Genomic DNA, 217,500 nt, shown 5'->3' with positions numbered 1-217,500 from the left:
TGGGCGTGGCCAAAAATTTAATAAAATAAAAAACACTTTTTTTTTTTTTTTAATAAATATTATTTGAAATCTTTTTTCCCTCATTGGACAGGGGAGGCACTGCCTCCCCTGCCTCCTATTACTGCACGTCACTGTCTGTGTCATCAGACTTCATGTACATTAATTTAAGGAGGTTTGACCTATTCACATAAAGATCGAATATTATGAATGTTAATAATCTGTTTAATACAGAAAATTATATGTTTTTGATCCTCTATACAATAGTTCTCTGGTGTGTTCACACTCCACAGAGTGAATATACGTATTTAAATATGCAGATTTATAACAGGGTTAGGTCAGTCTTGGTCATGTATACATTCAAATTCCATTCCCTTCAGTATGTCCATTTATATGTGATTGACCGGTTCCGGTCCACAGAGAGAGCAAGTATAACGGGAATTAGAACAATATATATTCAAAATCACAAGCAGGAACCAAGCCTGCATAGCATTATTTCCTTTTCCACTCACCACTGCTCCTCTCCTCCTCGGCAACGCTGACCTGACTCCTGTTTGCTCTGTCGGCACTGTGTGCATTCAGGATCCTGTTGATTTCCGCTTTCCACGTAGAGTTCAACCCGGGTATCAGGTGTTGTAAGTAACTGAATGAAGGACAATTCACCCGGGGAGCTCTTTAAAAATCCAAATACTTTATTTCCATTTGTATAAAAACATTTGCGGCAGCATAAAGACAAATTGTGTATTTGCCTTAAACTTTCATTTTCACCAACGGTAGCACCAAGGGGTCAGCTGACGCGTTTCGGCAAATCTCCGTAGTCCAAGCTGTATGACCCACTATTACACCCCCCCGTTTATTTAAAACAGTGATTCACCTGTGATTGGTTACTAAAAAACATGACGCTACTCGCTCATTTCATTGATATATTTTCTCTGACTGGAAACAATGTATTGTATCGTATCTTTCACAATGCGTGTTATATTAAAACAATATTTGCAATACTCATACATGTCTGCCTTTTTTGATGATCTACTCTAACTTCAACTACTCATTGAACCATTTCTTTTTATGCAAAGAACTATTTCCGTACTTTTGTTGCGAGAATTTTATTTCCTTATTTATTCGGGTACATTTATTCCCTGCTTTATTTTCATTGTAATCATTATTGATATTAATAACATTTTTATTGACTGTACACTACTGTTGGAACTGGCACTGTTTCTCATATTTATCTGTATTTTTCTATATTTTCCTTGCCGGTATATCCTTTTCCTTGTTAACCCCTTACATACTGAATTATAAATAGAGATTAATTTCCTTGGAGTTAATATTACATTTATATATTCCTTCTTATTATTGTAGTGTATGGCTGACTCTCTGCTATACATAGTCTATCTATTCCCAGAAATTTATAACATCTGACTCCAAGTTTAACCCTTTTGGGATTCTGGTCTGTAGTTTTATCATCCAGAATACTTCCTGCTTCGATAGTAGGTAATTCATATTACCCCCTCTTTTTGGTAATTTTACCTTTTGTATAATTGTCCATCCCAGAGTGTTTGGACTCTTATTATGTTTCCTAAGAAAATGTTCAACAAGAGGGGTAGTCATTTTACCTGCTTTGATGTTGGTTACATGTTCCCTAATACGGCTCCTAACCTCACGGGTAGTTAACCCTGTGTATTGGATGTTACATGTTTTGCATGTCAGAAGGTATATGCAATTTGTTGACCTACAGTTTAGGCACTCTCTATGATTATACACTTTACCTGTGGCTTCACTCCTGAACTGATTCCCTGGGATAAGGTACTCACATGCTGTACATGTGTGATTGCTGCAGGGATGAACCCCTACACAGGTTAGCCAAGAGCTCACACTTTCCCTGTTTTCCTGTAACTTTGTTGGTGCTATTACATTTCCTATGGTCTTAGCTTTTCTATAAGAGAATTGGCACCCTTTCTTAGCAATATTTGCTAGGCTATCATCTGCACTCAATATGGACAGATTTTGTCTAATAATTTCACACACAGCGTGATATTGGTCACTGTAATCAGTCACAAAGAACATGCCTTGGTCAGATTTCTGATCCACACTTTTTTTAGGTTTATTTTCCAAAAAGGTTTTCCTTTCAATCTTCTCCATGTCTCTCCTGGTATTTGTCACCATTTTCTTGTTATATCCCCTCTCTGCCAGTCTTTTCTCTAGATTTTCTGCCTGTTTGTTGTATTCACTTAGGTCTGTGCAATTGCGCCTTAACCTCACAAATTGGCCTTTAGTAATAGCTTTAAAGATACCCTTTGGGTGGCAACTGTTTGCGTGGAGTACCGTATTCCCTGAAATGGGCTTCCTGAATATTGTACTCGTTATTCCTTTTTCCACTGATCCTCTGATCTTAATATCTAAGTACTCCACGCTACTTTCTTCATATTGATATGTAAAACTAATACCTAGACTATTGTTGTTTAGTTCATCCACAAATAGTTTAGCTGACTCTTTATTTCCATCCCAGATAATTTTCAGGTCGTCTATAAATCTTCTATAAAATTGAATGTGTTGTTTTTGGGTTCCCCCCCCCCCTCCAAAGATGTGGAACAGCTCCCACCAACCCATGAACAGGTTGGCGTACGAGGGGGCAAATTTTGCCCCCATAGCTGTTCCACACCTCTGGAGGTAGTAGGTGCCCTCAAACAAAAAATAGTTATGTGTCAGTAAAAATTTTGTTATTTCCACTATAAAGCTTATGTGGGTACTGCGATATTTGCCTGATCTCCTCAGGAAGAATTCAATCGCTTGTAGGCCCTTGTCATGTTGTATGGACGTGTATAGTGCTTTTACGTCTATAGTTAGCCACCCAAATCCCTTTTTCCACTGGAAATCTGCTAAGTGATTTAAAAGGTCTTTTGTGTCCTTCAGATAACTATATAATTCCAATACCATTGGTTGAAGGATTGTATCAAGCCATTGTGATAGTTTTTCTGTTATGGAGCCAATGCCACTCACTATAGGTCTTCCAGTTATCTCTGTGAGAGATTTGTGCACCTTAGGTAGATGGTTAAATATTGGAACAACAGGGTGTTCCACAATTAAATACTCAGCTGTTGTTTGGTTAAATAAGCCAATTTCCAATCCTTCATCTACTAGGTGCTCCAACTCTCTCACAAACCTACTGGTTGGATTATTGCTTAGTTTCATATACTGTGTTGGATCATTCAGTTGTCTAAGTGCTTCCTCAACAAACCATATCCTATCCATGACCACTATGGATCCACCCTTATCTGCATTCCTAATTGTAATGTCTTGATTGTTTCTTAGTTCTTGAAGTGCCTGTCTCTGTTTTAGAGTTAAATTATTTTTAGTCTTATTTATACTATTTGACAACTCAGTTAGTTCTTTCTCAACTCTCCTCTGGAAAGTCATTAGTATTGGACCCCTATCTTGTATGGGGTAAAACTTAGACTTCTTTTTGAAGGTTGGTAGGGTAGCATGCTGTTGTTGAGGCTCTTGTGTGTGTAATGTGTTCTCTGAGAGGAGAGATTCCAAGGTTTTCATATCACAAATCTCTGTGAAAGATAATTCATCACCTTGTTGTTCATTTAGAATTTGAATGTCTCTCTCACTGATCACATTATCCTCACTTTTTGAGAAATGCTTCCTTAGAGTAAGGTTTCTGATTAGGCCATTAACGTCTATTAACGTTTGAAATAAATCAAATGATGTAGAGGGTGAAAATCCCAAACCCAGTGATAATACTTTATTTTGTTCGTGTGTGAGTGTATATTTAGAGAGATTAATTACACTTTTCATTGGTATTTTGTTTGTGCAGGTGCTCTCCCCCTGCTCCCTCTGCGTAACTGATATCTTTCCTGTGGGGGATTGTACTGATTCTGGTTGTTCCACTCCTCTCTGTCTTGTCCCCCTCTTCCTCTGCCTCTTCTGCCTCTTCCTGCCCCTCCCCCTCCCCTGGGTCTGCGTTGGGGCATGGGAAAAACCTGTTCTATATCATTTTCTTCTGATATTCTGTCAGATAATATCGGGGGAGTCTCAACATATTTGCTTTGTTCATTCACTCTTTTAAGGATCGAGACAGTAGGTGGGGCTGTAATTTTTGGTCTAACAATTTCAGGATCTTGTTCTGATCTCTCTACTGGGAATGATATGTTATCTTCCCCCCAGATGCAGAATCTTCCCCACAGGAATCTCCTTCACTATCAGAAAAGGTGACTTTTTTTGTTCACTTCATTTGAACGTCTCCCTGTACCTCTAGACCTGTTGTGACCTCTATTATAATTGTATAACATTTTTCTCTGTTGAAACTTTTCCTTTCTATTCCAAATGTATACACTATTATTATCATAATCCATCTGGTCACGCAGGTACTTTCCATGTTTAACTTGCATTAGTAATTTAGCTTCACCAACTGTTTTATGCAAAAAATCATCAAATTTCAAATAATTAACATCATTACTCCTCTTATTCAGTTCTTGCTGTAAGTTATTAATCAATTCTTTGACAGTTGTTAATTGTCCATTTTTAAAGTCTATAATCATTTTGATTAGTTTCAATGAACAGTCAGTCAATATATTGTTCCATTTATTAATGTATTCCTGGTCATCTGTGGAGAAAGTGGTGAATTTATTAATTTGTTTTAAATAAATGGGGGGTGTAATAGTGGGTCATACAGCTTGGACTACGGCGATTTGCCGAAACGCGTCAGCTGACCCCTTGGCGCTACCGTTGGTGGAAATGAAAGTTTAAGGCAAATACACAATTTGTCTTTATGCTGCCGCAAATGTTTTTATACAAATGGAAATAAAGTATTTGGATTTTTAAAGAGCTCCCCGGGTGAATTGTCCTTCATTCATGTACATTAGTCTAGTTGTGTCATTAGACTACCTGTACATTAGTCTAGCCGTGTCATTAGACATCCTGTACATTAGTCTAGCCGTGTCATCAGACTTCCTGTACATTAGTCTAGCCGTGTCATCAGACTTCCTGTACATTAGTCTAGCCGAGTCATTAGACTTCCTGTACATTAGTCTAGCCTTATCATCAGACTTCATGTAGATTAAAGAAAAGAGAGAAACTGATATATGAAGTAAATTTCTACTTATTTATCTTGTCATATACGTCTATAGGTTATCATAAGTAGTAGTACTTTAAGCAATAGTTAAATTCAGTTAAATAAGAGCAGAGACCACAAAGAGGTGGGTATGCTCAGAAAAGGTTTGCTTTTATGTACTATCTGTAAGTACTTGAATAAAGGTATTGTCATGAGATGCAGGACATATGCAGGACACAGCAATGATGGTACAACTCTATTTTATTACAGAGCATAGAAACATACATCTAGTCAGGTTGATTGTACTAACTAACTGCGACACAGACTACTGACATAAGCCCCACCCCCAAACTAGTGACATCACTTCCTGCTCTCATCACATCTTCCCCCTTTTCAAAGGGCGAAGCATACATTTAAATATAACAAATAACAGGGTATACAAAGAGCATACAACAACATTTTTGAACAGTATATAGCAAATTGGTTACAGAAAAATAAACAACATTAATTACATCCTGACTTGGACATCGGGGTAGACTACCCTAGTCCACAGTGACCATGGGATTATTCTGCCCATACTTACGGTCACTGTTCTAGCTAAAGTCAGTCCCTATATCGGGCCGGAAGTTTCACCACTCTTCCGCTTGATGTAACTTTGCATGAACTGTCCTCTGATACAGAAGACGGTGAATAAGAGTCCGCTGGAGGCAAAGACATATCCCCGCTGTGATCTTGCTGAGGGGAAGGCACCTCTCTTAGAACAGGGGATCCCACCGGCAGTGGTACTGAGGCATCCAGTTCTAGACTCTCAGGTACAGGCTGAAGATGTCTTTGGTTACAGAGTGTAACCGTCCCTCCATCAGTAAGGACTGCATAAGACCTTGGTTCTGGAGAGCGTCCAATTACCGTAGCAGGCGTCTTCCATTTCTTCTCATCATCCAGTTTAATTCTGACACTTTACCCTGCATTTAGTTCCTGTAAGGGCCTGACAGAATGTCTCCTGTCATAAAAGAAACAATAGCCCTTTTTGGCCTCTTCATCCCTCCTAAGGACTTTGTCCCAAGGAACAGAGCCAGTCGGCTTGAAGACACCCACTGAGGGTAAAGTGGTGCGAAACTGGCGTCCTAGCATCAGCTGTGCCGGGCTAAACCCGGTGACTTGAATGGACGTCGCCCTGTATGACAAGAGGGCTAGGTACGGCTTAGATTGCTTTAAAATGAACTTTGTTGTTTGAACTGCCCTTTCAGCCATTCCGTTGGCCTGCGGGTAATGTGGATTTGACGTGGAATGTACAAAGTCATATTCCCTGCTGAAAGCACTGAACTCGGCAGAAGCGAACTGCATGCCATTATCACTCACCAGCTCCATCGGAATGCCCCACCGGGCGAACAAGCTCTTCAAACCAATGATAATGGCTTGACTTGTGATATCATTCAAGGGTGTAATTTCCAAATACCTGGAATAGTAGTCGATCACAACAAGGAACTTCTTCCCGTGCAGTGCACACAAATCAGCAGCTATTTTCTGCCACGGCCCAGCAGGCAGCAGAGTAGAAATCAAGGGATCCCTTCTCTGAGTAGACCGGCGTTCCCTGCAAAAGGCACATTTAGACACGTGATTTGCAATGTCGGAGCTGATCCCAGGCCACCACACAGCTGTAGCTGCCCTTTCTCTGCACTTTGTAATGCCTAAGTGGCCCTCGTGAATCCTGTTTAACATCTCCTTCCTCATGCTGACAGGAATAACGATGCGGTCTTGGAACAGCACCAACCCCTCCAGCTCTGTGAGCTGCGACCTCTCTGACTGGTAAGAACTTAAAGACATCTAGGCTGCCCGGCTCTCAGACCAGCCTTCTTTTATGTACTTTATAACCTCGTGCAGATCTGTGTCCAAATATGTCTCTTTCTTTATTTCTTCCAGTTACCTTGAAGAAATGGACTTTGAGGCCAGAACCGAATCAACATACACCTTCACATCAGATTCGGTTGAGGATTCTTCAGCAGCAGCCAGCGGGAGCCTGAATAGTGTATCTCCCACAACCAGTTGTTTCCCCGGCACATGCACTGCCTGAACATTGAACCTGAGTAGTCTCATTAAAAGTCTCTGGCATCTTAAGGGTGTTTTGTCGATATCATAAGAGTTGATCAGAGGGACTAGCGGTTTATGGTCAGTCTCCAGACTAAATTTCTCTAAACCCACTAGATAACGCTGAAAGTGCTCACAGGCCCAAACTGCAGCCAGGCACTCTTTCTCAATTCGAGCCTATTTTGACTCAGCAGCCGTCAGTGTGCGGGAACAGTAGGCAATGGGCTGTAGTTTATTTCCATTTAACTGCAGGAGAGCAGCCCCCAACCCATAACTGCTTGCATCAGCACTAACCACAGTCTTTTTGGAAGGGTCGTAGAACCCCAGCACTGGGGCAGACCCCAGCAGGGACTTGGCCTGCATAAAAGATTTTTCTTGTGAAGGTCCCTAGACCCAGGCAACGTCTTTCTTTAGCAACTCTGTGATAGGGTGTAGAACTGTTGATAAATCTGGAAGAAACTTGCCCACTTAATTTACAAGGCCCAATATCTGTCTCAGCTCATGTACATCAGAAGGACTTTTCATCTGTTCAATAGCACACATTTTCTCGGGGTCTGGTTTGATGCCATCCCCATTGATAATATGCCCAAAGTAACATAATTTTTTCCTAAAATTACATTTTTCTTTATTTAACTTCAGCCCAGACTCTTTGATAGCCTGCAGCACACAACTTAAACGCTGATCATGCTCCTCCACTGTAGACCCATACACTAGAATGTCGTCCATGATGACTGACGTGCCCACATGGTCACTCAGGAGAGAACTCATTTCCCTTTGAAAGATTTCAAGAGCAGAGGATATCCCAAAGGGGAGTCTGCAGAAGCAAAACCGACCTACCGGTGTGATAAAGGTAGTCAGTTTGCAGCACTTTGGATCCAGGGGGATCTGCCAAAAGCCGCTAGAAGAATCCAATGTAGAAAACAACTTCGCCCCAGCGAACTTTGGCGCTATATCTTCTAATGTCGGCAGCACAAATCTCTCTCTCTTCACTGCCTCATTCAACCTTTTCAGGTCCACACAGATGCGCACCTTTCCGTTTTTCTTTGCAACAGGAACAATGGGGGTACACCAATCAGTTGCTTCAACAACCTCTTCAATAACCCCCATAGACTTCATGCGCATAAGCTCCTTCTCCACTTGAGGCATGAGCGGGAATGGAATTCTACGAGGAGTAGAACTACTGTATGGGACTGCGTCACTTTTAAGTGCTATACGGACTGGTTTGCAATTCAGTAGGCCCAATTCAACAAACATATCTTCGGAGATCTCATTCACTCTGGCAACGAGGCCCAAGTCACAGGCTGCTTTTCTGCTCAATAAATTGCTAACACACTGACCTTGAATCACATGCACCCACATAGTGAATTTCCTTTGCTTGTACTCACAGCTGGCAAGAAGTTTCCCCGCACCATCAATGAGGCCACCAGGACTATGGACATTTATAGTAACCTTCGCTAGCTGGGGCTGTCGAGGCAGTTTCATAAATGCAGCAAAAGACATTACAGTGATATCTGCTCCTATGTCAATCTTAAAATCAACTTTGGCTCCCATTACAGTAAAAGTAACCTTCCAATCTTCCTCTGAGCTTGGCCGTTCCACAACAGACCCCACAAAAGACACTTCCTGACCCTCCTGGTCACTGTCCACCTGCATCTCCTTAATGTATTCAGTTTTACACACCACTTCAAAATGGCCCATTCTGTTACATTTTCTGCATCTTTTATCTCTGGCCGGGCATATAACACTCTGATCATGGGCACGGTAGCACCGTGTGCATCGGGCATGCTGCGCCCATCCACTTCTAGGTCTATCCATTATTTTAGATCTACTGCTCACACTGTGCCTTTCACTAGCAGTTTTCATGGACTGTTGCACTTCATCCACAATACTCTCAGACCTCAGATCAGCACTTTGCTTTTTCACCAGTTCACTCTGGCGGTCCATCCTAATAGCCCCATCTAATGTTAAATCAGGCTCTAACTGCAGCTTCAGTGAGACTTCAGCATCTGCAATTCCAATAACTATTCTGTCTCTGATTTGCTCTTCTTAGCAACACCAAACTCACAGAATTCAGCTAGTTCATACAGGCTGCGCACAAATGACTAGTGATGTCGTGAACTTAAAATTTTCCGTTCGCAAACAGCGAACGCGAACTTCCGCAAATGTTCGCGAACCGGCGAACCGGGCGAACCGCCATTGACTTCAATAGGCAGGCGAATTTTAAAACCCACAGGGACTCTTTCTGGCCACAATAGTGATGGAAAAGTTGTTTCAAGGGTACTAACACATGGACTGTGGCATGCCGGAGGCTCTGATTAGAACAGAGCACTCTGGAACGTATCTGCCCTCGGCCGAAATCGGAACATTCTTTAGCTTTCTGTCTGTCGGCCAAATGTCCGTCTGCCAAATGTCCATCTGCCAAATGTCCTTCTGCATTTTGTCAGAGCACCGCGTGCAATCTACTGTGCCACCAGATATGAGTGGTGTGTTAAGTAGTACTATTCTTATCAGTTTAATCCCTGTTACGTCTCCTATCAGGGGACGTGTATATGGCATGGATTTTAGGAACCGGGAGATGGGAAAAGATGCTTGGTCGGTCCTCCTACTTCAAATTTGGGGCACTGCGCATGCAATCTACTGTGCCACCAGATATGAGTGGTGTGTTAAGTAGTACTATTCTTATCAGTTTAATCCCTGTTACGTCCCCTATCAGGGGACGTGTATATGGCATGGATTTTAGGAACTGGGAGATGGAAAAAGTTGCTTGGTCGGTCCTCCTACTTCAAATTTGGGGCACTGTGCGTGCAATCTACTGTGCCACCAGATATGAGTGGTGTGTTAAGTAGTACTATTCTTATCAGTTTAATCCCTCTTACGTCCCCTATCAGGGGACGTGTATATGGCATGGATTTTAGGAACCGGGAGATGGAAAAAGATGCTTGGTCGGTCCTCCTACTTCATATTTGGGGCACTGCGCGTGCAATCTACTGTGCCACCAGATATGAGTGGTGTGTTAAGTAGTACTATTCTTATCAGTTTAATCCCTCTTACGTGCCTTTTTTTTGTTTGTTTTTTGAAGCCACAGTGCAGCACCAGAGGCCAGAAAAATTTGGCATGTACACATGCCTGAAAAATTAGGTATTGCTGTAGCAGCGGCCAGAAAAATTGATGTTTGTTTCCCAGGCAGAAAGTGCCCTAAAACATTGCGGCTTGAACCCTAGTTGGTGGTGGATAAGTCACGCAAGTCATCCGGCATTCGGAGATAAAATACAGCAGCGTGTGGTCCATTTTTAGCCCAAGGCAGCTCATCTCATCAGGCCTTTTTTACTCAAATGTATCGCCCAATGTCAGTCCCTTCGGGATCCATCCCTCATTCATCTTAATAAAGGTGAGGTAATCTAGACTTTTTTGACCTAGGCGACTTCTCTTCACAGTGACAATACCTCCTGCTGCACTGAAGGTCCTTTCTGACAGGACACTTGAAGCGGGGCAGGCCAGAAGTTCTATCGCAAATTGGGATAGCTCAGGCCACAGGTCAAGCCTGCACACCCAGTAGTCAAGGGGTTCATCGCTCCTCAGAGTGTCGATATCTGCAGTTAAAGGGACAGTATACACTCATTTTCATATAACTGCATGTAATAGACACTACTATAAAGAATAATATGCACAGATACTGATATAAAAATCCAGTATAAAACTGTTTAAAAACTTACTTAGAAGCTGTCACTTTGGCTCTGTTGAAAAGGTAGCTGGAAAGCCCACTGCAAGTGGCAAATAAGACACTCCCCCTTCTTTTGCATATGAAAAGACCCTTTACACAAACAGGAGCAAGCTGGAGTAGGTAGTCGAGCGTATTCACATAAAACTTTGGGGCTTGGTTAGGAGTCTGAAAATCAGAGCAATGTTATTTAAAAATAAGCAAAACTATACATTAATTAAAAAAAAAACTTTATGGGCTATATAAATAGATTATCTACAAAACATTTATGCAAAGAAAAAATGAGTGTATAATGTCCCTTTAAGGCGAGGTAGTCTGAGAGTGGACCCTGAAGGGCTGTGGCGATGCATAGGACTTAAAAAGCTCTGCATGTCCTCCATCAACAACACATCTGTAAAGCATCCTGTCCTTGCCGGCATGGTCGTGGGAGTTGGAGGATTACTTTCACCTCTTCCCCTGTTAGATTCCCGTTGTGCTGTGACATCACCCTTATACGCTGTGTAAAGCATACTTTTTAATTTATTTTGGAACTGCTGCATCCTTTCCGACTTGCGGTAATTCAGTAACATTTCAGGCACTTTATGCTTATACCGGGGGTCTAGTAGCGTGGACACCCAGTACAGGTCGTTCTCCTTCTCCTGAAAGACCCCATTTGCACAAGGTTGGATGCCAAGCTACTCATGTCCCGTTCCTCGTCCTCGTGATCTCACTGAAGGTATCTTCTTCCCCCCAGCCACGTACAACACCACGGGTACCAGATAGGTGACAACAAGCACCCTGGGAGGCTCCTCCTCCTCAAAGCCACATTCCTCCTCTGACTCCTCTTCCTCACAATCCTCTTCCAGCGTTGCCGCTGGTTCAGCAAGCGATGCTGATAAGGCTGTTTCTGGTGGTGATGGTGACCACAACTCTTCCTCTTCCTCTTCACGCTCATCTACGGCCTGATCCAGCACTCTTCGCAGGGCACGCTCCAGGAAGAAAACAAATGGTATGATGTCACTGATGGTGCCTTCGGTGCAACTGACTAGGTTTGTCACCTCCTCAAAAGGACGCATGAGCCTACAGGCATTGCGCATGAGTGTCCAGTAACGTGGCAAAAAAATTCCCAGCTCCGCAGAGGCTGTCCTAGCACCCCGGTCATACAAATACTCGTTAACAGCTTTTTCTTGTTGGAGCAGGCGGTCGAACATTAGGAGTGTTGAATTCCAACGTGTCGGGCTGTTACAAATCAAGCGCCTCACTGACATGATGTTTCGCCGCTGGATATCTGAAAAGTGCGCCATGACCGTGTAGGAACGCCTCAAATGGCCACACACCTTCCTGGCCTGTTTCAGGACGTCCTGTAAGCCTGGGTACTTATGCTCAAAGCGTTGTACGATCAGATTACACACATGTGCCATGCACGGCACATGTGTCAACTTGCCCAATTTCAATGCCGCCAACAAATTACCTCCATTGTCAGAAACCACTTTGCCGATCTCCAGTTGGTGCGGAGTCAGCCACTGATCCACCTGTGCGTTCAGGGCGGACAGGAGTGCTGGTCCGGTGTGACTCTCTGCTTTCAGGCAAGTCAACCCCAAGACGGCGGGACACTGCCGTATCCGGGATGTGGAATAGTACCTGGGGAGCTGGGGGGGTGCCGTTGATGTGGAGCAAGACGCAGCAGCAGAAGAGGACTCAGCCAAGGAGGTTATGGAAGAGTATGGAGTAGGAGGAGTAGAGGAGGCCTGCCTGCAAGTCGTGGCGGTGTCACCAACTCCTCTGCAGAGCCATGCATTCCATGCTTGGCAGCATTCAGCAGGTTTACCCAATGCACAGTGTAGGTGATATACCTGCCCTGACCATGCTTTGCAGACCAGCTATCAGTGGTCAGATGGACCCTTGCCCCAACACTGTGTGCCAGACATGCTATTACTTCCTTTCACACAATCGAGTACAGGTTGGGGATTGCCTTTTGTGCAAAGAAATTTCAGCCGGGTACCTTCCACTGCGGTGTCCCAATAGCTACAAATTTTTTGGGCGCCTCAGACTCCACCAGCTTGTATGGTAAAAGCTGGCGGGCTAAGAGTTCAGACAAGCCAGCTGTCAGACGCCGGGCAAGGGGGTGACTTTGTGACATTGGCTTCTTACGCTCAAACATGTCCTTGACAGACACCTGACTGTGGGTAGATGAGCAGGAACTGCTCCGGAAAAGAGACGGAGTGGCGGATGGTTGAGAGGGGGCAAGGAGGACAGCAGTGGTTGACATGGCTGAAGATGCTGGACCAGGAGGAGGATGGCTGCTTTGAGTTTGTGTGCTGCTTGTACTCGTGTTGATCCGATAAGCGTTTGTGATGTGCGATCATGTGCCTTCGCAAAGCAGTTGTACCTAGGTGGGTGTTGGACTTCCCATGACTCAGTTTCTTTTGGCGCAGGTTGCAAATGGCATCGCTGTTGTCAGAGGCAGACACACAAAAAAAATGCCACACTGCTGAGCTCTGCGATGACGGCATTCTGGTGGTGGCAACAGCATGCGTTGATTGGCGTGCTGTCTGGCTGACACCGGGTGCCGATGCATGCTGTCTGACTGTGCCACTAGCTCCTTGCGACGACCTCCCGCTGCTTCCAACTCGTCTCCTCCTCTTCCTCCTCTCTGTCTCCCCATCTGAACTTTCACCCTGTTCTTCTTCTCTTCTAGCGGGCACCCACGTGACATTCACGGACGCATCGTCATCATCAACCGCTTCACTTGTATCTGACAAATAAACAAAGGAAGCAGCAGCGGGTACAACATCATCATCATCACACCGTACGTCCATGTCTGTAATGCTGCCTGACTGAGACATATCACTGTTATCTACATCCTCTGTCAATGATGGTTGCGCATCACTCATTTCTTCCAACTGATGTGTAAATAACTCCTCTGACAGATCAAGTGAAGCAGCTGTGGTGCTAGTGTTGGTGGTGGCAGCAGGCGGGCGAGTGGTAACTTGAGAGGTGCCCGAAGATAAGCTGGAGGAGGATGGTGTGTCAAGGTTCGGAGCGGAAGCTATAGAAGATTGGGTGTCCTGTGTTAAAAAGTCAACTATGTCCTCAGAACTTTTCGAGTTCATGGTACGTGGCATCTGAACACTGCGCATTATTCTAGGGCCAAAGGGAATCACAGCACCACGACCACGACGGCACCTGCGGGGTGGCCTGCCTCTGCCTGTCATTTTTTTTTAAATGTACACTTACACTACTATTAAACAAGATATGAGTGGTGGCACTGGGCAAGTGGGCACAGTATACGCTGTGAGCCTGACACAAAAAAGCAGACTGATGTTTCACAGTCCAAAAAGTTTTTTTTTGTTTTAAATGTACACTTACACTACTATTAAACAAGATATGAGTGGTGGCACTGGGCAAGTGGGCACAGTATACGCTGTGAGCCTGACACAAAAAAGCAGACTGATGTTTCACAGTCCAAAAAGTTTTTATTTTTTTAAATGTACACTTACACTACTATTAAACAAGATATGAGTGGTGGCACTGGGCAAGTGGGCACAGTATACGCTGTGAGCCTGACACAAAAAAGCAGACTGATGTTTCACAGTCCAAAAAGTTTTTTTTTTTTTAAATGTACACTTACACTACTATTAAACAAGTTATGAGTGGTGGCCCTGGGCAAGTGGGTCCAGTATACGCTGTGAGCCTGACACAAAAAAGCAGACTGATGCTTCACAGTCCAAAAAGTTTTTTTTTTAAATGTACACTTACACTACCATTAAACAAGATATGAGTGGTGGCACTGGGCAAGTGGGCACAGTATACGCTGTGAGCCTGACACAAAAAAGCAGACTGATGTTTCACAGTCCAAAAAGTTTTTATTTTTTTAAATGTACACTTACACTACTATTAAACAAGATATGAGTGGTGGCACTGGGCAAGTGGGCACAGTATACGCTGTGAGCCTGACACAAAAAAGCAGACTGATGTTTCACAGTCCAAAAAGTTTATTTTTTTTTAAATGTACACTTACACTACTATTAAACAAGTTATGAGTGGTGGCCCTGGGCAAGTGGGTCCAGTATACGCTGTGAGCCTGACACAAAAAAGCAGACTGATGCTTCACAGTCCAAAAAGTTTTTTTTTTAAATGTACACTTACACTACCATTAAACAAGATATGAGTGGTGCCACTGGGCAAATGGGCACAGTATACGCTGTGAGCCTGACACAAAAAAGCAGACTGATGTTTCACAGTCCAAAAAGTTTTTTTTTTTAAATGTACACTTACACTACTATTAAACAAGATATGAGTGGTGCCACTGGGCAAGTGGGCACAGTATACGCTGTGAGCCTGACACAAAAAAAGCAGACTGATGTTTCACAGTCCAAAAAGTTTTTTTTTTTAAATGTACACTTACACTACTATTAAACAAGATATGAGTGGTGGCACTGGGCAAGTAAGCACAGTATACGCTGTGAGCCTGACACAAAAAAGCAGACTGATGTTTCACAGTCCAAAAAGTAATTTTTTTTAAAATGTACACTTACACTACTATTAAACAAGATATGAGCGGTGGCACTGGGCAAGTGGGCACAGTATACACTGTGAGCCTGGCACACACGCTGGAAGGCAGGCAACTGCAATTAGATTACACTAGCAGACTGATGTTTTACAGTCAAAAAACTTTTTTTAATTAAATTTACACTACTGTTATAACAGATATGAGTGGTGGCACTGGGCAAGTGGGCCTGGCACACACGCTGGCAGGCAGGCAGGCAGGCAGGCAACTGCAATTAGATTACACAAGCAGACTGATGTTTTACAGTCAAAAAGTTTTTTTTTGTAAATTTACACTACTGTTACACCAGATATGAGTGGTGGCACTGGGCAAGTGGGCACAGTATACACTGTGAGCCTGGCACACACGCTGGAAGGCAGGCAACTGCAATTAGACTACACTAGCAGACTGATGTTTTACAGTCAAAAAACTTTTTTTTAATTAAATTTACACTACTGTTATAACAGATATGAGTGGTGGCACTGGGCAAGTGGGCCTGGCACACACGCTGGCAGGCAGGCAGGCAACTGCAATTAGATTACACAAGCAGACTGATGTTTTACAGTCAAAAAGTTTTTTTTTGTAAATTTACACTACTGTTACACCAGATATGAGTGGTGGCACTGGGCAAGTGGGCCTGGTACACACACTGGCGGGCAGGCAGGCAACTGCAATTAGATTACACAAGTAGACTGATGTTTCACAGTCAAAAAAGTTTTTTTTTTTTTTAAATTTACACTACTGTTACACCAGATATGAGTGGTGGCACTGGGCAATTGGCTTGGCAGGCAGGCAACTGCAATTAGATTACACAGGGAAAAAAAACAAAAAAACAGACTGATGTTCTAGCCCTAAAAAGGGCTTTTTGGGGTGCTGTCCTTACAGCAGAGATCATATGAGTCCTTCAGGACTGTAGTGGACACTGAATACACTAGCCTAGCTATCAATTTCCCTATTAAATCAGCAGCAGCTACACTGTCCCTCCTCTCACTAAGAATGCAGCTTCCAAATGAATATAAAATGGCTGCTGTCCAGGAGCTGCGAGGGTCTGGGAGGGAGGGTCTGCTGCTGATTGGCTGGAATGTGTCTGCAGACTGTGAGATACAGGGTCAAAGTTTACTCAATGATGACGAATAGGGGGCGGATCGAACATCGCATATGTTTGCCCGCCGTTGCGAACGCGAACAAGCTATGTTTGCTGGGAACTATTCGCCGGTGAACAATTCGCGACATCACTACAAATGACTCCACAAATTCTCCCACACGCTGATTACGTTTGTGAAAACAAGCTCTCTTATGAATCACATTTCTTTTGGGCACATTGTGGGCACTGAGTTTGTTCATAACTATATCAAAGTTAAATTCTTCCCCTTCTTGGAAAGTAAAAGCATTGAACCCTGGCTCCACATATTTCCCCATAGAGTATAGAAGAGAATTAACTTGTACTTCACCACTCTCCTTGTCCAGCTTGGAAGCAATCCTGAAGCGCTGAAACCACTGATGCCATGTGGGCCAAGCTGCAGGCTGAGAGAAGTCAAAAGGCTCAGGTGGGGTAAACTTTGACATCGTCATCGATCAGGAATAGAAGCGCAGGCCAGAACTTCTGACACCATGTCATGAGATGCAGGACATATGCAGGACACAACAATGATGGTACAACTCTATTTTATTACAGAGCATAGAAACATACATCTAGTCAGGTTGATTGTACTAACTAACTGCGACACAGACTACCGGACCTAAGCCCCGCCACCAAACTAGTGACATCACTTCCTGCTCTCATCACATGTATATTAAAATGTAACTTTTAATTAAATTGCAATTTAAAAAGAGCCGCAAAAAAATGGTAAGAGCTGCTTGTTGCTCACACACACACACTTAAAAACACACCACCACTGTAAATATATAGATGAAATAGTTAATAACTTCTGTTGAAGCTAGTATTCAATTAAATAATATTGCTAGATAAAGGAGATATTTACTGATATATTGTTTAGACACCAACGGGTACTGTGTCTACAAGTGATTATAATCTATCACTCAGCGTTTGCATTCAGCTGTTATACCACTTTAACTCAACACAGTAACAGTACTGACGGTGTCACCACTAGTACGAGTACCAATAAGTATACCAAACTCTAGAGGAAATTATCTTCCAATAATTCTTTAAACTAGTTCAACATTAACATCTAGTATTTTTTTTAACAACTGGAGGGCAATTAAAATACAAAGAACCCCCTGACGCGGTCGCGTTTCGCATACGCTTCCACAGAGGGGTAAGCGTGGCTGCAAGGTGAGCTCTTTAATGACATGGTAAGTACATGCCCCCTAATGCTGATAGGTTACCAGCTTCTGTGTTCATAGGCTACCAGAGATGTCAGTCAACGTTACAGTGATGTCACATTACCTGAATGTTCGGTACAGAGAAAAATAACGTTTATTACTCATCCTATTAAGCTCTCAATAATAATTCGGACTGTATTTGCAAGTTCCAATTCGGATCTATGATAGCCGAATGTGACTTTTTGATGGATCTGCGTGTATTAGACATAGCATATTAATGAGACGCCCACTGTGTTTACATATTGCTATTCTTGTTTCTAATTGGTGGAAGGAAAAATGGAGTCAGCATATCACTGCCTTATATCATACACGCCTCTTTTTATGAAATCTTAATATCAGACACTGTGTGGCGGAATGAAGGTATCAATATATGATGACTATGTGCTTGTTACATATGATGAATCCTGTCAATTCGTTATTTATAGACATGTAATTATTTTGAAAAACATTAGTCTAGTGGTGTCATAAGACTTCCTGTACATTAATCTAGTCGAGCCATTAGACTTCCTGTACATTAGTCTAGCCATGTCATTAGACTTCCTGTACATTAGTCTAGTCATATCATTAGACTTCCTGTACATTAGTCTAGCCGTGTCATTAGACTTCCTGTACATTAGTCTAGCCATGTCATTAGACTTCCTGTACATTAGTCTAGCCGTGTCATTAGACTTCCTGTACATTAGTCTAGTCTTGTTATTAGACTTCCTGTACATTAGTCTAGTCATATCATTAGACTTCCTGTACATTAGTCTAGCTGTGTCATTAGACTTCCTGTACATTAGTCTAGCCATGTCATCAGACTTCATGTACATTAGTCTAGCCGTGTCATTAGACTTCCTGTACATTAGTCTAGCCATGTCATTAGACTTCCTGTACATTAGTCTAGCCGTGTCATTAGACTTCCTGTACATTAGTCTAGTCTTGTTATTAGACTTCCTGTACATTAGTCTAGTCGTATTATTAGACTTCCTGTACATTAGTCTAGCCGTGTCATTAGACTTCCTGTAAATTAATCTAGTCGTGTCATTAGACTTCCTGTACATTAGTCTAGCCGTGTCATTAGACTTCCTGTACATTAGTCTAGCCGTGTCATCAGACTTCCTGTACATTAATCTATTTGTGTCATTAGACTCCTGTACATTAGTCTAGCCATGTCATTAGACTTCCTGTACATTAATCTAGTCGTGCCATTAGACTTCCTGTACATTAGTCTAGCCATGTCATTAGACTTCCTGTACATTAGACTAGCCGTGTCAGACTTCCTGTACATTAATCTAGTTGTGTCATAAGACTTCCTGTACATTAGTCTAGCCGTGTCATTAGACTTCCTGTACATTAGTCTAGCCATGTCATTAGACTTCCTGTACATTAGTCTAGCCGTGTCATCAGACTTCATGTACATTAGTCTAACCGTGTCATTAGACTTCCTGTACATTAGTCTAGCCGTGTCATTAGACTTCCTGTACATTAATCTAGTCGTGTCATTAGACTTCCTGTACATTAGTCTAGTCGTGTCATTAGACTTCCTGTACATTAATCTAGTCGTGTCATTAGACTTCCTGTACATTAGTCTAGTCGTGTCATTAGACTTCCTGTACATTAGTCTAGCCGTGTCATTAGACTTCCTGTACATTAGTCTAGCCGTGTCATCAGACTTCCTGTACATTAATCTAGTTGTGTCATTAGACTTCCTGTACATTAGTCTAGCCATGTCATTAGACTTCCTGTACATTAATCTAGTCGTGCCATTAGACTTCCTGTACATTAGTCTAGCCATGTCATTAGACTTCCTGTACATTAGTCTAGTTGTGTCATAAGACTTCCTGTACATTAGTCTAGCCGTGTCATTAGACTTCCTGTACATTAGTCTAGCCATGTCATTAGACTTCCTGTACATTAGTCTAGCCGTGTCATCAGACTTCATGTACATTAGTCTAACCGTGTCATTAGACTTCCTGTACATTAGTCTAGCCGTGTCATTAGACTTCCTGTACATTAGTCTAGCCGTGTCATCAGACTTCATGTACATTAGTCTAGTCGTATTATTAGACTTCCTGTACATTAGTCTAGCCGTGTCATTAGACTTCCTGTACATTAATCTAGTCGTGTCATTAGACTTCCTGTACATTAGTCTAGCCGTGTCATTAGACTTCCTGTACATTAGTCTAGCCGTGTCATCAGACTTCCTGTACATTAATCTAGTTGTGTCATTAGACTTCCTGTACATTAGTCTAGCCGTGTCATTAGACTTCCTGTACATTAATCTAGTCGTGTCATTAGACTTCCTGTACATTAGTCTAGCCGTGTCATTAGACTTCCTGTACATTAGTCTAGCCGTGTTATCAGACTTCCTGTACATTAATCTAGTTGTGTCATTAGACTTCCTGTACATTAGTCTAGCCATGTCATTAGACTTCCTGTACATTAATCTAGTCGTGCCATTAGACTTCCTGTACATTAGTCTAGCCATGTCATTAGACTTCCTGTACATTAGTCTAGCCATGTCATTAGACTTCCTGTACATTAGACTAGCCATGTCATCAGACTTTCTGTACATTAATCTAGTTGTGTCATAAGACTTCCTGTACATTAGTCTAGCCGTGTCATTAGACTTCCTGTACATTAGTCTAGCCATGTCATTAGACTTCCTGTACATTAGTCTAGCCGTGTCATCAGACTTCATGTACATTAGTCTAACCGTGTCATTAGACTTCCTGTACATTAGTCTAGCCGTGTCATTAGACTTCCTGTACATTAATCTAGTCGTGTCATTAGACTTCCTGTACATTAGTCTAGTCGTGTAATTAGACTTCCTGTACATTAATCTAGTCGTGTCATTAGACTTCCTGTACATTAGTCTAGTCGTGTCATTAGACTTCCTGTACATTAGTCTAGCCGTGTCATTAGACTTCCTGTACATTAGTCTAGCCGTGTCATCAGACTTCCTGTACATTAATCTAGTCGTGCCATTAGACTTCCTGTACATTAGTCTAGCCATGTCATTAGACTTCCTGTACATTAGTCTAGTTGTGTCATAAGACTTCCTGTACATTAGTCTAGCCGTGTCATTAGACTTCCTGTACATTAGTCTAGCCATGTCATTAGACTTCCTGTACATTAGTCTAGCCGTGTCATCAGACTTCCTGTACATTAGTCTAACCGTGTCATTAGACTTCCTGTACATTAGTCTAGCCGTGTCATTAGACTTCCTGTACATTAGTCTAGCTGTGTCATCAGACTTCATGTACATTAGTCTAGCCGTGTCATCAGACTTCATGTACATTAGTCTAGCCGTGTCATTAGACTTCCTTTACATTAATCTAGCCATGTCATTAGACTTCCTGTACATTAGTCTAGCCGTGTCATCAGACTTCATGTACATTAGTCTAGCCGTGTCATAAGACTTCCTGTACATTAGTCTAGCCGTGTCATCAGACTTCATGTACATTAGTCTAGCAAGTGTCATCAGACTTCATGTACATTAGTCTAGCCGTGTCATCAGACTTCATGTACATTAGTCTAGCCGTGTCATAAGACTTCCTGTACATTAGTCTAGCCGTGTCATCAGACTTCATGTACATTAATCTAGCAAGTGTCATTAGACTTCTTGTACATTAGTCTAGCCATGTCATTAGACTTCCTGTACATTAGTATAGCCGTGTCATTAGACTTCCTGTACATTAGTCTAGCCACGTCATTAGACTTCCTGTACATTAGTCTAGCCGCGTCATTAGACTTCCTGTACATTAGTCTAGCCGTGTCATTAGACTTCCTGTACATTAGTCTAGCCGTGTCATTAGACTTCCTGTACATTAGGCAACAAACATCAAAGGTACAGAGGAGATCCGATACAACTTGGTGCTTCACAAAACTTTTCTTTATTCCATTTAAAACAGCAACTTCCAACGTAAACAAGCAACAAACACACTACAGCAAAGTGCAAGTTCCTGGTTAAGCACAAAAGGTGTCTTTAAATGCCATTATGCAGACTGCATAGCATGTAGCCACCTATCCTCAGGCAATGGTTTCACCAGTACTGTTACTGGTGAATCCTTTGAACATGATAGATGCTTTAACTGTAGGGCGACCTATGTGATATATCTTCTCACATGCAATCACTGCAATTTACAATATGTGGGTATGACCTCACATGAAGTAAGGTCGAGAATACGCGAACATGTCAACAATATCAAATTGGGCATTCTCACGACACCTTTAATAAACCATTTTTCGTTTATTCACAACAAAAACTCTGATTCACTACACTGGACTATAATAAAACATATCCTCCCCCCACAAAGAGGAGGGGATAGAGATTCACTATTAGCAAGGGAGGAAGTATTCTGGATCCTCAAGCTAAAAACCAGAAAGCCATATGGATTAAACAGCGAGTTTGATCTCATTAATTTCTGGCACTAAATTCTGGCATTGAGAGTAGTGTCCCAGTTCTTCCCTACCCTGTCACATACCTCTTTTGGCCTATATATATATATATATATATATATATATATATACACATTAATATAACACTTACTGATAACATCCTTTGAAAATATGATAAAATATGATAATATAGTGTTTTATTATAAACCCGTTTTATCTATGCACTTATCTGGCTTTGGTGCTATCAGTTACTAGACACTTTATTTGCTACGTATAGAATGTATCTAATTGATACGCTTTATAAATGTTTCAATTTATAATACTCAATATTATGTATAACTCTCTATTAATGTATACGGAATTATATATAGATGCATGGTTTTTATGTAACATAATTATTGCATTTATGACAGTTCAGATACTCACATATATCCTTAAGTGATTTTGCTATTATTATTGTGCACGCAAAAAAGAGGCATAATCAAAGCCTCTCATACAGGAGGTGTGCTTGTGTTCTTAACCAATGAGATACAAGCAACACCTTTTTAAAGCTGGGTATGAGGGTCACTGGTCATGCTATGACTACGGCACAGGTAGCCGAAACGCGTCAGCAGCATTAGTGGCCACCATCCTGTATCTATGCACTTTGCTGGAGTGTGTTCATTGCATGTTTACGTTGGAAGTTGCTGTTTTAAATGGAATAAAGAAAAGTTTTGTGAAGCACCAAGTTGTATCGGATCTCCTCTGTACCTTTGATGTTTGTTGCCTACTCTAAGCCAATGAGGATACCGTTCACGGACTCCAGACCAAGCCCTCTCACCCGCCCAATTGGATTGCACAGCGGATCTACACTGTGCACAGTCTCACCAAAGTCGAGGATACCTGCATGCTTGAACAGGGGAGCAGTTAGAGGTATTGTATACTCCACCAACGGGTGGTACTGCTTCCCCAGGACCGAGCGCAGACATAACTGCTCTCTTCATTATTTGTATGTATGCACCTGTTGTTTAGGGTGAGGGGTGAAGCTTTATCCTAATACACACACGGAAGGGAGAAAATAACTTTGTCTTCCTGTACATTAGTCTAGCCATGTCATTAGACTTCCTGTACATTAGTCTAGCAAGCGTCATCAGACTTCATGTACATTTATCTAGCCGTGTCATTAGATTTCCTGTACATTAGTCTAGCCGTGTCATTAGACTTCCTGTACATTAGTCTAGCCGTTTAATTAGACTTCCTGTACATTAGTCTAGTCATGTCATTAGACTTCCTGTATATTAGTCTAGCTGTGTCATTAGACTTCCTGTACATTAGTCTAGCCGTGTCATTATACTTCCTGTACATTAGTCTAGCCGTGTCATCAGACTTCATGTACATTAGTCTAGCCGTGTCATTAGACTTCCTGTACATTAGTCTAGCCGTGTCATTAGACTTCCTGTACATTAGTCTAGCAAACGTCATCAGACTTCATGTACATTTATCTAGCCGTGTCATTAGACTTCCTGTACATTAGTCTAGCCGTGTCATTAGACTTCCTGTACATTAGTCTAGCTGTGTCATCAGACTTCATGTACATTAGTCTAGCCGTGTCATCAGACTTCATGTACATTAGTCTAGCCGTGTCATTAGACTTCCTTTACATTAATCTAGCCATGTCATTAGACTTCCTGTACATTAGTCTAGCCGTGTCATCAGACTTCATGTACATTAGTCTAGCAAACGTCATCAGACTTCATGTACATTTATCTAGCCGTGTCATTAGACTTCCTGTACATTAGTCTAGCCGTGTCATTAGACTTCCTGTACATTAGTCTAGCCGTGTCATTAGACTTCCTGTACATTAGTCTAGCCGTGTCATTACACTTCCTGTACATTAGTCTAGCAAGCGTCATTACACTTCCTGTACATTTATCTAGCCGTGTCATTACACTTCCTGTACAGACTGTTTATACTATTTGCCTTAAAATATTAATAGATAATTAGTAGCCTTGAGATTTACATTACCATGAAACATTTTAGTATTTAACTGTAATATTTGTGTGTCATTTATACACTACTGTGATTTAAAGCCTCTCTGTCAGCCGCTCTGGAATCAATCCGGGATGTAACCCAACTGCTAGCGTGAATTGAAAGCACACGCTAGCACACTGAGAAATATCCAGGACGTGACCCACTCAGGAAGCAGATTAGAAGATAACAAAAATGAATATTGTTCCAGAATGCAGGAAAGCCACAAAGGATAAAACGTCCCTTTAAGTAGTACAAAGAACAAAAAGGAAATGCTCTTACTTGAAGCTTCTGAAAAAGGTCCTCTTTAGCAGGCTTGTAAAACAAAGGAAAAGTTCTCTGTTGCAGCTTGTAAAAGTATAATGTCCCTTTAAGCAGGTTTATAACAAACAGAAAGGCAAAGTTCTCTTTTGCAGCTTGTAAAAGTAAATGTCCCTTTTAAGCAGGTGTATAACAAACAGAAAGGCAAAGTTCTCTTTTGCAGCTTGTAAAAGTAAAATGTCCCTTTAAGCAGGTGTATAACAAACAGAAAGGCAAAGTTCTCTTTTGCAGCTTGTAAAAGTAAAATGTCCCTTTAAGCAGGTCTTGTTTATCAAAGAATAGGTTTAAAGGTAAAGGCAAAAGCAAGGTCAGGCAGGCAGAAGTCGGCATCAAAATATCAGCAAAAGGTAGAGGCAAAAGACAAGGTCAGGCAAGCAGAAGTCGGCATCCAAGTATCAGCAAAAGGGTAACAGCTACAGGCAAGGTCAGGCAGGCAGAAGTCAATGTCCAAATATCAGCAAGTAGGGATAAGGCAAGAGGCTTGGTCAGGCAGGCAGAAGTCGGTACACAGAAGAACAAAACTGATATGGTACTCACAATCCAGGGAAACAAACAAACGGGCCCAGATTCAGATCTCCCGCCGAGATTTAAAGGGCAGGAGCGTAACCGTCATCAGAGGGTGTGAGAGGAAGCGTCATGTTGCTAAGCAACATGACGTCAGAGACACAGAGAAGTTCCGGGAGCCGCGGCGACACGGCGATGAACGGAAGCGTTCATGACAGCACCCCCTCCTCAAGGACCCCTCCGGGGGACAGGACCAGGTCTATCAGGATGAGTCTTGTGGAAGGTCTTGACCAATATAGGAGCATTTACTTGATGAGCAGGTTCCCAAGAACGTTCCGTGACTGGATAACCCTTCCAATGAATGAGATAATACAATTTCTTGCCCCGCAATTTGGAATCTAGAATATGGCTGATCTCAAACTCAGGATGTCCATGCACCAATAACGGTGGAGGTTTAGAAAAAGACTTAGAATACCTGTTAATCATCACAGGTTTTAAAAGAGAAACATGGAATACCGGATGGACTTTGAGAGACTTGGGTAAAGCTACCCGATAAGCAGTGGAACATACCTGACCCAGTATTCGGAAAGGACCCACATATCGTGGTCCCAATTTGTTAGAAGGTTGTTTCAGGCGAAGAAATCGAGAGGAAATCCAAACTTTATCACCAGGGCGATATTTGGGAGCCTTCTTCCGTCGAAGATCCGAAAAGAACTTGTAACGTCTAGAAGTTACAGAAAGAATACGATGTATCTTCTGCCAATGTCGAGTTAATCTTCGGGCTGTAAGATCAGAAGCAGGATTCACTGTGGAGGAAGTATGCAAAGGGAATGTCCTAGGCTGATATCCGTAAGCTGCATGAAAAGGAGAAGTCTGAAGGGAGGAATTGTACCGGGCATTATGGGCCAATTCAGCCAAAGGAAGGTAAGAAGTCCAGTTAGAGTGATAATGATCCACATAATGTCTAAGATATGTTTCAAGACACTGGTTTACTCTTTCAGTCTGACCATTCGATTGTGGGTGGTGAGAAGTAGAGAGAGATATAGTAGTACCAAAATGTTTACAAAGTGACCTCCAAAATCGAGAAACGAATTGTACCCCTCTATCTGAAACAATATCTAGAGGAAATCCATGGATTCTTACAATATGTAGAATAAAAAGTTCAGAGAGTCTTTTGGCAGATGGTAATCCTGGCAAGGGTACAAAATGAGCCGTCTTAGTGAACCTGTCGACCACCACCCAGATAGTATTGTTCCCAGTGGACAAGGGAAGATCGGTAATAAAGTCCATGGATACATGAGTCCAAGGCTGGTGGGGTATAGGCAATGGTTGGAGTAATCCTGAAGGAAGTTGGCGTGGAGTTTTGTTCATGGCACATTGTGTGCATACTGAGACGTAATCCTTCACATCTTGAGAGAGTGTAGGCCACCAGACATGTTGTTTGAGGTTTCGAGTGGTAATACTGATGCCAGGATGTCCAGAAAGGGGACTATCATGAGCCCAAAATAAAATCTTGGAACGAAGGCGTTCAGGAACAAAGAGTAAACCATCGGGAGGTTTACAGGACAAAGGAAGATGCTCTTGAGCGGACTGTAATTCTTGTAACCAAGAAGTTGTTAACTGGGCAATGACTTTATGAGGTTGGAGAATGGTACCAGACTCAGGAACTGGGGTATCTTGAAATTGTCTGGAAAGTGCGTCTGCTTTAATATTTTTTGAACCAGGTATGTAAGACAAATTATAGTGAAACCGAGAGAAGAATAATGACCAGCGTGCTTGCCTGGAATTTAGTCGTTTGGCTGTTTGGAGATACAGAAGGTTCTTATGATCAGTAAGTATAGTAAATGGCAAAGAAGTACCTTCCAGCCAATGTCTCCATTCATCCAATGCCATCTTGATGGCAAGCAACTCTTTATTCCCTACGTCATAGTTAAATTCGGAAGGAGTGAATTTTTTAGAGAAAAAAGCAACAGGATGAATCCTTCCAGTCTCTGGTATTCGTTGAGACAGAACAGCTCCAGCAGCAACAGAGGAAGCATCCACCTCCAGAATAAATTGAAACTCAGGATTTGGATGACGAAGGATAGGAGCTGAGGAAAAAGCTTCTTTGAGAGATTCAAAAGCTTCTATAGCCTCAGACGGCCATACTTTACAGTTTTGTCCTTTTCTTGTGAGAGAAGTAAGAGGAGAAGTAATAGTAGCAAAATTCTTGATGAACTTTCTGTAATAATTGGCGAAGCCTAGGAAACGTTGTAAAGCCTTCAAAGAATCAGGTCTAGGCCAATCCAAAATGGCAGAAAGTTTAGTAGGGTCCATTTCGAATCCAGATGCCGATATTACATAACCCAGAAAGGGTATGGATTTTTGATGGAAAGAACATTTCTCCAGTTTAGCAAACAGATGGAATTCTCTTAGACGTTGAAGTACTTTCTTGACGTGGTGCACATGATCTTGGTGGTTCTGAGAAAAAATTAAGATGTCGTCCAGGTATATGATAACAAAAATATTCAAAAAATCACGAAAGATCTCATTTACAAAATGCTGGAAAACCGCCGGAGCATTGCATAGCCCGAAGGGCATGACCAAATATTCATAATGCCCAAATCGAGTGTTAAAGGCAGTCTTCCACTCATCTCCTTTGCGTATACGGATCAAGTTGTATGCACCGCGTAGGTCGAGTTTGGTGAAAATGGTGGCTCCCTGAAGATAAGTAAAAAGTTCAGGAATAAGGGGCAGAGGATAACTGTTCTTGATGGTAATCTGATTCAATCCACGATAATCAATACAGGGTCTTAATCCGCCATCCTTTTTTCCCACAAAAAAGAAACCGGCCCCTACAGGGGAAGAGGAGGGTCGAATAAATCCTCTAGCCAGATTGTCTTTTATATATTCTTCCAGAGCCATGTTTTCTGGTTTAGAAAGTGGATATGTCTTGCCTCGAGGATAGGCAGCCCCAGGAAGGAGGTCAATGGGACAATCAAAAGGGCGATGAGGAGGAAGACGTTCAGCTTCTTTTTTGGAGAAGACATCCACAAAGTCATGGTAATGCATAGGTAAGGATTCCGGAGTTTCAACTGTGAGAGCAATAGTGAGTGGTAACTTAGTAATCTTTTGAAGACATTTAGTCTGGCATGTAGATCCCCAGGAAGTGAGTTCACCGAAAGTCCAAGAAAAAATGGGATTGTGAATCTGGAGCCAGGGTAATCCCAAGATAATGGGAAATTGCGGAGTGGAAATGACATCGAAACAAATTGTCTCAGAATGAAGTATTCCTACGGTGAGGATTAAGGGTTGAGTAGAAAACTGAATGTATCCAGAACCCAAAGGATCTCCACTGACCGTAGAGACTGAAATGGAATACTCCTTCTTTAGTAAGGGTATAGAATGAGTAGAAACAAATGTAGAGTCAATGAACACACCTCCAGCACCAGAATCAATTAGAGCTTGGGTATAGATCTTCTTATGTCCAATTAGAAGAGTTACTGGAACAAAGAGTTTCTTGTATAGGGAATGACCACTATTTTGGCTTAACTCAGTTCCCTGGACTAGAGTTAAGCCCTGGCTTTTACTGGCCTAGTAGGACAATCCCTTAATAAATGTCCTTTAAGGCCACAGTACAGACATAAGCCAAGAGTCCGTCTTCTCAAGCGTTCAGTCTCAGTTAATTTTATACTTCCTACTTCCATGGGTTCAGCCTGATCAGTAGTAGGAGAGGCTGGAGTGACTGGATTAGAAAAACGAGGAGCTAAACGAAAAGGAGTTCGAGTGGAAGTCCTCTGTGTTCTATCCTTTTCTTGTTGGCGTTCACGAAACCTGGCGTCGAGACTGATACAGAGATTTATTAAGGCTTCTAAGGACTCTGGAAGTTCACGATACACCAATTCATCCTTGAGACGCTCAGAAAGTCCTTTACGGAAAGCGGCTCTGAGTGCTCCCTGATTCCAAGTGGTTTCAGAGGCAAGGGTGCGGAACTCAATTGCATATTGAGAGACTGGTTGATTTCCTTGACGTAAATCCAGGAGAGTAGCTTCAGCAGCGGATGACCTTCCAGGTTTATCGAATACGTTTGAGAATGTAGATAGAAATGTATCAACATCCAACAGTATAGGATCATTCTTTTCTAGCAAAGGTGACACCCAAGCCAAGGCTTTTCCTTTCATTAAGGAAATAAGAAACGTGATTCTAGAAGAGGCAGTAGCAAAGAGAGTAGGGCTATTTCGGAAATGAAGACGGCATTGATTCAAAAAGCCTCTACATTCTTCAGGATTCCCATCATATTTATCCGGAAGAGGAATCCTGGGACTTAGTTGTACCTGAGACTGATTGTTAGGAATCGGAGGAGGTAATGCCTCAATCGGATTTGGATTGGGATTAGGATTGGGAGGTGCGGTAGCAACCAAATTTTGTAATAGAGCAGTAATTTGATCAAGTTTAGTGTCCAGAGACTGCAAGTGAGTGGCATGAGAACCCAAGAGCTGTCCCTGGTGAGCCACGGCCATAGATAATTCAGTGGGGTCCATTTTTGTGGCCCGTTTGTAATGTCAGCCGCTCTGGAATCAATCCGGGATGTAACCCAACTGCTAGCGTGAATTGAAAGCACACGCTAGCACACTGAGAAATATCCAGGACGTGACCCACTCAGGAAGCAGATTAGAAGATAACAAAAATGAATATTGTTCCAGAATGCAGGAAAGCCACAAAGGATAAAACGTCCCTTTAAGTAGTACAAAGAACAAAAAGGAAATGCTCTTACTTGAAGCTTCTGAAAAAGGTCCTCTTTAGCAGGCTTGTAAAACAAAGGAAAAGTTCTCTGTTGCAGCTTGTAAAAGTATAATGTCCCTTTAAGCAGGTTTATAACAAACAGAAAGGCAAAGTTCTCTTTTGCAGCTTGTAAAAGTAAATGTCCCTTTTAAGCAGGTGTATAACAAACAGAAAGGCAAAGTTCTCTTTTGCAGCTTGTAAAAGTAAAATGTCCCTTTAAGCAGGTGTATAACAAACAGAAAGGCAAAGTTCTCTTTTGCAGCTTGTAAAAGTAAAATGTCCCTTTAAGCAGGTCTTGTTTATCAAAGAATAGGTTTAAAGGTAAAGGCAAAAGCAAGGTCAGGCAGGCAGAAGTCGGCATCAAAATATCAGCAAAAGGTAGAGGCAAAAGACAAGGTCAGGCAAGCAGAAGTCGGCATCCAAGTATCAGCAAAAGGGTAACAGCTACAGGCAAGGTCAGGCAGGCAGAAGTCAATGTCCAAATATCAGCAAGTAGGGATAAGGCAAGAGGCTTGGTCAGGCAGGCAGAAGTCGGTACACAGAAGAACAAAACTGATATGGTACTCACAATCCAGGGAAACAAACAAACGGGCCCAGATTCAGATCTCCCGCCGAGATTTAAAGGGCAGGAGCGTAACCGTCATCAGAGGGTGTGAGAGGAAGCGTCATGTTGCTAAGCAACATGACGTCAGAGACACAGAGAAGTTCCGGGAGCCGCGGCGACACGGCGATGAACGGAAGCGTTCATGACACTCTCCCTCCCGTCTATATATGATATTTATGTTTATTTCTTCATTCAAGCTAATAATACAAACTTGTAATTACAATAATAGTGGCATATATTTGGCATGAGCTAGGAATATCTGCTGTGTGATGATAGATATACGATTACAGCTGTTAATAAACTATTATCAGGAAGTGATGTGTGATGCTGAACTTTGCACAGTCACACGTGGAGCTAAGATTGTGCCCAACGGACTTTGCTGTTGACAGAACACATGATGTCTACGGACAAAAAAAGATAACAGAAGCACTAATTCCAACTGGCCGTCAACTCTGCCCCAAATATATCTGTTTGTACACAATGCAGTAATGTATAAGCTGCAGCTGTATTTGCCCTAACTAACTCACCCCCAGGATAAGTATACACTGCAAAGGTATGGTACAAACAGCGCCAGTCTGCACCTCACTCACATTGGCACCATAACATGTATATACTGCACAGGTATGGTACAAACTTCGTCAGCCTGCACCTCACTCACACTGGCACCATAACATGTATATACTGCACAGGTATGGTACAAACAACGCCAGTCTGCACCTCACTCACACTGGCACCATAACATGTATACACTGCAAAGGTATGGTACAAACAACGCCAGTCTGCACCTCACTCACACTGGCACCATAACATGTATATACTGCACAGGTATGGTACAAACTTCGTCAGCCTGCACCTCACACACACTGGCACCATGACATGTATATACTGCACAGGTATGGTACAAACTTCGTCAGCCTGCACCTCACACACACTGGCACCATGGCATGTATATACTGCACAGGTATGGTACAAACTTTGTCAGCCTGCACCTCACACACACTGGCACCATGACATGTATATACTGCACAGGTATGACACAGCCTGAGCCATCCTCTCACTCACACACACTGGTACACCATTACATGTATATACTATACAGGTATGGTAAAGACAGTGCCAGCCTGCACCTCACACACACTAGCAACTTGACATGTTTATACTGCACAGGTATGGTACAAACAGTGCCAGCCTGCACCTCACACTCATTGGCCCCATGACATGTATACAATGCACAGGTATGTTACAGACAGTGCCAGCCTCCCCCTCACACACACTGGCACCATGACATGTATATACTGCACTGATATGGTACAGACAGCCTGCACCTCACACACACTTGCACCATGATATGTATATACTGCACTGATATGGTACAGACAGCGCCAGCCTCCACCTCACACACACTGGCACCATGACATGTATATACTGCACTGATATGGTACAGACAGTGCTATCCTCCCCCTCACACACACTGGCACCATGACATGTATATACTGCACTTATATGGTACAGACAGTGCCATCCTCCCCCTCACACACACTGGCACCATGACATGTATATACTGCACTGATATGGTACAGACAGCCTGCACCTCACACACACTGGCACCATGACATGTATATACTGCACTGATATGGTACAGACAGCCTGCACCTCACACACACTGGCACCATGACATGTATATACTACACAGGTAGGGTACAGATAGTGTCAGCCTCCCCCTCACACACACTGGCACCATGACATTTATACATTGCACAGGTATGGTACAGACAGCTTGCACCTCACACACACTGGTACCATGACATGTATATACTGCACAGGTATGGCACAGACAGTGCCAGCCTGCCCCTCACACAAACTGGCACCATGACATGTATACACTGCACAGGTATGGTGCAGACAGTAAATAAAGATGAACAGTCCAGCACAACAGCCCACTGCACGCCAACCAGGTCTCCACCACCAAGACCAAATTAATATCCAGAAATCCAAAGGAGGAAGGCAGCAATAGTGGGATAAAAATGTTTATTCAGCACACAAAGCGTTTCGGGAGTGAACCTCCCTTAATCATGCAATGAAACACACTGATACAAAGTATCCTTAAAAATGGTGCAGACAGTGCCAGCCTCCCCCTCACACACACTGGTACCATGACATGTATATACTGCACAGCTATGGTACAGATAGTGCCAGCTTCCCTCTCACACACACTGGCACCATGACATGTATATACTGCACAGGTATGGTACAGACAGCCTGCACCTCACACACACTGGCACCATGACATGTATATACTACACAGGTATGGTACAGACAGCCTGCACCTCACACACACTGGCACCATGACATGTATATACTGCACAGTTATGGTACAGACAGCCTGCACCTCACACACACTGGCACCATGACATGTATATACTGCACTGATATGGTACAGACAGTGCCAGGCCCCCCTCACACACACTGGCACCATGACATGTATACACTGCACAGGTATGGTACAGACAGCCTGCACCTCACACACACTGGTACCATAACATGTATATAATGCACAGGAATGGTACAGACAGTGCCAGCCTGCCCCTCACACACACTTGCACCATCATGTATATACTGCACAGCTATGGTACAGATAGTGACAGCCTCCTCCTCACACACACTGGTACCATGACATGTATATACTGCACAGGTATGTTACAGACAGTGCAAGCCTCCCCCTCACACACACTGGTACCATGACATGTATATACTGCACAGGTATGTTACAGACAGTGCTATCCTCCCCCTCACACACACTGGTACCATGACATGTATATACTGAACAGGTATGGTACAGACAGCCTGCACCTCACACACACTGGCACCATGACATGTATATACTGAACAGGTATGTTACAGACAGTGCTATCCTCCTCCTCACACACACTGGCACCATGACATGTATATACTGCACTGATATGGTACAGACAGTGCAAGCTTCCCCCTCACACACACTGGTACACCATGACATGTATATACTGCACAGGTATGGTACAGACAATGACAGCCTCCCTCTCACACACACTGGGACCATGACATGTATATACTGCACAGATATGGTTCAGACAGTGACAGCCTCCCTCTCACACACACTGGTACCATGACATGTATATACTGCACAGGTATGTTACAGACAGTGACAGCCTCCCTCTCACACACACTGGCACCATGACATGTATATACTGCACAGGTATGGTACAGACAGTGACAGCCTCCCTCTCACACACACTGGCACCATGACATGTATATACTGCACAGGTATGGTACAGACAGTGACAGCCTCCCTCTCACACACACTGGTACTATGACATGTATATACTGCACAGGTATGGTACAGATAGTGACAGCCTCCCCCTCACACACACTGGTACTATGACATGTATATACTGCACAGGTATGGTACAGACAGTGCAAGCCTCCCCCTCACACACACTGGTACCATGACATGTATACATTGCACAGGTATGGTACAGACAGAAATGGGGTAGATGAGAAAAGAAGCACTATAATGGCACACTAATGACACATTAAGAGAGTACATACCAAATCAGTGAAAAGGTGGGAAGGGGTGACCAAAAGTATTAAAATGTAACTTGTAATTAATGTTATAATAAAAAAATAATAATGACAGATTAAAATTCTAAAAACCACATATACTCATGCCTGCCCCCTGTTCCGCTCATAATATACCTTAGATTAGCACAAAATGGGTAATTATCCCCATTACACAGTGCACTGTGAATAAAAAGATCCCTATCATGTACAGATGTCTATCCAAGATATGAGCAATTTTATGATGGGCATCATTAAACGTATTTATGAATCTTACACGCTGTTTCGGTTGCAACAGTTCACATCTAGGTGTGTGTAGGGCCCTATAATATGCTTTCTTACGAACCTTATTTTGGATATCTCCTATCCTTCAATCTTTGTTTAAGAACTATTCATGTTCATTTAAAGGCCTGTACATCAGAGCAGTTCCTGCATAATCGCAGGAACTCCACAAATGGAACAACATTTTTGGTTGCCATATGATGTGCACTCGCATAACTAAGGATAGAATTTGTAGCAGTCTCTTTGCGGAATAAATCCGTCCTCACTTTTCCAAACATGTCTCTTGAGATGTTTAGATCCAAAACGTTAACTTTATCAAAATGTATTTCTTAGGTTCGGTGGAAGTAGGTGTGTTTACCCCTATGAGGCCGTGGTTGGTCCCACAATGTACAAACCCATTTATCTGTCAGAGCGGTATCTAATCGTTGGCTATTGGTCATTAGAGACCACGTTACTGCTCCGATGCATACAAAGGATTGGCTCTCGGATATATAAAAAGCGTGAGAGTTGGGGCAGCTGGCGCCTTTGAAAAAGCAGTGGTGAAACGCACGTCAGGCATTCACACTGCCCCCTGTTCCTGCTCAATAACATGCTTTAATTGTTGGGAATAATATTGACACTTTATATCGGTTTGCCTATTTCTGATATTTTTTTTAGTAGATCAAGCACGGGTATACCTAGACTTATTAAATAATTGCACAGTAGTACTGCAAGAGTATAGATTAAGCCATCATGGCATCTAGCTAGATAGGAATCTTTTTATTCACAGTGCACTGTGTAATGGGGATAATTACCCATTTTGTGCTAATCTAAGGTATATTATTGAAGACCTGATATTTTTATAGCTTCAATTGTATCTTATATGAGCTGAACAGGGGGCAGGCATGAGTATATGTGTGTTTTACAATTCTAATTTGTCATTATTTTTTATTATAACATTAATTACATACACTGGTACCATGACATGTATATACGACACATGTATGGTACAGACAGTGCCAACCTCCCCCTCACACACACTGGCCCCATGAGTCATGACATGTATATACTGCACATGTATGGTACAGACAGAGCCATCCTCCCCTCACACACACTGGCACCATGACATGTATATACTGCACAGGTATGGTACAGACAGTGCCAACCTCCCCCTCACACACACTGGCCCCATGAGTCATGACATGTATATACTGCACATGTATGGTACAGACAGAGCCATCCTCCCCTCACACACACTGGCACCATGACATGTATATACTGCACAGGTATGGTACAGACAGTGCCAGCCTCCCTCTCACACACACTGGTACTATGACATGTATATACTGCACAGGTATGGTACAGATAGTGACAGCCTCCCCCTCACACACACTGGTACTATGACATGTATATACTGCACAGGTATGGTACAGACAGTGCAAGCCTCCCCCTCACACACACTGGTACCATGACATGTATACATTGCACAGGTATGGTACAGACAGAAATGGGGTAGATGAGAAAAGAAGCACTATAATGGCACACTAATGACACATTAAGAGAGTACATACCAAATCAGTGAAAAGGTGGGAAGGGGTGACCAAAAGTATTAAAATGTAACTTGTAATTAATGTTATAATAAAAAAATAATAATGACAGATTAAAATTCTAAAAACCACATATACTCATGCCTGCCCCCTGTTCCGCTCATAATATACCTTAGATTAGCACAAAATGGGTAATTATCCCCATTACACAGTGCACTGTGAATAAAAAGATCCCTATCATGTACAGATGTCTATCCAAGATATGAGCAATTTTATGATGGGCATCATTAAACGTATTTATGAATCTTACACGCTGTTTCGGTTGCAACAGTTCACATCTAGGTGTGTGTAGGGCCCTATAATATGCTTTCTTACGAACCTTATTTTGGATATCTCCTATCCTTCAATCTTTGTTTAAGAACTATTCATGTTCATTTAAAGGCCTGTACATCAGAGCAGTTCCTGCATAATCGCAGGAACTCCACAAATGGAACAACATTTTTGGTTGCCATATGATGTGCACTCGCATAACTAAGGATAGAATTTGTAGCAGTCTCTTTGCGGAATAAATCCGTCCTCACTTTTCCAAACATGTCTCTTGAGATGTTTAGATCCAAAACGTTAACTTTATCAAAATGTATTTCTTAGGTTCGGTGGAAGTAGGTGTGTTTACCCCTATGAGGCCGTGGTTGGTCCCACAATGTACAAACCCATTTATCTGTCAGAGCGGTATCTAATCGTTGGCTATTGGTCATTAGAGACCACGTTACTGCTCCGATGCATACAAAGGATTGGCTCTCGGATATATAAAAAGCGTGAGAGTTGGGGCAGCTGGCGCCTTTGAAAAAGCAGTGGTGAAACGCACGTCAGGCATTCACACTGCCCCCTGTTCCTGCTCAATAACATGCTTTAATTGTTGGGAATAATATTGACACTTTATATCGGTTTGCCTATTTCTGATATTTTTTTTAGTAGATCAAGCACGGGTATACCTAGACTTATTAAATAATTGCACAGTAGTACTGCAAGAGTATAGATTAAGCCATCATGGCATCTAGCTAGATAGGAATCTTTTTATTCACAGTGCACTGTGTAATGGGGATAATTACCCATTTTGTGCTAATCTAAGGTATATTATTGAAGACCTGATATTTTTATAGCTTCAATTGTATCTTATATGAGCTGAACAGGGGGCAGGCATGAGTATATGTGTGTTTTACAATTCTAATTTGTCATTATTTTTTATTATAACATTAATTACATACACTGGTACCATGACATGTATATACGACACATGTATGGTACAGACAGTGCCAACCTCCCCCTCACACACACTGGCCCCATGAGTCATGACATGTATATACTGCACATGTATGGTACAGACAGAGCCATCCTCCCCTCACACACACTGGCACCATGACATGTATATACTGCACAGGTATGGTACAGACAGTGCCAACCTCCCCCTCACACACACTGGCCCCATGAGTCATGACATGTATATACTGCACATGTATGGTACAGACAGTGCCAACCTCCCCCTCACACACACTGGCCCCATGAGTCATGACATGTATATACTGCACATGTATATTACAGACAGAGCCATCCTCCCCTCACACACACTGGCACCATGACATGTATTTACTGCACAGGTATGGTACAGACAGTGCAAACCTCCCCCTCACACACACTGGCACCATGACATGTATATACTGCACAGATATGGTACACACAGTGCCATCCTCTTCCTTCCTCACACACACTGGTACACCATGACATGTATATACTGCACAGGTATGGTACACACAGCGCCATCCTCTTCCTTCCTCACACACACTGGTACACCATGACATGTATATACTTCACAGGTATGGTACAGTGACAGCCTGCACCTCACACACACTGGTACCATGACCTGTATATGTTGCACAGATTCCGCACAGGCAGTGCCAGCCTCCCCCTCACACATACTGGTACCATAAAAAGTATATACTGCCCAGGTATGTTACAGACAGTGTCAGCCTCCCCCTCACACACTGGAACCATGATGTATATAGAGCACAGGTAGGGTAAAGACAGTGCTAGCCCCCTCACACACACTGGCACCATGGCATGTGTTACGGTTGCCTCCAGGCTGGCTGGAAGTTGGACCGTAGAAAAGGATGCTCCTAGTGCTCCCCAAAGGAGCAGCAGCACCGTAGACACTATAACTGCTGCGTAGCCACCATACGTAATGCAGACTCTACGAACCACCGCTGCTGGGCTGGTATCTCGCCGTCTGCTCTGCGCCCTGGACCTACGACCAGGCTCCAGTAGGTGAACCTCTTCCTTCTTTAGAGCGAAGCAGGATCAGGAACAAGAGCTCTTACAAAAGCTCAGTAGCTAAGGGAGTATGAAGAGCATAGCAATCCCTGTAGTGATTATAGCTGGCCCCTACAAACATGAGTCAAAGCTGCAAGTTAGAGGGTCAGAATAGGTCTGATGTGCTGGAACACACAGCCTGGTTTTTATTGAGGTTACATGCAAAAAAGACACTCTCAGGGGGAGGCATAAAATCCCCAATCACACATTTGATGCATTTAGATAGAGAGGCAACACCCTTTGACAGGCCATAACAGCAGATAACATTACACACAAGAAAACAATGCAGTCCACCTTATCACTACTAGCAGTCTTATTAGACAATGGGAATGTTTTTCACTAAACTTAATTAGAGCTGATCCCAGCAAACTTGTATTTATTTTTTTTAATTCAAAGTTTTTTATTGAGGGAAAAAGGAAAACATAAATCAAAGACAGTGCATCCGACATGAATTCACAGCATAGCATAATATCAATATAGATATATGAGGAACAGTAAAACAAAGCGACTTCTTACACATAATTAGAATAGCTAATGTCAGAAGCTCTGCTCTTATTTATCTGAGTCTAGGGACTATCGGACCCTCAATTTGTTTTTTGTTTTTTTCTGTTAGTGTCTTGTAGCCCCGTCTCAGGGGGGCTGAGGGGTACTATCATATGCTCGAGTTTGGAAGAGAAAAAGGATCATGTTGACCTGGCGTATCGATTATGTCTCTCCGGTCTCTGGCGTAGCGAGAAAACCAGAGTAGAGGGAAAAAGAAGTAAGCCAAGAAGAGAAAAAGAAGAAATAGGAAGGCGGGGGGGGGGGGGTCGAAAAGAATGTGTATATATACAGAGAGTTCCTGTTTCTAGAAGTCTCTCCGCGCTTATCATTGGATCTGTATCCAGTCGGACCATATCTCCCAATATTCTTCCATTCGATCGAGTGAACTATATACCGATTTCTCCATTGTTGCCAGAAATTGCACAATTTCGCAGACAGCGGTTAACGAGGGTGGCTCTAGCTGCTTCCATGCTCTAGCAATACATAATCTTGTGGCAGAGATGATGTATATTAACAGTTGTTTATTGTGTTTAGATAGTCCGGCATCAAACACATGAAAGACGACACATTGGGGAGTTAAAGTTACAGAGAGATTCATGGAGTGGAGTAAGGTCTCCACATCCCGCCAAAGAGATACCAGCTTCGGGCACTGCCACCATATGTGGAGGTCAGAGCCTTCCTCACCACACTGTCGCCAACATAATGGAGATGAGCCCGCAAACATTTTGGACAATTTAGTGGGTACTCTATACCATTTCAACAGAAGTTTGATATAGCCTTCAAAAATAGTCACGCAATGTAGTGTCTTTTTTGTTAGAGTTATAGCCCTGTCAATATCAAGTTCAGAAAGTGTCAAGTTTAAGTCTCTGCACCACGTTTTAATCTGCCAAGGGAGACCTTTAGATTGGTCATGGAGTAGAGCTCTATAATGAAAAGTAAGTGGCTTGTAACCTCCCAGTCCACTTTGCCATCTATGCTCCCATTTAGAGAGCTGTCTGAGGTTTCGTTTAGGAAAGTCCCATGATTTTAGTAGGCTCAATAACCTATAGCATTCAAATCTCAGCCACCTGGGGGGGTCATTAATTGAATTAATGATCTGTGAGATTGACATCAGAGTATTGTTGTAGTAGAAACGTTCAGATACCGAATGTTGCTCAGTGTCCCAGAAATCAGTATGAACACAGGGCAGATTCCAAGTTAGGCCTCTCATCTGGTGTATTGGGGATGGATGCGGAGCGATCTCAGAATGGTGTCTAAGGCCATGCCATAGACTCATGTTTTGTTGAATAATAGGGTTTGCGATTAGTTTAGTTATGGACTTATAGCTAGGGACCCATATGACGTCTGGGAGGTTTAGGTTCCGAGGAATAGACATCTCCTCCAAACCATACCAGCCTGGCTTTTCTGCGCCAGGGCCCCAGGCAGCTATATGAGACAGTCTAGTTGCCTCATAGTATAGAAAAATATTTGGAAAGGCTACTCCCCCTTTAGCGTATTCTCTCTGCATGCATAATCTTATGCCCAATCCTGGGTGTCTTACCTTCCCAGACATAGTTAGTAAATATCTGGTGTATCTGTTGGAGTATGCTATGTGGAATGTTTAGCGGGATACAGCGAAAGATATATAAGGCCTTAGGGAGTAGAGACATTTTAACGGTGGCTACACGACCCAGCCAAGAAATTTCTTTAAAATCCCATCTACGAGTTAAAATTTGTAGTTCTGCTAGTAATGGATCAAAGTTGAGTTTAATCACAGAGCTAATGTCGGCACTAAGCTTTATACCCAAGTGTGTGAGGGAACAGGAAGACCACTGGAAGTCATGTCTGCTATGTAAAACAATAAGTTGTTCTTCGGGGATATTAATACAATATGCTTCGGTTTTGGTTACATTAACTTTATAAAAACTAAACCTGCCAAATGTTTCCAACAGTGAGAAGACCGAGTTAATCGAGGAGGTGGGATCGGTGAGAAGAATGGTAACATCGTCAGCATATAAGACAATTTTCTCCTCCCTGTCATTCACAGGGGCGCCTTTGATTTGTGGGGAATCTCTTATGGCTTGTGCCAGAGGTTCCATTGCTAGGGCAAAGATCAAAGGGGACAGTGGACAGCCCTGTCTAGTGCCATTTGAAATATTAATTTTAGGGGAACAAAATCCCATACCTCTCACCCTAGCGCATGGATTAGAATATAATACCCTAATCATGTCAATTGCTTGTCGGGGGAACCCAAAGGCCCTCAGCACCTCCCATAAATACTCCCATCTGACCCTGTCAAAGGCCTTCTCGGCGTCTAGTGACAGGGCCATCAGGGGCATATTAGATTTTTTGGCTTCAGTGAAGATATTTAATAATCTCCGGGTATTATCAGGACCTTGACGACCCGGAATAAAGCCGACTTGGTCAACCTTAATCAAGGATGGAAGCAGGTGTGCAACTCTATCCGCTATTAATTTAGAATATAATTTGGTATCGACGTTTAATAAGGAAATGGGGCGAAAATTAGAACATTGCGAAGGATCTTTCCCGGGCTTGGGTATTGCAACAATAGTGGCTTCTAAATTCTCTGTAAGAATGTGGCCCTCTGATTTTACCTCATTAAAGACCTGGCATAGTATTTGTTGCAACTTGGGGCTTAATTTTTTATAGAACTGGCCCGTAAACCCATCTGGGCCCGGTGCTTTATTGTTCTTTATCTGCTTAATTGCCTCTTTAATTTCAGATATAGAGAAAGGTTCAATCAGCTTATGGCCATCTGCTTCAGACAAGAAAGGTAGCTTTAAGGTTTGGAGGAAAGTAGATATATCATGAACTGGTGCCATAATTGGTTTCTCAGCTTTTTCAATATTATAGAGGGTCTCGTAAAACTCAGCAAAAGATTTGCCAATGTCATCCGGCGCGTACACCTTGTGACCATTCTGGATAAGATAAGGAATCCTTGAGGCTGCTGCATGGTTTTTAAGTTTCTTTGCTAGCAAGGAATCCGCTTTGTTGCTCTTATAGTACATAGTAAGTTTAAATTTTGATACAGCCTTTTTGATTTTCTCTAATTCCAGGGTCTTAATTTGGTCTTTTAGAAATAAGATATCAGCGGACAGCTCAGTAGAAGGAGTTTGTTTGTTTAGCTTCTCTTTTATTCTAAGATCGCATACTAATTTTTCTAGGGGAGCTCCCCATTTTTTCCTTTGAGCTGACAGTGTGGCTATGCAAAAGCCTTGAATAAACGCCTTTTAGGCAGCCCATCTAATTTGGTGAGAAGTTTGGCCTATCGGATTATTTAAGAGGAATTCCTCAACTTTATTGGAGATTGTTTGTAAGAAGGTGTTGTCGTCCCAGAGGGACTTTGGAAATTTCCACATGGGCCTATTTGATGTAAAACTTCCTTCACTCAGTGAAAAGGATACCGCATCGTGGTCTGACCAAGAGCAACTATGTATCTGGGACTCTGAAATCTCATTCATGGTCCAAGAATCAACAAAAAAGTGGTCTAAGCGGGAATAGGATCTATGTGGGGTCGAAAAAAAAAAGAATAATCTCTCGAGTTGGGATGGCATGATCTCCAGACATCATATAATGAGAACTGGTGTATGAGGTTGCGAAACTTGGAAGATGTGTTTTTAGAGAACCTATCTAGGTCTTTACCATCTGGAAGCCGTCTATCGATCAAGGGGTCCCATACCATGTTAAAATCACCCCCCAATACTAGCTTCCCCTGCCTCAGTCTCTCAGCTAGATGCAGGACCCTCCGAAGGAATATTGATTGACCCTGATTAGGGGCGTATATGTTGACAAGGGTATAAATGAGATTATTGATTTTACAAATCAGTATCAAAAATCGACCTTCAGGGTCGCTCTCAACATGTATCTGGTGAAAGGCCACCGTTTTGCTTATTAGGATAGATACACCTCTGCTTTTATCTTGATGAAGAGAATGGAAAATCACTGGGTATTGCAAAAACTTAATTCTTGGGAGTTTGTCTGCCGCCCAGTGTGTCTCCTGTAGGAAAACCACATTGCTGCGGAGTTTCCTAAAGAAGTTATGAGACAAGCTTCTTTTAGTGGGTATGTTTAGACCTTTTACATTTAAGGTCGCAAAGCGAAGTTGAGATATCGTTTTCATGATAAAAAAAAAAAAATGGAAGGGAGGGGGGGAGTGAGGGATAGAGTGGAGGATGAGAAGTTTCACAAAGTAGGATAAGGGTCAGAATAGGAAAAAGCCAAAGAGAGAGGCCAGGGAGACAAGATGGATCTCAGCTAAGGCTGAGGATAAAAAATAGTTACAAGTGCACAGGCCAACACATCAAATCTAAAACCTCGGAAAGGGAATAAGTCTAAGGAATCTGTGTTCACTTGTTTACTTTTGGTAAACTGTGGTTTTACCCGGGGGGGGGGGGGGGGGTTGGCACTTGGCCTGCTGAGAGTACTCAGCAAATAGAACGACAGTCCGGGCCAGGGACAATTTAACTTATCTTGATATAGGGAAGATAATATCTAAAAGTGTAAAGTTGTCAACCTCATTATTTATAGCATTGTGGGTCAATGAGTGGGTTATTTTATATACGGAAATTTAACCCTTCAGATTTCGGGGAGTGGGTATTATTCTAGCATAATTAGTCCCCCTAGGTGTGTTTTACACTGAGATAAGACATTGTCCAGACTTAGATAAATACACAGCAATATATTATCTATATCAAACCTAAAAGAGGAACATTTTTCTGTCACAGTTATATAATCACACAGGTATAGTCAAAAGATGTGCATCGTTAACAAAACATTTTTATGAGATGGAAAACAATATTATAGGGTAACAGGGTGTAAGGCTCCATATAATGGTACAATGAAGCATGTAAGTTTGAGCCTCGAACCGTAATCAATGAGGCTATAGAAATAGTCCAGGTCTCAAGTATATATTCAGAGTCTATTTGAAAAAAATAACGTCCAACCAAGTTCATCAACAAAATAAACTGAATGTACATTTATTGTATTCCTGAAAAAAAAAAAAAGAAGAAAAAACCTGTAGGGAACAAGGTTAGTAAAACATATAGAAAGCGATGTATATACCACAATGAAGGCCTAGAATAAAGTATTCTAAAAGTTGAGCACAAGAATATCAGTATGTCACTATACGTATCAGTATTACTCTAACCTATGTGACATAGGAGAATATCACTATCTCTCGTGTAAAAGGTGTTAATGTAATATAACATCATGGCTGTTGAAACTAAATTTACTTCTATACATGGCATGTATAACCAACTTGCAGCATGGGATTAATCACCGCGAGTGCAATATAGTGGGATAGTGGGGAAATTATCATGTATAGAATCAGATAGCCTTCAGGTATCTAAAAATAGCTGAGATCTAACTGCGTAGGCCTCCTGTGAATTCCACTCCTAATATACTTGTCTAACCATATTCTATGACGCAGTATAGCGTTATCTAAGCTAGGATAAACAGTCACTAAAGTATAACTATAGTAGTCTTAAATTAGGCTTCGCTGCACTCAGATAGTATAAACACTTGAAAGTAGACAGCTCTGGTAGAACATTCTTATAAATCTAAACGCTGTGACATAAAATGGCTGCCTATGAGACTCATATATGTAAACAAGTTAGTGCAATCCTCTAGAATTAAGGAGTAGACCTAACTTCAGTAATATATCTAACTTATGTTTGAGGAAACAGGGTCCTATAATATTTACTCACGAGGAGGACTATAGGCGTATTTATTACAGTCCTGATTGGCAAACCTGTATAAAGCCAGATGAGCAAGTCATAGGGGTAACAGCACATAGAGTAGTATAGGGGCCTAGAATGGAATAAACTTAACTCAAAGGTTAGAGCCATCAATTTGCAGGTGTATCTAAAAACATTTCAGGATCATTTTAACCTCGGGGACAATATAACTTCACACATGGGGGGTGCAAACCTTAGGGGCACCGACACCACATAAACTAGTGGTATGTCCATATGGGGTTAGTCAAACAAACCTGCAGGAGAAAAAAATAACATATGAAGGAGAATAACAGAAATCACGAGACAGGTTTAGAATACTCATCAGTCATTGGCATCTGTTTCATCTTCTCCGTGGGTAGGTCTGGCAGGACCCATAGCAAAGCTGTATCTTTTGGCAGAGGTAGATCGTTGCGGGAGAGAACCCCATTCTACTGCAGAAGGCCGTAGGATGGAAGACGATAGAGATGGTCGCTCAGGATCTTTCTGTGTGGGAGGATCATCTCTTGGATTTTGGGTATTTTGGGTGTTCCAGCCTTTTAGTAGAAGATGACCTTTATCCGGGGTGTCAGCAGTATAGAGACGTCCATCTTTATGGATTAGGAGTTTAGTGGGATATCCCCACCTGTACTTGATTCCTTGTTGCCTCAGTAATTTCGTGACCTCTCGAAATAATCCCCTCTTCTGGATTGTGAATTGTGACAAATCAGGAAAAATCTGAATATTCCTGAATTTTTCGGGCAGGATTGGACGCTGAAACACAGCTTTAATAATTTGTTCCTTGTAAGTGAAGAAGTGAAATCTAGCTATCACATCACAAGGTTTCTCGCTAGGTACATTTCTTCCTTTAGGGAGCCTGTGAACTCTGTCTACTAATGCCTCATTTGAGAAGCCAGCCGGCCGGAGTATGTCACACAGTTCTGTAAGAAAAGCACACAGCTCAGAAGATGGAACCTCCTCAGGAATACCTCTAAATCGCAGGTTATTCCTTCGAGATCGATCCTCCATATCGGCCATTTTTGTTTCAATGGAGTCTAGTATGTCACCTAGAATTTGGGAGTGATTCGCCAGATTACTCTGCTCTACTGTGAGATCCTCCTGTTTTCTCTCAAGAATGTCAATGCGCTCACTGATAGCACCAATGTCTTTGCGTAAGTCAGCAGCAGAGGTTTTAATGGCTTTAGTGAGGGTGTCTTGAAGAGAGTTTAATCTTTCAGTGAGTGTAGATACTATGTCTGAAGCTGCGGATTCCGCCATAGTGTTTGGCAGGGGAGAGTCACACTCCTCACTAGTGTTTAGTCCTATATGGTGCTGAGGGATAACAGGACTGTCTGAAACCTTGTCCGCTCCTGTTTTCAGTTTAAAGTGGTCAGCTACTGACTTTCTGTATTCACTAGGGTTAGCGGCTTTCCGCCTTGCCCCCTGTGGCATGTTATAGATAGCTTTTGTGCAATATGAATAGAGGCAGGGAGTTGAGAATCAAAAAGCACTTTTAGAAAAATATGAGAAGTTTCTGGGCCCTGTAACATAAATGGATGCAACAGGTGAGGAGATTATGAGCACTATAAGCTGGAGGTCAAGATCAGTCTCTAGTTATGAATCACTGTAGAAGGTCCCTGGCCCACTGGACTACTGTAGCATTCACATTGTGTGTGTCTGTTTATTCACTCATTAACTTCATTATGTGTAAGGGATGAGGAGCTCCCTGGGGCAGTTCAGGCATGTGATAGAGGGCTCGATGGGTTAGGTTATTTTTTTGTTTTATTATTTTATTTGGTACTCTTGTAAATATTAAAGGTTTTTAGAGATCTTGTAGGTAAGTGAATCTCATTCAGTTGCCACCCAATTATGCCACAGATCTGCCTATGAACAGAATGGTCAAGGTACTTCACAAATATATTCAGGGCAGAGTTCTCAGGGCGAACTTGTGCCAAACTAGCAGAGAAGCCTCAAGGGGAATGAGAAGATTTGGGGCAGTATATGTCCTAATGCTTAGTGAGTCCCGTAACCCTCCTGCAAGGCCCTCCGTGTGACCTGGGCTTACCCTCTGGAGCAGCGTTACAGTCTCTCTGTTATGTCCGTCATAGAGGTTAGCAGCTGTGCCGTGAGCTTGTAAGCAAGCTGTGGCTCGCTCTCTCGCCAGGGATATACAGCGGCAATCTGTTGTGGGTGCTCCGGCTTAGCCCAGACTAAGGCCGCGCCATTCTGAGGAGAAAAGTAGAAGGCCGCCCAGCAAAATGGTGGATTACCGCGCCAAAACTCCAAAGCGTTCAGGACAGCGGTAAGTAGCGGTGGGTAGTCTAGACTTAGGTAGCAATAGTTGCGGAGACTCCCGCCGTCAGTGTAAGGGACGGGCAATAGGTTCTCGCTGCTCCCACAGTAGGTCTGGGCCGGAATCGGACAGGGTGTAGTTTCAGATTTTCGGCAGCAGGCAGAATGGTCAAGCCGACTTCTGAGTGATAAAGTAATCACAGGCTAATGCTCCGGAGTGGGTCCCCAACCCTCCGGAGCAGAGACGACAAGTCGCTGATATCCAAAAGAATGAGCGGGCCGGTCTCCAGGTAGGGTGCTCAGTAACGGCTATCAAAGTTCAAATTTCTCCACCAAAACTGTAAGGTAGTTGTCCCTGAGCAATATCAGACGTAATTTTGCTAAAGGATTAGATGTGCAAGGGCTAAAACAGTACTTTTTAATATCTAAATGTCCGGAGCTCTCACCCCTCACGTCCGTTCACACAGGCAGTTAACTCCGCCCCCCCACAAACTTGTATTTAGAATGCTTCTTGAAGCTGAAAAAAGTTATCTCTTTAGTTCTGACCGAAGGGTCTGTCACATAGCTCTTAATGGCACACAATGAAAACCAATGCCTCTGTAACAGTGCTCCCCCTCTGTGGAACACTCTGCCTGTGTGGCACCTGGCTCAGCAAGTCCCATTCACTGAACCAAGTGGGAGAAAGCCAGGGACAAGCTATTTTACAGGTCTGGGGACATAGTCTTAAAGGAATCAGTAGAAAAACAAAAAAAGGCGAGGCTGGGCAAGCAGAAAAAATTAAAACTTAACGTTTATTGCCAAAAAGAAGGTAAATAAAATGCAGAAATAGCAAGCAGTATGGGTCAGAATGAGCTTGAGCAGCAGCTCATTCTGACCCATACTGCTTGCTATTTCTGCATTTTATTTACCTTCTTTTTGGCAATAAACGTTAAGTTTTAATTTTTTCTGCTTGCCCAGCCTCGCCTTTTTTTGTTTTTCTACTGATTCCTCAATACAGACCAGCAAGTCTGTTGGCGGTTTGCGGGCTAACGCTATAGCTATACACTACTTAGACACAGCCACAGTACCTTATTGTGACGTATCAGAGTGCGGACCCATGTGGGAGGAGACAGAGCGCAACCGGAAGTCCGCTTGAGCTCCACACGCCGGAGAGCACCGGGACCGGAGCACGAGCCAAACGAGCTGAAGAGCCACTTTCGAGCTTCAAGGTACTGTCCACATGTTCATTATGTGAGTCGAGAACTACAACTAGTTACGAAGTGCTGTTTGAGCGCTGTTTGGGGTTTTTCTTTTGTTTGGATAAATAGTCTTAAAGGGGCATTGTTCACCAAAGTCACAATATGTCCCCAGACGGTTCTTAAAGGGCCATACACACCCAATAAAAGTTAATATGTTCTCAGGGGCACAATCTTCCAGGGGCCATAGTCATGAGGAAGGAGGCTGGCAAATAGGCTTCTCCACGATCCATGGAAGCAGGGCAATTTTTCATTTAAAGGGCCAGTTACAAATAGCAGTTTGTAACATATCTCCCCTTTTGGAGGGAGACTAACCAGGCACCTGACCTTCTGCCGGTCAGTGCCTAAGTTAGTCTCGCAACCCACCCACAAATAAACGTTAGCAGCAAAGTAGCCCCCCCACAATACGTAGTACTGGCCTGTAGGTTCCAGGTTGTAGGATGAAAGTGTAGCATCCTCGGCCTTCCTGGCGCAGCTGGGCAAATAGCTGATGGTACTTGGGGGGCAGAGGCCAGCGGCACTCTGCCCTGGTGCCAGCACTTCTGCTGGGGTGAGGGGTTTGCAGGCCAGTCCTGTAACAAGGGGGTCTGTAGGGCAGAGGCCAGCAGCGCTCTGTCCTGATGCCAGCTCTTCTGCTGGGGGAATTGGGGCATAGTCCTGCCCGGTGGCAAAGGAAACATGGGGGTCAGTGGGGGTTAACATCTCCACTGTTAACCCTGGGCCCAAGTTAGGAGTTAGCTGGGGAGGGGGAGATTGGCTTACCTCCTCCTCCTGATACTCCGGTGGCCGTTGGGAAGGGAGGTCGATGCTCTCCACTTCCTGTGGAACATGCTGCGGCTGGGGAGAGAGACCGGTTGTCTCCTCTCCCTGGAAGGCACACTCCGGCTGGGGAGGGAGGTCGATGCTCTCCCCTCCCTGTAGCTGGGTCTGTCGCTGGGGATCTGGGCCGCCTGCCCAGCATCCCTGTAGGGCCGGTAGAGAGAGTGCGGTCCCATCTCCACCTGCCTGCTGGGGGTCCTCCCAGGACCAGTCTATGAGGCCTGCTGCCTCTGGTATCTCTGGTTGGGGAAGGAGACTGGTTGTCTCTTCCCTCTGTATGGTATACTGCTGCTGGGGAGGGAGGTCGCTGCTCTCCTCTCCCTGTAACTCCGGCTGCCGCTGGGGAGGGAGGTCGTTGCTCTCCGCTCCCTGTAACTCACTTTCTCGCTGGAGACCAGGTGTCCATACCCTCAAACTCCACGGTTGGCGCTCAAAGGCTCGTGCCGCTTTGTTCTCCGTATCCAATTCCCGGATGATGCGACTGACTACCTCCTGTGCAGGGTCTGGACCATATCGGACTAGCCGCCTCTTTACCTCTGGAACAAAATCCGCGCCCTCATAGCGACGGATCAGGTTGAGGTGCTCTTCACAGGGTTCTGACCAGTATCTTGTCAGCTCCATGCTGCTGTAGGTAGGGACGCTGCGCAGTGGCTAGCGTTGCCCTCAATAACTCTCCTACGATACCAGTGCTGTTGGGGTGCTGCTCCTTGTGCTAGGACACTATCCCACCGCTGCCGCCAAATGTTACGGTTGCCTCCAGGCTGGCTGGAAGTTGGACCATAGAAAAGGATGCTCCTAGCGCTCACCAAAGGAGCAGCAGCACCGTAGACACTATAACTGCTGCGTAGCCACCATACGTAATGCAGACTCTACGAACCACCGCTGCTGGGCTGGTATCTCGCCGTCTGCTCTGCGCCCTGGACCTACGACCACGCTCCAGTAGGTGAACCTCTTCCTTCTTTAGAGCGAAGCAGGATCAGGAACAAGAGCTCTTACAAAAGCTCAGTAGCTAAGGGAGTATGAAGAGCATAGCAATCCCTGTAGTGATTATAGCTGGCCCCTACAAACATGAGTCAAAGCTGCAAGTTAGAGGGTCAGAATAGGTCTGATGTGCTGGAACACACAGCCTGGTTTTTATTGAGGTTACATGCAAAAAAGACACTCTCAGGGGGAGGCATAAAATCCCCAATCACACATTTGATGCATTTAGATAGAGAGGCAACGTCCTTTGACAGGCCATAACAGCAGATAACATTACACACAAGAAAACAATGCAGTCCACCTTATCACTACTAGCAGTCTGATTAGACAATGGGAATGTTTTTCACTAAACTTAATTAGAGCTGATCCCAGCAAACTTGTATTTAGAATGCTTCTTGAAGCTGAACAAAGTTATCTCTTTAGTTCTGACCGAAGGGTCTGTCACATAGCACTTAATGGCACACAATGAAAACCAATGCCTCTGTAACAGTGCTCCCCCTCTGTGGAACACTCTGCTTGTGTGGCACCTGGCTCAGCAAGTCCCATTCACTGAACCAAGTGGGAGAAAGCCAGGGACAAGCTATTTTACAGGTCTGAGGACATAGTCTTAAAGGGGCATTGTTCACCAAAGTCACAATATGTCCCCAGACGGTTCTTAAAGGGCCATACACACCCAATAAAAGTTAATATGTTCTCAGGGGCACAATCTTCCAGGGGCCATAGTCATGAGGAAGGAGGCTGGCAAATAGGCTTCTCCACGATCCATGGAAGCAGGGCAATTTTTCATTTAAAGGGCCAGTTACAAATAGCAGTTTGTAACAGCATGTATATACACTGCATAGGTATGGTACAGACAGGGGCAGTGCCAGTCTCCCCTCTCACACACACTGATACACCATTACATGTATACACAGCACAGGTACAGCACACACAGCAGCAGTGCCAGCCTCCCTCTCACACACTGATACACCATGACATGTATACACAGCACAGGGATAGCACAGACAGCAGCAGTGCCAGCCTCCCTCTCACACACTGATACACCATGACATGTATACACAGCACAGGTACAGCACATACAGCAGCAGTGCAAGCCTCCCCCTCACACACTGATACACGATGACATGTATACACAGCACAGGTACAGCACAGACAGCAGCAGTGCCAGCCTCCCTCTCACACACTGATACACCATGACATGTATACACAGCACAGGTACAGCACAGACAGCAGCATTGCCAGCCTTCCTCTCACACACTGATACACCATGAAATTAATACCCAGCACAGGTACAGCACAGACAGCAGCAGTGCCAGCCTCCCCCTCACACACTGATACACCATGACATGTATACACAGCACAGGTACAGCACAGACAGCAGCAGTGCCAGCCTCCCTCTCACACACTGATACACCATGACATGTATACACAGCACAGGTACAGCACAGACAGCAGCATTGCCAGCCTTCCTCTCACACACTGATACACCATGAAATTAATACACAGCACAGGTACAGCACAGACAGCAGCAGTGCCAGCCTCCCCCTCACACACTGATACACCATGACATGTATACACAGCACAGGTACAGCACAGACAGCAGCAGTGCCAGCCTCCCCCTCACACACTGATACACCATGACATGTATACACAGCACAGGTACAGCACAGACAGCAGCAATTCCAGCCTCCCTCTCACACACTGATAGACCATGACATGTATACACAGCACAGGTACAGCACAGACAGCAGCAGTGCCAGCCTCCCTCTCACACACTGATACACCATGACATGTATACACAGCACAGGTACAGCACAGACAGCAGCAGTGCCAGCCTCCCTCTCACACACTGATACACCATGACATGTATACACAGCACAGGTACAGCACACACAGCAGCAGTGCCATCCTCCCTCTCACACACTGATACACCATGACATGTATACACAGCACAGGTACAGCACAGACAGCAGCAGTGCCAGCCTTCCTCTCACACACTGATACACCATGAAATTAATACACAGCACAGGTACAGCACAGACAGCAGCAGTGCCAGCCTTCCCCTCACACACTGATACACCATGACATGTATACACAGCACAGGTACAGCACAGATCATGCTCCTCTTGCAGACAATTAATAATGATATCCCTGCTCTGGTACACAAAGGGTTAGTAATCTGTGTTTGCTGTTTATAAAGCTGTCACCACGTGTATACTACAAGGTCAGCTCTTCTACAGACAGAATGAGATGGAAATCCGCACACATAGGGGCGTCACCGTGCCGAGTGCTTTGTGCTGCTTCTATAAGAAGTGAGTCAGGTATAGGACTTATCACAGGTGATGCATCTGCAGGACAGGTGAGAAGCTGAGGATGGGAGGGAAATATGCACAATAGGGATCCCCAATGGTGTCACATACAACAAGAACTGCTTTTATCTGACTTGTTAATGCAGAACACAAACACCCATGTACAGACCGGCAGAATCCCAGAACCCTCAGCACACAGATATTTATATATAGTCACACATGTATACACAGTTAAACACACACACACACATGTATTATACACATTCACACATGTATACACAGTTATACACACACACATGTATTATACACATTCACACATGTATACACAGTTATACACACACACATGCATTATACACATTCACACATGTATACACAGTTATACACACACACATGTATTATACACATTCACACATGTATACACAGTTATACACACACACATGTATTATACACATTCACAGATGTATACACAGTTACACACACACACACACACACACACACGTATACACAGTTATACACACACACACATGTATTATACACATTCACAGATGTATACACAGTTACACACACACACACACACACATGTATTATACACATTCACAGATGTATACACAGTTACACACACACACACACACACACATATATACACAGTTATACACACACACACACACATGTATTATACACATTCACAGATGTATACACAGTTACACACACACACACACACACACGTATACACAGTTATACACACACACACATGTATTATACACATTCACAGATGTATACACAGCTACACACACACACACACACGTATACACAGTTATACACACACACACACACATGTATACACAGTTATACACACACATTTATACACAGTTATACACACACACACACATGTATTATACACATCCACACATGTATACACAGTTATACACACACACACACACATGTATTATACACATACACACATGTATACACAGTTATACACACACACACACACACATGTATTATACACAGTTATACACATATGTATATATGTATTATACACATACACACTTGTATACACAGTCATAGACATACATATATGTATTATACACATACACACATGTATACACAGTTATACACACATTATATATATATATATATATATATATATATATATATATATATATATATTATACACATACACAAATGCATACACAGTTATACGCACATTTTATATATATATATATATATATATATATATGTGTGTGTATTATACGCATACACACTTTTATACACAGTTATAGACATATATATATATATATATATATATATATAATACACATACACGCATGTATACACAGTTATACATATATGTATTATACACACATATATGTATTTTACACATACACACATGTATACACAGTTATACACATACATTTATCTATTATACACATACACACATGTATACACAGTTAGACACACATATACATGCACTGGCCACTTTATTAGGTACACCTGTTCAATTACTTGGTAACACAAATTGCTAATCAGCCAATCACATGGCAGCATCTCAATGCATTTAGGCATCTAGATGTGGGGAAGACGTCTTGCTTAAGTTCAAACCGAGCATCAGAATGGGGAAGAAAGGGGATTTAAGTGACTGTGAATGTGGCATGGTTGTTGGTGCCAGACGGGCAACGGTAACTCAAATAACTACTTATTACAACCAATGTATGCAGAATACCATCTCTGAATGCACAACACATCAAACAGCAGATGGGCTACAGCAGCAGAAGACCACACTGGGTGCCACTCCTGTCAGCTAAGAATAGGAAACCGAGGCTACAATTCGCACAGGCTCACCAAAATTGGACAATAGAAGATTGGAAAAACGTTGCCTGGTCTGATGAGTCTTTATTTCAGCTGTAACATTCAGATGGTAGGGTCAGAATTTGGCGTAAACAACATGAAAGCATGTATCCATCCTGCCTTGTATCAACGGTTCAGGCTGGTGGTGGTAGTGTAATAGTGTGGAGGATATTTTCTTGGCACACTCTGGGCCCCTAAGTACCAGTAGAGCATTGTTTAAATGCCACGGCCTACCTGAGTATTGTTGCTGACCATGGCCACCCCTTTATGACTACAGTATACCAATCTCCTAATAGCTACTTCCAGCAGGATAATGCACCATGTCACAAAGCTCAAATCATCTCAAACTGGTTTCTTGAGCATGACAATGAGTTCACTGTACTCCAATGGCCTCCACAGTCCCCAGATCTCAATCCAATAGAGCACCTTTGGGATGTGGTGGGACGGGAGATTTGCATCATGGATGTGCAGCCGACAAATCTGCAGCAACTGCGTGATGCTATCATGTCAATATGGACCAAAATCTCTGAGGAATCTTTCCATCACCTTGTTGAATCTATGCCACGAAGAATTAAGGCAGTTCTGAAGGCAAAAGGGGGTCCAAACTGGTACTAGCAAGGTGTACCTAATAGTGGCCAGTGAGTGTATATGTATTACACACATGTATACACAGTTATACACTCACTCACTCACACACACACATATATATATATATATATGTATTTTACACACACATATATATGTATTATACACATACACACATGTATACACAGTTATAAACACATATGTATTATACACATACACACATGTATACACAGTTATACACTTACTCATACATATATATGTATTATACACATATGTGTACGCGGTTATATACACATGTATTATACACACGTTAACACAGTTATACACACATATGTATTATACACATACACACATGTATACACAGTTATACGCACACACACATGTATTATACACATACACACATGTATACACATATTTATCTATTACACACAACCTCACATGTATACACAGTTATGCACACACTTTTGTATTATACACATATATACAGTTATATACACACACACATATATGTATTATACACATACACACATGTATACACAGTTATACACACATATGTATTACACACATACCCGTTTACACAGTTGTACAAACACACACACATATTTATTATACACATACACATGTATACATATATACCCACACACATATGTATTATACACATACACACATATGTATTAAATATATACACACACATATGTATTATATACACACATATGTATTATACACACAAACACACACATATACATATATATATATATATATATACACAAACAAAAAGGTATAAGCGCACATCCATTTTCAAAAGAACAACATATTTTTTGAACTGCTGCAAAAAAAATGCCTGCAAACAACATCAAGAGACAACTATTCTTTTTAAATAAAATTGGGATCTTAGTCACACAATATGGCCATATTTTGCTTAGCCAGTCACCACTTACAAGGTGCCCCAATATAGACTGGTCCTAACACTACAGTCCTTTTGCCATCGTTCCTTTTACTCTTCATAATAGAATGAGACTCCCTGGCTTAATTTTCACAACTCCATTACACTGTCATGAGCACACCTGAGCTTGGTTGGGGAGCTTAAACCAATGGGAGATGGTCAGTCTCCCTGATTAAATACAAATATTGCCCCAATATAGACTGGTCCTAACACTACAGTCCTTTTGCCACAGAGGGCTGAATCATTCCTGCTTTTACTCTTCATAATAGAATGAGACTCCCTAGCTTAATATTCACAACTCCATTCAGAGGCGTAACTATAAACCACAGGGCCCAGGTGCAAGAATCTAATTTTTACTTTTAACACCGAAAAAAATGTGAATCAAATTACATGTCTGCAAAAGGAGGTACCCTGTGCCCACAGTCTGTGAGATGGTCTGACCCCCTATTACTGTATATAGTGACACTGTTTAACCCACCAGTACTGTATATAGTGTTGCCACCTCGGCCATGTTTTCCTGGACTCTTATGAGCTACACATGCTGCAGGGTGTGCAGAGGGTAACATGTATTGTGTCTTTGGACATCATGTGATGAACAGCACATTACACGTTCCTCCCTGCTTACCCTGCAGCATGTGTAACTCATAAGTGTCCAGGAAAACATGGCCGAGGTGGCAACCCTAACTGTATATAGTGAGTCAGTGACACAGTCTGTAATCTGTCGGTGAGATGGCTGGCCTGACCCTACCCGCCCCAGTACTTTATAAAGTGACCACAGTAGTCTGTGACATGGTCCAGCCCCCCGTACTGTATATAGTGGTACTGTATAGACTGACACTGTTTACCCCCTCCCCCCCCCTGATGCTGTAATAACAAGGTCTGTAATTTGCTGGTTCCACAAACATACACACACAGTCACATACATACATACATACACACATAAACACCAATGCGTAAAACAGAAACACTAACCCCTGTAGTAAGAGACACTAGTGAAGCATCATGTCACACTCACATGATATCAGTGTAGGCAGTGGCAGGGCAACGTTTTTTATTGTAAATTTTTTTTTATTTTTTTTTTAAGTTGGGCCCCCACCCTTGGGGGCCCAGTCGCAATTGCGACCTCTGCACCCCCTGTAGTTTTGCCCCTGACTCCATTACACTGTCATGAGCACACCTGAGCTTGGGTGGGGTGCTTAAACCAATGGGAGATGGCCATATTTTGCTTAGCCAGTCACCACTTACAAGGTGCCCCAATATAGACTGGTCCTAACACTACAGTCCTTTTGCCACAGAGGGCTGAATCATTCCTGCTTTTACTCTTCATAATAGAATGAGACTCCCTAGCTTAATATTCACAACTCCATTACACTGTCATGAGCACACCTGAGCTTGGGTGGGGTGCTTAAACTAATGGGAGATGGTCAGTCTCCCTGATTATTTTTAAATACAGATACAAAATTTGTTTTTTTTAGCACACCTTACAAAAAGTTTAAATACACATCTTTGGGAGTGCTGCCAATATGACCCAGTAATTACACAAACAAAAAGGTATCAGCACACATCAATTTTCAAAAGCACAACATGTTTTTTGAACTGCTGCAAAACAATGCCTGCAAACAACATCAAGAGACAACTATTCTTTTTAAATAAAATTGGGATCTTAGTCACACAATATGGCCATATTTTGCTTAGCCAGTCACCACTTACAAGGTGCCCCAATATAGACTGGTCTTAACACTATAGTCCTTTTGCCACAGAGGGCTGAATTTGCAGCAGTTCAAAAAATATGTTGTGCTTTTGAAAATGGATGTGCGCTGATACCTTTTTCTTTGTGTATTTGTATGTGTATTTAAACTTTTTGTAAGGTGTGCTAAAAAAACAAATTTTGTATCTGTATTTATATATATATATATATATATATATATATATATATATATATATATATATATATATATATATATATACTAGGTGATAAGCCTGTCCAGAGGGCAGTCTATGTTTAAAAAAATACAAACCCCCAAGCTAAAGTTACAAAAAATACACAGTTGTACACACACACACACATGTATACACAGTTGTACGCAAACACATTTACATATATACACACACGTATACAAATTGCACACACACATTTATATATATATATATATATATACGCACATGTATGCACAGGTGTACATACACAAATATTTACATATACACACACAAACAAAACATCTGCACAGTTGTATACACATGCGTATATACAGTTGTACACACATATTTACAATTATACACACATGTATACACAGATGTACCTATATGCATAGAGACATGTATACACAGTTGTACACAAACACATATTTACATATATACACATGTATACACATTTGTATACACGCATATTTACATATACACACACACAGCTATACACAGTTGTACACGCACATATTTACATATACACACACACAACTATACACAGATGTAAACACACATATTTACATATACACACACAGCTATTTACATATACACACACATGTACACACAGATGTTACAACACACATATATATCATACACATACAAAATGTATACACAGTTGTACACACATATTTACATACACACACACACACATATGCACAGTTGTACACAAACACATTTACATATATACACAAGTATACAGTTATACACACACACATACATTTACATATACACACACATGTATACACAGTTGTACACACTCATATTTACATATACACACACAAGTATACACAGTTGTACACACTCATATTTACATATACACACACAAGTATACACAGTTGTACACACACATTTACATACATATATATATATATATATATATATACACACACATTTACATATATACACACATATATTTACATATATACAGTTATACACACATACACAGTTATACACACACATGTATACACAGTTGTACACACATTTACATATATGCAGACACTCATTTACATATATACACACATGTATTCACATATATAAACATGTATACACAGTTATACACACACACACATATATATATATATATACACACACACATGTATACACAGTAGCACAAAAACATATTTACATATACACACACATACATTTACATATATACACACACACATATATACATATATACACACATACGTATACACAGTTATACACACACATGTATACACAGTTGTACACACATTTACATATATACACACACATTTACATATATACACACACACACGTATACACAGTAGTACACAAACATATTTACATATACACACGTATGCACAGACATACCTACACACTCATATATACATGCAAACATTTATACACAGTTGTACACACAGCCACGTTTACATATATACACAAATCTATACAGTTGTACACACCTACAGTATATATATATATATATATATATATATATATACACACACACGTAAGCACAGTTGTACACAAACACACACACACATATATACACACACAAAGACATGTAAACACAGTTGTACACACACATATACACACAATATATGTGTATACATATACATATACACACACATACAATATATGTGTGTATACATATACATATACACACACATAGGCATATGTATACCTGTGCGTATACACACGTATATGTATGTATACACACACACACAGACAAACACAGATTTAGGGTAGCAGGTGTCACAGATTCAGGGCTGGGGGCATCACACAGATTTAGGGCTGTGGTCATCAGACAGATTTAGGATTAAAGATGTAACAAAATGATCAAACTCTTATGAAGTCACCTCTATGCACATGACAGTGGTTCTGCTAGTAGTATTTAAAGAGACATTTTCTTGCTTCTTGCTCAGAACGACCTCTTTATTTATCTGACATCATTATGGTGATTCCAAGTTGGGTGTATCTGGTTATTTTGGCTGTTCTGACAACAGGTGAGATATACCTTCAAAAGAGAAATATTGCTGCCGAATTAGAAGATAAGTATGAAATGAAACGCCATTTTATTTGTAAGACTTCACACAATGTGAGAGATCAGACCCTCTAAGTAAGACAGAAACTGTTAAGTGAGAAGGGGACCCTATGCATTTGACTATACCTTTTGTGGTAGACTGGACCATGCGCATGTTACTGGACCTCTTGTGGATTGAACCTTTTTGAGAGAATGGACCTTACACATGAGATTGGACCTCTTGTGAGACTGGACCTCTTGTGAGACTGGACCTTACACATGAGACTGGGCCTCTTATGAGACTGGACCTTACGCATGAGACTGGATCTCTTGTGAGACTGAATTTTACACATGAGACTGGACCTCTTGTGAGACTGCACCTTATGCATGTTACTGGACCTTTTGTGAGACTGGACTTCTTGTGAGACTGGACCTTACGCATGTTACTGGACCTTTTGTGAGACTGGACCTCTTGTGAGACTAGACCTTACGTTTGTTACTGGAACTTTTGTGAGACTGGACTTCTTGTGAGACTGGACCTTACGCATGTTAGTGGACCTCTTGTGAGACAGGACCTCTTGTGAGACTGGACCTTGTGCATGTTACTGGACCTTTTGTGAGACTGGACTTCTTGTGAGACTGGATCTTACACATAAGATTGGACCTCTTGTGAGACTGAATCTTATGCATGATACTGGACCTCTTGTGAGACTGCACCTCTTGTGAGATTGGACCTCTTGTGAGACTGGACCTTACGCATGTTACTGGACCTTTTGTGAGACGGACTCTTTGTGAGACTGGACCTTACACATGAGATTGGACCTCTTGTGAGACTGGACCTTACACATGTTACTGGACCTTTTGTGAGACTGTACTTCTTGTTAGACTGGATCTTACGCATGTTACTGGACCTTTTGTGAGACTGGACTTCTTGTGAGACTGCACCTCTTGTGAGATTGGATCTCTTGTGAGCGGGTGGGGGTTACTTGTATTGTAGAGGAGGGTTCTTGTGTGGTTTTTATTTGTAAAAGAGCTGCATTAAGTTTTTTTAAGTGCTATTGTAATTTGTTTTAGTGTTAGGGTTTAGTGTCTTTTTTTTTTATTTAGGTGGGGAGGTTTTTTTTTTTAATATTTTATTTATTTGAAAGCATACAGTACACAAAAGAAATACTTTTCAACAATGTTATACATGCTGTTACAAAGGAGGACATGGGAGATATCCCAATTATTCTGGGTTTCAAGATTTACTAACAATATAACGAGTACTCCCTGTCCTCTATAACTGAGTACACAAATATATGATATAGTGCTTATTACATTTACAACATCTCACTTGTCAAAGTGCTCCTGCATGCCTTCATTTTCCATTTTTTTTACCTGAGATCTACAGCTCGAACCGCTCGAGCCTTCCCCCCCCTCCCCCCTCCCCAGCCGGGGCAGAGGATGGGGAACACAGAAATCATCTAACAATGTCGGCTATCCTGCTGAGGCCTTTATTAAAGTACTTCCACTCACCCATATCTGGAGGTCCGCTCCCCAGGGTGCCAGAGACCCGCCCAATTGACTAATTGCCTATCCTAGTGTCAAGGCGGTCCTACCCCCTATCGAAGTTAAGCTTCCATTCTCCCCTAAGTTGTGCCTCAAGGATGTAAATTATTTTTCTGAGTGGGTATAGTATCTGAATTTGTTGCGTAGGGGCTAGAGTCTTAATATATTCTTCCCATTTTTTCAGGAAGTGTGTAGTCCTATTCTGAAGATCCCCCAGAGCATCGACCTGTTCATAAACCATCTGCTGGGCAAGACCATCCCTTCAGATGGGCAAGACCGGGCGACTCACCCTTCAGCCAATATTTAAAAATAAGTTTCCTAGCCTGTAAGATTATGATATGTAAGAGTGTCCTGACTCCCCGGGGTTGGTCTTGGAGGTCTAGAAAGACTATAGCCTGAGGCGAGAGGATCATATGAGTTTTAAAAACCTTGTTCACCCAGAAGGCTAGCATGCCCCAGAATCCATACAATTTTGGACAAGACCAAATCATATGTAGGAGGTCCGCTTTTGGGGCCGCACACTTTGGACACTTTGCCATCTGAGTTAGGGTCACAAACTTTATACAGCTTAGGTGTGATGTATGCCTGATTAAGCAATTTAGTGTGAGCCTCACTAGTGTCTTATGACAGAGAGGCTTTCCTGACCTTTTGTATGCTCTGCTGTATTAAAGGGACTGGGATTTCTGTGTGTAGTATGTCTGAGCACCTTTCACTAATTTGTTTTAGCAGGGTGTTATTGTCCTCACGTCCTAGAGTTTTATAGGTTGATGAAATGGAGGTATTGCCTTTTTGAAAAGAAGAAGCCAGTGCATAGATAGGGTAATCCACCTCCGGCATATTTCCAGCCGAAAGCAAGGAGGTTATGTAGTGTTTTATTTGCAAGTATGCAAAGTGGTGCGATTTCGGGAGGTTGTAAAGCCGTTGTAGGTTTACAAAGGTAAATACCGTTTTCCCATCAGCCTCCAGAAGTTTTGAGACGGAATTGATACCTTTGTCTCTCCATTCTCTAAAAGATTTAGAGGTAAGACCTGGGATAAAGTTGGGGTTTCCCTGTATCGGTATAGGTGGGGAGTTTTTATGGTGCATGTAGCTTAGTGTTAGGTATTTTTGTGGTAGACTGGACCATACTCATGTTACTGAACCTCTTGTGAGATTGGACCTTTTTGTGAGACTGGACCTTACACATGAGAGTGGGTCTCTTGTGAGACTGGACCTTACACATGAGACTGGGCCTCTTGTGAGATTGGACCTTACGCATGAGACTGGACCTCTTGTGAGACTGGATCTTATGTATGAGACTGGACCTCTTGTGAGACTGAAACTTACGCATGTTACTGAACCTTTTGTGAGACTGGACTTCCCTTGAGACTGGACCTTATGCATAAGACTGGACCTCTTGTGAGACTAGACCTTATGCTTGTTACTGGAACTTTTGTGAGACTGGACTTCTTGTGAGACTGGACCTCTTGTGAGACTGGAACTTACGCATGTTATTGGACCTCTTGTGAGATGGGACTTCTTGTGAGACTGGACCTTATGCATGTTACTGGACCTTTTGTGAGACTGAACTTCTTGTGAGACTGGATCTTACACATGAGATTGGACCTTTTGTTAGACTGGATCTTACGCATGATACTGGACCTCTTGTGAGACTGCACCTCTTGTGAGATTGGACCTCTTGTGAGACTGGACCTTACGCATGTTACTGGACCTTTTGTGAGACGGACTCCTTGTGAGACTGGACCTTACACATGAGATTGGACCTCTTATGAGACTGGATCTTACGCATGATACTGGACCTCTTGTGAGATTGGATCTCTTGTGGGGGGTTGGGGGTTACTTGTATTGTAGAGGAGGGGTCTTGTGTTTTTTTTTATTTGTAAAAGAGCTGTATTAACTTTAGGACAATGCCCTACAAAAGGTTCTTTTAAGTGCTATTGTAATTTATTTTTAGTGTTAGGGTTTAGCAGGGTTTTTTGTTTTAGGTGGGGGGGGGGTTTATAGTGCATGTAGGTTAGTGTTAGGTATAATGGTGTTTTTTTATTTTGGATAATGTCTTTTTTATTTTAAGTAACTTACGGACAGATTACGAGTTTTGCGTTAGAGGCTATGCGGTGCTAACGAGCAGTTTTGTCTCACCGCTCACTTACCTGCAGCGCTAGTATTACAGGTTTTTACAAACCCAGCTTTAAAAGGCAAGAAGTGAGCGTTGAGCAAAATTCTGCTCCTTACCGCACTCCAATACCAGCGCTGCTTAAGTCAGCGATGAGCTGGTCGTACGTGCTCGTGCACGATTTCCCCATAGGAATCAATGGGGACAGCCGGCTGAGAAAAAGTCTAACACCTGCAAAAAAGCAGCGTAAAACTCAGTAACGCAGCCCCATTGATTCCTATGGGGAAACACATTTTATGTTTACACCTAACACCCTAACATGAACCCCGAGTCTAAACACCCCTAATCTTACACTTATTAACCCCTAATCTGCTGCCCCAACATCCCCGACACCTACATTATAGTTATTAACCCCTAATCTACTGCTCCGGACACTGCCGCCACCTACATTATACTTATGAACCCCTAATCTGCTGCCCCCAACATCGCTGACACCTACATTATATTTATTAACCCCTAATCTGCCACCCCCAATGTTGCCGCAACCTACCTACACTTATTAACCCCTAATCTGCCGCCCCCAACGTCGCCGCCACTATAATAAACATATTAACTCCTAAACCGCCGCACTCCCGCCTCGCAAACATTAGTTCAATATTATTAATCCCTAATCTGCTGTCCCTAACATCGCCACCACCTACCTACATTTATTAACCCCTAACCTGCTGCCCCCAACGTCGCCGCCACTATACTAAATGTATTAACCCCTAAACCTAAGTCTAACCCTAACACCCCCTAACTTAAATATAATTACAATAAATCTAAATAAAAATTAATATTATTACCTAAATAATTCCTATTTAAAACTAAATACTTACCTGTAAAATAAACCCTAACATAGCTACAATATAACTAATAGTTACATTGTAGCTAGTTTAGGGTTTATTTTTATTTTACAGGCAAGTTTATATTTATTTTAACTAGGTAGAATAGTTATTAAATAGTTATTTACAATAACACCTAACACTACACTATAATACACCTAACACTACACTATAATTAAATAAATTAACTACATTAACAACAATTAAATAAATTAAATTAAATTAGCTAAAGTACAAAAAACCCCCACTAAATTACAGAAAATAATAAACAAATTACAAGATATTTAAACTAATTACACCTAACCTAATAGCCCTATCAAAATAAAAAAAGCACCCCCAAAATAAAAAAAAACCTAGCCTAAACTAAACTACCAATAGTTAAAAGGGCCTTTTGCAGGGCATTGCCCCAAAATAATCAGCTCTTTTACCTGTAAAAAAAAATACAAACAACCCCCCAGTAAAACACACCACCCACACAACCAACCCCCCAAATAAAATACTATCTAAAAAAACCTAAGCTCCACATTACCCTGAAAAGGGCATTTGGATGGGCATTGCCCTTAAAAGGACAGTTAGCTCTTTTGCGGCCCAAACCCTAATCTAAAAAATAAAACCCACCCAATACACCCTTAAAAAACCTAACACTAACCCCCTGAAGATCGACTTACTGTTCTGAAGATCCGACATCCATCCTCAAGGAAGCGGCAGAAGTCTTCATCCAACCGGGCCGAAGTCCTCAATGAAGCCGAGAGAAGTCTTCATCCAAGCCGGGCGAAGTGGTCCTCCAGACGGGCAGAAGTCTTCATCCAGACGGCATCTTCTATCTTCATCCATCCGACGCGAAGCGGCTCCATCTTCAAGACATCCGACTCGGAGCATCCGCTTCAAACAAAGTCTTCTTACTGAATGACGGTTCCTTTAAGTGACGTCACCCAAGCCAATAGAATGCAAGCTCAATCCTATTGGCTGATTGGATCAGCCAATAGGATTTCTTCAACCTTAATTCCGATTGGCTGATAGAATTCTATCAGCCAATCGGAAATGAAGGGACGCCATCTTGGATGATGTCATTTAACCCCTTAATGACCACAATGTACCCTGTATGTCACTGGTCGTTAAGGGTTTTTTCAGGACATAATAGCACAAGTCTAGCAACAACACGCTATTAATGCCCTCCCTCCAGCAGGCTTTGTGGAATAGAGCAGTCTCAACGCTGGTGGCAAGACCACGCTATAAAACAATCAAGTCCCAAAAAATGTCCAGCGACATACAGAGTACATCGCTGGTCCTTAAGGGGTTAAAGGAACCGTCATTCAGTGTTAGCCGTCGGATGAAGAGGATGCTCCGTGTCGGATGTCTTGAAGATGGACCGCTCCACACCGGATGGATAAGATAAAAGATGCCATCTGGATGAAGACTTATGCCCGTCTGGAGGACCACTTCGCCCGGCTTGGATGAAGACTTCTCCCGGCTTCGTTGAGGACTTCGGCCCGGTTGGATGAAGACTTCTCCCGGTAAGGTGATCTTCAAGGGGTTAGTGTTAGTTTTTTTAAGAGGGTATTGGGTGGGTTTTAGAGTAGGGTTGGTTGTGTGGGTGGTGGGTTTTAATGTTGGGGGGATTTGTCATTTTCTTTACGGGTAAAAGAGCTGATTACTTTGGGGCAATGCCCCGCAAAAGGCTCTTTTAAGGGCTATTTGTAATTTAGTGTAGGGTAGAGCTTTTTTTATTTTGGGGGGGCTTTTTTATTTTGTTAGGGGGATTAGATTAGGTATAATTAGTTTAAAAATCTTGTAATTTGTTTATTATTTTCTGTAATTTAGTGGGGGTTTTTGTACTTTAGCTAATTTTATTTAATTGTATTTAATTTAGGGAATTAATTTAATTATTGTGTAGTGTTAGGTGTAATTGTAACTTAGGTTAGGTTTTATTTTACAGGTACTTTTGTATTTATTTTAGCTAGGTAGCTAGTAAATAGTTAATAACTATTTACTAACTGTTCTACCTAGTTAAAATAAATACAAACTTGCCTGTAAAATAAAAATAAACCCTAAGCTGGCTACAATGTAACTATTAGTTATATTGTAGCTAGTTTAGGGTTTATTTTATAAGTAAGTATATAGTTTTAAATAGGAATTATTTAGGTAATAATATTAATTTTTATTTAGATTTATTGTAATTATATTTAGGTTAGGGGTGTTAGGGTTAGACTTAGGTTTAGGGGTTAATAACTTTAATATAGTGGCGGCGACGTTGGGGGCGGCAGATTAGGGGTTAATAAATGTAGGTAGGTGGCGGCGATGTTAGGGCCGGCAGATTAGGGGTTAATAATATTTAACTAATGTTTGCGAGGCGGGAGTACGGCGGTTTAGGGCTTAATATGTTTATTATAGTGGCGACGACGTTGGGGGCGGCAGATTAGGGGTTAATAAGTTTAGGTAGGTGGCTGCAACATTGGGGGCGGCAGAGTAGGGGTTAATAAATATAATGTAGGGTTCGGCGATGTTGGGGGCAGCAGATTAGGGGTTTATAAGTATAATGTAGGTGGCGGCGGTGTCCGGAGCGGCAGATTAGGGGTTAATAATTATAATGTAGGTGTCTGCGATGTTGGGGGCAACAGATTAGGGGTTAATAAGTGTAAGATTAGGGGTGTTTAGACTCAGGGTTCATGTTAGGGTGTTAGGTGTAGACATAAAATGTATTTCCCCATAGGAATCAATGGGGCTGCGTTAGTGAGTTTTACGCTGCTTTTTTGCAGGTGTTAGACTTTTTTTCAGCTGGCTCTCCCCGTTGATTCCTATGGGGAAATCGTGCATGAGCATGTTACACCAGCTCACCGCTAACGTAAGCAGCACTGGTATTGGAGTGCAGTAATGAGCAAAATTTTGCTCAACGCTAACTTCTTGTCTTTTAACGACGGGTTTGTAAAAACCCGTAATACCAGCGATGTAGATAAGTGAGCGGTGAGTGAAAACTGCTCGTTAGCACTGCATAGCCTCTAACGCAAAACTCGTAATCTGTCCGTAAGTTACTTAAATAAAACTGCTCCTTAGCACCGCACATCCTCTAACGCAAAACTCGTAATCTGGGCCTATATTTTCTGACACAGTATAGCAACCAATTTAAAAAAGTTAGGACCATTGTACAACAGAATCTAGATTTACTAACTAGACTAGATGAGACATTGAGAGGATGTCTTGAACAAGATATACAATTTGTATCCAGAAGAGCACCGACAATAGAAAGCAAAATTACACAATATGTTTATAATAGTACAAAGAAATCCAAGGAATTGTGGCTTAGTAAAAAAGGCTTCTTTAGATGTGGAAGACATTGCAATGTATGTCAACACTGTATAGGAGGGAATACCTTTTCTTCAACCTCCACAAGTAATACCTATACTATCAACTACAGGCTAGACTGTTGTTCCTGCTATGTCATTTATTAAATTACTTGTGGAATATGTGAAAACCAATAAACAGGTTGCACGAGTAGACCTTTGAAAGACATAATTCGGGAACACCTAACTTCACTAGAAAAAGACCTCCCAAAACCCCCAGTTGTCAAACATTTCTTTAAACACAGAGGAAATACAGGCAATAAATGTACACTACAATTCCAAGCTTTTGACTATATATCTAAAAACGTAAGGGGGGGGGGGGTGGTGATAGGTTTAGAAAACTATTAGACAAGGAAGCACAGTGGATTTTCAGGTTAGGTACAAAGGAGCCTAGAGGTATAAATTCTAGGTGGGATATTTAGAATTCAAGGGCCTGATAAAGAAAATATTAAGAATCTGAGGTAATTCATTTGAGATATATAATACTCCAAATATAGTCCTTTATGTCCTTATAATTATGTATCACATCTCCCATTTTTGTAATTAATGTCAGGTTTTTACATGTAAAGTTTATACAAAGTCCATAGCTTCACAAGTACTGAATCTACAGATTGACTATGTCTGAATTTAGTGTGTTGTGTATAATTGATAGTGATAATCTTTATATCCTACTCTACAAACCTTCTAAATTGAATGGATATACTTCTACACACTAAATCAGACAGCCACGATATATGTGTCATCCCTGTTTTATGTAATAATTTGCATAATTTGTTATGAGGGGCTTGTAGCACTGTGTGTGTCTTCGACTTTGTAATTTAATTATTTACATGCAACATTGTATTTTATTTATTTTGGTTTTAACATTTGTATATCAGATGAATAATGATTGGTACGTTTAGGTGTGAGGAGGTGGCTAAGTTTCCTGGGATAGCGTATAAACAGGCTCCTAGATCCTCACACCCACATCTTTGACAAAGCACCAGAAGGGCGTGAAAAGCGTCAGATGATGTCATCGCCGTATGTACCTACGTAGGCTCCAGGTCACTGTCTGTTTTATTGAGACTGATCTGTTTTATGTAATGTGAATTTAAAAGGTATGTTTTATCCTTATCTCCTCCAGCAGTGTGATGCCTCTGTTCTCAATGTACATTGATCCTTCGGTTTTGGGCTACACATATATATGTAAAACACAGTATAAAACATATATAACACAGTATAATATAATATATAAAATAGTATAATATACTGTATATATATATATATATATATATATATATATATATATATACAGTATATACTGTATAAAACACAGTATAATACACACATATATATAACAGTATAATACACACACACACATATATATAACACAGTATAATACACACACATATATATATATATATATATATATATATATATATATATATATATATATAAAAATATATATATATATAAATATATATATATAAAACAATATAATACACACACACACACATATATATACAGTATATATAACACAGTATAATACAAAGAGCTGGCAGTGGTGTTTATGGTAATATATATATAAAACACAGTATAATACACACATATATATAACAGTATAATACACACACACACATATATATAACACAGTATAATACACACACATATATATATATATATATATATATATATATATATATATATATATATATATATATATATAACAATATAATACACACACACATATATATACAGTATATATAACACAGTATAATACAAAGAGCTGGCAGTGGTGTTTATGGTAATAATCACTCAAGAAGTTTGGACAACAGCACACTTATTCTTAGGCTTGTGGGGCACGGAATAAAGGACCTGCCACGTCCAAAAATACAATCCAAGCAACAAAGGGTATTCCAGCCTCCAAAATTTATAACACTCGCAGCCAGGGAAGTGCTCAGACACAACAGCGTGTCGAATCCAGTCACGTGACGCTCTTCACGTAGTGTACACACCCTCTTGCTTGACGTCCGTAATGACGTATCGGTATTTACTCATCTGCTCCGGTGCAAAGGAAAAAAGGAGCGCTCCATCCACGCCCACCAAAGAAACACTGTAACTGCAAAGTCCAGCGCACCCGGCAGCAATGAGACTCAACAAATAAATATGCCAAGAAGTATACCTGTTTATTTAGAACATGTTGATCAAGGGGCTAAGACAAGCCAAATAAGCCAAATGGCCAAATATTCCAACACGCAAGAAAAAGGCAGCATATGACAGGCAGCAGTATGGGGAAAGAAAAATTAGGTCAGACGCGTTTCCTTATGTTGTTACATAGCAATCCTCAGTGACCATGTTTGTTACCCACAATTCAATGCCTTTTATACACACCTGTAGTGCAATCACAGCACTAAAAGGACTAATTAGTGTATAGCCAATAGAAAAGGAAAAATAGGAATGTGGGCAAAACAGATCACTGTGGTTACAACGCATCAACATAAAAATATATATGTGTGTTTTCAAAATATTTAATAACCAAATACATACAATAAATTAGGCACTATAAATATATACAAAGTAAGTATAATTGATGTAAGTGTGAAATAATTTTTACAAACGTGTAAACTTCTAATTTCACAAAAAATTAAATAAATAGAATAGTGCCATATTAGTTTGAAAAAAGAAAGATATTGGAATTAATATACAATAATTAAAAAGCAAAAAACTGAATAGAGTGAAAAAAATAAAAAATGTAAATAAAAATAAGAAGGTACTAAGAACTTATTGATCTACAAATAATCTTACATCCCAATCAAAATTTAACCCTGCCGGCACTCTAGTGCCCAGCTGAAAAATCCAATAAACTTCCCTTTTACTGAGAGTAGTGCCTCTATTTCCACCTCTTGGGTGTCTAGAGATCAATTGGATTGCTTGGAATGTTAACAATGAACTATCAGAATTGTGGTGTCGTTTGAAATGCAGTGAGATGGGGGTAGTGGACTCTGGGTCCTCAATTGAGCGTAGATGCTCAAGAAAACGATCCTTTAGCGCACGTGTCGTTTGTCCCACGTACTGCCTGAGGCACCCCCTGCAGGTCAAAAGATATATGACATAGCAAGAATTGCATGTCATATGTTCACGAATTTCAAAAGTCTTGTGGTTATTACTTGATGTAAAACTAGTGCCAAAAGTTGCATAGGCACATGACTTACATCTCGTACTACCACATTTGAAGAAACCAGGTTTAATTAAAAGCCAATTTCTGTGTGACTGTTGCCTTGGCAACATAGAAGGAGACAGTATGCTCCCTAGTGTTTGGGCCCTACGAGATACAAAACATACACCCTCTTTGACTATATCCACCAGGGTGTCATCAGTGGTCAATATAGGGAGTGCCTTCCTGATTATGTCACAGATTTTACCATATTCCATGCTGTAAGAAGTAATGAATTTTAGTTGTTTGGACCTATCTGTATTCTTTGATCTACCAGACACAAAAAGATCCTTTCTGTCAAGAAGATCAATATCTCGTTTTGTTTGTTGTAAATAATTAGGAGAATACCCTCTCTGGGCTAACCTTTCAGTTAGTTCATTGGAATGTTTTTCATAGCTCAATTGGTTGGTGCAGTTACGCTTAACCCTTATGTACTGGCTCTTAGGGATAGACTGTATAGTGTGCTTTGGATGACATGATTTGGCATTCAAAATGGTATTTCCAGATGTGGGTTTACGGAACAATTCAATATCAATGCACAAAGACTGAAGATTAGAGTGTAACTCAATGTCCAAAAAGGAAATTGAATGTTCGTTACTTTCCATAGTGAACCTTAGATTCAGAGCATTGTTCTGTAAATAAGCAAGAAACGATTCAAGGAGATCTACCGGACCCTTCCAAATCAACAAAATATCGTCGATGTAACGACCAAAATAATGTATATACTCTCTGAAGGGGTTCCCATCTCCATAGACATGGGACAGCTCCCACCAACCCAAATAAAGGTTGGCATAGGAAGGGGCAAACTTAGCCCCCATTGCTGTCCCACGCCTCTGGAGATAGAAATCACCCTCAAAAAGAAAATAATTGTGGGTCAACAAATATTCAACGGAGACCTCAATGAATCGCTTCAGAGCAACATCATATGTGGAAAATGTGTCCAAAAAGAACTGAATAGCCTGGCACCCTTTGTCATGAGGAATACAAGTATACAGAGAGACCACGTCGATAGTTACAAAAGTAAAACCTTCCTGCCAAACTAGGCTTTCAATGTGAGTGATTACATCTGACGTGTCTCTAATGTAACTCATAAGACTCAAGACCAAGGGTTGCAAGTAACCATCTATCAATTGGGAAAGAGGCTCATTTAAAGAATTAAAAAACAATCAGGAGCTTGTCATTCGTAACTCAGACAAAGGTGGTAAGGTAGTGGTTCTTAATCGCCAGGACTATCTGGATGAGGCCTATAGACAGTTACTGGATGACTCCGTGTATGAGAAACTTAAAAGTAACCCTGTGTTCTTTTACAAATCGGCTCTTAAGACTATTTTGGAGCAGGCTTTAAACTATGGTATTATCAAACAAGCCAACTTTGATTTTCTATACACTGAGCACCCGGTTTCTGCCATCTTTCACTATCTTCCAAAAGTCCACAAGCATCCCACACGTCCACCTGGCAGACCCATTGTGGCAGGGATAGGCTCTTTAAATGAGCCTCTTTCCCAATTGATAGATGGTTACTTGCAACCCTTGGTCTTGAGTCTTATGAGTTACATTAGAGACACGTCAGATGTAATCACTCACATTGAAAGCCTAGTTTGGCAGGAAGGTTTTACTTTTGTAACTATCGACGTGGTCTCTCTGTATACTTGTATTCCTCATGACAAAGGGTGCCAGGCTATTCAGTTCTTTTTGGACACATTTTCCACATATGATGTTGCTCTGAAGCGATTCATTGAGGTCTCCGTTGAATATTTGTTGACCCACAATTATTTTCTTTTTGAGGGTGATTTCTATCTCCAGAGGCGTGGGACAGCAATGGGGGCTTAGTTTGCCTCTTCCTATGCCAACCTTTATTTGGGTTGGTGGGAGCTGTCCCATGTCTATGGAGATGGGAACCCCTTCAGAGAGTATATACATTATTTTGGTCGTTACATCGACGATATTTTGTTGATTTGGAAGGGTCCGGTAGATCTCCTTGAATCGTTTCTTGCTTATTTACAGAACAATGCTCTGAATCTAAGGTTCACTATGGAAAGTAACGAACATTCAATTTCCTTTTTGGACATTGAGTTACACTCTAATCTTCAGTCTTCGTGCATTGATATTGAATTGTTCCGTAAACCCACATCTGGAAATACCATTTTGAATGCCAAATCATGTCATCCAAAGCACACTATACAGTCTATCCCTAAGAGCCAGTACATAAGGGTTAAGCGTAACTGCACCAACCAATTGAGCTATGAAAAACATTCCAATGAACTAACTGAAAGGTTAGCCCAGAGAGGGTATTCTCCTAATTATTTACAACAAACAAAACGAGATATTGATCTTCTTGACAGAAAGGATCTTTTTGTGTCTGGTAGATCAAAGAATACAGATAGGTCCAAACAACTAAAATTCATTACTTCTTACAGCATGGAATATGGTAAAATCTGTGACATAATCAGGAAGGCACTCCCTATATTGACCACTGATGACACCCTGGTGGATATAGTCAAAGAGGGTGTATGTTTTGTATCTCGTAGGGCCCAAACACTAGGGAGCATACTGTCTCCTTCTATGTTGCCAAGGCAACAGTCACACAGAAATTGGCTTTCAATTAAACCTGGTTTCTTCAAATGTGGTAGTACGAGATGTAAGTCATGTGCCTATGCAACTTTTGGCACTAGTTTTACATCAAGTAATAACCACAAGACTTTTGAAATTCGTGAACATATGACATGCAATTCTTGCTATGTCATATATCTTTTGACCTGCAGGGGGTGCCTCAGGCAGTACGTGGGACAAACGACACGTGCGCTAAAGGATCGTTTTCTTGAGCATCTACGCTCAATTGAGGACCCAGAGTCCACTACCCCCATCTCACTGCATTTCAAACGACACCACAATTCTGATAGTTCATTGTTAACATTCCAAGCAATCCAATTGATCTCTAGACACCCAAGAGGTGGAAATAGAGGCACTACTCTCAGTAAAAGGGAAGTTTATTGGATTTTTCAGCTGGGCACTAGAGTGCCGGCAGGGTTAAATTTTGATTGGGATGTAAGATTATTTGTAGATCAATAAGTTCTTAGTACCTTCTTATTTTTATTTACATTTTTTATTTTTTTCACTCTATTCAGTTTTTTGCTTTTTAATTATTGTATATTAATTCCAATATCTTTCTTTTTTCAAACTAATATGGCACTATTCTATTTATTTAATTTTTTGTGAAATTAGAAGTTTACACGTTTGTAAAAATTATTTCACACTTACATCAATTATACTTACTTTGTATATATTTATAGTGCCTAATTTATTGTATGTATTTGGTTATTAAATATTTTGAAAACACACATATATATTTTTATGTTGATGCGTTGTAACCACAGTGATCTGTTTTGCCCACATTCCTATTTTTCCTTTTCTATTGGCTATACACTAATTAGTCCTTTTAGTGCTGTGATTGCACTACAGGTGTGTATAAAAGGCATTGAATTGTGGGTAACAAACATGGTCACTGAGGATTGCTATGTAACAACATAAGGAAACGCGTCTGACCTAATTTTTCTTTCCCCATACTGCTGCCTGTCATATGCTGCCTTTTTCTTGCGCGTTGGAATATTTGGCCATTTGGCTTATTTGGCTTGTCTTAGCCCCTTGATCAACATGTTCTAAATAAACAGGTATACTTCTTGGCATATTTATTTGTTGAGTCTCATTGCTGCCGGGTGCGCTGGACTTTGCTGTTACAGTCCAAAATTTATAAAGAACATTTATTTTCTTACATGGGGTCCTCAGAAATAGAACATACAACATTTCAAGCCTGCTATAGGCTCTTAATCATGTACACTTGAAAATACACAGGTAAATGCTTTTATATACCCTCACCTGTTGCTTATCTTCCTGTGAAAAAACTAATTACACAATAGTGACATCTTGTGGATGCAAAATTTAATGCATCACAATATTCTTTTTATCACAAGAAGATCATAGTCACATATATAAAATTATAAAACATAAAACCTGTATATACATTTTTAAAAATAGAGGTATATTGCACATTATTAGCAGATTTTTATCAAAAAATTGTTTTTGTATATTGTCAATTTAGCATGGTAACACAAATAAATCAGATTTAGAAACAGAAACAGACTCCCATCAAAATCCTTATTCATACTTTTGGGTATCAATGTCTCTAACTTGAATATCCAAAACATCTCTCTGGTCTTAAACAATCATTCCCTATCACCACCTCTCCTTGGCGTGTCCACTTGTTCTATAATTTGAACTCTAAGTTGGCTGATATTATGACCCATAGAGAGGAAGTGAGAGGATACTGGGGATCCTGAGGACCCCGTGTAAGAAAATAAAGGTTCTTTTTAAATTTTGGAGGCTGGAATACCCTTTGTTGCTTAGTGGTGTTTATGGTGTCAGTGAAGACTTACTTTGTGCCGTGGCTTGTATGAAACAAAGTAAGTCTTCACTGACACCATAAACACCACTGCCCGCTCCCTGGAAAATGCATTATTATTATTAGCATTTATTTGTATAATGCCGCAAAATTCTCTAGCACTGGATAAGTTTTACTTCAAGCAAAAATTCTTCTATTTAAAATTGAAAAGCCAAGAAATCAACTAAAAATGTTCAAAGTGTATAAAAAATAATGAAGAAATAAAGAAAAAAAGGGGATTATCCCAAAGCCTACATACAAATTAGTGAATGTTAAACATAGGCTATGCGACTATACAAAATTTGTGTGACACATTAACAAATTTGTGTAGTGAATACCAAATGTATGCAGAAAGATTATTGGGAGATTGCGAATATTACAACATTTTAGAAAGAGATCCAACAAATCATTTTTTTAGCAACATACCAAATTCTTATAGACAAAGTTTTTAATTTAGGTACAGGTATACCTCACTTTACAGCGCTTCACTTTACAGCGATTCGCTAATACAGCGCTTTGTGGAGCTGAAGTTTAACCTCCACAGATTTTGAAACAGTGCTGTAAATCATTGTGAGATTGCGAGAAAAGTGACTGGCACCATTTTGCTATGCTTAGTTCACTCTGTTAACTGCATTGTAGTGCAATCTGTGTCTCAGTGCTATAGTCTGGCAAATTTTACTACAGTAATTGTCACTATTTTACAGGTACAGTATTTATTGAATACTTATTGAATACTTGCTGTGCTAGTGTTAAACTAAACGTAGCACTATTGCACCCCTAATATGTTAGTTCAAACATGTTTTTAAGATTTTAAACACTGAAAAGAAAGCTAAAACTGCCTTGTTTCACTTTAAGGTGGTTTTCACTTTACAGCGGGGCTCCGGTCCCTAACCCGCTGTATGAGCGGGGTATACCTGTATTATAAACAAAAATGAAAGGGATTTCCTTAGGATCTTTAATCCCAGTGTTGCACATTATTATCATTTACCAAAACTCCATAAAAATATCCAGAACCCTCCTGGTCGTTCCATCATTGCAGGGATTGGAAACCTCACATACAACCTGTCTTATTATAAAGACCAATTCCTACATAAGTTTGTGACCACATTGCCATCATACATAAAATATAGTACACACCTTCTACAACAGAGAGAATATCAAAAACTTGGATAAAAAAATATTGTGGATTGCATGTGACGTCAGTTCTTTATATTCAAATATTGTACATGAGTTAGGACTTTTAGCTTTCACATTTTTTAAAACAAGATCCATAGAAGCCAGACTTACAAAGATATTTTATTTTTGAAAGCATTGAATATATTTTGACTCATGTTAGTATGTTTGATTATGAATATTAATAATTAATAGCAGTAATAATATTGCCGTCAATTATCGATATTAATATTCAATAACACTTAAAAATATTTCCTAAATTCTGACCAGTTAATATTTATATACACATTGATTATATTTATGCAGAAAATAGGGTATTGATTATGACCAAATATATATGTCTAGTTGTTACACTATTTTATATAAAGCAAGCTATAAAATATTTAGATTAATCAATATTTAATTAATCGTCTGGTACCTCAGTATTAAGGACACAATATTTCTATAAATTAACCTTAACTCAAAATGAATTGCTTATTAAATACCACACATTAATTTTTACTAGAACAATTTATAAATAGCCAGAAAGTTTAACCAATTCAATATGTATATATATATATCTTATTTAACAACGTTTGGACTCACCTATGTCTAAATCTCACAATGAAATCTTAGCTTAACTCTCACAATCTAATGTGATTTCCAGAGAAATATAATTCACTATTTTAGACCCAGATAATCTAATGTACTTCAATTAAACAATATAATACACAATTGGAAAACACAGCCTCAATCTGAAGCAGATCACAGATCAGGCTAATACAAAGTATGTGCACAGTATGTGTTGGACTAGTAATCCAGTTAGCATGAGAAGCGGTAGAAATACAGGCAGAGTAACACAAAACAGTAGTTGTGGAAGGTTAGAAAATATTACTCACAAAGTTTGTTGTCCGAACCTGCTGCCTGTTCTGACTCGCGCACAATTTGGTCCCGGTCACTTCCTGTTAGTGTTGCAAGAAACAGATCCCTGCTTGAAGAAAAAAGGAAAAAGCTTCTCTGTAGTTGTTAAGATGCCAAGACTCTACAGGCTAGAAAATAACGAGATGTTAGAGGTCTGCAGATTCCAATGCTGACAGGAGAGTGTTGTCCTCTTGTTAAAGAAATGACTTTGGTAAACAATGAATCCTGAGGAGGAAAATTGAAGTTAGGTATCTGTGAAAAGCTCAGAGAGTAAGGCTCAGAGTTACTCTAGATAGAGAAATAAAATACTAAGCAATGCTAGTTAGGAGAGCAGGTGTTAAAATAGGCGATGAATCACTGTGATTGGTGAACCAACTTAAAGGTGCAGTAACAGTCAAAACCCTGACACCCTTTTCTCAATAATAATTGACTTAGCGCTAGTATATTTAATATATGAAATACACTGGTCTATTTAACACTAGGGTGGAACTATAAAGTACCTATTTAAATACCAGCTTCAATTATACTACAGCAATAAAGAATATCTTTGCTTTAAAACATTAAAATATAAAAGCATGAAACAGCTTAATACATTACCAGCTCCAATGAGAGCTCAGCTTTTCCAATCTGAGTTTTTCAAAGTCATATGTGAAGGTATCACTATTTTGCAAACAGAGTATCACAAACACAAAGGTATATCTCTCTTTCCACAGAGAGTTGTTCATAGTCAGGCCCTAAAATACCCAAGTGTGTTTGTGTGTCCCTTGTATAGTGATTTTGTCTGTCACAAACTCCACATTCATTTCTAATCATTCCGATGGAAATTCTCTGGGTAAGACCTTTAAGTCTGAGCTTAGCTCTCATTGGCCCTGGGTAATTTCTACAAGCCTAGTAACCAAATACCTTTTGGCTGCATTACCTCATATCAAACACCGGGGGGACAACAGGAATTTGGAGCGTAGTTACATGTAGTAAATCATTCAGCTACAGGAAAAATATATTTCCTTATATATTTTTTATAAATGTATATTTACTATAATTATTATTTCCTAGCTTTAATTAAGCATCTGGTCAATTTTATATGGGCTTTTTAGTTTGACTGAGCATGTATTTTCGAGTCCAAACATGGGTATTTTTTATAATATATAATTCCTACTATTTTTTATTATATATTATATATATATATATATATACATACATATACTATATATATATATATATATATATATATATATATATATATATATATATATATATATATATATATATATATATATAATACATAGAAGGGATGAGCACTAATATTAGAATATCATAAGATAAAGGAAAAAGTGCTTGAGACTAAGGTATACTACTACCAAAATACCTCAAAAAATATTCTAAATACAAATAAGTGTCTCCGTACTAATAATCTTAGTATTATATAGAAGCAAACTAATGACAAAAAGGTGTGGCATCAAAATATATAAGCAATTTAATGAAAGGATAACATAAATAAAATCCCTAAATCCGATACATAATCAGACATAGATGCATACAAAACAAACATAAAACACAAGATATACTGGGCGTCCCCAGTTAGAAAAAAAATTCAGAGTCAGTCCAGACTGTATTGAATTGTAAAAGCTTATAAGCAAAGCAGAAGCTGTAGCAAAGTTGGATGCAAGCGGTAATATGAAGCATTGAAACAAACAATTTGTTACTAAGGCACTACTAAAATGTGATGCAGGAATATCGTTTCTTATATGATTAGTCAGCTAACTACTGTGCTGTAATCAATAAATAAAAGATAAAGGTGCTGTGTACTGGAATAATGGCTAAAAGAATCAGTAAACAACTGATATTGGTGTACACCTGGATAGCACTCACATTCCTGCTCATTAAATTAATGAGATAGATACGTTTGAGACAGAAGGATGGAGTCTAGAGCACAAAAATTAAAATATAACTTTTAATCAAAAAATTAAAATAATGTATTTACAAAAGGACACACATTTAAAATCAACGTTCGTATCGTATCAGTTTATATACTCAGTAAATTACCTCCCATGGGGTTGCCTTCGGGTTGGATAATAAAGGACTGTATTTACTCCAGTTATATTGGCTTCAGTAAAGATCAATAGTAAATATTGATTTAGCCAATAAAACTGAGGTCCAAAATTAATATGGCTGGTAATACCTCAGCTGATGGAATTAAATAAAGATCATGGTGAAGTGCTGGTGTACTTAAGTTGTATGTCTTGGATCACGTAATAGAATTTTGCCGGCTATACAATTGAATTATTCACAATTTATATAGTGGCTTTGATGTTTCTGTAAAGATAGAGTCACTGACTTATAGGGTCAGTAAATCTATGTTAGTTGCTATGATTGTGTATTCATTTCAGCTGGATGTCACTCTCTATTTATGCAGTCAGTATGAAAGACATAGATAGTGCCGTTATTTATCTTATTACTGGACCTTAAGAACATAGATTGCAATCAGTTATATATGTTGTATGTATCTAAGGCAGTGCTTTCCAAACTGTGTGTCGGGACACACTAGTGTGTCGGCAGCAGTGTCTAGGTGTGTCCCTGCTTCAGCACAAATTTTTTTACATTTTAATTTTTTTTAATGTTTTTTTTTGGTTTCTGACTTTCCGCCTGCCTGCTACGCATATCACATGGTTGACACGTGATTGATACCTAGGGGGTCACAGATCATCTTAACCTATTGGCGCAGCTCAGTGGGAACTGAAACTATTCCCATTGGTGGCTTTGGGGGCACATTGGCACCTGACTGCACATGTAGTCTCCTCAATCGGCTCGTGGCTGCATGTGTAGTCAGTGAGTGGGACAGCAGTGTGTTTGCAGCGTGGGCAGTATTCAATCGGACTCACCGAGCTCTGAGGGCGGCAGCTTAAACGCTGAGCTGAAGTCAGAAGTCAGTGGGGTTTTTTTGCAGCTAGCTCCCAGTAGTGCATTGCTGTTCCTGCTCTTGATATATGGATAGGAAGGGGAAGCTTAAAAATGCGAGTGTCTTTATCTAATATCCCACCAAATATTCAGAAACTGTGTTCATCCCATCAACCTCATACATCCCATTAAAATAGTAAGTAACTATTGGTGTTATTAAACTTTTTTTTAATTCTTACACATACATACTGTAAATACATTTCGTTATTATATAATTTATATATGTGTCCGTATCTCTTAAAACAAGTTAGTTTAACCTCCTGTTTGCTAGTACAACTGAATCACTGTGTCGCGAAATGATGTAGGTCTAAAAAGTGTGTCACCGACATGAAAAGTTTGGAAAGCTCTGATCTAAGGACACAATGGTATTCATATAGCTTGTTACCCACTTTCTCATTTGTGTTTTTAATACAATATAATTTTTATAGCGGTATTCCTGTATGTAAAGCGTTACCGGCCTAAACCTGTTTGCCAAATAAAGGTATATTGCGGTGTCACTAGGAATGTTATTCACAACTGAAGGATTACCGGCCTACACCTGTCATATAACTGCAGCTACCCTCTATGATTTGTGATTACAAAATATATTTATTTTGCACTGTGTTGAATATGGCACTTATATCATGAAATTCATGTATGGACCTAACACCATTGTCGTCCACTGAAATGTTGTATAGTCACCTTATTACTAGATTTATGTCACTTAACACACCTTAAATAATGGATATTAAAGCAAAATTACAGAGGACTATAATTGAGTGGGCATAAATTTACCGGCCTATACCTCTAATGCCTTGAAAGTTACGATAATGTTAATAGCCCAGCAGCGTGCCTACATCATCTCTTACGGCTAGATTTAGAGTTTTGTCGGTAACGACCCGCGTAGCTAACGCTGGCTTTTTTCCGGCTCTCCTTTAAAATAACTCTGGTATTGAGAGTCCATATAATGTCAGCGTTAGGCTCCAAAAAAGGAGCGTAGAGCATATTTAACGCAAATGCAACTCTCGATACCAGAGTTGCTTACGGACGCGGCCAGCCTCAAAAACGTGCTCGTGCACGATTCCCCCATAGGAAACAATGGGGCTGTTTGAGCTGAAAAAAAACCTAACACCTGCAAAAAAGCCGCGTTCAGCTCCTAACGCAGCCCCAATGTTTGATATGGGGAAACACTTCCTACGTCTGCACCTAACACCCTAACCTGTACCCCGTGTCTAAACACCCCTAACCTTACACTTATTAACCCCTAATCTGCCGCCCCCGCTATCGCTGACCCCTGCATATTATTTTTAACCCCTAATCTGCCGCTCTGTAAACCGCCGCTATTTACATTATCCTTATGTACCCCTAATCTGCTGCCCCTAACACCGCCGACCCCTATATTATATTTATTAACCCCTAATCTGCCCCCCACAACGTCGCCTCCACCTGCCTACACTTATTAACCCCTAATCTGCCGAGTGGACCGCACCGCTATCATAATAAAGTTATTAACCCTTAATCCGCCTCACTAACCCTATAATAAATAGTATTAACCCCTAATCTGCCCTCCCTAACATCGCCGACACCTAACTTCAAACATTAACCCCTAATCTGCCGACTGGAGTTCACCGCTATTCTAATAAATGGATTAACCCCTAAAGCTAAGTCTAACCCTAACACTAACACCCCCCTAACTTAAATATAATTTAAATCTAACGAAATTAATTAACTCTTATTAAATAAATTATTCCTATTTAAAGCTAAATACTTACCTGTAAAATAAATCCTAATATAGCTACAATATAAATTATAATTATATTATAGCTATTTTAGGATTAATATTTATTTTACAGGTAACTTTGTATTTATTTTAACCAAGTACAATAGCTATTAAATAGTTAAGAACTATTTAATAGCTAAAATAGTTAAAATAATTACAAAATTACCTGTAAAATAAATCCGAACCTAAGTTACAATTAAACCTAACACTATACTATCATTAAATTAATTAAATAAAATACCTACAATTACCTACAATTAAACCTAACACTACACTATCAATACATTAATTAAATACAATACCTACAAATAACTACAATGAAATAAACTAACTAAAGTACAAAAAATAAAAAAGAACAAATCAGATTGAGCTTGCATTCTATTGGCTGATCGGAACAGCCAATAGAATGCGAGCTCAATCTGATTGGCTGATTGGATCAGCCAATCGGATTGAACTTGATTCTGATTGGCTGATTTCATCAGCCAATCAGAATATTCCTACCTTAATTCCGATTGGCTGATAGAATCCTATCAGCCAATCGGAATTCGAGGGACGCCATCTTGGATGACGTCCCTTAAAGGAACCGTCATTCTTCAGTTGGACGTCGCCGGATGAAGATGGGTCCGCGGTGGAGGTCTTCAGGATGGAGCCGGTCCTCATCGGATGAAGATAGAAGATGCCGCTTGGAAGATGATGGTTGCCGGTCCGGATCTACTCTTCTTCTCGGATAGGATGAAGACTTTGGAGCCTCTTCTGGACCTCTTCAGCCACCGGATGATGGATCGCCAGCCCCCGCTTGGGTTGGATGAAGATTTTGGAGCCAGGACCGATCAGTGAACCTGGTATGGTGAAGACAAGGTAGGATGATCTTCAGGGGCTTAGTGTTAGGTTTATTTAAGGGGGGTTTGGGTTAGATTAGGGGTATGTGGTTGGTGGGTTGTAATGTTGGGGGGGGGGTATTGTATGTTTTTTTTTACAGGCAATAGAGCTGAACTTCTTGGGGCATGCCCTGCAAAGGGCCCTGTTCAGGGCTGGTAAGGTAAAAGAGCTTTGAACTTTAGTAATTTAGAATAGGGTAGGGCATTTTTTTTATTTTGGGGGACTTTGTTATTTTATTAGGGGGCTTAGAGTAGGTGTAATTAGTTTAAAATTGTTGTAAGATTTTTCTTATGTTTGTAAATATTTTTTTATTTTTTGTAACTTAGTTCTTTTTTATTTTTTGTACTTTAGTTAGTTTATTTCATTGTAGTTATTTGTAGATATTGTATTTAATTAATGTATTGATAGTGTAGTGTTAGGTTTAATTGTAGATAATTGTAGATATTGTATTTAATTAATTTAATGATAGTGTAGTGTTAGGTTTAATTATAACTTAGGTTAGGATTTATTTTACAGGTAATTTTGTTATTATTTTAACTAGGTAGCTATTAAATAGTTCTTAACTATTTAATAGCTATTGTACATGGTTAAAATAATTACAAAGTTGCCTGTAAAATAAATATTAATCCTAAAATAGCTACAATGTAATTATAATTTATATTGTAGCTATATTAGGATTTATTTTACAGGTAAGTATTTAGCTTTAAATAGGAATAATTTATTTAATAAGAGTTAATTAATTTCGTTAGATTAAAATTATATTTAATTTAGGGGGGTGTTAGTGTTAGGGTTAGACTTAGCTTTAGGGGTTAATACATTTATTAGAATAGCGGTGAGCTCCGGTCGGCAGATTAGGGGTTAATAATTGAAGTTAGGTGTCGGCGATGTTAGGGAGGGCAGATTAGGTGTTAATACTATTTATTATAGGGTTAGTGAGGCGGATTAGGGGTTAATAACTTTATTATAGTAGCGGTGCGGTCCGCTCGGCAGATTAGGGGTTAATAAGTGTAGGCAGGTGGAGGTGACGTTGAGGGGGGCAGATTAGGGGTTAATAAATATAATATAGGGGTCGGCGGTGTTAGGGGCAGCAGATTAGGGGTACATAAGGATAACGTAGGTGGCGGTCGGCAGATTAGGGGTTAAAAAAATGTAATCGAGTGGCGGCGATGTGGGGGGGCCTCGGTTTAGGGGTACATAGGTAGTTTATGGGTGTTAGTGTACTTTAGAGTACAGTAGTTAAGAGCTTTATGAACCGGCGTTAGCCCAGAAAGCTCTTAACTACTGACTTTTTTCTGCGGCTGGAGTTTTGTCGTTAGAATTCTAACGCTCACTTCAGACACGACTCTAAATACCGGAGTTAGAAAAATCCCATTGAAAAGATAGGATACGCAATTGACGTAAGGGGATCTGCGGTATGGAAAAGTCGCGGCTGAAAAGTGAGCGTTAGACCCTTTTTTGACTGACTCCAAGGAGCCTCTAACGCTGGTTTTCACGGCTACCGCTAAACTCCAAATCTAGGCCTAAGATAGTTGCAGATGATCGTGTTAAAGTCTAAATGACTTTATACTGGCCTATACCTTCTAAATAATATGGATTTAACCTGTTCTGATAAATGCCCAATACGCCACCACAGTGGTTATCAAAGTAAAGATTGTGGCTGTAAAATTACTTAAGCATTTAGAACCGGCCTATACCTTTAATGTTTACTAGACAATAATATTCCGGTGCCGACTTTGAAGCCGTTATCCCCCACAGGATATTGTAAGATCAACGTATTGCTGTATTGATGTTACTTTAACAGAGTATGACACCAGGTGCAAATGCAGTGATATTAGATTATAGTGTGGTGGGCATACGTTTACCGGCCTATACCGTGATAGTAAGGTAGCTAGCAAGGTGCCTAAATCCCCGCTATATTCGTTGCTGACGAACGATACTAAAGTTTAAATATTTTACCGGTCTATACCTTACCATTGGTTGGACTCTGACAGCCCTGCTATATACTTAGTAGATTATAGACATGTGCAATTCGTTTTGGATTGATTCGGAAAATTCGGCAAATTCGGAGATTCGGATCGATCCGAATTTCTGAATTAAAATACTGCCGAATTTACCGAATAAATCTGAATTAGTTCGGATTTATTCGGTAAATTCGGATGACCATGGATTACACTAGTATTGTACAGTATATTAGGTTATATCACTCTGCTATGGGTTACACCTAATATACAGTACATAATACTAGTCTAATACACAGCACACATACCGAAATTCCGAATTTCCGAATCGAACCGAATCCAGCCGAATTTTTTCGAATCCAAATGAATCCGAAACAAATCCGAAACGAATTCATTCAAAGTGTTTTTACACAGTTGCTTTGTTTCACTCCAGGAATGAATATTTATACACTTTAGTTAAGCAAAGAATTTCCGTGTTTACCATCAAATACCAATGGCAGAAATTTAATTTTAAACTACTCACTATTAACATTTAATATAGACAAAGCATTTTCATAGGCCTCTCAGTGATCGATTATAGAAGTGGTCCCCTTTTGGAGAATGCAGGTACTGCATTGCTTAAGAATTTAATTATCTGAGGGGTGTCATACACCTTATGCGGTACATTTTTGGTTCTCCTAGGGACCTTATTGTCCTATTTTTACTATTATTATAGATAGATTATATGGGGTAGCTGGCTCCGCCCTCTGACTCACTATAATAGCTGCCCTCTCCCTCTGAAGTGTAGAAATTCCCTGCATTTAAAACATTAGGTGACTGCCTAATTGGGAAGTATATTTCTGAGCAGTTCGGGGTCCTCTGTATTAATTCTTCCCTAATGCTTTGTAGTTCACCTCTTACAAATTCTTTTAGGGTTTTTATAATCTCATTATTATTCTCATCACTAATGAAGGGGGCTTATTATTGCTGAGTTGCTCATTTAAGCTTTTTATTTTAGCGATTCATTTTTGGTTATGTTTATCTAAGGCGGCCATGTCTTGTTTAAGTGTAACAATTTAATTTTGGGCTATTTCTAAAAATAATCACATTTGCGTGATGAGCGAATTTCATCTCTTAGCTGCTGTAATTGCCGTAATATATTAACCCATAAACCTAACCCTAACGTAACCCTAACACCCCCTAACTTTAATATTATTTAAATACAGCTAAATTAAAGTTAAAATTATTAACTAAATAATAACTATTTTAAACTAAATACATACTTACCTGTGAAATAAAACCGAAGCTAGCTACAATATAACTAATAGTTATATTGTAGCTAGCTTAGGTTTTATTTTTATTTCACAGGTAAGTTTGTATTTATTTTAACTAGGTAGACTAGTTAGTAAATAGTTATTAACTATTTATTAACTACCTAGTTAAAATAAATACAAACTTGCCTGTGAAATAAAACCTAACCTGCCTTAAACTAAAACCTAACATTTAAAAAAAAAAAACACTAAAATTACTAAAACTAATAAATTACAAAAAATAAAAATTACAAAAAACATTATCAAAAATAAAAATGAATTACACCTAATCTAATAGCCCTATCAAAATTAAAAAACAAAAAACAAAATTAAAAACCCCTAGCCTACAATAAACTACTAATAGCCCTTAAAAGGGCCTTTTGTGGGGCATTGCCCCAAAGATATCAGCTCTTTTACCTGTAAAAAAAAATACAAACACCCCCCCAACAGTAAAACCCACCACCCACCCAACCAACCCCCCCAAATAAAATTACTATCTAAAATAACCTAAGCTAACCATTGCCCTGAAAAGGGCATTTGTATGGGCATTGCCCTTAAAAGGGCATTTAGCTCTTTTGCCATGCCCTGAAAACCCTAAGCCCAAACCCTAAGCTAAAATAAAAACCCATCCAAAAAACCCTTAAAAAAACCTAACACTAACCCCCAACGATCCATTTACAGTTATTGAAGTCTCGCTTAAAGGATCGATCCAGCTGGTGAAGTCCTCATCCAGGCGGCAAGAAGTCTTCATCCAGGCGGCATCTTCTATCTTCATCCATCCGGCACGGGTCCTTTTCAGGGCAATGGTTAGCTTAGGTTATTTTAGATAGTTATTTTATTTAGGGGGGGGGGTGGTTGGGTGGGTGGTGGGTTTTACTGTTGGGGGGGTGTTTGTATTTTTTTTTGCAGGTAAAAGAGCTGATACCTTTGGGGCAATGCCCCACAAAAGGCCCTTTTAAGGGCTATTGGTAGTTTATTGTAGGCTAGGGTTTTTTATGGGGGGGCTTTTTTATTTTGATAGGGCTATTAGATTAGGTGTAATTCGTTTTTTTTTGATAATTTCTTATTTTTCGTAATTTTTATTTTTTGTAATTTAGTTATATATTTTTTTGTAATTAGTTACTTTGTAATTTTTAGAGTAGTGTTAGGATTTTTTTGAATGTGTAGTTTAGTTTTTTTAATTGGTAGTTAGTTTAACTGTAGTTTCATAATTATATTAGTTTAATTGTTAATAGTTTGTTAGTTTAAAATTAATTTTTGTAATTTGACAGGAAAGTTTTAATTTAATTTAAGATAGGGAATTTGAAAATTTAATATAAAGTTAGGGGGTCGTTAGGTTTAGGGGTTAATAGTTTAAGTATATTTCGTTGTGGGGGGCTTTCGGTTTAGGGGTTAATAGTTTATTTTAGTTTATTTCATTGTGGGGGGCTTTCAGTTTAGGGGTTAATAGTTATTATAGTATATTTCATTGTGGGGGCTTGCGGTTTAGGGGTTAATAGGTTTATTATAGCGGAGGTGTGGGCGGACGGCAGATTAGGGGTTAATAATATGTAAATAGTGTTTGCGATGCGGGAGGCCGGCGGTTTAGGGGTTAATAGGTTTATTATAGTGGCGACGATGTTGGGGAGTGGAGGAATAGGGGTTAATAAATTTCAATAGTGGCGGCGATGTCCGTATATTATAGTGTTTGCGATGCGGGAGGGCCTCAGTTTAGGGGCTACTAGGTAGTTTATGGGTGTTAGTGTACTTTGTAACACGTTAGTTATGAGTTTTATGTTACAGCTTTGTAACGTAAAACTCATAACTACTGACTTTCAGATGGCGGTACAAATCTTGTTAGTATAGGGTGTACCGCTCACTTTTTAGCCTCCCAGGCAAACTCATAATACCGGTGCTATGGGAGTCCCATTGAAAAAGGACATTTTTAAAAGTGCGGTACTGACATTGCGTGACTGGCTAAAAGGTGTGCGGTACACCTATACCGACAAGACTTGTAATAGCAGCGTTAGGGAAAATGAAGCGTTATGGGCCATAACGCTGCTTTTTCACTCATAATGCCAAACTCGTAATCTAGGTGTTTGTTAGCTGCTGATTGTGTGTGCACATTGGAAGTTTACTGTCTTTAGCATATCATTTACTAAAGCACTTTGATTGACCATGGGGCTGGGTAATAGAGCATTGTAGCACTGCCCTTTTATCAGGGCATTCCAGGGACATTGAGCTGAACTGCAAAGAAAACAAAAAATGTAAAAAAATATATTTTACAAACTACTACATTTAATGTATTATCATCTCCTTTACTTGTTAATACAGTGTTATTGCTGCTAATTAACTCCTTTCCCATGAGTGAACTGGTCCTTTAAGGGTTAGCCTGCTGTTTTGCACCCATTTCAGGATGGGTGCCACTTATCTTGTGAGTGCATTTCTTTAACTTTTCTACAGTATATCATATACGAAATACACTATGAGGTGCCCTTTTTCTGTCTTCTGTTCACTGCTGAATACAGAAGTAGGAGGCTTATTTTGGCGTTCGTCTCTTTTCGGAGCTGAATATCCTCTTGTGCAAGTGAATCACACTAAGATCTGTGCCAAACCATATATATATATATATATATATATATATATATATATATATATACGTACACACACACATATATATAAATACGTACACACACATATATATATATATATATATGAATGACTGAAAGAAGTAGTTAACTACACAGCGCTGACCCCTATCTTCCACAAGTATATACAGTACAATCCAGTGTGTTTGGATAGTGCACCCAAGCGAAGTATTTACGTAACGTTGAGTTATACACAAATTGGTCTTTTAGGAACAAATTATTTAGATTACTCCGTGTATGTAGTATTAGAGAGGATTATGCCATATGAATAGTCGTTACATCCCCAAAGGTATCTCAATTGTAAATGTGGCGAGGTATAATAAATGTATGTATCTATGCGTCTGCACCCTAGGGGAGTACAGTGTGCTTTAATGATATACAAGTGATTTGACTATACAATATGGATATTGCGGTATACAAAAGGATATAAAGGGAGATCGGTAGTTTAACCCACAAATGTAGCAAATGAAGTGCTTATCTATCCGAAAAGCTAGATATCCAGTAAAAATGTTACAATTTACAATAGGTAGAATCCTGGCTAATTAGATAAAGGTCAATGTTCATATATACAAAGTTCAAATTAGCAGTTTCAAAGTAGCCCGTGCTGTTAAGTGTGTGTCCGTGTGTGAGCCAGAAGAGATTTAGGTATGAGTGTGTGTGTTCACAGCTGGGTGTTTTCTAAACTTCGAATCCTATCACTGTCTCACATTCTACTTACATGCCGGGACCTCAATCATATGAGGTAAGGAACGGATGGTGATTTGTAATTAAAGATGGAAGCGTCTTCCCCAGGTGTAGGTCCTCAAAACCATCGTAATGGGAGCTCCTCCACACGTCTGTGTTTTGGCAATGAGTCAATTCTTTCTTCCTCTCTCCCGTACGTTTATATTAGAAACGAAAAAGAACCGCACATAGTATAATTCTGTTTACATAAAGCCGGTTTTATTCAAATCAAAAGCAGGGGTACTCACAATGTAAGTCCTCAATCTATATGAGGTATCGTTATAGCGTGTCAGTAGTATATAGAGTGCTGCACCAAGGCAACAGTGACAGAGTCCAAAATAAAACTGCTGGAAACAGCCAAATTCAACACCCAAAATAACAGCCTGACGCGTTTCAAAGTCTAAAGTGACTTCTTCATCAGAGGCGGTGTTGAATTTGGCAATATTGAAAGAATTTGTATTCTCCCGCCGTTTGCGTGGAGTGGGTGTGTGGAGCCGGCTGTTTCCTGATTGGTTAGTTCTACAGAATACCCCTAAAACACTCCCCTTCGTTGGAGGGTCAGTATAGGGTATAAGACACAACGTAATAAAATATATACATATATATATATTGTATATAGTTTAATATATTTGTATATATTTTATTCGAAGTTTAGAAAACATCCGGCTGTGAACACACACGCTCATACCTAAATCTCTTCTGGCTCACACACGGACACACACTTAACAGCACGGGCTACTTTGAAGCTGCAAAAGTATCAAATTTGGAAAATTTGGAAAAAGTATGCAGCGAAGACCTAGTCGCCGCCTTACAAATCTGTTCAACAGACACCTCATTTTTAAAAGCCCATGTGGAAGCCACTGCTCTAGTAGAATGAGCAGTAATTCTTTCAGGAAGCTGCTGGCCAGCAGTCTCATAAGCCAAACGGATGATGCTTTTCAGCCAAAAAGAAAGAGAGGTAGCCGTAGCCTTTTGACCTCTCCGTTTACCAGAGTAAACAACAAACAATTAAGAAGTTTGATGGAAATCTTTAGTTGCTTGTAAGTACAACTTTAAAGCATGAACCACATCAAGATTGTGCAACAGACGTTCCTTCTTTGATGAAGGATTAGGACACAGTGAAGGAACAACAATTTCCTGATTGATATTCCTATTAGAAACAACCTTAGGAAGGAATCCAGGTTTGGTACACAAAACCACCTTATCTGCATGGAAAACAAGGTAAGGAGAGTCACACTGTAAAGCAGATAACTCAGAAACTCTTCGAGCTGAAGAGATAGCTACTAAAAACAAAACTTTCCAAGATAGAAGCTTAATATCTATGGAATGCATAGGTTCAAACGGAACCCCTTGAAGAACTTTAAGAACTAAGTTTAGGCTCCATGGCGGAGCAACAGGTTTAAATACAGGCTTGATCCTGACTAAGGCTTGACTAAACGCTTGAACGTCAGGTACATCTGCCAGACGTTTGTGTAAAAGAATAGACAAAGCAGATATCTGTCCTTTTAATGAACTAGCTGATAATCCCTTCTCCAATCCTTCTTGGAGAAAAGACAACATTCTAGGAATCCTAATCTTACTCCATGAGTAACCCTTGGATTCACACCAATAAAGATATTTGCGCCAAATCTTATGATAGATTTTCCTGGTGACAGACTTTCTAGCTTGAATCAGGGTATCAATGACCGACTCAGAGAAACCACGCTTTGATAGAATCAGGCATTCAATCTCCAAGCAGTTAGACGCAAAGAAATTAGATTTGGATGCTTGAATGGACCTTGGATTAGAAGGTCCTGCCCCATTGGCAGAGTCCATGGTGGAAAAGAAGACATGTCCACCAGGTCTGCATACCAAGTCCTGCGTGGCCACGCAGGTGCTATCAGAATCAACTAAGCTCTCTCCTGCCTGATTCTGGCCACCAGACATGGGAGGAGAGGAAACGGTGGAAATACATAGGCCAGATTGAAGGACCAGGGCACTGCTAGAGCATCTATCAGTGCCGCCTGGGGATCCTGGGACCTGGACCCGTAACGAGGAAGTTTTGCATTCTGATGGGATGCCATCAGATCCAATTCTGGTGTGTCCCATAGCTGAGTCAGCTGGGCAAATACCTCCGGATGGAGTTCCCACTACCCCAGATGAAAAGTCTGACGACTTAGGAAATCTGCCTCCCAGTTCTCTACCCCTGGGATATGGATTGCTGAGAGATGGCAAGAGTGATCCTCCGCCAATCGGATTATTTTGGTTACCTCCATCATCGCTAGAGAACTCTGAGTTCCTCCTTGATGATTGATATAAGCTACAGTCTTGATATTGTCCAACTGAAATCTGATGAATTTGGCCGCAGCAAGCTGAGGCCATGCCTGAAGCGCATTGAATATCGCTCTCAGTTCTAGAATGTTTATCGGGAGGAGAGTTTCCTCCCAAGACCATAAGCCCTGTGCTTTCAGGGAGTTCCAGACTGCACCCCAGCCTAGCAGGCTGGCATCTGTCGTTACTATGAGCCACTCTGGCCTGCGGAAACACATTCCCTGAGACAGGTGGTCCTGAGACAACCACCAGAGAAGAGAATCTCTGGTCTCCTGGTCCAGATGCAGTTGAGGAGATAAATCTGCATAATCCCCATTCCACTGTTTGAGCATGCATAGTTGCAGTGGTCTGAGGTGTAGGCGGGCAAAAGGAACTATGTCCATTGCCGCTACCATGAGTCCGATTACCTCCATACACTGAGCCACTGATGGCCGAAGAATGGAATGAAGAGCTCGGCAAGTGGTTAAGAGCTTTGATTTTCTGACCTCCATCAGAAATATTTTCATTCCTACCAAGTCTATCAGAGTCCCTAGGAAGGAAACTCTTGTGAGAGGGGAGAGAGAACTCTTTTCTATGTTCACCTTCCACCCGTGAGATCTCAGAAAAGCCAACACGATGTCCGTGTGAGACTTGGCTAGCTGGAAAGTCGACGCCTGAATTAAGATGTCGTCTACATAAGGCGCCACTGCTATGCCCCGTGGTCTTAGAACCACCAAAAGGGACCCTAGCACCTTTGTGAAAATTCTGGGAATTGATGATGATCTCTGTGAATAGGGATGTGTATATACGCATCCTTTAAGTCCACGGTAGTCATATATTGACCCTCCTGGATCAATGGTAGAATAGTCCGAATAGTCTCCATCTTGAATGATGGTACACTGAGGAATTTGTTTAGAATTTAGAGATATAATGCAGAAGAAACAGAGTGCGCTGCAAACAGCTCTACCTATTTTCTATTCGGAAATAAATTATAAATGCAGTTTTACCATATAGTAAAGTATAACTACTACAAAAAATATAATAAATTCAATGTATACTTTATTTTCACAATATATATTAAAACACTTTAAAATATTATAAGGTGCACCTTATAGTTAATAATATCTTAATAAGCTGCTTTTTGTTTAACACAACTTAATATCCCAAATGCTTAGGGGCAAACATAGACACGGTTCTATTTGACCGCAAATATATCTGCAACAATGTTCCTTTTATGTATTCGATAAAACTTTTTCTTCTTGTAACCATATGTTAACACAATAAATACGTTGTCCTCTTTATATTGCTATTTTTAGTCTTTTATGTCCCCAAAAAGATCTTTCTTATTGCTGTATGTTTTATACATTGGGTGATTAGCAGTCGTTGGTTAAAACAGTATTCATAACAAACAATCCCTTGTATCCTCTGTATGCGTGGGTTAAAATGTCCCAAAATAAAAACTGATAGTCACTCACCAGAATCCGAAAGGTTTTTATTTCTTTTACCTTTCCCCGACACTGCTATTCCTTCTATTGCAGCGCTGTTAGTGTCTCCAAACTAGCCGTTACCTCGGCTGTGACGTGTGTGTCACGTGATTACTCCGCTGCTCCAATAGCCAGGTCGGGTTACCGGTGGCAGTTTTTTTAAAATTCCGTAGTGTAATTCCTCAAAGGTATCGATATCTTTCAAGGGTGTTTAGTAGTAAGGTCTCTAGAGGTTTTTCTTGATTCCTTAATCACCCGTGGTACTTGCACGGTTGGGCTGCTGTGTATAGGGATAACAATTCTGTTATAAAAGCTGGCCAGCTGAACGGACACGATCCTCACTCATCTACGCGTTTCAGCTTAATGCTTTTTTCAAGATGAGTCTGTTCCTGTACAGCAGCCTTCTTATGCAGATATCTTTAAAGGGATATGTCTTTTCTTAAAGGGACAACTTGTCTCTCAGTTACTTCTTCAATTTTCCAAACTTATTCTTTTGAGAATGGAACATTTAATTATAGACATAATAGAATACATTTAATCCAAAGGACATTTTGTGAAAATGGAACCAATAATTGATTTAATCGCATTTATTCCCTTACTTGATAGATTCTATCTAATAAAGTATTCAGAACATAATAATGATAATAAATTATTAATAACCCAAATTCAAAACTCCTGACTACCTTCTTTTAAACAACTTTCATGTTAATCTAAATGAATCTGTACCAAAACTAATATAATATTGATGTATTTATTTGTTGAATATTTCTTTCCTATTATTAAATACAAACTGAATTTTAAAATTATATATTAAAACTTGTCATGTACTTTAAAATGTTCTTGTAAAAAATATATATTTCTATAATTAATAAAATCATATCATCTGCATCATTTTAAAATATATTATTTAAAAATACATTATATAAAAGGATTAAGATCTAGCTCTGCATTAAGGCCTAAGGGAGTAAGGGTTTTAAAGTTAAAAATTAGCTCTGCTTCTGACCTTAAAAGTTTCTTATTAATATCTCCCCCACGCCAATCTTGTTTAATCTTTCTCAAGCCCCAGTATTTCATGCCTTTCGGATTCTGATTGTGTTCTTCTTTAAAATGTTTAGAGAGCAAATGTTTTTCATATCCATTTTCTATATTTAGGATATGTTCTCTAATTCTGTCCCTCAACATGCGTGAGGTCTCTCCCAAGTATTGCTTATGGCATGGGCATTCTATTATATACACAACATTTTTATCAGAGCATTTTATCTGGTCTCTAATTTTATATTCTTTTTGAGTTACACTTGATTTTACACTAGTTTTTTTACTGCTATACTTGCAGGCTTTGCAAGATATACAAGGGAAATATCCCTCTATTTTGTGTCCTTTTAGGTCTACGTCTCTTAAACTTGGTTTCATAGGTTTAAAAGTGCTAGGTGCTAATATATTTTTAAAATTCTTTGTTTTTCTAAACACTATTTTTGGTTTGTCAGTAAGAGATTCACCAATATAGGGATCTCTTTGAAGTAAGTGCCAGTGCTTATTAAGAACATCTCTTAATTTGTTATGATTGATATTATAATCCATAATAAAAGGGATATTTAGAAATTCATTATTGCACTCTTTTCTCATTCTACTTTGTAATAGATCTTGCTGAGTTTTTCCTTTAGCTTCCACTCTAGCAGTGTTTAAAAGTTCTTTATTATAACCTCTCTTTTTGAACTTCCCCTCCAAGTGATTGGCCTGTAGCTCAAAATCCTCCTGTCTAGTGCAATTTTTTCTAATTCGTAGAAATTGATTTTTGGGAATATTTTCTAACCATTTTTTATAGTGACAGCTGTCACTATGAATGTAACCGTTTGAATCAACCTCCTTAAAATGAGTTTTTGTAATAATTTCATTGTTATGTATTTCAATATCTACATCCAAATAGCTTATATTGCTAGTGCTGATTTCATAAGTTAATTTAATATCAAATTCATTGTTATTAAAATCCTCTAAAAACATATCTAAAATTTCCTTATCCCCTTTCCATATTAAAACTATGTCATCTATGAAACGACGATAGAGCACCAAGTTCGCCTCCCAGTGTGATCCATGAATTAACTTTTCTTCTATGAATCCCATGAAAAGGTTTGCATAACTGGGGGCGAACTTGGTGCCCATCGCCGTTCCTTTTATTTGTAAATAAAATTGATTATTAAAATTAAAGTAATTATTATTTAAAATATAAGATATACTATCGAGTAAAAATTGAATTTGTTCTATGGGCATTTCTCCCCTCTTATTTAAAAAGTATTCTACTGCCTGTAAACCTAGAGTGTGCTTAATACTCGTGTATAAAGAGCACACATCACATGTTACTAGAATAAAATCTTTTTCCCATTTAATATTTTTTAAAATCTTTATTAATTCTGTAGAATCCTTCAAATGGGATGGGAGGCGAATTACATAGTCTTGAAGGAAACTATCCACATATTCTGACAAATTTGAAGAAATAGATTCTATCCCGGAAATTATAGGCCTACCCGGGGGATTTTTTAGGGATTTATGTATTTTTGGGAGGTAATAAAAAATTGGTATTCGTGGGTATTCTATGTTTAAAAAACCATATTCCTTCCCATTAATAATTCCTGTATTATGTGCTTTATCTAATAATTTTACTAGTTCTTTGCTTAGTTTGGAAGTGGGGTTTATTTTTATTTTCTTATATGTTTCCTTGTCATCCAATAATCTATTAGCCTCTTTTTCATATTCTCCTGTATCTAATATAACAATCCCCCCTCCCTTATCCGCTTGCTTAATAGTAATTAGTTGATTATTTTGTAGATCCTTCAGAGTTTCATTTTCCTTTTTTGTAAGATTATATTTCATTTTATCTACATTCATGTTTTCAATATCTTTTTTAACTGCCCTCTCAAACATTTCTATATTTCTGCCTTTTTCTGTAGTTGGAAAAAAATGAGATTTAGGCTTAAAATTAGTATGATGAAAGCCTCTTTTATCATTATCTATTTCACGCTCTATGGGGTTTTTTATAAAATATCTTTTTAGAGTGACATTTCGAATGAAGCTATTTACATTTATCAAAGTGTTGAATTTTTTCAATTTATTTGATGGTGCGAATGTCAGACCTTTTTGTAATACTTTATATTGAATATCGCTCAACTCTATAGAGCTTAGATTAAAAATTCCTTGTTTGTCTACCACATTCTTCTCTGTTTCTCTCTTTCCTCCTCTACCTCTGGTTCCTCTCTTTCTCTTTTTTTCTGTTTCATTCTGTCTGTTTCTCTCCTGTCCTCTCCTAAAAAAGAGACTGAGGTGCCTTGTTGTGGGCTATCTAGATTAGTTCTTAAATCCAGATCTCTTAAGGGCTCAAATCTATTGTGAGTGGACCAATTTGATTCTTTTTGTCTCCAATCTTCTTTTTTAGCTCTCCAATTTTGTTTGTTATAATTGTACCTGGGCCTATTATAGTTGTCACCCTGGTGTGTATAATAGCCATAATTTTCAGTGTTTCGCTCTCTATTATAATTATCTCTTCTATATGTAGGGAAACTATAGTTTTCAGTGTTTCTCTCTTTATTCCAATTATTATTATAATTTGAATTGGGTTTAAAATGTTCACCTGGTATTCTTTGATTAGAAGCAGAGTCTCTACTTTTATTTTGTTCTATATTTTTATTCCCTAAATAAATTCTATTTGCAAAAGAATTTGATTTCATATTCTTTTTATTATTCTTTTTAGAAAAAATCTTCAATTTTTGATCATTTTCTGGTTGTGGTTTATCTATTTCAATTTCTGGAGATTGGATATCATTATTTTTATCAGTATTTTTATAATCCACTATATCTCTATTCATTTTTCTCATTTTCATCTCAATAGTTTCTTTTTTTATATCCTTTAGATTATTTATAATATTTGTTTGTATATTTTTATATTCTGCCTCCATATTCCAGGGGGATAGTTCATTACTTAGATGCTCAATTTTTTCTCCAAATTCCCTCAAACTGATATTCCTCGATTTTACAATTATTTTCATTAGAGTCACAGATGCGTTACTTAAAGTCTCAAACCATTCTTTTTGAAGGTGTTCTTGTAATGGAAAAGTACAATCCTTTAATAATCTCAAGCCTCTAGGCACAATATTTAGATTAATGTATTTTTGCAAGAAGCTGACTTCTAATTTTTGTTTCATCTCTTTAATTAGTATTTTTTCCAGATCCTCACACATCTCTGGAATGTTCCCTAATGGAACTTGTGTCATAGGTTCAGTAGAATCCTCCAATTTTTCTATTTCAGTAAATAAATCTAATCTTACTTTAAATATATCCATAGTATTTGAATCTAACTATAAGGGTTTAAGGGAAAAATATTTAAAAACAACAGGAAAGGTAAACCCTTGGTGGTAGAATAAAGCAACTCTATATTGTGTGGTTTCCCAAAAACCCACACCAAATATAAATATAATGCAGAAGAAACAGAGTGCGCTGCAAACAGCTCTACCTATTTTCTATTCGGAAATAAATTATAAATGCAGTTTTACCATATAGTAAAGTATAACTACTACAAAAAATATAATAAATTCAATGTATACTTTATTTTCACAATATATATTAAAACACTTTAAAATATTATAAGGTGCACCTTATAGTTAATAATATCTTAATAAGCTGCTTTTTGTTTAACACAACTTAATATCCCAAATGCTTAGGGGCAAACATAGACACGGTTCTATTTGACCGCAAATATATCTGCAACAATGTTCCTTTTATGTATTCGATAAAACTTTTTCTTCTTGTAACCATATGTTAACACAATAAATACGTTGTCCTCTTTATATTGCTATTTTTAGTCTTTTATGTCCCCAAAAAGATCTTTCTTATTGCTGTATGTTTTATACATTGGGTGATTAGCAGTCGTTGGTTAAAACAGTATTCATAACAAACAATCCCTTGTATCCTCTGTATGCGTGGGTTAAAATGTCCCAAAATAAAAACTGATAGTCACTCACCAGAATCCGAAAGGTTTTTATTTCTTTTACCTTTCCCCGACACTGCTATTCCTTCTATTGCAGCGCTGTTAGTGTCTCCAAACTAGCCGTTACCTCGGCTGTGACGTGTGTGTCACGTGATTACTCCGCTGCTCCAATAGCCAGGTCGGGTTACCGGTGGCAGTTTTTTTAAAATTCCGTAGTGTAATTCCTCAAAGGTATCGATATCTTTCAAGGGTGTTTAGTAGTAAGGTCTCTAGAGGTTTTTCTTGATTCCTTAATCACCCGTGGTACTTGCACGGTTGGGCTGCTGTGTATAGGGATAACAATTCCGTTATAAAAGCTGGCCAGCTGAACGGACACGATCCTCACTCATCTACGCGTTTCAGCTTAATGCTTTTTTCAAGATGAGTCTGTTCCTGTACAGCAGCCTTCTTATGCAGATATCTTTAAAGGGATATGTCTTTTCTTAAAGGGACAACTTGTCTCTCAGTTACTTCTTCAATTTTCCAAACTTATTCTTTTGAGAATGGAACATTTAATTATAGACATAATAGAATACATTTAATCCAAAGGACATTTTGTGAAAATGGAACCAATAATTGATTTAATCGCATTTATTCCCTTACTTGATAGATTCTATCTAATAAAGTATTCAGAACATAATAATGATAATAAATTATTAATAACCCAAATTCAAAACTCCTGACTACCTTCTTTTAAACAACTTTCATGTTAATCTAAATGAATCTGTACCAAAACTAATATAATATTGATGTATTTATTTGTTGAATATTTCTTTCCTATTATTAAATACAAACTGAATTTTAAAATTATATATTAAAACTTGTCATGTACTTTAAAATGTTCTTGTAAAAAATATATATTTCTATAATTAATAAAATCATATCATCTGCATCATTTTAAAATATATTATTTAAAAATACATTATATAAAAGGATTAAGATCTAGCTCTGCATTAAGGCCTAAGGGAGTAAGGGTTTTAAAGTTAAAAATTAGCTCTGCTTCTGACCTTAAAAGTTTCTTATTAATATCTCCCCCACGCCAATCTTGTTTAATCTTTCTCAAGCCCCAGTATTTCATGCCTTTCGGATTCTGATTGTGTTCTTCTTTAAAATGTTTAGAGAGCAAATGTTTTTCATATCCATTTTCTATATTTAGGATATGTTCTCTAATTCTGTCCCTCAACATGCGTGAGGTCTGTCCCAAGTATTGCTTATGGCATGGGCATTCTATTATATACACAACATTTTTATCAGAGCATTTTATCTGGTCTCTAATTTTATATTCTTTTTGAGTTACACTTGATTTTACACTAGTTTTTTTACTGCTATACTTGCAGGCTTTGCAAGATATACAAGGGAAATATCCCTCTATTTTGTGTCCTTTTAGGTCTACGTCTCTTAAACTTGGTTTCATAGGTTTAAAAGTGCTAGGTGCTAATATATTTTTAAAATTCTTTGTTTGTTGCAGATATATTTGCGGTCAAATAGAACCGTGTCTATGTTTGCCCCTAAGCATTTGGGATATTAAGTTGTGTTAAACAAAAAGCAGCTTATTAAGATATTATTAACTATAAGGTGCACCTTATAATATTTTAAAGTGTTTTAATATATATTGTGAAAATAAAGTATACATTGAATTTATTATATTTTTTGTAGTAGTTATACTTTACTATATGGTAAAACTGCATTTATAATTTATTTCCGAATAGAAAATAGGTAGAGCTGTTTGCAGCGCACTCTGTTTCTTCTGCATTATATTTATATTTGGTGTGGGTTTTTGGGAAACCACACAATATAGAGTTGCTTTATTCTACCACCAAGGGTTTACCTTTCCTGTTGTTTTTAAATATTTTTCCCTTAAACCCTTATAGTTAGATTCAAATACTATGGATATATTTAAAGTAAGATTAGATTTATTTACTGAAATAGAAAAATTGGAGGATTCTACTGAACCTATGACACAAGTTCCATTAGGGAACATTCCAGAGATGTGTGAGGATCTGGAAAAAATACTAATTAAAGAGATGAAACAAAAATTAGAAGTCAGCTTCTTGCAAAAATACATTAATCTAAATATTGTGCCTAGAGGCTTGAGATTATTAAAGGATTGTACTTTTCCATTACAAGAACACCTTCAAAAAGAATGGTTTGAGACTTTAAGTAACGCATCTGTGACTCTAATGAAAATAATTGTAAAATCGAGGAATATCAGTTTGAGGGAATTTGGAGAAAAAATTGAGCATCTAAGTAATGAACTATCCCCCTGGAATATGGAGGCAGAATATAAAAATATACAAACAAATATTATAAATAATCTAAAGGATATAAAAAAAGAAACTATTGAGATGAAAATGAGAAAAATGAATAGAGATATAGTGGATTATAAAAATACTGATAAAAATAATGATATCCAATCTCCAGAAATTGAAATAGATAAACCACAACCAGAAAATGATCAAAAATGGAAGATTTTTTCTAAAAAGAATAATAAAAAGAATATGAAATCAAATTCTTTTGCAAATAGAATTTATTTAGGGAATAAAAATATAGAACAAAATAAAAGTAGAGACTCTGCTTCTAATCAAAGAATACCAGGTGAACATTTTAAACCCAATTCAAATTATAATAATAATTGGAATAAAGAGAGAAACACTGAAAACTATAGTTTCCCTACACATAGAAGAGATAATTATAATAGAGAGCGAAACACTGAAAATTATGGCTATTATACACACCAGGGTGACAACTATAATAGGCCCAGGTACAATTATAACAAACAAAATTGGAGAGCTAAAAAAGAAGATTGGAGACAAAAAGAATCAAATTGGTCCACTCACAATAGATTTGAGCCCTTAAGAGATCTGGATTTAAGAACTAATCTAGATAGCCCACAACAAGGCACCTCAGTCTCTTTTTTAGGAGAGGACAGGAGAGAAACAGACAGAATGAAACAGAAAAAAAGAGAAAGAGAGGAACCAGAGGTAGAGGAGGAAAGAGAGAAACAGAGAAGAATGTGGTAGACAAACAAGGAATTTTTAATCTAAGCTCTATAGAGTTGAGCGATATTCAATATAAAGTATTACAAAAAGGTCTGACATTCGCACCATCAAATAAATTGAACAAATTCAACACTTTGATAAATGTAAATAGCTTCATTCGAAATGTCACTCTAAAAAGATATTTTATAAAAAACCCCATAGAGCGTGAAATAGATAATGATAAAAGAGGCTTTCATCATACTAATTTTAAGCCTAAATCTCATTTTTTTCCAACTACAGAAAAAGGCAGAAATATAGAAATGTTTGAGAGGGCAGTTAAAAAAGATATTGAAAACATGAATGTAGATAAAATGAAATATAATCTTACAAAAAAGGAAAATGAAACTCTGAAGGATCTAAAAAATAATCAACTAATTACTATTAAGCAAGCGGATAAGGGAGGGGGGATTGTTATATTAGATACAGGAGAATATGAAAAAGAGGCTAATAGATTATTGGATGACAAGGAAACATATAAGAAAATAAAAATAAACCCCACTTCCAAACTAAGCAAAGAACTAGTAAAATTATTAGATAAAGCACATAATACAGGAATTATTAATGGGAAGGAATATGGTTTTTTAAACATAGAATACCCACGAATACCAATTTTTTATTACCTCCCAAAAATACATAAATCCCTAAAAAATCCCCCGGGTAGGCCTATAATTTCCGGGATAGAATCTATTTCTTCAAATTTGTCAGAATATGTGGATAGTTTCCTTCAAGACTATGTAATTCGCCTCCCATCCCATTTGAAGGATTCTACAGAATTAATAAAGATTTTAAAAAATATTAAATGGGAAAAAGATTTTATTCTAGTAACATGTGATGTGTGCTCTTTATACACGAGTATTAAGCACACTCTAGGTTTACAGGCAGTAGAATACTTTTTAAATAAGAGGGGAGAAATGCCCATAGAACAAATTCAATTTTTACTCGATAGTATATCTTATATTTTAAATAATAATTACTTTAATTTTAATAATCAATTTTATTTACAAATAAAAGGAACGGCGATGGGCACCAAGTTCGCCCCCAGTTATGCAAACCTTTTCATGGGATTCATAGAAGAAAAGTTAATTCATGGATCACACTGGGAGGCGAACTTGGTGCTCTATCGTCGTTTCATAGATGACATAGTTTTAATATGGAAAGGGGATAAGGAAATTTTAGATATGTTTTTAGAGGATTTTAATAACAATGAATTTGATATTAAATTAACTTATGAAATCAGCACTAGCAATATAAGCTATTTGGATGTAGATATTGAAATACATAACAATGAAATTATTACAAAAACTCATTTTAAGGAGGTAGATTCAAACGGTTACATTCATAGTGACAGCTGTCACTATAAAAAATGGTTAGAAAATATTCCCAAAAATCAATTTCTACGAATTAGAAAAAATTGCACTAGACAGGAGGATTTTGAACTACAGGCCAATCACTTGGAGGGGAAGTTCAAAAAGAGAGGTTATAATAAAGAACTTTTAAACACTGCTAGAGTGGAAGCTAAAGGAAAAACTCAGCAAGATCTATTACAAAGTAGAATGAGAAAAGAGTGCAATAATGAATTTCTAAATATCCCTTTTATTACGGATTATAATATCAATCATAACAAATTAAGAGATGTTCTTAATAAGCACTGGCACTTACTTCAAAGAGATCCCTATATTGGTGAATCTCTTACTGACAAACCAAAAATAGTGTTTAGAAAAACAAAGAATTTTAAAAATATATTAGCACCTAGCACTTTTAAACCTATGAAACCAAGTTTAAGAGACGTAGACCTAAAAGGACACAAAATAGAGGGATATTTCCCTTGTATATCTTGCAAAGCCTGCAAGTATAGCAGTAAAAAAACTAGTGTAAAATCAAGTGTAACTCAAAAAGAATATAAAATTAGAGACCAGATAAAATGCTCTGATAAAAATGTTGTGTATATAATAGAATGCCCATGCCATAAGCAATACTTGGGAGAGACCTCACGCATGTTGAGGGACAGAATTAGAGAACATATCCTAAATATAGAAAATGGATATGAAAAACATTTGCTCTCTAAACATTTTAAAGAAGAACACAATCAGAATCCGAAAGGCATGAAATACTGGGGCTTGAGAAAGATTAAACAAGATTGGCGTGGGGGAGATATTAATAAGAAACTTTTAAGGTCAGAAGCAGAGCTAATTTTTAACTTTAAAACCCTTACTCCCTTAGGCCTTAATGCAGAGCTAGATCTTAATCCTTTTATATAATGTATTTTTAAATAATATATTTTAAAATGATGCAGATGATATGATTTTATTAATTATAGAAATATATATTTTTTACAAGAACATTTTAAAGTACATGACAAGTTTTAATATATAATTTTAAAATTCAGTTTGTATTTAATAATAGAAAAGAAATATTCAACAAATAAATACATCAATATTATATTAGTTTTGGTACAGATTCATTTAGATTAACATGAAAGTTGTTTAAAAGAAGGTAGTCAGGAGTTTTGAATTTGGGTTATTAATAATTTATTATCATTATTATGTTCTGAATACTTTATTAGATAGAATCTATCAAGTAAGGGAATAAATGCGATTAAATCAATTATTGGTTCCATTTTCACAAAATGTCCTTTGGATTAAATGTATTCTATTATGTCTATAATTAAATGTTCCATTCTCAAAAGAATAAGTTTGGAAAATTGAAGAAGTAACTGAGAGACAAGTTGTCCCTTTAAGAAAAGACATATCCCTTTAAAGATATCTGCATAAGAAGGCTGCTGTACAGGAACAGACTCATCTTGAAAAAAGCATTAAGCTGAAACGCGTAGATGAGTGAGGATCGTGTCCGTTCAGCTGGCCAGCTTTTATAACGGAATTGTTATCCCTATACACAGCAGCCCAACCGTGCAAGTACCACGGGTGATTAAGGAATCAAGAAAAACCTCTAGAGACCTTACTACTAAACACCCTTGAAAGATATCGATACCTTTGAGGAATTACACTACGGAATTTTAAAAAAACTGCCACCGGTAACCCGACCTGGCTATTGGAGCAGCGGAGTAATCACGTGACACACACGTCACAGCCGAGGTAACGGCTAGTTTGGAGACACTAACAGCGCTGCAATAGAAGGAATAGCAGTGTCGGGGAAAGATAAAAGAAATAAAAACCTTTCGGATTCTGGTGAGTGACTATCAGTTTTTATTTTGGGACATTTTAACCCACGCATACAGAGGATACAAGGGATTGTTTGTTATGAATACTGTTTTAACCAACGACTGCTAATCACCCAATGTATAAAACATACAGCAATAAGAAAGATCTTTTTGGGGACATAAAAGACTAAAAATAGCACCTTATAATATTTTAAAGTGAAGAGAGAGAGTCTGCCCCCTACTAGATCCGGTCCCGGATTGGGGGCTACCCCTTCATGCTGTCTTAGAGGCAGCTGCAGGCTTCTTGGCCTGTTTACCCTTGTTCCAAGCCTGGTTAGATCTCCAGAGTGACTTGGATTGGGCAAAATTCCCCTCTTGCTTTGCAGCAGGGGAAGCTGAAGCAGGACCACCCTTGAAGTTCCGAAAGGAACGAAAATTATTTTGTTTGGTCCTCATTTTATTTGTTTTATCCTGAGGGAGGGCATGGCCTTTCCCTCCAGTGATGTCTGAAATAATCTCTTTCAGTTCAGGCCCAAATAGGGTCTTTCCTTTGAAAGGGATGTTCAAAAGTTTAGATTTTGATGATACATCAGCATACCAGGACTTAAGCCATAACGCCCTGCGTGCTAAAATGGCAAAACCTGAATTCTTTGCCGCTAACTTAGCCAGTTGGAAAGCGGCATCTGTAATGAAAGAATTAGCCAACTTAAGGGCCTTAATGCTATCCATAATATCCTCTAATGCAGTCTTCATCTGGAGAGCCTCTTCTAGACCCTCGAACCAGAAAGCAGCTGCAGTAGTTACAGGAACAATGCACGCAATAGGTTGGAGAAGAAAACCCTGATGAACAAAAATTTTCTTCAGGAGACTCTCTAATGTTTTATCTATAGGATCTTTGAAAGCACAACTGTCTTTGATAGGTATAGTTGTACGCTTAGCGAGAGTAGAAATAGCTCCCTCCACCTTAGGAACCGTCTGCCATGAGTCCCGCATGGTGTCAGATATGGGAAACATTTTCTTAAAAACAGGAGGGGGAGCGAACGGAATACCTATCTATCCCACTCCTTAGTAACAATATTCACAATCCTCTTAGGGACTGGAAAAACATCAGTGTAAACAGGAACCTCTAAGTATTTGTCCATTTTACACAATTTATCTGGAACCACTATAGGGTCACAATCATCTAGAGTCGCTAATACCTCCCTGAGCAATAAGCGGAGGTGTTCAAGCTTAAATTTAAAGGCCGTCATATCAGAATCTGTCTGAGGGAGCGTCTTTCCTGAATCAGAAATTTCTCCCTCAGATAACAAATCCCTTACCCCTACTTCAGAACATTGTGAGGGTATATCGGATACGGCTCAGCATTTGTTCTTAACCCAGAGCTGTCACGCTTTCCTTGTAAACCAGGCAGTTTAGATAAAACCTCTGTGAGGGTTGTATTCATAACTGTGGCTATGTCTTGTAAAGTAAATGAATTCGACACACTAGAGGTACATGGCGTCACTTGTGCGGGCGTTACTGGTTGTGACACTTGGGGAGAGCTAGATGGCAAACCCTCATATCCTTCTGTCTGAGAATCATCTATAGCTATATTTTTAAGTGCTAAAATATGCTTTTTTTAATTTATAGACATATCAGTGCAAGTGGGACACATTCTAAGAGGGGGTTCCACAATGGCTTCTAAACACATTGAACAAGGATTTTCCTTGATGTCAGACATGTTAAACAGGCTAGTAATGAAACAAGCAAGCTTGGAAAACACTTTAATCAAACCAAATAATACTTAGAAAAAAACGATACTGTGCCTTTAAGAGTAAAAAAGATGCACAAACTCTGCAAAACAGTGTAAAAAAGCAGTAAACTTTACGAAATTTTTACAGTAGCATCATAAAGCTTTAGTAAGATTGCACAGCTAGACACATAAACAATTAACCCCTTAATGTAAAAACCGGATTGACAAAACGTCAAAAACCGGTAAAAATATGTTCAGCACCTTGCCACAGCCCTGCTGTGACTCCTACCTGCCCTTTATGAAAGATTTGTGGGGGAAAAAACTTCTTTAAGCCCTCAAACAACAGTAGGACCCTCTGGAGAAGCAGCTGGATGTCTCTGAGTAAAAGAAACTGGGCAACTGAGGAGCGAAAATAGGCCCCTCCCACCTCACTCGATGTTATGGGGCCTAAAAGAAACACACCAGAGTGTTTCCCAAACTAGCCATGTGGGTTGATAACCCTTAAATAAGCCACAATGACCCCTTAAAGTCCCTCAAAAAACGTTATGTTTGCAATAAAAAAAACATTTTTTCTTAACAGTGTCACCAGTAACCAATGAGCCCTTTATGCAAGCTGGGATTCCTACTAAGTATCTGAATACAGCTTACCCTTCCCTCATGGGGATATTGCCAGCCTTTTTCTAGAATTATCACAGTCTGTCTAGAAAAAAATAGACTAAACATACCTCAATGCAGCTTAGCATGCAAACCGTTCCCCAACTGAAGTTTTCCTGTACTCTTCAGCCCTTGTGAGAACAGCAGTGGATCTTAGTTACAAAGTGCTAAGATCATCATCCTCCTTGCAGAAATCTTCATCCCTTTTCTGCCAGAGAGTGAATAGTACACACTGGTACCATTTAAAATAACAAACTTTTGCTTGAGAAAATAAAAACTAACATTTTTGTCACCACACTCACTTTACCCTTCCTAGCAGTTAAGCAGGCAAAGAGAATGACTGGGGGGTGGAGCTAAGGGAGGAGCTATATAGACAGCTCTGCTGTGGGTGCTCTCTTTGCCACTTCCTGTTAGGAAGGAGAATATCCCACAAGTATGGATGAATCCGTGGACTCGATACATCTTACAAGAGAAACTAAAAAAACTAACATTACAAAAAATGTATACAATTATAGAAAATAATAAAGACTAAAATTACAAAAAATAAAAAAAACTACCATTGCAAAAAATAATAAACGAAATTATCCAAAAAAAATAAAATTATTCCTATTCTAATACCCTGTAAAAAAAAAAAAAAAAAAACACCCCAAAATAAAAAACCCTAATCTATAATAAACTACCAAGGGCCCTTAAAAGCGCCTTTTGTAGGGCATTGCCCTAAAGTTAACAGCTCTTTTGAAAAAAAAACACAAACCCCCCCTAACATTACAAACCCCTCAAACCCACAAAATAAGAATAAAAAAATAAAAAGGGCAATTACAAAAAATAAAAAACTACCATTACAAAAAATAACAAACAAAATTATCCAAAATAATAAAAATTATACCTATTCTAATAACCTGTTAAAAAAAAACACCCAAAAAACCTTAACCCCTTAAACCACAGCACTTTTCAATTTTCTGACCGTTTGGGACCAAGGTTATTTTTACATTTTTGCGGTGTTTATGTTTAGCTGTAATTTTCCTCTTACTCATTTACTGTACCCACACATATTATATACCGTTTTTCTTGCCATTAAATGGACTTTCAAAAGATACAATTATTTTCATCATATCTTATAATTTACTATAAAAAAATATAAAATATGGGAAAAAATTGGAAAAAACACACTTTTTCTAACTTTGACCCCCAAAATCTGTTACACATCTACAACCACCAAAAAACACCCATGCTAAATAGTTTCTAAATTTTGTCCTGAGTTTAGAAATACCCAATGTTTACATGTTCTTTGTTTTTTTTGCAAGTTATAGGGCCATAAATACAAGTAGCACTTTGCTATTTCCAAACCACTTATTTTCAAAATTAGCGATAGTTACATTGGAAAACTTATATCTATCAGGAATCCCTAAATATCCCTTGACATGTATATATTTCTTTTTAGAAGACAACCCAAAGTATTGATCTAGGCCCATTTTGGTATATTTCATGCCACCATTTCACCGCCAAATGTGATCAAATAAAAAAAATTGTTCACTTTTTCACAAATGTTTTCACAAACTTTAGGTTTCTCACTGAAATTATTTACAAACAGCTTGTGCAATAATGGTTGTAAAAGCTTCTCTGGGATCCCCTTTGTTCAGAAATAGCAGACTTATATGGCTTTGGTGTTGCTTTTTGGTAATTAGATGGCCGCTAAATGCCACTGTGCACCACATGTGTATTATGCCCAGCAATGAAGGGGGTTAATTAGGGAGCATGTAGGGAGATTGTAGGGTTAATTTTAGCTTTAGTGTAGTAGACAACCCAAAGTATTGATATAGGTCCATTTTGGTATATTTCATGCCACAATTTCACCGCCAATCGTGATCAAATAAAAAAAAAGTTAAATTTTTCACAATTTTTAGGTTTCTCACTGAAATTATTTACAAACAGCTTGTGCAATTATGGCACACATGGTTGTAAAAGATTCTCTGGGATCCCCTTTGTTTAGAAATAGCAGACATATATGGCTTTGGCGTTGCTCTTTGGTAATTAGAAGGCCGCTAAATGCCGTTGTGTACCACACGTGTATTATGCGCAGCAGTGAAGGGGTTAATTAAGGAGCTTGTAGGGTTAATTTTTAGCTTTAGTGTAATGTAGTAGACAATCTAAAGTATTGATCTAGGCCCATTTTGGTATATTTCATGCCACCATTTCACCGCCAAATGCGAACAAATAAAAAAAATTGTTCACTTTTTCACAAACTTTTTCACAAATTTTAGATTTCTCACTGAAATTAATTACAAACAGCATGTGCAATTATGGCACAAATGGTTGTAAATGCTTCTCTGGGATCCCCTTTGTTCAGAAATAGCAGACATATATGGCTTTGCTCACCACACGTGTATTATGCCCAGCAGTGAAGGAGTTAATTAGGTAGCTTGTAGGGAGCGTGCAGGGTTAATTTTAGCTTTAGTGTAGAGATCAGCCTCTCACCTGACAGATCCCACCCCCTGATCCCTCCCAAACAGCTCTCTTCCCTCCCCCTCCCCACAATTGTCCCCACCATCTTAAGTACTGGCATTTAGTCTGCCAGTACTAAAATAAGTTTTTAAAAAAAAACTAACAACAAAAAAACATAATTCTGCTGTGTATGAACCCCCCTTAGCCCCCAACCTCCCTAATCCCCCCCAAACAGCTCTCTAACCCTCCCCCTCTACCTTATTGTGCGCCATCTTGGGTACTGGCAGCTGTCTGCCAGTACCTAGTTTGCCATAAAATATGGTATTAAAAAAATAAATATATATATTATAAAATTATTCAATATTTTCTGTAGTTTAGCTGCCCCCCCCTCAATATCCTACCCCCTCCCAGATCCCTTAGCTGAAAATTCCCACCCTCCCCAGTCCTCTCTCCCACCTTCTGAATTTCTTTTATTGTGCCATAGTGAAGCATTTCCACCCGCTCCCACGCCTGTGCGCGCCCCGGTGGCCCCACACGCGATCCCGCCCCCCTCTGACACACTTCCTTCCATTGATGGCCACCCACCTGCCTCCCTGCATCGGCTCCCACCCACCAATGATCATGGCCATCGATGGCCGATGCAGAGAGAGTCACAGAGTGTCTCTCTCTGCATCGGACTGCTAACAAATGTTATTGCAGGATGCCTCAATATTGAGGCATCACTGCAATAACATGAAAGCATCTGGAAGCGATCAGGATCGCTTCCATCACTTGGAAAGACTAACGACGTACAGGGTACGTCCTTGGTCATTAAGGACTTTTTTTTTGTAGGGCGTACCCTGTACGTCATTGGTCATTAAGGGGTTAATAAGCTACCAATAGCCCTTAAAAGGGCCTTTTATAGGCCATTGCCCTAAAGTTAACAGCTCTTTTGCAAAAAAATTAATACAAACTCCCCCTAACATTACAAACCCCCACTCCCCAAACCTACAAAATAGAAAACCTATCTAAAAAAAATAAATAATCAACCCATTGCCCTGAAAAGGGCATTTGTATGGGCATTGCCCTTAAAAGGACATTCAGCTATTTTACTGCCCTTAAAAGGGCATTCAGCTCTTTTACAAGCCCATTAAAACCCTAATCTAAAAAAAACAAACCCCCAAAAAAATAAAAAAAAAATAACACTAACCCCAAAATCGGTACTCACAGTTGCTGAAGTCCGGCGGAAGATCTTCATCCCAGCGGTGAATCATCTTCATCCAGGCGGCTCCATCTTCATCCATCGCAGGACAGGCATCATCTTTCTTCTTCATCCCTGCGGAGGCGGAGCTGTCGGTGGATGTGCAGAGGCAAAGGTCCAGGCGGAGGTCCATCGGTCCAACGTGGAGATCCTCTTCAAGCGATCGTCCGCCACACACTGAGGATTCAATGCAAGGTACCCCTTTTATATTGGGGTACCTTTGCATTTCTATTGGCTGAAAAATTAAAATAAGCCAATAGGAATGAGAGCTGTATAAATCCTATTGGCTGATTTGAACAAGAAGATCTTTCGCCAGACTTCAGCAACTGTGAGTACCGATTTTGGGGTTAGTGTTAAGTTGTTTTTGGGGTGTTTTTTTTTTTGTTTGTTTTTTAAATTTTCAGCTTTATTAGGTAATATTCATGTCACAATAAACAAAAGAAAAAGTAAATGCAAAACTGTGCATCACAATATATCAGCATATTAGTCATCATATGTAATTACTACAATAAAAATGTGGGGTTTTTTTAGTTTTTTTTTTTAGATTAGGGCTTTTTTATTTTAATTGGCCGAAAAAGAGCTGAATGCCCTTTTAAAAAACCCTTGAGTGCTAATGACGGCTCTGAGCTGTCGCTAGCATTCAGCCACCTTTTGAGCAATCTGGGGGCTCCCACCGACTCTAACCCCAGCGATCGGGCCTGTATAGTGACAGGCACTGCCGGGGCTTCCTGTTACGTGCAATGACGTGATGATGTCACCTCGCAACATTATTTAAAATTAACAATACAAAGTATAGGGAAATGGGGCATGCTGCCTAGAAGCCTGTATCTCAGGCATCTAAGCAGCTACAGACCCCCAAGTACCACCGTTGGAAATGTAATCGCCTAACCTTTTCAACGTTTTAAGTCTTGGGGATCTGGGGGAGGGAGGAGTCAATTTTTTTTTATAGTGAAAAACAGAAAACATTTAAATCCTGCTTAGCACTCAAAGGGTTAAGGGCAATGCCCATCCAAATGCCCTTTTTGGGGCAATGGGTAGATCAGGTTTTTTTAGTTAGTTTTTTTTATTTTGTAGATTTGGGGAGTTGGGGTTTGTAATGTTAGTGGGTGTTTGTTTTAATTTTTTGCAAAAGAGCGGTTAACTTTAGGGCAATGCCCTACAAATGGCCCTTTTAAGGGCTATTGGCAGTTTATTATAGATTAGGGTTTTTTATTTTGGGGTGTTTTTTTTTTTTAAATGGGGTATTAGAATAGGAATCATTTTTATTATTTTGGATAATTTCGTGTTTTTTTTGTAATGGTAGTTTTTTATTTTTTGTAATTTTAGTTTTCATTTTTTTGTAATGTTAGATTTTTTATTTGTAGTAATGTTAGGTTTTATTAGTTTAAGCTTAGGTTTTATTTTTATTTCACAGGTAAGTTTGTATTTATTGTAACTAGGTAGTTAGTAAATAGTTATATTGTAGGTAGCTTAGGTTTTATTTATTTTTCACAGGTAAGTTTGTATTTGTTTTTAAATAGGTAGTTATTAATTGTAATTTTAATTTAGGTTGATTTTAATTATGTTAAAGTTAGGGGGTTAGGTTTAGGGGTTAATATAGTTTAAATTAGGTAATTGCGATGTGGGGGTGATGGTTTAGGGGTTAATAGGTTTAGATAGTGTTTTAGTTAGTGTTGGCGATGTGGGTGTACGGCGGTTTAGAGGTTTATAGGTTTAGTTAGTGTTGGCGATGTGGGGGTATGGCGGTTTAGGGGTTAATAACTTTATTTACAGCTACATTTAGAGTTCTGCGGCCAAAGGGGTGCGTTAGCTACGCATGCTTTATTCCCCCGCACCTTTTAAATACCGCTGGTATTTAGAGTTCACAGAATGGCTGCGTTAGGCTCCAAAAAAGGAGCGTAGAGCATAATTTAACGCCACTGCAACTCTCGATACCAGCGGTGCTTACGGACGCGGCCAGCTTCAAAAACGTGCTCGTGCACGATTCCCCCATAGAAAACAATGGGGCTGTTTGAGCTGAAAAAAAACCTAACACCTGCAAAAAAGCAGCGTTCAGCTCCTAACGCAGCCCCATTGTTAGTTATGGGGAAACACTTCCTATGTCTGCACCTAACACCCTAACATGCACCCCGAGTCTAAACACCCCTAATCTTACACTTATTAACCCCTAATCTGCCGCCCCCGCTATTGCTGACCCCTGCATATTATTATTAACCCCTAATCTGCCGCTCCGTACACCACCGCAAGATACACTATAGCTATGTACCCGTAATCTGCTGCCCCTAACACCGCCGACCCTATATTATATTTATTAACCCCTAATCTGCCCCCCTCAACGTCGCCTCCACCTGCCTACACTTATTAACCCCTAATCTGCCGAGCGGACCGCACCGCTACTATAATAAAGTTATTAACCCCTAATCCGCCTCACTCCCGCCTCAATAACCCTATAATAAATAGTATTAACCCCTAATCTGCCCTCCCTAACATCGCCGACACCTAACTTCAAGTATTAACCCCTAATCTGCCGATCTTAGCTCACCGCTACTCTAATAAATTTTTTAACCCCTAAAGCTAATTCTAACCCTAACCCTAACACCCCCCTAGGTTAAATATAATTTTATTCTAACGAAATAAATTAACTCTTATTAAATAAATTATTCCTATTTAAATCTAAATACTTACCTGTAAAATAAACCCTAATATAGCTACAATATAAATAATAATTATATTGTAGCTATTTTAGGATTAATATTTATTTTACAGGCAACTTTGTATTTATTTTAACCAGGTACAATAGCTATCAAATAGTTAATAACTATTTAATAGTTACCTAGTTAAAATAATTACAAAATTACCTGTAAAATAAATCCTAACCTAAGTTACAATTAAACCTAACACTACACTATCAATAAATTAATTAAATAAAATACCTACAATTATCTACAATTAAACCTGATCGGAACAGCCAATAGAATGCAAGCTCAATCTGATTGGCTGATCCAATCAGCCAATCGGATTGAACTTGAATCTGATTGGCTGATTCCATCAGCCAATCAGATTTTTCCTACCTTAATTCCGATTGGCTGATAGAATCCGAGGGACGCCATCTTGGATGACGTCATTTAAAGGACACATCATTCGGCGAGTAGGCGTCGGTTGAAGAGGATGTTCCGCGTCGGCTTGGAAGAAGATGGCTCCGCTCCGCTCCGGAAGAAAGAAGATTGAAGATGCGGCTTGATAGAAGACTTCATCCCGATGATGGACTTCCGACTTCAGCCCGATGATGGAGTTCTTCAGCCGCCGCTTGGATCAAGACCCTCTTCTGGACTGATCGCTGAACCCGGTGAGGTGAAGACAAGGTAGGGAGATCTTCAGGGGCTTAGTGTTAGGTTTATTTAAGGGGGGTTTGGGTTAGATTAGGGGTATGTGGGTGGTGGGTTGTAATGTTGGGGGGGGGTATTGTATGTGTTTTTTTTACAGGCAACAGACCTGAATTCTTTGGGGTATGCCCCGCAAAGGGCCCTTTTCAGGGCTGGTAAGGTAAAGGAGCTTTGAACTTTTTTAATTTAGAATAGGGTAGGGCATTTTTTTTATTTTGGGGGGCTTTGTTATTTTATTAGGGGGCTTAGAGTAGGTGTAATTAGTTTAAAATTGTTGTAATATTTTTCTAATGTTTGTAAATATTTTTTTATTTTTTGTAACTTAGTTCTTTTTTTATTTTTTGTACTTTAGTTAGTTTATTTAATTGTATTTATTTGTAGGTATTGTATTTAATTAATTTATTGATAGTGTAGTGTTAGATTTAATTGTAGATAATTGTAGGTATTTTATTTAATTAATTTATTGATAGTGTAGTGTTAGGTTTAATTGTAACTTAGGTTAGGATTTATTTTACAGGTAATTTTGTAATTATTTTAACTAGGTAACTATTAAATAGTTATTAACTATTTAATAGCTATTGTACCTGGTTAAAATAAATACAAAGTTGCCTGTAAAATAAATATTAATCCTAAAATAGCTACAATATAATTATAATTTATATTTTAGCTATATTAGGGTTTATTTTACAGGTAAGTATTTAGATTTAAATAGGAATAATTTATTTAATAAGAGTTAATTTATTTAGATTTAAATAGGAATAATTTATTTAATAAGAGTTAATTTATTATAGTAGCGGTGCGGTCCGCTCAGCAGATTAGGGGTTAATAAGTGTAGGCAGGTGGAGGCGACGGTGAGGGGGGCAGATTAGGGGTTAATAAATATAATATAGGGGTCGGCGGTGTTAGGGGCAGCAGATTAGGGGTTCATAGGGATAACGTAGGTGGCAGCGGCGTGCGGTCGGCAGATTAGGGGTTAAAAAATTTTAATAGAGTGGCGGCGATCTGGGGGGACCTCGGTTTAGGGGTACATAGGTAGTTTATGGGTGTTAGTGTACTTTAGAGCACAGTAGTTAAGAGCTTTATAAACCGGCGTTAGCCCAGAAAGCTCTTAACTACTGACTTTTTTCTGCGGCTGGAGTTTTGTCGTTAGATTTCTAACGCTCACTTCAGCCATGACTCTAAATACCGGCGTTAGAAAGATCCCATTGAAAAGATAGGATACGCAAATGGCGTAGGGGGATCTGCGGTATGGAAAAGTCGCGGCTGCAAAGTGAGCGTTAGACCCTTTCCTGACTGACTCCAAATACCAGAGGGCGGTAAAAACCAGCGTTAGGACCCTCTAACGCTAGTTTTGACGGCTACCGCCCAACTCTAAATCTAGCCGTGAGTGTTTTAGTTAGTGTCGGTGATGTTGGGGAACTGCGGTTTAGGGGTTAATAGGTTTAGAAAGTGTTGGCGATGTTTGGGAACTGCGGTTTAGAGGTTAATAGGTTTAATTAGTGTTGGCGATGTTTGGGAACTGCGGTTTAGGGGTTAATAGGTTTAGTTAGTGTTGGCGATGTTTGGGAACTGCGGTTTAGAGGTTAATATGTTTAGTTAGTGTCGGCAATGTCGGGGAACTGCAGTTTAGTGGTTTATAGGTTTAGTTAGTATTGGCGATGTTAGGAAACTGTGATTTAGAAGTTAATAGGTTTAGCAGGATCGCTTCCAGCTGCTTTCTAGACCGAGGACGTGCAGGGTACATCCTTGGTCGTTAACTGACTTTTTTTTAGAGGACGTACCCTGCACGTCCACGGTCGTTAAGGGGTTAAACTAATTACACCTAATCTAAGGGCCCTATGAAAATAAAAAATCCCCCCCCAAAATATGAAAAAACTAGCCTACAATAAACTACAAATGGCCCTTAAAAGGGCCTTTTGCAGGGCATTTCCCCAAAGTAATCAGCTCTTTTACCTGTAAAATTTTTTTACAAACAACCCCCCAACAGTAAAACCCACCACCCACAAAACCAACCCCCCCAAATAAAACCCTAACTAAACCTAAGCTCCCCATTGCCCTGAAAAGGGCATTTGGATGGGCATTGCCCTTAAAAGGGCATTTAGCTCTATTGCAGCCCAAGTCCTAATCTAAAACTAAAACCCACCCCATAAACCCTTAACAAAATCCTAACATTAACCCCAGAAGATTTACTTACAGTTTTGAAGATCCGACATCCATCCTCCAAGAAGACGGGAGAAGTCCTCAACAAAGCGGCCGAAGTCTTCCTCCAAGCCCGCAGAAGTCTTCACCCAGACGGCATCTTCTATCTTCATCCATCCGGCGCGGAGCAGCTCCATCTTCAAGACATCCGACGCGGAGCATCCTCTTCCTTCCGACGACTACCGACAAATGAAGGTTTCTTTAAATGACGTCATTCAAGATGGCGTCCCTTAGATTCCGATTGGCAGATAGAATTCTATCAGCCAATCGGAATTAAGGTTGAAAAAATCCTATTGGCTGTTGCAATCAGCCAAAAGGATTGAGCTTTAATCCTATTGGCTGATCCAATCAGCCAATAGAATGCGAGCTCAATCCTATTAGCTGATTGCAACAGCCAATAGGATGAAAGCTCAATCTTATTGGCTGATTGCAACAGACAATAGGATTTTTTCAACCTTAATTCCGATTGGCTGATAGAATTCTATCAGCCAATCGGAATCTAAGGGACGCCATCTTGGATGACGTCACTTAAAGGAACCTTCATTCGTCGGTAGTCGTCGGAAGGAAGAGGATGCTCTGCGTCGGATGTCTTGAAGATGGAGCCGCTCCGCATCGGATGGATGAAGATAGAAGATGCCGTCTGGATGAAGACTTCTGCTCGTCTGGAGGACCACTTCGCCCGGCTTGGATGAAGACTTCTCCCGGCTTCGTGAGGACTTCGGCCCGGTTGGATGAAGACTTCTGCCGCTTCCTTGAGGATGGATGTCCGGTCTTCAGAACAGTAAGTCAATCTTCATGGGGTTAGTGTTAGGGTTTTTTAAGGGTGTATTGGGTGAGTTTTATTTTTAGGTTAGGGCTTTGGGCCGCAAAAGAGCTAACTGCCCTTTTAAGGGCAATGCCCATCCAAATGCCATTTTCAGGGCAATGGGGAGATTAGGTTTTTTTCGATAGTATTTTATATGGGGGGTTGGTTGTGTGGGTGGTGGGTTTTACTGTTGGGGGGGTTGTTTGTATATTTTGTTTACAGGTAAAAGAGCTGATTACAACACAACAACAGGTATTGGCGCACATCCAAGCACTAAAGTCCACATTATAACATATTTATATATACTTCAAACAATATATTTGACTGCTAAATATTCTTTAAATTGTTAGAATAAAATTGGGATCATTGTCTCACAATATTATTAACATATATTTATGCTGCAAAAAGTTTTGCCTTTTAAATATGCTTTTAAATAAAAATGGGATCTTAGTCACACAATATGGCTATATTCTGCTAAGCCAGTCACTACTTACAAGGTGTCCCAAAATAGACTGGTCCTAACACTAATCAGTTTAGCTTTGCTGGGCTGAGTCATTCGATTATAATATCCATATACAGAATTCCAACATTGCAGTACTATGTCTCAAACCATGTTTGCTCAGAATGAAACTCCCTAGCTTTATATATATATATATATATATATATATATATATATATACACCACAATCACATTATCTGGAACACACCAGGGCTGGGTGGTGTGCTTTAACCAAACGGAAGGGCAATGGGGATCTTAGGTTTTTTTAGATAGTATTTTATTTGGGTGGTTGGTTGTGTGGGTGGTGGGTTTTACTGTTGGGGGGGTTGTTTGTATATTTTTTTTACAGGTAAAAGAGCTGATTATTTTGGGGCAATGCCCCGCAAAAGGCCCTTTTAAGGGCTATTGGTAGTTTAGTTTAGGCTAGGGGTTTTTATTATTATTTATTTTTTTGATAGGGCTATTAGATTAGGTGTAATTAGTTTAAATATCTTGTAATTTGTTTATTATTTTCTGTAATTTTTTTTGTACTTTAGATAATTGTATATAATGTATTTAATTGTATTTAATTTAGATAATTTAGTTAATTATAGTGTAGTGTTAGGTGTTATTGTAACTTAGGTTAGGTTTTATTTTACAGGTACTTTTGTATTTATTTTAGCTAGGTAGTTATTAAATAGTTAATAACTATTTAATAACTATTCTACCTAGTTAAAATAAATACAAACCTGCCTGTGAAATAAAAATAAATCCTAAGATAGCTACAATGTAACTATTAGTTATATTGTAGCTATCTTAGGGTTTATTTTATAGGTATTTAGTTTTAAATAGGAATTATTTCGTTATTAATAGTAGGTTTTATTTAGATTTATTTTAATTATATTTAAGTTAGGGGTGTTAGGGTTAGACTTTTAGGGGTTAATACATTTAATATAGTGGCTGGGACATTGGGGACGGCAGATTAGGGGTTAATAAGTATAATGTTGTTGGCGGCAGTGTAGGGGGTGGCAGATTAGGGGTTAATAACATAATGTAGGTGGCGGTGGGCTCCGGAAGCGGCAGGATAGGGGTTAATACAATTATTAGAGTGGCGGTGGGCTCCGGGAGCGGCAGAATAGGGGTTAATACATTTATTAGAGTGGCGGTGGGCTCCAGGAGCGGTGGTTTAGGGGTTAATAACTTTATTTAGTTGCGGCGGGGTCCGTGAGCAGCGGGATAGGGGTAAAACAGTGTAGTATAGTGTGGGTGTTTGGTGACAGTATACCAATAAAGCTAGGAAAAAGCCGAAGAGCAGCAAGATCGATGACTGTCAGTTAACAACAGTTCGCTGCTCATCGCTCCATACTTGGTGCGCGGATTTTTGACAGCTTTTTTGGTAACTTTGGAGAACATATTCAGGTCTGCGGCAGTGAAGTTAGGTGATTTTAGGCGAGCGTATTGGTGCTGTCGAATGCAAGTAAGTTGACGGCTTGATAAGTAGATGCCATTGTGTAAGACTAGTTCTATGAATGGGACTGTACATATGGTGTGAGATTGGCCCTATGCATGGGACTGCACCTATTGTGTGAGACTGGTTCTTTGCATGGGACTGTACACATGGTGTGAGACTGGCCCTATGCATGGGACTGTACCCTTTGTGTGAGACTGGTTCTTTGCATGGGACTGTACATATTGTGTGAGATTGGCCCTATGCATGGGACTGTACCGATTGTGTGAGACTGGCCCTATGCATGGGACTGTACACTTGGTGTGAGATTGGCCCTGTGATGGACCGCCTTGTACTCCAAATGGGTATCTCTGTCATAATACTTCCCTTGTCCTGGACATCCCTTTAACCAGACCAATAGCTCCTGGTATCCCCCTTTGACCGCAGCCTAAGTTACAGAGGTGAAAAGAACTGATGCCACACTCAGGTTTCTGAACACAAAAGGAACTCTTTATTGAACAGCAGCACACATATGTATACACCCTGGCATTCCAAAATCACAGAGCTTCAGGTTACAGAGGGAATTTGTTAAACAGTAAAACAAACATATGAACAATACATCACACCTACAAATAATTGTCTACTCACAGGTAAAAACAGATGCACATATAAAGTTAATTAACTGTGGGGGGGGGAGTTTACTCAGACAATCTTATTTTGGGCAGTCTCGTTATCATAATCACACAGGAATACACTTAACACTAATCAGGTTACCCAAAAAGACTCCTGAGACATAATTAGATCTGAAGCAAAATAAAACACCTCTTATTAGAAAATATAAAAACAGCTCTTATTAATTATGAAGTCATGTATGTCCACTTGGTTTATAGAGTCACACTTGCTCACACAATGGTCACTCACATCCTGTACCCATCCTGTATCTATGGATACAATGTGAGGTGGACATAAGACAGAGTTATGAAAGTACATAGGATGTCCAGCATATAAAATTCCACATTTCCATGCAGTCTCTGGGTATCCTTAAGCCCATGAACCCCCTGCCCAAAGAGTGTTTCATAGCGAGCCCCCAGATCATGGTGACTCACGTCACATATCTCCCCCTTCGGAAGGAGACTAACACAGGAGGAGACCCCAGATGGGTTGACTTTGAAGTTTGTCCATAGATCCATTCCCCCAATGCCCGTACCCACACAGTACCCCAAACAGATTGTTCTGAACAGAGCATCACTCACCCTGCCTCTAAGAAGAACATACCCGCAGCTGGGGAGAAGTGCTAACTATCCCTTCTTCCTAGCATACTTTTAGTCGCTGGGCTCAATCCAACATGCTGTTGTGGATCTGGGCCAACATACAGGTGGAGACTGTAGTCCCACCCACTTCTACTGGATAGAAATCCCCCATTGCTTGAGGAGAGAGGCCGACATCTCTCGGTCCTGATACCAGCTTCTCCACTGGAATAGCTGCATGCTCCTCTGGTCCCTCCGCCAACGTGAGTCTGTTATTCCCATTTTCTGGGGCGTCGGTTAGGGGTGGGCAGAGGCCAACAGCACTCTGCCCTGCTACCTTCTCTTCTGCTGGGTAGTCTACATCTGACACCTCAGAGAAAAAGTCAATTAGATCCATAAACTCTGGGACCTGCTGGGGAGATAACGGGGTGACTGGGGTCCCCATGCCAGGGAATTGGGGATCTGGGCTGACTTCCCCACATCCCTGCACTCCAGGTGTGGAGACCACTGTCTCATCCACATCTCCCAGGCCAACATCCTTGGATATTAAGTCCACTAGATCCACAGCCTCAGAAGTAAAGTAAAGGACCACTTTCCAGAAGGTGTAGGTAATCCACCTCGAGGTACCGTTCCTGATAGATAAGCCATGTCAGGTCAGGCTACAAGGCAAGTGCTTCCGATGGCTGTAATATCTCCTGCCGCTTGGTTTGAATATCCCAGAATCAATAGTCCTCGGTACTGCCGAAGTCAACTTTCTACTCAAATGCTTCCCATAATAAGCCAGGTCTGCCAAAGTCATCACCTTCCGGAGAATAGTGCATTTCTGCCCTCGACTGCCACCTATCTGCAAACCAATATAATGCTCAGTACTAATCATTGAGCTCAACGTTTTTGGACCAGACATTTCAGTTCGGCTATGCCCTTGCAAGTTTACCTGGTCCCTGAAGCACTGTTCTAGGGAGGGCAGGACTTTTCCTCTGCTGCCATACCAATACTCCAGTGCATCTTCCCACATCTCTAGCCAAATCAGGACTCTCCATTCCAGGCATATCTCCTCTGGAACTGGCCCTCCTAGCACAGCAAGGCGACTTTGACTTTCCGTTTGAAGTCCCATATCGGAACTTCCCATTTAGAGGTATCCGATCCCAGCATCTCAGCTGTCCGAATATTCAATACCTAGTAATCTGCTTCTCCACCGTGCCGTTTGTTACCCCGACTGCTGCTTTAGATGGGTTGGCTCCATAGATTGACAACCTTCTCCACACTCTGCTGCAGATTTTTTCCTCCTTCATAATCGTCTGGTTCTGATCCTTCACCGCCTGCCTTTGAGGCATCTTTGAAGTGCTGCTTAGGGACTGATAGCTAGGCAGCACATCCCTCCATCCAAGCTTATCCTGTGCAGAAAAAGGTTTGTCAAGGTGGACTAGCTCTTGCTGCATTCGCTATAGGAGCTCTACTTCCATAGCTGTAGGTGACGGTGCCGCTCCTCCTCTGTCAGCGATTGCCACCAAACGTGATGAACCGCCTTGTACCCCGAATGGGTACCTCCGTCAGAACACTTCCCTTGTCCTGGACATCCCTTTATCCAGACCATTAGCTCCTGGTATCCGCCTTTGACTGCAGTCTAAAGTTAGGGAGGTGAACAGAACTGATGCAACACTCAGGTTTCTGAACACAAAATGAACTCTTTATTGAATAGCAGCACACATATTTATAAACCCTGGCATTCTGAAGTCACAGAGCTTCAGGATACAGAGGGAATTGGTAAATCAAACATATGAACAATACATCACTCCTATAAACAATTGTCTATTTACAGGAAAAAACAGATTAACATATCAACTTAATTAACTGGGGAGGGGGGGCCTACTCAGTCAATCTGATTTCGGGCAGTCTCGTTAACATAATCACACAGGAATACACTTAACACTAATCAGGTTACCCAAACAGACTCCTGAGACACAATCAGATCTGAAGCGTAAATTAAACACCTCTTATTAGAAAATATAAAAACAGCTTTAAATAAATATTAAGTCTTTTATGTCCACTTGGTTTATAGTAACACTTACTCCCACAACGGGCACTTACATCCTGTACCCATCCTGTATCTATGGATACAGGGTGACATGGACACAAGACAGAGTTATGAAAGTAAATTGGAATAAAAAACAATATAGGAGAGTGAGCGCTCTAAAAATATCCTAAAGTGCAGTTTGAGATGAAAGAGTGGTGCAGTGAAATGATCAAATACTCAGATCATATAAATATAACTAAAAACAATTTTACTGTGTGCATATACATGGCATATAAAAGCAAGGTAATCTGCGTCAAAGCATGGACATATTAAAGTCTAGACATAAATAGAATCAAAGCATAAAACACAATTTAGACGGTACCGTATGGATAATCACATGATCACATTGCAGTGTGTAAATAGAAGTCTCTTTGAGGGTTTTTAAAAAAGGTGAGAGAATCCTGCAATTGCGGGCTGTAGTGCTCCACGTATGGGGAACAAACCAAACAGCAAGGCCAAACAAATTGACTGCCATGACGTATCCTTGCGTGTACTGTAATTATCACATGAATCCGGTCTGTGTTGTGATTGGCCAAATGTCATCTGTGTCTCCACCATGGCCAGACTGTGCTGTGAACAGCTAATACTTCCTAGATGATAGTGTGAGCAATAACTCAGATCGGCTCCACAGTGAATCTCTCCCAAATGATATACCAACCAATGGGGTCACTCCATCGATCCTCAGGTTACTTTGTAATCAAAGAATCAGCTCCTCAACGATAATTCAGCTGATCCTTAGGTTATCCTCAGGATATTTGGTAGTCAAGGTTACTTTGTAATCAAAGTGTCAGCTCCACAAAAATAGATTTCAGCTACACAGCGATAAAAGCCTCACAGGCTATCTTCCAGTGTGGATCGTTCTGCTGATATATGGAAGTCCAAGAAAGGAAAAAGGTTAAGAGATTGTCAGTGATATTGTGCCCACTAGGTAGCTTCCTAAGGGGGTCGCTCCACTGTCATGTAACTGTGAGAACAATCTGAGGCCTAGATTTGGAGTTCGGCGGTAAAAGGGCTGTTAACGCTCCGCGGGTTTTTTTCTGGCCGCACCATAAATTTAACTCTGGTATCGAGAGTTCAAACAAATGCTGCGTTAGGCTCCAAAAAAGGAGCGTAGAGCATATTTACCGCAAATGCAACTCTCGATACCAGAGTTGCTTACGGACGCGGCCGGCATCAAAAACGTGCTCGTGCACGATTCTCCCATAGGAAACAATGGGGCAGTTTGAGCTGAAAAAAAACCTAACACCTGCAAAAAAGCAGCGTTCAGCTCTTAACGCAGCCCCATTGTTTCCTATGGGGAAACACTTCCTACGTCTGCACCTAACACTCTAACATGTACCCCGAGTCTAAACACCCCTAACCTTACACTTATTAACCCCTAATCTGCCGCCCCCGCTATCGCTGACCCCTGCATTACACTTTTAACCCCTAATCTGCCGCTCCGTAAACCGCCGCCACCTACGTTATCCCTATGTACCCCTAATCTGCTGCCCTAACATCGCCGACCCCTATGTTATATTTATTAACCCCTAATCTGCCCCCCACAACGTCGCCGACACCTGCCTACACTTATTAACCCCTAATCTGCCGAGCGGACCTGAGCGCTACTATAATAAAGTTATTAACCCCTAATCCGCCTCACTAACCCTATCATAAATAGTATTAACCCCTAATCTGCCCTCCCTAACATCGCCGACACCTACCTTCAATTATTAACCCCTAATCTGCCGACCGGAGCTCACCGCTATTCTAATAAATGTATTAACCCCTAAAGCTAAGTCTAACCCTAACACTAACACCCCCCTAAGTTAAATATAATTTTTATCTAACGAAATAAATTAACTCTTATTAAATAAATGATTCCTATTTAAAGCTAAATACTTACCTGTAAAATAAATCCTAATATAGCTACAATATAAATTATAATTATATTATAGCTATTTTAGGATTAATATTTATTTTACAGGCAACTTTGTAATTATTTTAACCAGGTACAATAGCTATTAAATAGTTAAGAACTATTTAATAGTTACCTAGTTAAAATAATAACAAATTTACCTGTAAAATAAATCCTAACCTAAGATATAATTAAACCTAACACTACCCTATCAATAAAATAATTAAATAAACTACCTACAATTACCTACAATTAACCTAACACTACACTATCAATAAATTAATTAAACACAATTGCTACAAATAAATACAATTAAATAAACTATCTAAAGTACAAAAAATAAAAAAGAACTAAGTTACAGAAAATAATAAAATATTTACAAACATAAGAAAAATATTACAACAATTTTAAACTAATTACACCTACTCTAAGCCCCCTAATAAAATAACAAAGCCCCCCAAAATAAAAAATTCCCTACCCTATTCTAAAATACAAATATTACAAGCTCTTTTACCTTACCAGCCCTGAACAGGGCCCTTTGCGGGGCATGCCCCAAGAATTTCAGCTCTTTTGCCTGTAAAAAAAAACATACAATACCCCCCCCCCAACATTATAACCCACCACCCACATACCCCTAATCTAACCCAAACCCCCCTTAAATAAACCTAACACTAATCCCCTGAAGATCTTCCTACCTTGTCTTCACCATACCAGGTTCACCGATCCGTCCTGGCTCCAAGATCTTCATCCAACCCAAGCGGGGGTTGGCGATCCATAATCCGGTGCTCCAAAGTCTTCCTCCTATCCGGCAAGAAGAGGACATCCGGACCGGCAAACATCTTCTCCAAGCGGCATCTTCTATCTTCTTCCATCCGATGACGACCGGCTCCATCTTGAAGACCTCCAGCGCGGATCCATCCTCTTCTTCCGACGACTAGACGACGAATGACGGTTCCTTTAAGGGACGTCATCCAAGATGGCGTCCCTCGAATTCCGATTGGCTGATAGGATTCTATCAGCCAATCGGAATTAAGGTAGGAATTTTCTGATTGGCTGATGGAATCAGCCAATCAGAATATAGTTCAATCCGATTGGCTGATCCAATCAGCCAATCAGATTGAGCTCGCATTCTATTGGCTGTTCCGATCAGCCAATAGAATGCGAGCTCAATCTGATTGGCTGATTGGATCAGCCAATCGGATTGAACTATATTCTGATTGGCTGATTCCATCAGCCAATCAGAAAATTCCTACCTTAATTCCGATTGGCTGATAGAATCCTATCAGCCAATCGGAATTCGAGGGACGCCATCTTGGATGACGTCCCTTAAAGGAACCGTCATTCGTCGTCTAGTCGTCGGAAGAAGAGGATGGATCCGCGCTGGAGGTCTTCAAGATGGAGCCGGTCGTCATCGGATGGAAGAAGATAGAAGATGCCGCTTGGAGAAGATGTTTGCCGGTCCGGATGTCCTCTTCTTGCCGGATAGGAGGAAGACTTTGGAGCACCGGATTATGGATCGCCAACCCCCGCTTGGGTTGGATGAAGATCTTGGAGCCAGGACGGATCGGTGAACCTGGTATGGTGAAGACAAGGTAGGAAGATCTTCAGGGGATTAGTGTTAGGTTTATTTAAGGGGGGTTTGGGTTAGATTAGGGGTATGTGGGTGGTGGGTTGTAATGTTGGGGGGGGGGTATTGTATGTTTTTTTTTACAGGCAAAAGAGCTGAAATTCTTGGGGCATGCCCCGCAAAGGGCCCTGTTCAGGGCTGGTAAGGTAAAAGAGCTTGTAATATTTGTATTTTAGAATAGGGTAGGGAATTTTTTATTTTGGGGGGCTTTGTTATTTTATTAGGGGGCTTAGAGTAGGTGTAATTAGTTTAAAATTGTTGTAATATTTTTCTTATGTTTGTAAATATTTTATTATTTTCTGTAACTTAGTTCTTTTTTATTTTTTGTACTTTAGATAGTTTATTTAATTGTATTTATTTGTAGCAATTGTGTTTAATTAATTTATTGATAGTGTAGTGTTAGGTTAATTGTAGGTAATTGTAGGTAGTTTATTTAATTATTTTATTGATAGGGTAGTGTTAGGTTTAATTATATCTTAGGTTAGGATTTATTTTACAGGTAAATTTGTTATTATTTTAACTAGGTAACTATTAAATAGTTCTTAACTATTTAATAGCTATTGTACCTGGTTAAAATAATTACAAAGTTGCCTGTAAAATAAATATTAATCCTAAAATAGCTATAATATAATTATAATTTATATTGTAGCTATATTAGGATGTATTTTACAGGTAAGTATTTAGCTTTAAATAGGAATTATTTATTTAATAAGAGTTAATTTATTTCGTTAGATAAAAATTATATTTAACTTAGGGGGGTGTTAGTGTTAGGGTTAGACTTAGCTTTAGGGGTTAATACATTTATTAGAATAGCGGTGAGCTCCGGTCGGCAGATTAGGGGTTAATAATTGAAGGTAGGTGTCGGCGATGTTAGGGAGGGCAGATTAGGGGTTAATACTATTTATGATAGGGTTAGTGAGGCGGATTAGGGGTTAATAACTTTATTATAGTAGCGCTCAGGTCCGCTCGGCAGATTAGGGGTTAATAAGTGTAGGTAGGTGTCGGCGACGTTGAGGGGGGCAGATTAGGGGTTAATAAATATAACATAGGGGTCGGCGATGTTAGGGGTAGCAGATTAGGGGTACATAGGGATAACGTAGGTGGCGGCGATTTGCGGTCGGAAGATTAGGGGTTAATTATTTTAAGTAGCTTGCGGCGACGTTGTGGGGGGCAAGTTAGGGGTTAATAGATATAATACAGGGGTCGGCGGTGTTAGGGGCAGCAGATTAGGGGTACATAAGTATAACGTAGGTGGCGGTCGGCAGATTAGGGGTTAAAAATTTTAATCGAGTGGCGGCGATGTGGGGGGAGCTCGGTTTAGGGGTACATAGGTAGTTTATGGGTGTTAGTGTACTTTAGGGTACAGTAGTTAAGAGCTTTATAAACCGGCGTTAGCCAGAAAGCTCTTAACTCCTGCTATTTTCAGGCGGCTGGAATCTTGTCGTTAGAGCTCTAACGCTCACTGCAGAAACGACTCTAAATACCGGCGTTAGGAAGATCCCATTGAAAAGATAGGCTACGCAAATGGCGTAGGGGGATCTGCGGTATGGAAAAGTCGCGGCTGAAAAGTGAGCGTTAGACCCTTTAATCACTGACTCCAAATACCAGCGGGCGGCCAAAACCAGCGTTAGGAGCCTCTAACGCTGGTTTTGACGGCTACCGCCGAACTCTAAATCTAGGCCTATGTGTTTTAGCCTGGGTGGCCTTTATTAATATGCTCACAGTGATTGAAAGTGCCCTTTAAATACTTGTTTCAAACTAACAGTCCATTGTGTACATTGGTCAGTAAATTAACTCTTTTATCCAATAAAAACACACTTCTAAATGACTCTCATAGTTTGATTGACATATGTGTATGTCAATCTGAGTGTATACAATGTTGTCCTATATCACAGTACATGCTGTATTACTTTGTAACTAATTATTGCTTTACAAATGTCGGAAAAGCATAGGTGTATGAAACATATGCATAACAATACACTGTGTGCAGAATTATTAGGCAAATGAGTATTTTGACCACATCATCCTCTTTATGCATGTTGTCTTACTCCAAGCTGTATAGGCTTGAAAGCCTACTACCAATTAAGCATATTAGGTGATGTGCATCTCTGTAATGAGAAGGGGTGTGGTCTAATGATATCAACACCCTATATCAGGTGTGCATAATTATTAGGCAACTTCCTTTCCTTTGGCAAAATGGGTCAAAAGAAGGACTTGACAGGCTCAGAAAAGTCAAAAATAGTGAGATATCTTGCAGAGGGATGCAGCACTCTTAAAATTGCAAAGCTTCTGAAGCATGATCATCAAACAATCAAGCGTTTCATTCAAAAGAGTCAACAGGGTCGCAAGAAGCGTGTGGAAAAACCAAGGCACAAAATAACTGCCCATGAACTGAGAAAAGTCAAGCGTGCAGCTGCCAAGATGCCACTTGCCACCAGTTTGGCCATATTTCAGAGCTGCAACATCACTGGAGTGCCCAAAAGCACAAGGTGTGCAATACTCAGAGACATGGCCAAGGTAAGAAAGGCTGAAAGACGACCACCACTGAACAAGACACACAAGCTGAAACGTCAAGACTGGGCCAAGAAATATCTCAAGACTGATTTTTCTAAGGTTTTATGGACTGATGAAATGAGAGTGAGTCTTGATGGGCCAGATGGATGGGCCCGTGGCTGGATTGGTAAAGGGCAGAGAGCTCCAGTCTGACTCCCGCCAGCAAGGTGGAGGTGGAGTACTGGTTTGGGCTGGTATCATCAAAGATGAGCTTGTGGGGCCTTTTCGGGTTGAGGATGGAGTCAAGCTCAACTCCCAGTCCTACTGCCAGTTTCTGGAAGACACCTTCTTCAAGCAGTGGTACAGGAAGAAGCCTGCATCCTTCAAGAAAAACATGATTTTCATGCAGGACAATGCTCCATCACACGCGTCCAAGTACTCCACAGCGTGGCTCGCAAGAAAGGGTATAAAAGAAGAAAATCTAATGACATGGCCTCCTTGTTCACCTGATCTGAACCCCATTGAGAACCTGTGGTCCATCATCAAATGTGAGATTTACAAGGAGGGAAAACAGTACACCTCTCTGAACAGTGTCTGGGAGGCTGTGGTTGCTGCTGCACGCAATGTTGATGGTGAACAGATCAAAACACTGACAGAATCCATGGATGGCAGGCTTTTGAGTGTCCTTGCAAAGAAAGGTGGCTATATTGGTCACTGATTTGTTTTTGTTTTGTTTTTGAATGTCAGAAATGTATATTTGTGAATGTTGAGATGTTATATTGGTTTCACTAGTAAAAATAAATAATTGAAATGGGTATATATTTGTTTTTTGTTAAGTTGCCTAATAATTATGCACAGTAATAGACACCTGCACACACAGATATCCCCCTAAAATAGCTATAACTAAAAACAAACTAAAAACTACTTCCAAAACTATTCAGCTTTGATATTAATGAGTTTTTTGGGTTCATTGAGAACATGGTTGTTGTTCAATAATAAAATTAATCCTCAAAAATACAACTTGCCTAATAATTCTGCACTCCCTGTATGTATAACAATAAAATATTAATAAAATATTAATAAAATAGTAATGACTACTAAAGTCAAGTGTACTCAAATCCTGTGTAAGTATGGTGTGGGGAACTTAAACTAATAAGGCAAATTAATTTATATAATATACTGCTAGGTATAATAGACATATGTTATGTGTGATCAACTAAACAGAGTGATTGGGAAGAGTTAAGTAAAGTAGTGTGTATGAGAAATATGTGTATAAAAAGAAACATATGTAAACAAGTGGAATCTAGAGTATTTAGGGAATAGGTGTATAAAAAGAACTACAGAAAAATAGAAAACATAGGGGGGAAAAAATTCTCTCTCTCATATATACTGTATATATATAATTTTTTTTGACAATACTGGGAGCAATGATATAGGGCGATAGTAAGAAACCAAGGTTAACTCCCCACTTTTATTAATAGGCACTACTAGGTTTCCAGAGTTTGGGTATGTATCCAGACATCAAGGATTCGTTAATTAGGGTTGTGACAGGCTTAGCAATTGCCGGCGCACTGAGCTTCAACAGCATTGCTGGGATTTAATCAGGTCCAGACTGGTTTTTCATTTTTAGATTATTAAGGTGTTTCTTAATGACATTGATGGGTACAGGTCTAAAATTGAACTTCTCTATATTTGGTCTTTGCTGTTTTAGTGGGGCCTGATCCACATTTCTAGTTTCAGGATGCGTGCCATTTATTAGTTTGTCAATTAGGGTGTTGGAGCATCCGACAAAATAATTGGTAAAGGCATTTGCTACTTCTAAGGGGAGTTGCAGGTTTTGGTTATCCACATTGACAGTGCAGGATTGGGAGTGGATTGGTGGATTTTGTAAGTTATTTATGAGTTTCCAAAACTTTCTAGGGTTAGATATGTTATTGTTCAGATTTTCACAGAAATATTGGGCCTTGGCCAATTTTGTTTGTTTAGTGCATATATTTCGCCATTGTCTATATACACAGTGGTCGTTCATAGAGCCAGTATGCTTGAACATTGACCACAATGAATCCCGAAACTGGTACATTTGAATGAGGTCAGTTGTGATCCAATTCAAGTGTGCTCCTTTTTCTCTCACCTTACGCAGCAGGGCATGTAAATTCCAAACTTGTAGGAGTTCAGACTGAAAGAATTCAACTGCAGAGTCTAGATCAGGTATTAGGTTTAATATGTGCCAGGGGAGGTTCTTGATGTCATTTAGAAATGATTGAATATTAAATTTTTTGAAGGACCTGGTGATTTTAACCTTGGGAGAGGATTTAGTTGCCTTTATTTTGCGCACGCAGTACACTAAGCAGTGGTCACTGAAATTGTTAGGGAGAACACCTGCCTCCTGGATTCGGTCGGGAGAGAATCCAGTCGAGCAGGGTATGATTATGGCTTTTGATGTTTATATGAGTTGGGGAGAAGATTAATTGCATTAGCTGCAAAGATTTAAACAGTGAGCAACAACTGTTATTTTTTGGATTCAGCCAATCAATATTAAAATCTCCAAAAACCAACATTTCACTTTTTGGGTTTTGAGCTATGGATTCACTAAGAAGATGTGCTATATCCGAAATGGAATGCACAGGGGAGATAGGTGGGCGGTAGATTCCTGCAACAATGATTGATTTACTGCATGGGATCTCAATTGTGCCAGAAAGGAAATCAAAGGTGGCAGGAGAGCTAGATTTTTGTATGGGGGTGAACTTTGTGGAATTGTCAACATAAATTACAATGCCGCCTCCTCTCTTTGCTCTGTCAATTCTATGGTATGAATACCCATGTATTGTAATGGCAGAGTCAGGTATTTTGGCAGTTAGCCACGATTCAGAGACAATGACAATGATTTTGGGCTTGTATTGTAAACACCAAGCTTGCAGTGCATCGATTTTTGGTAGTAAGCTGCGGATATTACAGTGCACAAAGGAGAGGCCTTTTTTAGCTGGAAGGCTAGGAATGGAATTTGCTGGGGGGCCAGGGTTAGACTCTACATCATTTGCAAGGGCAAGTAGCATAAGGAATAAGAATTTGGACATAGTTTTTGTTTGGCCATATAGTGAATGGGATACTTTATAATTTTGTGAGGTGGGGGTAGGAGGGTTATTTTTTATAACTCTCCACCAGCACTCAGCAGATAAGTTACAGCAACAGAGCAGGCCATGGTGTATGATAATTTGTTTTCCAGTTTGAGGTGTGTGCTTATGGCGATAATGATGTGAACAAATTTGGAGTGAGAAAAGGGTTGTCATGAATATCAATATGGTCATATTTGGATTCATGTTAGTGCTATGAGGTGTGTAGATGAAAATCAAACAAAAATAGTACAATATAAAAAAAAATAAAGAAATATATAAATATATATATATATATATATATACACTCTATCGATGTGGGATATATAGCTATTTGTAGGGAGAGAGGGTATGTATTCTAAAGGGTTAAGTGAATGGAAGGATGTTGCTGATCAGTGTTTGCAGCTGTCAGTTTAGGAGAATGAAAAGTTGTATGGGAGACTATCTATAAAAGAGGGAATGAGCTTGGGGTGGGTGGAGTGAGAGGTGAGAAGGGTGGGAAACTATCTTCCAGATAGATGTGTACATATGTATTAATGTATTTATATGCATATATTTGTATTTACAGACATATATACACATGTACACATATATACACATATAATTAATACATTTATACACATATATATATATATATATATATATATATATATATATATATATATATATATATATATATAAAAGTGCACTGGATCCCTTTGCAGTTAAGTAGATAAAAACATGTAAAAATCATATTTATGCAATATCCATATTAAATAAAGTGTTATACTTTGTATTTATTGTAAATATTTCATGTTCCAATAATCTGCACATAGCAGAATATGTTCTATTTATTTATAAATAGATATTCCTATATATAATCATATATATATATATATATACACACACACACACACTGTATATATTATTTTTTTTTACTTTTTGCAGAACATTGGAATGTGAAATATTCATATTTTCATGTCAGGTCAGTGCACATTAAAATATGCAATCGGGTTTGCCCGAGAGTAAGTTTTTTTTTCTCCATTGACTTCTATGCGGGAATACATAAACACAAACACGGTATTCTAAGTTTGACTTTTTGTGCTCGGGTTAGTACACAAGCGAAAACAGTTTACTTTCAACTCATAATACGAGTGCAACCCAACGCGTGCAAAAAACTTACTTCTAGCGCAATTAACGCTCAAATCTGAGTGTTAATTACCACTCCACTTTTAATCTGGCCCATTGTAAGTAATGTGTGAGACTGTATGCTCTGCATGGACGTGTAGACATTGTAAGTAATGTGTGAGACTGTATGCTCTACATGGGAGTGTAGATATTGTGAGACATTGTAAGTAATGTGTGGGACTGTATGCTCTGCATGGGAGTGTAGATATTGTAAGTAATGTGTAAAACTGTATGCTCTGCATGGGAGTTTAGATATTGTAAGTAATGTGTGAGACTGTATGCTCTGCATGGGAGTGTAGATATTGTGAGACATTGTAAGTAATGTGTGAGACTGTATGCTCTGCATGGGAGCGTAGATATTGCAAGTGATGTGTGAGATTTTATGCTCTGCATGGGAGTGTAGATATTGTGAGACATTGTAAGTAATGTATGAGACTGTATGCTCTGCATGGGAGTGTAGATATTGTAAGTAATGTGTGAGACTGTATGCTCTGCATGGGAGTGTACTTATTGTAAGTAATGTGTGAGACTGTATGCTCTGGATGGAAGTGTAGACATTGTAAGTAATGTGTGAGACTGTATGCTCTGCATGGGAGTGTAGACATTGTAAGTAATGTGTGAAACTGTATGCTCTGCATAGAAGTGTACTTATTGTAAGTGTGACAGACACCGGCTCCGCCAAGAGGATCCTTCTTGTACCTGGAACTTGTATCTATAGAGCGGAGAGAAGTGATTATAGCCAGAGCCCACCAAATAACCAGACAAACCCAGTATTCAGGTGAAACACAAACAGATTTTATTGTAAAACACACACTTATATACCCACAGCTCATCATGTTAAGGGTCTTATCTGATCCCCAGATCTCCCGCCATTCCCGCCCCTTCAGAAAAACTGGTGCCCCACATAGCAGCCATAGTTCCATATAGTCCCCGTAATACATAGGTGGTGGTTTTGGGGTGATCCTGAGGGAGTGGCGGCTATTTCCAGGTACCGATGGAGAGCCCCTGGGCCCCAAGGTGTTCCAATCCAAAAAGCCACATGACCCGTCGCTGGGGGCTGGAGCAGCAGTGGATAAAAGGTACACTGGGTAAGCCTGGTGGAGTAGAGGTTGTAGGGGGTCCGAAACCCCAAGTTCCCAAGGGAGCTCCCTTCCAGCAATCACCCTAGCTCTTGCCCTCCGTAGGGGGTACCAATCTCCAAAAGAACAGAGCTCTGGGACAAAGGACCGCTGGAGAGACCTGGGGTAAAGGCTAGCGGGCGTCCAGGGTAGTCCAGCCGGCCAGTAGTTTCAGGAGCCCGGCCAGCTGAGAGGGGTCAGGCGGTAAGCGATCAGCTCTTTCATGAGGAGGTTCAAACAGTAAAAACTTGAAACAGGAAGAGTTTGGGAGATCCTGTAAGTCATGAAAGAGCCAAAACTGGCGTAATAAGTAGTGAGCCAGGTAGTAGGGGGGTGGGGGTAGCCTTGGCAGCCTGGTATCTTTGACAGTGCTCCCCCATGAAAAGTCCGGCAGACTCGGCTAGAACCACACAGTTTGCCGGGAGAGTCCATCAGCATTCCCATTGCTCCTTCCCGGCCGGTACTGAATGGTGAAGTTCAAGGGCTGAAGGCTAGGCTCCACCGTAGCAGTCGTCCATTGTCCCCAGAAACCCTGTTGGGGTCCGTAAGTACGGTGAAGGCCCTTCCATATAAGTATGGTTGTAATTTCTTATGGCCCACACCAGTGCCAGGCATTCTTTTTCCACTTCCGCGTAGCCTACTTCCCTGGGCAATAGTTTTCTGCTGATATAGGCTACAGGGTGTTCACGGCCCTTTTCATCCATCTGGCTTAGTACTGCTCCCAACCCGAACATGGAGGCATCTGTGTGGACACAAAAACGTTTGGATGGTTAGGAGGGGCCAGGATAGGGGCAGAAGTTAGAGGCTTTGGAAGGCGGCCTCACACTCGGGGGACCAAAGGACTTGTCGGGGTAACTGTTTTCTGGTCAGGTCGGTCAGGGATTTGGCCAGGGCACTATAGTTGGGGACAAACTTGCTGTAGTACCCTGCTGTCCCTAAGAAAGTTAAGACCTGGGGCTTGGTTTTGGGGGTTAGCCAGTTCCCCACTGCCTCAATCTTGGCCGGCTCTGGCCACTGTTTCCCACAGCCTGCCTGGTGCCCAAGATACTGGACCTTCCAGCACCCTACCATACACTTTTCTGGCTTGAGTTTCAAACCTGCAGCCTTGATGCAGTCCAGAACAGTACCTAGATGGACCAGGTGATCCTCCCAGTTATCACTGTAGATTGCGATGTCATCCAGGTATGAGCAAGCATAATCCTGGAGGCCATCCAGGAGGAGATCTACCATCCTCTGGAAGGTCGCTGAAGCATTCTTCATCCCAAACGGCATAACCTTAAACTGGTATAGGCCGAATGGGTCGATGAATGCTGCCTTCGGAATAGATTTCGGCTCGAAGGGTATTTGCCAGTACCCCTTGCAAAGGTCTAGGGTGGTCAGGAAGTTGCCGCGGGCGATGTGGTCTAGGAGGTCATCCACCAGGGGCATGGGGTAGGCATCAGTCGTGGTTCTGTCATTGAGCATATGGTAGTCCATACAAAATCAGGTGGTCCCGTCCCGCTTGGGTACTAGTACCATCGGGGATGCCCAAGGACTGTTGGATGGCTCAATAATGCCTGTGTCCAGCATCTCCCTGAGCTCGCTGCGCAAACTTTCCCTAACGGATTCGGGGACCCAGTACGCTGGGTGCCGCAGGGGTGCCTGTCCCGGAGTCTCCACCCGGTGCACCGCTACCGTGGTGTTACCAGGGTCAGTGGAGAACATGTCTCGTCGGCCCTCCAATACCTGCCTGACTTGCTCCCTCTGCACAGTCCCTAGTCTCTCATCTAGCTTTATGTCTCCTAGGCCTGTGGGCGCCCTATTCCTCCCGGGTAGCTCCAGCATGGGGAGACTCTCTGAGTCCTCCATGGCAGGTGTGCATATGGCAGCTACTTCCTCTGGCCTCTCCTGGTAGGCCTTCAGCATGTTCACATGAAAGGTCTGGCGGACCCGTTCATCTGAACATTTGGCTACAAGGTAGGTTGTATCAAAGAGTTGCTCTACCACTCGATAGGGTCCCTGCCAGGAAGCCTGTAGCTTGTCTGTCTTGACAGGCTTCATGAACAGGACTTCTGCCCTACGTCTAAGGTGCGGTTACGAGAATTCCTGTCATACCACCGCTTCTGCCTACCTTGGGCAATCTGAAGGTTCTCTCGTACTCTAGTGGCAAGGTCCTTCAGTCGGTCCCTGAACATACCCCACAATGGAGTGTCCTTCCTCCCCAACTGATCCTTCCCAGTGGGCTCTAAGTAAGTCTAAGGGCCCCCTCACCATTTGGCCATACACTAATTCAAAGGAGGAGAACCCAGTGGATTCCTGGGGTACCTCTCTGTAAGCGAACAGGAGGTGCAGCAGGTATCTTTCCCAATCTTTGTGAGAGGTCGAGAACATCCTAAGCAGCTGCTTCAGGGTCCCGTTAAACCTCTCACACAGCCAGTTGGTCTGGGCGTGGTATGGAGAGTTTGGCAGGGGTCTTATCCCGCAAAGCCTCCATAGCTGCTGGGTGAGCTCAGCAGTAAACTGGGTCCCCTGGTCTGAGATAATCTCCCGGGGGAAACCCACTATGGCAAATATCCCGAGCAGCACATCTGCCACTGTCGCTGCCTGGATATTGGCCAGGGGGATTGCCTCCAGGTATTGGGTAGTATAGTCTACCACGGTCAGGATATACTTTTTCCCTGATGGATTTGGACAGGTCAAAGGGCCAACAATGTCAACAGCTATTTTGCTGAAGGGTTCGTCGATGATGGGAAGGGGGGGGTAAAGGGAGGCTTTGGAGTGGTCCCCTGTCTTGCCTACTCTCTGGAAAATGTCACAGGTCTGACAGTACTGCCTAATGTCCCCTGTGATCCCTGGCCAGAGGAAGGTCTGAGTTAACCGGTGACGGGTCCTAGTAATCCCTAGATGTCCTGCCAGGGAAATGTCATGCCCTATGTGCAGCAGGTCGTACCGATACTTTTGGGGTACCACCAGCTGGTGCTTGGGCATCTGCCTGCCTCCCCCCTCTGTAACCCTGTATAGGAGCCCTCTGTCCCACTCAAAACGGTCCCCTTCTAGTCCCCCGGGCCAGAACCCTGCCTGGGTACGGTAGGGAGCTAATGTCAGGTCCCTCAAGGTCTCCTGTGCAAAGTCGGTCGGGTCAGCTGTCGGCGTAGGAGTCGGGGAGTAGTGGCTTACCTGGGTCCCCAGATCGTGTCCGGTGGCCTGAGGTCCGGCTTGCTGGCGGGTGGTAACTGGGTAAGCATCCGTGGGGCTGTCCAATACAAATGAGGAGGCAAGGTGCCCCAAATCATTTCCCAGCAATACATTTGTGGGTAAATGAGCCATGACCCATACTTCCACAGCACGGGTGCTGGCACCCCAATCCAGGTGAACCTGTGCTGTAGGGATCTGGAGCACCTTACCCCCAGGCACACAAACTGTAATGGACCTCCGTGTCCGGTCTGAATTGGTGACCATGTGTGGCTGCACAAGTATAACCATTGCTCTGCTGTCCCGCAGTCCCTGTGCCTGCCGGCCGTTGATCCGGAAACTAATTGGCCAGGATGGCAGCTTGGTTGACTGTCTGGGGCTTCTGATCCCTGACCCATTCTCGTACCTCTGGCGGGGAGTGTTCGAGAAGAATGAGCTGGGAGGTTTCAGCCAGGGTGGTTACTTGGCAGCCGGCAAACCAGTAGTCCAGGGAGCGGGTGAACTGTTGTGCACACTCTGTGAAAGGCTGCCCGTCTTGCTTCTCTAGTCCTCGAAACTTCGGCCGGTGAGCCTTCAGCATGATGGCATATCAGGCTAGGATGCATTCCTTCACCCGGTCATAGTTCCTCTTGTCCTCCGAGGGGATAGCTTTGAAGGCATCCAAGGCTCTCACTGATAGATTCCGAAGCAGGAGGGTGACTCAGTTGACACTGGCAATGCCCTGCAGTTCACACTGCATCTCAAATACTTGGAGCTGTCTATCTCCTCATCTCCATCTTTAAAGACACGGAAATCCTCATGAGGTAGCTTCTTTGGAGGAGGAGGCCTCAGAGTGACTGGCACGGCTCCCCCCAGAGACTTCTGGACCTCCAACATCCTGATGCGGGTGGTGTTGGCAATTATCTGAGTGATAATCTCCTGTGGTGGGGTGGTCTCATAGAGAGGGTCAGTCACCACCGGACCTCTCTCTGGATCTCAAACATTTCTGTCCCCCTGTCAATGCCTCACTGGGCCTGTCACTGCCCCGGCTGCTGCCGGGCTCACTAGCTCGATCACCTTCGATTAGCTCGGCGATGATTGCTGCCTTCAACTTGTTGCCGGCCACTTACCCATGAGTCTCCATTAAACCTTTAAGCATACTCAGAGTACTGCTGCTCCATCCGAAGAGGGCTTAGTTGGTGGTTTGGATGTCCCAGGTAGACAGAAGCATCCCACCACTGCCAACCAGTTGTGACAGACACCGGCTACCCTGACTAGGTTGCTCCGCCAAGAGGGTCCTTCCTGTACCTGGAACTTGTAGCTATAGAGCCGAGAGAAGTGATTATAGCCAGAGCCCACCCAAATAACCAGACACAGATTTTAATGTAAAACACACACACTTATATACCCACAGCTCGTCATGATAAGAGTCTTATCTGACCGCCAGATCTCCCGCCATTCGCACCCCTCCAGACAGACTGTCACCCCCCCATAGCAGCCATAGTTCTATACAGTCCCGGTAATACAGAGGTGGTGGTTTGGGGGTGATCCTGAGAGAGCGGCAGGTATTCCCAGGTACTAATGGAGAGCTCCGGGCCCCAAGGTGTTCCAGTCCAAAAAAGCGACATGATCCATTGCTGGGGGACGGAGCGGCAGTGGATCAAATGTACACCGGATAAGCCTGGTGGAGTAGGAGTTGTAGGGGGGGGTCCGAAACCCCAAGTTCCCAAGGGAGCTCCCTTCTGGCAATCACCCCACCTCTTGCCTTCCCTAGGGGGTACCAATCCCCAAAAGAGTGGAGCTCTGGGGAAGAAAGGACCGCTGGAGGGACCTGGGGTATAGGGGTCAGGCGGTAAGCGATCAGCTCTTCCATGAGGAGATTCAAACAGTAAAAACATGAAACAGGAAGAGTTTGGGAGATTCCGTAAGCCATGAAAGGGCCAATACTGGTGTAATAAGTAGTGAGCCAGGTAGGAGAGGGGTAGCCTTGGCAGTCTGGTATCCGTGACAGTAAGTAATGTGTGAGACTGTATGCTCTGCATGGGAGTGTAGACATTGTAAGTAACGTGTGAGACTGTATGCTCTGCATGGGAGTGTAGATATTGTAAGTAATGTGTGAGACTTTATGCTCTACATGGGAGTGTAGACATTGTAAGTAATGTGTGAGACGGTATGCTCTGCATGGGAGTGAAGACATTGTAAGTTAATGTGTGAGACTGTATGCTCTGCATGGGAGTGTAGACATTGTGAGTAATGTGTGAGACTGTATGCTCTGCATGGGAGTGTAGACATTGTGAGACATTGTAAATAATGTGTGAGACTGTATGCTCTGCAAGGGAGTGTACTTATGGTAAGTGTATGTGTGAGACTGTATGCTCTGCATGGGAATGTACTTATTGTAAGTGTATGTGTGAGACTGTATGTTCTGCATGGGAGTGTACTTATTGTAAGTAATGTGTGAGAATGTATGCTCTGCATGGGAGTGTACTTACGGTAAGTAATGTGTGAGACTGTATGCTCTGCATGGGAGTGTACTTATGGTAAGTATGTATGAGATTGTATGCTCTGCGTGGGAGTGTACTTATGGTAAGTGTATGTGTAAAACTGTATGATCTGCATGGGAGTATACTTATTGTAAGTAATGTGTGAGACTGTATGCTCTGCATTGGAGTGTACTTACGGTAAGTGTATGTGTGAGACTGTACTTATTGTAGGAAACTATTTTATATGACACTGTTTATCAATATAAGTTGCTTCTACCAATAAGTGAATTTCAGTTACACTTTCATCCTCTTAACAGGATGCCGTGCTGGTAATTCCCAAGCTAGCTTCTGGGATTACTTTAGCCAATTGACTACTGAGAAAGAGGAATGGGATCTGCAGCAAAAACAAGAGACTGGGTGAACAATCTCATTAATTACTCTTTATTTCCTATAAAACCTTTCCATGACACTTTTTCTATTGGTCCATATTTCTCCTCCCTATAACTCCACCTTTAGCACCATATAACCCTTCGTTTATCTCCCCCTATTGCTCTATAGAACCCTCTCTATAACACCTACTATTGCACCATATAACCCTCCCTGTAATTAGCACTGTTGCACAATAAAACCCTCACTATAACATCTCTTATTGCACCATACGACCCTCACTATAACTCCTACTATTGCACCATATAACCCTCACTATAACTCCTCCTATTGCCCCATATAACCTTCCCTATATCTCCTCCTATTGCACCATATAACTCTCCATATATCCCCCCTATTGCACCATATAACCCTCCCTATAACTCCTCCTTTGCACCATATGAACCTACCTGTAACTCCTACTATTGCCCCATAAAACCCTCCCTAGAACTCCTCCTATTGCACCATATAGTCCCCTATAACTCATCCTATTGCACCATATAACCCCCTATAACTTGTCCTATTGCACCATATAACCCTCCCTATAACTCCTCCTATTGCACCATATAACCCTCTCAAAAACTTCTCCTATTGCACCATATAACCCCCTATAACCTGTCCTATTGCACCATATAACCCCATATAACTCCTCCTATTGTACCATATAACCCTCCCTTCCTATTGCTCTATATAATCTATATACTTCTACAGCTTCATATAACCTCTCACTATTGCTTTATATTACCCCTACTTTTAACTTCTCTTATTCTTTCATATAATTCCTTCATCTTTCCCTTCACAGTGGGCTAAAAAGCAGCATTCAACATGGGGTTAGTTACATGGGCAACTTTCTGGGACCCCTAAGGAGTGGTGTCCAACAGAGGCTGTACCAGGACACTGATGGCCTGAGGAGGCTGATACGCAGAGAGATACAGGAGTTGCGCAGGAAGCTGGACCCATTCATGGATGAAGCTCACAAAAAGATTAACAGAAACCTAGAGCAGCTAAGGAGTCGCTTAATGCCCTACACTGAAGAGATGATGGACAAGGTGGGGTGGGGAGCTCAGGAACTCCATCTGCAACTTGGACCCTATGAAAATGATATGAAAAAGGAAGCTTTCCACAGCCTAGCAGAAAATTTCCAGGATCGTATTTCTTTACATACAGGTAAAGTTAAGCAAGTCTTCTTCCTATTGTCTGAAAGGCTGTTAGGGGAAATACACCAGGCAGCCGAGGAACTGCATGGGAACCTGGTTCCACACGCTCACACAAGCAAAGAAAAGCTGAGCCAACAAGTGAAGGAGCTATCAAGGAAACTAAGTGAGAATGCCAGGGATCTTCACCATAAGATCCAACTCAACCTTAATGAGTTGAAAGTACAGCTTGGCTCTTATCCCCAGGCACTGAAAGAAAGATTCCCTGAGGGCCAGGACCTAGCACCTGTGGCCCCCTATGTAGAGGAGATGACAGCACAGGTACAGCGGGAGGTAGAAGCATTCAACAGGAACACTCAGCTTCAGATTGAGGACTTTACACGTTTTATAAATAGACAGACAGAAGACATGGAACACATACTGTCACCAGCTTCACAGGACTTTCAGGATAGTGTCAGCTCCATAGAGGATGTGCAGAAAAGTCTAGACTCTCTGTGGCAAGACATATCTGGTAGTATGCATTAAAGAAGTCTTGTGGACACATAATATATAAGACTGTGAGGATTTTGTCATCACTGAAATGTTGAAACCTTGGTGATATTGTGTTTGCAGAAAAAGTTTAGGGGATCCCCAAATACTGATCCAATATGTGCAGATAATTGTATGCACTGTTTGTCAGAGTAACCATGATTACCCACATGGCATGAAACACAAACATAGTATCATAAAAATCATATGCATACTGTTACACACTGTCTTGAGGGTGAATAAAAGGGACAGTATACAATAAAATTGTTTTTTCCTTAATGTTGTTGCCAATTACTTTTTTTTCCAGCTGCAGAGTATAAAATGTATGATATTTGCTTTTTAAGGCTTATTTGTGTATATGAATGAGCTAATTTTGTGTTTTGAAGCCACAACCTAATAAAATGGGTTGAGCTTACAGGTATAATCAGATCTCATTACTTTATCTCATTGTGTACATATACCTGTTTCTTTATCTTATATCTGTCCATAAACCAATCACCAATACTTGGAGAGAACAATGGAAAATTAACATTTTATTACCTTATCTCTTCTATACCCCACTGGGAGTGCAATTTCTTCTACTGGCTGTGTTTACACAGCTTGGCCTTAAGGCCAAAAACTTTCAGGATAGGTGGGGATAACACAGGCTAAATCAACTATTTCAAATATAAGGGTTATGGAAATACTTGTAGGTAAAGTGAATCATTGGTAACAAATTAAAAGGGAAGAAAACATTTTGAGTAAACCTTCCCTTTAAGGAAATCTCAACCAATAGGATACATATTTATGCGTAGGGAGACAAATCAGCTAAAGGTTAGGGTGTTTGCACCCTGGCTATTGGCTTAGACCAGTGTCAGAGATGGTGACTGATACTGAACTAAACCAATAAGAAAGAGATAAGCTGCCGCTATACTCTCCTTTTCTGCACAAGTGACTGGCACATGCCTAATCCAACAGAAAGCAGTAATGAGAAAAAGGGGAGAGTTTGGGTTCAGAAGAGATATATGTTAATGTAAATCATTTATTCTCAGCTGATATATTACCTCTTTATAGAGTGTTCTGTTTTTATGCACAGTTCAGTCAGTTCCCCTTTGCAATCCAAACAAGGGACTCACAGTGTATTGTTTTCTGCTAATGTAAAACAGGGTCCTACATAAGTAATTAGAAGGAGCCACTATGAATTTTTAGGGCTCGATTTATCAAGCCCCTACGGCTGCAAGTTCTCACAAGAACTTGCTCGCCGTAATTTATCAAGCAGCGGTCACCAGACCGCTGCTTCCCTAAGCACTTTGCCACCTCTAAGGTGGCGAAATTCAATCTCTGCGGTCGAGTCCGACCGAGGATATTGAAAGCTCCTGCCCACGCGTGATTGGCTGTGCGCGGGCAGTAGGCGGGATTGCACGCGAGCGCAAAATTGCACTCGTGTGCAATGTTGATTACCTGCGGGTAATTTCACGCCGCCACAGGCGAGCTGAGGCGTACAGGGGCGCGTATACGTGCCCCTGTACGCCTCAGCTTTGATAAATCTAGTCCTTAGTAGCAGCAGCTCTTGCTCAAGAAGCTATTATGTTGCCAGGATAATACAGCATTATTATTTAGTGATTGTGTGTTACTAAATCATAGTGGCCATGACTAATCCTAACCAACGACAACACAACAGTATTGTACTGCTGTCACTGTAATTAAGTGATGGCATAGGATCAAGGCCAGAGAGGACATCATTGCGCATTGCAGATGGGACATTGTATGTATTGTGCATAAGCTCTACAGACACTACACTTTATTAATATACGGCTAGATTACGAGTTTTGCGTTAGGCTTAAAAAGCAGCGTTAGCCGGTCCTAACGCTGCTTTTTAACGCCCGCTGGTATTACAAGTCTTGCAGGTACAGGTGTACCGCTCACTTTTTTGGCCAGACTTGGAAATACCGCAAATCCACTTACGTAAATTGCGTATCCTCTTTTTTTCAATGGGACTTGCATAGCGCCAGTATTACGAGTCTGCCAAAAAGTGAGCGGTACACCCTCTCCTGTCAAGACTGGTACCGCATTTTAAAGTCAGTAGTTAAGAGTTTTACACTACAAAGCCGTAGCCATAAAACTCTTAACTAAAGTGCTAAAAAGTACACTAACACCCATAAACTACCTATTAACCCCTAAACCGAGGCCCTCCCACATCGCAAACACTAAAAGAAAAATTTTAACCCCCTAATCTGCCGAACCAGACATCGCTGCCACTATAATAAATATATTAACCCCTAAACCGGTGCACTCCCGCCTCGCAAACATTAAATATTAACCCCTAATCTCCGGGGTCTAACATCGCCGCCACCTACCTACATTTATTAACCCCTAATCTGCCGCCCCCAACGTCGCTGCCACTATATTAGGGTTAGACTTAGATTTAGGGGTTAATAACTTTAACACTCCCTAACTTAAATATAATTAAAAGAAATCTAACTAAAAATTCCTATCATTAACTAAATTATTCCTATTTAAAACTAAATACTTACCTATTACCTTATTTATTTTAACTAGGTAGAATAGTTATTAAATAGTTATTAACTATTTAATAACTACCTAGCTAAAATAAATACAAAAGTACCTGTAAAATAAAACCTAACCTAAGTTACAATTACACCTAACACTACACTATAATTAAATAAATTAACTAAATGAAATACAATTAAATAAATTACATACAATTACCTAAATTAAATTAGCTAAAGTAAAAAAACAAACAAACACTAAATTACAGAAAATAATAAACAAATTACAGAAATTTAAACTAATTACTCCTAATCTAATAGCCCTATTAAAATAAAAAAGCCCCCCCAAAATAAAAAAACCCTAGCCTAAACTAAACTACCAATAGCCCTTAAAAGGGCCTTTTGCGGGGCATTGCCCCAAAGTAATCAGCTCTTTTAACCGTAAAAAAAATAATACAAACAACCCCCCCAACAGTAAAACCCACCACCCACACAACCAACCCCCCAAATAAAAACCTATCTAAAAAAACCTAAGCTCCCCATTGCCCTGAAAAGGGCATTTGGATGGGCATTGCCCTTAAAAGGGCAGTTAGCTCTTTTGCAAGCCCAAACCCATAATCTAAAAAATAAACCCACCCAATACACCCTTAAAAAACCTAACACTAACCCCCTGAAGATCGAATTACCGGGTAGACGTCTTCATCCAAGCCGGGGAAGTGGTCCTCCAGATGGGCAGAAATCTTCATCCAAGCCAGGCAGAAGTGGTCCTGCAGACGGGCAGAAGTCTTCATCCAGACGGCATCTTCTATCTTCATCCATCCGGCGCGGGTCCATCTTCAAGACATACGACGCGGAGCATCCTCTTTATCCGACGACTAACACAGAATGAAGGTACCTTTAAGTGATGTCATCCAAGATGGCGTCCCTTAGATTCCGATTGGCTGATAGAATTCTATTAGCCAATGGTAATTAAGGTAGAAAAAATCCTATTGGCTGATGCAATCAGCCAATAGGATTGAAGTTCAATCCTATTGGCTGATCCTATCAGCCAATAGGATTGAGCTTGCATTCTATTGGCTGATTGGAACAGCCAATAGAATGCGAGCTCAATCCTATTGGCTGATCGGATTCTAGATGACGTCACTTAAAGGTACCTTCATTCTGTGTTAGTCGTCGGATGAAGAGGATGCACCGTGTCGGATGTCTTGAAGATGGACCCGCTCCGCGCCAGATGGATGAAGATAGAAGATGCCGTCTGGATGAAGACTTTTGCCCGTCTGGAGGACCACTTCGCCCGGCTTAGATGAAGACGTCTCCCGGTAAGTCGATCTTCAGGGGATTAGTGTTAGGTTTTTTTAAGGGTGTATTGGGGGGGTTTATTTTTTAGATTAGGGGTTCGGGCTTGCAAAAGAGCTAACTGCCCTTTTAAGGGCAATGCCCATCCAAATGCCCTTTTCAGGGCAATGGGGAGCTTAGGTTTTTTTAGCTAGTATTTTATTTGGGGGGTTGGTTGTGTGGGTGGTGGGTTTTACTGTTGGGGGGGTTGTTTGTATTTTTTTTTTTACAGGTAAAAGAGCTGATTACATTGGGGCAATGTCCCGCAAAAGGCCCTTTTAAGGGCTATTGGTAGTTTAGGCTAGGGTTTTTTTTTTATTTTAGGGGGGGCTTTTTTATTTTAATAGGGCTATTAGATTAGGTGTAATTAGTTTAAATATCTGTAATTTGTTTATTATTTACTGTAATTTGGTGGTTTTTTTTTGGTACTTTAGCTAATTTAATTTAGTTAATTTATTTAATTATAGTGTAGTGTTAGGCGTAACTTAGGTTAGGTTTTATTTTACAGGTAAATTTGTCTTTATTTTAACTAGGTAGTTATTAAATAGTTAATAACTATTTAATAACTATTCTACCTAGTTAAAATAAATACAAACTTGCCTGTAAAATAAAAATAAACCCTAAGCTAGATACAATGTAACTATTCGTTATATTGTAGCTTGCTTAGGGTTTATTTTACAGGTAAGTATTTAGTTTTAAATAGGAATAATTTAGTTAATGATAGGAATATTTATTTTGATTTATTTAAATTATATTTAAGTTAGGGGTAGGGTTGCCACCTCAGCCATGTTTTCCTGGACACTTATGAGTTACACATGCTGCAGGGTGTGCAGGGAGGAACATGTATTGTGTTTCTGGACAGCACTATTCATATTCCTCCCTGCACACCCTGCAGCATGTGTAACTTATAAGTGTTCTGTATTTTAAGGGACGGGTGGCAACCCTAGTTAGGGGGTGTTAGGTTTAGGGTTAGACTTAGGTTTAGGGGTTAATAACTTTAATATAGTGGCGGCAACGTTGGGGGCGGCAGATTAGGGGTTAATAAGTGTAGGTAGGTGGCGGCGACATTGGGGGCGGCAGAGTAGGGGTTAATAAATATAATGTAGTGTTCAGCGATGTTGGGGGCAGCAGATTAGGGGTTCATAAGTATAATGTAGGTGGCGGCGGTGTCCGGAGCGGCAGATTAGGGGTTCATAAGTATAATTTAGGTGTCGGCGATGTCGGGGGTGGCAGATTAGGGATTAATAAGTGTAAGATTAGGGGTGTTTAGACTCGGGGGTTCATGTTAGGGTGTTAGGTGTAGACATAAATTTTATTTCCCCATAGGAATCAATGGGCCTGCGTTAAGGAGTTTTACGCTGCTTTTTTGCAGGTGTTAGACTTTTTTTCAGCCGGCTCTCCCCGTTGATTCTTATGGGGAAATCGTGCAAGAGCACGTTACACCAGCTCACCGCTGACTTAAGCAGCGCTGGTATTGGAGTGCAGCAGTGAGCAAAATGTTGCTCAACGCTCACTTCTTGTCTTTAACGAGGGGTTTCTGAAAACTCGTAATACCAGCGCTGTAGGTAAGTGAGCGGTGAGACAAAACTGCTCGTTAGCACCGCACAGCCTCTAACGCAAAACTCCTAATCTGGGCCATAGTTTATATAGGGCATGGGCTGATCATCTTTGGTTTTATGGATATTAACATTTTTTTATGCACTATAATGTCACAATGTACAACTTGGATAAACAAACTTATTTATATTTTAAGTTGATATAACTAGAAATTAACAACCAAATATAAGTAATTTCTATATCTTGGCTCATATCCCTGGGTAATGCTTACTAGTGAGAAGCCCTCTCCCAAAGGGGCGTGGAAATAAAAGACCACTCCCCTAATTACCTATAAAGATGATCTGGACCCATACCCCTTATCCTCTAGTGATGTCCAGCCTTAAAAGGTGGAAAAGGAAAAAGGGAAGGGAAACCTGGTAAGCATTTGGTTGTTAGTTTCTAATTATCTTGGCCCTCCCTGGTAATGCTTACTAGTGAGAAGAAAATAAAGCAATATGAATAGGTAAACATTGGGTGGGATACAAAACAAGCCAAACAAATAAAACATGCTGCAAAAGAAGTTTATTAGAAAACCACAAGATTTTTCGTCCAAATTTTTCCGTAGACTGCTTAACATATTTCCATAGCTGAAGCATCTGCTTGTAAAGCCCATGATGTTGACACTGCCCATGTAGAATGTGCCTTAAGCTCAACTGGTACTAGTTGATTTTTTTTGTTTATAGGCTCGAGAGATGGTTTGAACTATCCAACTGGCCAAAGTGGATTTTGCATGAGCTTGTCCTTGTCATAGACCCCTTGGTACCACAAATAAACAATCGGATTTCTGAATAGACTTTGTCCTAGAAACATATGTGTGAAGACAACGTACCATATCAAGTTGGTATAATGGGTTCCATCTCTTGACAAAAAGGTAATACAATGTCCTGTGATTTATGAAAGTCAGAGACAACCTTTGGTAAAAACACAGGAACTGTGTGTAAAACCTAAATTTATGCTTACCTAAAAAATTATTTTCTTTCCTGGCATGGAGAGTCCATGATTCCATTCATTACTTTTGGAAAATTTAGCTCCTGGCCACTAGGAGGAGGCAAAGACAACCTAGCAAAGCTTAAATATCCCTCCCACTTCCCATAATCCCCAGTCATTCGGCCAAGGGAAAAGGAAAGTGAAAGAGGAACACAAGGGGTATAGAGGTGTCTGAAGATAAGATAAAAATAAAAGGCACCAAAAAATTAATTAAAGGGCGGGACATGGAAAGAAAAGAATTTATCAGGTAAGCATACATTTTGTTTTCTTTCCAATGGCATGGAGAGTCCATGATTCCATTCATTACTGTTGGGAAACCAATACCCAATCCAGAGAGTACACAGAATGGACTGGGAGGGAGAACTAAGGCTAGCAGCCAAAACTAAAGGCACCACAGCTTGAAGCACCCTTCTCCCAAAGAAACCTCCACTGAGGCAAAAACAAAAAGAAGGATGGAATCCCAGAAGGGGAAACAAAATGGCGCGCTAGACAAAATAACAAGAGCTCTGATATGCTCAAAGTATAAATTTTTCAAAAGGATTTTCCAGAAGGATATGATATGTTAAATTTTTCCAAAATAGATAGTTCCATAACCTCACACATCACAACATACACGACACACATCCAAAAGTTACATTTTCATAACATACACGACACACATTTCAAAGTAATATTTTCATTTAAACTCTCACTATTATTACTTTATATATAAACATTTTGGTGATACAACAAATATGTTGTTATGAAATGTCATATCTTTATTTAACATACATATTCCCCATACATCTCCCCCAGTTGATTGTAGATTACATTACAACACAACGATATATTTCTAAAAGTTACATTTTCATCTAAATCCTTATAATATCTAAAAGATACATTTTCATCTAAATTCTTATAATATCTAACACACATATTTCTCATATATCTCCTCCAGTTGATTGTAGATTACATTACAACATAACGATATATTCCAAAAGTTACATTTTTTTCTAAATTCTTATAATATTTTTAAATATAGACCTTTTGGTGATACAACAAATATGTTGTTATGAAATGTCATATTTTTATTTAACACATATATTTGTTTGATGTATACACCCTGTTTCTGGAAATCCACATTATATGAATATTTTATTTTTTCTATTTTTTCTTCTCTTTTTTTTATATACATTATTTCTTTTACTTTTGTTTTTACCATTATGCACCCAAAATACTTATTTTAGTAATATTACGTTTTCAAGAAAATTTACAGTGATCATTATTTTGACCAACAAAACCACACCTTTTCTACAATTTAGTTTCTCACTAATGGCTAGCTAGCTCCCAATAGGTTAACGCTACACTATCTGTTACATCAGCAGAAGACAAGTCGCATTGGACTTTATATATAATAACCACAGACATACGATCACCAAGGTATTCATATCTGATATAATTTATACAACTTGAAGCTAGCTCCCAATAAAGATATGGTGGGAATGTCATATTATTTCCATTTTATATAGATTTTATTGTTAGTTATATCGCATCTATAAGTAAAATATCTTTAGGGCACCTAATGATGGACAGATATGTTTGATGCTAATCTCTGACCGGGGATATTATTTTAAGAAGTATCAAAAAGACCTTTATATTAACAAAACACATATTTTATATAAAAAATATTTTTATACCAATGGTGAACAAGCTCCCAATAGATCAACGTTACATATTCTGTTACAATAGCGGAACACTAGATACATTCAATTTTCCATTATAACAGTAACAGACATATGATTATTAATGTATTTACATTTTACATAATTAATACAATTTACGGCTAGCTTCCGTTTAAGTGATCGCTATGTTAAGATTATTTTTACATATTTTTATTTGATGGTTATGATTTGCCTATAGGAAAAATATTGTATGTTCTAAAAATGATTGACAGACATGTTTGTTGCCAATTCCTAATGGGAGATATCATTTTAATGCTTTTATATATGTATTCATTGGGTCAGTTTGTGAAAGCAAAATATGTTAAACATGTCAGAAAGTCTTGGACAGGTATTCTAATACACGCTGTTTGCACACTATAATTATAGACCGCATTATTAACAATTTCCATGTTCTGCTATGCATGTAAACATTCTAAGGTACGATACGTTTAGTGTCAGATGTGAGGATTAGATGAAGTGTAACTATTTGACAACATTGTTGCTCTTTTTAATGGTAGCAAGTTAGGGATTTTATTTGTACCAGCTGTGATTATATTTCGGCTCACACGTTTGAATTGTTGATTGACCATATCATTGGCTACAACTTAAGTGACAACTTCTGTTTTTATCAAGCACAATGTGTATATATTGTTACAAATTGTAATCGTTTTTATTCGCTTTTTTATTGTCTGATGAAACAACCAGTTTTTTGGTTGAGAAACGCATTACAAATAAAGCGTGCTACTTTTTATTGAAAAAGATTGGAAGTTGCCTTAGTTTTTTATCTGTTACTACCGACACAGACAGGTAACTGATATCTCTAACAGCCGTGCGGCAGCTGAATCAAGAGGCAGCCATTATGAGGATGACCGGTTCCAGTGTACTAGCCACTGTTAAGTGCTAGCCGGTGGATTAGCACTGGTCACAGTACAGTGCCACACATTCTGGTAAGCACAATTCTTTACACCTTACCTCCACCTGCAAAGCAGAATTCACGCTATGAGGCGCCCTCTTTGTGTTTTTATTAAAAACAAAAAGGAGTCTTACAGTTTGGTCTCTGGAAGTTTCAACCTTAAAGGCCCAGAGAAACAAAACAGTACAGGGAAAGAATCCAAATCCATTAAGGAATCTGCTATACAGATGTATAATAAGCCAAGCGAGAAAGGCCCTTAGACCAAAAAAAAGGAGTCGTTGCAAGGACCTCTAGATCTTAATGTCTACCAGAAAAAGATTACAGAATAACTAATCGGCTTAGAAGCCAAGAAAAACCTTGAGACTTAAATGTTAGAGACAGAAGCCCTAGAACCTCTGATACCTCTGGTGATTCCTTGGTTTATTACCGTAATCAGAGAGACAAATCCCTAATCTGAAAAATATTTTTTAGAGAGGACTAAACGTTTATCTCCACAGCATCTGCCTTAGAACAATTAGAGTTCGATAAAGGAAAAGTAGAAGGTCCTTCTGCACCAGATCCGCTGATCAATTCCTGACCAAATTGGAGAACATAGATAACTAAGGTCCACTCCCCTTTGATGCTGGCTATTACCCTGGTATTGAGGAAAGAAGCCATGAAGTCAATCTCCAGAACCCCCACCTGATAGTAAGTTCAGAGAACACCTCAGGAAGAAGGGCCTCCCCCCCCTGGAGGATACGAGAGACTTCCCTCATCGTCAGTCCTAGATCTTTGAGGACTGAAGAAAACCAGCGAAATTATGTTAACTTGATTAGAATACTGAGAAAAATTGACAGATCTCCGATGAAGACACGATACTAGAGAATTATGGATAACTCCAGTTTCAGAATGATCCTCGGAAAGAATACTAGAGCTCTCAAGGAATCCCAAATAGATTCCCAGAGACTGATATCAAAAAACACAAAAATTCACAAAATGGCCTCAAGATTCACGTGTCTAGGAACAGAATATCCTGATAGAGTCATTAGAGGTAGATTCTGACGTGTGGCTGTCTAGACGACTAACCACAACAGATTCAATCAAACTCTGTTCCATTGACGGAGCATACTTAGATGGAGAGGTCTCAAATGGAAAAGTCCAAAGGAGAAATGTCCCTGCGGGTCCACATGAGACCAAATACTTCCAAGCACAGCGCCACTGAAGGGCTTGCCAAGGACTGAAGGGAGACACAAACAGAGAGAAGAGGATATTCTCCTGTCACAGAAAAGCACAATTTGCATCAAACCGAAGACCACATAGACCTAAATAATAGGTTGAGCAAAACTGACCAGGTGTTCGATGCTGACACTTGTTGACATTTTAAACACCTAAAGAACAGTAAATAAACCTGAACTAAACGGACATATCATATGAAAAACTAAGAAAAATATGATTGTACAAAGGACAACATATGTTGAATCAGTCATTAGAAGGAAACCATTCCTTACTATAAGAAAAATTATAGAAAGTATCCGTATACTTCAATATATGAGGATGAAAATAAAAATATTAATGTCTCAAAAACATTAAGAAATATATGTTTTGACATGGAACCAAAACATGATGAAACTGTCCTGGGCAAAATATTTACTCACTATGATAATATATCAAGAAGCCCAAAGCACGTACAATAAACATAATAGTGTCCTAAGATCACTAAAAAAAAATAATGTTTTTAAGTAGCTACTAGGCACCTGAGCTATAAAATCCATAAAACCTTCAAAATAACTACATAATGTGGAATGGATAACTATGAGTATATCCCTCAGGATTAGCCAATGTTTTTCCCCTTCACGAAAGCTCTCAAAAATGACCTATATTAGGCAGAGAGCCAAATGTTTGTTTATTTTGTTTACTATGTTTAATATGTTTGTTATGTTCTGTTTTCAGAGAAAATGGTTTTATTGTTACAAGATCCATGTTTACATCTTTGTTACTCCACCATCAGCTACAATAACCACAACCATGCAGATATCTCTCGAGTCTAGTACCAATTTATGCCTCACTATTCATATACACCATGAACACCTACAGCGATGCAATGCCAACATTGACACGTAGCCCGGCCCCTCAACTGACCCTCCTGAGTCAGAATGTAAAAGGGTTTAACTCGCCAATCAAAAGATCCAAAGCCCTATCTGATTTAACAAAGCGACACATAGATATTCTTTTCCTCCAAGAAACACACTTCAAAACACAACATATACCTAAATATTTCGGAAAGCATTACACCACACACTTCCACAGTACAGGTCCTACTAAGAAAAATGTAGTGAGCATTTTGATACATAAAACCACGCCTTTTACCATCATCAAAAGAGTCGCAGACCAAGAAGGCCGTTTTCTGGGCATGATGGGCCTCTTGTAGGGGAGACCCATAACTCTCATAAATATATATGCTCCAAATACCCAGCAGCTTTCCTTCTTTCGCACTATGTTCACAAGGATATTGGACCTAGCCAAGGGCCCAATCTTCCTATCCGGTGACTTCAATGTCCCTATGCAGCCCACTATAGACAGTACTAACACAAACATCCAAATCCCTAGAAAGCTGATTAGAACCATTTGGCAGGGAATGAAAGACATGACCCTTTATGACACTTGGAGGTTCATGCACAGAGAGAGAAGAGATTACACCTTCTTCTCCCACCCTAACAAGTCTTACAGCAGACTAGACTACATCTTCACTAATCAGAACGGCCTCTCCCATGCAAACAGATGCAACATAATCCCCACCTTTTGGTCAGACCACTCATCAGTCCAACTTAAATTCACCTGGCCCAACACTCCCCTCACCCCATACCAGTGGAAACTGGATGATAGCCTTTTAGACCATCCGGACTTAATCCCTAAAATCACTAAATATATTGAGGACTACTTCGTCGTGAACTCGCACTCAATTGATGATAATTTCGCTATTTGGGAGGCACACAAATGTGTAATTTCGGGGGGAATTAATCAAAATCAGAGCCCATTACACACAGACCCACCGCAAACGGTACCATGAACTCACAACAAGATATGCACAACTCGAGCACACACATAAGAAATCCCTGGCAAACGCTGAGATTCTAACCGAAATCCAAAAAACTAGAGAAGAACTAGATAACTTTTTAGATATGGAATACCAATCACAACATAGAAAAACCAACAGCATGTTCCATTTCGAGAACAATAGGGCAGGCAAACTTCTAGCCAGAGCGCTAAAGAAAAAAAGGTTCAAATCATACATCCATCAATTACAGAACCCAAAAGGGAATCCATACCAATCTACCCCAGAGATCCTCCAGGCCTTCCATGAATACTATGCCTCACTATACAACCTACAAAAAGATACCCCAGCCACAGACCACTCTGCAAAAATTGCAGAATACATCACAAAATACCCAACACCAGAATTGACAAATGATCAAAAGAACCAACTTAGCCAGCCAATATCCCCACGGGAAGTCCAGTTGGCCATTAAATCCCTGAAAAATGGGAAAAGCCCTGGCCCAGATGGCTTTTCAGCCAAATACTACAAGACCTTCTCATCCACATTAATACCCCACCTCACCACAATGTTCAATGAAGTGGCTGACAATAACCCCTTCCCATCCTCCATACTAGAAGCTCTAGTGGTAGTACTTCCGAAACCAGGTAAACCCCCAGACACACCTGCAAATTTTCGCCCCATTTCTCTCCTAAATTTCGATGTAAAACTCTTCGCGAAAAACATAATTTATGCTTACCTGATAAATTTATTTCTCTTGTAGTGTGTTCAGTCCACGGGTCATCCATTACTTATGGGATATATTCTCCTCCCCAACAGGAAGTTGCAAGAGGATCACCCAAGCAGAGCTGCTATATAGCTCCACCCCTCACATGTCATATCCAGTCATTTGACCGAAACAAGACGAGAAAGGAAAAACTATAGGGTGCAGTGGTGACTGGAGTTTTAATTAAAATTTAGAACTTCCTCAAAAAAGACAGGGCGGGCCGTGGACTGAACACACTACAAGAGAAATAAATTTATCAGGTAAGCATAAATTATGTTTTCTCTTGTTAAGTGTGTTCAGTCCACGGGTCATCCATTACTTATGGGATACCAATACCAAAGCTAAAGTACACGGATGATGGGAGGGACAAGGCAGGAACATTAAACAGAAGGAACCACTGCCTGTAGAACCTTTCTCCCAAAACCAGCCTCCGAAGAAGCAAAAGTGTCAAATTTGTAAAATTTTGAAAAGGTATGAAGTGAAGACCAAGTTGCAGCCTTGCAAATCTGTTCAACAGAGGCCTCATTCTTAAAGGCACAGGTGGAAGCCACAGCTCTAGTGGAATGAGCTGTAATTCTTTCAGGAGGCTGCTGTCCAGCAGTCTCATAGGCTAAACGTATTATGCTACAAAGCCAAAAACAGAGATAGGTGGCCGAAGCCTTTTGACCTCTCCTCTGACCAGAATAAACGACAAACAGAGAAGAAGTTTGCCGAAAATCTTTAGTTGCCTGTAAGTAGAACTTCAGGGCACGGACTATGTCCAGATTATGCAAAAGACGTTCCTTTTTTGAAGAAGGATTAGGACATAATGAAGGAACAACAATCTCTTGATTGATATTCCTGTTAGAAACAACCTTAGGTAAAAATCCAGGTTTAGTACGCAGAACTACCTTGTCTGAATGAAAAATCAGATAAGGAGAATCGCAATGTAAGGCAGATAACTCAGAGACTCTTCGAGCCGAGGAAATAGCCATCAAAAACAGAACTTTCCAAGATAAAAGCTTAATATCAATGGAATGAAGGGGTTCAAACGGAACACCCTGAAGAACTTTAAGAACCAAGTTTAAGCTCCACGGAGAAGCAACAGTTTTAAACACAGGCTTAATCCTAGCCAAAGCCTGACAAAAAGCCTGGACGTCTGGATTCTCTGCCAGACGTTTGTGTAAAAGAATAGGCAGAGCAGAAATCTGTCCCTTTAACGAACTAGCGGATAAACCCTTTTCTAAACCTTCTTGTAGAAAAGCCAATATCCTAGGAATCCTAACCTTACTCCATGAGTAACTCTTGGATTCACACCAATATAAATATTTACGCCATATCTTATGGTAAATTTTTCTGGTAACAGGTTTCCGAGCCTGTATTAACGTATCAATAACCGACTCCGAAAAACCACGCTTTGATAGAATCAAGCGTTCAATCTCCATGCAGTCAGCCTCAGAGAAATTAGGCTTGGATGGTTGAAAGGACCCTGAATTAGAAGGTCCTGCCTCAGAGGCAGAGACCATGGTGGACAGGACGACATGTCCACTAGGTCTGCATACCAGGTCCTGCGTGGCCACGCAGGCGCTATCAGAATCACTGATGCTCTCTCCTGTTTGATCCTGGCAATCAGTCGAGGTAGCAACGGAAATGGTGGAAACACATAAGCCATGTTGAAAACCCAAGGGGCTGCTAGTGCATCTACCAGCACTGCTCCCGGGTCCCTGGACCTGGATCCGTAACAAGGAAGCTTGGCGTTCTGGCGAGATGCCATGAGATCCAGCTCCGGTTCGCCCCAACGAAGGATCAGTTGAGCAAACACCTCCGGGTGAAGTTCCCACTCCCCCGGATGAAAGGTCTGGCGACTTAGAAAGTCCGCCTCCCAGTTCTCCACGCCTGGGCTGTAGATCGCTGACAGGTGACAAGAGTGCGACTCTGCCCAGCGAATTATCTTCGAGACTTCCAACATCGCTAGGGAACTCCTGGTTCCCCCTTGATGATTGATGTAAGCCACAGTCGTGATGTTGTCCGACTGAAATCTTATGAACCTCAGTGTTGCTAACTGAGGCCAAGCTAGAAGAGCATTGAATATTGCTCTTAATTCCAGAATGTTTTCAGGGAGTTCCAGACTGCACCCCAGCCTAGTAGGCTGGCATCTGTTGTTACAATCGTCCAATCTGGTCTGCGAAAAGTCATTCCTTTGGACAGATGAACCCGCGACAACCACCAGAGAAGAGAATCTCTGGCCTCCTGGTCCAGATTTAGTAAAGGGGACAGATCTGAGTAATCCCCATTCCACTGACTTAGCATGCATAGTTGCAGCGGTCTGAGATGTAGGCGCGCAAATGGCACTATGTCCATTGCCACGACCATTAAGCCGATTACTTCCATGCACTGAGCTACTGATGGGCTTGGAATGGAATGAAGGACACGGCAAGCATTTAGGATTTTTGATAACCTGGACTCCGTCAGGTAAATCTTCATCTCTACAGAATCTATAAGAGTCCCTAGAAAGGGAACCCTTGTGAGTGGGAACAGAGAACTCTTTTCCATGTTCACTTTCCACCCATGCGACCTTAGAAATGCTAGAACTATCTCTGTATGAGACCTTGCATTTTGAAAAGTTGACGCTTGTATCAGGATGTCGTCTAGGTATGGAGCCACCACTATGCCTCGCGGTCTTAGTACCGCCAGAAGCGAGCCCAGAACCTTTGTAAAAATTCTCGGGGCCGTAGCCAACCCGAAGGGAAGAGCTACAAACTGGTAATGCCTGTCTAGAAAGGCAAACCTTAGGTACCGATAATGATCCTTGTGAATCGGTATGTGAAGGTAGGCATCCTTTAAGTCCACTGTGGTCATATACTGACCCTCTTGGATCATGGGTAGGATGGTTCGAATAGTTTCCATTTTGAACGATGGAACCCTTAGGAATTTGTTTAAGATCTTCAGGTCCAAGATTGGCCTGAAGGTTCCCTCTTTTTTGGGAACCACAAACAGATTTGAGTAAAAACCTTGCCCTTGTTCCGTCCGCGGAACCGGGTGGATCACTCCCATTACTAAGAGGTCTTGTACACATCGTAGAAATGCCTCTTTCTTTATTAGGTTTGTTGATAACCTTGACAGATGAAATCTCCCTTGTGGAGGAGAAGTTTTGAAGTCCAGAAGGTATCCCTGAGATATGATCTCCAACGCCCAGGGATCCTGGACATCTCTTGCCAAGGCCTGGGCGAAGAGAGAAAGTCTGCCCCCCACTAGATCCGTTTCCGGATAGGGGGCCCTTTCTTCATGCTGTCTTAGGGGCAGAAGTAGGTTTTCTGGCCTGCTTGCCCTTGTTCCAGGACTGGTTGCCTTTCCAACCCTGTCTGTAACGAGTAGCAGTCCCTTCCTGTTTTGGAGCAGAGGAAGTTGATGCTGCTCCTGCCTTGAAATTACGAAAGGCACGAAAATTAGACTGTTTGGCCTTTGATTTGGCCCTGTCCTGAGGAAGGGTGTGACCCTTACCTCCAGTAATGTCAGCAATAATTTCTTTCAAGCCGGGCCCGAATAAGGTTTGCCCTTTGAAAGGAATATTAAGCAATTTAGATTTAGAAGTTACATCTGCTGACCAGGATTTAAGCCATAGCGCTCTGCGCGCCTGGATGGCGAATCCGGAGTTCTTAGCCGTTAGTTTGGTTAAATGCACAACGGCATCCGAAATAAATGCATTAGCTAGCTTAAGGGCTTTAAGCTTGTTCATAATCTCATCCAATGGTGCTGTGCGAATAGCCTCTTCCAGAGACTCAAACCAGAATGCCGCTGCAGCAGTGACGGGCGCAATGCATGCAAGGGGCTGTAATATAAAACCTTGTTGAACAAACATTTTCTTAAGGTAACCTTCTAATTTTTTATCCATTGGATCTGAGAAAGCACAACTATCCTCCACCGGGATAGTGGTACGCTTGGCTAAAGTAGAAACTGCTCCCTCCACCTTAGGGACCGTCTGCCATAAGTCTCGTGTGGTGGCGTCTATTGGGAACATTTTTCTAAATATCGGAGGAGGGGAAAAGGGCACACCGGGTCTATCCCACTCCTTGCTAATAATCTCTGTAAGCCTTTTAGGTATAGGAAAAATGTCAGTACACACCGGTACCGCATAGTATTTATCCAGCCAACATAATTTCTCTGGGATTGCAACCGTGTCGCAATCGTTCAGAGCCACTAACACCTCCCCTAGTAATACACGGAGGTTCTCAAGCTTAAATTTAAAATTTGACATTTCTGAATCCGGTCTCCCCAGATCAGATCCGTCACCCACAGAATGAAGCTCTCCGTCCTCATGTTCTGCAAATTGTGACGCAGTATCGGACATGGCTCTCGTGTCATTGGCGCGCTCTGTCCTAAACCCAGAGCTATCGCGCTTGCCTCTTAACTCAGGCAAATTAGATAATACTTCTTTCATAACATTAGCCATATCGTGCAAAGTGATTTGTAAGGGCCTTGATGTACTTGGCGCCACAATCTCACGCACCTCCTGAGCGGGAGGCGAAGGTACTGACACGTGAGGAGAGTTAGGCGGCATAACTTCCCCCTCGTTGTCTGGTGATAATTTCTTTACCGGCAAAGACTGACTTTTATTTAAAGTAACATCAATACAATTGGTACACATATTTCTATTGGGCTCCACATTGGCTTTTAAACATAATGAACAAGTAGATTCATCTGTATCAGACATGTTTAAACAGACTAGCAATGAAGGCTAGCAAGCTTGGAAAAAATCTGTCAATAAATTTACAAGCAATTGAAAAAACGCTGCAGCGCTTTTAAAAACACAAAAAACTGTCACAGTTGAAATAACAATGAACTAATTCAGTTATAGCCAACAATTTTAACAGTAATTGTATGAATTTAGCAGAGGATTGCACCCACTAGCAAACGGATGATTAACCCCTCAATACCCAAAAACGGATAATCAATTTAAGATTTAACGCTTTTATCACAGTCAAACACACTGTCACAGGTCTGCTGTGACTGATTACCTCCCTCAAAAATGAATTTTGAAGACCCCTGAGCTCTCTGTAGACGTCCTGGATCAAGGAGGAAGAAGCAGGAAGACTGTGCAAGAATTTTAACTGCGCAACAAGGCGCTAAAAAAGGCCCCTCCCACTCATATTACAACAGTGGGAGACCTGTTACAACGGTTTCTATGCAGAAATACACGTTAGCCATATGGAAAAAAATCATGCCCAAAAAGATTTATCACCAAAGTACCTCACAAAACGAATAACATGCCAGTAAACGTTTTAAAAACAACTTTCCAGTGTTATGCAAAGTTATCACTAAGCCTGCTACCAGTCGCTTCTACTGCAGTTAAGGTTCATACATTTATTTCAGTATTAACAGTATTTTCTCAGTCAAATTCTAGTCCCTAGAAAATAACTCAACTGCGCATACATTTATCAGCCTGATACCAGTCGCTACTACTGCATTAAAGGCTGTACTTACATCATATGGGTAACAGCAATGTTTTCTTAGTCAATTCCATTCCTAGAAAATATTACTGCACATACTTCATTTGCGGGGGACCCCGCATGCTATTCCCTTTTCTGAAGTTACCCCACTCCTCAGAATGTGCGAGAACAGCCAGTGGATCTTAGTTACGTCTGCTAAGATCATAGAAAAACGCAGGCAGATTCTTCTTCTAAATACTGCCTGAGAGAAAAAAACAGCACACTCCGGTGCCATTTTAAAATAATAAACTTTTGATTGAAGAATAATTAGGTAAAAAACTCCTATCTCCTCTCGCGACCTCCTTCTTTGTTGAGACTTGCAAGAGAATGACTGGATATGACATGTGAAGGGAGGAGCTATATAGCAGCTCTGCTTGGGTGATCCTCTTGCAACTTCCTGTTGGGGAGGAGAATATATCCCATAAGTAATGGATGACCCGTGGACTGAACACACTTAACAAGAGAAATTATAGCTACAAGAATAAATCTAATCTTGCCCTCTATCATACACACTAACCAAGCAGGCTTTACACCCTCCAGAGAAACCAGAGATAACACCACCAAAATATTAGACCTCATGGAATACACCTCCACTCAAAAAATCCCATCAATATTTCTTGCCATGGATGCGGAAAAAGCCTTTGACAGGCTGGATTGGTCTTTTCTAAAACAAACTATGTACACATTCGGCTTTCCCCAAGAAATCATAGGCAAAATATTCACCCTCTACAACAACCCACAGGCCAAAATCAAATTAAATGACTCTATCTCACCCCCCTTTAAAATTAATAACGGCACCAGACAGGGCTGTCCACTCTCGCCTCTTCTATTTATACTAGCAATGGAGGTGCTTGCTATACATGTCAGACACAATACCGACATACATGGAATAGAGATCGGACCCGCAACATACAAAATAACCTTATATGAAGACGATATCTTCTTATCGAGACTTCACTACCCCCTTTGATCAACACATTACAAACATACGGTAAATATTCCAACTTCAAAATTAACAACACAAAATCCGAACTATTGGCCATTCATGTACATCCGGAGGTAATAACTAACATAGAGCAAAGATACCACTTCCATACAAAGCCCAAGGCTATCAAATACCTAGGGGTTTACATCTCACCATCCGTTGACACCATAATTTCCCTAAATTATAAAACAATTAACTCGACAATTCAATCCACTCTCAATGCGTGGAACCTCAAACCTCTTTCATGGCTAGGGAAAATCAACGCAGTCAAAATGATCGTTTTACCAAAAGTCCTATATCTCTTACAAACTCTTCCAATTCCCATCCCAGACCATCTCCTATTCTCCCTGCAAAAACAAATCAATTGCTTTATCTGGTCACACAAAAGGCCCCGCATTGCCACTTCCACTTTATATCGCCCAAAAGAGTCGGGATGGATTGGAGCCCCAAATCTAATGTGGTATAGACAGGCAGTTTTTCGAAGGAGCAACCTTTTGGAAAGCAAGAGTTTTTCCTGTGGGAGGAGCGTGTCAGAGGTGATGGTGGAGGTGAGGCACGCTCAAGCTCACCTGTGTGTGGAGTGTTAACAGCCCATACCTCCCAAGCCACATAGCCTTATTGCTGGGGAGTCCAGACATCTGCCCTGCCGGGCCAGAGGAAGGAAAAAGGTGGCGTAAGGACACTCTCAGAGCCTAAATTAATAAGGGGCTGAATGGGACCAGCCTATGTTTGTACCCACATACCTCCAATGCAAGTATTACGGTGACTGCAGCCAGAATCTGCCAAAATGACAAGCTAAACCCCTGGACCATTGCGGACCGTTACGGAGCTGAACAGAGAACCCCAAAGTTACCTGTGAGAGACACGGCTCAGGAAAGGAGGCGCCCGAGGTAGCTCAGGTCCGGGAGAGAAGTGTGGTCATGGAGGGTGTTGCCCAGCGCCGAGCGTCCCTCTGGTGGAGAGGGTAGGAGATAGAGAGCACCATACAGTCCGGCCAGAAGGAAATTGGCCGGTAGGATCCAATACGCCCGGCCGGTGTCAGCTTCCCCCCCTCCGACAAGCCGGCGACTCGCTCTGACGTCACACTCCAGCGTCAGCCGCATGCTTAGTCCTCAGGCACTGCATCAAGATGGAAGGCTGCGGGAGCGTTGAAAGCCCCGGAGAAGGAGGAGGCTACCAGAGCTTTGTATTGAACTAGCCGTGAAGAGGAAGGGGGGTGAGTACAGCGGTTATTTGACTAAAAGGTGTTGTTAAAAAATAGCTGCAGAAGAAAGAGGCGTACAACCCCTAAGTTTGTTTGGCAATTGAATTATCGTTGGAGCCAGATTAAAGCTAAATAAGGAGGGGGCATATTTGTGTGTGGCTTATAACCGTCTATGTTAACCCCAGAACATTGGGAGCTGTACAAATCAGACTTGTCCTGGGGCTAGACTGGATAGCTGGTATGCTGCAAGGCTAAGTTAATCTCTGGGGCAAGGCAACTACATATAACCCATGGGAAGGCAGAGTTTCTATGGTGGGAGCAAATACATAGTGGGACTCTTTTATTTTGTTTCTTGCCTCACCTGTTTCAGTGAAAAGATCACACTGTGAACATTTAAAGAAACAAAAGGAAGAAAAAAAGGGGAAAGAAAACAAGAAAAGCTCAGTTTAAAAATCGGTTGAGCATGGCAGCTGGAGTTCCAAGGCCATATTAGTACTTTGCTAAGCCAAGTGCATATTATATCTGGCACCCCCCTATGTGTACAAGACTTTCTATGGTTTGAAAAGCGTACTTAGATATCTAACTGTACTCCTATTTGGGGAAATTTAGGGGTAATTGGTAGTGGACCATGTAACCTGGTGATAACAGATACTAGATACTGAGATGTAAAGTATAATTACCTGATATGTGCAATTTCTCTGTGTTAAATCTGTAGAAGTCATTTTAAGTGGTGTAGTGTCCACAAATTGTGTCAAGTTAAAGTATATGAGTTAAACTTCTATGCTTTATGTAAAAGCTTAAGGGAGACATGGTTTAAATGATTTATTTGAAATACTAAGAGGATACAGCCAGGTACTATCAAATGATGTGAATTTTGAAGAGATCCTCTGATCTGTTTTGCGTATGTATACATTTGTGCTAATTCTGCAGATGTTAGTTTAATCGTCAAGTCTGTATAGATTGCTGAATATATCTGTAAAGTTTATCTTTGGACCTCCAAGTGAATAAGATATCTGGTATTCCTTGGAAGTATATTTTTGGGTGAAGGCTTGCAATGTTTTAAGAGGCAGCATACACTTGCTGACCGGTATTTGAAATTCTAGTATAAAGGTTTCCCTCTGATTAATACAAATTAATCACAAAGACTTAAAGTGGATGATAGTAATTAACAGGTGAGCTGAGATTAAAAATTACTAGCTAAACCATATCAATTTAGTGTATCATGCTAGGAAGTGTCTGAATAGCCCTACTCTATCATTTAAGTAATTTATATCTATATTTTTTTTACGCTTGAAGTTTATGCAAAATTGAGAGACCGCCTTTAAATTGGCTTACCGGCTCTGTATATCTCAAGGGTAAAAGGAAGATAGAATTTGATCCTTAACACCAGAATAAATGGAGAAATATATTACAAATTCTAAAAATAAATCTCCAGCTATGCCTTTAAAGAGGGATAGAAAACAAAAATCCTCACAAGAAAACATACAAGAGGTATCCATTAGAAGCCCCGAATTAAATTTGGAAAAACAGTTAACCACAAATCAGCTGGCAGATTTGATATTGCCACAGTTTGAAATGATAAAAACAGAAATTTCAGTCCTGTCAAATGAGATAAAGCAGTTTTCCAATAGACTCATGGAAGTAGAATCTAGAATTTCGAATGTGGAAGACAGACATTTCAAACAGGAGGGAGTTCTAGATACACATACAGAGGAGATTAAAATATTAAAAGCCAAAATTGAGGATCTGGAGGATAGATCTAGGCGTAGCAATGTCCGTGTAATTGGCCTCCTAGAGTCAAAAGAGTTTGAGGATCTACTACAATTTAGCGCATGCACACTACCAAAATTACTGGGATTACAGGTAGTTGAAGGAAGTTTTCAGGTAGAGAGGGCACATAGAGTTGGCATAGTAAGACAGTTAAAAGATGGTAGTATCCGACCAAGAATGGTTTTGATAAAATACTTAAACTTCCAAGATAAAGTAAAAATTATGCAAAATTACAGAAAAACCCAGACACTCACTATAAACACTAAACAGATCCTCTTATTTCAAGACTTTTCAATAGAAACGTCAACAAAGAGGCGGGCGATGGCACCATTCTGTACAGGTCTAATTAGGGCGGGCCTAAAAGCCACCATGAAATATCCGGCAAAAATTACAGTATTGGGTATAGATGGTATTATTGCACTAAATACAATTGAAGAAGCAAAAGAGTTCTGCAGAGAAAATAATATTGAAGTATAAGGTAACTATGTTAGATTAACTAACTGTGTATAGGAAAAGCAAATGCAATGGAGGTTTTGTTAGATGACATCGAGGAGGGGAGCAGGGGGGAGTTGGAGATTGTTTTTTTTGTTTGTTTTTTTTCTATTATTATTTGAAAAGTATAACAAATTAATAAATAAGGAAGTAAATGAATAATTCATTAAAATTAATTTCCTGGAATGTGGGAGGGATAACTTCTCCGATCAAGCGGAAAAATGTCCTCAAAGAAGCTAGGAAACATAAGCCAGACATTATATTCTTGCAAGAATTACACCTTAAAAAAGCAGAGATAGTAAAGTTGAAAACAAATTGGATTGCTGAAATAATCGCGACACCATGTGAAAAACGAAAAAGAGGAGTAGCGCTAATGCTTGGGAGGGAATTATCATATACGATAATTAAACAGGAATTAGATCCAGGAGGGAGATATATATTGTTACAGTTAAAAATATATGATAAGATTTGGACGTTATGTAATATATATGCGCCAAATATTTGGGATCCCAAATTTTGGGATAAATTAAAAAAGGTCCTATCTCCATATATAGGTCAGAACTTGATCGTTGCAGGAGACTTTAATAATACGTTGTGTCCGGTCTTAGATCGATATAAAATACGTCGGAGAGCGGCTAACTACAGGGAAGCTAAGCAGCTACAGAGCTTCACTGGCATTTTAAAACTCCGGGATGTTTGGCGAATCCATCACCCTGATACTCAAGAGTTTACGTGCGAATCGGGTGCAAATAAAACATTTTCCCGAATAGACATGTTCCTAGTAGATGACCAGATTATGAAACATAAGATGGAATCACAGATCTCGGAAATAGTTATTTCGGACCACGCGATTATCAATATAAAGATCATGTTGAGTGCCCCCCCCAAAATCAGTCAGTACTTTCCGCTTTCCTCAGTATATGATCAATAATGTACAATTTGAAAATTGGCTTAAGCAAAAATGGAGGGAGTATTATGCGCAAAATCGAGAGTATGAAAATAAAATAGAGGTGTTGTGGGAGGCGGGTAAAGCTGTTATTCGTGGAGAGGTAAAAGCATATATGATCAAAAGGAATAAGAAAAATAAAGACAGAGAAAACCAGTTGACCAATCAACTTAGAAATAGCTATGCCAAATATCTTAGAGTACCCAATAAAGATACTTGGGACAAATACAAAGAAGCAAGAATGGAAAGGGAATGCTTTTTAAAAAAGATTGGAGCACAGGAAGAGCTTAAAAATAGAGCTAAATTCCAGGGTTTTCAGGGTATATCTGCTAAGCATCTGGCTAGATTGGTGAAATTCAGGAAGAAATCGAACCAAATCCCTACTATTAGATCAGACGAGAAAATTTATACTAATCCAGAGGAAATTAGGAAAATATTTTACAACTATTATAGCAGACTCTACGCCAAGGAGGAGGTGAACGAGATGCAGAAAGAGCAATTCTGGAAGGGGTTGGACATACCGCAGATTTCACAAGAAGCATTACAATTTATTAATGCCCCTATAACTGAAATGGAAATATTAACTGTTATTAAAAGAGCTAAGTCTGGCAAGGCTCCCGGGCCAGATGGCCTATCTGCAGAATTTTACAAAATAACAGCAGCAGAGATATCCCCTACCTTATCCAGATTATTTAATCAATATTATCTCCAGAAAGACATGAACTCAAGCTATTTCTCTGACTCAGTAATTACCTTAATTCACAAAAAAGCAAAGGATCCAACCAATGTCGCTTCATATCGTCCGATCTCCCTCCTGAACCATGATTATAAAATATTAATGTCCCTTATTGCAGATAGATTGAAAAAAATCAATTAGTGACATCATACATCCTGATCAGGCAGGTTTCATCCCAGGAAGGAATTCAATACGAAATATGCGTAGAGTACTTACTACTTTGGACTACCTCTATCAGATCGGCCAGGACCCCGAGAAAAAATACCAAGGGAAAGATATAGCATTAGTCACTGTTGACGCCGAAAAGGCTTTTGACTCAATTATTTGGGACCATCTAATAAATTCATTGAAGAAGTTTGGTTTTTCGGGTGCCCTGGTTGATCTGATTGGGGTAGTATATAACAAACCTAGATCTCAATTGCTTATCAACGGTGAACTATCACAATATATTATTCTGGGAAGAGGGACTTGACAGGGCTGCCCTCTTTCACCACTACTTTTTGATATCGCACTAGAACCATTAGCAATATATCTTAGAAAACATCTTCCACCGGTAGTAATAGGGAAGCAGAAAGTATCGATATCATTATATGCTGATGACCTACTAATATTCTTACAAGATTCGAGACAGAGCATACCCCATTTTATGGAAATAATAAGATTATTCAGTTCATTTTCAGGATACAAAATCAATATTAATAAATCAGAAATTTTTTGGATTATAAGAGATAAAAACAGCTATTCAGGTAACTTTAAAGTAGCTCACAGTATTAATTATTTAGGTATCAAGATCAGCAAGAATCCAACACACTGGTATCAGCTTAATTTTAAAGAGCTTTTTCAAAACCTACATCACGATTTAGCAAAATGGAATCTATATTACTTATCTATTTCAGCCCGGGTAAATGTAATAAAATCTATTATTTTTCCAAAATTCTTGTTTTTACTACAAAATCTACCTTTACTATTACAGAAAAATGATATTGATAGATATAACAAGGCCTGTGCTTCATTTATCTGGGGGAAAAGGACGTCACACATTTCTTTTAGCAAGATGGCACAGATGAAACTGTTTGGGGGTTTTGCTTGTCCTAACATAAAATATTATAACATAGTTTCATTGGTTAAATTTGGGATAGACTGGCTCAGTAGAATAGACTACCTTACATATTATGACCAAGAGACGGAATTAATCAAACCATTTAATTTACAGGCTATTATGCATTATCCATATAAACAACTACCAAGCAACGTCAGTAGACTAGCTACTATCGCAAATATTGTGCTTGCATGGCAGAAATATTGCAAAATAATGGGCATAGAATTCCAGGGGCGCGATCCGATATAGATCGCAGTTTGCGGCGCAAACGAGGGAACCCACGTCGCCCGCAGTTTCAGCTCGCAACTCGAGCCATCCAATATGCGGCACCGTCACTTGCTAAAGTGGCGCAAGTCTCACAAACCAGCGATGTCCAGAAATCTGCGTAAGTACAGATTTTTGGAGTCGCCAGTGACTTGCGCCACGTTAGAAACTGCCGGCGCCTATAAAACCTGACTAAAGTCTAAATCACCCACACTGTCTAACACGCCTCCTAAACATAGCCCGACACGTCTAACATGCCTCCCTAACATAGCCCGACACGTCTAACCCTCTATCCGCTATCCCCCCTCACTATCCTAACAATAAAAAAGCTATTAACCCCTAAACCGCCGCTCCCGTACCCCGCCGCAACCTGATAAAGTTATTAACCCCTAAACCGTTGCTCCCGTACCCCGCCGCCAGCTATATTATATCTATAACCCCCTAAAGTGAGCCCCTAACACCGCCGCCATCTATACTAAAATTATTAACCCCTAATGTAAGCCCCTTACACCGCCGCCATCTCTATTAGAGTAAATCAAGTCTCTATATGAGGTGCGCAAAGTTCAGAAAGGCGTTCAGTAGGTGGATGTTCCCAGTAGGTGGTTCTCATGTGTACTCACAAAGCTGTGTCCTTCAATCAAGAAGTAAGAATTCAGTTTTGATTCAGCTCTGCACCAAGGAACTACAGGAGGAGGATATAACTCTATGCGCCTTTTTTGCAGAAGCAGATTCTGAGCGGGCAGGTACCACTGGAATCATTGAAGACTGTCATTAGACGAGAGCTTTTGCATCGTCAGCAGACCTGGCAGTGGCGTAATAAGACAGACCAGCCTAGCATTGGCTACTCCCGGAACAGCTTTGACGTCTGATGCTGATTCTCTTTGGCCGCTGAACGGACCCCATGACCTGATGTCTCCACGCACTGCTGTGTATGTCTGTCGGGCGACCTAAAGTCCCGTCCCGCTCTACTAGGCATTCTCATATGCCGCTATCCTTGTGAGTATACCCCATCACGGGCTGCCTCATTGTTTGCCTTCTCTGGTTGTTACGATACTGTCCCATGAGGCGCCTCTCTCTTTCTCTTTGATTCATAGCCATCTCTATTAAAATGATTAACCCCTAATTTAATCTACCTACCCCGCCGCCAGCTATATTATCTATATTAACCCTAAGTATATTATAGTTAATATAGGTATTACATTATATATATTAACTATATTAACCCTAATTATATTAGGGTTAATATAGTTAATATAGTTACTATAGTATTTATATTAACTATATTAACTCTATCTAACCCTAACACCCCTAACTAAATTTATATTAAATTAATCTAATTCATTTATAAACTAAAATATTCCTATTTAAATCTAAATACTTACCTATAAAATAAACCCTAAGATAGCTACAATATAATTAATAATTACATTGTAGCTATGTTAGGGTTAATATTTATTTTACAGGTAAATTGTTAATTATTTTAACTAGGTATAATAGCTATTAAATAGTTATTAACTATTTAATATCTACCTAGTTAAAATAATTACCCAATTACCTGTAAAATAAATCCTAACCTAAGTTACAAATACACCTACACTATCAATAAATTAAATAAACTACAAACATCTATCTAAAAATACAATTAAATTAACTAAACTAAATTACAAAAACAAACAAACACTAAATTACAAAAAATAAAAAAAAGATTACAAGATTTTTACGCTAATTACACCTATTCTAAGCCCCCTAATAAAATAATAAACCCCCCAAATAAAAAAAATTCCCTGCCCTATTCTAAATTAAAAAAATTTCAAAGCTCTTTACCTTACCAGAAAGGGCCTTTTGTGGGGCATGCCCCAAAGAATTCAGCTCTTTTGCATACAAATACAATACCCCCCCCCATTACAACCCACCACCCACATACCCCTATTCTAAAACCACCCAAACCCCCCTTAAAAAAGCCTAACACTACCCCCCTGAAGATCTCCCTACCTTGTCTTCACCACACCGGGCCGAACTCCTGATCCGATCCGGGCGATGTCTTCCTCCAAGCGGCAAAGAAGAATTCTTCCTCCGGCGATGTCTTCCTCCAAGCAGCAAAGAAGAATTCTTCCTCCGGCGACGTCTTCCTCCAAGCGGCAGCAAAGTCTTCATTCTTCCGGCGGCATCTTCAATCTTCTTTCTTCGCTCTGCCGCCACGGAGCATCCATCCCGGACGACGACTGAACGACGAATGAGGTACCTTTAAATGACGTCATCCAAGATGGCGTCCGCCGAATTCCGATTGGCTGATAGGATTCTATCAGCCAATCGGAATTAAGTTAGAAAAATCTGATTGGCTGATTGAATCAGCCAATCAGATTCAAGTTCAATCCCATTGGCTGATCCAATCAGCCAATCAGATTGAGCTTGCATTCTATTGGCTGTTCCATGTAGATGGCGGCGGGGTCCGGGAGCGGCGGTTTAGGGGTTAATAACTTTATTAGGGATTTCGGGGGGGGGATCGCGGTTGACAGGTAGATAGACATTGCGCATGCGTTAGGTGTTAGGTTTATTTTAGAAGATCGCGGTTGACAGGGAGATAGACATTGCGCATGCGTTAGGTGTTAGGTTTATTTTAGAAGATCGCGGTTGACAGGGAGATAGACATTGCGCATGCGTTAGGTGTTAGGTTTATTTTAGCAGCCAGTTTAGGGAGTTACAGGGCTCCAATAGTCAGCGTAAGGCTTCTTACGGCTGCTTTTTGTGGCGAGGTGAAAATGGAGTAAGTTTTCTCCATTTTCGCCACGTAAGTCCTTATGCTGCATATTGGATACCAAACTGCGCTGGTTTGGTATACCTGCCTATAGCCCAAAAAACTACGGGCGACGGCAGAAATATACGCGCGTAACTTCTAGGTTACGCCGTATATAGGATACCAAACCCGCGCAAATATTGGCGTCGCCGGCGACGATTTTTATCGGATGGACCCCCAGATCTCCAACCATCTTCCGCTATGCGGTAATCCAGCCTTTTTACCAGGATATAGTAATGAAGTATTTAATGTTTGGAAAAATAAAGGGTTGATTTACGCATCACAATTGAAAGAATCATTGACAGGGCCAATCAGACCATTCGCAGAGCTGACGAGGGAATTTGATCTGCCAGTTAAACATTTTTATGCCTACTTACAGACTCGCCATTTTATAAACGAATACGAAAAAAGGTTCGGCGTGAATTGGACTCAGAGAAATATAGAGTCAGGCATCAAATTATACAAAGCAGGTAATAGATCAATATCAATCTGGTACCAGTATATTATGGTTCAGGAGGGAGAAAGCCACATCAAACTGATCAAACAAAAATTTGTAAAATATTTTTCACAACTCCAGGAAAAAGACATAACAGATAGTATAAAGAAAACATTAGCCACAGATAGAATCAACCTAAGGGAGTCTCAATATAAGGTAATTAACCATTTTTATCTAACCCCAGCCAGAATTGCTAAGTGGTCTCAACTCCAGCAGATCTGCCCCAAATGTCATAGACCAAATTCGGATTTATTGCACTATTTTTGGAGTTGCCCAAAGGTCACACAATTTTGGAGTAAAATCCAATACTGGATAAATAGAAATGTAAACGACAGGACAGAAATAGTGGCAAAACATGTCTTCTTTCTGTATCCAACACATAACATCGGAGACAGATTATTTATAAATACGGCGATCCTGATCGCAAGAAATGAAATATGTAAAAAGTGGAAGCATAAAAATGCCCCGTCCTTAACGGAATTTCTGAATCATATGAGAGGTCAGATTATGATAGAGACCATAGGATTGGATAAGGGGGCAGAGAACCAGGTGACCAAATTTTTTAAGAAGTGGAAAAAGTATATATACATATCACCTATTACAGTGCAATACCAGATATTATTTACATTTCAAGACTCTATACCCTTCCTAGAATTAATTGTAAATGGCTCATTACCTCCAAATTGGGTATGTTTATAACAAAGTTTTGCAATATTAGAGGTTTTTTTTTTTGTTTGTTTTTTTCTCTTCTTTTTTTTCTTCTCTCTCCTCCCCCTTGCCCCCCGCCTGTTGGGCACTGTTTTTAATATGTTGGTGATTTTTCTTGGTTTTTTTTGTGCTTGCTCTAATATACAACGGAGGGGTTATTTTTAGCCCCTTGGTGAGAAATTAAGATAAATAAGAGTAATATTGTGCAGGAGAACTCAAGAAAATGTTTAAGGAACAGCATAATTTATCTGAAGTGTATCATTGTATATATAGATGTTCCGTACAAAGAATGTAAGAAAAGAGAAAATATTATAAGGGTGGGATAAGCAAAAATATTCCAGTTAATCTAAATCGATAAAACATCGGGAAAGATGTATAAAATGCAAGTAAAATGGGGAAAATCTTTTCTATATGTTAGTTTATGTAAGATGCAATCCCATATTTATTATATAAGATGAAGATGTATCCTGATTTTTTTGTTTGTATTGTAATTTATCTATGTCCAGCTTTTCCCCCAATAAAAAAAAAAAAAAAAAGAAAGAAAGAAAGAAAAAAAAAAGAAAAAGAAAAAAAAAACAGACAGGCAGTTTTTCTTACACGTGTCGTAGATTGGTGCAAACACAGTGAGAATAAAGAATGGATCCACTTAGAGCAGGCACTTTCAGATATGCAAAGTCTGTGCGGGAACTGCTGGACTCTTAAAGCCCAACGCAAACTGCTATACACTACTCCTAGGCTAGTGCATGAAACCCTTAGACAATGGGACAAAATACTCCAGAAACACCCCAAAATCTCCACTACATACTCTCCCCTGACACCGGTCAGCAAAAACACACCATTCTCATCTAAAATAAAAATAGTTGCTGCAACTCATCCCACTCCCCCTTTGCAAAGCGCAATCCTGCATCACCTTTTATATAAGGACAATGAGATCCAACCACAACAGGCAATATGCGACACTCTTGGGGTGCACTTCCAAAACTGGTACACCTACATACAACTGAAACACTACCTAACCACACATCCCTTCAAACCCCAGCTGCAAAGGCCCCTTTCTCAATTCGAGGAAATATGCCTCCATCCCCACCCGCAAAAGGGAATATTATCATTAACATACAAAATGCTATCACAGGTAGCCCATCTGACGCCCCCCACATATGTAGCTAAATGGGAGGTGGACTTAGAAACTACCCTAGACCTACCCGAATGGACAACCATTTTCCAACAGATTATGAAGGCCTCTTCGTCCATCTCGACCCTAGAGATGAACATCAAGCTTTTGAGTCGTTGGTATTACACAGCTGTTAGACTGCACCCTTTATTTCCCAGCACAACAGCCAAGTGTTGGAGGGGGTGCGGAGAAATAGCAACTTTTGCACATATATGGTGGACATGCCCGAAGGCAATATCCTTTTGGGGCTCTCTCAAACCAGAAATTGAAAAGGCTCTAGGCTTACCGCTCCCGCTCACACCCTGGGTTTTTCTTTTCAACAAATTTCCTAAAATCCCCTGCAAATTGAAACAAGCACTCCTTACCGCCATGATAAACTCTGCAAAAAGGCTAATCCCACTCAATTGGAAAAAAACAAACCTGCCACCTCCAGCCGTCTGGAAAACTAAAGTCACTCACTACCTCCAACTGGAGAAATACCATTATGCCTGCACCAAGCGAATAGAAGAATTCCAAAACATAACCTTCCTGTGGGAAGAATATGTAAATAGGTCATAGAAATCCACCCCTCCCCTTCTCCACTACTACTCCCGCAAACCTTCATAGACCAGTTCACACAATGAGATCTATACCCTTGATACCCATAGACTCCCCTTATGCAATAAGCATACACAGCAGGGTTGGTCAATAACAGAAAAGAGGGTGCCAGTGTCACCCCACTTCTAGCTATCTCTTACTCTTAGGCATCGGCAGATTGGTACTCCAAACCTAATCCACTTATAATAACTGATCTCGAGACCCAGCAGCATAAACACAACCATTGTAAATGTAATCGCATAATTGTAACTAAGTTTTATTTTCCTTTCGTTTGTTAACAAATGATATTGCTTTGAATGTTTCCTTATTGTTTTCTCTATGTATATCTTGGAAAATTCTCAATAAAGCATTTGAAAAATGAAAAAAAATAAAAAATAAAAAAATAAAGAAAAAATAATGTTTTTAACAAAGGACCATACAGAATGCCACAGGCATAAGTAGAAAATCTCAACATGCGAAGATTAAATTATTGAGTCTATATACAGTGCATGACAAATAAGAGTCTTACATAGGACACTGTGTAATGATACCTACAGTAGCCAACATCTCCTCCTATTTGGAGAATATTATTGGACTTTATATACCTAAAATAGGAGAACAAATGCATATTAGTAATTAAGAAATATATATGTTACTTAGGACAGGACAAGATATCACCGACATTAGCAGGAACATCTCAATATGAGAGAGATTATAATATTAATTCCCTCTACATAAGATGGCAACAAAAAATGTCAACACATTATAGTCCTAAGACCTCCTGGAAATATGTATATGTTACCTGGGGCAATATATTATGTCACAGAAAACACCTCAAAAGGAGAGACATTATAATATTGAGTCCCGGAAAAAAAACATAGCCAAAGGGTGCATTGCGAGTACCACTATGAGGCTTAATGTTGCAGGGTAAATCTATTAGGAGCATAATAAAAAAATCCTTTCATGAAAACCTGTCCCTACAAAGTGCATTACAAAGGAAGGAGCTGAGCTGTGGGTGTGCATAGCTATCGCCACCAAATAGTCCTAACACCTGTACCTCAAAGCACCACAGACGTATTTCCCTTTAAAATAAAGGGAAGAAACTCAAACCTCTGAGTCATCCCCACCGTCTTATAACTGTACCTTCAGTACTGTGACCGGCAGCCAAAATAAGACATCCTGTCTCATGGGCTCTCCCAGAGACGTAGGCAGCCAGAAGCCGGTCCCACTAAATGAAACAGACAGATCGGAGGAGCGTGAGCAAACTGCATGAGCAAGCAGTCTCTCTAGACCCCGTCCTGTCTCCTATAAAAATACAGAAAAAGTATAAGCTGGACTATCAGTTAACTGTACCTACACCCAGAGACTCGTGTACCGGCCCCACCTCATGTGGTAATGGCGCAGAACAGTGACCACATGGAAGCAGTCTTGCATCGCCACATCCCTACCAGTTCCACGGAGACTCAAAATAATAATAAGGGAATAAAACTAGAGGGATAAACATTGTGCCTAATATAAAGGCAATGTCTTAACCTCCTCCATGATAAACAGCTGTAAATATCCCCTTGTAGATAGAATATGAACAGCGGAGGTCCCATAAAATAAGCAAATTTATATTAACCCCCTGCTTGTGAGGTATTACGCTAGCCTGTTCCACTAACATTAACACAGCCTTTCCCCACTGGGGGTATACTGAATATAGCAGAATCAAAATATGGTGTACAGCGGCTCCTGTTAAGTAGAGACAGGGTAGCCCTGCCTCTAATAAGTCTAAACGTGAGTAGGGATTTTCAGCTTGCTTTACATCACCAGCCTTCAAAAATCATGAAATAATTAATTACTCCACTATTATGTTTTGAAGGTTTGGCTGCTCAGATTAAAATGGTATCACCAGCAGAGGATATAACCAATGTCCCCAGGCACTTTTATGAGGCAATGAGGTGCCAGCTGGTCACGTATAAATGTCCCCCCTTCCCTGATGTTGCTAAGGGAAAGGACTATAAGTAAAAATGGATTTACCCTCCAAGGTGTTCTGCTGTGGAGCAGTCACAGCACTTTCAGGTCTGTCAGCTTCATCCAGACTTCTAACAGGGACCTGAGTAGAAAGGAAAGCAGAGTAACTAACCTTGGTTGCCAGGTGGGGGTTAGCATAGATTGCTGGAGGGACAGCAGAGACTACTCTGCGACCTCCAGCAGCTAACAGCTACCAACACTCTTACTCAAGAGGATTACATGGACACAACATTACCCCAGTCCTTACTTGAAGGTAAGCTACCCATAAAATGACTTAGTTCAATATTTCTTCAGAGCACGATCTTGATATCCTCCTTGATTTAGGAAGGCAAAGAATGACTGAGGATGAAGTGGGAGGAATATTTAAGCTTTGCTATGTGTCTTTGCCTCCTCCTGGTGGCCAGGAGCTGAATTTTCCAACAGTAATGAATGGAATTGTGGACTTTCCAAATGTAATGCTCGTGGGATACTCCTCTATCAGACCAAACTCGGCCAGTAGTCTTGTTATCCCGTCGTCGAGCCGGAATGATAGGGAATATCTCAGAGCAGAGAAAGTTAGTAAGATGAGGAGAGCGACACTCACCACAGGCAGGACGGTCCCCAGCGGCAACGGCAGAACAGTCCAAGGAAACACCACTAGAATGGTTAAGGCAGGCAGGGTTTGGCAACAATAAAGCAGTCCAAGGGCACACCACTAGAATGGTCAAGGCAGGCAGGTTTGGCAACAATATATCAGTCCAGCAATTGAGGGGTTAAACAGGCAGAGTAGTCATTAACAGGCAGGATCAGCAACAATGGTATAGAACGATCTGTCACACCCAGGAGCACACAGAGTAACACCTATACTTGGGCAGTGACGGATCGTTAGCGCAGGGTTTAAATAGGCGCAGGATTCGCGCCAGAGAGCTCCCAGCAGCATCAGGAGCGTGCGGCGGTGACGTCAGCGCCGCACGCATCCTGAGTCAATGTGCACCCTCTGTCCCTTTTCTAGATGTGCCTAGTCTCTGGGGCATCTCCCCTCCCATCATCCCTTCTAGCTCTCCCTCTCCCCACTCCACTTACTCCCTGACGGGGACCCCGCTGCCCCTCCTCTCCTACCTCTCCCTGCCATCCTCACACTACACACACACTCACTCCCAGTTCAATCACACACAATCACAACCAAACACTCAGTCTATCACACTGTAAAATTGAAATAAAATGTGTGAGGTGTTTGAAAAAAAAGTCCAATAAAATGTGTGTGGTGTATTTGTATTTGTATATGTATGTATGCAATATGTGTGCAATATGTAAAAATGTGTAAGTGTACAAGCTTAACCAACCAACAATGAGACCTAACTCCTTTGTTTGCGCCTCTCTCTCTACTCTGACTAATCCTCCACTCCACTGTAGTGTGCTGTAGCTCAACGAACCATCCAAACACACTGAAGAAAATGGCGGCTGCGCATGGGTTTATATATGACTTTTGAATAGCGTAATTATGGGGCGCATTTTTAGATGTAGTCGCGGTTAATTTTTACGAGTGTTAGCCCAATTTGCATAAAACTACTCTTTATTGAGACTTTACGTGGACAAAATACAGGCGTAAGTTACTTGCGACGACTAAAATGTGTATTTGCGCACTTTTCGGAAGATCGCCAGTTTGTCCTACTTACGCCAGTTTAGCATCTAACGGCGCAGTATATGTAATACCCCGATGTGCGAGGTGAAATTACGGGCGGCTTGTGCCGAAAACTACGCCGTATATCGAATTGCGCCCCTTGTATCAGTAATTAAGTGTTGCATTGCATAAGGTCTGCACACAAATGTTTATATATGCACAGTATATATCAAATGGCATTGCAAACGGTCTGTGCACACAATAAATGTTTAAATATGCACAGTATATATCAGTAATTAAGCAATGCATTACAAAAGGTCTGCACACACAATAAATGTTTATATTTGCCCAGTATGTATCAGTAATTAAGTGTTGCATCACAAAAGGTCTGCACACAACAAATGTTTATTTATGGGCAGTATATAACAGTTATTAAGTGAAGAAGACAAGATTGCAACAGCACTACACAAAAAATAATAATTCGGGAGTGCTTGTGTACTAGAAAGGGTTATCTCTCTAAAAGCTGGAGTGCTTATGCATAAAACTGACTGGAAGGATTAATTAACACAAGGTTGAAAAACAAAGAATGCATTTATATAGCAGTTAACTATCCCTGTGCATAAGTGAGTGTAACATCAATGTCTGGAAGTGTACTAAAAGTGATGTATTTAAAATATAACCTTTATTGGTTTTAGTTCAAATTTGAAAAACACACAAACAACACACAGTTAAAATTGCAAAGAATTTTAAACCAAGAGAACAATATATAGTATTATCCACTGGGTAGATATAGTGGGTTGTTGGGGAGAGTCACTTTCCCTAAAGTTGGGCTGGCACTGAGGTGAGTGCCAGTTATTGTAATACTCTCACACAGTGATCTGGGGTGTGAACGATTGTCAAATACTAAGATTTGGACCCAAGAAAATCAGGCACTAGTTTCTATGGAGATATATTTGTATACGTAATGGACCACGATCTCACTGATGTGACGTAGTTTATATAAGAGTCATCAAGGCAACTTGATGACTCTTATATAAACTATAATGGATTTAAAAAAACGACTTGCCCAAGGGACTAAAGCAAGAGCCCAATCTACTTGTCCCTTGTGACAATCTACTTGTCCTGATTTGCAAATTTAACCAAAACTGTATTTAAGGTTTTTATTGATCTGTATCAATACACAAGGCGGGCAGGCAGGCCGGCCACACAGCAGCAGCACAGGGCCGGGATGTTACGGTACCAACAGGATACCAAGGGTTAATACCAGATGGAAGATGCCCTGAATGTGAGATCAGCAACTCACAACCCAGCTAATTCCCCCCTCAAACATGAGACCAGGCTCCACATTGAAGGTAAAAACAGAATGCAATTTATTTAAGGCTGTATGCCCAGTATTTATGCAGGTCTGACCCCTAGATGGGGGGTTGAAAGAATATTGTACATTAGATAGAGGGAAAACGCCCTTTGACATGCCACAATAGAATTACATTACTTAAGCAGATAAACAATTTAGTCTTTCTTATCACTTAGGCATCTGCTCTCTGGATGTGGATCACTAAACTTAATTACAGTACACAATAGCTGATGCCAGCAACCCTGTCTTTAGAAAATAGCTTCTTAAAGCTGAACAAAGTTAACTCTTTCAGTACTGACAGAAGGGTCTGTCACATAGCTCCCCCCTTGTGGAACACTCCGGCAGACCCGGCTTGACCCTTTGGCGGGTCAACCTGGGGATGACCGGACTAGAAGGTGGTAGGCATGTCAGTTTGCCGGGGCAATCCATCTGTATTCCCGTTATGAGAGAGAATTCCTGCCCGTATAAATAAGGGTTCAACCTCTTCAGTGCCCCGACTAGGGCTAAACAGTCCTTCAAAATATCATCGGCTTCTTTACGTGGTTTTTGTACCTGCTCTTTATAGGTATCCACAATCCCTTCATACTGACATAGGGTGCCCTTGAGTTGCTGCACCTCACTATGAGCCAGCGTCAGCTTCTCCTCCAGTGTCACTAAGTTTGTCTTTAATGTTTCATGTTCCACTCTCAAGCTGGTGTTTTCTGCAATCTGTCGGTGCAGCTTGTCTCGCAGAGATTCACGTTCTAAACGTGCTTTTTCCTCTGCGCTCCTCTTCTCTCCCGCTAGCACTGTTACGTGATTGTTTATCGTGAACATTTCATCCTCTACTTGGCTCTTCTCCTTCATCAACGCATTGTAACGGGACTTCCACGTATAAATAACGGATAGAGATTTACTGAGCTCAGCGTCCTGGGGCTTAGCAGCAGGTGGGTCAGTCTCTGCTGCACGGATCTGGGCACGGGTAGTCACAGGGTTAGCATCGGTGGGACCCATGGGAGCATAGGCAGAAACAAGGGGGGCCAAGTTATTTCCAAGGAGAACATCAGCTGGTAAGTCCTTCTTGACCCCCACATTCACAGGTCTAGTGCCCCCTCCCCAATCCAAATGTACCCGGGCAACAGGTAGGCGGAACACAGCGCCCCCTGCTACCCTCACAGCCACAGTGTCTCCAGTGTGCTGTTTCTCAGACACCAAATTCTTTTGAAGCAAGGTCATGGTAGCACCAGTATCCCGTAGACCACTGACCTCCTTCCCATTCACTTTAACCAGTTGTCGGTTATTCCGGTGGGCAGCTTGCACAGGGTCTTCTTCATGTAGGATGCCCCAGCATTCTTGCTCCTTTATGTAGTGGGCCGCAGGCTGAGGGTTATGTGGGATTCCGCCGGCAGGTCTTCTCCAGGACTGTGCTTGGTTCGCTGCATTTAGGGGACACTCTGGTCTTTTGTGCCCAAGTTGCTTACATCCAAAGCACCGAATAGGCTGTGAGTAGCCCCGTGAATTGAACCGTGCTTTCTGAGGATAGTTCGTGGCTGGAGGCCGTGAGGTATAGCGGTGCACCGGGGGTTGGTAACGGGCAGCTGCTGGGGTGACTGGGGGTCTGTACTCCACTCTAGCAGGGGGCTTAGTGGCAGTAGTGTCCAGTTTGCGGGCATCCGTATACTCATCTGCCAGGCGAGCAGCTTCATGCAGGGTGGAAGGTTTACGGTCCCGAACCCACTCTCTAACTCCTGCTGATAACTTGTCAAAGCAATGTTCCAACAGGAATAGCTGCAGCACCTCTTCCCCAGATACGGCTTGGCACCCCGCTATCCAGTAAGATGCTGTGCAGTGCACCTTACATGCCCACTCAATGTAGGAATCACCGGCTAATTTAACAGTGTCTCTGAACCGCCTCCGGTATGCCTCCGGTGTAACCGCATACCTGGAGAGCAGAGCCTCTTTTACAGTATTATAATCCCCGACTTCCTCATCTGGAATGGCCCGAAAAGCCTCACTGGCCCGGCCGGATAATTTTCCGGATAATATCGTGACCCAGTCCTCTGCGGGTACCTTGTGTAGTGCACATTGCCTCTCAAAATCCGCAAGGTACCCATCAATCTCTCTTTGGGTTGCTGTGACTTGGGCTGCTGCAGCGCCGCTTGGGCGAAGTAGGTTGGCCTCCACAGCTGCTATGACCCGGTCGATAATTTCCGCAGATGGGTTGGGGCCATAATGTGCCAGTCTTATTTTAACCGCCCGATCAAAGCTTGCTTCTTCGGGGGTTCTGTCTGATATGCTGGGCCCATTGGTTCCTTCGGTCCCTGGTACTCCTTCCATCTTAGAAAAAGAACAAGGGGATATGGGAACGCGCTGTAAAAAACAGCATATGAGAGGTAAAGAACTATATAAGGAATGTGGATTACACAAGAGTATAATAAAAAAAGTTTATATTTGTTTATAATTATATTACAATAAGCGATGCCGGCATCTGATACAAAGTAAAATAGTACAATTAAAATAGGATGAGAATCAGCATAAATTATAAAACATCAGTGTGTAGTGCTATAAGTAACTATAAAAATAATAATATGTTGCAAAGTAACACAATGTTAAAATTGAAACAGAGTCAATCTTACCGTCCTTTCACAATCAGGCCAGTGATTAGAGTGTCTGATCCAGCTGTTTATATGAATGCAGGTATGACTTGGAAAATTTCCTCTGCTTTGTTCTTAAAACAGCAAAAAGCTTGCAAAATCTTCTGGCTTGTATCCAATGACTGTGAGTTAAATTTCAAAGACACATTCACAGCCGTATTTGCGGGATGTCCCGTGCTGTGGACCGGTTCCGGTCAGGAGGTCAGAGTGCAGGAGTAATGATAAGCAACGACAGACTTCGTTTGTTTGAAGTAAAAATGAATCAGACTGCTTTTAACAAATGTGGGTCATGGGTGGGAATTACGCATATAGAGGCAATTCATATATTAAAGAGGCTCAATGCACAACACCTACCGCATATGTAAGTCAAGCAGTTGTATTGCAAATGGAGTTTGGAACAGCGTCCATATTATTCAGATTCCAGTGCTGGACAGAAGAAAGTAGATCATGGGTATGATGGTATTTTCAAGAAAAAACAACTCTGTGAATTAGAGTTGGTCTCAACCACCTTACCTACTACTTAATTTCACAAGTTATGAGCAAATTTCTACGCGTTTCAGCCTAGTCAGGCCTTTATCAAGATGCTCATTATGGTCTTTCATGAATTTAAATACACTGTGGTTCTCTGTGATTGGATCAGAGAGGGTCATGTGATTAGATGAGAGAAAGTCATGTGATTAGATGAGAGAAAGTCATGTGATTAGATGAGAGAAAGTCATATGACTGGGTTTTACCATGATTTTTCACAGTTTAATCAACATTCGTTATATGTTTATAAATACCTCAACATTTTGTTCTATTTTGATGAATGTTAGAACTAATGAGGATTGGATTAAAAGCATTTAGATTGTGCAGTAGATCTATATACCAGAGATAATACAAAAAATTGTACATGAAATATTTCCATGAAAGATTATGGAAAAATATGAAAAAATATATATATATAAAAAACCACGAGCAGTACGTATTTGCAACAAAAAAACTTTTTTAGTGGTGATTAAGTCGTGAGTATGGTTAACTCTAAAAAATATTGAAGTGAAATGCTATAGAAATATAATATCAAAAACATGCCCTTATTTGGAAGACATATCTTTTTTTGAGAAACATATCCTTTTTTGAAAGACATATCTTTTTTTTTTTTTTTTTTTTTGAAAGACATCGTTTTTGGAAAAACTTATCTTTTTTTGAAAAACATGTCGTTTTTTGAAAAACATATCGGTTTTTGAAAAACATATTGTTTTTTTGAAAAACACATCGTTTTTTGAAAGACATATCGTTTTTTGAAAGACATATCGTTTTTTGAAAGACATATCGTTTTTTGAAAGTCAGATCTTTTTTAGGAGTTACATCTTTTTTTGATTGTTAAATCTTTTTTTGAAAGGCATGTCATTTATTAAGGTACTTTGAAGTCTAGATTATAAAATTGAGGTCTAATTCAGAATTAAGGCCATACGGGTGAAGACTTTTATAGTTGTATATAAATTCCGCTTCTTTCTTGGTGAGGAGTGTGTTCATATTTCCTCCTCTATTGCCTAAATTCATCTTTTTAATTCCCCAGAATTTGAAATGTTTCAGGTTACTAGAATGTTTCTCTTTAAAATGTGCATAAAGATTAGTGTCAACAGATTCGTGTTCAATTTTTAATATGTGTTCACGTATTCTGTCTTTTAACATTCTGCTCGTTTGTCCGAAGTAAAATACTTTACAAGAGCATTGAATGCAATAGATTATGTTTTTGTCTGTACATCTAATCAGTTCTCTAATTTTAGTGAACTGACCCGTCATAGTGGACTTAATTTCTTTTATTTTTGAGCTATATTTGCAGGACTTGCATGAATTGCATGGGTAGAAACCAACAAGTGCTTCACCTTCGAGATCTTTATCATTTTTTGTTTTATTCTTTTTGAATTCGCTAGGTGAAAGCCAATTCTTTAGATTTTTTGTTTTTTTAAAAATAACATCCGGATGTTTTTTTAATCTGTGACCTAGAACCTGGTCTTGTTTTAGGAGATACCAGTGTTTTTTAAGTATCTTTTTTTATCTCTGAATGTTGTACACTATAGTTAGTGATAAAAGGTATGAATAGATTGGGTGGATAGACAACATCCCTAAGGGTCAATTCCTTAGAATTAGACGAAATTGCTCCAAACTTTCTGATTATGACACACAGGTCAAGATCCTAGAGGACAGATTCTTAGAAAAGGGATATGATCATGATATTCTGAAAAACGAGATTAATAAAGTCAGAAATATGGACAGACAGAATATACTCTCAAAAAAGCCAAAAGCTGAGAACCAGACCAAAGAAATCATAAAAGTACCATTAATAACTAATTATAATTACCATCATAAACATCTAACTAGGATTTTAAACAAACACTGGCATCTAATTAAATCTGATCCAATTTTGGGAAACAGTATTTCTGATCACCCTAGCATTGTTTATAGGAAAGCAACCAACATTAAAAATATCCTTGCACCTAGTGATTTTAAGAAAGAAAACCATAAGATAAAAGAGAATGATTTGATGGGAAGAAAATTAAGGGGATATTATCCCTGTTACAGCTGTAAAGCTTGCCAACATAGCACAAAATGTAAAGACTACAAATCCTTCAATACAGGTAAGAAATACACTATCAAAGAGACCATTAGATGCAGTGACAAAGGCATCATATACCTGATTTAGTGCACATGTGGCAAACAATATTTGGGAGAGACCTCCAGAGTTTTACGCACAAGAATTAGGGAACACCTCAATCTTATAAAAAAAGGTGATCAAGAAACTAGGCTTTATGAACACTTCAGGACAGTACACCATAACAACACCAATGACCTTAAGTATTGGGGTATTTGCAAGATCGCAAAACCATGGAGAGGAGGGAATTTTGATCAACTGCTCCTTAGAAAGGAAGCAGAACTTATTTTTGAATTAAAAACACTATTCCCACAAGGACTAAATTCGGAGCTAGATTTAAATCCATTTATTCTAGACTGCTAATCTTGCAACTCCCCACCAATCCAACATTCAACATTCAATCAATTATTGATTATCTTAGTTTTACAGTTACAGTTCTTGTAACATATAAGGCATTTTAGTAAATTTAATTGGGATCCACAAGTATTACATAATATACACATACATATAATATTAAGAAACCTTTGAACCAAACAGGTCATACATATTCTGGAATTTAAAGACATTCATGGGACCTTTTATTTTATAGGACCTACTATTAAGTACTGACATCTAGGGTTAATAACGGTTTAACAACAATTAAGTTGTATAATTTTTAACTCATACATGCTTTATGTTAATACTGATAGAAACAGCAAAAGTTCTAATAAATATAGATGTTAGCTTTAATTACATTAGTCCCAATTCTAGATGTTTTATATAATATATGCATAAACGACGAGCCTATATTATGCATGCATTTGTAATATAAAATTTTGTATATTATTTTTAGGATTCTATTATAAATTGTACATATATAAATACCATTATGTTTACATTATATTAACCCCATTTAGACATTTAGATGTTTTATAAATTGAGTAAAAAGAATGAATTTTTAAAAGACTTTATACTTTCACACTATAAGAAGTTGTTTATATACAATAGTATTTCCAGACAAACTGTATTAAATGATAGAAGGAAATAACTCTATATAATACAAAATAAGAACCTAGGTAATCCACTTTAAGTAAATCCACCTTTAAGTAAATCCACCTTAAGTAAGGTATGACCTTAAGGAATCAACAATTCAACAATTAAGCCATGACCAATCACAGATGAACTATACATTTATAAAGGATCTCAGAACTAGCTTAAACCATCTTGATAAAGCCATGTTATGTGGTGAAACGCGTTGATGGACCTAGATGTTTAATCACAAAGTGATAATACATTACTATCTACAAGGATTGCAAAGGATTCGTTGGGACTACTTTATCCAGTTCTAATAACACTCTGCGCAGAGTTCCTCTTCCTGACCGGACCTACATTCGACACGCATCCAGCGTTCCTGACGTCACCAGCTGTTGTGAGCCGCACCGGACACCTGTGCCGTACCTTAACGGAGGATTCAGCTCGAGAAAGGAGCAGGTAGGCACCATAGAGGTGTAGCGGCCCAGCAGCGTGGTAGTCAGAGGGTATTCTTAAATTCCGCATAGAAGATACCATCTTGTGATCAACATAGAAACTGCTAATAACCCCTGTTTTATTTGAAACATCTAACGGAAATACAAATATCTCCATACAGTGTTTTTACACCCATTTATTCCCATAACGGAGCTTTAACATTATCTCAACCCCAGGCAGAACTTTTTATTACCTACCTAATTCCAAACGGAACTTTTACTGTGATATAATCTCACATGAGCCAGTATTCCATAGGTGGATTTACACTTTTATATAGGGCAACCATCCCAATATCTTTTTAGACCTAGAGGCCTCAATCAATATCCAGCTACTTTTAGCTACTTTTAGCATATTTTACACACTTTTAGCGTAGTGTTTGTAATTATATATGACCGGTCATATCATTAATAGACAATATTCAGTTATTTTCATGTTATTTTAAATGTGATAAATAAATTTTATTTTGATATACTTATTGCTTTGATATTTTATTCATTTCAGTTGCTTTGATATTTATTTATTTATTACAGTTGCTAAGTTATTCTATATAACACCTATACAATATTTGTATGCCACACCAAGTGATTTTATAATACATATCTATAAATCATTATATCATTTGCAGATTATTTTCCATCCCCATAGCTGTTTAGCGCATACACACACTTCTCTCTTTTTTCTTTGCACTAGAAACCAACAAGTGCTTCACCTTCGAGATCTCTATCATTTTTTGTTTTATTCTTTTTGAATTCGCTAGGTGAAAGCCAATTCTTTAGATTTTTTGTTTTTTTAAAAATAACATCCGGATGTTTTTTTAATCTGTGACCTAGAACCTGGTCTTGTTTTAGGAGATACCAGTGTTTTTTAAGTATCTTTTTTTATCTCTGAATGTTGTACACTATAGTTAGTGATAAAAGGTATGAATAGATTGTCTAGGTTATTCTCCTCTAAGTTGTGCTTTTTAAGAGGATTTATTTTTTTCTTTGGTTTTTGTGATCAAAAGTGATTCTCTGTCTATATTGGCAACTTCTTTCCGTGTCCTCTCTATTAGTCTAGGGTCATATCCTTTTTCAATGAATCTGGTACTAAGGATTTCTGATTGTGATTTATAGGTATCTAAGGAGGAACAGTTCTTTTTTACCCTCATGAACTGACTTTTAGGGATGTTTAATTTCCACTGAGCCAGGTGACAACTTTCAAAGTGGACATAATTGTTGGCATCAATGTCTTTGAAGTAGGTTTGGGTATGTACCTGATTATTTATTATTTCTACTTCAATGTCTAAGAAGTGGATTTTATGACTACTGTAATCGTGTGTGAATGAAATGCCCATGTTGTTAGTATTGATATCTATCATAAAGGATTCGAGAAGCTCTATGTCTCCTCTCCATATTATAAAAATGTCATCTATGTATCTGCAATAATGCACAAGGTTCGCCCCCCATGGGCCATTATAGATATTTTGTTCTTCAAACTGACCCATGAAAAGATTAGCATAACTGGGGGCGAACCTTGTGCCCATTGCAGTACCCTTTATTTGCAAGTAAATTTCTTCATTAAACATGAAACTATTGTTTCATGTTTAATGAAACAATCCAATATAAATGATATAATGATACAATCCAATATAAATTTATTTTGACTTGTGGGTAAATTTTCATCTTTATCTAGATATGCTTTAATAGCTGATAGACCAATGTTGTGTGCAATGTTGGTGTACAGTGAGTTGATGTCACATGTCACAAGGATGTAATTCTCGTGCCGAGTTAAATTTTTTTATATAATTTAAAAAATGGGTAGAGTCCTTTAGGTATGATGGTAAATCTATGACGTATTTTTGTAAAAAGAAGTCAACATATTGTGAGACATTGGATGAAATGGATTCAATCCCTGAAATAATGGGGCAGCCTGGAGGATTTGTGAGATTTTTATGGATTTTTGGGAGAAAATAAAAGGTAGGAAATTTAGGATGGGTTACAAATAGAAAATCAAATTCGGAATTGCTTATAATTCCTTTAGTTTTGGCCTCTTTTAAAATACTACTCAATTCTTGTTCTTGTTTGCTCAGGGGATTCATTTTGAGTCTTTTGTATGTTGATGTATCGTGTAGAAGTCTGTTTGATTCCTCTATATAATAACTGGTGTCCATTATTACAATGCCCCCCCCCCTTTGTCAGCTGGTTTTACTGTTATATCTTTATTATTTTTCAGATTATTTATAACTGTAATTTCTCCTTTACTGAGATTATTTTTGAAATATTGGTTTTCGTTTATTGATTCTAGATCTTTTTTGATGTTTTGTTCGAAAAGTTTTATATGTTCACTCTTATCATTTGTTGGAAAAAATCTGATTTTTTCTTAAAATTTGTGTGAACAAAACTATCGTTTGTTGAAAAAGTTTTATTTTGTAAAGGGTTCTTGATGAAATATCTTTTTAGTGTCAATTTACGGATGTATTGATTGATGTTTATCAGAGTCTCGAATTTGTTCAATTTGCAAGAGGGAGCAAAGGATAACCCTTTACTTAGGACCTTTTCTTGTTTTTCATCTAGGGTAATTTTACTTATGTTAAAGATACCAGTATTTTTGGGTTCTATTTTCTGAATGTTTTGTTTAGAGGTTCTTCTCCCTCTTCTACCTCTAGCCTTCTTTTGTTTTGAAAATTTCTTTGTGGTTTTATTAGTTCTATATGTTCTTTTGAGGTCCCCGCTCTTGCGGGGGATTCCCCTAAAAAAGGTGGATTATGAATCATTTCTGTTTGTTTACCGGTGTTAGGATTCCTACTGTTGAAATGAGTCTTATTCTTGTTCTGGTATGGTGTGTGTTGTAATGCTGAGAATCTATTTTTCAGTGGTATTCTCCAATTTTGGTTCTCATTGTGAAAATGTTCACGGCTTTCAATATGATGATCATAGAAGTTTCTGTTTTGCCTATTGTCATAATTGTTCCTGTATTGGAATCTATTTCTATTGTCATAATATTGTTGGTCATATTGGTGTTGTGGATGGAAATTTCTATTGTAATTCCTGAAATTTCTGGAATCATTATAATTGGATACGTAAGGTGATCTGTTATGGTGAAAATTAATTTCTTCAAAATTTTGGGCGCCTCTTCTTTGGTATGGTTCTCTTATAACGGGAGATATGTATTGTTGATCAGAATGATCTTTAAAAGAATGTCTCTCTCTGTTATCATCTCTCTGTGTATTTTCCTTATTCGTGTAAGATTGGTAGTAGTGGGACTGTCCCCTATTTAAGTGAGACTTTTTATCTTTCTTATTAGTAGAGTTATGTATTTTGGTGTTGGGATTATTGCCGCTTTTGCTAAATATTTGTGCTGGTTCTTTTCTAAAGTTTTGCACAACGTCACTTATATCATTAGTGGGATTTGTGTTATCTGTGTTTTCTTCCTCATCTTTTCTATAGTCTTCTAAATCCCTATTAAATTTTGAATTTTTTTGTATGATAATGGTTTCCTTATGTTCGGAGAGTCTTTTAACAATTTCTAATTGGATGTTTTTATCTTCCTCATTAGTTTCTAAGCTTGTCAGTTTATTTTTAGAAATATCTATCTCTTTTTTAATTTCCGTTAGTTGCATTTGTCTAGCCTTGATGATTATTTTCATCAAGTTTGTTGAGGCTACTTCCAACACCTCATACCATTCCTTAGACAATATTTCAGGTAAAGTAAATGTACAGTTCTTTTTTAATCTAAGGCCTCTTGGTACCATTTTTTGATCTATATAATTTTGCGTGTATTTCATCTCAAGAACATATTTAATTTCTTTAAGGAGATTTTTCTCAAGATCATAGTATAAATCTTCGGTATTATGAATTTCTAAAAGATCGTTTGTAGTGAGTTTTGTGTTTGAAGCAATATTTTTAAGAATAATCTCTCTTTGAGCAAAGATATCCATAGTGAATGTCTATATCTGAAAAATCAATGTAGTGTATACAGGGTGTGTTAACGATATATAAAGATAGGTGTAAAGGATTACCACCTGAGAAAGTGAAAAAATCTTCAAATGTGAAGTCAAACCTTGCAGTGCAAAATTGCGTGTATAAGGGTAGTTAATCTAAGTGAGTGGATCTTACAACTGGAGGTATAGGTTAATCAAAACAACAGGGTAGGTATAAGATACAACGCTCAAATCTCAAATGCTATTCCCAAAAGGTAAGTGCACCTCCTAACATCAAACCAAAATAGAAAAAGAACAAGGGGATATGGGAACGCGCTGTAAAAAACAGCATATGAGAGGTAAAGAACTATATAAGGAATGTGGATTACACAAGAGTATAATAAAAAAAGTTTAGATTTGTTTATAATTATATTACAATAAGCAATGCCGGCATCTGATAGAAAGTAAAATAGTACAATTAAAATAGGATGAGAATTAGCATAAATTATAAAACATCAGTGTGTAGTGCTATAAGTAACTATAAAAATAATAATATGTTGCAAAGTAACACAATGTTAAAATTGAAACAGAGTCAATGTTACCGTCCTTTCACAATCAGGCCAGTGATTAGAGTGTCTGATCCAGCTGTTTATATGAATGCAGGTATGACTTGGAAAATTCCCTCTGCGTTGTTTTTAAAACAGCGAAAAGCTTGCAAAATATTCTGGCTTGTATCCAATGACTGTGAGTTAAATTTCAAAGACACATTCACAGCCGTATTTGCGGGATGTCCCGTGCTGTGGACCGGTTCCGGTCAGGAGGTCAGAGTGCAGGAGTAATGATAAGCAACGACAGACTTCGTTTCTTTGAAGTAAAAATGAATCAGACTGCTTTTAACAAATGTGGGTCATGGGTGGGAATTACGCATATAGAGTCAATTCATATATTAAAGAGACTCAATGCACCACACCTACCGCATATGTAAGTCAAGCAGTTGTATTGCAAATGGAGTTTGTAACAGCGTCCATATTATTCAGATTCCAGTGCTGGACAGAAGAAAGTAGATCATGGGTATGATGGTATTTCCAAGAAAAAACAACTCTGTGAATTAGAGTTGGTCTCAACCACCTTACCTACTACTTAATTTCACAAGTTATGAGCAAATTTCTACGCGTTTCAGCCTAGTCAGGCCTTTATCAAGATGCTCATTATGGTCTTTCATGAATTTAAATACACTGTGGTTCTCTGTGATTGGATCAGAGAGGGTCATGTGATTAGATGAGAGAAAGTCATGTGATTAGATGAGAGAAAGTCATGTGATTAGATGAGAGAAAGTCATATGACTGGGTTTTACCATGATTTTTCACAGTTTAATCAACATTCGTTATATGTTTATAAATACCTCAACATTTTGTTCTATTTTGATGAATGTTAGAACTAATGAGGATTGGAGTAAAAGCATTTAGATTGTGCAGTAGATCTATATACCAGAGATAATACAAAAAATTGTACATTAAATATTTCCATGAAAGATTATGGAAAAATATGAAAAAATATATATATATAAAAAACCACGAGCAGTACGTATTTGCAACAAAAAACTTTTTTAGTGGTGATTAAGTCGTGAGTATGGTTAACTCTAAAAAATATTGAAGTGAAATGCTATAGAAATATGATAATATCAAAAACATGCCCTTATTTGGAAGACATATCTTTTTTTGAGAAACATATCCTTTTTTGAAAGACATATCTTTTTTTTTTTTTTTTTTTGAAAGACATATCGTTTTTTGAAAAACTTATCGTTTTTTGAAAAACATGTCGTTTTTTGAAAAACATGTCGTTTTTTGAAAAACATATAGTTTTTTGAAAAACATATCGTTTTTTGAAAAACACATCGTTTTTTGAAAGACATATCGTTTTTTTGAAAGACATATCTTTTTTTGAAAGTCAGATCTTTTTTAGGAGTTACATCTTTTTTTGATTGTTAAATCTTTTTTTGAAAGGCATGTCATTTATTAAGGTACTTTGAAGTCTAGATTATAAAATTGAGGTCTAATTCAGAATTAAGGCCATACGGGTGTAGACTTTTATAGTTGTATATAAATTCCGCTTCTTTCTTGGTGAGGAGTGTGTTCATATTTCCTCCTCTATTGCCTAAATTCATCTTTTTAATTCCCCAGAATTTGAAATGTTTCAGGTTACTAGAATGTTTCTCTTTAAAATGTGCATAAAGATTAGTGTCAACAGATTCGTGTTCAATTTTTAATATGTGTTCACGTATTCTGTCTTTTAACATTCTGCTCGTTTGTCCGAAGTAAAATAATTTACAAGAGCATTGAATGCAATAGATTATGTTTTTGTATGTACATCTAATCAGTTCTCTAATTTTAGTGAACTGACCCGTCGTAGTGGACTTAATTTCTTTTATTTTTGAGCTATATTTGCAGAACTTGCATGAATTGCATGGGTAGAAACCAACAAGTGCTTCACCTTCGAGATCTCTATCATTTTTTGTTTTATTCTTTTTGAATTCGCTAGGTGAAAGCCAATTCTTTAGATTTTTTGTTTTTTTAAAAATAACATCCGGACGGTTTTTTAATCTGTGACCTAGAACCTGGTCTTGTTTTAGGAGATACCAGTGTTTTTTAAGTATCTTTTTTATCTCATGAAAGACCATAATGAGCATCTTGATAAAGACCTGACTAGGCTGAAACGCGTAGAAATTTGCTCATAACTTGTGAAATTAAGTAGTAGGTAAGGTGGTTGAGACCAACTCTAATTCACAGAGTTGTTTTTTCTTGGAAATACCATCATACCCATGATCTACTTTCTTCTGTCCAGAACTGGAATCTGAATAATATGGACGCTGTTACAAACTCTATTTGCAATACAACTGCTTGAATTACATATGCGGTAGGTGTGGTGCATTGAGCCTCTTTAATATATGAATTGACTCTATATGCGTAATTCCCACCCATGACCCACATTTGTTAAAAGCAGTCTGATTCATTTTTACTTCAAAGAAACTAAGTCTGTCGTTGCTTATCATTACTCCTGCACTCTGACCTCCTGACCGGAACCGGTCCACAGCACGGGACATCCCGCAAATACGGCTGTGAATGTGTCTTTGAAATTTAACTCACAGTCATTGGATACAAGCCAGAAGATTTTGCAAGCTTTTCGCTGTTTTAAAAACAACGCAGAGGGAATTTTCCAAGTCATACCTGCATTCATATAAACAGCTGGATCAGACACTCTAATCACTGGCCTGATTGTGAAAGGACGGTAACATTGACTCTGTTTCAATTTTAACATTGTGTTACTTTGCAACATATTATTATTTTTATAGTTACTACACACTGATGTTTTATAATTTATGCTGATTCTCATCCTATTTTAATTGTACTATTTTACTTTGTATCAGATGCCGGCATCGCTTATTGTAATATAATTATAAACAAATATAAACTTTTTTTATTATACTCTTGTGTAATCCACATTCCTTATATAGTTTTTTACCTCTCATATGCTGTTTTTTACAGCGCGTTCCCATATCTCCTTGTTCTTTTTCTATTTTGGTTTGATGTTAGGAGGTGCACTTACCTTTTGGGAATAGCATTTGAGATTTGAGCGTTGTATCTTATACCTACCCTGTTGTTTTGATACTCCTTCCATCTTAGTCAGTATTGTAATAATCCCCCTCTTCCTGAGGTTACTGGCTTGTTGGCCCCGTTGTTCTAGCAGGTCTTTAAGGGTAGCTCTTTTCAGCCTTTCATACGGTATTCCCATTCGGTCTGGATGTGTAGTTGCTCTTCTGGGCGATAAGGATCCTCCCATCGCTTGCCACCAATTGTTAAGGTACCAACAGGATACCAAGGGTTAATACCAGATGGAAGATGCCCTGAATGTAAGATCAGCAACTCACAACCCAGCTAATTCCCCCCTCAAACATGAGACCAGGCTCCACATTGAAAGTAAAAACAGAATGCAATTTATTGAAGGCTGTATGCCCAGTATTTATGCAGGTCTGACCCCTAGATGGGGGGTTGAAAGAATATTGTACATTAGATAGAGGGAAAATGCCCTTTGACATGCCACAATAGAATTACATTACTTAAGCAGATAAACAATTTAGTCTTTCTTATCACTTAGGCGTCTGCTCTCTGGATGTGATTAAACAATGTGAATGTTTATCACTAAACTTAATTACAGTACACAATAGCTGATGCCAGCAACCCTGTCTTTAGAAAATAGCTTCTTAAAGCTGAACAAAGTTAACTCTTTCATTACTGACAGAAGGGCCTGTCACACGGGAAATGGAGGATATGCAACAATGTCGCGGGAATAGAGAAAACATTGCCACATGAAAACTAGGAGTTGAATATATCATCGGCGAAATACGTTTAATGTACGTTGTGATAGTATCTGCTTATTTCTCTGACTGGAGTTTACCCCGGGGCACTTGGGAATCACGCAACTTTTTTTTTTCTCTCATTGGGATGCGAAGGGTAGACCTCTGGGCTTAGTGAAACGGCCCCTTCTGCTTGGTTTTACAATAGCCATGGCATTCCCTAAGTTACATACAAAATACATGGCATTTCCTGTCCATGTTTTTTGTATAAAAATGCAACATTTTTCTTAAGCAATATAATAACACTGTTATTTAAGTCAGTGTGGCACCCCTCATTCATTTCTTAAGTCAGTATGGAACCCCTAATTACTTTCTTAAGTCAGTGTGGCACCCCTCATTCATTTCTTAAGTCAGTATAGAACCACTAATTACTTTCTTAAGTCAGTGTGGCACCCCTCATTAATTTCATAAGTCAGTATGAAACCTCTAATTACTTTCTTAAGTCAGTGTGACACCCCTCATTAATTTCATAAGTCAGTATAGAACCACTAATTACTTTCTTAAGTCAGTGTGGCACCCCTCATTAATTTCATAAGTCAGTATGAAACCTCTAATTACTTTCTTAAGTCAGTGTGACACCCCTCATTAATTTCATGTCAGTATAGAACCCCTAATTACTTTCTTAAGTCAGTGTGGCACCCCTCATTCATTTCATAAGTCAGTATGAAACCTCTAATTACTTTCTTAAGTCAGTGTGGCACCCCTCATTCATTTCATAAGTCAGTATGAAACCTCTAATTACTTTCTTAAGTCAGTGTGGCACCCCTCATTCATTTCTTAAGAAAGTAATTAGGGGTTCCATAATGTCTTAAGTCAGTGTGGCACCTTTCATTCATTTCTTGTCAGTAGGGAACCCCTAATTAATTTAATTCAGTATGGCACCCCCTCATTAATTTTTTTTAACAAACAGTATGACAACCCTACTTAATTTCTTTATTATGACACCCTTCCACTTTATGCAACAAATACGACACTGCATTCATTTTTAAGTTAGTATGACACACTTCATTAATTTTTTTTAAAAACAATATTGACAACCCTAAATTTGTGTAATACATATGACACTCGTTTATACTAACTTAAATAACTGAGTGGTATTATTATTGTTTAAGAAAAATGTTGCATTTTTATAAAAACAAATGAAGCACCACATGATAAAAAACCATGGACAAGAAATGTCATGTATTTTGTATGTAACTTAGAATGCCATGGCTATTGTAAAACCAAGCAAAAGGGGCCGTTTCAATAAGCCCAGAGGTCCACCCTTTGCATCCCAATCAGAAAAAAAAAATAGTTAACTCCCAAGTCCCCCAGTGTAGCAGCGTGAGGTATAAAAATTGTTAAAAAATTTTTTAAAAAAATTGCGTGCATGCGTGTTAAACAAAGCCCAGAAATTTGACAATGAAGCCCTGAAGCTTGCGGGCAGGAATGTATGACGCAGCATGCATGCACATTCAGATGAGGGTTCGCTTATACAAAGTTATTTATTTTTGCTCTGAGAGTTGCCGGGCAGCCACGTGTTTTGGGAGCTGTAATGGCTCCACACACCTTCCCTGCACAGCCCATAGGAAAATCCAGTGTGTCCCAGCACCAACGTAACCCCTTTATTTCTTCTGTATGGCGCCACTTGGTGGGGCTATATAGACTATATTTTTGGTATATGGTTGGGCGACATTGGAACCCTGGAGGATTTTGTGAAGGATCTAAATAGGGCCACACAGCATATAAAATTTAAGCTAAATGTGAGTGAGGAAAAGATTGATTTCCTTGACACTAAAGTGTACAAGAAAGATGGTGTGTTGGCTGTAGATCTATTTAAAAAAGAAACAGATTGTAACAATCTGCTACATTTTGAAAGTAGGATTTCCATTATTTCAGTGCATCTATCACGCTTTCGGCGTGCAACAGGATCCTTCATTGATTGACAGTGGAGAACTACGTCATAGCTCCACCTTTACTAACGGAATACAGGTAAGCCGCGAATGTGGCCAAGGCTCCGTAAGTAATACAACAGATTCGCCAAGCTAGTAACTTTGTGGAATTACAAAATTGTACAGATACAAGCAGGGGAGACCATATAAGCCACTCTATCTACTCCGAGGTTATTGTTTTAACCCTCCTGTGAATACTAGAAAGACTAGTCTGTTTTACCCCCTTGGGAACCATGGATATACTCTTTTCTCACTAGCCGTGTATCGGCATTGTTACTTGTGGCTTATATTGTATCCAGAGACTGTATATTATTAACCACATTTGTATCCATCCAGTTTAAAATTGTGTAATATTATGTAACATTGTGATATTATTGTTAGAGGCATTCGTTCTCACCTATTACTTTATTTGAGTTAGGGGACACACACTATCCCTTTTAACCACGTCTACTACGCCACATGTATTTATTATCCATGTTATAATTTGGTCTTAATATTTATCTAGACTATTGGATATCAAACACTATTCTAAGTTATACTATATTTCTATACTATTCAGACACCTGCACCTTAAATATTTGCACTTTAATGGGGACAGAAATTTGTGTGTTTGTGTCTTGTCTGAGAGGTTAATTATATTAAGTTCTGAAGTATATGGACAAACTATTTCTTTTTGTGTTGGGTTTTCTGATAGAATCTGACTTGCCTCCTTGTTCTGGGTTTGTTTGCCCCTTCCCCTGCGGGTTCTCCGCCTAAAGGGACATTTCCATTAATATGAGGTTTAATCCTATTTTTTAAAATGGGTTTCGGTCTTATCTCCTTAGTATGCTATGTCTCTGTCTATTTTACGTTCTTTCTTATCTAATATAAAAAAAAAATTGTATAAGGGCTCCATAGCGTGTGGAAAATTGCAAGGTATGCCAGAACATGGTCAAGAAAAAGACAATGATTGATAGATTTGCGAAGAAATGGACTATAGTCACATTACATGTAAAACAACTAATGTGATATACTGCTTATCATGCAGCTGCAATTTGTTTTATGTGGGCATAACCACTAGATGCATGGGCACTAGAATGGCAGAACATTTAAGCAATATCAGGACTGCACGTAAAGACGAGGAAAATAAGAAAAAGATTACTAGTGTAGCTACACATTTTCTACTGAATCATAATGGCAACACAAGTTCATTCAAATGTTGGGGCTAAGAGGCCTATTTTACAAAGGTCTTGCGGATCAGGTCCGCAAGACCTCGCTGAATGCGGAGAGCAATACGCTCTCCGTATTCAGCATTGCACCAGCAGCTCACAAGAGCTGCAGGTGCAAAGCCGCCCACTGCAGACTCGCAGCCAATCGGCCGCCAGCAGGGGAGTGTCAATCAACCCGATCGGGTTGAATTGTGGCGATTCCTGTCCGCCTGCTTCGAGCAGGCAGACAGGGTTATAGAGCAGCGGCCTTTAGACCGCTGCTTCATAACTGCTGTTTCTGGCGAGTCTCAAGACTAGCCAGAAACACGCGCCCACAAGCTCCATACGGAGTTTGATAAATGGGCCTCTTAGAATCATATAACAGTCCGGACGTTGCCAGACAAAATGCGTTGAGGTTATTCCACGCTCTGATGTCACCGGCGTCCCTCGACAAACCAGGCTCTTCCTATTAGCCCACAGGTACAGCGCATACCTTGATGAGGCTCGGACAAACCCTCCATCTCTCCCTGGCTCTCCTAGGACGTTCAGGCACTCAGAGCTTATAAACATTGCTCGTTTTTATCTTCTTCTTGTGTTTATTTTTAAAAGCGCAATATGTGCGTGTATTAAATGCTTTTACTCTTAGATGGGATGTGCTGTGTTTTCTCTCTCTGAAACCAGGTATTAGAGGGGGCGATACTGAGCAAGTACTTTTAAAGAAAGAAGATTGATTTTTAAATTACAATATTATGCCTTATGGCATGAATGAAAATAATTTTTTTTGGGTCTTTCTGTAGAATAATATATGAAATAGGAGCAATCTCTATACTGACCTTAGCATCTAGCTGTGGAAATGTTATTATCTACAGACGAATATGTGGCATGGTAAATATTGGTTACCACATTTTGATTTCACTGATAATACATTATGTCGTTAAGTAAACAGAGGCATTTAGAAAATGCTGATCTCAACATAGTGTCAACCTAAGGATTCTGAAGTGTATCGAAAGCTTGTGACATTTAAGATGCGTTTATTGTACGCACATAATGAACATATGTTAATATGCTTTTATCATCTGGTTTGCCTCTCGGTTATTATTGACTTTTCGTAACATATGTTCAGAAAGTAGTTTAAAGTGAAGGTAAACTTTGATGAATGAAAGCAATGTTACGGTTGCCTCCAGGCTGGCTGGAAGTTGGACCGTAGAAAAGGATGCTCCTATCGCTCCCCAAAGGAGCAGCAGCACCGTAGACACTATAGACTACTGCGTAGCCACCATCAGTAATGCAGACTCTATGAACCACCGCTTCTGGGCTGGTATCTCGCCGTCTGCTCTGCGCCCTGGACCTACGACCAGGCTCCAGTAGGTGAACCTCTTCCTTCTTTAGAGCGAAGCAGGATCAGGAACAAGAGCTCTCACAGGAGCTCAGTAGCTAAGGGAGTATGAAGAGCATAGCAATCCCTGTAGTGAGTATAGCTGTCCCCTACAAACATGAGTCAAAGCTGCAAGTTAGAGGGTCAGAATAGGTCTGATGTGCTGGAACACACAGCCTGGTTTTTATTGAGGTTACATGCAAAAAAGACACTCTCAGGGGGAGGCATAAAATCCCCAATCACACATTTGATGCATTTAGATAGAGAGGCAACGCCCTTTGACAGGCCATAACAGCAGATAACATTACACACAAGAAAACAATGCAGTCCACCTTATCACTACTAGCAGTCTGATTAGACAATGGGAATGTTTTTCACTAAACTTAATTAGAGCTGATCCCAGCAAACTTGTATTTAGAATGCTTCTTGAAGCTGAACAAAGTTATCTCTTTAGTTCTGACCGAAGGGTCTGTCACATAGCACTTAATGGCACACAATGAAAACCAATGCCTCTGTAACAGTGCTCCCCCTCTGTGGAACACTCTGCCTGTGTGGCACCTGGCTCAGCAAGTCCCATTCACTGAACCAAGTGGGAGAAAGCCAGGGACAAGCTATTTTACAGGTCTGGGGACATAGTCTTAAAGGGGCATTGTGCACCAAAGTCACAGTATGTCCCCAGACGGTTCTTAAAGGGCCATACACACCCAATAAAAGTTAATATGTTCTCAGGGGCACAATCTTCCAGGGGCCATAGTCATGAGGAAGGAGGCTGGCAAATAGGCTTCTCCACGATCCATGGAAGCAGGGCAATTTTTCATTTAAAGGGCCAGTTACAAATAGCAGTTTGTAACAGATGCGTTTATTGTACGCACATAATGAACATATGTTAATATGCTTTTATCATCTGGTTTGCCTCTCGGTTATTATTGACTTTTCGTAACATATGTTCAGAAAGTAGTTTAAAGTGAAGGTAAACTTTGATGAATGAAAGCCCGTTTTTTAAAAATACTATTAAAACAGGGGCACTTTCATTCAAAGTTTACAAAGCAGCCATTTTGATTAAAAACTTACCTCTCTTCTTTGCACAGCCAGAGCAGCTTCCCCCACCCAGAGATCCTCTCTTCACATGTCATCAATGACTAATCCAGCTTCCTCCAATCACGGCTTTCCCCCCTGGGTAGTAATTGCATGAGGCCATGCTGTGATTGGAGGAAGCTTTATTAGTCATTGATGATGTGTGAAGAGAGGATCTCCGGGTGGGGGAAGCTGTTCTGGCTGTGAAAAAAACAAAGGTAAGTTTTTATTCAAAACGGCTGCTTTGTAAACTTTGATGAATGAAAGTGCCCCTGTTTTTAATAGTATTTAAATAAAAAAAAAACAAAAAAAAACGGGCTTTCATTCATCAAAGTTTACCTTCACTTTAATGTTTGGAGAATGCACAGGCTCAAAAGAAGGAGCCTGCAAAGATTGTAACACTAGATTGAAACTCTAAGGAGGAGAAATAGATTTAATTACAGGTTTTATTCTAGACAGAGCCTGAATAAAACAATGAATGTCTGGAAGATGAGCAATCTTTCTGTGAAACATAACAGAAAGAGCTGAAATCTGTCCTTTCAAAGTACTGGCAGATAAGTCCTTATCTAAACCATCTTGAAGAAACTGAAGAATTCTAAAAAGGTATGCCAAGAAAAATGAGTAAGACCAGAAAATATAAAAGTTTTACAAACCTTATAATAAATCTTCCTAGAAACAGGTTTTCTTGCTTGAATCATAGTATTAATTACAGAGTCTGAAAAACCTGTGTGACTGAGAACTAGGCGTTCTATCTCCACGCCATTAAGTTCAGAGATTTTATGTCTGGATGAAAGAAGGGACCTTGAGACAGGTCTGATCTTAGGAGGAAGATGCCATGGCGGGTAGCTGGAAATCCAAACTAGATCTGCATACCAGATCCTGAGAGACCACGCAGGGACTATCAGAAGTACAGATGATTGCTCCATCTTGATTTTTTAAATCACTCTTGGTAGTAGAACCAGAGGAGGAAATATATAAGCATATTGGAATGACCAAGGGACTTCTAGAGCATCCGTCATTACTGCCTGAGGATCCAGTGACGTTGCAAGGTATCTGGGAAGTTTCTTGTTCAAACGAGAGGCCATGAGATCTATTTGTAGAAGACCCCAGATCTGAAAAAGTGGTGAGAATACATCCTGATAGAGAGACCATTCCTCCGGGTGAAGTGACTGACTGCTGAGATAATCTGCCTCCCAATTGTCCACACCTGGGATGTGAATCGCAGTGATGAGACAGGAATTGGTTTCTGCCCAAGAAAGTATCCAAGATACTTCTTTCATGGCTAGGTAACTGAGTTCCCCTTGATAATTGACATATGCCACTGTTGTGATAGTCTGTTTGAAAACGAAGGAAAGTTTCGTTCTTCAAAAGACGCCAAGCTTCAAGAGCTTTGAAAAGAGCACAGAGTTCTAAAATATTGATTGGAATCTTTGTTTCTTGAATATAATAAACTCCCTGTGCAGTCAGGGACCCCCATACTGCTTCCCAACCCATAAGACTTACATCAGTTGTAATCACAGACCAGGTGGGAGAACAAAGGAGGCCCCCTGAAGAAATTGGTAGTCTAGCCACCATGTCAGAGAAAAACGAGTGTTGGGATTTAAGAATATTAGTTGTGATATTCGAGTATAATCCTTGCACCATTGGCACAGCATGCAAAGTTGAAGAGGCCTCACATGAAAATGAGCAAAGGGGATTGCGTCCGATGCTGCAATCTTTAGGCCTAACACCTCTATGCACATAGCCACTGAAGGGTATGATAGAGACTGAATGTTCAGACAAGCTAAAACTAATTTTATTTGTCTCTTTTCTGTTCGAGAAAGAGTCATGGACACTGAGTCTATTTGCAATCCCAAATAAGTGACCTTTGTCTGAGGAATCAAGAAACTTTAGAAAAATAGATCCTCCAACCATGATTTTGAAGAAACAACAATAGTTGAGTCGTGTGAGATTCTGCTAAATGAAAAGATTGAGCTAGAACCAAGATATCGTCCAAATAAGAAAACACTGCAATACCCTGCTCTCTGATTACAGATAGAAGGGCACCAAGAACCTTTGAAAATATTCTTGGTGCTGTTTCTAGGCCAAACGGAAGAGCAACAAACTGAAAATACTTTTCTAGAAAAGAGATTCTTAAAAATTGAAAATGGTCTGGATGAATAGGGATGTGAAGATAAGCATGCTGTAAGTCTATTGTGGACATATAATTACCTTGCTGAACAAAAAGGTAGAGTAGTCCTTATAGTTTCAATCTTGAAATTCTTACAAATTTGTTTAGTGTTTTCAGATTCAAAATTGGTCTTAAGGAATACCCCTTCTTTGGTACAATGAATAGATTTGAGTAAAAACCCTTTCCTTTTTCCCGTAGAGGAATTGGAACAATCACTCCCATCAATTCCAGATGTGAGACATGTTAGAAAAGCCTGAGCCTTTGCTGGATGTTTTGGAACATGAGTTAAATAAAACCGTCCCCTTGGGGGTTTGATTTTGAAACTAATTCGATATCCCTGAGAGATTATATTCTGAATCTAAGGATTTTAGACAGATTATGACCAAATTTTCTGAAAAAGTTTTAATCTGTCCCCTACCATGCTGTACAGATAAGGGAGTATGTTGAACTATAAAGGGAGGCAGGAGATGAATCTCTGCGACCAATTTACAGATAATCAAAGAGAAAGAGAGAGGCGCCTCATGGGACAGTATCGTAACAACCAGATAAGGCAAACAATGAGACAGCCCGTGATGGGGTATACTCACAAGGATAGCGGCATATGAGGATGCCTAGTAGAGCGGGACGGGACTTTAGGTCGCCCGACAGACATACACAGCAGTGCGTGAAGACGTCAGGTCACGGGGTCCGTTCAGCCAATCAGCGGCCACAGAGAATCAGCATCAGACGTCAGAGCTGTTCCGGGAGTAGCCAATGCTAGGCTTCACGTTTGAACAGGCAGGTCAGCAGACCAATCAGGATGATGGATCAGGATAATGAAGAGCAAGAAGTGATATGGATAAAAAACTCGTATTTATTGAGTTAATTAAAAACAAATGGCAAACAGCAACGCGTTTCTCGACCTACGGGTCGTTTCATCAGGCTGATAATGCCTATCTCACAACTTGCTCTACTTATAGTATTTAATAACCTATCAAATGCTGACCTCACTCACACACCCCTATAGGAAGCCAATCAGAGAGCCAAACACGGATTGGTTCATGGCCAATCACGTTCATCCTATAGATAAGGTGTGTGTGTGAAGTGAGCCACAACGGCTTTCAGATATATTTAAAATTAAAAATTATTAACAATTCATCTTAACATTGTATAATATTAAAACATATACATATCACAACTCAGATAAAATATGTGCACAATTGATCACGATATTAAACAACTTCATTGATCCTGGATGCAACAACTTGGGGTAAAAAATAATAAACCCCTTACATGTGTATATAAAAGCGTCAGTGCAACCAGGAACTGAAGAATTGCATGATTTCATATGAGCATTCTTATACAATAAATGTCCTTTCTGGCTAGCCATATGTCCTAGTCTCACAGATAAGACAGACCAATACATCCTAACATACAATATAAAGCATACATATTATATATATAAAATAAAATCAGGAACTCAAACGTGACATATGTCACCACCAAACCATAACTAATTGGAAAGCTATAGTAACAACATAGTACATTATAAAATAAATATAGTTAGTAGAGATGTATATCCTGTATAGCGCTGTCCTATAATCAAGGCTCATATGTTAAGTGAGACTTGATAAGGCCCTTTTTAACATATATATATATATCCTAAATGCAGGTGTATAGCCACAACAGAGGGACTTTAAGATTAACCCAATAATTGATGATAGCATGGTAATACACACATGACCTATCAATTTGGGTCTCATAGACCAAGGCTCATTGATGGAGAGGGAGACCTAAAGGAGCCAGTCACTGAAAGGCGGCCAAATCAACACATAGATTCAGGCCGTCAGGGTGCATACTCTTCAGTACATGAATCCAGTAGGTCTCCCTCTGCCTGAGTCTAAAAAAACGATTATATAAATGAGACTTAGATATATGTTCGATGGAGTTGATAGAAAAGCATTTAAGGTCTCCATTATGAGCATTATTGCAGTGTCTGGAGACACTGTGAAGTCTATAGTTATTTTTCATATTTCGTTGGTGCACAGCCCACCTAGTGCTAAGGCGCCTACAGGTGCGCCCCACGTACTGCATTCCACATATGCATGTCAACAAATAAACAACATAATTGGATGCACAGGACACATACCCGGTTATAGTATATGATTTTTGGGTGACACTAGATCTAAAAGTTTTTTGTTTATTGTCCACAAATGTGCACATCTTGCATCTATTTGACCTACATTTAAAGGAACCTGATGGTAATTGGCATACTGATAGATGGTTACGTGTAAGTGGTATCTTGTGTTTTACCACTTTACTAGCAGCCAGCAGTGTTTTTAAGGTGGGAGCCCTTCTATAGACTACTCTTGGTTTATTGTCCAACTGTTTTCCTAAAATGGGATCTTTCATCAGAATCTCCCAATGTTTGTAAATAATCTGTTTTATTAGATGGTGGTTGGAATTGTACTGAGTTATGAATAGGGGACATTTATTGATACCCTCAACCTTCTCTGCTTGGGTGGTAGCAGTAGAGAAATATTTCTCTCTATCATCAGATTTGGCCCTACTGTACCCATTATTAATGATATGTGTTGGGTAGTTTTTCTCAATGAAACGTTCTCGTAAAATGAGACTCTGAGACTCATAGTCAGATATAGAGCTGCAATTGCGGCGGACTCTTTTAAATTGCCCATAAGGCACATTTTGTTTCCATGGATGGTAGTGGCAACTCTTAAAGTCCAAAAAGCTGTTGCAGTCAACCGTTTTAAAAAAGGTGGTACTAGTTACCCTCCCATCAGTGAAACAAAGATTTAAATCTAAGTACACAATAGATTTATCATTGATGACACTCGTGAAGTTTATGCCTCTATTGTTAGAATTTAGATGGTCTATAAATAGATTAGCGGAGGACTGATCCCCCCTCCAAATGAATATGAGGTCATCTATAAATCTGCCATAGAATACCAGGTTCGCCCCAAAGCCCGATTCATGGATATAATGTTGTTCGAAGTAACCCATAAATAGGTTAGCGTAGCTCGGGGCGAACCTGGTACCCATGGCAGTACCTCTTGTCTGTAAGAACTCATCCTGGAACACAAAATAGTTGTGTTCCAGGATGAAAGTAAGATAGCACAGGAGTTATCAGCGCTTAAAATCTAAAAAGGATACCTAAGCCACTCTCCACTATCTCCTCAAGATAGAAAATGTACAAACAATATGGCGAATGAGAGGGCGCTAATAAGCTGGGTATACTTAACACACCTAATTAGTGAAGATTAGATCAAACAAAGAATAAATCATATGCGGTGGATTTTGTCAATCTTTTACTAGTAGAAATAATCCCTGATACATAAATTCATTAAACAGTATATGATAACATTTGAAGACACATAAATTAAAATTAGATACAATATTTATGACTAGTGCTGTAGGAATACCACCCTGATATAAAAATATATATTTACAATAAGCGCTTTTAAAATTGCATTGATCAATGTTTGATTCCTTAAAATCAATTAGTTTATTCCTGGATATAAGGGACAGTCTTTATAGTCCTTATAAATTTTCAACAGATGAAATCCCTTTTAGTTGTATGGTTTATTGCATACAAGAATATCAGTGTGATAAAATTAATATACTGGATAAAAGCAATAAAATGTTCCTTATTTACGACACTTTGTATCCTTGCTTGGTTATATATATAACTTTAACTCACAGAAAGTTGCAGCGACTGTATCCAGATGTCGCTGTGATGTATCTCAGAGACTGTGGTCTTTAATCGTAACACGCTCCTGCGAAGTTGAAGTTGCCTGTTACCAGAACCAAACCCACTAGGTACCTAGTATTTACCCGCGCGTATTAACGCTAAGAGCGGGTGCCCATTCACCTCGAGGATCATACTTACGAAAATCAAGACTGCTTGTCACAAACAGGGAGCTGTGAGTATTGGAAGCAAAAAGTTAACAGCTCATCAGATATTCACACGCAAAGAGCGGCGTACCTCTGCCGGTAACCTCCCCACGGAGGGAGTCGAGAATCCTGTGCCAGAGGATAGGAGCTGCAGCACATAAAGCGGCCCACACGCAAGGAGCGTGTTACGATTAAAGACCACAGTCTCTGAGATACATCACAGCGACATCTGGATACAGTCGCTGCAACTTTCTGTGAGTTAAAGTTATATATATAACCAAGCAAGGATACAAAGTGTCGTAAATAAGGAACATTTTATTGCTTTTATCCAGTATATTAATTTTATCACACTGATAGTCTTGTATGCAATAAACCATACAACTAAAAGGGATTTCATCTGTTGAAAATTTATAAGGACTATAAAGACTGTCCCTTATATCCAGGAATAAACTAATTGATTTTAAGGAATCAAACATTGATCAATGCAATTTTAAAAGCGCTTATTGTAAATATATATTTTTATATCAGGGTGGTATTCCTACAGCACTAGTCATAAATATTGTATCTAATTTTAATTTATGTGTCTTCGAATGTTATCATATACTGTTTAATGAATTTATGTATCAGGGATTATTTCTACTAGTAAAAGATTGACAAAATCCACCGCATATGATTTATTCTTTGTTTGATCTAATCTTAACTAATTAGGTGTGTTAAGTATACCCAGCTTATTAGCGCCCTCTCATTCGCCATATTGCCAGGATGAAAGTAATCAAGTCCAATATAAAGACTCTTTGGTTCTCAGGAAGATACATATCAAGTTCTAGGTAGTGGGATACTGCTATTAGCCCTAAATCATGGGGGATGTTGGAATACAGCGCTTGGACATCACATGTTATCCATATCATTTCTGGAGAGATCTGTATTGGTTCTAATTTTTTCAGGTCTGTTGAGTCCCTAATATATGACTCGAGACCCAGTACATACCTCTGCAGAAAATAATCCACGTAAGAAGATACATTGTCAGTGAGACTGCCTATCCCTGCTATTATGGGACGGCCTGGAGGACATTTGTTGTCCTTATGTATCTTAGGAAGGTGGTAGTAAAAAGCCTGGTTAGGCTCATTATGGACCAGATAATCCTTTTCCTTTTTATAAATTTTGTAAACGTCCTAGGTTAAAAATCCAAAGTATGTGTGGACTTATGTTCCCTGGATTTTAACCTAGGACGTTTACAAAAGACACCAGAGCGCTCTGTGATCGTCTTATTTTCAAACAAGCCGCCAAAGGATTGACAGTGTGGGAGACTCCAGCTGATTGGCTTACATCCGGACACGTGACTACTCCGAGCATACGGAGCCGACTACGTCACATGCCAACGGATCGAAGTTGGAAGAGAGGGGTGACAGAAACTGAGAACGACCCGGACACTAACTCAGGTGATATACATTCCCGGCAAAGACACCGGTCGACGTAACACTGAGTAGAGAGGTCTTGCCCGGAAGGTTGGTCGCACTCTCAAGGTAATAGATACCCCTATCCCAGATCCGGCAGCACTTTCAGTCATTATACGTGTATTATTGGCAAACTAATAGTGGAGATTGTTGCTATACTGTACATGCCGTCTACATATCCCTGCATTGCCTGAAAAATAACTTATGCTTGAAAAGACTTTGAACTGATTTCAACTATTGGATCATTCTTTTTTTTCAAAACTCATCGTTCTAACATTTGAACCGATTTTTTAAATAACCCCATTTTTAAACCACCGGTAGTATAGTATTTTGTGTGAATATATGAATTGCCCGGTTCATTAAATAATTGTATTTTATCTTGATTTCGTCTAATGCATCTAGTTTAACCATTTGACTATTGGAAATTAACTTATTAACTATATATTTAACTTTCGAGATACCGTGGTTGTTTTTTAGCGCCACATCCATATTTCTTCTTAGTAGTACCAGTTACATATTACACACACGCACCAGTAGTACCAGTTACACATTACACACACGCACCAGTAGTACCAGTTACACATTACACACACGCACCAGTAGTACTAGTTACACATTACACACACGCACCAGTAGTACTAGTTACACATACGCACCAGTAGTACTAGTTACACATTACACACACACCAGTAGTACTAGTTACAGATTACAGACACACACCAGTAGTACTAGTTACACATTACAGACACACACCAGTAGTACTAGTTACACATTACACACACCAGTAGTACTAGTTACACATTACACACACCAGTAGTACTAGTTACACATTACACACACACACACACACCAGTAGTACTAGTTACACATTACACACACACCAGTAGTACTAGTTACAGATTACAGACACACACCAGTAGTACTAGTTACACATTACAGACACACACCAGTAGTACTAGTTACACATTACACACACCAGTAGTACTAGTTACACATTACACACACACACACACCAGTAGTACTAGTTACACATTACACACACACCAGTAGTACTAGGTACACATTACACACACGCCAGTAGTACTAGTTACACATTACACACACACGCACCAGTAGCATACCCCCCAACTGTCCCGATGTTCGCGGGACAGTCCCAATTTTAGGGGTCTGTCCCTCTGTCCCGACTTGCTAGCCATCTGTCCCAATTTGCCCCAGGCAATTAAAAAAAAAATTTTTTTTTTTTTTTTTAAATTCTATTGGGCCCATACTCAGAAGCAGCTGTCTTTGCTCTCACAGGGTTAGATACCTGTTATATTCCCTGTGGAAAAAGGAATGGTGATAATACTAGCATGCCTTCAGTTTTATACAATGAGCAGTGCTAATACCAGGGTAACGAACAGTGTAACGAACAGTAGCAGCCGCAGACTGCCAGCTAATGTGCTTGCCATCCCCAGGACCCCATACAATGAATTACAGATACCCATATATGATGTAGTGTGTGTCTATCTGTATCCATAACTGTGTGTGTGTATCTGTATGTATAAGTTTATGCTATGTAGTGTGTGTGTGTCTGCATGTATAAATGTAAGCTATGTAGTGTGTGTATGTGTATCTGCATGTATAAGTGTATGCTATGTAGTGTGTGTGTGTATCTGCATGTATAAGTGTATGCTATGTAGTGTGTGTGTATATGCATGTATAAGTGTATGCTATGTAGTGTGTGTATCTGCATGTATAAGTGTATGCTATGTAGTGTGTGTATCTGCATGTATAAGTGTATGCTATGTAGTGTGTGTGTATATGCATGTATAAGTGTATGCTATGTAGTGTGTGTATCTGCATGTATAAGTGTATACTATGTAGTGTGCTACTGTGCATTTTTGCTGACTTTAAAGGCCAGAACTTAGAATATTAATGGGGAATGCAGAGAGTAGTTTTAAAGAATTTATTATTAATTGTCCAATTAAGATAAAAATATTTAGCAATGTCTGTGCAAAGGATAATTAAATACATAGCTCACATAGCCATACCAATGGTTTGAGCTTGTGTTTGATTTGCTGCCTAAGTATATTAAAATCTATGAATTTATAATTTTTTTTATTTATATTACTTTGGTCTTATGATTTTTTTAAGCCCCGCCCACATAATTTTTTTTTGGGGGGGGGTGTTCCTCTTTTGAATTTTGAAATGTTGGGAGGTATGCAGTAGTACTAGTTACACATTACACACACGCACCAGTAGTACTAGTTACACATTACACACACGCACCAGTAGTACTAGTTACACATTACAGACACACACCAGTAGTACTAGTTACACATTACACACACGCACCAGTAGTACTAGTTACACATTACACACACGCACCAGTAGTACTAGTTACACATTACACACACGCACCAGTAGTACTAGTTACACATTACACACACGCACCAGTAGTACTAGTTACACATTACACACACGCACCAGTAGTACTAGTTACACATTACACACACCAGTAGTACCAGTTACAAATTACACACACACACCAGTAGTACTAGTTACACATTACACACACCAGTAGTACCAGTTACACATTACACACACGCACCAGTAGTACCAGTTACACATTACAAACACGCACCAGTAGTACCAGTTACACATTACACACACACCAGTGGCCCCAATTACACATAACACGTGCGCACCAGGAGTTACACGCGATCTTTACTGCTCAGTGCGGGAACGTGTAAAAGTGCGTGCTGGCGAGATTTAGATGACACGGTGACGTCACGTGACAGGTACCAGCTAGACCCTTCTCCCAGAAGTGATACAATTCGGAACCGGAAATTAAGCGCAAGCTGTGACAAGAGTAATGAGTGTTACCGGAAGTGGTAATTTGTATACAGCAAGCGCAGGTGACTGCGTGTGTTCTACAGTATGTCTGTTCTCCACACTTCAGGGCCGCGCATTTCATCTCACATTTTTCAGGAGATAAACGCAGATGATGAGGAGCAGCAACCGACAGAGATAGAATCCCTGTGTATGAACTGCTACCGCAATGTGAGGTTTGGGGTCTATCTCTTCTGGCCAGAAGGGAGAGGGGCTAGGGACTCTGCAGGGCAAGGAGGAGGAGTCTCTGCGGGGCATGAAGAGAGGGGCAGGGAGGTGGATATACGGAGACTCTGCGGGGCTAGGGAGTCTCTGGGGCGGTTCTACATGGGAGACCTCTCTGGTTCTAGGAGGGTTTGAGATTCACTTGGAAAAGGAGTCTGTGGAGTCAGAGGGGGTATCTAGAGGAATAAGGGCATACGGGTTCATTGTGGTACCACATACCATTACTGTGGTATGAGGTGGGCTGCAGAAGTCACTGTTGTGTCAGAAAGCTTGGGGCATTCAGGAGGATCAAGAGGGTGTGGGACCACTATTACCAGGGGGCTGTTCCTTGAGTTTAGGAGGTATTGTTGGACTTGGAAAGGTTGCAGGGAATTCAGTGAGCAATCTGGGATAGGGGACCAGCTTATTTTTTTGGCAAGTGTTTAATTGCAGCTTATGGATAGCAGCCACTGCACACGTAGACTTACTACTTTGGCACGACCTGTGTCTGCTTATATAAGTACAATACACTGCTGGGTGGTCTATTGCTGCTTGTAAACCCAACAACCAAAGATCATGAGACACCTCATGTGCCGCCCAGCTCTGTGCAATTAGTTTTTACATGAGAGAATCTAATAGCACATAAACGGTTAACTTGTCTTTGTTACAGGTGTGTTTGGTTGGCACTGGGCACATGTATCACAGCCTGCAGGTGAGGTCTACCCTGTTTGTGGTTCCTCTGGCCTAAGGTTGATGCTGATGTTGCCTATATTTTAGTCGCCTTGTACAAAATAAGTCCTCTGGTGTGTATTTTTGAAATCTATGTGTGTGCTGAATAAACATACTTTTTGTTTTTTCAGGCCACTCCCTGTCAATCAAAATATTTATTGGTTGATAGGGACAAAACATGTAAACAACTGTATGATACATTTTTTTTAGGACAAATGTTAAGATGTCACAGGTTCAATTGCTGCTTATTGTTTTAATTGATTTAATGCTTCAGAGGGGATTTGATCTGCTTACCAGGACAAGTTATAACTTCCTCAGCTCATTAAAGAGAGATTATTCATTTTGTGTTTGCAACATGTGATGTGGCCCCACCCAATGCAACATGTAGCTCAGCTTTCTGTTCCTAAAACCGCAACATACATGTGAGATGTGACTCCTCTCTCTCCACAGGGGTTGACCAGGCTTCTCTTCACCAAGGTACCATTCTTTAGAGAGATCATCGTCAGTTCCTTTACATGTGAGTCCTGCAACTGGAGTAACACAGAGATCCAGTCTGCAGGTCGGATTCAGGACCTGGGTGTACGATACTCCTTGCAAGTTAAGAACAAGCGGGTGAGTGTGATATCTACACATGTTCTGGGTAAACCACAAAGATAGGGGACTTCTGGAGGACGGTGTGGGGGAGCTCCAGTGGTACAGATGCCCTGGGTGGGGGAGCTACAGAGGCCAGGGGGGCGGTAGTGCTGCATGAGTACAGAGGCCCGTGGTGGGGGAGCTCTCAAGGTACAGACGTTTTTGCTTGGGCAGCTCCAGGGGTACAGAGGCCCGGGGGGGGGGGGCGGGAGATCCAGGGGTACAGGGGTCTGGGTGGTGGGAGCTCCAGAGGTATGCATATCTGGGGGATTTCCATAGGAAAATTTGATTGGTTAAAGGGACATGAAACCCAACATTTTTTTTTCATGCATTATATAGAGAATACAAATTTAAACAGCATTCCAATTTATTTCTATTATATAATGCACTTAATTCTTTAGATATCCTTTGTTGATGAAATAGCGATGTACATGGTTGAGCCAATTACACAAGGCATCTATGTGCAGCCACCAATCAGCAGCTACTGAGCCTTTTTATATATGATTTTCAACAAAGGATATCAAGAGAATTAAGCACATTCGATAATAGAAGTAAATTGGAAAGTTGTTTAAAATTGCTGCTCTTTCTAAATCATGATTGAAAAAATTTGGGTTTCATGTCCCTTTAAGTAACCCTGTATCTGCTGTTTTATTTATTATTATTATTATAAATATATATATATATATATATATATATATATATATATATATATATATATATATATATATATATATATATATATATATATATATATATATATATATATATATATATATATAAAAAATTTTAATATACCAGTGTTCATGGTTAGACTTTCAGTGCCAAGGGCACCTAGAAGTTATTTTCTTGCCTGTTGATACTTAGATGGGTGGTAGCCTCATCTGTTTTTTTCTTTTCTATCCTCTCAGGATGTGAATCGTGAAGTGGTAAAATCTGATTATGCAACAACGCAGATTCCTGAACTTGACTTTGAAATCCCAGCTTGTACCCAAAAAGGAAGTAAGAACATATTTGCAAAATATGTGCTTTAGGCACAATGGCTTTCTACATGTCTAGAAGTGTGGGTTTGTATAGACATGAGTGACTGTAGATCAGCCTGGGAGTGCTCCTGCCTGTTACTGGGCACGTGCCTATGTGTTTACCTGTGAGTGACTGTGGACCTGCCTGTGAGTGTGAAGGGGGCTTTGTGTAAGTTACTAGAAGAACAAAAAAACTGTCATTTGTCCTCTCATTAGGTCTCACTACGATTGAAGGTATGCTGGAGAGAGCAATTGCCGGTCTGCTACAAGATCAGCCACTCCGCATTGTGAGTTACCCCATCTGCTTTTTGAGATTTATATTCCCCCTTAGCTTGCTGCTTTAGTTTGTTCTTCGCGTCCCCTCAGCTTAAAGTGATGGTAAACTCTCCCCTTTTTAAAATCAGATCTGGAACGTAAGCGCTATTTTAGATGGGGTTTAATTCATTAGCTGTAATGAAGATGCAGTATAACATGCTTTTTAATATAGATATGAAATTCAAATACTGCATGCTCCTCCGCCCACTTCAAAAGTAAAATTTTCTGTGAGCTAACAGATTGAATTGTTGTCCAATCAGCGCTCTCCCCATCTGGCACTTTTGTTGTAGCTAGAGCATTGATTGGAGAGTAATTCAATCATTTAGCTGACAGGAAAATTGACTTTTGAAGTGGGTGGTGTAACGTGGGGGATTTGAATTTCATATCTATATTAATAACTAAGTTATAGCGCATCTTCATTGCACATGATGAATACAACTCCATCTAAAATAGCGCTTACATTCCAGATCTGATTTTAAAAAGGGGAGAGTTTACCATCTCTTTAACTTTGTCTACGCTCGGTGCCCTCTCAGCTTACTTAGCTTTTATCTACGCTCCATGTTCTCTTTGCTTACTTGGCTTTTGTCTACGCGCCGTGCCCTCTGAGCTTACTTGGCTTTTGTCTACCCGCCGTGCCCTCTCAGCTTACTTGGCTTTTGTCTACGCGCCATGCCCTCTCAGCTTACTTGGCTTTTGTCTACGCGCCATGCCCTCTCAGCTTACTTGGCTTTTGTCTACGCGCCGTGCCCTCTCAGCTTACTTGGCTTTTGTCTACGCGCCGTGCCCTCTACTTTGTTACATGCATGTACAGTGCATATGAATAGACAAGTTTGGTCGCCAAGTGCAGGTAAAATTTCTTGCGGGTGAGTAAAATTTTTACAATGCCGTACCCAATCGGCAACCCGATTTCTTTTTCATCTGACGACAATTATATTAATAACTAAGTTATAGCGCATCTTCATTGCACATGATGAATACAACTCCATCTAAAATAGCGCTTACATTCCAGATCTGATTTTAAAAAGGGGAGAGTTTACCATCACTTTAACTCTGTCTACGCTCGGTGCCCTCTCAGCTTACTTAGCTTTTATCTACGCTCCGTGTTCTCTTTGCTTACTTGGCTTTTGTCTACGCGCCGTGCCCTCTCAGCTTACTTGGTTTTTGTCTACGCGCCGTGCCCTCTACTTTGTTACATGCATGTACAGTGCATATGAATAGACCAGTTTGGTCGCCAAGTGCAGGTAAAATTTCTTGCGGGTGAGTAAAATTTTTACAATGCCGTACCCAATCGGCAACCTGATTTCTTTTTCATCTGACGACAATTAGTCATGGACAGTTGAAAATCTGTTTTGCAGTAGATATTTTCCCAGAGTTTAATTTCTAAAGTGAGGCTACGATGCTAGGTTACTGACAACGCTCAGATTTCATTAATATACGTTGAGCTTTCAGTTAATTATGTGTAGTGGACATATCTTAAGGTCAGCGGACCCTTGATGGATAAAGAAAGAAAAAAAAAAAGTTGATGAAAAATACCAAAAAAAACGGACAGACAAAATGGGGGAAAAAAAAAAAAAGCAAGAGCGACCTTTCAAAAAGAGTTGCATAAATTACAATGGGGAAAAAACAAGTGTGGCTAAACAGTTATGCCGCGTATCGTAGGCACGTGGATATAGTTGGTAATTATATGCTCTGAATTTACCTAGAAACTTAGATTTTAGCTTCTACTAATACACAAGATGAGGCATAGCTAGAGGTCGGTAAAGTGCAACCAATATAGCATTGTTTACCAAATTTAAAATAATCTAAAAGTTTGTTTTTAGTAACAGTTAGTGGAGTCTTTGAGTCTAATAAACCTTTTTCTTTAATATATGCATCATTTTGTAATGTTGACTTTAAGTTTGCTATAGTTTGTCCAAGTCTCAATTGATCCACCCCCAAAAGACACATTCCCCTGCAGCTTTTTGTGGATATCCCTGATAATTTTTAAATAAATCGGGTACCAGAACTGACCCCTGAGGAACACCACTAGTAACTTCACAACTGCTGAAGGTCCTCCATTTATTAAGACACTCTCTCGTAGCCTTAAGACAGCATTTTACCTACTTTACAGTTGGGTCTCTAGACCAAGGCACTATAGCTTAAGAATTATTTTGTGTGAGATAGAGCTACAGCTTTCATCCTTCCGTCCCACATTCATGTGCGTGGTGTCTTCCCCTTATCTTCCTGTTTACTTTCTGGGCACATGACACAAATGTTAATGTAAACGTCTTCCCCCCCATCCCAGGCTGAAGATGAGCGAGTTGCAGAGAAAATTAATGAAATCATTACTAAGCTGCAGCGTTTGAAGGACGGAGAGACCAGCTTCACTTTAGTAAGTAAACTGGGCATAGGGTCCACTGACCTTAGGTCCACATTATGGTGATGTGGGATAGGATATACAGCCTCACCCCTTGATTCCTTCTGTTTAGGTCTTGGATGACCCTTCTGGTAATAGCTTTGTAGAGAACCCATATGCCCCTCAGAAGGATGAGCAGCTGACTGTAACACGTTACAAAAGAAGCTCAGAGCAGGACCGAATGATTGGTCTGGAGGTGAGACCTGTTGGGGGGACAGCACAAGGCTTCTGAACATAGCTTGAAACGGGTTAAGTGTGTGTATGAAAAGTAAAATAAAAGCTTTTTCAAGGGACAGTTAAAAGATTTTAGTATAAAATGTTTAGTTTTATTATTTGTCGCCCATTTTCATGTATTTTAGCCCTGAAAATTGAGGATTTTCTAATTTGCATAGCTAGAATTGCATCAGCGGATATATCGATGCTAATCCTGCTAAATATCGGAAATATCGGTCACTAATTGGCTTTAACTGATAACGGCTGCAAAACAATGCACTTTGACATAAGTTCCACGGTTATCCTTGTCAGCCGTGGACTAAATCACAAATTTGGCTCCTCCAAAAAAAAAAAAAAAAAAAAAAAAAAAAGGTAAATGGTGGCGAATTTTGACTATTGGTAAACAAAAAGTCTGATATGTTGTATAACTAGACAACAAAGACAATAACAAGGTGTTTTATATATAAAAGACAGTGCACACCAGATACTGATGTATTAATGTTGACTGACTGATGATAACCCCCTCAGCTCTGTAGACTCAGAAGAACTAAATGTATGTGAAAACATTTTTATTTAACAGATGTCATATTGTTCCCAATAAACTGTAATATGTCTTCTTTAAGTTAGTTAAATAGAAATTGTCATCATGATCAGGCTGTTTGCTTCTCCTATTGTTTCTTGCTGATTGTGTTGTCCAGAAATCGGCTGTAGCTGCGGAACCAAGTGAGATCCCAGCGTGTAACGCAGAGGAGCTGAGAGATGAGGTAATCCTGAGCAGTACCAGGGAGGGAGGGGCAATGAGTGCAGAGGCAAAGCGTTAGGGTATTGGTGGGTCCAGTGCAGAGAAAGTGTAAAGTGGGTGGGGGGGGGGGGAAACGAGTGAGTTCAATCCAATGTAGGGAACCAGCAATATCTTCAAGCAATGCAAACGCAGACAGGTGCTCACTGCTAGCTCCAAAGTACATCCAATAAACAAAGGTGTCCACAGCATAAGCTTCCAAATCTTTTTTCTTTATTTAGGGAAGGATTCAAAGGTATAAATATAGCAGTAACGTTTCAGGTTATACACCCTTGGTCATACAATGTAATACTATTCACAAACTCTGTTTTGTAGCCACACAGGTTACTTAATTAGCATACACCTGTAGGTGTTTAATCAATTATAATACTTGTTCAGGCCAGGTAACCACTCACCTACTCCATCTACTGGTAAATCCTGAGTACTACAAGTTCGATGTATCAAAATAGAAAATATACAAAAAACTGTTTAAAAACATTTAGAAAAATACATTTGTACACTGTACTGAATTGAATAAACTACATAAATACTGATACATCGTAATCTTTATTAATTCCAAAAGGCCTCATTGAGTTAAGTGTAGATATCCAAAACAATTCTTTTCTTTTTAATAATTCCCTATTGCCCCCTCTTCTAGGCAGTTTAATGTGGTCAATGATCTGCCATCTTAATTGGCTGATAAAGTGCCCTGCTTCCAGGAAATGAGATGAAACGGGCGCATCTTTATTATTGCACCTAATGTTTGATTTATTTTCAGTGATACGATCACGCATCCTTGTTGTGGTCTCTCCTAAATAAATCCTGGAAAACGGGCACTTTATCAGATAAATCGCATAACTTAAGTTACAAGTAAAGAAATCTCTAATATTATACAATTTACCAGTTTTCGGGTGTGCAAACTTATCTCCTTTAATTAAAGAATTACAATTAGAGCATCCCAAACAGGGATAGCAACCCACATTTTTCTTGGTTATGTAGCCTGTTTCCATTTTGGACTGGCTACCTATATCAGCTTTTGTAAGAATATCTTTAATATTACGATTTCTTTTATATGCCATCATAGGAGGGTCTTTAAAGCAGGATAAGTCTTTGTTGCAGTATGTGCCAATGTTTCTGTATAATTCTACTCAGTTTCTTACTATGGCTACCATACTTAAAGACAAACACCAAACGGTCATCTTTTTCTTGAATTTTTGTCAGAGAAAGCAGCTCAGATCTTTTAATTTGATTTACCTTAGTAATTTCTTGATTTATTAATTCCCCAGGGTATCCTCAGTCTAGAAATTTTTTACCCATATCATGCAAACTGGTAAATTGTATAATATTAGATATTTCTTTACTTGTAACTCAAGTTATGTGATTTATCTGATAAAGTGCCTGTGTTCCAGGATTTATTCAGGAGAGACCACAAGGATACTTGATCATATCACTGAACATAAATCAAACATTAGGTGCAATAATAAAGATGCGCCCGTTTCATCTCATTTCCTGGAAGCAGGGCACTTTATCAGCCAATTAATATGGCAGATCATTGACCACATTAAACTGCCTAGAAGAGGGGGCAATAGGGAATTATTAAAAAGAAAAGAATTGTTTTGGATATCTACACGTAACTCAGTGAGGCCTTTTGGAATGAATAAAGATTACGATGTATCAGTATTTATGTAGTTTATTCAATTCAGTACAGTGTACAAAGGTATTTTTTTTACAAATTATAAACTGTTTGTGAATTAACTGTTTTTAAACAGTTTTGTATATTTTCTATTTTGATACATTGAACTTGTAGTACTCAGAATTTACCAGTAGATGGGGTAGGTGAGTGGTTACCTGGCCTGAACAAGTATTATAATTGAGTGTATAACCTGAAACGTTAATGCTATTTTTGTACCTTTGAATCCTTCCCTAAATAAAGAAAACATTTGGAAGCTTATGCTGTTGACACCTTTGTTTATTGGGGAAACAGGTGAGAACTGAAGATGTGTAATGCAGCGGAGGGAGTCTGGGGGACTGTTACTGGGAGAGGGGCTAGCGAGTGTGTGGGAATGGGCGTGTGTGATTGGGATAGGGGTATAAAGAGCACGTGTGCAGGCGGGAGTAAGTGCTCAGCAATGACAACATTCTCTTCACAGGTGCTGCAGTTCCCCACCAACTGCCCAGAATGCAACGCTCCAGCAGCAACCAACATGAAGCTTGTGCGTATCCTGTAGTATTGGCACAGGGTGGGTAAATAGTGATGTGGTGGGAGGAAGAGTTGTGACGGACCAGTGGGGTGCATGGGGGGGGGTTGATGTGACGGACCAGTGGTGTGCATGGGGGGGTTTGATGTGATGGACCAGTGGGGTGCATGGGGGGGGGTTTGATGTGACGGACCAGTGGGGTGCATGAGGGGGGGTTTGATGTGACGGACCAGTGGGGTAGGGTGCATGGGGGGTGATGTGAAGGACCAGTGGGGTGCATGGGGGTTGGTTTGATGTGACTGACCAGTGGGGTGCAGGGGGAGGGGTAGGGCTTGATGTAATGAACCAGTGGGGTGCAGAGGGAGGGTTTGATGTGACTGACCAGTGGGGTGCATGGGGGTTATGACGGACCAGTGGGGTACATGGGGATTTGATGTGATGGACCAGTTGGGGCATAGGGGAAGGGGTTGATGTGACGGACCAGTTGGGGCATAGGGGGGAGGGTTTGATGTTGCAGACTAATGTGGTGCAGGGTGGATAGGGTTTGATGTAACAGACCAGTGGGGTGCAGAGGGGGGAGTTTAGGGTTTGATGG

The 217,500-nt window shown here is 39.9% G+C and overlaps 2 protein-coding genes across 3 annotated transcripts in view; both read left to right on the top strand.

Annotated features, from left to right (window-relative positions):
* The first annotated feature begins 51,949 nt into the window (after window positions 1-51,949).
* APOA5 (apolipoprotein A5) lies at window positions 51,950-141,174 on the top strand. Of its 2 annotated transcripts, XM_053691381.1 has the most exons (4): window positions 51,967-52,016; window positions 59,191-59,271; window positions 139,105-139,204; window positions 140,016-141,174. In XM_053691381.1, exons 2-4 carry the CDS (start codon window positions 59,220-59,222, stop codon window positions 140,890-140,892), a joined length of 1,029 nt encoding a protein of 342 aa, XP_053547356.1. In that variant the 5' UTR covers window positions 51,967-52,016; window positions 59,191-59,219; the 3' UTR covers window positions 140,893-141,174. The 2 variants fall into 2 exon arrangements, with proteins under 2 accessions (XP_053547357.1, XP_053547356.1); XM_053691382.1 differs by lacking the exon at window positions 59,191-59,271 and having other exon boundaries at window positions 51,950-52,016.
* A 67,222-nt stretch (window positions 141,175-208,396) lies between these two features.
* The window catches only part of ZPR1 (ZPR1 zinc finger), a 65,307-nt gene continuing 56,203 nt past the window's right edge, over window positions 208,397-217,500 (top strand). Inside the window, exons 1-8 of the mRNA XM_053691380.1 lie at window positions 208,397-208,592; window positions 209,805-209,966; window positions 210,896-210,986; window positions 211,223-211,293; window positions 213,606-213,692; window positions 213,790-213,912; window positions 214,628-214,693; window positions 216,858-216,924. Coding sequence (XP_053547355.1) covers window positions 208,470-208,592; window positions 209,805-209,966; window positions 210,896-210,986; window positions 211,223-211,293; window positions 213,606-213,692; window positions 213,790-213,912; window positions 214,628-214,693; window positions 216,858-216,924 — 790 coding nt within the window. The 5' untranslated portion in view covers window positions 208,397-208,469. The remainder of the gene's footprint in view (window positions 208,593-209,804; window positions 209,967-210,895; window positions 210,987-211,222; window positions 211,294-213,605; window positions 213,693-213,789; window positions 213,913-214,627; window positions 214,694-216,857; window positions 216,925-217,500) is intronic.

Source organism: Bombina bombina, chromosome 8 (genome assembly GCF_027579735.1).
Source record: "Bombina bombina isolate aBomBom1 chromosome 8, aBomBom1.pri, whole genome shotgun sequence".
Lineage (NCBI taxonomy): Eukaryota > Metazoa > Chordata > Amphibia > Anura > Bombinatoridae > Bombina > Bombina bombina.
The sequence above is the reverse complement of the archived record's forward strand: the minus strand, read 5'-3'. Positions and strand labels throughout refer to the sequence as shown.

Excerpts from the sequence above, each read along its gene's own strand:
- APOA5 (XM_053691381.1), top strand. The coding sequence starts at position 59,220 with ATGGTGATTCCAAGTTGGGTGTATCTGGTTATTTTGGCTGTTCTGACA. Across the intron at positions 59,272-139,104 it reads TTTGGCTGTTCTGACAACAG|GATGCCGTGCTGGTAATTCC; the intron begins GTGAGATATACC and ends TCCTCTTAACAG. Across the intron at positions 139,205-140,015 it reads CAGCAAAAACAAGAGACTGG|TGGGCTAAAAAGCAGCATTC; the intron begins GTGAACAATCTC and ends TTCCCTTCACAG.